At 46.8% G+C, this 272615-nt stretch overlaps 1 protein-coding gene across 4 annotated transcripts; it reads left to right on the top strand.

Annotated features, from left to right (window-relative positions):
* The first annotated feature begins 49850 nt into the window (after positions 1-49850).
* Positions 49851-234139, top strand: ELMOD3 (ELMO domain containing 3). Of its 4 annotated transcripts, none has more exons than XM_085636129.1 (13): positions 49851-49987; positions 97607-98211; positions 99747-99821; positions 132210-132279; positions 144288-144350; positions 144791-144814; positions 165020-165111; positions 165416-165539; positions 169201-169323; positions 210184-210314; positions 211423-211499; positions 218894-219021; positions 232348-234139. In XM_085636129.1, exons 2-13 carry the CDS (start codon positions 98170-98172, stop codon positions 232584-232586), a joined length of 1188 nt encoding a protein of 395 aa, XP_085492255.1. In that variant the 5' UTR covers positions 49851-49987; positions 97607-98169; the 3' UTR covers positions 232587-234139. The 4 variants fall into 4 exon arrangements, with proteins under 4 accessions (XP_085492255.1, XP_085492257.1, XP_085492253.1 ...); XM_085636127.1 differs by having other exon boundaries at positions 49978-50129; XM_085636131.1 differs by lacking the exon at positions 144791-144814.
* Positions 234140-272615: the final 38476 nt, after the last annotated feature.

The raw sequence follows: 272615 nt of genomic DNA, 5'->3' as shown, positions 1-272615 counted from the left end.
AAGGTAACAGTCCTCTCCCTCCAGTGGTTTCTTTCAAGGAGGTTATAGAGACAATCATTTCAAAGGTAGGGGTAAGGGCAACGCACCCCGTAACTCCCCTTCCCCAAACAAACAGTGACTTGCCCATGCTTCCCCCCCCCCCCCCCCCCCGAATAAACCACACCTGTCGGGGGAAGACTTTAACAATTTCTCCCCATTTGGCAGTCTATAAAAAGAGACAAATGGGTGATTGGAATTATCCAACAAGGTTATTGCCTGGAACTTACCAGCAATCCCCCAAACATTCCACCTTGATCTCACAATTTGTCTCCAGAACACACACACACTTGCTAGAACAAGAGATCCCGTCTCTTTTACCAAAAGGAGCAATAGAGCCGGTCCTAATACAGTACCAGAGCTCGGGGGTTTACTCTGTATTTTCTCATTCCCAAAAAGGACAGTTCCCTAAGACCTATTCTGGATCTCTGAGAGCTAAACGGTTATATACTGTCAGAAGACTTTCACATAGTGACACTTCAACCGGTTCTCCCACTTTTACAAAGAGCAGATTTTATGTCTACTGAAGATTTAAAAGATGCATATTTACATGTTCCAATTCAACCAGCTCTTCGCAAATACCTCAGATTTGTGATAGCAGGCAAGCATTACCAGTTCAAGGTGCTTCCCTTCAGAGTGACTACAGCGCCCAGAGTTTATGCCAAATGTCTTGCAGTAGTCGCAGCTCATCTCAGAAGTCCAGATTCATGTCTTCCCCTATCTAGGTCACTGGCTTATCAAAGCCAGCAGTCACCAGAACGGTCTACAGCACGCACAGATCACAATAGATCTACTGCATCAACTGGGCTTCACCATCAATGCACAAACATCTGTCCCAGATGCAGTCTTACCTAGGAGCCAATCTAGACACAGTCAAAGCTTTAGTCTCTCCCAATATTTGTGTATTCGCCTTGACCTCGGTCCAGGCAGCACTCTCCCCGGCAGCTCCGCCAGTTGGTTGATTGCCGCCAGCAGTCCTCAGAAGCAGAGTTCGAGCCTCGCGCCTGACTCTGCCACAGGTTTTTGTGCTCTTGGAGTCTTGCGTTGCCTCAGCTCTGTGTGTACTGTAATTGGTTTTGTACGTGTTTATTTCCTTAAACAGGTTCAGCTTCTGCCCGCTTCTCTTCAGCGCCTCCGCGCCTCCCATTCTACCGTCGCTCCTGCTCCTCCTCTTAGCCCCGCCCCCTGACCAGCCACACTCCCGCCTCCTCCTCGAATCACGCCCCCTCCCCTACATAACGGCGACTGGCGCGTCGAAGGCACGCCTTCGGCAAGCCCGTCTGCGCCCGTCCGCAACCCGACCACGACCAGCGCCAGGAACCCTGGTTCTCCTGGACCTCACCACTACAACTCCGCCAGCCTCCACGCGCTCAAACCCAGGCGCCTCGCCAACTGCGTACGAGCCTCGCCCGTTAACTCCCAAGGACAGTTCTCGTGCGACACTGCCGTAGCTCTTTCACCGTCTACACAACGCCAACAGCCACCAAAGGATCGCCGACGATACAACCCACTTAAACCCTGAACTACATCCTTCTCAACGTGCGCTCCCTTCACCGACACACCGTAGAGATCTCGGCCATGATTGACACGCTCGCGCCCAACGTTTCATTCTTCACTGAAACCTGGACCAACGCCACCTCTGGCCACGACATCGCCACAGCTATCCCCGATGGTTGCAAGTTCCAGAGAAAGGACCGCCCACACCGCCCTGGTGGAGGACTCTCCATCGCACACAAGACCTCCCTCCGACTCTCCAGCTCGAGCGACTCACACTCCAACACGGAACACCTCCACTTCCAGATCCAGATCAGCCCCAGGACCACGCTACGCGGCACACTCCTCTACAGACCACCAGGACCCCGCGCCCAGCCCACTACTGCCATCACCGAGCTCGCCGCACCCCACGCCATCACCTCCACTGACTATATCCTCCTCGAAGACCTGAACTTCCACCTCGAGAACAGCCAGGACCCCGACTCCACTGCTCTCCACGAGAACCTCGCCAACTTGGTACTGAAACAGCACGTGAGCACTCCCACTCACAGAGCAGGACACACCCTCGACCCCATCTTCGCGGAAGGATCAAACATCCGCTTCAGCCACACCACCCAGCCCTCCTGGACAGACCACTACTGCGTCCATTTTACTTTCAACACCACCACCGCACCCAAACCCGCCCTGCGCCCGCCTCGACGGAACTGGAGTAAGGTCACCGAGGAACACCTGAACTCCACCCTCCTTCAAATCCACCCCCAAGGCCACCACCGACACAAACGCTGCAGCCAGGGAATTCCACCACTGGGTCGCCTGCTGCTCCGACAAGCTGGCACCTCTCCAGCAGACTGCCAAACAACGCCCGCCTAAGGCTGCCTGGTTCACCACCGGACTCCAAGAAGCCAGACGCACCTGCAGACGTCTTGAAAAAGCCTGGCGGAACCTTAAGACCACGGAAGCACATAACAACCACAAGATCGCCATGAAGGACTACCACCAGCGTATAAGGAACACCAAAAGAACCTTCATCAGTGAGAAAGTCAAGACCAACGCATCCAACATGAAGGAACTGTTCAACGTCATTCAGCAGTTCGCTAAAACCTCCTGCGAAGCCACCGACATCGCACCTTCCCAGGAACTCTGCAACAAACTCCGCTCCTATTTCCACCTAAAGATCAGGGCCCTCTATGACAATTTCAGCGAGCCGACAGAAGACAAAACCACACTACCCACCACCGCCGAGAAGCCAACCATCACCACCTGGGACTCTGCATCCGTCGAACTCTCCTCCTCAACCATGAAGAAAACACACTCAGGAGCCCCAACGGACCCTTGCCCCCCGCACATCTTCCACTGCCATCGCTCCTGAACTAGCCCATGCCATCTACTCCTCCCTTGCATCCGGCACCTGCCCCGACGACTGGAAATGGGCTGAGGTGAAACCCCTCCTCAAGAAACAAACGGCCGACCCTACTGACCTGAAGAACTACCGGCCTATTTCTCTCCTCCCCTTTGCAGCCAAAGTCACCGAAAGGCTCGTGAACGCCCAACTGACCGCCTTCATCGAAGAAAACTGCATCCTGGACACCTCCCAGTCCGGCTTCCGCAGCAACCACAGCACCGAGACCGCCTTCCTCGCTGCCACTGACGAGATCCGCATGCTGCTCGACCAGGGCCACACAGCAGCCCTCATCCTTTTAGACCTCTCCGCAGCATTCAACAACGTCTCACACCGCACACTAGCCGCCAGGCTCCACAACGCAGAAATACAGGGGTCCGCCCTCGACTGGATCCGATCCTTCCTCTCCGGCAGAACCCAGAGGGTCAGACTCCCCCTTCCTCTCCGACCCCACTGACATCATCTGCGGAGTGCCCCAAGGATCTTCACTAAGCCCGACACTCTTCAACATTTACATGGCCCCCATCGCCGCCATCGTCCGACATCACGGGCTCAGCATCACATCCTACGCTGACGATACCCAGCTCATCCTCTCCCTCACCAAGAACCTAGAAAACACCAGACTCAGCTTCCAGGAAGGAATGAGAAACGTGGCATCCTGGATGAAGGACAGCTGCCTGAAGCTCAACTCCGAGAAGACCGAGGTCCTCATCCTCGGACCCTGCCCCTCCGCCTAGGACAACACCTGGTGGCCCTCCGCCCTCGGGATCCCACCCACCCTGACAGACCACGCACGGAACCGCAGCATAATCCTCGACACCTCCCTCTCCATGAACCGCCAAATCAACGCTGTCTCCTCCGCCAGTTTCAACTGCCTCCGGATCCTCCGAAAGACCTTCAAATGGATCCCCCCGACTGTAGAAAGACAGTCACCCACGCACTCATCACCAGCAGACTTGACTACGGCAACGCCCTCTACGCCGGAATAAACAAAACCCTTCTACACAAGCTCCATACCATCTAAAACGCGGCCGCCAGGCTCATCCTAGGGACACCGCACCACGAACGTATGACCCAACACCTGCGAGAACTCCACTGGCTCCCCATCGAGAAGGGGGTCACCTACAAACTCCTCACCCACGCCTACAAATCCCTCAACAACATCGGACCCAAATACCTCAACGACCGAGTATGTTTCCACGCACCCAAGAGGAACCTCTGCTCTGTCGACCTCGCCCTGGCAGAGGTCCCCCGCATCCACAGAAGCAGAGCGGGCAGGAGGGCCTTCTCCTACACCGCAGCCATAACATGGAACGCACTCCCTGTAAGCATCAGACGCTCTCCAACCTTGCACACGTTCAGGAGGGACCTCAAGACCTGGCTCTTCGACTGACCGGAGCAGCCTTTCTCTCCCCGCCCCCCCCCCCCACCCCGCCCCCCCGCGCCTTGAGACCCTCGCGGGTGTGTAGCGCGCCTTACAAACCACTGATTGATTGATTGAATATAACCAGAATACACATTATTAAAGCTATCATTCTACAATTTCAACCCAACCAAGTTTTACCAGCCAGGGTTTTCATGCAACTTCTAGGAATGATGGTGTCTTGCATACCAATTGTACTCCATGCAAGGCTTCACATGCGCCTCCTACAAGTGCTTAGCACGTCAGTGGAATCAATGACAGGGTCTATTAACCAATCTAGTGTTGGTAGACGGCCGTATCCATTGCTCTCTGCAGTGGTGGAACCCACAAAACTTATCAGCGGGACGGCCTTTCATCGACCCTATTCCACAGATCGTGCTCACAGCAGACGCATCTCTAACTGGCTGGGGAGCTCAAAGATTACACAATGCAAGGCCTGTGGAGCAACAAGCACAAGACTCTGCACATCAACTATCAAGAGCTTTAACCTCTTCAGTGCCGCGCCCTTTCCCCGCCTTGTGCCGGGCTTTGAATTAGCGGGCGGGGTTCATGACGAGATAGTCTCGTCATGGGCACAGCGCAACCGTGCTCCATGACGAGACTATCTCGTCATGGGCACTGAAGGGGTTAAGCAGTTTTTCTAGCACTCAAAGCTTTTCACTCTCCTCTTAGACAAGACTGTACTAGTCCGAACGGACAACATGACAGCAATGTACTATCTGAAGAAACTGGGGAGGGGCACACTCTCTCCAACTATGAACACTCGCTTCAGACATTTGGAATTGGGCAATCCATCACAAGATTTATCTTCTGGCAGAACATCTCCCAGGAGTAAACAATCAAATTGTCGATCTCCTCAGCAGAAGGACGCAGTAAATTCACAAGTGAGACCTTCATCCCCAGGTTCTACTTCTGTACTTTCAACAATGGGGATTTCCACAAATAGACCTGTTTGCCATAGCCGAAAATACAAAATGCGCAGGCTTTGGCTCCAGGTTCCCACACCCGCTCTCAAAGGGTAAAGCCCTATGGATGAACTAGTCAGGGATATTTGCCTACGCTTTTCTGCCTCTCCCGCTCCTTCCATGTGTGGTCTGGAAACTCTAGCAAACATCCCTCACACAGATTCCAGTAGAACCCACATGGGCTGGTCAACCATGGTACGCCATCCTGTTGGAGCTGTCAATAGTTCCACATCAACAAGCATTGGCATAGCCAACAGGTCTCGCCTTTGGGACCCTATAAGTGTTTAGCCAGAGCTATTGGCTTTGCCAGTCTTTTTAAGCTGTTGTAGAGCAGCGTGCCTGCTGTGCAGCATGTTCAAAAGTTGTAATAAAAAGTGTTAGAAGTATTTTTTCACTGTATATATAACAAAGAAGAGATTATGTATAACTTAATGACCATATTAAAAAACATAATTTACATAAAAAAATATCATGTAGTTTTTGTTTCCTTCCAATGCTAGCAACTTCTTCTTGCCTGTTCTAATGCTTGTCATAACTTTTTGTTTGTTTTGTGAGGCGAAATATAAACAATGGGAGGGTGGAGGTTGGGAAATAGCACCTGAATTACAAAAGAAGCAGCGGAGGGAGACTCTGGGAGAATCAACAGATGCCAGATTCCGAGGCAGGCTGATGTGGTGCTGAGTGATGCGGAAGTGGTGGTTATGCTGGTGCTGAGTGATGCGGAAGTGGTGGTTATGCTGGTGTGGAGGTGATGCTGCATGTTACTGAGGAGGCGCTGGGTGGTGCCGAGATGGTTGTGTGTTGGTGTGGAGGTGATGCTGAGTGATACTGAGGTGGTTGTGGTGTGCTGGTACGGAGGTGGTGCTGAGTGATGCTGAGGAGTGGTGTGTTGTTGTGAAGGTGAAACGTGGTGGTGCTGTGCGGATGCTAAGGTGCTGCTGCAGTGGTGCTGAGTAACACCGAGGTGGTGGTTTGCTTGTGCGGAGGTGGTGTTCAGGTGGTGCTGACTGATACTGAGTTGCTGCTGAGTAATGCTGAGTGATGTTTTGTGGTGCTGTGCTGGATCTCAGGTGATGCTGAGTGATGCTGCGCTAGGGCAGGGTTGGTGATGCACAGGTGCAGAGGTGAAGCTGCAGAGGTAGCGCTGCGCTGATGTGGTGCTGCACTGGTGATGGTGCACTGATAAGGAGGTGGTGCTTTGCTATGCTGATGCGGAGATGGTGTTGTGCTAATATTGGGCAGGACTGGGCCAGCTCAGACAGTGATGGTGGTAGGATAACATTGAAGGATGAATGAATTACTAAACCTGTAGCCATAGGAAATCAGTTTTAGATTACATGCACCTTAAACTAAAAATATATGAAATTCCATAATCTAAAATAAAAGATGACCCAATCCCACACTTTGATATTCAATGCACAACTGACCCAGCAATTCACTATCTTGTTACTTACGCGTGGCCTTACTGGTTAGACGTGTGACCGAACAATTCCATTCTTTAAAGATTCTTCACAGAAAGAATCCTTTCTCACCTCTCCCACCCCCGTAGTGCATTTTCTTGTGCCTAAAAATTTGAGACGGAAAAACTAATTTTACTCACCCGTCGAAATTACTAAATAAATACTCAGATGTATAGCATCCCGGGCTAAATAGACTAAATCGAAGTTAGCAAGGAGTATGTCATTACATGGGTAAAGTACATAGAATACTTAAATTTATATAATCCGAAGGCATGTGTACAAAACTTTGATTCAGTCAAAAGGCAAACTGTTCGTGGGGACCTTCAGAGCCTATAAAAACATCCCTGCTCTATAACCACAGGAAGGAAATGGCTAACGTTCTTTAAAAATGAAGCATTTTCTCAAGACAAACCCCCCCCCCCCCCCCAAAAGAAATAGCTTTTCCTGTAAACATCTTCAAGAAGCAGTGAAATCCAGCGTAGAGGAGAAATAAGCAACTACCAGTGCGTAAAGTTGAGAGATACACGAGTTGCAGAGGCATGTGTGACTCCGGGGAAGAACATTTTCATCCACATTAATGTACATGCGTGCAGTCCATGACACTCTGAGCGTTACAATGCTGCTCACACCTTATGCAGTCTGGGGGCGCACTACTTAGAGACCCGTTTACTCTATGGCTGGGGCACCTTGCGAGCAGGAGGATACCTGGAGCCGCCTTGAAGAGACAAACAGGAAGGGGAGTCAACACTGGGTGAATGCGCACGTCATCTAACGATGGAAGGACGTCAGAGAAGGGACGAGTAGCGGCAGCAAAAGAAACAAGCACAGTACCAGACTCTCTATCTCGAACTGGAAAATCAAACTCCAGGGACGATAGTTAACACACAGGCTAAGTGAACCAGTGCTCCTTTTTTACAAATAATTCTAATTTTGCTGTGGTTTAAATTTTACATAGGTCTGCAATTTCCTGCTGTTAACGAGAACATTTCCAACGAGAATGTAGTATTGGGTTCCAGAAACATGTGTATGCTATTTAAGCAGAAATATTTGTACACTAAGGAGCACAACACTAAAATTTGGTCCACACCGCCCATTTCCAGGGCTGTATTTAATAGGCACATCACATAACGTGTGTGCGCAAGCATCTGGGACAGCACTTTTGGAGAGGGGGGGGCTGTATAGTGACGTGTGTTAATGGACACCACAAACCACAACCCTGAAAAGAACACACTATTCAAGCAGAAATATTTGTACACTATTTAAGCAACCTACACTGCCCATTCGCAGGGCCGTATCTAATAGACAAATCACATAACGTGCGCACACAAGCATCGGGATGAGCTGTTTTGGAGATGGGACTGTTCAGTGACATGTGTTTATGGACATCACAAGCAACTACCCTGCAAGGAACACGTGTAATTTTGACTGCCTAGGTCCGGAGCTTCAGTAAGACGCTAAATTGTAAAGTTAAAAAATGGTGATGGGGTGGCCGACAACACCATGAAACAAAAGCTGGGGGCAGCAACATGGAGTGCCGCGGCTGGGATCCCGGTTAAGTGTGGCGGGGATCGGCCAATGGGGTGTCCACCACTCTCCCCTCCAGAGTTACTGTATACAAACCCCAAAGCAAATGAGACTGTGGCCATCGAGGGAAAAGAGGAACCGGATACTAAAACAACAATAATACAAGCATTTGAATGCAATCGCAGCAGTTGTGCTTTGGCTTGAGATGTTTACAGCCAAAGCACGAGTGCCGCGATTGAAAGCAAAGAGAGCGAGTGAGGGGGGGGGAATAAAAAAAAAACGCGGCCCGCGCTCTGCTTAATGACTGTTTTGAAGCACACTCGTGCTTGTGGCGGCCTCAGGGTTGCGGGAGTGAGCAATGGCCAATCAGCATGCGCGCCGCTGCTCGCTCCCGCAAGGTGGCTGCCGCTACAAGCACGTGTGTGCTTCAAAATGAGCACCCGCGCTGCCTAGGCGAGACCTAACAACTGCACCTTACCTCCAGTCTCCTCACACAGAACCATGGAGAAGTCAGACCTCCAAATCCCGAAGAACTGAATTTAGCAATTTGGCTCCTGAAGTCATAGAGTTTGGTTATTTAAATTTACCACCAGACTGTATGATTATCCTAAAAGAAGCAGGAAGGCTTACCACCAGAGCTTGCTATGCATCAAAATGGAAAAGATGTGTTCTATACTACAATAACGAAATCAATCCTTTAGATGCTTCCATACAAAACATTATCTGTTACCCGTTACATTTACAGCGAACAGGACTGGCTTATAGGTCCATTTGTTTGCACCTTGCAGCAGTAGCTGCCTACTTACAAAATAGGCAATATCTGTCACTATTCAGAGTTCCAGTAATTAAAGCTTTCATGGAAGGCTTAAAAAGAGTAATACCACCACAGATTCCTCCTGCTCCAGTGTGGAATCTCAACATTGTTCTCACAAGGCTCATGCGGCCACTTTTGAACCATTGCACAAGAGTCCTTTGCAATTCCTCTCATGGACAGTTGCTTTCCTCATTGCCATTATATCACTAAGAAAAGTTGGTGAGCTACCGGCATTAACTTTAGAAGAACCCTTCTACACAAAGACCGGATAGTTCTACACACCAACCCTAAATTCCTTCCCAAAGTAAAATATAAACCAATCTGTTGAGTTTCCTCAGCCTGATTCTGTAGAAGGAGGTGCTCTCCACACGCTTGACGTTAAGAACTTTACTGTACTGCATAGATGGGACAAAAGACTTTCACAAACCAAACAACTGTTTGTTGCATTTGCTCCACCTCACAAAGGCAATCCTATCCCTAAATCTGGTATTGCCAGATGGATTGTTAAATGCATTCAAACATGTTATGCCACAGCTAAAAGAACTTTGACCATACCCCCTAGAGCACATTCCACTCGCAAAATAGGGGCCTCTGGCCTTTTTAGGTAACATTCCACTAGTTGACATATGTAAGGCAGCTACATGGTCTACACCATACACATTTACCAAACACTATTGTGTAGATGTTAGCACGTCAACAGGCTAATGTAATCCAAGCAGTACTTAAAACACTGTTCCAAACAACTGCAACATCTACAGGATAGCCACTGCTTTGGGAGCATACTGCTTTTTAATCTATGCAAAGCATGTGTATCTATAGCACACATGGTCAAATCATACCTCTTGATGAAAGCCTACCACCACCCTACATGCCAAGAACAGGTGCTTACTGGGTAAGTAACATAATCCTTATTTATGAAGGTGGATTTAGTGTGAAGGCAGGTAGATCTTATAGTTGGGAATATTGATATGGGTTTTATTAGTAAAACTTATTATTATTGAGGTTGTCATGCCAACCCATGCTCATTTCTTACCACATTATTTGGTTAAATTACTGTCGGAAAACCATGGTGGTGGGCTTTCATCAAGAGGTATTATTTGACCATTTATATATTCTGTAAAAGTGTAATGCGCTAATATGTTATAGCTTGTATATGACATGCACTTGCCATGCTGGTGTATATCATGTAATAACGAGGCAATAATTGTTTATTTATAGATTTGTGATACATACAATAGCATCTCTTAGTTCATTATGTATACCGTTGACAGACCTTATCATACTGGACTGTCTGAGAGACCGATTAGTCGTCTCTGGTATATTCAGGTAGGAAAAAGCCAAGACTTGACCATTCTCCTGAATTGTAGGTTATTCTCAATTGCTTGTATATTTGCCAGATGTGAATTCCTTCATTTGGCTGCTTCTCAGGGGTGTGGAATTTAATAAAATATCTACTTGCACATGACGCAGGTTGTTCACAAATGTACTTGTCCTGTAAAAAATCCACTTGTCTCTTTGGTGACAGGTAGTGCGGAGACAAGTTATGGCAGCAGTCTGATAACCTCTCATCATTATGTAGGGTTTGGATACTAGCAATTCACTTACTTTGCCACCTTTCCGCAGATCTACATACTGGCGCTGGAGGTAGTGCTAAGCAATAGTTTTAGGGTTGGAATGTCCTTTTGGGTCTGTGCAAAGCTCCTAACCTGCATGTTTTAGGGGTTTTCACCAGCTCTTCTCTAAACTTTCCCATACCGAGAAAAGTTAATAATTTACTCCTGACATTGGTAGAAGTGAATCTTCTTCCAGGGTGGGTAAAAAAGGGGTTAGGGAGAAAGTGAACTTGTAAATGCTCAGCAGATATTCGCATGAGCAAATCTACACATGGGTATTTGCTCTTTCTAAAATGCAGTTCACAAATATTTTCAAGGAAAATTATTTCCTGGCCTACTGTAAATTCATCAAAGCTGTAAATCTGCACTAATACATGGACACATACCAGGTGTGCACTTTTGTTACTTTCTTTAAGAATTGGGCCTCTAATTAGGTATGGCATTAACCAAGACCCTTTTTTTTTATTATTAAAAATCTACATCTATCTGCTGGCTTCTCTGTGAGTGACTGCATTCTCCTCTTTCACAAGGAGCATATCGGCACACAAAGTAGTTTTGTTTAGTGCCCGGCACTACTGTGGCAATGTGTTATTTTTGAGACCAAAACAATTTTGGTTTTTGCCAATGTTTGTTATAATGGTGAGAGCCCCGCAGCTCCCACAACAATAATGTTTAAAAAAAAAAAAAATTCAAGACACGCATCGACAAAAACAAAAGGCTGACCACCACTGTCCAAGCTATTGGATTTGCCAATGTTTGTATATTTGTGTCCCATAATCGTGTTAACTGGTTACACTGATTTTCCATTATGAATATTGTTGGGAATACTATCATGTGTCAACACATTTTTCTAAATGATGATTTCAAGACATGGTACCTAAAACTTCACAGTAGTTTATCAAAACATTTTTTTTCCTAATTGCATTTTTTGGTGCGCATTCTATTTTGAAAGCAAAGAATCATCAACTTTGATTTCAAGCTTCTGTAAATATTTGTAACTACTCAGAGCATTCTGGGAGCATTATATGTAGTCTCATTACAAACGTGTGTACACATTTTTATACTGGAACCACTGTCAGTAATGCAGTCGAGCTTACAACACCTCCTTGGAGTGCTCACCCTAATTATAAATGCTTTGCATTAATGAACCATTATTAAAACCTAGAACATGTTCGAACAATATTAGCATATGAATACAAATATTACCATATATTCCATAATGATGTACCCTAAACTGGCAACTAATGGGTTTGTGCTGCAGGAGCACCAAGGACAAAACAAACATGAGCGCTTGTGCTTGACGCCAAACAATATTTCTTGGGTGTCAGGCTATAGGAATACCACATCCCTGGCTTTTTCTTGTACCATTGTATGGTAAATTACAGTGCTAATCTAGACACTGTTCTTTTTTAGAGTATCTCTCTAACTTAATTTGCAGGAAAAATGGTGCCATGCCATTTAATGCTTTGTGTGTAATGTACATAATTTTTAAAGAAGATATTTTTTCAACTGGATCCATTACAAGGCTTTCAGTACAGAATAGACATGGTCTTGAGTGTCTGCATCTAAGAGTTGTCTTGCTGCTCCATTCGGCAATTGTTTAGGTGTCTCAAAACTTTATAAGCCATTTGCATGATCCTCTTGTGACGTAACAACGGACTTAGTTACCTAGACTTTTGATATCATCCCAGATGTGGGTGTGGTATGTTGTAGCATCCTCATGGTACATATTCAATTTTTTTTTATTTCAAAGTCAAAATATCTTTATTTGATTTCCAAAAGCAATCATAAAAGTACAATAAAAAAGATTGATAACAATACACATTTTGTTTAATTTCCCTGTGAGATAATGGGCAAGACTGAGTCCATTATAAACCTTTTTTTTTTTTATTTTTTTTTTTTACTTCCTTTGAGGATGTTAATGGTGTTCCTAATTCCTCAGGCCAAATTGTTAATGGGCTATAGCGCATCCAGTTTCCACTTTAGAATCTCAGTTTATGTGGCAAGAAGTTTGAAGTGGTTTGTTAGCAAGCAACAGTCAGCAGCATCAGGTAGTAACCTATTTCTAAGGATCCAGACTTCTTTTGGTTCTCCAATTTAAGGATTATCTGGGCATCCAAGTAATTATCAATTGCAAGGATTGGATGCATTCCAGGAGCAGCTTTATGTAAACCATAAAAAGTAGAAGGGAGACGATGGGGCCATGAGCAACTTGGGCATCGTTGCTGTGGCAGTGAGCAGTGGTATTGAGATGCTTGATCTGTCCATGAAATAGGAGGAGGTTCAGTCCAGAATTTTTCCTTTGATGTCCATTTCTTTTATTCTTGTGATTAGTGTATCATGATATCCCGTATCAAATGCTGCAGTTGGTGTAGATTTAGAGCCTCTTTCTGGGTGGAAGCCTGTTTGTTGGTCTCAAAGTAGGTTGTTTTCTTCCGAGAAGTTTGAGATCTGCCAGAAAACAGCTCTTTCTACCAATTTTCTGAAGAATGGCATGTATGATTTTGGGCAGTTTTTCTCTGGGTCTGCAGTGTTTGGGTTCTTTTTCTTGATTAGAAATGTGTGGTCTTTAACGAGAGACTCCATCCTTCCAGAACTAAGAATTGTTTGATTGTATTCATTTCTGGTATCGCTCCCAAAGTTTACTGACAGGAGTCTCAGGGTGAGCTTTCCCCCAAGTAGTTTGAGAATAATTTGTTTTTTGAAGGAGGTTAGTGTGGGAGTTTGTCTTTGTGGTATTTTCCTTCAATTAATTCTACAGATGATGGCTTGTTGTTTTGGTTGATAGATATAATACTAGGTTTATTTTTTGCTTTAGAGACAAAGTGGTCTAGGTTACAGAAGTCCTGTGATTGATGCGTAGCCACTGTAAGGGGCAGTTCGGATTCCAAAATTGAGAGACAATTTTGTGTAGTTGTATTGAGGGGCATTTGGCTCAGTAATACTCTTTTGAATAGAAAATTCTTTCCATTTGTGATCTTTTTAAAAATACTTAAGCGGGGGCGTGGTCTCGCTGCACATGGAGTGAGACGCACACTGTGGGAGCTCCGGCTGACTGCTACTTTTATAAGCATTTAACGCAGAGCTGGGGCTTTATCGGCGCTGTTACTTGGGACGCACGGGTGTCGAAGTTGTTGGGGCATCCCCAGTCACACAGGAGCCTGCCCTACCCTGTCCGCAGCAGTGAACAAGCTGCCTCCTCCTCGCCTCCCGACCTGAACAACTGCGGCCGCCATTTTGCTGCTTCCAGGTCTCGGGACCTACCGGAAGGCGGATGCTGCTGTGCTTTGCTGCTGGCTCGCCCGGCTGCTGCGCTGTTCCTTCGGAGGGCTCGAAGCTGGGCGTGGAAGAACTTGGTGCCCGGGGCATCGGTGACCGAGGGAGAGGCCCTCTGGTCCTGCGGTTGACGGCCGCCATCTTCGGCTTCCTCGCCACCCCTGCAGATCCAGAACGCCCGAGCCTTTACCTGTGGGCCTACCTAGAGACATCGGACTCCACAGTGCCGCCCGGGGCATCTACAGGGCTGATTGCTGACTGGGATCACCAATAGAGCTGCCGAGTGAGAAGGGGGAGCAGGCCTTTGATCGGCCGAGGTCCGGCCTACGCAGGAGGATCTCTCGAGGTTGGTGGGGTTGCGGCCGAGTGGGGGCGTGGGGCTCCCGGGCCGGGTCTTCACCGGTGGTTCTGCCCAGCGAAGTCGGCTCCCATAGCTCCGCCCGAGACACAGGCGGGGACTGCCCGTGAAGCCACCACGTGTGGGAGAAGACGGGACCCTGCTCTGCCGCGGCGTGGCCAACGCCTGGTGATCCCTCATGAGTGGTGAGTCTGCAACCGGACGGAGGCCCGCTCTGTGCATCACCTGCTCTGCCTCTCCACGCACCAGTATCCCTGTGGCGCCACTAACCGCACTTAGCATCCTCTTGCATCTGGTGGGGCTGCGACTGGGTTTGGACGCAAGGCACCTGGGTCGGACCTCCAGCGGAGGGGCATTTCAGCGAGATCGGTCCCCACAGCCCTGCCCGGGGTGCCTGCATGACTTGCTACTCACTCCCACATTGGGCCTCGAGGACGATCACACCCGGAGGAACCTTTGCACCCAGACAGTGATCCCTGCACCCGGCCACACCTTCTGGGCGCGTGTAAAGGGCCTGCCGCCACAGACGCCCCTTTCAGCTTGATCTCCGTCAGCCGGTTCCCTTGCTCGGGCGCTGAGAGCCCCGTGCGGACTGCCCTGCCGGCAGATTGACAAACCTGCCTCCTAGACATGCTTGGCGATTACTGGCCATTGGAGGGGTTGACTGTGCCCCCGTGGAGCCAGGCCTCTCAGTAGCGGTCCTCCAGCCTGGCGGGCCTGCGGCTGGGCGCTAGCCTGCGTCCCCCCCCCCCCCCCTGCAGCACACATTCCGCCTCTTGCTGGACTCCTGAGAAGCTGCCCTCCTGAGCAGGTGAGGTGCTGGGGCGGGAGTTTCCCTACATACTGTGGCCCGTCTGCTTGGCCTGCTGGATCTGGGCCCTGCGTCCCCCTCTCCAGACCCTGACCCTAACTAGTTACACACATCGCCAGCGCGGTGGGACTGTCTGAGGCCTATGCAGGCCGTGCCCTGGACTCTCCTGTGGACCACTCTGCGGGCTCCTGTGCATTCGGCCGTCCCCGAGGGTGAGGGGCCATCAGTAACTATATCCTCTGCTGTTGGCGGACCCCTCGCCTACCCTGGCTCCCTGGGGACGGAATTCTCTGTGCCCCCCCCTCCTCTCTCCCTGGCTGTGGATTACTCTCTCACCCCCTGTCATCAGGTGGCCCCGACACTGCTGCTGGTCTTGCTGCCTTGATCACTGTGGTGCGGCATTAGTCCCGGTCTTCTGATTGATTTTTTTCGCCACCAGCCTGTAGCATGATGTACGACAGCTCTGGCCTACACAACTGGACCATACAGCGACTGGCCTCCTAGGTGACCGGGTCTCCAAGGTGCAATCAACCTCCGCCACGCGGCTGGTCCCTCTTGTAGCCCACAGACTGCTGCGTGTGGTGTCTCCTGTGACAACCTACGTCCTTTCACTCAGAGTCTCCAGACACTCTTGAACGGTACCAATCGCCCCCTTGCCCGCCCCTACCTCCTTCTTGGGGATTGGAAGGCGCTCAGCCCTGAGGGAAGATGATGCACACTAAGGCGGGGGAAGGATTCGGCGGCATCCCAGAAGGACAACCTGGTTGCTGCGCTCTGGAAGAAATCGGGCCCCGCTGCAACTGATGTAACGGCGTCGTTGAATGGGGAAGACTCTACGCTAATTACGCAGTCTTTCATGGCCAACTTCATGACGGAGCTCAAGTCCGAAATTGGCTCCTTGCGCTCAGAAGTCCACTCCTGTGTTTGGGAGCTTAGAAGAGAGGTCACCGACTTGGAAGAGAGAGTGGACGGCCTCGAAAAGGCGGTGGACACCCGGACGGAAGACCAAGAGCACCTCCGGCAGCGGCTGGCCATCCTAGAAGAGCAGCACATTGATCTGCAACTAAAGCAAGAAGATTTGGAAAACCGGAGCCGCTGCAACAATCTCCGCATTAGGGGGATACCGGTTGGGGCTGAGGGGGTCAGACATCATGACGTTTGTTGTGCAGCTACTACATGAAATCTGGGGCGATGACGATGCCTCCCCTCCGGCTCTAGATCGGACGCACCGAGTGTCGGGACCTCCCAGTCGAAAGGGCCTCATACCAGACATCCTGACCCGGATTCACTTTTTTACAGAGAAGGAGGCAATTCTCAAAGCGGCACGCTCCAAGCCGGAACCTTGCCCCCACCACACTGCGCAGACACCGGGACTTTAAAACCATCACGGACAAACTGCGAAGCCTGAACATCCAGTATCAATGAGGCCACCCCTTTGCTCTTATTTTTCATTGGGAATCTAAACGCCGGATGGTGCGGTCGTTCCAGGAAGCGGCTCATCTCCTACGCCTCTCCATCACACTGCTTCCTAGTCCAACGTGCCTGCCCTCCCACGCCCGGGAACCTGCAAAGACATCCTGGTCCAGGATACGCCACCCCAGGAGGGCCTCACACCTGGGGGAACAGTCTGCCTCACAAGCTAAACAGGATATTATCCAACATATCTGATCCATGGAAGAGTCATTCACCAACTAGCTCTCGCCCCTCCACACCCTGACATGCACCCATGCTTGTCTCATTCTGGCACACCACCTGCACCTGTTATTCTGAACTAATGGGTTGGTGCCCCAATCTGTGTATGCCGAATCTCCAGCTCCACCCATGCGGATCTGGCGATGCAGGGCTGCCCTCCCTGCTGATACGCTCTGCTTTTGTTGCACCTGCCCCCCCTGCTCCCGGGAGAGTGACTTCTCCGGGTTGACCTGTGCCATTTGGCCGTGCTTGTCCCTGGACTGAAACAGGATACTGTGGCCTTGTTGGCCAATGTTGTATTTTATATATCTTGACCTCTTATTCTCTTTTCTCTCTCTTTCCTCCTCTTTCTTCTCTATCTCTTTCTATGGCGGGTGGGGGTACCCCCCACGACGGCCCCCCCCCCTAACAGGAGCGACATCCCTCGGCCCTTCTCACCTAGTGCACTACACCGCCCCCTGCACTGGCATACCGGATTGCTTCTGACCCTGACACAAACAAGACTACTGTCCCCTGTCTGAAGATCCTGTCCCTTAATGTTAAGGGGCTTAACTCCCCCAACAAGTGACGCCAGATTTGGAGCTACCTCCTGCAGCAAAACCCTGACATCATCCTCCTGCAGGAGACTTGCCTGTTGAAGGCTGATGTCCCCCGAATGGCTCACCCATGCTACCCTCTCCAATTTTGGGCTACAGCCCCCACAAAAACGGCTGGAGTAGCGATACTTTGTAGACCTGGCATCAGACAGGGGGAATCCAGGGTAGTTCGAGGTCCGGATGGTCGCTTTATCAAAGTTGGGGTCAAGATCGGGCATCGCTCTTTTACGTTGTGCAATATCTATGCGCCCAACCAGGCGCAGGACTCGTACCTACGGGCACTCTTGCGGGAACACATACTCCAGGCTGACCCTTCATTGATTATGGGGGTTGATCTTAACATGGTGTGGGATGCCACATTGGACCGCAGCGACGCGTCGTTTCATGGGACAGGGGCTATGTCCTCGGCCCTCAAGAAACAGATCTCGGACCTTGGCCTACTAGACTGTTGGCACTATCACTTTTCTGACATACGCGATTAGTCTTACTATTCACATGTGCACAGCTCATATTCGCGTATTGATCATATTTTTATCTCCCATGCCCTGATGGGGGAATCGCTCTCGGCCTCCATGTCTGACATATCCGTCTCAGATCATGCTCATCTTGAACTTCTCCTGCGCGACCCGGCTGCTTGTACCCCTCGGACCCCACGTTGGCGTCTACCCCCGCATATCCTTCGGGATCCAGTGGAAGTGGAAAGCCTGCAAGCTGCCTTTGAGTCCTACTTTGCAACCAATGACATCCCCGAAACCTCTTTCCCTATAGTGTGGGATGCATTTAAGGCCACGATCCGAGGTCACATCACATCTCTCGCTATTGCACGGGCACGAGAAGCGCGCCTCCTGGAAAGCAACCTATCTAGGGACATTAAGGCCCTTGAACGACAAGACCAGGAGTGCCCCTCACTTGCACTTAAAAGGCGCCTGGCGAACCTTCGTGGCCAACTGCGCTCCTTTCGTACTAACAAAGTCAAACGGGCTCTCTTGGCGCTGAAGCAGCGCTATTTTGAAGGGGGAGACAAAGTGGGTACGGTCCTAGCCAGCCGCCTGAGAGCGCGAGCTGCCAAAGCACACATCGCCAATGTTCAGACTGGCGACGGCACGCGGGCTACCACTGAAGCGGCTAAACGTGATGCCTTTTATACGTATTATTCGGCACTATATGCCACCTCCGGACAGGGTTCAAGCCATTTTGGACAACTGCCCCTGGCCACCGATCAGTCGATACCACGCTCAGCAGCTGGAAAAGCCCCTTACCCAAGAGGAAATTGTGAGTGCTTTGAAAGACCTACCCCTCGGGAAAACACCGGGCCCGGACGGTCTTCCCCTGTCTTTCTACCGACTTTTTACCGCAGCTCCAGAAGCACTTATTGCGTCTTTTTAATTAATTTACTGACACCAAGGGACTGTCCCTCTCCATGGGGCTAGCGGAGATTGCCCTCATCCCCAAACCGGGCAAGGACCCCACACTCTGTTCTTCGTTTCGTCCCATAGCCCTTCTGAATTCGGATCTTAAAATATACACTAAAATCTTGGCTAAACGTCTCGATCCTCTTTTACCCAACCTCATTGAACCTGATCAAGTTGGCTTCATCCAACATCGACAGGGAGCAGATAACGTGCGCCGCATTGCGCATATCATAGGGAAGGCCCATCACTGGAACATACCTGCATGTCTACTATCACTCGACGCGGCAAATGCGTTCGACCGAGTGGATTGGACCTTCCTTCGAGCGGTGCTGCACAAAATCGGGCTGGGACCGCTCATGGTAACCCGGATCATGGCTCCCTACATCTCCCCGCAGGCTCGAGTGCGGGTCAATGGTCAACTTACCAACCTCATATCTATTCACAGAGGCACACAGCAGGGCTGCCCCCTCTCCCCCCTGTTTGCCCTCGTGGTGGAACCTCTGGACTTGATGATCCGGCAAGCCCCCGACGTTCATGGCATCTCCCTCGGGGGTCAGCAGCAGAGTGGATCTTTTTGCCGATGACCTGATTCGTACGCTGTCCCGCCCGCATACCTCTCTTCCGGCAATACTCTCTTTATTGCGGTCTTTTGAATTTGCATCTGGCCTTAAAATTAACCAGGAGAAGTCCTGGACCCTGAACCTTACGATCCCAAGGGAGGAGATCCCCACGCTTCAATCTCTCATTCCTTACAAATGAGCTACTAGCTCCATTTGCTACCTGGGACTCCTACTGACCCCCTCACTTACCATGTGGTCCCAAGTCAATTGGCGGGAATGCAGGCGAGCAGTTTTGGAGGATCTACGCTCTTGGAAGCCTCTCACCCTATCTTGGCTGGGCTTCCTGAACGCCATCACAATGTCAGTACTCCCGAAAATTTTATATCTCTTCCAATGTCTACCCACCCCCATCCCGCAGCACCAGATTCAATCTCTTCAGCGAGAAATCACAAACTTCATATGGAGCGGACGCAGACCGCGTTTCTCCAACAAAATCCTTATGCTCCCAAGGGATAGGGGCGGGATTGCGTGTCTCAACTTATTAGAATACTACTGGGCCTCCCACCTCCGCTTTATCTCTGAGTGGATGGCGAGAGAGAGCGAAAAGGTATGGTTCCATATGGACAGGGCGGTAACTGGACAAACCATTTGGGACCTCCCCTGGCTCCCCCGTGCCTCACGCTCCCGTAGCGCCTATATTGCCCTTCCCACCAGGACAGTACTGGACATATGGGACAAAGTGGCTGTCACCAAGGGGCTCACTACCTTCCCATCCTCCCATCCCCCATACTCCCATCGTTGGAAATTAGCTTTTTCCGCCGGCTGTTAACTTCCAGGTGTTTTCTGCCTGGTTGGAGGGTGGATGCAGAACGATCCGGGATCTGTTTATAGGCGACGTCTTCAAAACCTTTGTGCTATGCAAGGAAGAGTTTGTGCTCTCGGAAGGAGCAAGATTCCAATCCGTGCAACTTCGTCACTGGGTACTCACGTCTCCCTTAACACAGGCTGCCACCCACGCATTCACTCCTTTTGAGCGCCTAGTGCGCTCCTTTGACGATTCCAGGGGGCTCATCTCTCGGACTTACCAGGTTCTACAACACCCCCCACTCGTGAATATTCACCCAAAGACAATGGCAATCGACAAATCCCTCTGACATTACCCCTGCCCAATGGAACCGCCTGAGACAGCATCTCTCAACGGGAAACTGCGTATAAGATAATGATGCACTGGTATTACACTCCCCTTCGACTGCACAAGATGTTTCTCACTTCCTCTCCTCTGTGTTGGAGGTGCTTGAGCTCCCCGGTAAATTTTATCCATGTCTGGTGGACCTGCCCGCACTTGGCCCTGTACTGGAAAGAGGTTCTTAGTCATATTAAGGAGGTGCTTGGTTTCCGCCTGCCTGACACTCCACCCGACAATCTGCGCGCGCTCACCTGTAGTGATTGGCATATCGCCCTCCACATGCTCGGTGCCACTAAACAGCTCATAGCCTTGTACTGGAAAAAATCTGAGCTCCCCCCTCCATTAACATCTGGTTCACGTGTCTGTGGCACATAGTAACTATGGAACTACTTGCTGCAAGCTTGCAATCTCGCGACACACACTCCACCAAAATATGGCAGCCACTGGTCACTTACCTTTTTAAAATGGAACACGCATGTCTCTTGCCCCCGAAGCTCCGGGCTCTACGCCTCTTTGAAGATGCTGTCTACCCACCTGACTGACAGAATCCCTACGTAATCGGTCTGGTCCTGTCCCATGCCCGCCACAGCTTTCCCAGAGGGGCAAGCTGACTGCCCTACGCCTCTGTCCTCTCCCCCTACCCCCACCCGCCACCTTATCTTTCTTAGGTACTGTCTTGGACCACATCTCTTGGACTTCATGATCATAATGGTCCCCAACCCTTGTTCCCCTCTATATTTCCTCGACCCCCCCCACAGTAACTCACTTTCTCTTCTACATGTCCCCCTCACTCCCTTCCCTGCCTACTATCTATTTTCTCTCTTTCTTCAGGTTTATCTCTTCCCCTTTTCTGTCCATGTTGAATTTGGGTCTTCTTGTTCTCTTTGCCTAGAGGCTTCCTCACATTTGAACTCCTACGCAATGCCTCATATCATACGCGGCCGGCCCATCATGGGTTGTAGGCGACTTGCTGTGTAACGTCTGCAATGGTAATTAATGTCTGCACTTTATATGCCTTCCCTATACTACGCGGCCGGCCCTCCAACGGGTTGTAGGCGATGAGCTGTGTACAGGTGGACCCTCCCCCTGGTTTTCTCTTCAAAATAAAAACAGATTTAAAACAAAAATACTTTAGCACTCCTGGTGGCCAAGATGAAAGCCACTGTGCTAGTGTTTACTTGCAGCCTGGGTCCACATATTCTAATATGCAAAAACAAACCCTGTGCTTGCTACTCTGTTTTTCAAGGAATTATGGAAGAACCATCACACTGCTTTAGCCATCTTGTGTGTATGATGTGAGGTCTTGGCATGGTAGACAGGAATATCCGCGTTGCTACGTGCCCGTATTAGGCACAGGACTACGGACACAGAGCATGCCACAAGCCATACCACATGTTGAGTAGTCACTCCTGTGAGGCAGCCTCTGCAGCACCTTCTTGAAGAGTGCTGGCATGCTGTGTTCTGACTTTTAATTTAGTTTTTTATACGGGCTCTGGGTAAAAAGCCTGAATGTGCTGAAGGGGAGTACATAAATTTGTTCCTAAACTAGATTAAGTTCAAATCAGCAGTGTTGGGGGCTGCCAGGGGAGACTGCAGCAGGCAATGCATTACCTGCCGTACTCTTATTAGAATTTCATAGAAGTCCGATACCACCTTTTGTTGTCAAATGTAAAAAAAAAAACAACATAAGGTTGAATACATTTTCTGCACCACTGCAAAGACTTGTACTAGTTCAGACTCGGTAGCATCCCTGCCAAGGTTCCCCCCCACCACATGCCCAGTATCCCATTTTGGAATTTTCATACATTGCTACAAGGGCTCAAAAAACTAGTGCAATTCTGCTGACTGTGTGCCTTTCACTCTTCCTGGCGACTGCCTCAGACTCGTCCCATCAACTAGAGCCAGCCTATCAGATGAATATGGACAGATCCATGATGATCCACCCCTTAATTTCAGAGCTCTTAGTTGGATATCAAGCAACTTGGCCTCCTGATCCTTGCACTGTGAATGGTACAGTCATTGTAGTAAACTGCTTCCCATCATACTGCCCCGCGCCAGTGCTGACTTGAGGATTTAGGTGCATTTGACAAAGGGTTCTGTTTCATATCATAGGATAAAACAAACTCTAGCTGTTGCTTCAATTTTCAAGTCTCAAAGGACACTGATCACGGATTATGCTTTCTTATGTTTACAACAATAAAACGCAGTAGAAAATTATAACTTTACACACATCAAAACTACATTTCACATGACCATCTTGAACTTCGTCATGGGTACATTAACCAATCAGGTCTCATGAGTCAGAGAGTAACCAAGTACCCTCCTCTTTATTTGCAAACGTAACACCAAAAGAACTGTGAGCAGTCAACAGTCTCACTGCAAACTGCTTCCAACTGTAAATTCAAACCGCAGCAGGATTACTTGCTTCAAGGGTCGCTTCTGCATACATCCATAGATGCAAAACGTGATGAACATTGCTCCAACCAAGGAAAATCTGTCCTCAACACTTTTCAGTCTTGCTTCTGTTTGTTAGCTGAAACAGAAACTCTAGAAGTAACCACGGCTACGACCCGTATAAGGATAACATGGGGAAGGATCCACTAGAAAAGCATCAAATAATACATGACCTTGGTGCTGAAATCACAAAGCAAACAATTGGGTGCAATAATCTTAGACTCTGTGTCATTCATCGAATTGAAAATTCCTGACATGACAGCCAGAAATGTTTTATTCTTAGTCAGGACAGGAGGCTCTGAGTATGATTGTTTTAAGTCTTTAGAGTCAATGGCCCCTCCCAGTGAATGAGCTCCAAATTGCGACACATTAATTCCCGCCTCAGCCAGGGACGAAAAACCCATCAGGCAAATGTGGATGCTAAGACAGGCCTATAATGTTTTTGTAAGGCTATAAGCACCTGCTGAGTGGCATCCTGCCATAGTACTCTGGTACATGTTTCATATTCCGCCTTGTTGACTCCCGTATTTCCACCTCCCAGCTGCTCGTCCCTCCCCTACTTAATGGTGGCCGCTGCGCGGTCACGTGCCGCGGGCGCACCTAAGGCAAGCCTACTTGCGCCCATCCGCAACCCGACCGCAACCAACGCCAGTGACCCTGCATCTCGCACCACCGAGCGCTACTACACAGCAGCCCTCCATGCACTCAACCCCGGAAGACTCAGAGACTGCCAGCAGGCCACGCCAAGCACGACCCATGGCCAGTTCTCCTGCCTACACTGCCGCCAGACCTTAATCACCAACCCGGCCTCCCACACGGCCGAAGCCAACGCCGGCAATGCCCTAACATGCATACTCCTCAATGTACGCTCCAAGGACAAACACACCGTAGAGATCTGGAAACTACTCAACTCTCTCGACAGACATCACCTAATTCACAGAGACCTGGACCAACGCTTCCTCCGGCCCAGATATCAACACCGCCATTCCAGAAGGATACAAGATCCAGAGGAAGGACCGCCCCAACCACCTGGTAGGGGGCCTTGCCATTGCCGTCAAGACCACCTTCTGCCTCACTGCCTCCAGCGAAACCTTCCCTGCCGCCGAACACCTGCACTTCCAGATCAAGACCAGCCCCAACTCCATGCTCCGCGGCACTCTCGTATACAGGCCACTTGGCCCCCGGGACCCCTTCGCCACCACCATCACCGACCTCATCGCACCCCACGCCATGGCCTCAATGAACTACATACTCATCGGAGACCTAAACTTCCACCTTGACAACCCTAACGACCCCAACTCCACCACCCTTTGTGACAACCTCGCCAACTTCGGACTGAAACCACTCGTCTCCACACCGACCCACAGGACACACCCTCGACCCCATCTGCGCAGCAGGAAACAGTGTCCACTTCAGCCACACAACGCAACCCCCATGGCCCGACCACCACTGTGTACAGTTCACCGTCAACAAACCCAAATCGCGCTCTCGCCCACCGTGAAGGAACTGGAGCAAGGTCACCGACAAGCAACTCAACTCCACCCTCACCCGAGTCAACCACACATCAACATCCAACATCGCAGCCAGAGAACTCCACACCTGGATCACCAACTGCGCAGACGAACTCGCACCACCGGCAAACAGCTCCCCAGGAAAGCCGCCTGATTCACCACCCACCTCCAAGAAGCCAGACGCACCTGCAGATGCCTGGAGAAGTACTGGAGAAACACCAAGACTCCTGAAAACCACACGACCTACAAGGACGTCATGACTGACTACCACAACCAAATCAGAACCACAAAAAGGACGTTCATCCACAACAAAATCCTCGCCAAGTCCACAAACTACAAGGAACTCTTCACTGTCATCCAGGATTTCACCAACCCCCGCAGCGCAGCCATGGACATCACCCCGTCCCAAGACCTCTGCGAAAGGCTTGGAATACTTCCACCGCAAGATCAAAAACCTCTACGACAACTTTGTCGACCATCCACCGGACACCAAACCCGCCCCGCCCCCCCAGACACACCAGCCAGCCCACCACCTCCACCTGGACGCCGATGGCACCACCTCGACCATGAAAGGCATCCACTCAGGAGACCCCATGGATCGCTGCCCTCCTCACATCTACCACGGAGCCGCCGCCATCGCACCCGAAATACAACGCACCATCAACCCCACCTTCGAAACAGGCACCTTCCCAGACATCTGTAAACATGCAGAAGTCAGGCCCCTGCTCAAGAAACCCACAGCAGACCCCACCGACCTCAAGAACTACCGGCCCATCTCGCTCCTCCCCTTCGCAGCCAAAGTCGCAGAGAAAATAGTCAACAGGGAACTGACCCGTTTCATCGAAGACAACGCCGTCCTCGACCCATCCCAATCTGGATTCCGAAGCAACCACAGCACTGAGACTGCCCTACTCGCCACCACAGACGACATCCGCACTCTCCTGGACCAAGGCCACTCCGCAGCCCTAATCCTACTTGGCCAATCAGCAGCCTTCGACACCGTCTCCCACTGCACACTCATCACCAGACTACAGGACACCGGCATACAAGGAACAGCCCGAGACTGGGTCCGGTCATTCCTCACCGGAAGAAGCCAAAGAATCAGTCTGCTACCCTTCCTCTCCATTCCTACGAAAATCACCTGCGGAGTCCCGCAAGGGCCATCACTAAGCCCGACCCTCTTCAACGTCTACATGGCCCCCCTCGCCGACATCGTCCGACAACACGACCTCAGCATCATATCCTACGCAGACGACACCCAGATCATCCTCTCCCTCACCAAGGACCCCACCACCGCCAGGCTCAACTTCCAAAAAGGGATGCAGGACATCGCAGTCTGGAGGACCAACAGCTGCCTAAAGGTCAATGTCGAAAAGACAGACGTCCTCCTCCTTGGAACGACCCCCTCGGCATGGGACAACACCTGGTGACCAACTGCCCTCAGAAGCCCACGACCCCCTCGGACCACGCCAAAAACCTCGGCATCACTCACCTCCAGCTGCTTCAACACCCTCCGCATCCTCCGCAAGACTTTCAAGTGGATCCCCACTGAGTCCAGAAAAAGGCACCACGCACTCATCACCAGCAGACCGGACTATGGAAACGCGCTGTAGGCTGGCATAAACAAGTCCCGACTCCGGAAGCTCCAAACAATACAGAACACCGCCGCCAGGCTTGTTCTCGGCATCCCCCGGCACAAACACATCAGCCAGCACCTACAAAGGCTCCACTGGCTCCCCGTGGAGAAAAGAGTCATCTTCAAGATCCTCACCCATGCCTAGAAATTCAGACACAACACCCGACCCAAAAACCTCAACGACAGAATCAACTTCCACGTACCCAAAAGAAACCTCCGATCAGCCAACCTCGCACTGGCCGAAACCCCGAGCATCCAAAGAGCCAGAACAGGCGGAAGATCCTTCTCCCACTTTGCAGCCAAGACCTGGTACGAGCTCCCGGCAGACATCAGACGCGCCCCCTCGCTAAACACCTTCAAGAAGGCTCTCAAGACCTGGCTCTTTGACTGATCAGAGCTGCTGACCATAGCTGCTGAACCCCCCCCCCCCCCCCCCCCCCGCCACCTTGAGACCCTCATGGGTGAGTAGCATGCTTACAATTCCCTGATTGATTGATAAGTCTTTTGACAACAAACAACTTATGATTTTCAGTAAAAGCAGGTTTAGTGATAAAACATGAATTTGTATTAGTATGCTTTGAAATCGTAAACACAACTCCATTTGGAGAAAATAGCCTACCTATTTAATCCAATATTCAGACATAAAATTGTCAATTTGGCCAACAACTTTGATAAATCCTCATTATCTGGTCAGTTCTTCAAAAATTGCAGAACCACTTTCTCATCCCATAATTCTGAATATCGAGGTCTCTGGGAATTAGATGAATCAAATAACCCTCATAAAATGCAGACTCAAGGATGTTTGGTCACTGGTTTAGCCTCTATTGGATGATGATGTGCCAAAAAGTCAAAATTTAAATTGTTTACTGACCTGTAAGTTAGACTGCTCTCCATCAGCTGCGACAGGATATTTTCCACCATTGAGAAAGTAGTCTCCAGGGGGTCCACACCCTGCTTGTATTTGTAATTTATATTTATAGAGCGCGTTATCACCAACAGGTCTCTAAGCGCTTCCAGAGGGCGTACCTATCAAGTTAGTAGAGGATTGGCAGAAGTTAAATTATGCCCCAAGCTTCTGAGAAGAGAACTGTCTAAAGCTTCTTCCTAAAAGGGAGGAGGTTCACTTCCTTGCGTAGGTTTACCGGCAGACTATTCCAGAACTGAGGGATAGATGTAGAGAAGGCTCTTCCTCCCACGGAAGACAGACTAAACGGGTGGCCTCTGCTGACCGGAGCACCCTGCTAGGGACATAATTTGCTAGCGGTCTTTGATATATCTTGGGGCTTGGTCATACATAGATTTATGTGCAATGCAGAGACCTTTGAACTTGATTCTCTGTCTGACCGGGAGCCAATGTAGCTCGCGTAGCAAGGGGATGGCGTGGGCTCGTCTTGGCATTCTGTAGATTAGTCTGGCCACGTCGTTCATGACAACCTGCAGTCTGGTCATCAGTTGCTGTGGGAGGCCAGTATATAGGGCGTTGCCATAGTCCAGACGCGACAGTATCATTGTTGAGACCGCCAGTCTAAGTGTTGGAGGGGTGAGAAGGGGGGCCAGTTTCCGCAGTTGTCTTAACAGGCCCACACAGGTACCCACTACTGCCGACACCTGTAGCATCATGGATAGCTTGGCATCAATTTTGATGCCCAAGCTTTTCACGGCCCTGGCCGGTTCCGGGAAAAGGGCCAAGTTCTTGTGGCCAAAAAAGATCATTCCATGGATTGGAATCTGCGGTGACAGCCAGTACCTCAGTCTTGTCTGGATTAATTTTAAGAGAGTTGGCCGTCATCCAGTTAACAGTACATTTTAAAATGTTTTGCATCCTTGATGCATCAACGAACCAATCTCCTCCAGGCTGAAGAATATATTTTATGAGTATTTGCTGACCAAGACTGCTAGATGTAGACATTAATCCTTGGCAAAATACCAGGCATGTTCCAGTGTCTCCTGAAACCCTCCAGGCCATAATGGAGAGTTGTCCCAAAGGACTAAGGGATTGGAAGGCCCAGTGGGTCCATCAGAAGGTTTTGGAAGGATGGGAGCCTCATCGGACAAACACAGGACCGATCCAAACGAAATGGGAACCAAGGTTGTGCTGTCCAAACTGGAATAACTAGAATCCGTTCACTCCTCTGCAACATACCTGAGATGACATCCTCACAATCATCCCAAATGGGATAAAAGCATAATGTGAATTCCCAGGCCAGTCCTGGAGCAAGACCTAGGTAGATCAGCCCAGCGGATCCAATCTTCGGATGAGGAACATGCATGTCTGTGTGCTCATTCAAGATGCAAAAAGATCCATTAAACACGGACCCCAAAAATGGTCAAATATTTTAAAAACCTGAGAGCCAGCCATCACTGTACTTCAGAAATCTAGAGTTCCGATCCACGACCACATTGTTTTGGCTGGGAATGTACTCTGCCATGACAGATACCTTGTGTCTCAGACAGAAATACCAAATAAATTTGGCAATCTCTGCAAACAAATGGGATCTTGACCCACCGAGCCCATTGATCTGTTAAACCATAGAGACATTGTCCATCCACAAGAGGGTACAGCGTTTTGCCTTGTGGGAGGAAAATGCTCTCATGGCAAAGAAACCTGGTAGGAGCTCCAGACAATTGAAATGCAGGTGCAGTTCCGACTCAGACCACCAGCTGCCGGTGGAAACTTGACCTTATCTCCCTCCCCAGTCTCTCTTGCTGGCATCTGACTCTCACTACCATTGGCATACACCCAATGATGGCCCTGACATTCAAAGCCTTCTTGTGGTCTAGCCAACAGAACTACTATGTTCAGGCTTCCGTTGACAGGGAAATATGTTCTGGATAGGGAATGCCATTCTGAAGATTACGAATTTACAGCTTTGAAAGGCCCTGTAGAGTAATGGGCCGTAATACATTGCCTGAATGGAGGGCACCAACTATCCTGGCAATAGACCTCAAGGACACAGTCTGACTGGGCAATACTAAATTCAATTCCTTCTTGATTGACTTCACTTTCTGCATGGGTAACAAGAGCCTCAAGTTGAAAGAGTCCACCTGAAAACCTAGAACATCTAATAGTTGCATCTGTGTCAATACTGACTTTGCAGTATTTAAAAGATACCCTAGATCCTGCATCAGCTGAACTGTCTAGTCCAGATGCGCCATCACTTGGGTTGTTCTTGGGCAATAATCAGCAGGTCATCCAGATCAACCTCACACCCCTCGCTCTCAGGGATCCCACAACTGGCCGCATCAGATTGGTGAAACACCATGGAGCCAAGGATAGACTGAAGAACACGGAAATGTAAACTATTTCACTTGCCACTGAAACTGAAGAAAAAACAAGGCTCAACACCTCTCCATCAATAAAGCACTGTTGGCATTGCCCAACTGGCATACTGCTCTCTGGGCCCAACCTACCCGAATGCCTGGATCGATGGGAGTCCCTGACTCCTTGGCGTTAGAAGCCAGATTGAGGATCTTAGTAAGAGAGACAGAAATATTCAAGAGCTTGTCTTGACAGTTACACCAAGCATGGTCAATCCCTTTTTTGGGGTTCTTTGAGACCTTTTTTTTCTTTTATAGAAACGTGCCTATGTTAGGATCATAATATTCACCATAATCCCTTTCATGAAAAGGCTGATTTTCTGCAATACTTGCCTCAAATTGTGAACTGATGTCCAACATAAAAGGCACAGGTGGGAGTAACCTTACTATTCAGCAGCAAGCTATTAAAATGTGGGGAGTGAAGGACTGAGACAAAGCCTTCATGAATGACTTTTATGATCTGAAGCTTCCACCTATGCAGGGGCATCAACTAGAGCAAACGAAATAGGAAGCAGAATTGCTAAAAGTGAAGTGTGCTGCCAAAATTCTACTACCGCAGCATATCTCAAATAATTAAGAAACGCAGTCACGGAGGTGCATCTGGCCAGACAAAAAGACTGTGCTGGGTGACAGCAGTCCGAGTGTGAGGAATTGATCAGGGGAGAGGGAGAGAAAAAAAAAGCAGTCCGGGTGTAATCATGTGTAAATATCCAGACATTTTCTCTGACAAAGTGCGTATGATGGAAGGATTTGAACATGAGAATGTGAAACCTTAATGAAAGAAACAGACAATCGTCAAGTTAAGCAGCTTTATACTTCATTCACGGAAATATGAGGAAAGCAGCATGTTCAAGTTGCAGAACTTTCTCTGCGTGTTTTATTCATGAAAGCAACAAAAGGCGTGTTGATACAGATCCAATCATGATACAGAAATGGTGATTTCTTCAGCATACATAAGTTGCTGACCAAAGGAGGCAAAAGTTAAACAAGCATGAAGCGTACAACCAATAGCAGTGAAATGCCGTCTCGTGATACAGGGTTGTGGCAGGTGTGATATCCACCTGCTCGACTGTTAGGACTATCCGGTGCATCAACAAAGAAAGACTTTTCACAATGCCTGCCTAATCAATTGCAGGCACTTGGCCTTACCTATATAAGGTCATCGATATGAGTAGCTGTTGTAGAGTGAGCAAGGTAATGCCCGACATGTGAGGTGTCTTTGAGAAAGCCTTTAATTACAACCCCTTCAGTAGGGTACATTAGGGACGCGCCTGTGACTGATATTCCTCGCAGGCAGACCTTGACAGAGACAACGTGAGCGCCTGGTAAAGGGCTCCGCTTTTGGCGAATTATATCCTGAAAGTTATTCTGTTTTTAATCGCATCCTGTTTTTAATCACATAATTAATTCATTGAAATAATGTGCACAGACATCTGATCAGTGTTGGTTGTACTGTACCCGACTTATATTGTCACGCAATCCTCGCAGCGCTGTAGGTGCCTGCCCGGTCCACCGCGGAACGTTCCGATCGAGTGGAGGGAGCAACACCCACCGGAAGGCAGTCAGACTGCACTTCCGGCCAGTCATTGTTGGGCAGTTAGCGCTCCAGCCGGCAGCATATAAGGGATGAAAGGGACGACGCGCAGCGGACGCGCCTGTGACTGATATTCCTCGCAGGCAGACCTTGACACAGACCATGTGAGCGCCTGGTAAAGGGCTCAGCTTTTGGCGAATTATATCCTGAAAGTTATTCTGTTTTTATCTGTTTTTAATCGCATCCTGTTTTTAATCACATAATTAATTCATTGAAATAATGTGCACAGACATCTGATCAGTGTTGGTTGTACTGTACCTGACTTATATTGTCCCGCAATCCTCGCAGCGCTGTAGGTGCCTCCCCAGTCCACCGCGGAACGTTCCGATCGAGTGGAGGGAGCAACACCCACCGGAAGGCAGTCAGACTGCACTTCCGGCCAGTCATTGTTGGGCAGTTAGCGCTCCAGCCGGCAGCATATAAGGGATGAAAGGCACGACGCGCAGCGGGCGCGCCACTGGCGCGCCGAAGGCAAGCCCGTCTGCGCCCGTCCGCGCCAGGTCGTTGCCAGTGGCCAGAACCCCTGTTAGTGCTACCTCAGATTTGAATTTAAATATCCCTGCACTTAAAAATACTCTAAAATCAAGGACATTAGATTCCGGAGTCATCTTAGTAATCCCCCCACCCGTTTGTGCTTATTCTCAGCAGCCCTTGAAGGCCCTGTCTCTTGTAGACATTGCAGATTCCAATGCTCAGTACATAATGTAATCTCCATTAAGGTATCGCCTTCTCAACGAAAGCCTTTAAATCTGACACATCTACACACGAGAACCTGGAATTGTTTCCTGGCTAATGTGCGTTCATTACCCAAACATGCCATCAATATTTCGGATCTGTTATCTTCTACTCTCCCCCATATCGGGTTTTTAACAGAGACTTGGACGAAGTCCCATTCTAATCCCGATATTGCTATCGCTCTCCCTGAGGGTTATAGCATCCAGAAACAAGACAGGCCTCTCAGGACAGGCGGAGGACTGGCAATCATATTCAAGGACCCTATTAAAGTAGAAATTATTGAACAACATTGTACCGACATGATGGAGAAATTAATTTTCAGAGCAGACATACATCCGCAACTATGCTGGAAGGGTGCCTTGGTCTATCGACCCCCGGGGCCCTTATCCAACTTTTCATGTCATCTACTGGAAATGATTTCTCCTCATGTGATTTCTACCAATAATTTCCTACTACTTGGAGACTTTAACGTTCAGGGAGAAAACCGTGACAACAAGGAAACTGTCTCCTTGTTAACTGACTTAGCTACTCTAAATTTAAGGAAAATAAACACCGATTCGACACATCAGGCTGGACACATGCTTGACATTATTTTAACCAATTCCCCGAACATCCTCTATAATACAACAACCCCTCTCGAGTGGTCAGATCATCATCTGGTGGATTTCTCGGTTCAGGGTAATCATGAATTGGGAGGTTTTAAAACCAGACCCACCAGAGAATTTAGGCAGTGGCACAAAATCACACCTCAATCCTTTCAGGATTCCTTCATCCCCCTGCTATGAAGAATCTGATGGTATAGAGGAACAATTAGCATCCTTGAATACCAACCTTATGGCAGCCATTAATCATTTAGCTCCTTCCAAATCACAATTAAACCCCCTCAAACGCGTGCAGGCCCCGTGGTACTCACCCATGCTGAAAACAGAAAAATGTCGATGCAGAAAGCTAGAACGTACCTGGCGCCTCTCACATAATCAAGCTGATAAAGATCAATTCAGGAAAACTTTGGCAGCCTATCATAAAAATCTGAAGCTCGCTCGAAAACTATATATCGCCACCCAGATTGATAATGCCGAAAATTCCTCCTGCACGCTTTATCAAATATTAAACACATTTACTAACCCCAAAGCATGTAACACCGATATTGCCCCCTCACAAGTCCTCTGTGATAATATTGCAAATTATCTAGTTCAGAAGATTGAAAAAATATATCAAAAAATCACCTCGACTACTGCTCCCTGCTCTAGTCCGCTCATAAAACTAACTCCCGTTAAGGCGACCTTACAAACCCTAGACACCTTCCCTGCCTGTACCAATTTAGAAGTAGACGCTCTTTTAAAGAGCACTAAATCAGGCTCGCCTTTAGACCCTATGCCGGCAAAAATCGCCGCCACTTTGTCTACTACTCTAGCTTGTCCTATTTGTTCTATCCTTAACAGATCCTTGGATGAAGGTGTCCTCACAGCTGAGTGGAAGGCAGCCCAGGTTGTTGCTATAAGGAAAAACCCGAGGCTGTCACCAGAGGACATCACCAACTACCGACCCATTTCTTTGCTTCCCCTTAACAGTAAACTTCTCGAAAAACATATTAACAAACATCTATCCGAGTTTATTGAATCCACCCACTGTCTAGATCAATCCCAGTCTGGATTTCGCCCGAAACACAGCACTGAAGCAACATTAGTGGAAGTTACAGACAACATCCGAATGGCAGCTGACAATGGTCAGGCAGTGATGCTGGTCCTGCTTGACCTGTCGGCTGCCTTCGACACCATATCCCACCAGGTTCTTATCACTCGCCTTAAGGAGACAGGTATTAGGGGCAAAGCACTGAGTTGGTTAATTGACTTCCTAACTAATAGGACGCAAACTATTAATCTTAGCCCCTACCGTTCTCAAACTACCTGCATCGACAAGGGGGTTCCACAGGGCTCTTGTTTGAGCCCCACATTATTTAACATCTATGTGACCCCCTTGGCAGGACTCCTCAGAAGGCTCGGATTTACCCCTATATCCTATGCTGATGACACGCAACTTCTGCTGTCATTTGACAAATCGAATCCACTCATCCAAGATATCTTTTCTGAAGGAATGAAGGGTATCGCGCAATGGATGAGGGAGAACTTCCTACAGTTGAATACTGATAAATCAGAAATAATGCTGTTTGGAGAGGCAAAACTTAGATGGTCCCCTAGCTGGTGGCCAGAGGAATTAGGCTCTGCCCCGTCCCCTAAAGATATAGTAAAGTATTTAGGAGTACGTATTGATCAGGGTCTAACTCTAGAAGAACATGTAAACATCACCGCCAGAACCTGCTTTCACACTCTCCGCATCCTGCGAAGGGTCTGTCCCTTCCTTCCCCTAACCACCCGCAAAACCCTTGTTCACACATTGATTATCAGTAGATTAGATTACTGTAATGCCCTTTTGATTGCAGCCAAAGAAAAATCTCTACATAAATTACAGGTTGTTCAGAACACTGCAGCCCGTTTAGTGAACAACGCACCTCCCAGGACCCCTTCAGCCCCTCTTCTCCGCGACCTTCATTGGCTCCCCATAAAAAAGAGAGTCCGGTTCAAAATCTGTTGTATGGTCTTTAAATCCCTACACAACCTGGGTCCTGGCGCGGATGGGAGGGCGCGGATGGGAGGGAAGGCGTTCTCTCACCTTGCACCTCGATATTGGAATCTCCTCCCCTTAAAACTACGGCAATGCACCAACTTATTAGTTTTTAGGAAACTGTTGAAAACAGAGCTTTTCTAAATTCTCACTCTCTTGATGGTCAGCAGGTTGTCCCAGCGCAGAGATACCCCGTATGGGGTGATTCAGGTGCTATATAAGACCCATAAATAAATAAATGAATTAGTTTATCTACGGTCATCAGACCTTTGCGTGAAGTTTTGCAGGCCCTGTCATCATTAAGTATCATAGGACAGGGCAAAACCAAAATGGATTCTACAAGATGATACTGAAGTAAAGTGTTATTCCTGTTGCACACAATGTTTGTGACATACCGTTATGTGTGAGAGATGAGTCAAAGAAGCATTTAAATTAAATATGTCAAGAAAAGATTTTTTAGCCAGTCAACGCTGCTGAGTGGGTTCAAGCTGTGGGTATTGCTAAAAAGAATGGTCAAATTAGATTGTGTAGATCTTAACTTTTTTTATTTTGTATTAATCTTTTTATTAACAATGCTCATGAGGCCATTCAGTACAGAATAATGTAATAAAGCACATTTGGAGATACCACAAAATTTGACCACAAAAATAATCAATGGGGAACAGCAAGGACAATCAACCATCATCTCTCTCACCTTTCTGTGTCCGCCCCAGACTCTCTGTACTTCAGCCAGGGCCCCCATACTTTCTTCCATTTCTTGGTACACCCCCTGCTTTTGTACACAGTTTCTTCGGCCTTCTGGCACCAGTTGAGGTCCCGCTCCCATTCCTCCCAACGCGGGGGTATCTGTGCCCCCCACCCCGAGCAATATTTCGTTTCGCCAATCCCGCTGCCAGAGCTAGCCATATTTCCACATACCTGGGCCAGTCTGTGTCACCTTTGATCATCAGTAAAAGCCACATAGGCTCCAATGGAACCGTCCCCCCACCACCCTCAATATAATGTCTGTGACCGTCGTCCAGTAGGGGATGATCTCCGGACACTCTCACAGTATATGAAAGAAAGTACCCTCTCGCTGACAGCCCCTTAGACATAATGCCGAGTGACTCTTGCCTAATGCAAAAAAGTAAGTGCGAGGATAGTAGGTACGGTGAAGGATGTTTAGCTGTATCAGCCTGAACCTTGAGCGGATCCAGAGGGGGTCGGTAATGTTGTTTATTAATTTACGATAGATAGTGGACGCGGGTTTCTCCATAATGGGATCCAATAGCAGCCTATCTTCCATTGGGGAGTACTCCGGAATGGACGTACCTCTTGGTATGTGTGGCCGAAGGGCATGTAGGAGTCGTATATGATGATATCTTTGCGACTGGTGTAGGTTGTATTCCCTTTGGAGGTATTCAAAGGAGCGGGGGGAGTCCCCTTTCCAGATGTCACCCAAGTATTCAATGCCAATTAACTTCCATCCCTTGAACCCTGATAGAGCAGACACCTCCCGCAGTTGCACACCAAGCCACAGGGGGGTTCTCCTGGTCAGTGTGTTCGCCCAGCCTAAAGGTTTATTAGCCTCTTTTCAGCACTGCAACGCTACTCTGGTGTGTTCGGGCCACACCATCTGCGACCTCCGAGCGTAAAGGAGGGGTTCACAACTGCCCCGGGCATAACTATCCTATCTACTCTGTATGCGGGTTCACTACTGTCCGTATAGACCCAGTAATTTATCACCTGGAGCTGCGAAGCCCAGTAATATAATTTGACATCTGGGAGCGACAGTCCTCCATCGTATACACCCCTGTGAAGCTTGTGCAACGCAGTTCTAGGGGACCCTCCGTCCCACAGCAAGGTTCGTAATTCCTGTGATATCTGTTCAAACACGCGCGGGGGGACAGGATAAGGTGTATTCTGTAAAATGTAGAGCAGTTTCGGCAATGTAAGCATTTTAAATAAGGCCGCCCTGCCCATGAGAGTTAGTGGAAGAGAACGCCAATGACTCGCATCAGGGCGCAGGGGGGTCAGTTAGGGTTCAAGATTTCTGTCAAAGAATACCTTCTTGTCCCTCATAACATGAACTCCTAAGTATTTAAACCCCTCGGTCACCACTGGGGCGGAACACCAAGAGGGGACCTGAGGAGGGGGACCGGATAATGGGAAAATCACTGATTTTGACCAGTTAATTGTATAGCCGGAGTAGCTGCCAAACAGCTCAAAAAGGTGCAGCACCTGAGAAATCGAGTGGTAGGGCCGCGCCAGGTACAGAACGATATCATCGGCGTAGAGGGAGATGCGCTATTTCCACTCCTACGTTGCCGCCAGTCCCCAAACCGCGGGGTCCCTCCTGATCCAATGGGCCAGTGGCTCCAGCGCTAAAGCAAAGAGGAGGGGGAACAGAGGGCAGCCCTGCCTGGTACCTCTCCTCAGGGGGAAAGCCCTCGATATAGCCCCATTGACCCTCACCAGGGCCGTGGGTTGTTCGTACAGAAGTTGTACCCAGCTGATGAAGATCGGGCCAAAGCCCAGTCTCTGTAGGACCATAAACAAATACGGCCATTCGATACTATCAAATGCCATCGAGACATCAAGCAACATCAGTGCCGTCTGTGTGTTCCCAACATCCTCGGTCATATACAGCACCCCATATAGTCGCCTTAAATTATGGCGGGTGCTTCTGCGGGGCTTAAACCTGGATTAATCAATGTGCACTAACTCCGATATATAACAGACATCAGCCTATCCGCTAGCCAAGACCTTGGCTTCAACGTTTATTAAAGATATGGGGCGGTATGAAGTGCACAGCTCCGCCGGCTTCCCTGCCTTATGAATCACTACGATCGTCGCTTCTCTCTGGTCAGGAGGGAGTCTCCCAGACTCGCGCGCCTCAACAAACATCCTAAGAAGGGGGGCAGTTACAATCGCTGCCTGTCTCTTGTAGATCTCCACTGGGAGCCCATTCGGCCCGGACACTTTCCCAGACTGTAGGGAATTGAGAGCATTTCCGAGCTCCTCCTCTGTAAAGTCCACCTCAAGTCTTTCACTCATTTCAGTGGACAACGTGGGCAAGGCAAAGTCACGCAGGAATTCCACGCAGTCATTTTCGGTCCTACTACATACTGGTGACTATACCCTTTCAAAATGTGTCGTGAAAGTCTCTGCTATTTCCGGGCTAGTTGAGCAAAGCGAACCAGATGAATACCTTTCCGCAGACACCCCGGCGTTCCAACCAAGCCAATAACTTCAAAGCCTTATCCCCAGCATCATAAATGCGATGTTGTGTGACCAACGCATAGGCCTGTGCTTCTCCCTCGGCCAGGGCCCTGAGGTCTATATGTTTCAGCATCAAACTATGGCGAAGGTCCACAGAGGAGGCAATCTCACTAGCTCCTTCCAGTTGCTCAAGCTCACCCTCTAGCTGCCGGATCTGAAGAGATTCCTCCTTCTTTTGCGCCCCAATTAGTGCCTGAGCCAACCCCCGTAACACAGTCTTATAGGCCTCCCACATCGTGATTTGGGACTCCACCGATCCATGATTTTCTTCGAAGTAAAGCTTAGAGCCTTCCCGAAGCTTCTCCCCCATGACTGGGTCCCTGAGGCGCCAGGGGTCTATCCTCTGATATGTCGCCCTATTGACTACTGGGCCATTAAGGGTGACACAGACGGGGGAATGATCTGAAATCCCCCGCGCCATGAATGTAGCCTCGGAGAAGTCCCCCATTTGGTCGTTACGAGTGAAGAAGTGATCGATCCTAGAGAAGGATCCATGTCTCGCGGAGTAAAACGTCTACTGCTTTGGCGTAGGGCTATGTGCCCACCACAGGTCGCATAGTCCCAGGGCTGTAACGAAGTCTGCCAGGACCCGTTCCCCCTGCCTGCTCGTCGGTGAGCTGGACCGATCCAGTTCCAAGTTCATGACTGCATTCATGTCCCCACCAATAAGGACACCCTCGGGTAGACCCATCAGAAAGGAACTCGACTTTGGGAGGCTCGTGGAGTGAAAGCCAGGGGGTAGGTAACAAGAACAGAACACTAAGACACGCCCCTCCCACCTACCCATAGCCGCCACAAGGCAGCCAACCTCGTCTGTCCACGTGCCTGTGATAACTAGGGGCAAGGTGTTACGTACCAGGATTCCCACCCCTCGTGATCCAGAGGTAAACCCCGAATGGGCCACCATCTTATAGCCGAATCGGTCCAGGGCCCTACATCTATTCCCTCTCAGATGCTACTCCTGGATCAGGACTACATCTGGGATGTGTCTTTTTAGGTGCTGTAATGCTAGTGTGCGTTTGATTTTGTTGCCCAGACCATTCACATTCCAGGTCCACACCCGTATTTTAGCCGGATCACCCACCATCACAAAAGATTCCCGACCCCCTTGGATATTCCCTCGTCCCCTCTGTGCCCCCATAGTGAATCCCCAAACTTTTATGTATATCTTGGTCTCGAGCGAACTTCCCGATCCCCTGAATTAAGGTGAACCAAAGACCCAACTCCCCCCTCCCTGCCGCCGTGCTAGGTGAGTCCCCAACCTCCCACCGTTCAAACTTGCAGAGTGCCTGTCGCCCCAGCAATTTAAGAACAAACATTTGTGATAAACCATGAACTTGCAGTCAGCCGGAAGGACTTCACATCAGTTAACGAATGTCACATGCCCACACTACGTATTTTAGGTTAGCAACCCAGATACCATCCTGCCCGGCTCTCCTTCCCACCGTGAACTCGGAGGAAACAATCCAAAGTCACAAATCGTGCAGTGTCAAGGTCCATTATGAAGGTCGCCAACCCCCACCTCCCCAGAGGTCACATTGTAAATTGCCCCACACCCCACTTCTAGGAACCCAGAAGGCGCTTTTGATACCAGCCTGCAGACTTAACCATGTTTGAACTACCCTAAAGTCACTTAGCTGTCTGCTGATCCTGTCTCTGACTGCCAGTTGACCGCCCTTCGTCGAGCTCAGTTTCCTCTCCGTTGTGGCGGGACTCAGGACGGTGCGGGCCGCCCTTCCGACCAACAGTCCACCAGCCCTCGAACCAGTCACTGGCCTCTTCCGGCGCCTCGAAAAAGTACGCCTTTTCTCCTTCTAGGATTTTGAGTCTGGCCGGGAAGAGCATCATGTACTTCACTCCCTGTTCTCTGAGGGCTTTCTTCACTCCATTGAAGGAGCGCCGCTGATGTTGTACATGGAGTGTGAAGTCTGGAAAGAACCAGATGTTGGCATTCTCCATTTGTAGATCGCCGTGCACTCCCGCTGCCTGCAGGATAGCGTCTCTGTCCCCGAAATTCAGGATGCGGGTGATGATTGTCCGAGGAGGGGCCCCTGGCCGGGGCTTTACCCCCAATGCCCTGTGGGCCCTCTCAACGGAGAAAAAGTTGGATAGACGTTTGGGCTTCAGATGATTTAGCACCAGGTCCTCTATAAACCAGTCCGTAGAGGGTCCTTCCATCCCTTCTGGCACCCCCACTACACGGATGTTATTGCGCCGGGCTCGCCCTTCCTGATCCTCTAGTCGGGCATAAATCTCAGCTTGGTTTTTCGCGAGGGTGGCAACTTGTTCCTCCAGCCGTTTGGTTTTGGACTGAAGGCTCCCGATGCCTGACTCGGCCGCGGAAACCTTCTCTGACATTTTCTTGAAGTCCGCGCGCAAGAGATTGACTTCCTTGGTCACCGAGTACACTTTAGGTTCCAGGGTCCCCCGGAATCCCTTATAGCCCTCATTTTTTTTTTGTCAAACCGTTTTTATTGCAGGACCAAGTATTAAGTACAGCAACCAGGGCGCATATCAGCAGCGCGGGTTCTCCGTCCCCCCCATAAGCATTAATTTGTGCCTCGTACACAGCCGTACTGCCCACATCCCGGAGGCCGGGCGGCAACACTCATTCGTAAGGTACATTGAGGTAGCACTGATAAGGACGAACTCCCTGTGGGGAAACCCACTGCCCGCTTTTGATCGTTGGCCCCTTGTTCCCCTAGGTTCGTACTAAGCTTACTGTCTACTTCTATAAAGCCTTAACCCCACTATCCCACCCTCCGCCCTCCCCTCCCTAGTGCCCCCCCCCTCTTTGCGCCTAGCAGGAGTAGTTTGTGTGTGGTGAGTAGCGGGAAAAATCCAGTGATCTCTACTCGTGTGTGCTTGGTAGGGGAGCTCATGCCACGACTCTATCCGCTGCGTCATCAGGGTTCTTCGCCTCCTCTCCACTAGCCAGATTGTCCCTCAAGGCCTGCACAAGCAGTTCCCATGCCGTTGCTGCCGCCTGAGCCCTGTCATCTGGTCTCCGGTGAGCTAGCTGGTACCGGAGTGTGCTCTCACTAGCCGCCCATTTGAGCTTATAGCCCTCATTATGTCCTTTAATGAGGGGTCCGGGACATTGTCCTTGGAGACGTCCTGCTGGCCACCTCCCATTGCTCTCTCTTCGCGCCCCACTGCGACGGTGTAATTGTCGATCTGGTTCGCCTGCCCTGGGCCTGGTGGTTTAGTGCGGCCCATGATGGAGAGTATACGGTGTCCCTGGGTCACAAACAATCTACTGGAGGGGCCCCAATCCAGATGAGCTGAACTTATACCTCTTCGGCTGGTTCGTATGTTTGAGGACAAGCCGGCCACCGACAGGACCAGTCGCCTCCACCACGCAGTATGCTCTGGCGACACTCATACTATGTTCCGTCGGGGGAACCTCGTGTTGGGCAGAGAGGACAGTCGGAGCGTAGATGGGGCCTCCTCTAGGAGAAATTACCAGCGCTGCCTCATGTCGCTGCACAGGGCCAAAAACCGGCGAGTGTGTGGGGCTTTTCACCTACACCCAACAGGCTGATCTATGGCCCCACAGTAGATTTGCCAGGCCGCCACTGCGCATCTTCTAGCGGACCTCTCAAAGTACTCTAACAGCAGAGGGCACGTGCCCTCCCCCCCCCCCCCCCGGGGGGGTCTGCTATTATGCAGGGGCCAGGTGCGCTCCTCCCGCAGCAATGAGCCGGTCTGCAGTCCTCAACCGCCTGGAATACCCGCTCCCAGCCGATGGGGGAAGGGCTGTACACCACCCAAGAGTCTTGAATGGCGTCGGGAGGCGCGGCGGTTCAGGAGGAAGCTGCTTCCCCCCCTCCAGGGTAAATACGTCCGAGAAGGTTGTGCTCACCTCACTCGCCGCCGGAGATGCAGGGCCCGCCGGAGCTCAATGTTTCGACCGTGGCGACTGGGGCCTCTCAACAGGCAGGTTGCACGCCCTCCAGCACTCCGTCTCGGACTACTCCGGCTCGGCCACTCACACCGATCCGCCTCAGAGAGCAGTCCGCATCGGCTCCGCAGTAAACGGCCACAGCTGAAGGGAGATCGGAGGTCCCCGGTCACAGATCTCTGGCGGGCGCCATCTTGCCCTCGCTCAGCCACAGCCCTCCGCTCGCTGTTTTTTCGTCGCCGGTCCGGTTACTCGGCCGCCACTAGCCACATTTGGACGCAGCCACTCTCCGGTGCAGTCAGGCATCTACGGTTGCCCCTTCAATGAACGGTTCATACCGGATGATTGGGCTTATTCGCTGACCGCTAGAGCAGCGCTTTCAGTAAGCGGCCATCTTCCGCAGCTGCAAGCTACGCCCCCGATCGTCGTTTTTTTTAATGAAAACTTTGTACTAGATTGCCATCCTTTGCCTAAGATACAAGAGTTATTGACAATATTGGGTGGTGATACGTTTTCTTCGTAATATAAATTCAGAAGCAGTGTATCATCAAGTACCTTTAGAGGTAATGTCACAGTTACTTACGACTTTTATTAATCCTTTTGGTGCCTACAAATGTTCATGGTTGCTATTTGGTCTAGCTTCAGCAGCCAGTGTATTTTAAATGCGTATGTACTATATGTTTGACATCCCTGGGGTACAAGCTTTTCAGGATGACATCTTTATATTCACCAGGACAGTTAAGGAGCATAATGTATCTGTAGTTAGAATACTAAATGTTCTTAAGAAACCAGGGTGCAAAAGAGGTTGGACTACTATGGCATGCAGATTTGGTTTTCGGTACCCTCTAACCTTTGGGATAAAATTTGGGAGAAACTCTATAAAGTGGGTGCAAAACAGGTGGGACTACTATGGCAAGCAGGTTTGTTTTTTCAGTACCCTCTAACCTTTGGGATAAAATTTGGGAGAAACTATAAAATTTCCAGAACAGCGGATACAAAACAAACGTTATTCTTTATCTAGAACAGGTTTCTAATCTGGCACCATCTCCCTTGAAAACGCCGATAAATGCTGGTCCTGTGATTCTCCTACTAGTGATTTAATGCAGATGCTGTTTTGGTGCCCTCCCATTCTTTCCTTTTGGGCCAGGGTTTGGCATCAAATTAATACATTTTTTCCATTCTCAATATCCCTTTAAAGTTTTATATCTTTTTCTTGGTAGCTTGATTGACACTGATGATGCTCCTATTTTATCCAAAAACAAATTGTTTGATTTATTAATTGCTGTAGCTTTTCAACAGATTACTTTCAATTGGAAATGTTCTTCTGCCATTTCATTCAAAACTTGATGGTATTGTATTTGTTGTCATCATAGATTAGACAGGGCTCTTACATCCTTTACCAGTTATAAGAATAGCAATGAATTATTAGGGTTACCTATTACTACATTTTCAAATAATAGTAGTAAAAATTATTTAATAAAGAATGGTATTTTTTCAGAGAATTTAAAACCACCCTGAACATGTGGGAGTTACTCCAGGCTATTGTTCCCCCTTGACATTCACTTTCTTATTGTAATTGCTTCGAATGTGTCTATTTTTATTTTTTGATGATCATTTAACTACCTTAGTTTAGTAGGTTATGTTCTATTTATATGCTTCTATGACACTGAATCTTTGGGATCCCCCCTCTGTTTTTTTCCTCCCTCCCTCTCCTCCCCGTTTTCTTCCCCATACTTAATATTTAAAATGTTTAAAACATGACTTTATATACAGCATCCTTTAGTAGTAACTCTTAATTATTGTAAAATTTGTTTTTCGCTGTAGTTTTCAAGTTTTTGTCATATAATATCCACTAGTTTGATGAAATGTTTGTCATAATACTCTGTTCCTAGTTTTAATAAAGTATTTATAAAACTTGAAAAAAAGTGACGAAAGAGTGCATAATTCTATGTCAAGACCGGAGGCTTCGGATTATGTTTTCTTTCTTTGCTGTTTACTAACACTTTTTCACAGCATCCAATTAAAATTCAATATTTCAAAAAACTACATTTCCCAATAAACCACTCATGACGTCCTCCTCAAGCACTCAATCAGGTCATGCCTTTGCCGATATAATGTCAGGACCTCATTTCTATTCCTCTTTCTTTGCTGATACGCATCAACGAAAAGTAACATAAAATGTATTCTGTCCTTTACTCTTGCGAAAATTTTGCCTACATTGTTTATTTCATTATTATTGGCGCTGCGGACGCTTAGATGCAAATCATGCACCCAACGTGGGTGCTTAGTAGGCGGAAAGCGGAGCGTTTATCGCTCAGACATCTTGTTCCATTTCTAGCTCTCCGATCGCGCGTTACGCATGCTGCGAGAAGCCCTGGTATACTGAGCAGAGTGAGCCACACTGCCTCGCACGTAGACCGCTTGCATCTCCATATCAAATGATCACCGCAGTGCACAGCAAACGCTTCCCTATGCGCTTTCCACCTCATATGAACCGAACGCTTACCCTCCCGCCTCCTCTCCTGTAGACACTATTTTCTACTCTCCCACCGCAGAAACGTCCGAGAGGCCAACGTGACAGTTCTCACCCCTCTGCCTCTTCACACGCCCCTCCACCTACCCCCCCCCCCCCCCCCGAAAACCCCCAGGATTTTGATCCAGATTCTATTATCCACACCCGCTCCGCCTCCCTCCTGTTGCAGACTAGGTTAACAAACGTAACCAAGAGGTGCACAATAGATTGCGCTCTAAGTGTCTCTGGCCTGACATCACAAAGGGACTGACCCACCAGAGATAGACCCAAATTTAGCTACCGTTTTGAAACGCTAATTTAAAGACCCCCAGAAGGAGATCTACAGGTCGTGGAAAGCCTGTCAAGATGCATTTCTTGACCTGACTTGCCCCCTAAGCAAAATTGGGGAGATGACCGTCTCAGCTAAGGACATGGCCTCTCATTTCGACCCAGACACATTCGTTGGATGGGCTCAGAGAGCTCTATGCATACTGGGAAACGCTAATTGCGCCTTATTGGCAGAATGCCGTAGAGCTATACTCATCTGGATAGATCCCAAACTAGTGGAAATGGCCAGCACAGAACCGGGCCCAAAGACGAATGGCCTCCTCTTCGGACACAGATTCGTGAAAGAACTAGGAAAATTTGTGCAAAGTTTTACAGCGCTCGACAAAGCGCAGTCCTCACTGCACAAGGTGTTTCGCAACCAATGCGTTTTTGGGTGGGCGGGCCAGCCGATACAGAGGGCATTCAACCGGCCATCCGTACACCTCAGGCCCTTATAGAACCTACCACGGCAGAGGCCGTACCTACAACGCTGAGGCACACCAACTTCTACCCTACCAGAAACCGTGGAGAGCATTATCATTACCACGTAGCTCCCTCCCGAGGCCAAGGAAAGTTTAACACCTCTTAAGGCAAACTGTATTTCCCCTTCATCTGTTCAGCCGGTAATCCATCACGTGGGACCCAAGGGTTCTGAAAACTATCTCTGGTTTCAAGCTGGAGTTTTTCGGGACACCCCACCAGCCCCTCCTCCCACTCCTGACCCAACTACATCAGAAAGGGGAGATTTTCCATTGCCACCCATCTACCGCTGGGTTTTGCAGCAACATTTTTGTGGTTCCCAAAAAAGGGAAGGGTGCCGGTCTGGTCATCAAAATTAAGGTGCTCTTGGGCCCTTTATCACCATTTCAAAATGGAGGGGATTCCTCTCCTCAGAAACATCCTTCAGTACAGAGATTGGATGGTCCGTCTTGACCTGAATTGTGCATATCTCTCTATTCCCATGTTCCCCCCCTCATCGCAGGTTCCTCCAATTCATGTGTGGGGGTCAATGGTTTAATTTCAAGGTCCTTCCTTTTGGTTTGTCCTCAGTACCATGGTGCTCCACCAAGGTGATGCGTCCAGTAGTGGAAAAACCTCACTCCAGAGGGGTTATTCTTATAATTTATCTCGATGACATCCTGGCTCAAGACAAACACCTCCTGCTAACCCACTTTTCATGGACCATTCCGCTGCTCCAAGATTTGGGCTTCCTGATCAATCAAAAGAAGTCCAGTCTTTTGCTCTCCCAGTGCATAGAGTTCCACGGCTTCCAAACATACTCCGTGCCAGCTCTCCTTTCCCTTCCCCGTCCAAAGTTGAAGCTCATGCAGAAGGAAATTCGCTCAGCCCTTTCCAAAGATTGTGTCTCTCTTAGGGTCCTAGACTGAATTGTGGGGCTATTAGCCTCCTCCATTTTTTTTTTGCAAAAACAATTTTTATTGCATTACTCAATCACAAATGACATACACAATGTAAATCAGGTCCGTGGCCGCCATCGGCAAATAGTGCTATGTCCAAGTTCAATCCGGGCCACTTCCAACTACCAATGCACTGTCCCCAAACCCTCCCCAAAACGAACTCACCCCCCCCCCCTCCCACATGTCAGTGTGCCGAGACGCCCGATACCAGGATAAACCTCTTTCAGAGGTAGCTGTGTTAGGAGCCACGAACCCCCCCCCACCACCACAATCAGGCCCCCAGCAGAAAGGAAAAGGAAAGGGAAAGCCCCTGGCCCCCATGATCAAATCAGCTAGCCTCTCCTCACCCCTAGGTTCCTGCCGGGTGTTCCAGTGCCTCAGGGTCCCCCCCCCTCCCCTAGTCCCCACCCCTGGAGGTCTACCACTAGCGCTTCCCATGCCCGGGCCAAGGCCAGAGCCTTGTCATCACTTCCCCGAAGCGCAAGCTGCAGCCGGAGCGTGCCCTCGCTACTCGCCCACTTGGTAAAGGTCGTTCTCCACCTCGTGAAGCTGGGACCCGTCTTGGACTTCCAGTGGAGGGTAATTTCTCTTTTGGCCACCACCAACCCCAGATCGCAAAACCTGCTCGTGGTTTTCGTGCGCGGCGTGTGTGGGAACCAGAGCAACAAACAAACTCCCATCTCCACCCGCAGGTCCCGCCCCGTCACTTGGGCCAGGCAGCCGACAACCCCCTCCCAGTAGCAGCTTAAAGCATCACAGGACCAAAACATGTGCTTAAAGTCAGCCCCCTCCTCCCCACAATGAGGGCATTGCGGTGTGGGCCCCCCAAAGTACTGAAACAATTTAGCTGGCGTCAGGTATGCCCTATGCAGGGTGAAATACTGCACCAGCTGAAACCGGGCATTACGCGTACTCTTCCATGCCCGTCTCTGCAACTTAGGCCACGTCAGCTCCGGGATAGGTTTCCCGATATCGGTCTCCCACTTATCCCTAAATGCAGTCAAAGGAGCCAGATGTTCCGTGGCCATTCTCTGATAGAGGCAGGTAATGGCCTTGAGTGTGCCCGCCGCCATGACCACATACTGACAGCCAGCCGCCGTCCGCGGTTCCGAGAAAATTTAGCCTCCTCCATACAGACAATATCCCCAGCCCCTTTACACTATCGAGCTTTACAACGTCTAAAGATCAGGCACCTTCAACGGGGTCTTTCCTATTACAAGATGATGGACCTCACACTAGATAACCGAGCAGAGCTGCAATGGTGGCTCAATCAAATGGCTGCCTTGAACGACCGGGCACTTTTTTTTGGCTCCTGTCCAGATGGAGTGATCGAATTGGATGCCAGCCAGTAGGGTTCAGGGGCCAGATGCGGGAACGTCTCCATGGGCGGGCAAAGGATGTCCAACGAATCCACACACAACATAAATTGCTTAGAGCTCTTGGCGGGCTCTTTCACCATCAAAGCGCTTGCCCCCCACTCTTCAAATTGTGTATTACTGAGAATGGACAACGTCTCCGCAGTCCAGTACATCAACAAACTGGGCGAGACCAAGTGGTCAGAAGCAATGGGATCTCTAACACACAGATGTTTGCTTCCCGTTTTTCCAGCAAACTTCTGCAAAGAATTTCCTGGCATGCGGATCCGATGGCTCTGGCCACAGATGCCTCCTTTCAAGATTAGTATAGCTCTCTCCATTATGTTTTTCCTCCCTTCCTCTTGATCCTGAGACCGTCAGCCCAAACTCGACAGCCAGCAGGCAGAACTCACTCTGATAACTCCATTTTGGAGAACTCAACCCAGGTTACCCCCTTTCACCTCCCTTCTGATGTCTTGTGTGTGTCCGTCCCAGATTACTTGATTCCAGGATCATCTTCTGAATCTGGTGGGGGTTTGACATCCCTTTCTGATGCAGGGCCATCTACATCTCATGGCGGGGCATATTTCATGAAACGTTGGCTCTTGCCTGGCCTTTCGAAGAAATCTGAAAATGTTCTTCTCCGATCCAGGTCAGACGCCACACATAAATGTTTTGCCTCTGCTTGGTGACCCTGGCTGGGTTGGTACAACCAGCAGAGTTTGGATCCCTTGGGACCCCGCCATTGTCATCAATTTCCTAGCGAGCTTGGCATCTTAAGGACAAGTTTATTGTTCTGTGAGCAACTATTGTTCTGCCATTTCAGCAGGGCATGCCTTGGTGAATGGGAAACCAGTCTGCGGTCACCCCTTGGTGAGCCGGCTCATGCTTGGTATTCGCTCGGGCAACCCTCCGATACCCAACTGTGTTGCCCTTTCTTTTCAACAGATGTAGCCAGCCAATTCTGATCTCTCAAGGATGCAATTGTTGGCAAAGCTGACTTTGATGCTTTGCTTGGTGTCTTGCAGGAGAGTGTCTGATGTTAAAGTTCTGGATTTAACAGGTAGGGTGTTTACCCTCGCCTGGGTTTCTTTTACTTTAGCCTCAAAAACAAAGACTGATTCCTGGCAAATTACATATCTGCACTTCCAAACAATCAAAAAGTATTTATTGTGCAATGCTTGAAGGAATATGAGGATAGGACTTAAGAATTTTGCCGCTCTGCTGGCGGCCAGTTGTTGATTTCCCTCCAAAAGCTTATTAATGCTGTCTCTTCCGTCACCTTGGCTGGATGGGTAAAGTAGCTCTTAGGAGAAGCGGGTGTGCATACTAGTAAATTTGGGACCCACTCGGTCAGAGGAGCAATGACCTCCAAATCTTTTTTTCCTGGATCTCAACTACAGGACATTATGACGGCTGCTGATTGGTCTTCAGATTCTGCTTTTAAAACAGTCTATTCCAAACCTATTTTAGATGTAGCCTCAGCGGTATTAAATACGCTTTGAACAAGCATAATCCAAAGCCTCTGATCCTGACATAGAATTTTAAAAAAAATCTACCTAACGTGTCTAGAATTTTTTATTCTATTAGGTATTGGAGGCGAGGATTGTCCCACCTGATTCTTTTTACAAATTATGTCTGTTGGTTTTTGTATGATGTAAAACTGCCCACCCTTGTGTTGGATTAATGTGATGGGTGAATTCTTTCATTGATAAATTAACGATATTGACCTAATGAGATTTGTGGAGATTTTTCTTGCAAGTTGGAAATTGCACCTTCTTCCTAGGTTCTGAGCAGAAAACGGAATATGCGAGTTTCAGCATGGTTAATCCCAGGTTCCAGTTCTAATGTTCTGACAAGAGAATCCACTCCATTTTGACGGTTGAGTGGTCAGTTGGGTTCGACGTCGCTGGAAAAGAAAGTGGAATAGATATGGTGTTCTGACATTATATGGCAAAGGCATGCCCTGATTGGGTGCCTGGAGGTGATGTCATGAGTGGTTTATTAATTTGTGTCCTCACCTGCGGTCCTGACAATTACAATCTGCTGGTTTGTATGCTATCCCATTTGCGTTAAACCAATTTCTGATGAGTGTCACTTGGCAGGGTTGCACACGTGGTTTTTTAAAGCAAATAAAATCGCTGATCTAAAGCTAATTGTGTACAAGGTATTTACAAATACGGAAAAATAAATGTATTGTCTGAAAAAAGGCAGCAACCCTTACCGAAAGCTAACCTCTTTAGAGCAACATAGTGACAGACGGGGAAGCGTGCAGCCAGGACGCATCCCGCTGCGTATGTCAGCACAAGTGAAGAGAGGCCATCTACGAATTTGAGTGGCACAAACATGTAACTACGCGGTTTATTTGGTGCGCTACCGCGCATTTATAAGCAATAAGGCTGAGAAAACCCGCTCAAGAAATCACGTGTTGTGTTGGTACGTTGTTAGGGACGCCAGAGGTCACATTCTGCATTGGCGGTGCATGTGGCATTGGAGCTCTATCTACCGGGTCGAGGGCCAATCACTTCCAGGAGGCAGGAAGGCGGTCACTTCCAGGGCAGCAGAGATGTTTTCCTCAGGGCGGGCCTTTCTCTCTTTCTGACCAATTGCAGGCATTAATGATGTGGACCAGCAAACCAGACCGTACGTAGACCGTCTCTCTTCCTGTCAGTTATCATGATCTAACTCACGGATTGGCTCCGCCTGCCTTCGGTTTTTGAGGTAGGTTTTTGAGTCGAAAGCTAGGTAAAAGAAATCTTGTATTAGAGATCGGGTGCTAAGTAACCAGCTCCTGGCTGGTCCTGGAGGGTTCGCAGCATCACCACTTAAACATCTATTTTCATCGTATTTCTGAAGCTGAGAGGTACGAAAAGTAAAAGAATTGATAAATACCGATACTATTTGCTTAGAAGGAGGCAGTGTTCGCCTAAATTGAGATTTTTGCCCTGTATAAAGGGCCACCGTCTTTCCCAGTCCTTAATATTATGAGAATCTAATTTCTGAGCTTGGCAAATTCAGTAGGTTTGATTTTCGTTTTAGGATTACTTCACAGCAGGAAGACACTTCAATACCAAGTGCTACGTACAAAGCAAACCAGTTTCGTTTATAGGCACTGGGGAAACGTGTGTGTGTTTTCAAGGAATGCTGTAGAGAAGGAGTTTTCTATGGGTCATTGTAATGGTTTAACTCTAGGATGCTTCCCAGTCCTGGTATTCATACATGCTAACCCTACCGATTCAGGCGGGAGACTACCGATTTCAAGGCTAGTTTCACTCCTCCCGATTCCTGCATGCAGAAACCCGATTTGGAGTTTTGTAAAACTGCGAAAAATAAAGTGTTAATGCCTCTCACGCACACTCCAATCTCCCCTTCCAAGAATTACCCCTGATATCGAAGGCTAACGCTTTGTCCTTCATTCTTGGAGGGGGAGATTAGAGCATGTGACAGGCCTCAACACTTTATTTTTGGCAGTTTTACAAAGTGCAAACAAAAACAGAGTTCTTGTTTTTGTTTGCCAGAGTTTAGAACTCTGTTTTTGTTTGCGCAATGTTATTAATCTGCAAAAAAATTAAATGCTGCTTGTCATCATACATACAAATAGCCCTGATTCAGAGAGATCGCCTCTGCTTCAATATGTGAGTTGGGAATATAGTAGATTCTCCCGACAATTTTTTAAATATCTCTCACTTTCCTGCTCTAAAATATTGTCATATATGCAGTAGGTTTTGGAAAATATTTTTTGTATTTTCAGGTGAAGTATAGTCACTTCTGTACAATTTGTTGCCCTGACAGTTTTTGTGGGTACATGTGTTGTATTTGTATACTTTTAAGGGAGTGAGTGGAATGTTGAAACTCAACACGAGGGAGACCGATTGACTAATCCGGAATCCCATCCATAAAAGCCTTTTTCCCATAATTCTTAGTTGGTAGGGATCACCCTGCGCTTTCAGATCTTGAAACGTCGTTTTTTGTGCCTTCCTAAAAATCTAGTACATTTGAAATCATTTTATATAAATACATTAACCTTACAGTCACACTTTGCTGTACAGACATATATTTTTTTACCTATTCACCCTCAGCCTGTTGATACCCGTCCCTTTCAAATGATAACAGCTCTCTCCTCCCAACTGTGAATGTGCCACCCCATGCTTCTTTTACATGTTCTGCAGTACTCTAACAGTATCTCATTTCCCAGCACTTAAACAGGTAATGTTTACACTCTTAAATCGGGCACATAAGAGCATTCTTCAAACCGCCAAAACAATGAAGTCTGCACACATTTACCCCTCCATTCTCAAAATATCTTCCCACTTTGTAAACAGAAATTTACTCCTGTCGGGCAGGAGTAAAACTTTTTCCAGGAGGGAGAAAAAAGGGATTGGAGGGAAAGTGAGCTTGTAAATGCTCAGCATATATTTGCATGAGCAAATCTACCCATGCATATTTGCTCATGCTAAAATGCAGTTAATATATTTTGTAGGAGAACGATTTCCTGTCCTACTTCTGTAATTTCATGAAAGCTGTAAATCTGCGTTAATGTAAGGACATTTACCATGTGTGCACTTCTGTGACTTTCCTTAAGTATTGGGCCTCTAGTTAGGTAATTTCTCTATCGATCGGCTGGCTTCACTGTGAGTGACAGCATTCTGCTCTTTCACAAGAAGCATATTAGCGCATAAAGTAGTTGCTCTGTACCAGGGACTACTGTGAATGTGTGCTTTTTGAGACCAAAAATATTTTAGCTTTTTGCTCGTGTTTGTTATAATGGTGAGGTCCCAGCAGCTCCCACAACAATAACGTTTAAAAAAAAAAAAAAAAAAGAAAATGTCAAGACACGCAGTGAGAAAAACCAAAAGGCTGGACGTCAATGTCAGAACTATTGGCTTTGCCAATGTTTGTATATTTTCATGTTTCCCATAATTTTGTTGAAACTGGTTACACTGATTTTCCATAACCAATATTGTTGGGAATACTAGCATCTATCAACACATTTTACTAAATGATGCTTAAAAAAAAATGGTACCTTAAAGTTCGCAGTAGTTTAGCCAAATCATTTTCAAAGCAAAGAATCATCAACCTTACTTTCAAGCTTCTGCAGATATTTGCATCCACTCAGAAAGACATTCTGGTAGCATTATCCATAACCTCATGTTGTTAAACTTTGCAAACATGTGTACACATTTTTATACTGGAACCACTGTCACCAGTGCAGTTGAGCTTCCACCATTTCCTTGCAATGCTCACCCTAATTATTATAAAGGCTATGCATAAATAAAACCTAACCACACGTTTGAACAGCATTAACATATGGATACACATATTACATCAACTGCAGACACAGCCCTTCCTAGATCCATAATGTGGTGCCCTAAACTGGCAACTAAAGGGTTTGTGCTGCAGAGTGTTCTGCCTACTTGTCCCATGGACAAAACAAACATAAAGTCTTATTGCACTTGACCTCAGACAAAATGTTCTCGCGTTCGGGCTATAGGAATTCCACATCCTGATAATTTATACAGAAATCTAAATAAGTTCCTTACATTGGCATAAGATATGTTTCCCAAATTAAGACATGTCTCCAGGAGCAAACATCCGGTGTTACCCTAAGAGGATACAACCTTAAATAATCCATGAAAGTGCTCCCAGTGTTGTATGAGCCGCCCACAATATGTTTTAATTTTTAATTTTTACACAACCATATTATGTTTTATGTTTTCTACACCAGTAACTCTTGGTTTACAAAATTTTCCTTTTGCCTCTACATAAATTACATTGTGTTGCTCCATAGCAATTTGAGCTGGAAGCGCCTTGTCATAATTGTCATTTTCATAGCACCATAAGTCAAAAATGTTATTTTTTTGTTTATAGTAAGTGATTTGCAAGTCGTTGGAATTGGTGGCGCATTTCTTTTTGAATGTTTGCTTCTCAATTGGTTTTTAGTAGTAGGTTTAAACTAATTCTGCAGACCCAATGACATATTATTTCTTTATTTCTGTTACAACAGATATATTACAGACTAAATATCCTTGGGGTGTTCAGCAGAAATGATGAGTTGTTTCTTACTTGCAGTTTCAATTATTTCATTCATTCCACTGAAATTGTGACATTGTTCTCAAAAACATGTTAATAGCCAACAGGTGTTTCACTTATAGCAGAGAGCACTGAGGGAGTTTTGCAAAGCTATAGAGAAACACACTATAAACGTATAAAACAAACACACTACAAAGGGAAGCACTACAAGAGTGATTTTTTTTCTTTACACCAAAAGGTTATCAAAAACAGTGAAGGCCCGATATATATGGCAGTCAAAATCCATTCTTCATTCAGTCCATTCAGAATACTAGAGCCGATATCTCTTATTTCCAAAGTTTTTGTTCTCCATAGAAAATGTTTCAGCCCAGGCCAACGTGTTTCATACAACAAACTGGTCTTCATCATGGCTGTGAAAAACTTGCAAAAACACCCAATGAGTTAAAAACATATTCATTTTTTTTCAAAACTAAAATGTCACCCATAACAGATTGGCTCATATACAACAGAAAGGAGATTGAATTTACGAAGTATCGAAATAAACAATATCTCCGAAAATAAGCATTTAATTATGACAGCAAAAAAATGGATCTCCAAGAATATAAATATTCAATTATATCTAAAATGAACAAATAATTCTATCAGTTTTACTTATAAACATCCACAACATTATCTTGTATATTCTCACATGATGGTTTACCTAATTATATGAATTATAAACTTCTGTCCATTGTTCCATAAATCATGGCATGACAGAGGACCTCACTTTAGAATCTTATCAAAAGCAAAACATTTGTAACTCACTTCATATCTCATAATGACCTTAAACTACATGTTCCCCATTTTGCAACAAGTTTGCCTTATATACCAATAATAATGTATTAAATATCAATCACAAGCAATGAAAATACAATCCTCATGTTCTAATCTAATGAGAAACTATACATTTATAAAACACAACATTCATCCTCTAGTGACCTCAGTCCACGTGTGTCCCTTATTACAACAAGTTTGCATCGTATATCAACAATATTGAATTCAATGTCAATCAAAAACAGTAAAATTACAATCCTACAAAACCTCTTTACTATATAGGACAAGAAATAAAAACTCAACATTTTATAATACTACTTACATTTTAATAGTAACGAATGAATCGGAATTCTCGATCTCTCAATATCAAAGGGTTCATATCGCCCAAGAATGTGATCTCTAGAAAGAATATATGTATACATCAGCGAAAAGATTTTTATTATCCTAAAAATACAACAACAACAAAAATTGGTTATCACCCCAATACTTATTGCAAATAAACGTTCACGATACAAACATCACATCAAGTACAACATCTGGCATTCCGTATCACAAGGATCAGACTCGAAACATCATACCACAATAAACAGCAGTTCAACCTCTCGGCCGCAATAAAGCTAACTCGCAATCATCACATCATACTTCACATTCAATTAAAACTCTCTGTGCATAGCAAATCACCCCCATGGAAAATGACATAGGCACTGATAGAGCAAAAATCAGTGCCATCTAGAAATATCTTTGTGTTATTAATAATGCCAGTGTTATTAACAAAAGAAGTCCACTTACATACACCACTCTCTTCATAGACATGCTATTCAGTGTCCTTGTTCCACAAATGTTGGCCAAAAGCGGCCACATTGATCAATTTCCTCCTTTTAAATCACCATCCCTCCAATCCAGTCCACTAATACATTCAAACCCTCACTGTCACCTCTCATTAGAGAAACTTTTCTTTTCCATCCAATTAAATTCTCTTACGGAGAAAACCGGTCGCATCAAAAATAATGTAGCCTTCTAGGTATAAAGAGGCACCATCTTGGAGTGGGACTATAATAATGTTGTTTTTGTCGGACCGTTTCTCTCTTTACTTTAGTTGTGCTCCGTTTAAAACCACCAAACAAGGACCTATTGCAAAACTCCCTTTTTAAATCACAATGAAGGAATTTGCACTAAAGTACCCTCATTTAAAATATTTTTGTTCTCAATCCAATTAAAATCCTCATTATGGGAAAGCCGGCCATATCGAAACTGACATAGCCTTCAAAGTATAAAGAGATACCATCCTGAAGTGGCCAGTAATTTCATTTTTGTCAGACCATGTGATTTCTTTATTTTAATTGTGCTCCATGTAAAGCTACTAACAAAGACATATTTTATCTTAAAGTGGCCAGTAATGTTATTGTCGGACCATGTTTTTTCCCCCATTAATTTAAGTGGTTTTCTGTATAAAACCACCAAACAAGGACATATTTCAAACCTCCTTTCTATATCACAATGGAGGAATATGCACTAAAGTACCCTTATTTCAAAATCGTTTGTTCTCAGTCCAATTAAAATCCTTCTGCTGAGAAAACTGCCCATATCGAAACTGACATAACCCTCCAAGTATAAAGAGGTACCATCTTGAAGTGGCCTATGATGTTACTTTTATCAGACCATGTCATTTCTTTATTTTAATTGTGCTCCATATAAAGCTACCAACAAAGGCTTATTTCATCTTAAAGTGGCCAGTAATGTTGTTATCGATGGACCCTGTTTTTTTTTTCTCAATTTTAGTTGTGCCCCGTATAAAATCACCACAAGGACATATTCCAAACTTCCAACCTAAAACCTCCTTTTAATATCACAATGGAGGAATATGCACTAAAGTACCCTCATTTAAAAAACTTTTCTTCAACCAATTAAAATCATTGTACGGGTAAAACTGGCAGCATCAAAACTATCATAGGTATGAGGAGGCACCATCTTGAAGTGGCCAATTGTATAGTTTTTGTTGGACCATGTTTTTTATTTAATTTAGTTGTGCACTGTATAGAACACCAACAAAGACATATTCCATACCTCAAACCTCCTTTATATATCCCAGTGGACGAATACGCACTAAAGTAGGGAGACGTCAACCCACATGCACATTAACACACCACTCATTGGGAAATACCAGCCACATCCACAACTGACACAGTCCTCTATGTATAAAGAGGTGCCATCTTAAAGTGGTCGTACATTTCTGAGAGACTGAGCAAGTATAGGCAGCAAGGTGACCCGTTTGCCGCACCACCACGTGTGTTTTTACTTCTATAGGTACAAAAATTGTAATTGCCCATCTCAAATGGCTAACCACCAAGATAAGCCATTCATAATTCAAATTTTATAAAAATAGTAGAGACTCAATTACAAAGAATACAAAAGTAAAGCCAATATGCTACATTATTGACAGTAACAGATGATTTGCGAGGCATTTTCCTTGGCGTTTGTGAGTCTTTAGTCAAAGACTTATGGCTGAAAAAACACACATTTTGCCCTGTTATGGGCTTCTTCAGTGCAAAAAATGTGTATACTCATTCCCAATTTCCGAAGGATAAGTTCTGTGGTCTGCCCAAGTCCATACATGGCTTTAATATACACATTAAAAAAAATTGAGAGTTTTTCAGGGCTGTGTAAAGTTTCTTTCACTGTTGTGATACAGTAAGACTGGTTTGTCTTGGTTCATTAATGCATCCGAGGCCGTGTTCAGCCATTCGTCAATACACCTGCGCGTATTCGGCGTCTTTCAGTGTTTGTCACGGTATCACTACTGTGAAAGAGATGTTACACGGTGCGGTCGCAAACTACCATTTTTCAATGGGAGCTTGTGTGGTGGGCCAAAGCCGCCCTCAGCACTAGCTCCCATTGAAAAATGGAAGTTTTTTAACATCCCTGCACCGTGTGGCAGGCACCTCATGTTGCCTGGCACACGGTGCAGGGATGTTAAGGGGTTCACTGTAGGTGCCCCCCGGGGCTACATGCGGAGGGACGTGTGGGAAGGAAGCCCTGCTAAGGACCCTCAATGTTGCTTTGCGACAGCCTCTCCATGTCAGAAAGACCGACATGGAAAGGCTGTCGGAACCCGACATCGTAATCTCGTCAGCCAAAACACTTTCCTTAAGGGATTATGAGGCCTTTCTGATCAATGTCGGATTGTGTTGGTCCGTCCCACCGATTGCTGCCTCTGACCGCACACATCTTAATGCATCGGTCGGACCACAGCAGTAGATGCGGTTCTGACGGTTGCGGTCCATCGTATTGAGGCTCTATGTGTAAAAAAAAACCCAAAAAAAAAACATCCATACCCTAAAACACTAAAACAAAAAAAAAAAAAATACAAAACCAAGCCTACATATCCACTCCCCAGTAGATTCCCATATTTACAGCAAAAGAAATCCCACAACTACACATTCAGCCTATAAATCACATTATCATAATAGCCTCATTCACACAATTGACGGTGAAAACACCCATCCCAGAAATTTACATCAGCGCTCCCAGGCGAAGTGCACATTCATAGGTTATAACTTCATTGGCAGAAAACCAGCTCCATTAATGTACACCGAACGGCTGTCCCATGCCTGACATGTTTCGGACTTAACGTCCTTTCTCAAAGGCGACACCTCGTACATTGCGGCTCTGCTCCCAATTTATCCCCTAATTACTCATCAACACTCAAGTGAGCTTGCCAATTCGATACATTTTGCTATTGGGAGTCCCAATATTGTCCTCGTGAGTTGCAAAGAACAAATGTGCCCGCTGCCAGTGTCCATCACCACAAAGTCCGTTTTAAAATCGCATGCCAACCTGGTTCAGTTTGTTGCACCCATCCCGTAACCAGAAAATTGTGTGTATATATAGATATAGTTGCTCCTTTATATATCCTTTATTTTTACCACCAACACTGTAGGTATGCTCACCTCAAATGGCTGTTTTTCCAGCAGAAGGTTTATATCTATCTCTTTCTAATATATTTTTATTTCTGCATGATATCTTTCGATATTCTCTAAGTCCAACAGGACTAACAACATAACTACTTAATGTAGTGTACCGTACTACAGGGCCTGAATAAAGATGCAGAGAGGCACTACTGTCTTTTCCGGACCACCGACAACTGAAAACGCGGACAGCATTGATACAATTGTAGCTTTAAAGCGACTGCTTGAGAAAATGGTGATGAGAAAATGGTGATGCATATAAATGCAGTTGTTAAAATAGAGTATTTTTTTGTAAACTAAATGTCATCACTGCCCTTTAGTAATACTTACCTTTCTACATGTTAATTGTATGTGGAGGCTGCAGTACCATTGTGTACATACACATGTATCCATAATGGATACCTATAGAAACAGGACTGTATATTGATAGGCAGCAAAACAGCATGAAAAAGAGCAAATGTATGTGATTTCATTGATGTCCACGATCGGTGGTGGTGGTTTTGATATTATTTAGTCGGTGACTTTAAGGATCACGAGTTGTGTATTGAGGTGGGTTGTAGATGCAAAGCTCAGCATAACTGACGTGTCACTATTTGTTTTACTCTTTAAGGTATTACATGCAACATTTCTTCATCTGACGTTTTCAAGGGAGCACTAATATATATCATCTTGGTTTTAACAAGTAATTTATTTCACAGATATGAAATGTAATGAATTTGAGATTTTACAACAATATCACAGTGCACCCTAACAAGATGATTGTGAACAACTCTGGTCTCATACCCTTCTTTTGTTGTATAAAGATTTGCACTACTTTTATGTGGAGTGACTAAGTCTTGTGAGAAAGCCCACTTTACCTTTGCTGCATGCACCTCCCAAAAATGGTATCCATACATGCCCAAAAAATTGAAGAGCCCACCTTTCAGATTAAAAAAAAAAAAACCTTTCTTCTTTATGGTCTCTGGCGGTGTCCAAAGAATCTAATTCCAGTGTCCGGTCACTGGTGCCCCGAAGCTAGCGGGCACAGGAGTCCAAGTTTCATTTAGTGATGGGGCCAGTGCCTCAGAATTTACTGGTCGCAGTTCAGATTTGGAAAGTGGTAGTCCAGTAATCACTGGATTAGTCATCAAGACAACTAAAAAAGTAACTCTTTCTTACACTGCAGTTCTAGTGCAGATGCCTCCCAGACTTGGTTCCAGTCTGGAGAAAGAGAGCAGTGACACCACTGACGTTCTTCTCCTTGCTCTTCTGTGTTGTTCTCATCTTGGGCTGCTGCACAGATTCTTTTTGGTTGTGCAGTTTGACCTTTAAATTACTGATAGGCGAGGCTAGTACTTGCATCCCCTGGTAATAAGGTCTGCATCTCTTGAATTTCCAGGGGGCTCTATAATTCCTTGGGGGTGAGGATCATGGTGCTATCACATTATGTCCAGGTCTTACTGCCCAGCTGCTCTTCTGTAGACTGTCCCTAGAAACCATTATATAGCCGACGGTTTGACTCACATACTCTAGGGAGGCTGGCTACTAGGTGCTTCAGTTCAGATGACCACTTTCTTCCAGCAAGGGAATACTTCGCGTGACCCCCTCACCTCTGGGAAGCTAGCTATCAGACAGATACTGGTTCTAGTTGCACAGCAGGTCTCTTAGCACTCTTCTTTTGTCAGGGAGAACTTTGAACTGAAACCACAAGTGGGTCAGTGGCTCCCACTTTTTATTTTTCTTAACTGTTTTAATTTAGATTTTATGACAATTTCCAAAATAAGGGGGTATTGAGAAATACTTTCTCTCTGAAAAACATATAGATGTGGCAAAAGGACAACAAGGCACATTGACATATTGGTTCCGGGACACCACTCAATCTGGAGAGGAGACACTAGCTTGTTCATATACAGTGCAACACCTCGAAGTAACATACGTTGAACTGCGAAATTACAAAGAAGGTCTTGTAGCGTCATTGTCAACACTGTTAAGTCCATAATAATCCATCCATTTCCCCCAATTTTTACAAAATTTGCTTGCTCATCCCCGGCTCTGACAGGTGATTCTTTCCTCAGCCATATACAAGTCCATCCCTTTCCTCCATTCAGCAAGGTTGGGTACCTCAGGAGCCCCCCATCGCTTGGCTAGATCCCATTTGGCTTCCACAAAACTCAAATTACACTGTAATATTAGCATTTGTGGTATATGCACGTCATTGGGTATTCCCAGGAGGATGTATTTAGGATCATCGGGGAGTTGTACCTCTATTATTGCACTCAGTTCTGACAGTATTTAGCACAAGTATGTCTGTATGTTCAGACAGGACCCCACAGTGTGTGAATAAAGTCTCCCCGACCCTCCCCCCTACCCCCCAACACATACAGCTTGGTGAGAGTGCCCTATCTATTCAATAGACTTGGACCCTATCGTAGTAGATTCTAGGTAGGATTTTTAGTTGGCTAAAGCGTAGTCGGGCCCTGATTGACACTTCTCTCGTGAACATCTGAGGAGAGGATATGACCGAACGACTGTGGCGGTCGACCGTGAATTGGGGGAACTGGGTTCAGATCTCGGCTGGGACGCTCGACATCCTGTGAATGTGGGGAAATCACTTAATCTCCCCGTGCCTAACAAAAAATTAATGTGTCAGTCTGTAACACAACTGGTGCTCATGTAAAGCGCTCCTGATACCTTCGGGTCTAGTTTGTGCATTATAAAACTGAAAGAAAAAAAACCCATCAATGCCGCCTCCCAGTCGATATTCTCCAGATGGCCTACTCCTACCTCCCATGCTGCCCCCAGTTTTAGGAGAGTATCTGACGTATTGTTATTAGTCTTGTAGGTGTAGAAACCAGCTTTCTTGCGTAGTTCATCCATTATCTGTCTATCCTCTAGGAGAGCGTATGCTGGGGATACTTTACAGGGGATACTTTAGGCTTTCCATGCATGTTTAAATTGTATATATTTATAATATTGTCGGTCATGGAGCTGGAATTCCCACTGGAGAGGAGTGAAAGGCATGAAAGTACTGTCTTCTAATACGTCACCCACTTTAGAAATGCTTATGTGATCCCAGGGTACAAAATCTCCGAGTTTAGTGATCACTTTCAGATGCCTGCCCATCCATAATGGTGTCTCCCGTGTTATGTTCCGCTTCCAATCCATGGAGGAATTTGCCTTGTCCCACGCCTCCAATGTTATTTGGGTGGCTGGTAGAAGGCTGTGTCGTCCGCTGCTGCCATAAAGGAAATGTTGATACTGGAGTGTCTGGAATTGGGTCTGCTCTTGGGTGTAAGTTGGGTGGTCTGTGGCCATGAATCCCCAGTGATTAATGGCTATCAGATGGGATGCCCAGTAGTAGGCCTGCATATCGGGGGACCTATACGTCCATTGTAGGGATTACCTTGTAATGTATGCAGAGCTATTCTTGGCTACCCCTCATTCCATAGAGGGTTTCTGAGTTTGCCCTCAGTTCGTGTGAAGATATCATCAGGAAGCCTATAATATGTGTTTTGCAAAGCATATATGAATTTTGGTAGGGTGATCATTTTGAGTAATGCTGCTCACCCCAAGATCGTTAAGGGGTGTCGCTTCCAACGGGTCGCCTCTAATTGAAAATGGGTCAGTATTATTCTTATGTTTTTGTTGACACTATGCACAGGGTCCACCGTGGTGTAGGTTCCCAGGTATTTTGGAATCCCTCCATGGTTACTCTAAATCAGCGAGGAAGATCGGTCAGTTCGGATCGTCCGCCCATGGTAAAGAGTACTGATTTTTCCAAATTTATTGTGTAGCCCGCGTAGGACTTGTAGCGTTCAAATGCATGTAGGGCTGGTGGGAGTGAGTCCATGGGTCTGACGAGGTAGAGCAGAATGTCATCTGCCAAAAGGGAAATGTTTTCTTCCGGGATGGGAGAGCCCTCAATCTGAAAACCCTGGATATCTGCATGGGCCCTTATCAGGTATGCCAAGGGCTTTAAGGTCAGAGCGAACAGGAGTGGGGAGAGTGGGCAGCTCTGCCGGGTCACCCTCATGATTGGTAAGTCTAGGGATAGGATAATATTTACTTTTACCGCAGCCGTCGGTTCCTTGTAGAGCAGGTTTATCCATCTCCTGAAACATGGCCCAAATCCCATTTTCTCGAGTGATTGGTCATAAAGGGCCAATGTATCGCAGCAAAGACCTTCTTGCCGTCGAGTGAAACAAAAAAATGGGGGTCTTCCCTGTCTTGGATCCTTGCCATCCGATTATGGAGTTGTTGCAGATTTTCTCTAGTTTCCCGTCTTGGCATGAAGCCAAATTACTCACTATGGACTAGTGGGGTAATCACTTCAGGAGTCTGTTACCTAGAATGGTAGCAAAGACTTTAGTTTCTGTGTTTATCAACATAGTATATGCTGCAGGATTCACAGGGCTTCCTGGGTTTATGTATGACCACTATTGTAGCCCTACACAGATCCGACAGAAGGATCAGGTCATCCCGTGCTCTGAGATATAAATGGAGTAAGTGTGGGGCTAGCATATCAGCTTTTTAAAAAAAAAAAAAAACATTTGGCAGGAAGGCCATTGGGTCCAGGGGTCTTACCGGGGTTTATTCTAGTGATAGCATTCTGGACCTCTTCAAGGGTAATGTCTGCGTCAAGGGACTCGTATCATCACTGGGTAGAGACAGCAGAGTTATTTATGCGAAGCAATAGTCAAGCTGGTTGGCCTCTTCGTAAAGGGCTGCAAGGAACTTTGTGAACTCTCTTAATATATCTTCATCTATTGAGTAAAGGGTGCCCTGGGCACTCTGTATTTGGGAGACCCACCTGGCTTTGCTTTCTCTACTGCTCACCCTGGCCAGCAATTTCCGAGCTTTGTCGCCCACCTCATAGAGACGGTGTTGCGTAGCGAGTATGTGGTGGCGTACTGCATCAGTGGCTAATTCTACATACTCGGCTCGCAACGTTGCAATCTTCCGTTGCTGCGAGGGGCTCGGTTGGAGAATATGTATGCCCTCTGTTTTTTAAGTCTTTTTTCCAGTTTTTCCACTTCTTGTGTTTCCTTTTAAAGATCGAGCCTGGGCATGACATGCGCTGCTCTGTGAGGCATGCTGTATTGTGGTATGGCATAAAAGCTCTGCCCATTTCCCCGCCCATCTTTTCAATTGGCTCCTGTTACTGTCTTTTTTCAAAATCATTGTATTTCATTCGTGAATAGGCTTAGTAGTCCCTTCATGGCACTGCCGTGTCTGCAATTGTAACCTCCTATGAGGACTGGACCTTTTACTGGTGGTGTTACACAGTCTCCTTTATCTAGTTGGTGAGCACTAGTTGCTTAAACTACATTTTCCTACCAGCTGTTGTAGGGAGGAAACTCTCTCCTGCAACTGCTTTTTTTTTTTTTTTTTTTATACCAACCAGCGGGCACACCTTATGTTTTACAGCTTCCGACATGCGAAAGAAGCGGCATAACATGAGTGGCCATCGTGAGCTAAAACATTTTATCTGTTTTTACAAAAGGCACACAGCGCTTTATCGCCTACTTTTATTTTTAAAACACATTTTATTTAACCAAGAACGCCTACTGCTCTTTATCCATAACACGGGCGCACACTTTTAACAATAGCGCCGGTGGCTCGCAGCCCATCACCCCGTCCCGGGCGCCGCGCTTAATGGTTCAGCACGATGCCCAGTCATACTTTCACAATGGCAGCACGCCTTTCTTGTTTTCTGTATTCTATAGTTTAGGGAAAGATGTCCCAGTCCATTCGTGTTTTTTTTTTTCTCTTTTCATTTCAATCCAAAATGGCACTGATAGCACAGTTTGCGGTGTCCGATGCTGAGCACTCTGTAAACTTCTCGTTGTTGGCCCTTTCGCATCACTGTGTGGGCTCGGCCTCTTTCTATCTTCTTTAGGCAGCAACATCTCTTGCAGTGAATGGTACGCATGTTCTGTGCAGGTAATATGGTTCATGAGGAAAATGGTCCAAGAGTCCCCAGTAAAGCGGCGATCGGCCCCGGGAATGGCGTGGGCAGCGTGGAGTCCTGCCTGTGGTATGGATGAACCAAGAAACGACTTGATAATGTATACGGTGGCACTTTCACAGAGCAGCCCCAGAGTGTATTTTGGTGTTTCAGACCCACACACAGTCAGGTGGGGAGAAAACGCGATAGAAATGCAGTTACTATACAGTCAGTGCTTTAAGTGGGATGAAAAAACTGGGGTGTGGGGGGGGTGAAGTCTCTCAAAGTGGAATGGCCAATGGTCGTGGCTTAAAACTGGCTTAAAACACTGAAGCTAAAAATCTGTGTTTAGCATAGTGTGGTGCACGACTGGTATTTTGTTGCTTATGTCAGTGCATCCAGATATATAATATAAGCAACATTACTCCTACAACAAGCCTGGACTATTGCCTTTGTCAATGGTTGTTAGCTGCATAAAAAAAATAACAACTAAGGCTTCGTTGTATATAATATTGAAAATGCTTCAATTGTGACGCAAGACTGTGAAATAAGTAAAACGAGTCTCTTTGAAGTTACATCAAAGGCTGTGAAGGATGGTTCTGCTGCAGAGTGAAGATTATTATGTTCACCCTGAGGGCGAGGGCAATGGAGAGCTCGATAAGGACCCCTCTTTGCACCTGCTTAGAACCGGCAGGACCCAGCCCACTTAAAGCCCTGCATACAGTGTATGTTTTTGAAGGGGAAGCAAGATTTGTAGAAACATGAATAGCTTTAGTTCTAGCCAGCGTTTGCAGTCGTCAATTTGCTGGTTCGTAGTGCCATAAACAGAGCTTCCAAGTATTTCCATGTAAAGTCATATCAGTAAGTCATGACTTTTCAACCAACTGCCTGTTACTTTCAGGGACTTTCATGTTATTCTTAACATTGTAAGTGTAGGTTAAATAATATCCCAGCAGGAGTAGTGGTATTGGAGTAAAAGCCAGTACTGTCTGAAGGTGTCACACATTACATGAGACATGAGTGGTTATGACTGAAGTGATTCATTTGGGATAGAAGCCACATAGAATTAATAAGTTTTCTAGTGCTTCAAGCAGGAATAAACAGCATGAAAAGTTGGAAGGCTGTACAAACTCAGATAAGAATAATCATGTTAGTTGTGGCTCAACAAGCGTAAATCAGAAACGTGTTGTGAGGACCTTGTCATTTAGGTAAAATAGTGCAATCACAACAGAAGTCTGTCAAATACTGCTCCCCTTACAGCCTATAAACAATTGCCTCACCAATTCATAGATCAAACTATGCCCCGACTGCCCTACCACTCTGGGCCTCCTAGGCGCAAAACCCTTTGTAGCATTTGTAATTGCATTTCACCTTCTGTCTGTCATCTGTCTGAATGCTATCCATGAAACCGTCCTTAAGCCTAATTTCAGCGGTCTATTCTTTCCATGCTAATTCAAGTTATATTCCTAAGCATCTGTCCTTTAGAACAATCGGCTCACCACGCCCCCAACACCTTCCAACTGGCCTGCTTGTCCTGGAAATCAAAGTTAACCCTCCTGTAAACACATAAATTGCTAACAACTTAGTAGCCAGGAAAATCCTCCCCTGACGAGTTTTCCTGTCCCATCCAATCCGGGCACAAGTCCTAAATAAGCATTTTCAATGCAATAGGTCTCACATTACTGAAAGTCTGAGCTATTGGCGTTGCAAATGATGATGTTTTTTTGTTAATATCTCCGCAGTAGCGTAAGTAATAAGCAAGCGAAGGGTGCCGTATCACAGACTGTTACTAGGTGTCCCTGTGGAGTTGTAAAGAGAACTCAATAACCACATAAGGTTTTGCACCCTTACTTATGCTACTGCTGGGATATTTTTTGTTATTTTTTTAAAAACAGATTTTATTTGGTTATTTTGCATTATGAAGGGCGTAGGCCCTACTATGATCTGTATATAAATCAGGATAATAGTTCCATCAGTAACCATTTTTATAATAATAAACAAAACCTGCAGAACGTGCAGGCAAAATAATAGTGCAAACATCATGCAGACAGTTCTCAATCTCCATAATAAGGTATATGATACACCGGATGCACAGAAACCACCATAGCGATACAGTAACGTCACATAATGATACATCATAGGGTGATATACATCGGGGACCAGCGGGTGCCATTCAGGGGTTCATCTCTGGTAAGGGGGGCAGGTTAATACCTCTATATGTCTCCCACCGTGTCCAGATCTTAAGATGTTTCTTGAGGCACCTCGGGCCTCAAAGACAGCAATCTCAGCCCCCATACATTTATCTAATTCCTTCTTCCACTTGCCAATGGACGGGGGAGATGTCGCCTTCCACCCTTGTGCCATATCCCTTTTGGCGATGGTAAGGGCCAGCAACAGCAGATGCTGTTTGTATCGATTCCCCCCCAATATCATCGGTGGAATGTAAGAGGAAAAGGCGGGGGCTAGAGGAGTACCCATGCTAGCACCTCATTAAGACATGAGCGAACCCTCTTCCAAAACGGCTGCAGGGCTGTGCAGCTCCAGACTCTATGAAAGAAGGACCCCTCCTCCCTGTCGCATCGCAAACATGTAGGGGACTGAATGATGCCAATTCGCCATAGCCGTACCCGAGTATAATATACTCTATGCAGATATTTGAACTGGATGAGCTGGTAACGTGTGGAAACTGCTACGCACCGCGGGCTGGCTATCGCTTCGGCCCAGTCGTCGTCGGTTAATTTTGGAATTTCGGCCAGCCTGGCAAGTCGGGTCTTATCGAGGGTGGTGTGTGTGTCGTCAGAGTTTGGTATATTTGTCTGATTTTGTGTAGACCAAGGTCACCCATCAGCAGACGGCCCTCCAGGGGCTGGAACTCGGGGAGAGACTCCAAATTGGGGATCTGAGGTTAAGTGTGTGCCGGAGCTGTACAAATTTGTAGAATTGTGACGTATGGAGGCTGAAGTCAGTCTGTAGTTGTTGGAATAATTTTAATGTGGCGCCCCATAAGACGTCCCCAAGGGTCAAGATCCCCACTAGGTCCCATCCCCGGAATCTTCCCAACAAGGTCGGTGATTGGAGGCGTGTACCTTGTCACAGGGGAGTTTGTTGAGTGTGTTTCCCCTTCCACCCCATTTTTCTGGTCTTGGCCCTCCACAGCTGTATTACCACTCTGCCTGCCAGTGGTAAGTGGAGCTGTATAGTAAGTGTAGAAGAGGGAGTTGTTCCAGTGCGGCGTGTTCTACGGCATATGCCGCATCTGTGGGGGAATTATACCACCATTCGTTTATGACAAGGATATGAGATGCAACATAGTAGGAGTAAATATCAGCTGCCGCAATCCCCCACAGTACGTGGACTGTACACATGTGCTGAGTGCCACACAAACCGCTCCACCTCCCCAGAGGAATTTGTTCTGTATGGCATTCACCTGCGCAAACCACGTGTGCGGGAGGGGATATGGGAAATTTAGGAGGCGGTAGAGGATACGAGGCAAAGAGACCATCTTGAATATGGCCGAATGCCCGTAGAGGGAGAGAGGAAGGGAGGACCATATCGCTGTTTCATTCTTAAGGCTGGTTAACAATGGGGTGATATTGTGTGCCCAGGAAACTTTGGGGCATGGGAGATATAAATACCAGGGTATTTGAAACCGTCTGTAGCCCGGGAAAGCTGTGAGGCTCATGCCTCGCGACCCTGGTGCCCACACATCGGGAATAGAATGGATTTTGCGGGGTTAGTGTGAAGACCTGTGGTGCCTCCAAACACCCTAAGGATTTCTAGTATCCGGGGCCCTGAGTACCAAGGGTCCGTCATGAAAAAGAGGATGTCATCGGCATATAATGCTATATGATCCGATCGTGACGGGGACCAATTGAACCCCCAAAGCACCGGGTCGCTTCTAACCATTGCCGCTAGAGGCTTGACCGCGAGGGCGAACAGCAATGGGGAGAGAGGGCAACCCTGTCGGGTGCCTCTCTGTATTGGAAAGGAGCGGAGTCCCGCAATACGAACTGCTGCTGTCAAGTCAGTATATAACAGGTGTATATATGTCAAGAAGTGGGGTCCGATTTTGACCGCCACAAGCAGCTGAAAGAGAGATTTCCAACTGAGGGAGTCAAAGGATTTATCTATATCGGCTAAGAGTAAGGCAGTTGGTCGACCCAATGTGGGAGCAGCGGCGATAGCATTATGGACTCGCCTAATATCATGCCTGGTGGCTCTGTGTGGCATGAAGCCGGACTGATCGGGTGGATCAGCTCCGCAATACTCCGATCCGCCAGGACTTTCCCGAGCAACTTGGGTTCGAAATTAATAAGGGAGATGGGGCGGTACGAAGAGGGGTCGTCCGGAGGTCGGCCAGGTTTTAGAAAGAGCACAATCTCAGCGTGACGCCAGTCATCCGGCAGTCTTGTGAGGTCCGCGGCCTCCTGGATAGTCGTCAATAAATGAGGCCCTAGGAGATGCATGTGTGGTCAGAGGAATTCCATAGGAAATCCATTGGGACCTGGGGCGCGACCGGGATGTAATACATTGAGGGCTCCGGTTAACTCTTCCAGCATGATTGGAGCCTCTAATTGCTCACGGAGAGAGTCGGGGAGCCGTCTAGGTGGGATATCCACCAAGAATTCCACAATGTGTTCGGCAGAGATATGCTCTTTTCGGGTGTACAGGGATGTGAAGTGTCTCGCGAACTCATCAGCAACACCTTCGGGTGTCGTATGTACGGACCCGCGTAGCCGCCGTGGAGCTACCCGCCTGGCATAATCTGTGAAGCATTTTGCTAGATTTATCGCCCCACTGATGTATCTGGTGTTGTGACGCCTCCAAGATTTCTTTGGCTTCGCCCAGCAGGTATTGTCGTAGCTCCTGCTGTGCGAGCACCAGGTTACGGCTAAGGACGGGGCTTGGGTTAGAGCTAAGTTGGGTAGATAAAGTCATCTGGTGCGCCTCTAGGGTCTCCAGTTGTTCTCAGCGGGTCCGTTTCTCCCTAGTGCGGCGAACGGTCGGTTTGAGAGCCTCCCAAAGAATGCCACGGGAAGGGGCGGAGGGAGCGTTATCTGCCAGATAGGTAGTGATCGCCGTACTAAGAATGTCTTGATATGCAGGATTGTGGAGATGCCAAGGGGATATTCGCCATCGGAACGGGGGCTTACGGGAGCGTGTATGAAATTGCATGGTGACTGGGGAATGGTCTGAGAGTCCGTGGGGTTGATGTATTATCTGCGAAAGCCTATGGAGGAACACTCTAGGGACAACAAAAAAAGAATCCAGGCGGGACTGCGACCCATGGACAGCAGAAATGTATGTGTAATTACGTTCAATAGGGTGATATTCGCATCATATGTCCGCCCATCCCAGGGTAGAAGCCAGTGTATGCAGTTTGGTGGGACCCGGTAGATGTGGAGCGTCTACGCTGCGCTGTTTGTCTAGGGGCCCCATAGTGTCATTCCAGTCGCCTCCTAAGAGAGTCAGGCCCGTGGGGAGAGTTCCCCATACCCCCAAGAGTTTATCAATAAATGTGGTCCCCAATGGAGGAGGGGCATAAACACTACCTATGGTGACCTGTTCTCCATACACCATACCTGTAACGAAGAGGAAGCGGCCCTGTACTGAAATTTGACTCCACGGTGGATGAGAAGCGCTACCCCCCCTGGAACCCCTCGTGAACCCCGCGTGATGTATAGGATGAAAGCCAAATCGGGCAAGGCAAGGGACTTTCGTACCTAGTAGATGGGTCTCTTGTAGGAGCAAGATATCTGCCCCGTACCTTTTCGCCTGGCGAAGAACTGCACTTTGCTTCACCTTAATCGAAAGACCCCTAACATTCCACGAGACCACTGTTAGGTCCCTTAGTGGTGTCATGTCATTGGGTGGCATTGGATCCTAAATAGGGGATTATTATGGCAAGGAGATCTGTATCGTAGGAAACGAGAGTACCTGTCTGCAAGGAAACAAAACATACTACCATTAAAAAAAAACACATTCCCTGAAAATCCCTCCCCCCACCTCCCACCCGACATTGCCAAAAACAAGGAGCATCCGTCGCGATGCATAGAGCCGAAGACCCCCAACGGGGGGTTCCCGGTTCCCACACCAAAGGTTCCCTTCCCACCCTATAGCCCTTTGAACACTGGGGATATAAATGTCTTCGGCTTGGCAGCCCATGAGCTAGCCCCACGCCCACCCAGAGATAAGCAATATAAAAACAATCTGCAACATTGATAATGCCCCAAACTTGCAATTTAAACACTGGAATAGTCCCAGGATACTCAGGACCGACGCTCCGGGATTGCGGACATCCTGTCCGATCTCGAACCTCGCTGCTTCTGAGATTTAGCGCGACGGGGCCATTGACTTCGTGAGCCACGGGATGAGTCAGAGTCTATGGCAGGGGGAAAGTTCGCTCTGAATTGCTGGCATTCCTCAGCCCAAGTAAAGACATCCTCAGGGGTGTCGAATAAAGAGACTTAGAATTGTAAACAACATGCATCCTGGCTGGGTAGAGCAACATATACTGTACATTCAGTTCTCTAAGTTTGCGCTTCGCAGCTGTAAAGGATTGACGTTGTTGTTGGACCAGGCGTGTGCAGTCTGGAAATACCAAGATGGGTCGGGATTCATGCCAGAAACTGTCCTTATGCTTCCTGGCGTGTCGCAAGATGGCATCACGGTCGGCATAATTCAGGAGCTTTGCAATGACTGGCCTAGGGGTTGCGCCCGGGGGGAGGGGTGGATTCTGTGTCAGGGCCCTGTGAGCTCGCTCTACCACAAAGGCCGAGGAGAGGAGAGGAGATCATTCGGTAAGATATCTGTGAGCCACTTAGTAATGAAGGCAGTCATGGAAACCCATTTGCAGCCTTCTGGCAGGCCAACGAAGCATTGATTGTTCCAGCGGGCACGGCTTTCGGCATCTTCCACCCTAGACGCCAGTTCCTGCGTCACGACCGTAAGCTTGTTCACTTTCTTTTGAAGGGATAAAACCGTATCCTCCACTGTCGAGACCCTCGTTTCAGCTTTGGTGATTCGATCTACTGCTTTGTGGAGGTCTTGGCGCAAAAAGGATACCTCGGACCCCACCGCACCAATCTTTGCGTTCAGCATGTCCCTGGCACTATTAATCGCTGCCAGGAGGGCCGCATTGTCTGGAGCCGGACAACCCCCATCACCGCCCATGGCGCCCCCAGTAGGTGCAGTAAATTGATCTATGGTGCCCTGGTTGTGGCCGGCCCCACCAGGCCCACCCGTACCCATCTGGAGAGGTATCCTGAGATAGGTGCGGTTGCACAAGGGAGTAGGCGAGACACGGGGCCCACGACTTCGCGGTAGGTAGCCCCTTTGCTGGGTGATGACAGGGATAGTCAATAGTGTATGGGTGCGACCCCCGCTGCGGCGCCAGGTATGAAGAAAGGAGTCATCCCTCTATGTAGAATCCGGACACGCTGAGTGCGGCAGTGGCAACCCAGCACGCCAGGCCAGGCCACCAGGGCCCAGGGAGCCCACCCGGGAGGATGCTAGTATGGCCAGCCCGCTCCAATCAGGCACAGGTATTCTGCAATGCTGGAACGTGGGTCGTCTTCTACAGGGGGCCACAGTTGGGCCTAGCAGCAGAACAGGACAGCCAGCGGGGGCCCACGCAGATCACCTCCACCACATACGTATCACGCTCCTAGGAACTCAGGTGTGATAAACAGGCCACTGTCCCCACTGCAGGTATAATTGGGCAGTCCGGGAAAGTCTCCGATGCGCTCCGGTGCTCACAGCATGGGCCTCGCGGTGGGGCGATGATTCTAGTGGTCGGAGGAGGGGGGGCAAGAGCGGCAGTCACTAAGGTGTCGTAGGGTGCGGGCCTCTCGCTCACCTCCTGAGGCTGCGACCCAGCCTCCGCACCGCCAAACACCAGCGTGTGCGGTCCGATCCTCCAGGGCCCAGTCGCGCTGTCAATATCAGCCATGCCGCACCTTGATGGCCCAGGAGGCGCCAGCTAGGTCTCTGTCCTCCGGGACCTGGGTGGTATCAAGGGATCTGCTCCGCCGTGTACTCGGCCCTACACAGGGAAGATGGCGGCGACACCTCCTCGCCGGATCAAGCCCTCCGGTGATGACTCCCACAGGGGGCACAAGGCACTTGGCAGCGGGCCTCAGCGCTACTCCTTCCGGCCTCGGTTGGGGCCAACCCTTGCAGCTATGTCACACAGGCTCCGGTCGGGTCGTCGTGAGGAAATCAGCCTTCAGTTCGCCGGGCGGGGACGTCTGAGATCTCCAGCTACGGCGCAGCTCACAGCTGTATCAATAAAGTTTCCGCACCCCGAGGACATAGGGGTAGCCGTTGCACTAAGGTGAGACGTCTCTGGGCAAGATTAAGGTAGGATTTTAGACAAATTTCGGCGTGGATGGACGGAACTCGATCAGACTACGTCCACCATGTTGGCTTGCCAAGCCACTCGCCCCGTTTGAATATTTTTTAACCAAAATAAAATCTAACAAACATTTGCAACGCTAGTAGCTCCAACCTTAAGTATTGCATTGCAAATGCTTGTTCTTGAAAGCAATGATATTTTGTATCCTTTTTCACATAGCCGCCTTATAGGCCTCCCAGCGAATGACAGGTGAGTCTACCAAGTAATATACTTCTGATTCTGTATGAATCTCTCGTGGCTGGGTCTCTAAGTTTCAACAAACAGAAGAACCCGGGGGTCTATATACTAACTACCAGTCTGTACTAAGTGCGCATACAATGATCATGAACCAATAACTACCCCAAAAAACTGTAGAATAGAAACACAGCCCTTATGAGTAGTTGGATTCCCTTCAAAATCGCAAACTTGATCAATCTTATCATCTGGGTATCCAGATAGGGTCTTTTTGCACTTGATCTATCCCTTTCGTTGCGGTCCCTTTATGATATAATCCACAGCTGAATCCTCATTGATCAAGAGGAGAAGTGGATGGAAGGCTGGATACCCAGATGATAAGATTGATCAAGTTTGCGATATTGATGGGAATCCAACTACTCATGAGGGTTGTGTTTCTATTCTACAGTTTTTTGGGGTAGTTATTGGTTCATGATCATTGTATGCACACTTAGTACAGACTGGTAGTTAGTACCCCCGGGTTCTTCTGTTTGTTGACATTTTGAGATTAGGGACTAAACCCGTGGCAGGTCTTTAAATTCCCTAAGACCCCCTTTGTTTGTAATTATTGGGTCTCTAAGTTCCCAAGCATTCAGTTTCCTAGCGTTAATGGTCGACCTAGAGTGGTGTGCTACTGCTATCCACAAGGAGAAATGGTCAGAGAGGCCTCTCCCTAAATAGCTCTGTGCACTCTCCCAACCTCACCCGCGAGTGCAAATAGGTAGTCAAGTCTAGAGTAGACCTTGTGGTACTCGGAATAGTAAGAATATTTTCGGTTGCGTGGGTGTTGTTGTCTCCATAAGTCAGTGAGTGCTAATATGTCAATGAACTTGGCCAGGGGTGTATTCCTACCTGGGTGAGATGTCCCTCCCGACCTGTCCAGTTTTGGGGCTATCACATTATTGAACCCCCTCAGCCCCTAGAATATGGAGAGAAGAATTAGACTAGTAGTAAGATCTTAGTAAGTGTAGTTAACGTATAGGATTGAAACCAGGGGGCGTAAACAGTAATCAGGGTGATATTCTGCCTCCCCCAGAGACCCTGGACTATGGTGTATATTCCTAGGGCATCCAACCAGGATTTCGGTGTTTGGAAAAGGGGGTCTTAGCGGATCACAATTGCTACTCTTAGTGACCCGGATGTAAAACTTGCGTGTGCCAAAGTAATATAGCCACAGCGGGCTCGAAATTTACAGATATTGTCTTTAAGATGGTCTCCTGTAATAGAGGTACGTTGGGCTTAAGGCGTTTAAAGTGGGCAGTCACCAACCGCCTCTTAATCTTACTACCCATCCCGTTAACATTCCAGGTGGGGATGGAGTGTTGGTGAAGGTTACTGTCAGTAGAGCTCATGACTCCAATATCCATTTGGGCTGACCTGTTTAGCAGTGCCTGTGTGTCCCATATGTCCATTCATTAACAAAAGCCACAGTGAAAAAGAACTCTTTACAAATATCTGCTCAAGCCTCCCCCTCCCCTAACGTCTGCGAACCCCGGCAACAGGCAGAGGAAACACATAGTAGGCCGAACTCTGGGTATCCATTGCCCTCCCCATTCCAACTATTCAAAATATAACACAACTGTTCAGAAAAGGGTAACCATAAGGGTTGAAGAAGATAAAGCAAGTGACAAGGAAGAAGAGATTGGGGGAGAGAGGAAAAGGAGTGGAGGAGGTAGAGAGAGGAAAACGGGGGTAAAGAAACAAAGTGAAGCAGAGGAAGCCTCCAATTCAGACAGACAATAACATTGTCCAGTTCTGACTGTGCTCTCTCTGGGCTTGGGGTATGGCTCTGCAAATAAGGTTGCCATAGATATCTTCGTTTTTTCAGTAGCCGCTTCCAGACTTTGCGTTTGTTGCTGTGGGTTCATTGCATTTGAGTCTTGCTCCAATGCCACAATCACCTGTGCCAGAGGATGGATGCTCTCCCCTTCTGATGAGGAGGCTGATCTCTGCAGGTGCGACTGTGGGCTCTTGTGTGAGGGCCTATGCTGGTGTTGGTTCAAGTCCACGTGGTAATCCCCATCTGTTCCATATAACCAATGTCTATTTCTCCTCCGTGCTTTAGACCGATATGGGGTCTTCCATCCAGAAGCAGTAGTTGTGTGGTTCCGCTTTCTCTATGACCATGGAGTGTTTTTTGGCCTGGTGTCCAGTGGGCGGGACATCGGACTTTTAACGTCTCCCGTAGATCCAGGTCGGGTCTGTGGTCTTTCTTCCAACCAGATCCCGGCTTCTTCCGGTGAATGGAAGAAGAAGGATTTTGCTTGATAAAGGACTTTGAGTTTGGCTGGACATAGTTGCATGTATTGCAATTCCAAGGCACAGATTTTTGTTTTAACAGAGTCAAATGTACACCGTTGACGCTGGACCGCCACGCTGTAGTCGGGGAATATCATTATCTTGGATCCCTCATATCGTATATCTCCTACTTTGTGTGCCTCTCTGAGGATCATGTCTCTATCCAAGAAATAGAAGAATTTCGCAATATTGGGAGGTGAGGAGGCTCCTGGGGGGTGGTGGTGGCTCCGGTGAAGTTGCCACCACTCCTGCCTAGTGTTCTAGTTTACCATGCGTGACTGTCCGGGTTTTTTGTCTTTTGCCATAGTTCTAAGTAACTCAGGTGTATGGTGCAAGCTTGTATAGGATGAGAGTCTCTCCCAGGGCCCAAGCAAGCTTTCAGTCACTCGCGGCCTATGGATTAGATAAATGATATGCCAAGACCAGTCCCCCTCCAATCACAATAACAGTCCGGTGTCCTCCTCTCAAAGGCCGGTATGTATGATGGTCCAGGCATCCCTGATCATGCATGCACCCAGCCTCCGTCCAATCCGTAGTGCCCAGTACGGGTGTCAGCACCCCCATGAGAGGGGGGAGCAGGGCGCTTCAGGGAGCACCTGGTGTTTCCGTTGCAGCAGCCGAACAGGGGCAAGACCCTGAGTAAGTTGCAGGACTGGGGGCAGGATGTCAGATGAGTGTCTGCCGACAGTCTCCCCTGCTGGGCCTCACCAACAACGCCTCTATGTATACAGCCCCCTCAGCGAGATCTGGGATCAGGTGGGTCTGAAGGTTGCCTCCCAGGACACCAACTCATGTGTCACGACCCTCTTCCTCCAGATGTTATGGGCAGACACTTCTCAATAATGGGGTTGGGGCAGTTCATTGTCATCCGGGTGGGCCCATAAAAGCCCAACCTGGTCGCAGGCTGGGAGCAGGAGTGCAGGGATATTACATCGGCCACTGGTCCAAACAGCTCTAGGCTTGGAGCCCTACTTCGCCCGGCACCGATGCTGGGTGGTCACAGTAAGTCTTGAGGGATTCACCTTGTAGTCGCAGGTATAAGGGGGCGGCGTGCAGGCTGCAGAGCCAGGCAGCAGAGACCCAATAATACTCAAAAGGAGACACTGTTCCTTCAAAGGAGAAAGAAAACGAGAAAAACTCGAGAAGAATAGAAGGGATTAGAGTCCTAGGCTACTATTAGGCCCAAAGATAGATCGAGGGGGAGGCACACCTTGATTTCTCTTGTTGCCCTCACACACCCCGAAGGATGTCATGCTTCATCATTGGGCGTTTTGCTCCTCGTCGGGCCGGCGCTGCAATGCCCTACGGGCCCCCCGAAGGGTCACTTTAGCGGAGATCTTTTAGAGAAAACGCCGTTGGGTGCATGCGGGTGTGTGGTTTGGGTCCTAATAAAATAAAGACACGTGGTGATGTTGGTGTGTCGGTGACGTGATAGACTAAAAATGTCTAAGGGTTGCTCATGAAATAAGATTTAATATAAGTGGGCACCCTTGACATACTAAAAAACCCGTAGGTTAGGTGTTACCTTACTGGAAATAATGTACCATCAGGTGACTAATAAGTGGTCGACATGTTTCGCGCCCCACTGGTCCGAAATGGATCCTTGGCGCTTCCTCAGGACCAAAATAAAGGTAGTGAATGGTGAGAATGGACTGAGGGATTCTACCCACAGTCAATATCCGGGCGTACAGGTAAAGATAGCCCTGCTCTCTGTGTAAGAGTAAGGTCGCTCCAGGATAAAGCCTAAAAATGGGGAGAATAATGCTCCAAACCACCTACCCCAGTCGTCCTCCTATCCTACCTTTTCCAGATAGGAGGACGACTGGGGTAGGTGGTTAAGAGGCCACGCCGGAGCAAAACTCACTTGAAGGTGTGTACGCTCGTCCCCTAATCTATGGAGCATTATTCTCCCCATTTTTAGGCTTTATCCTGGAGCGACCTTACTCTTACACAGAGAGCAGGGCTATCTTTACCTGTACGCCCGGATATTGACTGTGGGTAGTATCCCTCAGTCCATTCTCACCATTCACTACCTTTATTTTGGTCCTGAGGAAGCGCCAAGGATCCATTTCGGACCAGTGGGGCGCGAAACATGTCGACCACTTATTAGTCACCTGATGGTACATTATTTCCAGTAAGGTAACACCTAACCTACGGGTTTTTTAGTATGTCAAGGGTGCCCACTTATATTAAATCTTATTTCATGAGCAACCCTTAGACATTTTTAGTCTATCACGTCACCGACACACCCACATCACCACGTGTCTTTATTTTATTAGGACCCAAACCACACACCCGCATGCACCCAACGGCGTTTTCTCTAAAAGATCTCCGCTAAAGTGACCCTTCGGGGGGCCCGTAGGGCATTGCAGCGCCGGCCCGACGAGGAGCAAAACGCCCAATGATGAAGCATGACATCCTTCGGGGTGTGTGAGGGCAACAAGAGAAATCAAGGTGTGCCTCCCCCTCGATCTATCTTTGGGCCTAATAGTAGCCTAGGACTCTAATCCCTTCTATTCTTCTCGAGTTTTTCTCGTTTTCTTTCTCCTTTGAAGGAACAGTGTCTCCTTTTGAGTATTATAGATGACATACGGAGCACAGACACTGGACCACAACAAGCTCCTGGTCCCCCCCCTCTCTCTTTTTTGTATAGAGAGCAGAGACCCAATGACACCCCAGCGCCAAAGTCTTTCCCCTCATGACATCGGGTCCGCATCCACTCTCACTCATCCCCTCGCTCCAGGCCAGAACGCAGTTCTGGCGCGGCATGGGAGCCAGGCCCCTAGTGAAGTTCTTCACACAGGGGGAAAGATGGAGGGATGGGGCGCCCCTCATCCTGCAGCACTGAGGAGCCCCGGTTGGCATGCAGGGTCTTGGCACTGCTTTCGATGCAGCAAGACAGCCTGGTCCTTGTCTCGATCCTGGAGCCGCTCTCGCCGTGCCACCGATAAAGCCAGGACTCCACTCCCGGCACCCTTCGATCTCCCTATGTCGCCACTGGCTGCAACCCTAGTATTTTCAAATGGGCCGGGGCGCAACAGTTAGTTATATATTCTCCCCCGAGCCCCACTTCCTGGGGGATAGTCTGCATAGAGTCTCCACTCATCGCCACTGTCTGGTTGTTCAAATTCCTTCGCTCCCCTTTGTCAGTTAGTGTGGTCGGACGCCATTTTGTGTTCTGGCCGGCGGCTGCAGCTTCAGCCGTTCATCCGCCGATTTGTGAGCCTTTTAGCCCCTTAGAGACATTGACGAGGAGGCACTGTTCAGCTGATCACAGTTAAGGCACAGGAGGATGCAGGAATGGTGTCTGAAATGGCAGGATGTTGATCGGATTAACTCCAGCGACCAGACCTCTCGGCAGACACTTCTAGTCGGCCATGTTGGCCACGCCCCAGTGGCTCCCATAACAGTCAAAGCAGACAGATGTGGATCCTCTGTCTCCTCATTCAGAACGGTTTGTGGTGTTTCTTGCTTTAAGTGTCCCTTCCAGCTTGCTCTCCAGATAAAGTCCTTGAATAGAGTTCTGCTTCTCACAGCAGAGTATTCTCCAGTCTTGAGCAACAACAGCAGAGAGAGGTGTGAGCTTTCTGCACCTGTCTGTCATCATCCACACTAAACAGTAATTTGGGGAAGATAAGAGGCTGACCGTACCTGAAGGGTCATCTCGCCCTCAACAACAGAGACTGCAGCCCCACACCCTTCACCCCTCTCATTTACCAAATGGCAGTACTATAGGAAGACAAATCAGGTGGTCCTCTTAGCAAAAAGCCTAATCGAATTTCTAAAGAAGCCGTATCTTCTTTTTTTTTCCAATTTATAACTTTATTCGACAATAAGTCATAAAAGTATCACAAGAATAGATAAAACATAATACATGTCATAAAACAATTTGATAAATAATTAAAATTGATAAAAAAACAATTAAACTCACATAATTAGTGTCGAATAGGTTTCTTAAAAAGGGGATGTACATAAGGTGATCGTAGTTCAATGATTAGTAACTAGAGCGAATCTCCATTTTAAGATTTTTCGGATTTCCTATACCTAGCAATCTTCGTTGGCTCTTATTACCCATGCCCATTTCAAGAATTTTGCCATAGCCAGTGCAATTGGGAGGCTGGGATCTTCTTTTTACCCACCTCAATGACCAAGGTATCTCCCTCCAGGTGAGGAACGCCAGCATTATATCTGTTTGGAAAAGCAATATCACTTCCATCTTCTTCTGAGAAACCTGTCTGTGGTATCCCAAATAGATTCCACGGCCCTTCGTTACTCTAGCTTACTCATTCTCTCAATGCATTTACCATACAGGCCACAAACACAAACAAGCACAACATTTTGATTGTGATGTTAGTGCTAGGAAATGGGTTATCGTACAGAAGTGGATTTTTTTCAAAAGTATTGTAGTAGACTTCCACTCCATTGACAGCAGTAATGAGCATTAGCAAATCCTGTAGGTCTCGCCTTTGGAGCCTATATTACCAATTGTTTTCAGTGTTCCTGTACTGCATGCTTGGTGCTTTACATCATGATGAAAGAGGAATTAAAAAAGAAAAAAGCCTATGATGCAACTAGCTGCCTCTTTTTAGTTTTGCTAGTTTTTAATATTGATTAGGTAGCTATAAAGAACAACTTTTAGGCCCCACCCTGATACCAAACAAGAGAACGCCTCCTACCATGCCTACTTCCAGCCTCTTGCCACTGGCTTAGACATCTGGGAGTACTGCCATGCCTCAATTACCCAGGCACGTCGGCACACCAAAAAGAGATATTGTGGTATAATCAACAAGGCCTAAGACGCTTAGATTACGGACAGGTAAGGTTCCTATAGCTCTCGTTCAGGTTTAGCAAAAGTGGATTCCATAATCTGTTAAAGTGGCAGGATTTTTCTTCCAGATCTTTTGAAATTTTCCCATGCCCCACTAGGACTCAAAGCATGTGTAGCCAAAGCTCATAAGATGGTGTGGTGAAAAGATAATGTGCTTGACCGCCAGCTAGAGGTGGGATTCAGTTGACCACAGAGGAGTGTAAAGGGTATATTCCTTCCATAGGTCTACCAAGCTGGACAAATTTGGGTAGTTTATGGCCTGGCCCTGGATTTGTGAGATAGCTAAAACAATATTGTTTCGTTAATCCCCCAACCGTGGGCAGGACAATAGGATATCTGAAAAGGAACCCACCTCTCCACAACCCCTCCATCAGGTATTATGATATGCCTGGTTAATTATATGGAATTGTACAATTTTAGGATGCCAACAGAATAGGATTTTATAAAGGATCTCGTAATTCCCGGCATGCCTGTCGAAGTAACTGGTTTGAATATGTATTTAGTGCCTTTGCTCTGTGCCAAGGGAGATGTTGAGGTCCTTTTCCCATTGTATCTGAAGGGTCAGTGTGATACCTGTTTTGTATGTGAGGATGTCTTAGCTTGCACTGCTGATGAGCATCTTGTACTTGTGCTGACTGTAAAAGGAACTTACACTGATACCAAATACTGTACATTGTGTGTGTTACACACAGGCTTAGACTGCTGTTCATGTGAGGGATGCATACATTGTTTCTGGCCAGACTGGTATGTGTTAAGTGGGTGTGAGGGAATTTGTGTACTCCTGTCAAGTGCTGTACCTGTTTTGTGTATTCAAATCTTGCTATGTGGGTGAGTCAAGCTTGCACTGATACACCCGAGTTATGTTCTTTACTCTTGTACCAGATCTGAAATGTTGCTTGCTCGTTGCATCTCTGGGTGGTGTTATATGGCAATGCCCAGTGCCACACTTGTTGCATTGGCACATCAATACCACATTTGTTCCATGCCTTTGAAAGAAGCTTGCACTGACTGCCCCTGCAGTACCGCACTTGCCTCGTGTGTTTGAAGGAAGCTTGCACTTGCCATGCAATACCAAATGCGTTCCGTTTCTATGAAGAAAGCTTGCACTGGCTGGCACAGCAGTATTACATTTGTTCTATGTCTTTGATGGAAACGTGTACTGGTCCTGCAGTAGCACACTTGTTCCATGTCTATCAGAGAAGGTTTTGATGTTTTTGACCAGTGCTGTATGTCCTATGCGTATGGGCCAAGGGCCCCCTGCACTCCTGCTCCCTCCTACTCTATTTCTGTATGTTTTAGCTCTGAGCAAAAGATCGTTTTAACTGTCAAACCAGCTTAATGTCTTCTCAAAAAATACTAAATCTTGCTTTGAGAAAATGGGGTTTAGATAAGCCCACTTCAGTTATTCAACAGACAACGTCATTCATATACTAGTTTAGCCTTTCAGAACAGCGCACATACAATTGGGGCACAGGATAAGCCCTCTTCAGCCATTTGCTTTGAGCCAATGTTTGGGTCTGCCTATTAGACAACCGCTGGTCTTTAGGATGTCAAGTTGTTTGAGTAACAGTATTTCGCCTGCTTGCTCTGTGTAACTCTGCATCAAGAAGAGTCTGACCACAGGAGAAATTTCCTTTTGTTCACCTAAGCAGCACACTTGCAAAAGCATACTCTTGCTAATTGAGTGCTGAAAGTATCAGCAGTTCTGCTATATTGCTACTGGACCACAACGTTCTTTTGCAGAGCACATGGCACCCCTATAGCAAGCGTCAAAACCATGCCACCATCTTGAAACAGTATTCTGCATACTCTCTCATATTTCCCTCTTTTTAATTTTAGCATTAGCACTACAAAGAAAACCACCACCATGTTTTTAGGTCTTGCCTGTTTCTTCGAGACCTGCTATATTCAGGTATGGACATTAAGCTCCACCCATTTTTCGCCCATCTTTTCAATTGGCTCCTATTACTGTCCTTTGTAAATGGTGGTTTTTGATGTGTGAATAGGCTTAGTAGTCCCTCCTTAGTACCTTCCTCTCTTCTGTTACCTGCCTTGAGGACAGTCCCTCTTACATGCGTCCTTATTCTCTAGGTTTCATTAACAGTTAGTGAGCATGCTATCCAGCTTTTGCAAACGGCCCTGGTTTGTAGTTGCTATACAAGGTACAACATGTTATCCCCTTCTGCAACCCGTGATGCTGCAGAGGAGATCATTTGTTTAAAGTGTGCTTAACTGTTAAACATAACTTTGTAAATTTAACCCGTTAACCGCGGCAGAAAATCCGCTGCGGTGCGGGCGTTTCCGTGCGCAGGCGGGGCCGCGTCGGCCAACGGACGTGCGCAGCACTACGGTGGTAGAGCTCGCGACGGCCGTTGGCCGACGCACGCAGCAGAAGGGTTAAAGTTAAATTTGTTTTTGCTATTTTTTTTATTACCATTCACGACATAATGCGCTTTAGCTGCACATGTTTAAAGCTAAAGCGCGGTGTACAGCGATTGTTTCAAAATTAAATAACTATAAAAAAAAGGCATGGGGCTGCCACATTTATTTTCCATTTATTTTCTTTTGTAGCAATCGCGGCACACCACACTTTAGATTTAAACATTTGAAGTTAAAGCATGGCGTGCCATGATTGCTAGAAAAGTAAATTAATAAAATGCGGCGGACATTGTTTTCTATTTACCTTTGGTACAATCGCGGCTCGACACGCTGTAGCTTTAAATATCTGAAGCTAAAGCGCGGCGTGCCGCCATTGCTACAAAATTAAACAAATAGAAAACAATGTATACAGAGGTCCTATACGGTGGGTTCATAGTGACAGCCATGCCCTGAAGTGGCCTCCCATTCCCTTTCCTCCAGCCACATGGCTCAGCCTGCGGGGCTCTTTCATCCTTGCAAGCAGCTATGGTGTTCTGTACTGGAAGCCACTGGTAGCAGTTCTCTGTACCCGAAAGGCGAGGTGAGTAAACCGAATTGTGACTTGTTTATCTTATTAAACGCGTGGTGTGCTGTTTGTAAGCGTTAGAGAGACATGGCTTTAAATCCAAAGCTGCCGATGTTGGCACTGTAGAACAGGGTTCCATACCCGGCATCGGCTCATCCTGTGAATCTAGGCAAATCACATACCTAAACAAGCATTTGCAATGCAATTGGTCTTGCCTCATGCAGTGGTCGCCCAACTTTTTCTTCTATTTATTTACTTTTGTTACAATTGCAGCACACCACGCTTTAGTTTTAAACAGAATAAAAACACGTGCATGAAAACAATACACACCATGTTTAAACCATGGACTAAACATGCTCTATACCAAAACACGCCGCAACAAGAATATACTCGGAGCATGCATTAAAATACTACTACATGCAACTATAAGCAAAAACGTGAACTTTTAAATCTTTATTCAAAGTGCACCATATTCAAAGAATTGTTTGTTTTAACACCTGCAATCTGTTTTTTTTTTTTTTGTAAAACATTTTTTAATAATGAAAACAAAGAAACAAGCATCAGTAATAGCATTACAACACTGTAGGAGCAGTACAATAGGCCTCGGCGGTAGAGTAGGGAATATTACACTTGGTACATGTTTATAGTGGAAGGTCTAGGGCGACGGGAGGTCATCCCACACTGGGCTAGGGGGGGCTGACAAATTTCTCCCCGATAGGAATTCCACGATCCCCACACTCGAGACCATCTTCTGGGACATCCACGGGACACATACACCGATTTTTCTCTAAACATGGCCCAATCCATATCCTTCTCCCAGTCTTGTGCCGTGGGCGGACCCGCCGCCCCCCACCGCTGGACAATGTTTCTCTTGGCTAGCATCAGTCCCAGCGTTACCCACTGCGTAAGGCAAACATTCAAGTCGGTCGGCTCCCATATGTTCAGAAGACACCTCCGGGCTTCCACCCTGAGTTGCATGGTCAACACTGCATTAATAATGTCATGTATTTCCCGCCAGTAGTGCTGGATAAGTGTGCATTCCCAAATTATGTGAAAGAAGGTCCCCAGCTGGCCACATCCCCGCCTGCAAGCACCCTCCTCTACCCATCCCATTCGCACCAGCTGAGGCCCCGCCACGTATGTACGGTGGAGGATCTTTAACTGGACTAGACGGAGACGCGCCGATATCGCTACCACTCTGGGAGAAGAGACCGCCTCCTGCCACTCCTCATTGTCCATTTCAATGCCGTCGCTGATCCATTTATCTCGGAGCACCCGAAGGGGATCCGAGATGTTATTGACCAGTTTTTTGTGTATCAAGGAGATTGTGCTATCTGGGAGATGGCCATCCAGCACCCTGTCCTCCAATGGGGAGGATTCCGGCAGCGTGGCCCGGGTTGTAAGTACTTGCGCAGTGCATGCCGAACCTGCATATATCGGAAGCGCTCTGATTCGGCCAAGTTATACTGTTGCAGCAGCGCTGCAAAGGATTTGATATCTGATTTGTCCCACAAATCCCCAATACTTACAATACCTATGAGATCCCATTTATCGAATCCCTTACATTTCCATAGTTCACCCAGTTGCTCAGAATCCCACAGCGGTGTTGCCAGCGTCAGCTTTCGACTCCATCCCAGGCGGTTAGTGGCTGCTTGCCAAATGTGTACTGCATGCTTAGTGGGGCCTGTTAGGGGATAACGTCGGGGCTTAGAATAAAGGGCTCTTCCATAAGTCCCTCCAGAGAGGAGCCACCTGTCCATATTATAGCCCGGATCGTACGGCTGGGCATAAGTGCAATGGTAAATTGAGGATAGGTGAGCCGCCCAGTAGTACAGTTGTATGTCAGGGAGGCTGATACCTCCGTCATACCAATTTAGGGTAAGCTTCCTGAAAGCGATACAGGGCCTACCGTTCCACAGGAGATCTCGCTGAAGACTCTCGACCTCCCGGAAATAGGACGTCGGTATCGGGTCCATGGAATTCTGGAGGGCATAAAGGAAGCGGGGCAGGGACATCATTTTAAAAAGGGCGGCCTTACCCAGTAGGGAGAGAGGGAGCGACCTCCACCTGGCTATGTCCTTATGCAGCCGAATCAGAGGGGGCTGGAGGTTACGGGAATAGCGAAGAGAGGGGTCTAGAGAAAGAAAGACACCCAAGTACGTGAACCCCTCAGCACATATTTGCAGTGGGCACCCGCGTGGTGTAATCGGGGGCTCACCCGCTACCACGAAAAGGAGGGATTTGCCCCAGTTTATAGAGTAGCCAGAGTACCAACCGAAAACCGTGAATGTCCAAGACCACTATCAGCGATCTCCTTGGGGAGGACAAGTATAAAAGGATATCATCTGCATAAAGAGAGATCCTGTCCTCCCAGTCCGGGGACCAACGCATACCCCTGACCATCCGGTCCTGGCGTATCCATGCGGCCAGCGGCTCCAGCGCCAGGGCAAACAGCAGGGGGGACAGGGGGCAGCCCTGACGGGTCCCTCTGCCCAACTCAAAGGCCGCCGACTTCCTATTATTGACCACCACTTGTGCCATTGGACGCGAATATAACAACTGCACCCTTTGTAAGTACTTGGGGCCAAATCCGAGTTTCTCCAACAGGTATAGCCATTCGATGGTATCGAAGGCCATAGCTGCATCTAGGGAGACTATAACCGCTGGTTCCTTAATCGAAGCCGCCCTACCCAGGACCCCGTGATCTCTACGCAGGTTCAGCGCCGTGTTACGGTGCGGTATGAACCCCGATTGGTCTGGGTGGATCAAAGACCCAATCGCCTTCAATAGGCGAGTCGCAAGGAGCTTAGCCAAGATCTTGGGCTCAGCATTTAACAGGGATATTGGTCTGTAGGAGCCACAATCGGTCCAGGGTTTCCCTTCTTTGTGGATTGGAACTATTATGGCAGTACGTTGGTCTAGTGGCAAGAGTCCCACCTGCTTCGAATCCTCATACATGGTCCTCAAGTACGGGGCGAATTTATCTGGTTTGAGATTGTACAATTCGATCGGTAACCCGTTTGGACCAGTGGCTATACCCGGCTTGAGCGATCGTATAGCAGCCGCTATTTCATCATTGGATATATCGCTATCCATGAAGTCGTGATCAACCTCTGACAGAGTAGGTAGAGCAATATCGACAGGCAATTGTCGAGAGTCTTCGATAGAGTAGGGGGCTACTGAGGTATAGACTGCCTTGAAGTGGGCCGCAAAGCCATCCGCAATAGCTTGTGGGTCAGACATGGAGTTCCCCTCCCGTCCCCTGAGTTCAGGTACTAATCTGCTTGCCCATTCCTTCTTATCTAACCAGGCCAGGAGTTTCCCAGCCTTGTCACCCACCTCATACACTCGTCCCTGAACCGCTCTCCCAATGGCCCTCGCCTGGTCTGTCGCTAGCGCCCTGTAGTCCCGCTGCTTCAGACGGAGAAGATGAAGCTTGTCGGGTGTGGTGTCTACCTCTAGGTCTGCTTCCAACCTTCCCCCCTCTGTCTCCAGCGCCACCAATTCCTTCCGCTGTTCCTTCTTTTTCCCAGAAATTAGAGAGAGGGCCTGACCCCGCAGCACTGTTTTGAAAACCTCCCAAAGTACCCGTGAGGAATCCACTGAGCCTTCGTTCTCACTGAAATAATTATTAATGACCTTAAGGAGTTCCTGTCGGACCCCAGGGTCGCAAAGGTACCACGGGTTAATAGGGGCAATTCGCCCCACTTGTTGATAGCCTAGCGTCACCCGGAGCCACAACGGTGAGTGATCGGAAATGCCCCTAGCAAGATGTCTTACCTCCCGGACATTCACAATCTGGGACGCAGGCACCAGAAAGTAATCTATTCTGGACAGGCTACTGTGCGCCCCAGAGTGGAAGGTATACTGGGAAGTGCCAGGGTGAAAGATCCTCCATCCGTCCACCAGCCCCAGGGAGTCCAAGAAATCCGGAAGCCAGCTATGCGAGCGAGGGAGAACACGAGGAGGATGGCGGTCCAGGTCTCCAGAGGCCACCGAATTGAAGTCCCCTCCGAGCACCAAAAGGCCCTCCGGGATCTTCAGTAACAGCACACCTAAATCCCGGAACGTAGTTGCCTGAAACCGCGGGGGTACACATATCGAGAGGAAGGTAACGGGTTGTCCCTCCCATGTGCCCGAAACTCCGACGTATCTCCCACCAGCGTCCGACCAGGTATCCTGCACTACAAGGGGAAAGGATTTTTTCATCAGTATTTTGACCCTCCGGAAACCCGAGGTGAAACCTGCATGGGCTAATAGAGTGTAACCCCCTCTGTGCAGTGCTTTACAGGTGTTTCCGACTAGGTGGGTATCTTGTAGGAGAACAATGTCAGGGGCATGGCGCCTAATACACTGATGAACAACACTATGTTTAATTTTGTCCCCCAGCCCATTGACATTCCAGCTCAACAATTTAACCCCACTTTCTCCCACCGCTGCCATATTCTAGTACATTGGTAAGCGCTACATGTAATGCCAATCCCCCAATCTTTGTATCAATAGCAGTCGCTGATGCATTTAAAACAGCAACCTGAAAACTAAACACCCCCCAACTACCCCCTACCCCGCTGCCCTGCCCTCTGGACTTAAAACAGCCCATGAACAATCGCAGAGTGCCTGTCGCCCTAGAAAGTGCTCAAAAGAGAAATAGAAAAAGAAGAAAAGGGGGGGGACCAGGGGAAAAACCCGATTCCGCCTCTACCCAGCCCTAATACCTACAATGTACCCTTCACTCTTAAGCCACTCACGGCCATGCGAGTCCCTGTATCAACTAATAACAACGATAGGAGCCCCCCCACCCGCCACAAACTGACAAAAGTACTAGTCCAATCACCGGACGGGCAACCTCTCAGGTCGGCTGGTTGGTTTCCGCATCACCCCCACCGCGTCTGGCCGGACCTCCAGCATTCCTGCTCTCAATCCAGTCCGCAGCCGCCTCGGGTCGGTCGAAAAACCACACTCGCCCCTCCGCCTCGATCCTGAGACGGGCAGGGAAAAGCATGGAGTACTTCATCCCCAGATCTCGAAGGACACGCTTGATGGACATGAATGATTGTCTTTGTTGTTGCACCCATCGGGTAAAGTCCGGGAAGAAGGATATATCGGAGTACTCGTATCGCAGGGGGGCCCTGGCCCTGGAGATTTGGAGAATTACATCCCTGTCACGAAAGTTCAGGACCTGAACCAACATGGGCCGCGGGGGAGCGCCCAGCCCGGGACGGCCGCCCGGGATCCTGTGGGCACGTTCAACAACAAAGAACTTACTGAGGCCTTTGGGCTGCAAATGTTTGAGGATAAGCTCCTCGACAAAGAGGTCCGGCGTCTGCCCCTCCGATTTCTCCGGGACCCCAAGAATGCGTAAATTGTTGCGACGCAGGCGTCCTTCGTAATCATCCAGCTTAAGGTCCACAGAGGTACGAAAGTCCTGGAGTTCCTTGACCGCCACCTGGAGGAGTGAGACGTCGTCCACAAGGCTAGCTGTCGTGAGTTCCACCTGTTTGACCTTTTCGTTTAATTTGCCCATATCTGCCCTAATGAGGTTGACGTCTATGGCCACTGTGTCCAGGGAAGTTTTGATTCCAGTGATGGCGGCCATCACGTCCTTGAGCGAAATTTCTGGCTCCTCTACTTCCTGCCCACCGAGTCCGGAGTCCCCGGGCGTCCGGGCCTGCTGCGTCTCCTTAGGGATGGTGTAGCGGTCCAGTTTGTTGGCTTGCGTATATTTAGATCCACGGGCCCCCCGATCTTGCCGCGCTCCATCATAATCCACACCAGTCTGCCCCCACCAGTAGCGTCCAAGATATGGCCAGGCGCCACCCGATCTGTGCCGCAGCTTCCAAAGCAGGCGAACCCAACCAGGAGGCAAAGAAAAGACAGAGGGTCAGCACCACGGTTGGGGGCCCACTGCCCTCCACGATCACTCGACCACCAGTGCCCTCATCCAATCCTCAACTCTTCGGTCTACTTGGCCTCGCTACAGTCGCAGCCTCCGGCCCCCGAGGTCCCCCAGGCTTCTCGGGTCACTTCTCCCCAGCCGGGTGCCACAAGTACACAGCGCAGACACCGCGCCGGGCTCAGGAGCTGCCGTTTAGCAGGGCGAGACAGGTCCAGGCTTCGATGGCCCCTCTGCGGGCCTGGATTCCCTCCTATGTCTTCCAGAGGAGGGGGAGATAGCCGCAATTCATGCCCCACACCGCACACCGGCCTTCACCTCGCATGGGGGGGCTTCCACTTGCACAATATATCGCCGGCAGCTCCATGGCCCCGGCCCAGTTGCCTTCCGTCTAGTATGGCAGCACAAAGGTGGCGTGCTGGGCCCTTGTAACGCCAACGCAGGGGGGGGTGGGGGGGGGAAGAGTCTCCTCCAGGCACCCACCAAAGGGCATACACCCCTCCCCAGACGCAGGCCGCCGCTCCCCCGGAGGCCGATCTACTCGAACACCACAATGAGTAGTCAGGGCAGGGAGCGCCCGGCCGCCATCTTCACTTCGAGACCGGCGCCTTCCTCCTCACCTCCACGCACAGATTCAGGCCCCGGTCCACCGCCGTTCCCGCCGCTGCCGCTGATAGGGGGGACTCTCCAGGCCTCCGCTTCGGAGCCTCCGCCGCAGACCTCCGCAATGCCGCGCCGCCACCAGGCTGCCGAGGGGTGGCCGGATTCACGCCGCCGGCTAGGAGCGGCACTGGGGGTCCCAGCTTTCGGCCCTCCCGCAGGCCGATGACTCCCGGGCCGATATCTTCGCTGCCAGGCTCTCCACGGTCCACGGAACCAGCGGGATGGGCTCCGCCGATGTTCCGGTCGCACAAGTCGCTCAAGGGTACTATGGATCTGTGTCAGGATAGACGCGGGCTGGGTAGGACGGCGGAGCCCCTTCACTACACGGCCATCTTCAGCCCGAGCTTGGCCACGCCCATCTGCAATAATTTATTTATGTATATTTTATTAGTATTTATGCACCATTTGTGCTTTGCATGTTTTGGATCACAGTTATAGTTGGTCACATGCATGTTTTAACTTTTTTAGGTCTCGCTGAGCCAGCGTATGCGCTGCTCCATGAGACATTTAGTAAGTGACTTTTAAAAGTGCTGCCACACGCTTTTGCTGACCTAGTGTTTGCGGTTACGCGCACGTGCATGCGCAGCCGCCAGCTTTCAGCGCCCAATCAGGCGCCATCTGGCTTTCCTTTACCGCGTGCACCACTCACGTCCTTTTTCATGGGCACGCGTGCACGCTTTCAGCGTGTTCATTATTGCGGCCACACCACCCCCTCCGTTGCTTGCTGCCCTCTCCCTTCCTCGTTCCTCACCCCTCCCTCCATGTTACTTTAGCACTGCCTCGGACCGTTGCGTGCACGTGATTTTACTTTCTGAAGTGCGGCCAATGCTTGTTTTTTACGTCGCCACTCCCGGGCGATCACTTTGCTTGTTTAAAGGGGTCCTCGGGTGTATGATGTCACAAAGCTCAAACACAAGGGCACGTCATTCCAGAAAGGAACATTCTAGAAAGCCTATTGTTGGTGATTACACGTGACACAAGAGTGGAATACGAGACCTGCTGTTTTGTCTGTGTTGGATGGCTCTTTGAAGGAGCCTTGCTACCGATTAGACGGATTCTGGGCTCTTTCTTTCGAACGCTCTCTTGGGCTCAGGTTTTTCCAACTCTAGCGCCTAGAGGCGATTGTGTAGCCAATCACTGAGTAAGTGATATTTCTAGACAGCATCACAAATAGACATAGCTATAGATATGGTTTCATATACACAGTAGTACATACAGACATTGACAAAGAAATAGTTGCATGGAGACTCTGTGCCCGACCCACAACACTCAGCTAATCTACCAGCACGTAAATAGATCTACGCTTGTCCCACATCTACACTTACTTCCAGTCACAAAACTGCAAAGATTCGCACATGGGCATCATATGGCTTCCTAGACTTCCGGTTGTAAACCTCTTTCCCACACCTACGCCACAGACTGGGGGATTGTCTCGAGCGAACGAGACAACCCTCCTGTTTTCGGTAACCGTGTACTGTACACTGAATTCTGCACTTATTTTAACATACATATTTTTTTCATTGGTACAATAATTTTTTCTTTTGTAAAACCCTGTCCATAAAAACCCATGCATGTGCTGAACCCTTTGAATTCCCCGAGTATTTTTCAGTGTGGTCCCAGGGTGGGAAACGCTGTGCAAGTGTTTTATGAATAGCTACAAAGTTCTCGCTTCGTCCAGGCTGCGATGAATTGGGCTCGTCGCCAAACCCAAGAACACTTCTGTCCTCTGATTCTCTCATCCCTAAAACATACCTATTCGGGGGGCAAAGCCCACCAAACAAGCAAACTCGCCTAATTCAGTGAGTTTATTTCTGGCATCAGCGTCTGATTCTTCAAATCAGAGAGTCTCTGTTGTGTGTGGAAAATCAGTTTTTCAAGGCTACAGGTTAAACTACAGTCGTAAAAAACAAGGCCAATTCAGTCGATTAACTGTGGCATATGCAGCAGCACTCATTGACATATCACCACGTGCTGCTTTTCATGTCACTGTCAATATGTAAAATCTGTGGCAGGTTCTGTGTGTAAGGGAGTCTATTTATATGTCAGCAGCATTGTTTAATGCTGTCTGCTTGGCTGACAGCGTAAAATGCTGTGGTTTGCTCCCTTTGAACATTTCTATGCGAACAGCAACTTATGGCTTGGAAATGTCCTATGAGTCTGTCTATCGGCATCATGTTCGGGAGGATAAATACACTAATATCCCTCTCACTCGGTCCTGCTCTGAAAGTTAAACGCTCTGCAGCAGCGCAAGGTTCTTCTTACTGACCGCCAGGGGGCAGCCGAGCTGCTCATGGGGTGGGAGGGACAATAGTTCAGTCCTCTTTTAAATACCCTCCTTACCTTCTCGTCTCCTACTTCCGGCCGCGTGACAGTATGTGCCAATTGTATTACTGGGTCTCTTTGACATACACACCAGCCTCTGGGAAATATACTGACGTTATCAATGCATATCAAAAAGGCAAGAGACAAATCAGAAGGTGGGAATATACTTTTCCTTTAAAAGAGCACTGTACATGTTTAAAAGTCTGTAACGATTCAATCTTTCTGGTTATGCCGTAGTGCTTAATTTGAGCTGGTGGTTCCCAGTACTTGGCACTAGAACTTAATTGTCATCACTGGTGCTTGCGACAATCTTCCACAAGGTGGCGCTGTCTGCGAGGACCACAACAACAGTCAATTGTTAATTTAATATACTTTAAAAACAAGCATTGGCATAGCCAGTAGGTCTCGCCTGTGGGACCTTATATGTGTTTAGCCATACAACAGTTGATGTTGTTGCACCAAGGCTATTGTACTGCATAACTAAATACTTATATGGTTCGAAAGGCGAGGCGTATTGGCTATGCCAATGCTTGTTTAAGGTCTGTTTCATGTTTTTTTCTTTGCATCATTGTGTTTCGGCACTTGCACGATATTATTGTAGTATTTTGTCGAATTTCATGCTACTGGGGAGTTTGGGTCACGTAGTAAGGTTATCACATGGTATAATTTAGGCGCTCTTGATGCACTTATGCTTGTTAACAGCACCTTCACTCATGGATTGGAAAGTTGCGGCACATTTTCATGCTGCAGGTAAAGTTAAGTTTAATTTTGTTTTTCTGTCACTGGTGCACTTCAGATAAAGATTTAAATGTTTTCGGTTTTACCTGCACATAGTGGTATTTTCACGTACGCTAGCATATTCTTGTTGCAGTGTGTTTCGGTATAGAACATGTTTAGTCAATAGTTTAAAAATGGTGTGTATTGTTTTCATGTATGTGTTTTCATTTAATAAATGCACTTACTGAAGGGTCGTTTTCATTGAACATCGCATAGTTTCATGTTAAATACATATTTTTTTGAAACATTGTCACATGATGTTGATTTTATTAGGGGATGGTTACTGCTGGCTCTGTTTTGTTCTCTTTATTTTTAGTTACCCCTGATGAAGAGCAATTTGCCCAAAATGCATTGGGTCAATTTTATTCACATTCAGTCATAAGGAAGAGGGACACCTAGTAACGGTCTGTGGCACTGCACCCTTTCCTTGCTTCATGCATTTGCTTTTCTTACTTATGCTACTAGTGGGATATTTTTTAAAGAAATACATTTTAAAAAAATTATCATTTGCAACGGCAACTCAAATTTCACTAATTCGAGACCTCTTGCATTGCAAATGCTTATTTAGAAGGCAAGTGGGGCTTTTTTATTGCCGAGACTCTTCCCTGCAAAAGTCCACAAAGATCAGACTCCCATAGTCTGCAGTGCTGGTCAAAGTGTGGCTGATGGGAGATTAGATAACCTCGGTGACATCCAAGCTTCAGTGTAGCTCACTTCACGAGCCTTTAATTAAACTAGTGGACTGATACACCAGATAACTACCTGGTCCTTCTTTGTTGCCCCCTGTCTAAACTCTGCTCTTTCTAGTGAGCAGTGACCTGCATGTGAGCAGTGTGCTTGTGAGTGTAGGATAAGCCACCATGTTTTGTGAGTACATTTTGAGGGGTGTGCCTTTGTGAATGCCAGATTAACATTGTCTTTTTGAGTGCAGCATAGGTGGCCTACAAGTTGAAAGTTGTGCCTGTGTGAGTGCAGAGTGAGGCATATGCCTACATGAGTGCAGTGTGAGGGATGTGCGTGCCTATGTGATGGCAGCAGTGTGAGGGTGGGGTACTTGCATGTTATGTCTTTGTGTGCATGCACTTTTTATGGGCTTTTTAGAGTTATGATTTTGAAGTGAAGGAAGTGGAAATACAATAGTCTGTGTATGAGGACGGTAGTGAGTTTTGATATGGAAGATGTAGACTATGAAGGAGGTTGAGTAATAGCAGCAGCTGACTGAGATTTCACCCTAGTGAGTGGACCCAGTTACTTTGCTTGCACCATGGCAACCTACCTACGCCACTGAACCCCTCGTGGTCTCCGGTGTTCAAAGTGTAACACCCGTCACCTCCCTTTAACTATGACTGGTAAATACTAACAACCAGAAGCAATAATAGAATAAAGTGTAACCCCAAAAATTAACCATTGAGTTAACGATGGCAGTGTGTAGTCTGTTAGCAAGATGCAAAATAGCCCACATTAAACACATTGCAGAAGGGGTATCGGATATGGCAACAGGTCAGTAGACTGCCCGATAACCCCCACCAGCACTAAATAGAAGCCGCAGGGGCCCAGTCCCGAGTGAAAGCAAGTTAAGTCTTATCAATGGAAATGATCTTGCCTGCATTCAGAGTCCTAACTTGGCTCATCTTCGACTAGGCTCCAGAAGTTCGGCTTTGCTAGTTTCAATCTCAGTCAGCATCCTCTGGAGGCTCTCATGACTACCATTGTCTTCTGACCTTGCTTAGCTAAGTCTTTGTCTCCCGCTTGTTATTGTCCAGGATCTGTTTAGTCTCCCTAAGGGACCCTGTGGTCCAGAAATTGCCCCTAATGAGAAAACAATTTTAAATGGAGTTGTGATCCATTGGAAAAAAGGTGTTCCTTTGGACATGATGGATTCTTTGTCTAAATGGATGCATGCCAGAATATCAGGTGCTAGGTTCCAAGTTCAGCTTAGAGGGATCACACTGTGGCCTCTGTCCACGGCAATGGGATCACCTTCTGACTTTTTAAGATGGCATCAAACAATGTCCACAAGATATTTTGGGAGTTCAGGATCAGGGACACTGTTTGGGATACCCCTGATGCGAATATTGTTGTGGCAGGACCTAATTTTAAGATCCTATGATTTTTCCTGCAGCACAACGTGCTGGTCCTTGAGCTGGAAGATCCGCTACTGCAAGACTTCTCTCCCCTCCGAGTGCTTGTCAATGGACTTCTGAGATTGGGCGATCCTCTCTCCTAAATCATTGATGTCTCATTGCTTGTGGGACATCTTGGAGATCGGTCTTTACTCTCTTGATGTCATCATAGACTTCTTGAAAGACCTCGCAGAGAAGACTTATGGTGATGGACCGTGGCTGGTCTCTGTGCGTCTCTCCAGTCCCCCTCCATCTGCCACAGGAGCTCCATCTTCTTTCCTCTTACTGAAGGGCAACTTTAATGTTGCAGTCCTTCTTATGGTGCCCCCCTTCCCCTCCCCATCCTGGTCATGTAGGAATAGGGGGGCTGCCTCTTCCCCAAGAGTAAGGGGGCTGCGTCAAGTACCAGCTAAGTGTCAATGTACATTGGGGGTTTTGCCCAGGGTCTATAAGAGTGTAATGAGAATCTCCCAAGCAAACCCACATAAAATTAGGTCAAACCCACATTCTGCTGGCCAGCCCGGGGATGCATGAGATTCTCTACTCCCCCAAAGGCTTCTCCAGTATGCAATCACTCTAAGTAAATTGAGTGCAGTAATGGTGAGCGGCGATTTCCCAGTGAGTCTTAGGGATCCCCCACACAACTGACCATCTGTGATTCTCCTTGAATTAGGGGTCCTATAAAGTCTGATGTGACCTTCAGCCTGTCCAGTCGGGCTCTAAGTATGACCCCTTCCATCATGAAGGGGAGCTTAAGCACCGGGAAGTGTGTGGTCCCTTTCTCTCTCTTTTATCTAGCAGATTTCTGTCTGACTCCACAGCACGGATGTTCCATGGGCAGTCACCCTTCCCCCACGACCGACTGAGCATGGTGCTATTGGCATCCTCCAAGATGTCTTCTCTGTCGAGGTCCAAATGTTGTCACTGAAAATTGACCCTTTTTCTCCCAATGTGGGTAGCTGTGTATTTTGGGCCCTACCTTAGGCAGTACCTAAGGAAACGTAGCAAAATTGTACATTTTTAAAAACAAGATACCAAGGGGATTCTAGGGTGTGGTGACTTGTGTGGCTCTCAATAGGTTTTCTTTTTACCCAAAATCCCCTGCAAACCTCAAACTTTGACTGAAAAGCACATTTTCCTCACATATCTGTGATGTAAAGTTAGGGAATCTGTGAGGAGCTACAAACTTCCTTCCAGCCAGCATACACCCAAGTCTTCTGATAAAAATGGTACCTCACTTGTATGGTTAGGCCTAGTGCTTATGACCGGAAAGGACCCAAAACGCAATATGGATACATCACATTTTTGCACTGACAATTGACCCTTTTCTTGCAGTGTGAGTAGCTTAGGATTTTGAGCAGTAGCTATGCTGGCACCTAGGGAAATCTAGCAAGCCTGCACATTTTTTTAATACTAAACAACCGGGGGGAGGGGGGGTCAAGGGGTGGGTGACTTGCATGGTTCTCATCATGTCATTTTACCCAGAAGCCTTTGCAAACCTCAAACTTTGACTAAAAATACACATTTTCCAAGTATTTCTGTGAGTAAAAGATCTGGAATCTGCTGGAAGCCACAAATTTCCTAAAACCCAGCATTACCCCAAGTCTCCCAATAAAAATGCTACCTCACTTGTATGGGTTGGCCTAGTGCCCCCAACAGGAAAGGGATCAAAATGCAGCACAGACGCATCACATTTTTTAACTGAAAATTGACCACTTTTTTTGCAATGTGGGTAGCTGTGGGTTTTGGTCCCTAGCTCAACCAGCACCTAGGGACACCTAGCAAACCTGCACATTTTTAAAAAAGAGACATCCAGGGGTGTGTGATTGGCAGTGCTCTCATAGAAGCCCTTGCAGATATCAAAGTTTAGTTTATAAAAAAGACACACATTGTCCTCACATTACTGTGATGGAAAGTTCTGAAATCTTCAGGGAGCCTACCATCCTGAGTTCCCATGCATTTCCTGATCGGAACGGTACCCTACTTGTGTGGGTGTGCCAAGAGACCACAACACAGAAGGCTCTAAAGCGCTACATTGAGAGATAAGCAATAGGGGTAGCTACTGTATTTGTGGCCATGCTATGGCGCGACCCATGCAAACCTACGAGCGACAGGGATTTTTGAAAACTAGATAACCAGGTGATTTCGGAGTGGTGTGCCTTCCGGGAATCCCAGGAGGTTTCTTACCCACAACACGCTGCAAACCTCTACGCTTCCTGAAATTCAGTGCTCCAACCTTTAGCCAATACCTACTGGAGCACGATAAAAGCTAAAGGTGCAAAGAATGTGACCCAGATTGACAGACATCCAAAACAATTAACAACTCATGTTATTTTAATAAATGTATTAAGCGCATGAATGCCCAAAGGTGTCTTGGCACTGCTGAGGACTGGCGTAGCAGGTTCGTGTAAGGCACAGGTTACTATTTACTGAAAAACCACGTTTTCAGAGCCTTCCTGAAAGCAAGCAAAGTTGAAAGTGTTCTAATGGAAAAAGGATCATGATTTGAGCCATGCATAACCTGTGGAACATAATGTTTGTGCATCGTAAAAACAAACCAGGTCGGATCAGGACTTATGACGCCTAGTGACTTAAACTTGCTTCGAGTCTAAACGCTCAAATGGGTTCAAGTGAAAGAATGTATAAAGGGAAAGAAAATGTCTGATGAAATTTGAAGAAGCAGTGAGCTCCGGAGAAACTGTTTCAACCCATGCCTAGTTCTCTTGCTGTTCCCATTCATAGCCTCTCTCTCTCTCTTTCTTGGTTCCCTTCTATTATCCGCTTTTAAAGTGTAACAACATTAAGGTTTCACCTGCACTTACAAAGCTGATTGGTAATTGTTGGTGTGCTTCCTATGACTGCTATTTTTCCTGTTTTATAGTTGTATTGTAATTTTACAAATACTCTCCCAAATGTTCCATTAATCATTCCTTTCCACTACATGCATTACTAAGGCTTAACCTGATGTGATGATTTATTTGTTTGTATTTTTCATCTTATGTTTCTTCAATCATTGTGGATCAATGTATGTTTTTATTTTACTGATGGACAAATGGCCAACTGTTTGACGCTTACTTAATAAACCTGAATTGTGCATTGTTTTCTTCTTTCTTTTTTTTCTTTTTCCAGGACTGTGTGGAGGATCCGAAGTCCATCAAGGAACTGAGCTACTGTATTCCTCACCGTCACTTTTCTGTAGAAGTTGGATGTACCTTTTGAATTTTGAGGTGTCTCTTTGCACATGGACACAGTTGTATAGAAGAACCATCCACGGGCCTAATGGAAGGCAGGCATTTTCTGCTCCGCTCTCTTGCTTCTATGAAACAAAGCCTAGCTGCCCAACGATAATGGTCAATGACACCTAAGCTGGTTAGAAGGAGATAAAGACATGTAATCATTATTTCCGCGTCGATGGCTCTCTGGTAATTTGAAAGCAGCTAGTCCACGGTAGATTTTAAAATCATGTTAGATGATATGCTGCTCTTCTTTCTAAACGTCACAGCTTCCACTTGAAGAAAGGCCACCGTACGTGAGGCTACTATGAAGGGCCAACGTATTGTACCTATGGAGGTAATGCTCCTTCCCTGGTGTAAGGGTCACTCCCCATGGTGAATCCTGTGTGCTGTAAGCGGAATCCTGTAGTGCAGTGACACAAATATCTTGTGAGTCAGCCTCAAGAGGAGACCGTTGCCATGGATATACATGCAGATGAAAATCACAATGGTAAAGCAGAGGTAAGAGCCCCGAGAGTGTTGTTTTAGAAAAAGTCTACTTATTTGCATATGAATCTGAATTTTGAGTGGTTCTTTTACAGGCTGAAGCGTTTGGTAGACTTGAATAGTTGAGCTCCTGGCCTTTGACAACAGCTCTCACTGGTTGTGGTCATTGGGAATGTAGTGAACAGCCAAACAGTTGTAACTTTATGGCTTACTGTCATAAAACCAGTAGGGGATTTTGAGATAAGCCATAAAGTTACAACTGTGTGGTTGTTCACTACATTCCCAATGACCACCACCAGCTAGAGCTGTTGTCAAAGGCCAGGAGCTCAACTATTCAACAGCTCTAGCTGGTGGTGGTCATTGGGAATGTAGTGAACAGCCACACAGTTGTAACTCTATGGCTTATCTCAAAATCCCCTACTGGTTTTATGACAGTAAGCCATAAAGTTGCAACCTTGTGGCTGTTCTCTACTTTCCCACTGACCACAACCATCAGCTCCCTTGGGGGCGCCAAAGATTATGTAAATTGTTCTAGAAATGCCAATGGGTTTGTCCAGATAGGAGTCTATATGTTCATAAGTCACGTGGAAGTATCTTTGAAGATGCTTTTATTTCAGCTAAGCTAGATCCTGATTTTACACTGTTAAATCTGGAACACACTTTTAGACAAAGCAAATCTTTGAAGCCCGATCTTTTTCACTAGTTTATTTGAGCAAAATCATTTGCACATGAGCATTTGATTTGTACCACATTAAGCTTCTTTCCAATTCCCCTTCCTCTACCAAAGTAAATTGGGCCTGTCGGCACGTTTTATTTCTCTTTCATTGTGTCATTGTTGTATAGAACCCCATTATTTTCCTCATCGGTTCTTTCAGCCATACTCTGCTTACTGAACAGTTTTCGACAGAGTAATTGAATCTGTTTAAGATGGTGTGCGTGTTCTGTCTGTTGGTGGGGGCGGTATGCTGTGATTTAAACTTCCATTTAATCCAAATGCTCCTTTTTTTTTACCAGAAGGGTGACCACCTCACCGTCCTATCGCTGCCTAGGAATTCTGACTATACTGTGAACTCTGGGCGTTTGTGTGTTTTCCTTCACTTGAGTTCCTCGAAATGAATGTTCATTAAGTCCTTAAGGGGTAATTTATGCCTACTAGGATTGTGACCTTTCCCTGCGATCTTGTGGTACGGTTGTCAGCACTCCTTTGGAGTGCTCCCCTCTGCCATTTATAGGGGTGCCACAATGGCAGCTGGCTAGTGCCATTTAACCCTTATTTGCTCGAGTCACCTACGCACAGTCGTGTGAAGCATCGAGAAAGAACAGGTTTTAAACAAGGTTAGTGTGTATCCCAAAAAAGGACATTGCGTCAGTGTTTCTCTCTTCAGAATGTGCGTGCTGTTATCACAGCTCTCCCTCTCTCTGCCCGTGGGGGAAAGCGCGGGCTCGTCCAGGAAACCACAGCAACACGCCCGATACGAGAGGTGGCTGCAGACTGCATTTCTGTCATTTATAAACATTAATGTTTGACTTTGCGTTTTTTTTTTTTTAAGGGCATGAAGAACTGCATCCTGGAGTCCAGTCACCCTGAGCACGAATCAGACCTCCTGCCCACTAAAAACGTACCCGTGCGTATATTTGTACCTCAAATTGAATGTTGTCAGAATAGACAGGAATTGTAGCTTTTGTTCAGTTGGTCTGTTGGAAAATTTCGATAAAATGCTTGGAAAAATGAGAGCATTTGAGTCCTCTGATGCGCTGTAATTTGAACTTCAGTCTTTGTGTTGATAATAGTTTTTTATTTTAAAATATCTATTCCACAGTTGGAGTTTCTTGACGTATCCAGAATTAATTCAGTTAACTGCTGTACTTTAATTTTGCTCGTTACACTTTCCCAATTTTTATGTAAGTGCTGCACAGTCATGGCTTAAACATGAGAATGGTGGGGCAGCAGTTCCCACCAAGTCTGTCAATGCTTCATTGAACAGTAAAGTTGAGACATTGTCTCCTGCTGGAAGAAGTGACGAGAAAACAGCTATTTTCTTTGAGTGCTATGGTGGTGGTGGTGGTCTTGTATCATCTTTTAAGCAGTTTACAAGTTAAAAACATGCTTTCGAAGCTAAAGTCTGTAGATGGAAATGTGTTCATTAACGAATATTATTGCACAGTTGATGCCAGCATCTCTCATTTTATAAGAAAACGTGGCAGAAAACGACATTTCAGAAGGCCGGTAGGGTTTATCTATTTTTAGGAAATGTACACTGAGGTTTTTGGCAATCGGTGTGAATAGCGTCAGCAAGCCTGTGTGTGTTTTAGAAGGAAAACTACCTGTGTATCGTTTGAAATTGTGCAACAAAAGTGTCTCAATAAAATTGTATTTCTACAGGTGTACATCTTTGCATTTTGGTCCATAATTATGTGTTGGTATACGTGTATGGCCGGTTGTTTTTATCAGGAGACTTGTGTTGCTCCTTTCCCCACAGCCCAGCAGGGGTCTTTTTATGTCTGGTGTGACTCTGCAGCTGCCATCTTATCTTGTGTGATCAACAGAAAAACCTTTAAGCTGACAGGTGGGCTTTGGCTCCACCTGCACATGGAATTTTTTGGAGTAGAGAATTTAATTGGGCAGAAACTGTTTGCTGCCAGTGATAAAGACTTCTTATATTGGCCTTTTTCCGTTGGATGAAAACATATATTCAGTACAGCAGGAGTGAATAATTATGGTGACAAGTCTGTCGGTGCAATAGTGCTGATCTGTTTATTACTAAAAGTTATGACAAAGGCAGTAGGCCTGACCTATTTAATGTGAAAACAAATATTAAAATCAGTAGGCATTTAAGGGTGGATTGTTATAACACTGTGCTAAAGCCTGTAAACGTGTCTTTTGTTACATACAAAATCTGACTTCCTTAGTAGGAAAGGGTTTTGGTGTTGTTTACCCTCTGTGATAAAACCTGCAGATAGAAGATTTTTTAGGACCAGTTAGAGAAATTCTATTTTGCTGTGCGAACTGTAATTATGTATATATTTGTAATTTTATGACTTTATGTATTCCTGATGAGTAGCTTTTGGAAAGCTTATGCTCAGTATTGTAGGCCTAAAATAGTTTTGGTGACAATCCAATGATAATGGTGATTCTGATTAGTTCACCAAGACAAGTTAAGTCCTATGCCATAGGGTTGCTCTGTTACTTAGGAAAAGTTATAACATGGTTGTAGACCTAGTGTATTTATTGCAAAAATAATTTTTTAAAGCCATTATGCCTTCAAGGGTGGATTATTACACTGGGTTAAAGCCTGTAAGCCGGTATTTTGTTTAATGAAATCTCACAGATTACAGCAGTAGGCAAGAGCTTTGGTGTTGGTTAGCCCATCTAACGAACCCTGCAGACTCACCTTAAAGATTTGCCCTGTTAAAATCCTTGGTAGGCTCCCGTAAGGGGGCAGTTTATAATATTTTGCCAATTGGAAATTTCTACATATTAATAATTATACGATTGTATGACTGATGATTGTCTTGTGGGAAAGATTATGCTTAATATACTAGGCCTGAGTTATGATGACTTGCCAAATATACAGGCCCAATTGATTTATTGGTAAAAGTTATGCCTGATATCATATACAGGATCTGTCTATATGAAATAAGCATATATTAAAGTCAATATAGCCTTCAAAGGTGGATTGTACATGAGGTATTGTTACATAGAATCTTGCAGATTCCCTTCGTAGGCAGGAGTTTGGGTGTTGATTACTTCCTTTGAGTCCTGCTGGTATTGCAAGATTTGCACTGCAAAAATCTGTGCTAGACCTTCTTAGCGGTCTCTGACTGGTTTAGTTGTTTTAATCAATGAGAACTAGTCTATTTAGATGTGTAGGGAAGTCGCAAGGGTGTATGTTTTATGATGTATGTAAAAGGAAAGTGTTTTTCCTTTTAGAAAGCCCTCACCCACCAACCTAGTTGGTGGCATGCTTCATCATTGGGCCCACCCGATGACACCGACTGTGTCCCGGGTGTGCTTCTACGCCTGATTCGAGCGGAGCAGGTATATTACTGAGTGTGCAGTGTGGGTGACGTGAAGAGTGAAAGGTTAAAAACTGTCCAGTGATCCCAAAAAGATTACTTTATTTTTGGGCCTCTGGCAGCAGTAAAAACAAGGCGTTGGATGTGGGTGGAGTTGTATTTAGGGTACTCCTGCATCCAGTGGGTGGTGTACATGTTTCAGCCAGGCCTTGAAATGTAAAATGGCTTTCCTCAGGACCTATGTGAGTGGTGATTAAGTGAACTATGCTACAAGTAGGGACACAGAAACAAACTATGTGTTGCACGCGCTAAGGTGCATTATATGTAAGAGGGTCTTTCCCTCTCAGGACAGTACTGTACAAACAAAACATACAGAACATGACAAACATACAGAAATGCAGGTTAGCATGATTCGCATCATCACGTCTAATCATATTTTCCGTTACGTTCACGTGGTTGCGGAACTAGCGGCGGGGTGATGGTGTTAACTGTGAAAAAACGGTATATGCGGTAAGGTGGGTGGCAAAAATATCGAAGGTAAAAATAGTGAGAAAGAAAGACTTGTTTTCTCACACAAGCGAATTGCTGTTAGAGCCCCATGAGTATCCAGCAGGGGTACTGGCTGTTAAGGAGAAAAAACGGGAAAAGAGGTGTTGGCGCACTGGCCAAAGGTTAAGGTCTGAAAAGGAAAAGTCTTACCGATCAGTAGCGGCATTGTTGTGCCTCATGGTCGACTTACTGCATGTGAGTCCAGGACCCTCCTATCAACATGTCGTTGCTGCCACGGATCTCCGACGATACTGGGGCCGGGTTCGGGTATGCGCTTGAGTATCGTTCATGGCTGGTCCGGTGTTTTCAATTAGCACGCATTGGGAGTCAGCGGGGGGCGGATACTCCTTCGTGTCAGTGTTGCATGTGACGCGTACGCTGGTTGTCATGGTGACAAGGTGAAAACACGACGGCCGAGGCCAGTAGCGGGATGTCAATGTTTGCGGCAAATGCATTAGAAACCAAATATAGATGTGCATTTAATATTGAAAAGCAGCGTATCGGAGGAAGACAGGAGAGGCTGTTTGGCGGTACCGGGGAGAACCACAAACACCAGAAGGTAGAGGAGCAGCAGCGTCACCAGCAGCCCCTCCCTCCCGCACCGGATTTAAATAAATAACCTCGCGGGAGACGCAGCGTATCGGAGGAAGACAGGAGAGGCTGTTTGGCGGTACCGGGGAGAACCACAAAGACCAGGAGGTAGAGGGGCAGCAGCGTCACCAGCGGCCCCTCCCTCCCGCACCGGATTTAAATAAATAACTTTGCGCCTCCCGCTTCGCAGGAGACGCAGCGTATCGGAGGAAGACAGGAGAGGCTGTTTGGCGGCACCGGGGAGAACCACAAAGACCAGGAGGTAGAGGGGCAGCAGCGTCACCAGCGGCCCCTCCCTCTCGCACCGGATTTAAATAAATAACCTCGCGCCTCCCGCTTCTCGGGAGACGCAGCGTATCGGAGGAAGACAGGAGAGGCTGTTTGGCGGCACCGGGGAGAACCACAAAGACCAGGAGGTAGAGGGGCAGCAGCGTCACCAGGGGCCCCTCCCTCCCGCACCGGATTTAAATAAATAACCTCGCGCCTCCCGCTTTGCGGGAGACGCAGCGTATCGGAGGAAGACCGGAGAGGCTGTTTGGCGGCACCGGGGAGAACCACAAAGACCAGGATGTAGAGGGGCAGCAGCGTCACCAGCGGACCCTCTCTCCTGCACCGGATTTAAATAAATAACCTCGCGCCTCCCGCTTCGCGGGAGGCGCAGCGTATCGGAGGAAGACAGGAGAGGCTGTCTGGCGGCACCGGGGAGAACCACAAAGACCAGGAGGTAGAGGGGCAGCAGCGTCACCAGCGGCTCCTCCCTCACATCACGAGGGCGATATATTTGGCCATACTGTGACGAAACGCGGGACGCGCGCGGGCGGCGCCGGGCTAAGCCTGGGCAAAGGGCGGGCCGTCTGTGGCCGTCAGGGGCCAGAGGAGGCCGGCCCATCTCTCTTTCCAGCAGAAGACCAAGTTACAATCATGGGTAAGCGGAAACTCCATACTACACAGGACCAGGGGGGGGGCTAAAGCGAAAGTCCCTAGAAAGTCGGCAAGTATCATATCATACCTAACCTCTGCTGTGGGAGTGTTAACATCAGAAATTGCACAGGCTGAGCGAGAACTTGGTCTTAATAACAACGTAGCACAAGAAACTGGTCCTATGCAGCCTCCGGGGAATAATCCTGTCCCACTAGAGCCTGTCATTATTGTCGGTCCCCCAGTCCCGGTTCTAGAACATCAAAGTGCTGCTGGAACTGTTTCGGCCCCTGATTCTCCGATTATGATGGCCAAATCCATGTCCTATCAGGCCCCTGTAATCAAAAGGCAATCTAAGCCCCAATCAAAAGGTGCCAGGAAAACGGGCAAAAAACTCAACAAGCGGGATCTTACATCTAACCGCATTTTACCGGACCCTAGCCAAGTGACTTTTGACTCTCTTCACTCCTCTGTTCGGGACATGGTGGAAAACATTTTTACTAGCCGACTCGAGGAGTCTCTAACCAGCATTGCCAAAGACATTGTTGATACCCTGAACATGTGTGTTGCTAGTTTATTAGAGAAATGTGCCCAGATTGATTCCACCCTTTCAGCCATAAACAAGGCTCGTAACCCTATGCAAAACAGTACCCCTCCTAGACCGACTCATCTGACAACAGCTGGCCCTAGTAGCAGGATAGGGGGGGATTCCTCTAGGATCCCGAGTATAGCTGTGTCCCCCAAGTCGAGCACCACCATCACAACCCTAGAGGTTAGGGACTCGGAGGGGCATTTGAACAGGAAAACCAGGTCCCTAGCCCAACCTACATCTCAGGATAATTTTGTTAGAGGGCATACTTCATGTAACCCCTCAATTCAACCTTGTATTAATCTCCCCCCTGAGGCTGTCCGTTGGTGGTCATCCTGGTTAAAGTCCCGCCACTACCGTACAGAAAAACGGAATCATCCGAAGCACTACTGTCAGTTACCAGGAAATGGTGTGACCAGAACTGCTCGGGTGATGCCAATATTTCACGTCATATTTTGACAGCCAGGCGGGTTGGGTGGATAGGTGGTACTAAGAAAAAATTTAAGGGGGACTGTGTGGTGGTTAATTTTAATAACCCCTATGTAGCAACACGTTTACTATGGGACGCCTCTGATATGGCTGGGGAGGATGGTAAAATTAGGGCTGTCCCTTTAAGCCTTTTTTATCCATCGCCCCTCCGTTTTTTCAACACTCGAGGGAGACACTGTCCCCCGCTACGATCTGAGCGCCCATTGGCACTGGTGCCTTGTGCCGTTTCTAGCGTAGACCCTGCGCCTTGGTGTTCCACCAAAGCTCCTTCTCAGGGTAACCCCAGATTTATTAGGATAGATAGGACCACTGATGCCATTGTTTTATCCAACAGGTTTTTACCCCTGTCCCAGCTAGATGCTAACGACTGACTAGATCTTTCAGCCTCCATTCCATGTAACACTGGTAACGATATAGTTAACCCAGGGGCCCCTGGAGACTCCGTGAGAATCATGACCTGGAAGGTAGCTGGTCTACGTTCTAAACAAGAAGATGTAAACTGGTTAAAATTTGTTGCAGGTTTTGACATTATAGCTCTACAAGAGACCTGGGCTAGGGAAAATAACTTGTGGATTGACGGTTTTAAATCCTATTTTCACCCTGCATTACCATCGGCAGCAGGCAGAGCTAAGGGTGAACTTGAATATATAAGTTAGCGCACACCAACTATTGTAAAGACAAATAACAATTAGTACAATTAAAAACATGAAGCGTGCAACTCAGAAACGAGGAAGCCCGCCTCGCAATGTAACAAATGAACTGCTGGTGAACCGACACCAGTATACTGAGTGCACAGCTGAAACAATACAGGAAACAATTGTATCACTTTTGAAAATCATGGAAAAAAATTGTCATGAGTTTGAACTCTCTTGAACAATCTGCTGCGAAAAACAGGCCAAATTTTTTTGAAAGAAATGTTTTTTATAAATCAATCAAAAGGCAACAAGACAAATGCACATAGCATTGATGTTGAAGTAACATAGAAAACAATAATGCATGAATACATTCAATGTACAAGCTTCACAATGGCAATCCAATTGATCGTCAATTCATGGGGAGATGCCCAATGCATTTCGGGATGGGAAGCATCCCTTCTTCAGGGGCAGCTGTGAAACAAAGGAAGTTACATTGAAATTTAATACACTGTAGATTAACTGTATAAATAACACTGCAAAAATTGCACCGAAAAAATTACAAGATGCACCATGGTAGGAACCAGGGGGGTGGGTAGCTGATCTGGATCACGCCGAGACAATTCAACGTGCCAACTAAATGGAGAACAGAAAGGGATGGAATAACCAGTGAGCGTGTGAATAAACCAAAAACGAACCCATTGTGTTAAGGAGAGTGAAAGATATAAAAAACGTGCAAAAAGTGGCATGAAGACTACTAAAAAAATGTTCAAATGACCGTAATAAATGATTACTGTGCGTTAGTAATAAGCCATCATGCTGGCTTCTGTACAAAACTAAAAAAACTTAACAGACTCTTACTGGAATGAAAAGACGGGCAAAGATGTTCGTGTCAACACGGAGTTCACAGAGTCTGTCAGATAAATGGGAAGCTTCAAAAAGAGTGCGCTGGAACACAAAGAATGCACAATTATAGCCCAAAGTCAAACGAAAACAATGACGTTACGAGGAGAAAAGTGAAAGCAAAGGCTTACAAGTGACGGTCCAAGGGGGCTGATCAATGCGATAGGAGGATGCTGCTGAACAGCGTGTCAAAATTATGAATGCTCTGTAAATGAAATAAAGAAACGCAAATGAAGGTGAGGATAACGCGTGTCGACAAAAGATTGTGTGCTAGTGTTCAAAATTGCAATACCTGAACGAGGGTAAATCACGTCTGAGTGAATTGCAGCGACTGTAACACAGAAAAAAGAAAAAAGGACAGAAACTGAGGCCATGGAGTTAAAGTAGAATTCCGAGCGGGAATGACTAAAAAGTGCCGGCATGGACTTACCATTAAGATGCAAAGTGAACAGCTGAGAGAATTCAGACTCCTGTAGACCACCGGAAAAGAAGGTGACGCGAGCGTGTACAACCAGGGAGAGAAATCAGTAAGCGCGTGGTCTACGTTCTAAACAAGAAGATGTAAACTGGTTAAAATTTGTTGCAGGTTTTGACATTATAGCTCTACAAGAGAGACCTGGGCTAGGGAAAATAACTTGTGGATTGACGGTTTTAAATCCTATTTTCACCCTGCATTACCATCGGCAGCAGGCAGAGCTAAGGGTGGCCTGCTGTTCCTTTTCTCTACAAAACTTAAGGCCAAGATCTCCCAGCTAGACATAGCCTCCCATAACTGTCAAATGTTGGAATGTATTATGGGGTTGCAATCCAAAATATTGTTTATTAATTTTCATAATGCTGGGGATTGTGTACCTGTGAATGAGAATCTTAGTTTTTTATCAAAATTCTTAGAACTGTATAAAGCACGTCAGACCACTTTTGTACAAATTATTTTTATGGGTGATTTTAATATTCATCTTTGTGATTTTAATTGTAAGATTGTTGATCCGCACGGCCCCCCGCACTCTGCCCCACCTCACTTTGAACATTCTATCAAGGGTGAGGCTCTAGAAGAACTCCTTCAATTGGCGGATCTTTATGAGCCTTGTCTTTTAACCAAGAGTGAACGGGTAGCGACGTTTGAAGCAAGGGATAGTGAATCAATTATTGATTATATTTTCCTATCGCCAGCTCTCTTAAGTTGGGTCTATAGGTACTATGTTTTTCGGTCTCCATTCAGTGACCACAATCCTGTAATCTTAGTATTAGATAAGGGTTTTTTTCCCACGGAGGTTCAATTGGCCCCAGTCCCCCCTGTTATCCTGGTGTCTTGTGACCATGGTAGGAAACTAAAGTGGGCCAAAGTAGTCCCGGAGGACTTTATGGAGAATTTAATTGCGAAAAACAGTGTTGCGTTTGGTAAGTGTTTGGACCCCTCCACTACGGGTGGAGAGAGAATTTCTGCCTTTGACTCTATTTGCTCCCAGGTCGCCTCAGACCTAACTATTACTAGCAATCTGCGTCCTTTACAGGGGAAAAAGTGGTTTGACTCTAGCTGTTCTAGGGCCCATCAAAATTTATTAACTGCTCTAAAAAAGCAACCCCGGGACAAAACCCAAATATCCATCCTTAGGAAAGATTATAAACTAACCACCCAGAGACGAAAAAACGAACTAAAAAGGAGGCCTGGGATGCCTTAACTTCGGTAGAGGTTCTTAAGGATAGTGCTAAGTTTTGGAACATAGTTAATAGTCCACTCTTAACGGGGGTGCAAAATGCTCCACTTGATATTTACATCCCAGAGGGGGAGTGGTTGGCCCATTTTGAACAAATTTACGCAAGTAATTTGACCATGGACATTTTTAAGGCCCCTGAAACATCCCCCCCCCCTAATTTTTTGACATTTGATAAACATGATGTGGGGAAGGCCATAAAAGACTCTGCCTCCAACAAGGCCCCAGGACCAGATGGTGTCCCGCTGGAGCTCTACAAAGGTGACATTGAGCTCTGGAGCAATATTTTAACCAATGTTTTTAACGCTAGTGTTGTGAATGGGTTTCCGGAGTCCTGGTCCAAATCAATTATTATACCGGTTTTTAAAAAGGGAGAGGGGGTGATCCGAGATGTTACCGGCCCATTTCATTAATTGATTCAGCGGTCAAAATTTTGGGTAAAGTGATCCTGAATAAAATTTCAGACTGGGTGACGGAGAGGGGGCTTTTATCGGAGGCCCAATATGGCTTTAGATCTGGTAGGGGTACCATGGAACAGTGCCTTAACTTGTACCTCCTAATTAACAAGTACACAAAATCAACCAAAGGCCCCATATATCTGGCATTTATGGATCTACCCACAGCTTTCGATCTGGTGAATAGATCAAAGCTGTGGACGATCCTGTTGGATTTGGGGATTGATCCTTGTCTTGTCCATTTTCTAGCGGATCTGCACCAAGATTTACATGCCGCAGTAAGGGTGTCCCATGAGGGTAAATGCACACGCCACTTTAAATCGGCCAGAGGGGTCCGCCAAGGTTGTATCCTGGCCCCCTTACTTTTTACTATATATATCAACAAGTTAGATATCAACTTAGGCAAGGCCAGCCTGGATATTCCGCGTATAGGGAGCTGTAGTTTACCTGTCCTTCTGTACGCGGACGACGCTGTCCTATTGGCTCGTACCCCTCTGGGAATACAGAGACTATTGAACTCCTTTGGGGAGTTCATGAGTTCTTTGGATTTAGTGGTGAACAGTTCTAAATCGCATGTTATGTCCCAGGGCACTCGTAAAAACAAAGTTAAACATTTCTACTGTAACGGAGTAGAGGTCACAAAAGTAAAGGTATTTACCTACCTGGGGGTCCTGTTTGATGATAGATGTTCGTGGACCCCACAGCTTATAGCCAAGAAGAACAGTGTAGGTAGAGCTTCCTCCGCTATATTAAATTTTGCCCGACGCCTGGGTGGTAAACCATGTGAGGCTGTTCTTGCCATCTATAGGGCGAAATGTTTAGCTTTAGCGGTCTATGGTGCCGCTATCTGGGGGTATAAAAGAGCGGAGGGTGTCCAACTGGTAGAAAATAAATTCTTTCGCTCACTTCTCTCCGTCCCCCAGTCATCCCCTACCTTCTCAATACACCAAGAATTGGGAATGGATTATGTCTCTGATTGTATACGTCTGGCCCCTTTAACATTTTGACTGAAAATATGGTTGAACCCTGAACTCTCCCTAAATCGATTAATCTTAAAAGACTGTATTGACTTAGATAGAGCGTCCGATATCCCCTGGCTCCTGTACATTAAGAAAACGTTTTATAATCTAGGGCGCCCTGAGATATACGAGAACCCAGAAGTGATCACTAAGGGGGATATTGACCGGGTTAAAGCTCAGTTCCTGAATTTAAGGTCTCAAGAGCGGGAGGGAGTGGAACTCAACAAAGTGTCTGTAAGGGCCCATTTCTTACTAATAACCTCCCACCAGATCGAGCCTTACCTTAAGTTGGTCACGAACCATTTTCACCGCTGGCTGTTGACTAGATTTCGTTTTAATTTGGTACATTTTAATTTAGGGAGCTTCCAAGGATGGAGTAAACCAGAAGACGCTGCTCTTTGCAAATGTGATGATAGGTCAATCCAAGACACTGTGCACTTTATTCTATTTTGTAATTATTATACTGCAAGCAGAGAGAAGTACATTTTACCATTGTTTCAAGGGAGAGGTTTTTATCAAGTTAAACCAGCTCTGATGTACCTGCAACTACTTGACTGTCCATGGATTATTTTTAATATTGCTAATTTTTTGGTTTCTGCAGTGCGGACAAGGAAAAAACTTGATGTCCAGCCTGGATTATGACATCAGTGGCACATTTATTTGTCTGGATGATCTTTTCAGGAAGTGTTTATCACATTGTATTTTTTAACGTATTTTATCTGTATGAATTTTTGTGATGTACTTTTATGATTTAAATTAATCGATTAAAGTGGTTTTGACTGACTGACTGACTATTGAAAAGCGTGTACGAAGGGCCTAAATGGTGTGACTAGTCCGTACTTAAGCAGAGGCCAGCACTGTGTGGCAGGACCCCAGTGTCTATCTTGTGTCGCGTACGCTGGTTGTCATAGTGACAAGGTGAAAACAAGGCGGGCGAGTATGGAACTAACGGGGCCAGTAGCGGGATATCCGTGTTTGCGGCAAGCGCATTAGGAACCAAATAGGGATGTGCATTAATGTTGAAACTAAATAACGTTACTAGTCTGCACTAAAGCAGGGGCCAACACTGTGTGGCAGGACCCCAGTGTCTGGCTTTGATGGCCCATATGTCAGGTGCTGATGACGCCCGGAGGCTCAGGGCCCTGCCATAACGAATGGTGACGAGGGGTAGATCAACAGTTTAAGCTGTGCCATGGGATAGAATCGTTCAGCCCATCGATATGGGTAGACAGACGGTAAATCCATCGCTGTTCCTTAGTCAGTAGGATTTTGTCATTGTTCTGTGACGTGTGAGGAAAGTGCTCGATCACTGTCCAGGACATGTCATTTGGGGCATGTCCTGATTGAAGGTAATGGTCAGTCAGGCGGCATATTGTGCTCCTGTGTTCAACTATTCTGGTGCGCACTTTGCGCGTTGTCATGCCCAAGTATCGCAAGGCGCACGGGCATGCGATGAGATACACAACGTTGGTCGAATTGCAATTAGTGTGGTGGAGTTGTTTCCAGGTCTTGTCTGGTTCCAATGAGAGGGTCTTGGATGCTCGTGTCGGGTGGCAGACACTGCAGTCATTACATGGGTAGTGTCCATTTACTGGAGGGAGGCCCCATGTGGAAAGGAGAGCGTTGGGCTGTGGTTTTGGTTGTGTCCTTGGTTGTGTACTGACCAGGCGGTCTCTCGGGCTGCTGTTCCTTTTGTAGGCGAATAGTGGGGGAGTACAATTTCTGGTTCCTGAGTTGGTTTAGTTGTTGCCCAGGCTTTTGTAATCAACCCATTCATTTAAAAAGTCTTGTGTACATACATATATAGGCAGACTTTGAGTCATCCCTTTTTTGCCCTTGGTCTGTTAGTGTCATTCGCACACTGCTTTCATACTTGAAAACACAAAGCATGGGGCAATGGATCAACCCCCTTCAGCCATTGGCTCAATTTCCCTATGATTGACAGCATTTTGTTTGATCCCAATGCACGCCCATCTGAAAATGTGTGCAGTTCAGTGCCAGGGCTGGTGTCCCAGTCTCTGACTCCTTATAAAGGCCCTTTTTAATACATTTTTTTATTCTGCTTTTTAATTTTGTTTAATTTTAGAAAATATTCCAGTCCACCTGACAATGCCTCTGGGCCATTTGTTTGCCACTCTTCATCCTAAGTGTGCCACTTCCCACATTACTATTGCTTCTAACCAGAGTGGCCGTCATGGAATGGTATTGTACATAATGAAAACATTGTTTTACCATTCTAGGATGGCCAATATGTTGATACTAAATTAGTGGTCATGTTAGAACTTTCAATCAATGATACACTGTGAATGAAGCATTCTGCTATGCTTAATTTGACTTTCTATTGCAAACATGCCGTGTTTAGGCAGAGGCATGATTTCTTTTTTCTACTTTTATCCTTTTCAGTTATCTTGAATATGCTTCTTGAATGCATGAGTTTTATTGTGGATCAGTATGTGGGTAAAAGCAAAAATAAGCAAGTAAATGGAGGAAGAAATGCAAGGATGAATGGGAGAGTGAATGCATGTTGTTACTGAATGCATAACCCCGTCCCTAACTGAAAAGGCTCTTTCAGTTATAAGCCAGAATCATTGGCATTACCAGTGCTTGTTTGAGCGTCTTGTGTTTGTCTTCCCCTCGCCTTTAAGCAAGTCTATTAGTTCCTTTTTCTGTCACACCGTTGTTGGTCTACATCTAAATTTATTAAACCTGCTATGATCATTGTTCACCTTTAAGTCTTGTGTTTGACTTTGATTTTGTTGTCTTCTATTATTCTGCTTTCTACTTAGACATGTATTCTTCTTTAACTAGCGGGATGCTATTTCACTCTTTTTAGTCTTGTTTCTGTGACAAGGCTTACATAGTACAATATGCAAACTTAATTACCCTCTACCTCATGTCTGGAGAAGCAGTGTCACTAAAGGTTTAGAAGAATTGCTTTTTTGCGTCTTGCTTGGAGATAGTGGTTGTTGTTTTGTCATCCTCATGTGAGCAAACAAATTCATTAAAAAAATTAATATATATATATATTCATTTATATTCTCCATTCAGCGCGTATTGATGGCGTGCTGCCCAAATGTCAAGGGTGCTCGTGGAACGCCCACGCGTTTACAAATCCTGATATTTCTGCAAAATTTAAATCCCGAAACTATCTATCTATCTATATATATATATATATATATATATATATATATATATATATATATATATATATATATATATCTTAGATACACAAATAAAGCGATCGCTCGGAGGTCTGCAAACACCAGAAGTTGATTTTAAATGTCATGAGTGATGTACTATGTGATGTCATCAGCAGTGCATTGCGGGTGCGCTAGTTATAGTTAGCTCAACTAACTAGAACGCTGAATTTCTCTTGTTTTGTATGAGTGAAATGTCCAACTAACTATAACGTCCCTGGAAACCTGTTTTTTTTCCAGTGAATTTCCAAGGTTTTTTAAATGCTAATTTCTAACTATAATGTCCTGAAAACCTATAGTTTTTTCAGTGAATTTTTAAGGTGTTTTTAAATGCTGATTTATAACTATAACGTAGTAGTTGCATTTGCAGATTGGTGCAGAAAGGGGGCTGGGCCTCTGACCAGCACTCAGGAATTCTACTGCGTAGGACTTACAGGAGTACCAGGAGGGCTTCTTGCCCCCCTTAGTCCCACAGGAGTAAGGTGGACTTCCTCCCCCAACCCATAGTGTGCCAGGAGGCGCGTTTGCAGAGTGGTGGATAAAGGGGAGCATGGCCTCCGAAGACCTCTTATCAATACCACTGTGCAGGACTTACTGGACGTACCAGGAGGGGTAGTTGACCCCCAAGGACGTCCTTGGGGGGGGGGGGGGGCAACTACTCCTCCTGTTATCTCCAGTTAGTCCCAACCAGCAGCTTTGGTAAGTTCTCATAGGCCACGCCCCCTTTGCCCACCATTCTGCAAACGCGCTCTCTTGCACTCTTTTGGATAGGGATTAAAGTCCCCTTTGATGCTGGGGGTCCTTAGGGGCCAAGTAGCCTACCTGACACCTCCAGTAAGCCCCAGATAGTGGGATTGCTGAGAGGTGCACACAGGCCATGCCCCCTTTCTGCACCACTCTGAAAACGCACCTCCTGGCGCGCTCTTGGTTAGGGGATGAAGTCCCTTGCCTCCTGAGGGTCCCTGGGGGCCAACTAGCCCTCCTGTTATCTCTAGTATGCCCCCACACAGCTGGATTGCTGAGTGGTCCGAGGCCAAGTCCCCCTTTTACACCACTCTGCAAACGCGTCTTATGGCACACTGCTGCTCGGGGGAGGAAGTTCACTTTAGTCCTGAGGTCCTTAGGACACCTGCAGTTCCCCTTGTCCAAAAGCAATTCTGCTTTGCTTCGTGGAAGCGAGAGCAGGCTACCACGAAGCAAAGCAGTGTTTACGATGGCAGGGCGGGAACAGTGCTCCCGCCCTGCCATAGCAAACTGCGATGTCCCGGAGGTGGGCCTCCCCCTGGACATTGCTGGAGCCGGGGCCAAGGAAGGCTTCCCTACCAACGTGAAAATAGACCTGGGGAGGTGGTGGTCCCCGGGGGTCCGCAACGAACCCCCACCCTTAATTTAAAATTGCCCTGGGGAGGTGGCGGTCCCGGGGCTTGGGGGAGCCCACGAGGCCCCCCCACCCATAATCCGAAATGCCTCAGGGAGGTGGCGGTCCCCGGGGCTGCGGGTGTGCCGCATGCCGCTGCATATTATTTGAAAAGCACCGTTGGCGAATCCCGCTGAAAAAAATGAAAATGCTTTTTTTGGTCGTAGGGGTCCCTGTGAGACCCCCTGAGCAGGCCTAGGGGTTCAGGGTGTTTCTACCCTGCCCCCTTTTTCTTTTTTTTTTTAATAGTTTTTTTATTTTTTTCTTGTGACTCGGTTGAACCGAGTCACAAGATGGCTGCCAACACTTTATGGTTTGGAGTGTTAGCAGCCAATCAGAATCAAGCTTGTGATCGGGAGGGTTCACGGATCCACCGCGGTCACCAGATATCGTTCATATTTCATTTTTGAATTTTTCAAAAACTACTGAACGTAATTACACTATTTTTTTAAAAAAAGGTCGCTTTCTGAACCAAGTGCTACCTTTTTGCTAAATTTGGTGTAATTCCGTTCAGCAGTTCAGGTTCTAGCCTGTTCCACAATTTCCTATGGAAATTCACATGAAGAAAACACGTTTTGGGACCCCCCTTTTGTCTCGGCCCCCGCTTAACGAATCACCCAGAAACTTTCAAGAAAGGAGCTGGCCGGAGCACCCCATTAGTTTTGAAAATTACGAGAAGATTCGTGAAACGGTGCCAGAGATATTGGCAAATCAAAAAATGCTTTTCCTATGGAAACTAGATCCTAACTAGGTCCTAACTGTAACTATATTGATATATATATCCGTTTCAATCACAAAACGAGAGCACTCACGGAAATTGATGGCAAAGTGATTTTAATGTGCAAGCCTCCTCGCACTGACTAAATTTATTTTACCTACTGGCGGTCGTAGTTCTAGTTAGGAGCTAGTTTCCATAGGAAGAACGTTTTTTCATTTGCCATTAATGTTGGCTTCGCTTGAGTGTAGTCCCATAAAAAACATTAAAGAAAAAGAGGCAGGGCGGGGGAACACCGCAAGGCAAAAAAAAGCATTTTTTAAAATACAAAATTCAACGGGATCCGCAGATCCGCAAAACAAAAAATCTGAAGCGCGGGCTCCCACGCTTCATTAATAATCAGCCCCCTGGTGAGCCAGGTCCCGGGTGTATTTGCTTAACCAGCATTTCCAATGCAATAGGTCTCACATTTGCGAGAGTTTAAACTATTGGCATTGTAATTGACAATGTCTTTTATATGTTTTGATAATTAACAAATAAAATAAAAGGCATTGTCATGTACAATGCCAATAGCTCAAACTTTTGTAAATGGGAGACCATTGTCCCAGGATGCTTAGAAAGTGAAAACGCGCATGGCGCCCTGAATGTTGCAGGAAAGCAAGTCGTGCATGCAGTAGGAGAAACTACTAAAAAGGACTCACCGTATAACAATCTTAAGTAAAAGGTCCAGTCATCATGGGGGGTTAAGAATGAAAACAAGGCGGTACTAAGAAGGGACTAATGCCTATTAACAAATCAGAAGCCAGCATTTACGAAGGACAATGACACAAGCCAATGAAAAATATGGGCGGGGCTTCTATTTTATACTCGAATACAGCATGGCTCGCAGAGCAGCGCATGCGCTGCCCAGCCTCGAACTGTAAAAGGCTTATTAATGCCCCAGGGACCACCACTTCCCCAGGGCTTTTAGATTTATAAACAGAGGGCCTCTCGGACTGCCCGGGGGACCACCACCTCCGTGGGACCACATGTCATAAAGTAATGGGGGGCCTTTGGATCTCTCCGTGCCCTGGAGATCACCACCTCCCTGGGGCTCAATGATTTTTTAGGTGGGAGGCCTCTCAGCAACCCTCTCTTGTCCCCTGAAACCACCACCTCCCAGGGCCATAATCAATTTGTGTTGGGGAGCCTCAGGGACCCTCCTGGGCCACGGGGATACCACCTCCCTGGGGCCAAATTATTTTCTAAAGATGGGAGGGGGTTGCGCTGCCCCCTCCCAGGCGGGTCTTGGCCCCATGGACCGCCAACTTCCTGGAGCAGGCCCAACATCAAGAAAGGAGGGGGGCGTGTGCGCGATTCCCCTCCTGGAGCCATTGGTGCCCCTTGGGACACCACCACTCCCCAAGGCCAGCTCCTGCTATGTCCCGGGTTGCTTTACCGCTGCAGCCAAGCCTTAGCAAACGCTCCACATCTAGCAAGAAAGAGCATAAAAATGCTCTAACTTGCTAGAAGGCCCCCCCCCACCCCCGTCCACAATTTCAGAAAGGTAAGTCCCTGGGGCCGAAATCCCCCTTCCTTAAAACAAAAACAACAAAAATTGAAAAAGGTTGGGCCTTGGGTGATGGGGTCTCTGGGGCCGAAACCGGCACAGGGAAGGGGGCCTTGCAGTCTCACGCCCCTAATAAAAGGCAAAAGTTTTTTTTAAAAAGGTGGCTGCAAGTCACCACAGGCCACACACCCTTTCACCAGCACTCTGCAAATGCACCTCCTGGTGCACTACTAGTTGGGGAATGAAGTCCAATTGACTTCAGAGGGTCCTTGGTGGCCAACTACCTCTCCTGTTACCTCCAGTAAGTTCTACATAGCAGGATGTCTGAGAGGTTGTTGGCCAAGCCCCCTTATTGCGCCACTTTGCAAACGTGCCTCGTGGCGCACTGCTAGTTGGGGGATGAAGTCCCCATGGCTTATGAAGGTCCTGGGGCGAACAACTACTCCTGCTGTTAACTTAAAGTAAGTCCGACACAGCGGGATTGCTGGGAGGTATTCTGAGGCCACAGCCCCTTTCACCATTACTCTCAAACGCACATCCTGGCACACTTCTGGTTGGGGGATGAAGTCTTCTTGTATGCTGAAGGACCGTGGGACCAAGAAGCCCTCTTATTAACTCCAGTAAGTCCCTTACTGCGGGATTCCTGCCAGCTAGTCGGAGGCCCTGGCCCCTTTCTCTACCACTCTGCAAACGTGATTACTAGTTAAAAAAAATACATAGAAATTCACTTAATAAACCAAAGGTTATAGGGATGTTATAGTTAGGAAATAGAATTTCGAAAACCTTAGAAATTGACTTAAAAAACCAAAGGTTACAGGAATATTATAGTTTGACTCAGATGTTGTGCCGCCCTTTGTACATAAACAGGGCATGAGGCACCTGGGGGCCCTGTAGCGCCCCCTTGGTTTCCTCTCTGCCAGGTTTAATTCCTGTGGGCCTAGAAGCCTAAGAACCTAAGAACCTCCATGCAAACTTTGGTGGAGAGGAAACTCGTAATATGCTTAGCGGGACCACAGCTGTCCCACTGCGCCACCAGGGAACAGCGGTCCCATGGCGATCCAAAGGCCCAACTCGTAATTGGGAAGTCAGGAGACTGCTACTGCCGTACCCCCTGCGAGTCTGGCGGTCTGTGGATTGCTAGACTCATAATTGACGCCTAGTGTTTGCCTTGACGGAGCTTTTAAAATTGCTCCCGCCAAGTGAGAGCAAATACAGTTTTCCTTGCCCGCTCCTGAGCGGGCGCAGAAACCGCTAAACCCTGGGGGTGAGCACCCCCGAAACTCAACAGGAGCTGGCCCTGGGGAGGGGATTGTGGAAAGCACACCCCTGCGCCCTAGATAATACCACTCTTGACCACTTAAATCCAAAGGAGTACCGGGAGTCGGATGTAAAACAGAGCAGTTTAATTACGCTTGAGCGGGCACAAAACCCAACACTGGAAAAGCATGTCCGTATTGTATTGTATTGTGATAGCATTTATATAGCGCTTGCGACCCCTGGCGAGGCGTCGAAACGATTTTTCGGTGAGGAGCACGCTACCCCGGAACCCATAAAGGATTATTGGTGAATTAGTATAGTGAAAATATGAAAGTAATTTGAGTGGTAGATATGTTAGTCAGTTATTTATATTTAGAAGGATAGTGGAGGGATAGAAGAGGGAAAAGGTTTGCAATTATATAGCGCTTACTACCCCTGATGGGGTGTTGAAGTGCTTTTTCGGTAAGCAGCACGCTACTTCGGAACCCATAAAGGGTTAGTGGTGAATTATTATAGTGAAAATATTAAAGTAATTTGAGTGGTGGAAAAAAACTGAGGCACTTGTTTTGTTTTAAATTATGATTTTACAATAGATTTCACGGTAAAATAAAAAAAAGACAACTTTTTGTGGCACCCCGGTAGAACCCCACCACCTGGCCTAGATGGTAAGGGTATTCTTACCCTGCCCCCTTGCCTTTTAAAAAAAAAAAAAAATGTTTTTTCTTGGGACCAGGCAGAGTCAGATTCCCACGATGGCTGCCACCACTTCCTGGTTGAACTGCAGGCAGTGAATCTGATCTCAGCATGAGATCTGTCGGATCTGCGGAGGCTCTGCGTCCCTAGATATATGTAAATCTTTTTTCTTTAATAAACCAAAACTACTGAACAGAGTTACACCAATTTACAAAAAGCACTCTTTCTGGACCAAGATCTAGTGTTTGACAAAATTTGATGTAATTCCTTTTAGCGGTTCAGCTGTAGTGTTCAAAATCCCTAAGGGAAATTGCATGGGTAAGACATGTTGGGGGGGGGTGGAGAGCCTCTTTTTTTCTGGCCCCTAGATTGCAGCTGAAAAGATTGGTGTACGAGTTATGAAAATTTCGGGAAGATTCTTCAAACGGCGCCAAAGTTATTAGCAAAACAAATACACTTCGTCTATGTAAGGTAGGTCCTAACATAACTACCTACTGGAGACCGCAGTAGAGCTATATCACACACTCACTCTTAAACTGTTGGCAACGTCTCATTTACTACTGGTCTACCCTTCTTGCCAAGACAGCACAGCTGTCTGGTTTCAAAAGACCTATTTTGGGTTTGCAGCCCACTTATTGGTAGGCTTCATTGCCACTCTCATTTGCTTTCTTCGTATTCAATGACTTTCCTTGTCCCAGCTCATCTTTTTTGTGTTTGTCCCATGGCCTTTTTACCATTTCTCTGATTGGCTGGCATCTATTATTCCACTGCTCACTTTTTGGGAAATATTTATTTCTTTTTTAATTAGCACTGCATACAGAGCATGTATTTCCGAAATCTCTCCTTGTGCTTCTGAACCCCACCCCCTGCAGCCCCAATTCCCACCATGCGCCGATGCCCTCCTTGTGTAATGGAAGCTCTTTTGTGCTTCTTCCCTCACCAAACTCCCCCATACTCTGCATTGCTTTCTTCCTCATGTGCTGCTTTGCCATCCTCCCACCCACTCCACGTTGCTTCCCACCCTCGCTATATATATATATATATATTCACTGAAAAAACCATAGGTTTCACACATGTTATAGTTAGCGGAAATTTTACTGATAAAAAACCAGTGAAATTGCCCCGTTATAGTTAGTGCTGGCAACTATAACTCACGCGACCGCAATCCTCTGCTGATGCTAATACTGTATTTAGACACTTATTTGCCCATGTCTTCTTCCATACATTTTTAGCTATACATATATTACAAATATTTTTTTTTCATAAAGACACATATGTCATCAGCAGAAGATTGCGGTCGCGTGAGTTATAGTTGCCAGCACTAACTATAACGGGCCAATTTCACTGGTTTTTTATCAGTAAAAGTTCCGCTAACTATAACATGTGTGAAACCTATGGTTTTTTCAGTGAATTTGCAAGGTTTTTTAAATGCTAATTCCTAACTATAACGTGTGTGAAACCTATGGTTTTTTCAGTGAATTTGTACGGTTTTTTAAATGCTAAGTTACTTTACGCCATTCGAGGCGTGCGCGCCCACTTAACGCAGTTCGTTCCGTGCACGGTTTTTATCAACTTTAATAAGCCCTGTACATTTGGTGGCCTTCGGCCACCAAAAGCACAGGGGGTGGGGTCAATGTGGATAGTGTTTTTTTTTATTTCGATTTTATAATTTCATGTTGCCAAAATTTTTTTTTTTTTACCTATTAATAAGCCCTGTACATTTGGTGGCCTACGGCCACCAAAAGCACAGGGGGTGGGGTAAGTGTGGATAGTGTTTTTTTTTTTTTTTTTTACCGTACGCTTACGGTAAGCGTACGGTAAGCGTACTCGGCGAAATTGCCGAAAAAAAAATAAAACCGTTTTTGCTCTTGGGGGATGTTTGGGGACTCCCTCAACCTGACTATGTGGGAGGGAGTTGTCATAACAGCCCAGTAACATGTTTTTGGCCATCATGTTTGATAAACAACACTCAGTGCGAGAGACAAAATGGCGGACGCCGCTTCCTGGTTTCGGCCGATTCGAATGTTTACTAAGATCTAAGAGCCAATCAGAATCGCGCTCGCGCACGCCACCGTACGCTTACGGTAAGCGTACGGTAAGCGTACCGTAAGCGGGCTCAGATATATATATTGATTTAAAGGCTATTTTCTCAGAATCTACTGAACAGATTTACACCAAACCTACAAAAGGCACTTCCTTGACCTAGGGACTACCTCTCTGCCAAATTTCTAGTAATTCTGTTCAGCCGTTCTGGCTGTAGCTCGTTCTAAAGGTCCTATGGAAAAATGCATGGGAAAAACGCGTTTTGGGACCCCCCTTTTATCTCAGCCCCCGCTTGACGAATCCCCCCGAGACTTTCAGGGTAGGAGCGGAGCGTAGCGCCCCACCTATTTTGAGAAATTCGCGAGGATTCATCGACCGGCGCCAAAGTTATTCAAAATAGAATGTTGAGGTTTTCCTATGGAAAAGGGGTCCTAACTATAACTACCTACTGGCGACCGCCAGTAGGTAATATATATATATATATATATATATATATATATATATATATATATATCTCCATCCAAACGAAAACCTGACCAGGAGAAGCGCCACAGCCTCTCGAGTCGGGGCCCGTCTTAGGTGTGACAGACACCTTATAAATACCACAGAACACACGCACCATTCAGCAGCGTGAGACAGGCCACTCCAGCGTACTTGTTCAAATACTTTATTTCTGGCAATAACAGCATGACGCGTTTCGAGGTAAAGTACCTCTCCATCATATGCAACAGTGCAGGGGTGGGTTCGTTAGCTTTTAAGACGTAACTCAAACATTGAAGAAGGACCAGTGTTCATTTACTTAATTAAAGAGGCAGTCCATATTCTAGTTTTCGATTTCTTGCACTTAGTAAGCTTGGTAAATACCTTCATTTTTAATCATTTCAAAAAGTCTCTGAGGAAATCACATGATTGCAAGTTCACATTAGCATTTCTGTGCTTTTTTGGTGCCCATAGAAATTTGGACTACAATCCCCAGAATGCCTCATGTGCTACATAGTCTTTAATTTCTTCAATGCGGATGTTGGTAAAACTTCCACCTAATTGTTACCCGATACCAAATGCTTACAAACCCTTTACCGGGTATAGTACCATTCTGCGGCTGCATTCAATGGTCAAAGTAACATAGGGAGATTTCGCAACCACCCCGGTTTCCATTAGTTCTTACTTGCCTTTGAAGCAAAGTTCGTCAGCACGGCGTGCTACAGGGAAATCCCTCCAGCAGACTCTGGCTAATTCAAAATTCATCTCCCAGGTGAGGTGGGCCTTTCAGCGTGGCCCTTCCATTCAATCCTTTTCAATGGCAAGAGTTTCAGCCGGCGGGCGCTCCTTTACACAAATCCAAACGAAAACCTGACAAGGAGAAGCGCCACAGCCTCTCGAGTCGGGGCCCGTCTTAGGTGTGTCAGACACCTTATAAATTCCACAGAACACACGCACCATTCAGCAGCGTGAGACAGGCCACTCCAGCGTACTTGTTCAAATACTTTATTTCTGGCAAAAACAGCATGACGCGTTTCGAGGTAAAGTACCTCTTCATCATATGCAACAGTGCAGGGGTAGGTTCGTTAGCTTTTAAGACGTAACTCAAACATTGAAGAAGAACCAGTGTCCATTTACTTAATTAAAGAGGCAGTCCATATTCTAGTTTTCGATTTCTCTCACTTAGTAAGCTTGGTAAATACCTTCATTTTTAATCATTTCGAAAAGTCCCTGAGGAAATCACATGATTGCAAGTTCACATTAGCATTTCTGTGCTTTTTTGGTGCCCATAGAAATTTGGACTACAATCCCCACAATGCCTCTCATGTGCTACATAGTCTTTAATTTTTTCAATGCGGATGTTGGTAAAACTTCCACCTAATTGTTACTCCATACCAAATGCTTACAAAGCCTTTACCGGGTATAGTACCATTCTGCGGCTGCGTTCAATGGTCAAAGTAACATAGGGAGAATTCACAACCTTCCCGATTTCCATTAGTTCTTACTTGCCTTTGAAGCAAAGTTCGTCAGCACGGCGTGCTACAGGGAAATCCCTCCAGCAGACTCTGGCTAATTCAAAATTCATCTCCCAGGTGAGGTGGGCCTTTCAGCGTGGCCCTTCCATTCAATCCTTTTCAATGGCAAGAGTTTCAGCCGGCGGGCGCTCCTTTACACAAATCCAAACGAAAATCTGACAAGGAGAAGCGCCACAGCCTCTCGAGTCGGGGCCCGTCTTAGGTGTGTCAGACACCTTTTAAATTCCACAGACCACATGCACCATTCAGCAGCGTGAGACAGGCCACTCCAGCGTACTTGTTCAAATACTTTATTTCTGGCCATTTTATAGGAAATCCTCATTCTTCATGACGGCAGTTATTTGATTTCAAACATACTGCCCTCCATACTAGAATTCAGAAAATATAGAGAATATTACAGGACATGAACCCTTTCTAAGCCTGTCCCATAAACAACTGATCCTGCAGAGTGTGATTGACCTGAATAACTTCTGGATTTGGGGGATCGTGGAAAAGGGTCTAAATTGTTTTAAACGAATGTCCATCCCACTTTCTCTTTTTGAGGGAGGCTAGGAAAAGGAATTTCTAGGAACTAAGGAGTACATGCATCAAGCAAAGGAATTGCGATTCCTTAATAGCGATTATTAAGGAATCGCCATTCTTCATGCATGTAGGTTTCACAGGAAAAATAGCGATTCCTACACATTTTATATAGTAGCGATTCGCAAATTGCGATTCGCTTATAGGGAATGCTTTCCCATTCATTCCTGTGGGCCTAGAAGCATTTGCAATTTGCGGTTACCAAATAGGTTATCGCAAATTGCGAATGCAATTCAAGGGCGCAAAGGGGCCAAAAGGCCACCCTAATGTGCCCCCAAAAATGGTATTTGTGCATATATAGCGCACACACAGGCCCTAAGGGCATGTGTATGCGCCACATGGCACTTAGAAAAATGCAATTCTGAGCATTTTTCTAAGGAATTGCAAATTACCATCAACTTGAAGTTTTTAATTGACATGTTTTTATTAGGGTTTTTCATGTATTGCATTACAAGTAACAATCATCATTATAAGCGTAAATTATTGTACCATAACATATCATAACATCGTGGACCTTTAAGAAAGTTAGCGTGTGCGTGTGCTGTGGTCCGTTAGTGGCTGAGATCTCCTGTGGTGTCCTGAGAGACTTGTCTTCCCAGTGGTCGGCTCTATCTGGCCCCCATGTATATCGTCCTGGTCGTGCCTACACTTTCCGTCTCGGTCGGGGGTCAGCTGCACCTCCCCACCGTGGTCTGAGCTGCGGTCCCTTCCTACCCGGATTCCCTATCATCAACTTGAAGTTTTTAATTGACATGTTTTTATTAGGGTTTTTCATGTATTGCATTACAAGTAACAATCATCATTATAAGCGTAAATTATTGTACCATAACATATCATAACATCGTGGACCTTTAAGAAAGTTAGCGTGTGCGTGTGCTGTGGTCCGTTAGTGGCTGAGATCTCCTGTGGTGTCCTGAGAGACTTGTCTTCCCAGTGGTCGGCTCTATCTGGCCCCCATGTATATCGTCCTGGTCGTGCCTACACTTTCCGTCTCGGTCGGGGGTCAGCTGCACCTCCCCACCGTGGTCTGAGCTGCGGTCCCTTCCTACCCGGATTCCCTATCATGTCATGTAACTAAAACAACGGTGTGTAAACCGCTAACTGGGGCTCTTGCTGCCTACGGGGCGGCTTGGGAAGGGCCCTGGAGTAGGGGAGGGGCCTCGAAACTGGGTAGAGTAGGGGAGGGAAGGAGGTAGTGTGGGAAGTATGGGGGGGAGAGAGTGCGGGGTCGGCAGACGAGAAATTCCCGTGGTAGATTATGTATGGACTGGTGGTAGGTGCATGTGGTGTGCTCCGGGGATCCCTGGGGGGGGGGGGCGGCGGGCCCACTACTTGGCACGAGACGGGGGGATCGGGTTCATACTTGCCCTCGTGCCTAGGCATGTTACCTGCCTTATGGGTCGCCTGTATCCCCTGTCGCGTCGGGGGGGGCCGCCGGGGCGTGGGGGGCGGATTGTGTCAGGTCTGGGGTTTCCCCCGTCGCTCTTGTTTGCTTAAAAAGGATGAGGAGCTGTGCCCACTCCATAGATATCGGGCGTTTGCGGGCGCCTTTTGCCTCCTCCTCTCGCAGCAGCTCCTCCTCTGCTGCACCCCACTTGAGCACCGCGCCCACCCATGCCGGACTGGATGGCCCCTCCGGGGCCCTCCAATGCATCGCGATGTTCCTGTTCGCGAGGAGAAGGGCCAAGGAAATGAACTTCCCGGGTACCTTCGCGGATTTTCTCCTCGGGGTTATCCCCAGCGCGCATTCCTCCCAGGTGGGGGCGGACGGGAGTTCGGTTGTTGCTTGAATGGCTTGGTGTACTCCCCCCCCCCAGAAACGTTGTATGGACGGGCAGGCCCAGAACATATGTTTGAAATCGGCGTCTACCTGGTGTCAGCGGGGACATTCAAATCGTGTATTGGGGTAAAACCGGTGGAGCTTGTCCGGGGTGAGGTATGCCCGGTGTAGGATATTAAATTGGATATTTTTAAAACGCGCGTTCCTGGACACCTTTTTAGGAGATTCCAGGGCTTTACGCCACTCCGCGTCGTGGAATTCTCTGCCGGCGTCGTTTTCCCATGTTTCTCGAAGTTTGTCTAAGGAGACGTCTGTGAGCTCCCGGATCGCTTTATACAGCCAGGTGATGAGGTGGCTGCCCGCTCCCATCCGCAGCACTGTGTGTAGCACCGGATGCGTCGGGGGTTCCCCATCGCGTGCGTGCCAGAATTGGCCACCACTCTCCAGCAGCTGTCTGTGTTTCAAAAACTGCCCTTGGGGGAGGTCATGCCACTCCACTAGTTGTGCGTACGTCCTCAGCTGTCCCTCTTGGAACAACGCCTCCATCTCTGTGACCCCGTGATCCGTCCACACCTGGAGGGCCCCCGCGGTGTAGTTTCCGCTCCGTCGGGGGAAGCCCACAAGGGGGAGCAGAGGGGAATATATTGGCTGGCCCTTCGACATGCGGTGGATCCTCATCATGCATCTGCGGGCTATAGCGACCTGGAGCGGGTGTGTACGTGTCGGTTTGGAGCCCGGCATGAGTAGTCGGCGGATCACAGGCAGAGGAAGTTTGCCGCCCTCCGTGATCGTCTCCCCTACATGCCGTTCCGCTGTCCAGTGGGACAGCCACTGGAGCTGTGCCGCGAGAAAATACGATTCAAAGGATGGTGCTCCCAGGCCGCCAGCGGTCGTGGGGAGGTACAGTGTGCGCAGCGCTACTCGGTGTCGGCCGCCCCCCCATATCAGGGCTGCCAGCAACGTGTCTAGCTCCCGAAAGAAGGAACGCGGCGGTATGATGGGGAGGTTTGCGAAGTAGTAGAGCATCCTTGGGACCATGATCATTTTTGCCAGAGCAACGCGCCCTATGGGGGCTAGTGGCAATGTCTTCCAAAACCCTACTGCCGAACGCAGGCCTGTCAGTGCCCTTTGGTGGTTCCCCTCGAAGAGGTCTCTGGGGGAGTGATATAGGCGCACCCCCAAGTATCTGGGGGCCGTCCCATCGCAGCGCCTGATCGCCCAACGTGATCTCTAGGGGTTCCCTGTGGGTGCCCAGAGGGAAAATGGACGATTTCTCCCAGTTGACCCGGAGTCCCGAGATTCCCTCGTACTCTCGTAACGTTGCCCAGATGGGCGTGAGGTCGGCCGAGATATCACGGACATATATCAGGAGGTCGTCCGCATATAACGACACACAGTGGGTGACATCCGCTATGGGTATCCCCCATGCGCCCCCCTCCCGTCGTAGTCTTACTTCCAGGGGTTCCATTGCTAGGGCGAAAAGGAGAGGAGAGAGGGGGCATCCCTGCCTGGTCCCGCGGGTCACTGGAAACGGCGCCGATATAAGTTTGCCGAGTCTCACTCTGGAGGTGAGGCCTCTGTACAGCAGCCGGGTATAGGCCAGCAGCGTGGGCCCCACACCCACGTGCCGCAGTACCTCGAAGAGGTACGGCCACAGCAGGGTATCGAACGCCTTCTCCAGGTCCAGGACCAGACACGCCGCCCGGGGATATCGTTCTTTCGTCTGATCCTGAATGTGGAAGAGGCGACGCAAATTATGTGAGGTGTTACGCCGGGGAACGAATCCACACTGGTCCGCATGCACCAGTGCGGGAAGGATTTGGCTGTAACGATCCGCTAAGATTTTCCCGAGGATCTTGCAGTCCGTGTTCAGAAGCGTTATCGGCCGGTAGGACGCCGGGAGCTCGGGGTCTCTGTATGGCTTCAAGAAGGTCACTAATATCGACGTCCGCATCGAGTCTGGGAGCATTTGGCGGGTTACCGCCTCTTCGTATATGGAGACCAGCCGCGGTGCCAATAGCGTCGCGAATGTGTGGTAGTACTCAACCGGGAATCCGTCCGCGCCCGGTGCTTTCCCGCGCGCTAGGGCTTTAATTGCTTGCTTTACATCGACCGGTTTGAGTTTCTTGTCTAGGTCTTTCCCGATTGTGGGGGGAATCTGGGGTAGGGTCAAGCCATCTAGGAATCCGGCAAGGTCTCCCGAGGGTCTGACATGTGGGGATCGGTACAGGGTCGCGTAGTACGTGCGGAAGATGTGCAGGATATCCGTCTGTGTATCTTTGAGTTGCCCGTCCGGGGTCCGGAGTTCAGTGATTGGGCGCGGCGCTGTGTCTTGCTTAGCTAGCCAAGCCAGTAGGGATCCCGCCCTATTCCCCTCTTTGTGTGTCCGAGCCGTGTATGCTCGAAAGTTATATTTGCGCAGATCTCGCAGCGCCGTTGCATGGGAGGATTTGGCCGCTGATAGTTGCGCCTCGGTGGCGGCTCCTTGGTCTACTCTCTTCGAGAGTTCCGCGAGCCGGGTCTCCGCCCCTTGCAATGCCCTGTCTGGCACTCTTCTGACCCCCACTACTTGTTGAATGCAGTGGCCTCTGGCGCTTACTTTGAATGCATCCCATTCAAATGAACGTGCGGATGCCGTGTTATCGTTTTGTCTAAAGTGGCCCTGCATAAATTCCTCAAGGTTTTGGCGGAATACCGGGTCTGTAAGGCATTCTCGGGGCATCCTCCATGTTGGGATCGGGGGGTGAAGGGGTTTCCATCGGAGGACCGCCGTGTGTGCATCGTGATCCGACACTACTCTGCCTAGGTAGTCCGACTCTTGTACTGAGGATAAGAGCGACGCGGAACATAGGAATCTGTCTAACCGGACCCTCAGATCGTGTGGGATTGAGTGAAAGGAGTACAGCTTCGTGGTGGGATGGCGAGTTCTCCAAATGTCTGTTAGTCCCCATCTGTCTGCCCAGTTGCGAAGGTCTGTGGCCTGCTTGTATGCTGACGAGTGGGCTTGTGGCGGGTGCGAGCGGTCTAGGTGTGGATCCAGGGTGCAATTGTAATCCCCTCCCAAGAGCCATGGGACCGATGTGTGGGGGGCCAATGTGTGGGTAAGTTTGCCCCAGAAACCCTCCTGCTCTGTGTTAGGGGCGTATATACTCCCTATCAGTAGTTGTTGGCCCTCTAGCAGTCCCGTCAGTAGTGCATAGCGGCCCTCTTTATCCACGAGTCTGTTTTGCTCCTTAAAGGGCACCCCCGGTCTGATCCAAACGAGCGCACCCCTAGCGAATGCGGAGTAGGTCGTGGCACAGATGATGCCTCGCCATTTTCTCTGTAGCCGGTCCGCCTCCCCTGCCGTCAGATGCGTTTCTTGCAAGAGTGCTATCTGGGCCTTTTGTCGCTTGATGTAGGCATAAACGGAATATCGCTTGCGGGCTGTATGCATCCCCCGAACATTAAGTGTCAGGAATTTTATGTCCGTGTTGGGAGAGTTGTGAGACATGCTGTGGGAGGTCATGTGTATACGTCCTTGTTGCAGTGTGGGCCCTTCGGCCGTCGCGTCCAACCCCTCGCCCACCACCTACCGTCCGTCTGTGTATTGCCTCGTCTGCGAAGGTTGTCTTGCCCGCTCTGGGAATGACAGGGAGGGAACATAGGGGGTAAGGAAATGAACTGTAACAATGGTGGGAAACAGTCCCAATGCTGGGGGCGCATCGTGCGAAGCGATGCGCCCAAACTGGTTGCCATGGTGTAGCTTTAGTTCGTAAGCGCGGGGGTGGTGAATCCAGTGGCTGCCGATTCCCGCTCCGGCGGGTGCCCGTAAATCATTGGTGTCTATAAATGTCCTGCCCGGTGTCGGGCTCAGTGGTTATTCTGTTCCACGTGGTCTGCCGGGCCGTTCGTGCTCGTTTTGTCGCCGACCCGATCCGCGGGCCCCTCGTCAGATGAGTGTGTCCGCGGTCTGGGGGGTCACCACAGGGGGTGTCATCGAGCCCTCTCGTGATCCTTGCGTTGCGCTCTTTTCGTCATCCCAGCTAAAGATGTGAGGGCCTCGTTCCGAGTCCGAGCCCCTATCCTGGGGACTCAGGGTGGCCACCGCCTGGAGTGCCTTCCGCCGCTCCGCGATTATCTGTGCGAGGTCCGGAGAGCTGGCGGTGGTAGTTCCAGTCTGTCTGTTAAGCGGCGTGGAGGACGCCCTGCGGGTCCGGCGGCCCGGGCGCCCGGGTTTCATGGTCAGGCGAGGGCCGGGGCCATCCCCGGGTTGTCGTGTGTGCTGTTCCGCCCAGGCTGCCGCGTCTTCCGGGTCCGTGAAGAAGTGTGTCTCGCCTCCATAGATGATCTTGAGGCGGGCCGGGAAAAGGAGCGCATATTGTATGTTCTTTGAGCGCAGGGTACGCTTCACTGCCAGGAAGGTGGCCCGTTGCTGCTGGACCGCACAGGAGTAGTCCGGAAACAGCATAACTTGTTTGTCTTCCAGCTGCAGCCGTCCCCGCTATCTGGCTGCCCGTAGGATAGCGTCTCGGTCCTGATAATGGAGGAGTTTGAGCAAGAAGGGGCGAGGGGGCATGCCCGGCTGCGGTCTGCGGGCCGGCACTCTGTGGGCCCTTTCCACGGAGAAAAACGCGGTGAGAGCGTCTGCGGGTGTGAATGTGGCTATCCAGTCCGAGATGTATTTGACCGGATTGGGCCCTTCGATGCCTTCCGGCAAGTTCATGATCCGGATGTTGCTCCGCCTGGAGCGCCCTTCCAAGTCATCTGTCTTAGTCTCCAATACCTTTATCCGAGCGAGTAGGTCCTGGAGCGTGTTGTCCTGCTTTTGCACCTGCGGTTCCAGTCTTTGGAGAATGTGCGCGCTGTGCGCCACTTTGTCCGCCAGTTTCCTGTGGTCGTCGCGAAGGAGGCCCAGGTCCGATGACAGCTCGCCGAATCTCCCCTCTAGTGCCACTCGAGATTGTTCTATGGCTGCCAGGACCTGGTCCAGTTTTCTTGACGTGGGGTCATCCTTGACGGGCTCCGTGCTGTGGGGGGGCCTCGCCGGCGTCGGCTCGGTCGTCCTAGTCTGGTGAGAGGCTGGCGGCATCCCCGCCGTTTTTTGACGACCCATCGTGGGAGGGGGGGGGGGGGAGATCCTTCTGCGTCTGTGAATACGTCCGCTCACCGGTGCCCACACTCTGGTTGGTCCGGTAGGCCCGCTCTTCTCGCAGTCGTGGCACGTCAGGCGGCCATCCCCATCGGGCCGCGCCCCACCGTCTCGTCGGGAAGTGCACCACCCGCGTCCGTCCTGTCCTCGGCCCGGTCACGGGGCTGGTGCACGGGACGTCCGCGACCCCGCAGCGTCCGCGGGCCTGCCCCGTTCTTTGGGCGGAGGTGAGCGTGCCGCCCTCGTCAGTCCCCAGGAATTACGACCAGGCCCGTCTCCGCGACGCTCAGGGGCTCGCTCGGATCGCCACACGCCCCACGTGGGTCCCGTTCAGCCCGTCGGGCCTCGTGATTTCAGTGTCACAGGCTGCACGCACCTCCCGATCCGACAGTCCCTCGGAGGTCGCGTGGCGCGTTCAATGGGACCAGTCCAGTGACGGTGCGTGGTCGAGGTGCCTCTCTCTCCCCTGCCGGTGTCCCCGTCCGAGGCTTCCTGGTAAGGCTGTGGCTGGGGTCCCTCGTCTTGGGTTCTCGAGGACGGCGGGCCGCACCCCACACCCCCGTCAGGCGCTGCACCAGCTCTCTCCCTTATACAGGACGCTGGGGGGGGGGGGGGGCCCTTGGAGTCTCCCCGGAACTCGCGCCCCGCTCGGGGCTCACCTGCTGAGCGGGCCGCTCTGTCTGGCCGCCATCGTCCCGGCACGAATCCAGCCCGGTATCCTCCGTCCACTGCCACTGGGGGGAGGGGGCAGGGGGGATCAGCGCTCTCCCACCGCCTCGCTCTCGGAGCCGCCAGAGCCCCCAGATCGTCCCTCCGGGTCCCGCTCCTGCCTCACCGTCGCTGTGCACCCTCACGAGCGGTCGCGATCTCCAGCCAGGTTACACACGTCGTCTGGGACGCTGCGGCTCCCTCATCTCGTTGCCGCTTGGTTCCGCTCCGTCCGCCATCTTGTGTGCAGCCCGTCCGAGGCCACACACGGAGCCTCCAGCGCCGTCCCAGCCTTGATCGCGGGGATCTGGAGTCGGTCAGGCGTGTCGCTGCTGCGATTGGACTCGGTACGCCTCGTTGCAGGGTCGATGGACGCCCGGGGCAGGTAGGATTAATTGTGTTACGGGCCGCCGAGCAGGAGCCTCAGGGAGAGGAGTCCGCCATCTTGGCTGGCTCGGCCACGCCACCATCAACTTGAAGTTGATGGTTATTTGCGATTCCTTAATGCAAAGTCGTATTCTGAGAATGCTTCTTGCATTGCATTTAAGGGAATCGTAAATTGCGATTCCCTAACTGCATTCGCAAAATAGGTCATCGCAAAAATTGCGATGATCTATTTTGTGAATGCCTTTGGGGTTGATGCATCCCAAAAGGCTATTTACGGATTGCAAAGGGGCAGATTCTGCGAATCGGCTCGTTTGCGTCCGTTAAATAGCTTGATGCATGTGCCCCATAATTATCCCAAAAGTACTGATTGGAAAAGTAGAAATGTTCAAGAAATGCTACCTCTTAAAGCCATGTTATCTTCACAAAAATATTTACCAAACATTAAGATTTTTCAGTTTATTTTATTAAAGAAACCGTGTGTGTGTGTTAGAACTCTTCTCAGCTGATAACCAGCTCACTCACCCGTCGTTACACTTTTCTATGTAAAATTGTACACCTTTTGAGTCTAAGCCTTCATCCTCATCCTTCCTTTTAGCTTGGAAATGAATGCAAATGCAGATTATTTGGTGTGGCAGAATGTCTTTGATATTTGTTTTTTCCCTAACTAGATTTCAGTTTTGAAACAAAATGGTCTTCTGCAGACATTTGTGACAGGAGGACTGGAACAGAAACAGGAAGGTAAGTTTCTTAATCAATCAATCAATCAGGGGTTTGCAAAGTGCAGCTACTCACCTGTGCGGGTGTAATGGCGTTGAGGGTGGGGGGGGTGGAGGCTGCTGATTCATCTGGGCATGGAGGTTCAGTCGAAGAGCCAGGTCTTGAGATTCCTCCTGAATTGAGTCATCGACGGGGAATGCCTGAGGTGGAGGGGCAGGCTACTCCAGGTCTTGGCGTCTCGGTAGGAGAAGGATCTTCCTCCTGTTCTGGTCTTGTTAATCCATGGGACGGTGGCCAGGACAAGTTAGGCTGAGCGAAGTTGTCTGGCAGGTACGTGAAATGAGAGGCGGTGGTTCAGATAAGTTGGTCCTGCATTGTGCTTTGTAGGCATGTGTGAGGAGCTTGAATGTGATCCTCTTGTTGACTTGGAGCCAGTGGAGTTCTCAGATGTGTTGCGTGATGTGGCTGCGGAGGGGAATGTCGAGGACCAGTCTGGCTGCTGCACTTTGGACGTTCTGTAGTTTCCTGAGCCGTTTCTAGCTGATGCCGATGTATAAAGCGTTGCTGTAGTAGAGTCTGCTGGTGATGAGTGCGTGGGTGACCTTCTTTCTGGATTCTGTTGGGATCCATCTTAATGTCTATCAGAGCAGGCGGAGCGTGTGGAAACAGTATGAGGATGCAGCGTTAATCTGGCGGTTCATTGTGAGCGAGGAGTCCAGTAGGATGCCGAGGTTGTGTGCGTGGTCCGTGGGGGTGGAAGGGGTTAAGGGGTTCCCAGAGTGGTGGGCCACCAGGAGTCATCCCAGGCTGAGGGGGCGGGTCCCAGGATGAGCACTTCGGTCTTGTCCGATTTGAGCTGGAGTCAGCTGTCTTTCATCTAGGTGGTCACTGCATTTATCCCTATGTGGAAGTTGGTTCTGGTGACTGTGGGTTCATTGGTGAGGGAGAGGATCAGCTGAGTGTTGTCAGCGTAGGAGTTGATGTTGAGTCAGTGGTTTCTGATGATGGCTCGAGGGGGGCCATGTAGATGTTGAAGAAGGTGGGGCTAAGGGAGTAGACCTGGGGCACTCTGCATCTTATCTCTGTCGGTTCTGAGAGGAACAGTGTAGTCTTACTCGCTGTGTACGGCTGATAAGAAAGGAGTGGATCCAGGCCAGAGCCATTGTGGAGTCTCGTGATTAGGCTGTGGTGGGAGACTGTATCGAAGGTGGCTGAGAGGTCCAGTACGATGAGGTAGCAGATGTCGGTGGCGGCGAGGAGTGCGTTCTTGGTGCTGTGTTTGCTTCGGAAGCCGGATTGAGAGATGTCCAGGACGTGGTTCTCTTCTTCTCACCATTACTATATGTGCTCTGACATCGACCCCTCATTGTTGTGCACACAAGGATGGTGACCATTCCCCAGAAAATGTGTTTCCATTATGCCCCTCATTACGAAAAATGTGTTCACTTCCTGCTTTTTATAGCCTGTGTTTGTTCTTACTCTGTTTCAACATTTCATCCATACCTGTTTTTTGCTCTTGAAATTACCTTTTGTGAGTAAAGATGGTGAGCCCTAATCATTTTCACATATCCTCTTTAATCTTTGCCTCAACCACCACTATGGCCCTGATCTACTGACTCCCTTCGGATTACCTAGCCACCCCACCAAGAACCTTGGGAACTTGTCTTGAGTAATTGTAAATGTAACATGTAAATATGTTGTCTCGTCTTGAGTAATTGTAAATGTAATCTGGAAATACGTGCCCTTCTCTCTCATATGTATCCTGCCCCCCCCCCCCCCCCTCCCCTACTCAATCCGTTACCTGGCGATTCTAAGCCTGTTTATGCAATGCTATGTTTTCCTTTAAAGCGCTCTGATGCCCTAACTGGTCAAGTGCGTGCTCTATAAAACACAGAAATAAAATGAAAATAATAAAATCCCCTTGTCTATACTGCCTTAAGCTTCTCTCTGTTGCGGGTGTGGATGTAAATGTAATAGGTCACATATACCTCGGTATGGCATTTATGTTATATGTTATGTTACGCTAGGGTTTGTAGAATGCATGACACCTATTAGGTCTCTTGGTGCTGGAACCAGAAAAAAAGATGATGGCGGGCCATAACGAAGGTTACGTTCTGGGGAATAACCAGGTTTTTACCTCTTTATAAAAGAGAAGAAGCAATGTCTGAGGCCTCTTATGGAAAGGAAGAGTATTCAAGAGTTTTGCAAATACATTGGAGAAGGCAGGTCCACTGGCCTTTGTACTTCGAAATCTACCAATAGCCAACATCCTGGTAGATGAAAGCTTAGACTTTAAGAGGGTTTGAAGCAAATGGATTTTTGTAGAAGATATTTCAGCCTGCTCATACGAATCGCTTTGAAAACACAGATTTTAGATTTTGGGCTGTCCCGTTTAGAGACAAGGTCAAGCATATGGCCATTCGTGTGAGTGCAGTGGTGTTATAAAATATTGTCTTGTAGTTAAGATTTAACTTGAGAGATGTTTGTCCGATTGTTTCTACCCCAGTGAACGTTGAAATGTCCAAGTATTATATGTTCTATTGCAGATACGACATAAGTCGTAAAGTCAATTAGCTCCTTTGCAATGCTCATGCAATAACGAGGTGGTTGGTAGATAATATTAATTCTTGGATTCTTTAAGGAAAGTTTGTCTCAAAAGTAACGCACCGGACGGGTGCAAGTTGAGAGACTTATTTTCCATCTGACTGATTCTTTTTAAATAAGGATGACCCTGCCAACAGATCGTGTGGTTATTTCAAGATGTATAATTTCATAAACAAAACTGTACTATGAGAACAAAAAGAAGCGTTGAGAATGTGGTGAAGAAAATATTTCCTGAATTATCTGTAATTAAAGGGACTATGACTGTGGGGTTAGTAATTGCATATATTCTGTTTAGAAGAGTCTCAGCTGTGGTGTTGTGCTTTGATAGTTGCAATAAACTGACTATGGATAATTATTTATAGACTATTGAAACGTACTAGTCTAATTTATTTAGTTGCACCATGGTCTGATAAACAACACAACTGTTAAAAGCACTGTGGCTTTATTATTCTCTTATGCTGCCTCCTTTCTGTGGGTCTGGCTTGATAGATTGCTTAACAATATACAAAGAGTTGGCCTTGCTTTTTACCCAGAGGAATATTACTCTCTCACTTCATGCGGTTGGCTGGAGTTTAGTTTATCATTCTGTCTCCTAAAGACTGCTTGAATTGTAATGCAGCGTGAGGGTTTGTTTTGCATCTCAAAAGTACACTGAATCAACATACACTACATTCTTCATCTCGAAGATGCATTGTATACTGAAAATCATTGTTTTATGTTTTCGCTGCAGATGACGTCTTAGTTGGGACTCCAAATGCAAGCCGCTTCTCTCGATTTTATCAATGCTTGTTCTAGATTTCGATGAATTAATGAGGTTTTATGGGTTTTGGTGTTGGGATTGATACACATCGTGTTTCATGTTGCAGTTCCAGAGTTATGGTATGACCAGAATCCTATGAAGTTAGATAAAGGATTCCAATGAAGTAGGATAAAGGCTACTCATGAGTTATCCATATCTTTTTCTTATTCTTTGAATTCTGTGCAAGACCTGATTGCGCAGAATTAGAGTTGCAGCTCTGAATCAAAGAAGTCCTCAGCCAAAATGAGTTGACTGAATCCACTGAAAAATATTAACAACCCCCACAATTTGTCTGATGGTTGCACACACTAATCTCTGTAAGCTTCCAGGCAAATTTTAAGGAATGAAAAAAAATCTCATAAAAATGTCCAAAAGTACATTTTATTTAATTGTTTAAAAATGTGCAAATTAATCTCATCAGGGTTTGAAACGATCTACTGATTAAATGCCCGAATGATCATTAATCACAGCAACATGTGAGATTCCATTAATTCCGTACTGTAGGCATCTGCTCACAAAGCATGTCGAGATTTTTAAGTCCTCAGTTTGGTACTGGTATAGTCAATAAAATTGAAATGTAGCAGTAAATCTTTTTAAATTGAATTATGAAGTATAATGTCTGTAAACTAAAATGTTCATGTTGTCTTCTCAAAATGAGTAGTACCGTAATAAGCAATTATTGGCAATGCCATTTGCTTTGGTATTTCCCACTTAGGATCTAGACTAATATATAACAAGCATTGGCATAGCCAATAGGTCTCACCTTTGGGACCTTATAAGTGTTTAGTTATCCAGCACAATATCCTTGGTGCAACAACATCAAGTGTTGCATGGCTAAACACTTACAAGGTCCCAAAGGCGAGACCTATTGGCTCTGCCAATGCTTGTTTCTGATCGTATTCAAATATTTGTATCCAGCATACTTCAGAATAACAAAAAAAAATGTTTCATTTGTGCTTTCCTAATACCGATATATTCAGCACAGTTCATTTCCAGATATTTAAATGTTGTTTCGTGCTAGACAAAAGCTGGAAGTAAATAAAATTAATTTACAGAGCGCCCGGTGCCCAAAGGTGTCACGCTGCTACCAAAACTCAGAAGCTGTGACAGAGGCAGGGAGAGCAATTGAAATGATGAGAAAATCCTTAACAGAATAAAAAGTAAAAAAGCAAACCCCCATTCACACCCCCAGACTGTTAGATTAAGCCTCTCACTTTAAAGTCAGAGAAAGAAAACACTAAGCTCCCTTGGTAGACAAAGCCTGACATTTGACCTTGGTATTTGAATGCACAGCAAATGTGACAAGATAAAAGACAAAATGTAAAGGCCTGTTTACAGGAAGGAAGCACTGTGGATGAATACATTAAACCAGGCAATGCTCCACAGGATGGACCACACTGGATAGCCTAAAACAAATGAAGTCAGCCAATAGAAAGCAAGCAAATGTGACTTACAAAGCCAATGGTAATACAATGGAGGAACGCATTCTTAAGTAAGCTTTCCGAATGCAACAAAATGTCTTTAACAAATCAGACCGCTCCACTGTCTGGTAGACTTCGAACTAGAAATGCTTGAACTAATCTCGGTCACTAATAGCTGCCCTGGTCTGCATTCCAGTACACATTTTTTTTTTGCTCTTGTCACTTCTCAAGACATTAAACGCCCTCATGCAAAACAGGCCTGGTTGTGTTCCATTAGTAATACTCCCAACAGGAACTGCTAAGCCATTAAAAATATTTTGGGGAAAAATTGCCATAAAGAACCCTGAAAAACTAAATAAAGCAAAAACAGAGGACCCATTAAATACTATGTTACCTGGGTGCCCATTAAAAATCGTATGCCCTTGCAGCTTTGTCAATCATCACACCTTCAATCTGAAGTGAACATCCAGTACAAAATAAAACATCAAACCTCTTCCCATGTTTCTTCTTTGAACGCTCCTTTGTACTTCTGAGCTTTGAATTTATCCATAAACTGGTCCATAGTGTCATCTTCTTCTACTGAGGCCATATCTGTAAAGCGTATGACTTCTTGAGTTACACTGTTGAAAACAGAACAGGAAGATGGAATCATATGGCATGTCGCACAGGGAGGAACCTGAGCTACTTGTATGCACATGCTCCCGTCCTAGGGTATTCACAAAAACAGAAGAAGAACCTGCGTGTAAGGTGATAGCCACTTGAAAGCGCCATTTTGGAATGGAAGAAGTTTATGTATAATACTAGTAGCAGAAAAATAACCAGTGGTGCGCGCGCACCACAGAGGAGCAGGGCCGGGAATCGAAAGTAGTGGTGCGTGCGCACCACAGAGGAGCTGGGGGAGGGAGCGCGGCTGCGAGGCGAACGCGCGGGAATGGGCGTTGCCCGCCTTTGCCCAATCGCGTGCCTTTTTAAAATAAGAAAAACACGCGAAAGCCAATGGCGGGCGGTGAAAGCCTGATCACACGCACGAGTGTGTGAGCATCTTTCAGAACCCCCTTACAGGAGGTCTTGCGCTGCGCGTGCAGGGCTGTGCACTGCAACGCTAGGCGCGAGACCTAAAAAGGGTAGCAAATGGGCGGCAGTAGCAGTTGAATCTCTGCATGCAAGGACTGGTAGACTGCCCACTCCTCCCCCTATCATATAACTGTTCTTGCTAGTACGGATGCTTGATCTTCTGCTGTCACTGCTTTAGCTATGTGGTTTGTTATTGTAGTTTGGTTAACACCTGTTCACTTTTCAAAGGTGAAACTGGCATTCTAAAGAATCAGATGAGGAGCTTGGTGCAAATACTGTGGCACAGATGGGTGGAGGTGTGGGCGGAGGCTGCTAAGTAAGAGTGAAATGTACAAGCTTTGTTTGGAACCCGCGGAAGAGGTACAATACAGTCAGCAGTAGCAGATGCTTTTCCCACAATGCAAAGATTTTGTACACCACAGGTATCTGCAGTTTTCTTCCCACATACTTACTAGACCTGTTTGCAGTTTGCGGAGTTCCGCTTCTCAGAACTCTGCGAAGTGACTAAAAAACTCTTCCTCGCTAAGCGTAGTTTTGCAAGTGGCAGAGTGCGCTTGGTCACGCCTGTTCGCGTTGATTTTTATCGCCGGGTGTTTTTCCCGCGCTGGAAAATCAATGCGAACTGCACCATGCACAGCACAAGAGGGTGCTACCTCTTTTCTTCCACTCGAGTAGATTTTCTACTCGAGTGGCAGCTTTCTCAACGCAAACAGAATGTTACTCAGTGCGAGCAGTCGCAACCACCCGTGTTGAGAAATCCGAACACTCTCATTGAAAAATCTCTCTGGGAGGTGGATTTTTCTCGCTCGCACTCACCAACTTGACGTTGGCGAGTTTGAGCGAGGAAAAATCTCGCCGGGAGGTAGATGTTTCTAATTTTTTGGAATTCTGTGTGCCCCGCGGAGTGTGGAAAACTCCTGGAACTGAGCAGAGTTCACCACCCAGACCTAATACTTACTGGTATAAAGCAGGTTGCAGCAGTACTAACTTTGCTAGATCTATGTATAAATACAAGACGTGTTGCAGCATTGCAATTTCCCCTTCCTTGGAGAGGACAAGTGCAGCAAAGCTTCAAAAGTCTATTTTAAATACAGAAGAGAAATGGGACAGGAAGCAGCAGTTCACACTTGTTAAAACACACAGGTACTGGTGATCGCAGCAGAAGATGCTTCCTTATATATTAGGTTGAATTTGTGTTGGATTATCAGAAAAGCCAGACATGTAGGTCACAAAACAAAGAGCAAATTTTTAATAAGCAGGCAAACCATGCTTCAGTAATCTCCATAAAAAGAAAGCGGCCAGTCCTTAATAAGCCCCATCAGATTGTCAATCTCCTAATCAATTTATCTTTAAATAATCATAGGGCATCTTCCACTTATACTGTGATCATGTCGGGGAGAGTTGGCCTAAGGGCTAGGGCGGTCATCTTCGAATCTGGGGAACTGGGTTCGAGTCTCGGCAATGACACTGAACATCCTGTATTTCTGGGCAAAATCACTTAATCTACCCGTGCCTAACCAAAATAAATGTGTCCTTATGTAACGCAACTGGTGCTGTGTAAAGCGCTCTGATACCCGATACCTTCGGGTCAAGTTCGCGCTATATAAACCTCCGTAAAATAACAAGCATTTACAATGCAACGGTCTCGGCATTGTTAAAGTTAGAGCTATTGCCATTGCTCATGACAATGCCGTTTCTTTAAATGTTTTAAAAACAAAAAACATAAACAAAAATAATGTCATGAGCAATGCCAATAGCTCTAACTTTACCAATGCCGAAACCATTGCATTGTAAATGCTTGTTATCACATTAGGATTACAATAAAGATGTATAAAAATGAAGCTTCGTTTCGTGCAAACCGTTGTGGTAGAAAATTGGTTTAAAAATTCCTGACATAATAAAGTTGCAGTTTCCATTTTTACAACCCAGAAAATAAGTGGCCAGCGGCATATCGACCCCCACTCAATTTTGCTCAGTACCTGCAACATGTGTGCTTTCAAATGTTCCCTGCTGATTTAAGGTCTCTTCAACTAAGGTTTTCAGATCTTTTTATTGGCTTATGTAAAAGACAAATCGGCTTTCTTGCTGTGTACAGCTCACCTTTACTTATGCAGGCAGCCCTTCCCTACATGCCCCGACTTAAAACAGATCGTGAACCCTAGTAGTAGGCACTCTGCATTTGGGCGCTAGACGGAGGCAACTTAAAAATAAATCTTTGCGAGAAGTTCCCAACACCTGCCTCTAAAATTAGTCAATACGCCGTGCCGATTTCCGACTAACGTTACTTGTCCTTTATGCACTATATTTCTATGGGAGAGATTACCTCCACCAACCAGTCCTCTCTTTGACATGTCAACACACAAGAGGAGGTGGAGCGCGGAGAGTTGTCACTGGCGTGCGAAAACACATTTACTTACTTCCTACGTTGCAGATTGAAGCTCTAGCGTCGTGATCACAACAGCCGACTTGCAATGGCCTGAACTGTCACTCGCTAATACAGGACTGAAAAATCGACTTTATGACACAGGCATTGTTAATTCAACTACCCTGTTTGTTTTTCATCATATTAATGCGAGTAACCTCTATTTCACTTGACCATCAAGGTAACATAATAAAGTTAACTTAAACAAGCAATAATGTTAACTCATACCGTCAGCTCAGAGCTCACACGTGCGGGTAGCGACCACCTCCAATTTCCAAGGCGTCTAGCGTCACAAACATGGTCATAGCAATAGAAGAAAGACTGTAGCGGCTAATTGTAAGATCAAGCATGGAGGCGGAGGCAAGAGGTGCCCCGTTCTCTTCTCGTTCATTGAACTGCAGTGAGCCTAACTACCGCGCGCCATGGTAAAGAAAGTTGCAAGCAGGTAGAACTTACAAGATGGTACGTTCCACAGCGGCTTTTTCCCCACCCCTTTAAGGGGGGCTCGCGCTCAGCTCGTTGGTGCGTACCAACGCACGAGCCAGCTGGAGGGGCAGGGGCGAGGAATGAGGAGATTACTTCTTCAGTCTTTTGTCTCCGTGCCGAGTAGCTGATTGGCTATGTAAGCGGTCGAATCCAAGAGAGCCGAGGAGTACCGGCTCGACGCTCCGAAAGTAAAAGAGATAGCGTGTGTGCGCGGGAGCAACGCCGGGGCACCACCGCCTTTCTCCGAGGCACAGCAGAAAATGCCTCGGAGAAAGGGAGTGTCCTTTTCGGATTGGGGGGCGTGTTTTGCTGTTGTCTCCTCCCTGAGACTTCTCGCAAAAAACACGCCCCCCGATCCGAAAAGGACGGGGCCTAATCGGAGTGACTGGACCTCTTCTCCAGTGGCTGGCCAGCATTTACGAGGCCAGCCAATGGAGAACAGGAGAGAAGAGGGGCGGGTGCAAGCCCCTCTTCTCAAAGTCACTCCAACTCATTAAATCTCGGAGCGAGACTGCGCAAGCGCAGCCTTTCGCAGCCGAGACCTAAAAATTAATGTCTTTGAGAAGATACAGGGACCGAAACTTGAAGCAGAAAGTGACTTGATAATGAAAGCACCGATTGCACTAAATTCAAATAAAAATGCAATAAGCAGACTTAAAATCGTCAAAGCACCAGGAGCAGACTAGATAATATGCCTTTTAAGTATCTCACTGCCTCAATGTAGCATTCGTTTTCAGATGAGATTGTCTGTGCTCGTTTCTCAGAGTTTTCAGGCAAACAAACATTGGGTACTTCAATAGATTTGACGTTTGCAAGCAATGCCAGACCACACGCCATGCAAACATCAAACTTATTGGCATGGCCAATGTTTATTTCCTTTGTAGGCATGTTTGCTTCAGAGATGGTTAATTATTTAAATGTCATACTAAAGGAGAAATGGAATAATGTGACAAACATGATAACACCATCCCAAAACAAGGACTTAGAGCTGTTAGCAAGCACAGGCTAAAATCACAATACAGCTAGGACTTAATGTATGCAAAGATACTGACAAATAGTCTACTTAAATTAATTGATTTAGCCTAAGGTGACTTCATTAAAGTTTGCCTAGCTGGTGACAACACTAAACTCTTTTGCCACTTCATCGAAGTTACAATGAGAGTCACAAATTGAAAAGCTTCAGTATAAATTGATGTTAGAAAAAACACTACATTAAGATCACTGCCCCTTCAGAAATATGTGATGTTGTATTATGTACTGAATCACATTTTCATCCATATTGCTCTACCCCTCTGCCTTGCACCCAAGCTAATTGTTAATATTACTACGCTTATATTGAGCACTCTACAATATGTTTGACCTCTAGGTGATAGGATGTGTTCATTATTACTCAACTCAATCAGTGCTACTCTACAATATGTGGTTTAGTTCACTGATCTATTTTACCTAAAATTTCCCTCAAAACTGGCTAAAGTTAAAGCAAAGATTAATCAGACCCTGATAAATTCCACCCATCTTTAGCTCTAATATTACGTTACAGAACACATTATCGCCAAACCCTAGTAATGCATTCATTGCAGTTTAAAAAATGTAATTAAAACTGAATAGACGATGGATAAACAATGTAAGCTCAATCTGTGGATATTGAAATCTTAAAATAAATCACCAAGCATCCAAGGCTTGAATTGGAATCTCATTTGTATTCACTAAATGGAAAACTTCCTGAAAATTAATTGAAACATTCTTAAGGACCTTTAAAGTCAACTTCACACATTTCAAGTCTGCATCCTTTCAAAGCATCCAACTACAATGGGCTTTCTAAGAAACGAACTTCTTGTCTAATCCTAAACTTTTAAACTGTGATTATGCTCTTGCTTCATGAAGGGTGGCATCCTACCAACTCGCCTGCCTTGTTTATCATAACTGAAAGACCATGGCAAACACATGCAGATGTATTGAGCTCCTTTGGAGGACTAAACTCTCAGTATTTGGAAATCTGCCAGCAGAATCTTCACTTCTGCCTTGTCATCACACGCCAAAATGTATATCCTAAATAGAACCTTTTTAGGAGCTAGGCAGGTTTCATAATTTGAGAAAAATCGGCAACACATGCTGCTACTGGTAGTTGAACAAGGACGCTAAATTTCACAAATGTTAGCAGTGTTTAGACCACAATTTAAGATATATGTGCCGTAAATGTCCTAATTACTCCTTTGTTGGCGATTCTTGTTTGCAGCTATGTTGCCCAATCTCTTCTAGATAGAAAGACGAAATTATTGATAATATGTTTGGTGCCACACCAAAAACCATAGTAAATGTATTGAAACTCGTAGAAGAATTTACATACCGAAAATGGTGGGCTGTCTATGCTTTGCACCAAAGTATGAGGAGATCAGTGCTAAAAGTAGGCTCCAATACAAACTCAGTAAAGGTACTTTGTCTTATCATACCTACAATTACATAATCACACAAGGGGTCACATAAGCATATCGCACATCATATTGCCTTCCCCATGGCCTAACCTTTTATCCCACTGTATTGCCTCAAATAAATGCATACACATAACCTGCTGTGCACTACACATTGTGTCACGGATAATTCTATACATCTCTCATTATGCATTTCAGCTTCCTTTTTATGATAGTGTCCCTTTCTGATTCTATACAGTATTACCAAACACACATTGGAGCTAAATAAACCTGAAATGTGTTGTTGCAGTGCACAGCTGGAATAATTTTGGTAATTTGCCCTGCTCTTCGCCCGTCTGCTGTGGCACCAATGCTGAGAAAAAACTGTATATCGTTCTTATTCTGAATAAAGTATTCTTAAATTGTGATACTCTTTCACTTGGAGTAATCCAAGTGTGTCATTGTATGTAAGTGTGTCAATTTGTGTTTACTAGACACGTGCCAGCTTTTCAGGATATACACATAAGATCTACAACTCTACATAAATAATGTCCTTTTAAATTAATTGTATATGAATGTTTTTGGATGTATGTCACTTTCAACGCGCCTTGCAAGGCCTGAAGCACTAGTAGTTGGTTGTCCTGAACATCTTGTTTTGGACCTGAATCCATGTTGCTTACTCCCGTTTGTAAGTGGCTTCTTACTGCATCAGTGCAGTTTTCTGAAGGGTTTGCAAACCAGTTTCCCACCTCCTGGACAAGATTCTTTCCAGATCTCTATTGAATTGACTAACCCCTTTCTAACTCTCTTGCCAGAAGTATGTGAGGCAGTGCTCCAAGCTGAAGAGGAATGGGAAGCTGTCGAGATCCTCCAATCAGGTATGTATCTTTAGAGCAGGATTGGCTAGATTCCGAAACAAGTTAATTGTCCAACATGCTCTACCACTTCATGGTTGCTCTCAAGCTCATGTTGCTCCATGATCGTTGGTTGCTCATCGTTCTTGGCTGCTTTTATGGTTTAAATGCTTGGGATGCCATTGCTTACTTACACAGTGTAACTGGCTCACTGATTTCACATATGCCTAGGTGTTTTGTAATCGCCTTAACTACCTGCCTGTTCCCTAATTCGCTTGAATGTGTCTGCTTCCTTGTCTGTTAAGTAATACTTAGTTTAGTATGCTTGTTACTGCACGAAAAAAAAGTAAATATCCTCCAGCGCTGTAGTTGCACTTGGTCTCCCCATCTCCAGTGATTGTGGTCCTTACACTCTTTGAAGGCCAGTTGACCATGCTTTAAATTGTTGTCTTTCATTGTTACAGGTCTGCCAGGCGAAAACACAACAGGTAACTCTTCCAGTTCAGGCAGCTGCAGGCAGCATTTAAGGCTAGGGGAGTGGTGGACAGAGATTTTATTTTATGCCATAGACAAGCCTCCATCAGACTTGCAGCATATGATATTTCAGTCAGCTCCTGGTGAAAAAGTAATCTTCCACTCCTGTTATCAACTGTCACATAGTGCAGAGGATGTGCTTACAATAGAAGTCTTGTATGTTATTTGTTGAAACTTAGCAACTTACAGCCTAAGCCCTTCTAGTTCTATTTGTTAGATCTTGTGTTTGCCAAGACCTTTTGATTTTACTAAAATTGTATGTATAATATACATAATTTTAATGGCTTTCAGCCAGCCCTATTCATCCACCGGCCTGCTATTGTTTCATTCACATTTTGTTACGCCTTCTACAGCATACAGCAGTAGGTCAGCCCACTTCAACAATTGGCCAACTTCACTGAGTGACAACAATTCTGCTCCTTTACAAGGAGCACATCCATGCACAAAGTAGTTCCCTTAATTGCCATGGACTACTAGGGCAATGTGTGTTTTTTGAGACCTAAAACATATTTTTGCTTTTAAACTATGCATATTGTTTTTAGATAGAAGAGTACCTGGCAGCCTCCCCAACAAAAACCATGACAAAGTACAACAATCGTTGACCAAGCCAAAGGCTGACAGCCGAGCCCAGATCTGTTGAATTTGCCAGTGCTTGTTTTATTTGTTCTGAACAGTGCAAAGTATATTCAACATTGCCACTTACAGATTAATGTTCTATTAATTGAATTCACTTTTTAACTGGAAACAGGCTATGGAGCAACACAATAATTGCCACAATGTATACTTAATCCTTTTTATCGAGTCTGCATTTGCAAGTGCTTTCTCTTTTTCCAATCTTTCAATTTAGATTTTGTTAACATAGGCATGAGAGATCAGTCATCGAGGTATCGAATGGGGCTGTGGAGTATGAGCGGAAAATCAGCTTGTTATGTTTTAGCTCAACGAGTTGGTAATAAAGATCACTGTGATTAAACATTAGACAATGCAGCATACTTAACTTTACAATTGAGTATTTTGATTGACTTTAGATAGAAGTGATGCTCTTTTAATTTCCATCAGATAAGTGTTAAAATATAGTGGATGGGGTTATTGATGTAGAGTAGTCTCATCTGCGTAAGAGTACTCGTCTAGAGAATAATAACTTTATTGTTGCGTGATCTGGTTTGGGCGGTGCACTTTAACATGTCCCAGCATCAGACTGGATTGGGAGGCAACAAAAGTATTTAAATTCACTTGTTATTTTTGTATCTCCCTTACATGGCTGTTTGTTTGCTGCATAGTGCTGCAACTGGGAGGAGGTGGAAGTCTGAACAATGAGGTGCTGGAATAGTCAGAGAATAGCTATTCTATATGCTTTGGGGGGTTGGGGTTGGTTTGGTGCACACTTCATGTCAGTTGTTGTTCCTTCTGTCCAGCGCCAGAGTGTCACCTTTGAGTGAGCTCCTGTGCAGTTTATGAAGAAACCAGGGAAACAACGTTTCGATGACTAAGTGTAGATGCATCTGCTTTAATTCTTTTCCCCAATAGTTGGACCTGAAGTTGATGTGTAGTCGTGAAGTGAGACAGGAGTTCAGGCTTCTTTGAATATTAATTGGGGATCAATTGACGCTTACCACATTCTGTTCAAAGTGGTGAACTCACCCTTTGTGAAGACGACTTTGTTTCAAGAACAAAACTCCATCAAGACCGTTTCTAGTAAAGTATCCATTCCTGAATCATATCATCAGGATACATCCTAGTCATGGGATGGAAACCTGTAGCATTTTGTTACAAAATTAATGAATCAAGAAACACAAGTGCAGAGAAAATATAGTCCTCTTAGTAAAAAGTCTCCTTTTCTCTTCGTTTAGAGGCAGTTACTTTTCACTCTTCCAGATTGCTGAGAATCAGCATGTTTTGTCAGGTTATCTCTCAAAAGTCAGAAGATTCTTGGTGCTAGCAGATACAGAATACTGAAGCAGGGGTCATAAAGACGTGTTGCGAAATGGAGCAAAACAACTACGTTTTTCAGCTTTTCTTTGTAAAGTAAAATAGCTGAAATACTGACTCAGTACAAACAATCAACTCTGCTTTTTCTGTCTTGCAAAATAGATAACGCTTGGTTTGTGGTATTGGCTAGAATGCAAGATTTGTGCTGGTGGACAAGGAACCAACTTAGCTCTAAAAACTGAGCTGAGAGTCCTGAAAATTGAACACCTTACATTTTGTTGTTGGGCCATAGAGGGTCAGTGCAAGGACCTCTTCTCAGAGCATAGGTGAATAAAGTTTAGGCTGTATAAAACACCTGTGCAAAACCATTATTAATACATTCCAGCTGTCCTAGCAGTTGTTTTGGTAAGCCCGGTTATAAAGCATTCCCACATTCTAAGCAGGCACCAATAATCAGATGGGTAGCCCACGCCACCAGTTGTACAAACAAGCATGAATTTACCTGGGAGCACAACGGTGGTGAAAACATGTGGCTGAAATAACGTAATCCGGAAACTCTGCATCATTCTAGACTCACCTTAACCCGCCAGATCAACGCCGTCGCCTCCACCTGTTTCAACTCCCCCCCCCCCCCCGCAACACTTTCAAGTGGATCCCCCCGAATGCAGAAGGACCGTCACCCACACACTCATAACGAGCAGATTGGACTACAGCAACGCCCTCTGCACCGGAATCAACAAAACCCTGCTACACAAGCTCCAAACCATACAGAACACCGCAACCAGACTCGTCCTTGGAACCCCACGACACGAGCACATGACCCAGCACCTACGAGACCTCCAAGCTACTCACCCACGCCTACAAATCCCTCCACAACATCGGACCCAAATACCTCAACGAAAGAGTCTCCTTCCACGTACCCAAAAGAAACATCCGCTCCGCCGACCTTGCCCTGACAGAGATCCCACGCATCCACAGAACCAGTGCAGGCCAAAGAGCCTTCTCCTACGTCACAGCAAAGACCTGGGACAAGCTCCCTGTCAACATCAGACGCTCCCGCACTCTGCACTCCTTCAGGAAGTGCCTCAAGACCTGGCTGTTCGGAGCTACACCCCCTCCCACACTCCCAGCGCCTTGAGACCTTCACGGGTGAGTAGCGCGCTTTATAAACCCCTTATTGATTGATTGATTGAAGGGACAGGGGAGAAAGGAATGAAAAAAGCAGTTTCTATTAAAGTCCAAGGATAGTCATAGCTGTAGTTTATTTCTGTTTCTCTTTTGTCCAAGCTGTATAACTGAGCAATGGCTTTATTTGATTTGATGATTCTTTGCTCTAAAGTGAAGTCCTCTGGTACCTTTTTTATTCTTTTATTGTGGTGTCTGCTACTTATCCATATTTTCCATCAGTTAGATAATTGTCTGCAAGCATAGATCCTGGGTATCAATAATGATGACAAGATGTTACATGCAGGATACTGCTGTCTGCCCTCTCACACACACTTACGCTCCATTTTCGGCTGCCTCACCTTCTATAGACCTAGAACATGCTCTCCAGTCACAGGTGCCATGGGGAGATTCTCTTCCATCTTCAGCTGTAACTCGGCATATTGCCAACAGTCAAGCTCTTTTAGCTCGTTACAAGAGGGCTCATTGGGATGAAATGATGGGGCTCCTCCAACATCTCCCAGAAGAACACAGGAAGAGGGGTTACGAAATAGTCAAAGGGGGAAGTTAATCACCAATAACTCCATAAAATGTTCACTAGAATCCGCGAACACACCAGCTAGAGGCATAAACACCAGCCTTCTTTTACGAGAACATACTTGGCTCCATGTCTTCGGATTTAAACCTGGAGTGCAGCAGGCAATTCTTAATCTTCCCTTTGACAAAGAGCACCTCTTTGGCCCTCAGGTAGACCCAGCCCTTGAAAAAATGTAAAAGTACAAAATGACACTGATGTTGCAAAATCAATGGGGGCCCTATAAACTCCCACCTACATGGGTCCTTTCGTCGGCCCAGTTCCAAACACCGCGCCAGGTCTGCCTCAGCAGACACCACAGGGTCGTCCTATAAAAATCAAGGACAATCGTCCACTGCTAAAACCTTCTCCAGGGGCACATACAGAGGAAATAACTTCAAAGGCAGCAGTCATGGAAATAATACCCAGACTGCAAATTCAAACACCAAACAATGACTTCCTCACCATTCCCCCGACCATTCAACACCTGTCGGGGGATGTCTTCAAATTTTTTTACCAGCATGGAAATCCATCACAACAGTCCAATGGGTGTTGGACATTATCCAACATGGTTATTGTCTGGAGCTCATCACAACTCCTCCAAATATTCCACCTCGCAAACACAAAATATCCATACAATAGAGGTCTTCAAACTTTTTGATGCCGAGAACCCCTTGTCAAACTATTTTAGGCTTAAGGACCCCCGTCTGGCAAAAATTTCTAGAACCGGATACTCATCATAGACAACTATCAACAGCTATAAACCCCCCCAATTCCCGCAGCAAATAATTTTTACGGTGGGTAAATAATATTAAACTGTGTTTAGCAAACCAATGGTCAGTGTGCGTGGGGGTGTGGTCAAAAATGTGGCTATAAACAAAGGGACTCATTTATGAGAAGTTAGCGTAGGGCAGCATCAGAAGTCTTCTTGCTGCGCTGCCCAATGCCAATGTGAAAGTGCAGGAATGCACCGTATTTATGAAATACGGTGCATTTTTGTCCTTTTTCCTTGCGGTGGTGCATAAATTGCTGCCTAGCACCAACACAGGCAGGATTGTTTTTGTACAGGAAGGGCACCTTCCTTCACTAAAACAATCCTGAGAGGCGTTTTCCTCTTTCTATTTGAGCTGCAGAATGCAGCACACATGGAAAGAAGAAAAATGATGAGAAATGAAAAAAATTCTCCTTGTTACCCCTCCACTGGGGAGACGTCCGATTTTGGAGCTGCCCCAGGTTTATGTGATTTTGCAAATATGGGGCAGCATCAAAATAGAATCCATGGGTGTTGCGTGGGAACCCCACTAAAAGCCCATGGAACACCTCCTTCGCGCAGAGTAAGGCAACGCAGTGACTTGCGCGCTATGTCTTACTCTATATCTATGAGGCCATGCAAAGCGATGCTGGGTGACTTTGCACCGCCTCATAGGTATAATTGAAACGCTTGCACCACCAAAGCATAAAAAATGTGACGCTCTGGCGTTGCAAGCCTCTCATAAATAAGCCTCAAAATATTCTGTATGTTGTTTTTTAGGTCTTTCACCATCCGGTATCTACATAAAATAATAGGCAGCGTAAATACAAAATACATTTTAAAAGTTTTTACTCAGTGGGAAATGCACTGTAGTAAATTATGAAACCTCTATTAATTAATGCGCTGCAGAGGTCTGTGTATAACCAGAGAGCCACAGAATTAGATCTTGATTGGTGCAGTGGAGAATAGTTGTGTATGTTTAGTGCTGTGACAGAAAGCCCAGTGAATATGTAAGTCATTATTTTATACTTGCATTACACACAGTGTAAGATAGAGTGCTGCAAAATGTGCAAATAGTTTTATGATAAAATGGGGCTTCCAAATGTAGATTTTAGTAATACCAGAGCGTATGTAATGCAATTTTGTTTTTACCATAACTGTCCCTCCAACACTTCGTATGGGGGTACTAAGGGCTCTGTAAATGCAGTTAAAATTAAAAGCAAGCACTTCCCAGCCCAGTTTGCACTTCCACTCAAAAAAACAAATCTTTGTCATCACAAAGCTTGGAGTGAATTGATTAATTAAAGCCAGAACAGCTCCCAAGCAGATTAACTGATAGGCACATTTCAATTTCATTCAGGCAAGCAGCTGATAACTATCTCAATTAGGCCTCCCAGGACAGCTGTCTTTTTCCAAAAGGAAAACCAACATTTGGGATTGCAGAGACAAGTGATGGTATACACAAAACCTATCCAAAGGGTGGCGTTTCTAGACCCAGTTCCCCAAGCCATTCTCATAGTGGATATGTCCCTCACAGGTTGGGAAGCTCGCCTGTAAAATCTTACAATTCACTGTGGATGGGACTCCAAAAACATGGGTCTCCATATCAATTACCTAGAACTTCAAGCAGTTAACCTAGCATCAAAGCGTTCCTACCTCACCTACTACACAAAGTTGCCCTAGTCCAAACAGACAATATGACAACAATGTATTATCTACAAAAACAGAGGAGAGTCACTCTCTTCAGTTATCATGCTTAGCTCGAAAGCGTATGGCGCTTAGCAATTCATCCCAACATTCATCTCCTGGCAGAATACGTACTAAGGATAAGCAATCCAGTTGCTGACCCTCTCAGCAGGACGCAGCAACAAATCCACAAATGGGAACTTCACCCGAAAGTTCTCCTACTACACTTTCAGAAATGGGGGTTTTCACAAATAGCCCGGTTTGCAACCCCAGAAAACGCAAAGTGCCCGAACTTCGCATCCAGGTTCCCACACCCCCTATCCAAGGGCAATGCTCTGTGGATGAATTGGTCAGGGATATTTGCCTACGCTTTTCCACCTCTCCCACTACCGCTGTTAGTGGTGCAGAAGCTCATGCAGATCTCCCTCACCCTAGTGCTCATAGCTCCAACATGGGCTCGTCATCCATGGTTTACCACCCTACTGGAACTCTCCCTAATCCCACACGAGAAGCTTCCCCTCAATGCAGACCTTCGCACACAGAACCATGGTGAATGAAGACATCCCAATCCCAATTAAATGAACCTTGCAATATGGCTCCTGAAGTCATAGAATTTGGGTATTTAAAATTACCACAACAATGCATGAATATTATCAAGCAAGCTCGTAAGCTTACAACTAGGCAATGCCATGCTGCCAAATGGAAATGATTTGTCCTATAATATCAGCATCAAAATGTTAACCCATTACAAGCACAAATCCAAGCAATTCTTTCTTATTTGCTGCATTTTCAAACCTTGCGTATAGCCTACACTTCAATAGGCTCACACCTTGCTGTCATTGCCGCATACTTGCAGAATAGACAACATGTATCTTTGTTAAAAATACCTATTAGTAAAGCATTTATGGAGGGAATTAAAGGATCATTCCCCTATACTTCCACCTGCACCAGCATGGAATCTAAACATTGTACTAACAAGGGTCATGGGGCCTCCATTTGAGCTATTACATTCTTGTTAAATCCAATATTTGTCTTGGAAAGTTGCCTTTTTAATCGCTATCACTTCCCTTAGTCGAGTCAGTAAGCTTCAGGCATTAACCTTGGAAGAACCATTTTTCCAACTTCATAGAGACAAAGTAGTGCTCAGAACAAACCCATGGTTCCTTCCTAAAATATTTACACCTTTTCACATTAATCAATCAATAGAGTTGACTGTTTTCTTCCCACAACCTTACTCTATTGTAGAAAGAGCTGTACATACTTAAGAGATTAACATTTATTATTCATTGCTTTTTCACCTCCTCAAATTGGAAATGCTATTTCTAAAAGTGGGATTTCAAGATGAATAGTAAAATACATCCAGACTTGCTATGCTAAAGCTAAAATACTTTTACCTGTCCCCCCTAAAGCTCATTCAACTTGAAAAATTGGGGCTTCTACGGCATTTTTTCGGGAACATTCCTATTGCTGACATTTGCAAAGCAGCACCATGGTCCACACCACACACCTTTACAAAACATCACTGTGTGGATATATTAGCATGTCAGCAATCCAGTGTTGGCCTAGCAGTACTACGGACTCTTTCAAACAACTGTAACCCCCACAGGCTAGCCACTGCTTAGGGACGGCTTTACAGTCTATGCACAGCATGTGTATCTACAGCACACATGCCTCGAACAGATTATGTTGCTTACCCAGTAAGCATCTGTTCTTGGCATGTAGTGATGTAGATTTACATGCCGGTGTGTAGTGACCCCACAGATCAGAAGTCCATTGGCTACTACCCTTCACTCCCCTTAACGCCCCTAGGTTCAGTATTTAGATGGACCCCTAACACCAGGAACTCAGATTCTCCTGACTAAAGAAGTATCAAGAAGAGCCGAAGAAGTGAGAACTGCACCAACTGTGGACATTTGGCACCAAACCCTGCATGCCTGCTCCTGTTCCGACAATCATGACAACCCGACTTGTCCTGCAGCTCTGCATCCTCCAAAAGCCTCGGGGCTGCCATCTCTTCGCCAACCAGCAAGCATCTCCCTTGAAGTAGAGGAGCCAGTTCCCTGCAACTTGCAGGCACAGACCGCAAAGTCCGGTTCACCGTTCTGCTGATCACCAGGTCCACCGGCACAGCAGCCGCTCAGAAAGATGGCCACTGTGTTCCAGAGGGTCAGATCCATTTTCCCACCAAGTTTGTAAATGACTGGACCCCCAGAAGCCACACTGCACCAATACCCAGACCCCTTGCAGCACCAAGACTTGTTTATAGTCCAATCTAGACTCTGAGACCCACCAGTCGATGAGGGACGTCAGCACCGAGAGTGGCCCTTGCTGTCCTGGTTAATCCCCTTCTGCAGGTTTAACCAAGCACCGCGAGCACCATTGCCTCACAGGAACAGCTGACCAAAACCCTCTGCACCTGAGCTCCCTGGCCCGGGTCCACGAGCACCAACCATGCCCCCTGCTCCCAAGATCGTCATGAACTGAGCCCCCCGTTGGGAACTCAAGTCCCCCTCTGCAGCCTGTTTTTAGGTGCTCCTCCACCCCCCTTTGCCACCGGTGTAGTATGCAAGGCTACCAACCTGTCCAGCACGTTTGCACCTGGACACTCCAGGCCAGGTAAATCTAGTTGTGGTGGAGCTTGTGACCTTGAGCCCCTAGCACCTTAAGTCCTAAAGGACCCCGCAGCACATTAAGTCCGAAATGGGACATCCAGAATACGATTGCAAAGACATATATGCAGTATATGTTTCTTATTCCATAGGAAACAATTACCGCGTAAAATCTCATTTGTGTGACATTGTTGCTATCTGTAAAAATTGTTGACTGGAAAAAGCCTTACCAGATTACAAAGTTCTTGGTATTAAAAATTCTATAAAAATGCCCTTTATTTTTCTAAATTGGTCTCCAGTTTCTTCTTGAGTGTATGCCTCATTTATTGACTCTGTGTGTACAACAAACGTTTACCACTACACTCTGATAAGCCTAAACTGCTCCTTCACACTACCACGAAAGAGAGTATTTGGGATTATTAATTTAAGCCCTGTAAGCCAATAAGGGTTGTTTGTAGAAGTGTACCTGATTTTGCTACACTACATAAAAAGAAAGTTTTCTGCAACCACCCCTTAGTTTGAGATGAGCATCTATTTCAAGAGAGCACCTGCATAGGTAGATTTATTTATGATTTTTGAGATGGCTCAGAGAACCTTCCTATACAGGCTCTGCTTTTCGAATTGATTTCAGAATCCTCTCAAAGTATCATTTGCATGACTCTATTGCAAATCTTTCTTTTTGGGGCCTATGCTAATGAGAAAACTAATGGTTTGAAAGCAGAGGACGTTCATTCATTTCTATTGGAACAAATGAGATCACAGCAGTGTTTTTAATTAGATATGGTCATTTACCGAAGGTGCTTCAGAGTGTTCAGGCCCTTCGCTAGTAACACTTTAACTAGGGGCCCAGATTAAGGGAAAGAGGTGGGGCTGAGCAGCTCCTGAACTTTCCCCCAAAGCAAATTTCTTCACAATGTGGCTTTGTCTGCATCCAGTACTACTTATTTTTAGGTCTCGCCTGGCGTAAGACTGCGCAGACATGCGCAGTCTCGCTGGCGAGATTTAGTGTTCACAGGTATTTTCCTGTAAGGGGCATTAAGCCCCGCCCCTCTTTTCCATTGGCTGGCGTCACCGTTTATGCTAAACGGTGGCCAGCCATTGGAAAAGAGGTGTCCGTGACGTATTAGCTTGGCTTTCTGAGCCGTCCCATTTGGACGGCCTGGCCTGCTTTGCGTTCGTCGCAAAAGGTTTCTTATGTTTATGGGTCCAAACACATGGCCCCATAAAGACAAGAAACCTTTTGGCAGGCGAGGCCGTCCAGGTGGGACGGCAGAAAAAAGCCCAGCGAAAACTACCTGCCCCCGCACAGAGCGTCACTCGGAGCCGGCTGGGCACATTGTTTTGGAGACACTATCTTAAAACCGGAAGTATCGGCTCTTGGGCTCCCACTCCTCGCTGCACCGCAACAAAGGCTCCGCGTGATGGCTGCGCGCTCCTCTATCCCTGGCGATTCGCAGCAGCATCAAGACTCTCCTGGAGCCCCCGCCGCCCAACTGGGTGCAGCCTCTGACACCCCTGCATCCCCGTCTTCACCGCCCGGACAGCGGCAATTACCACGGCCTCAAACTCACTCAAAAACCCCACCGAACATGTCACCCCAGCACATGCTGCGCTCTCAATGCCCCTGGACAACTGACCACTTCGTCCAACCTCCACTGTACCCGTCGTTGCATTCGGACCGCTGGTGACATCCTCACAACGTGTATTTTTTTTTTTTTTTTTTTGTTTTGTTGCATATTTAGATTGCGCACACTCGACCCGAAGGGGTGGGAGTGGGGGGGCAGGGCCTGCATTCTTTGCACACACTCCCTGCCCCCATCCCAGTTCCCCCCGCCACGCCTATTGCCCTCCCCATAGGAAGATGACCAGCCGCTCTGCACCCCTGCGCAAACAACCCCCGTCCCTTGGGTCGGAGACGCGGCCCACTCCACGTAAACCCGCCTCCCCCACATCTCTCCCTGTGCAACATCCCCCCATGCCTCGCCTCTGGTGTCCCGAGACAAATACTCAACAAACAACGGCTGGGGCAATAAAACACCCCACCCCGCCTCAGCTGAATCACGGCTGCACCCTATATACTACCTCTCTACTGCAAGCCGCCCGTGCCTCCTCTGTGCCTCCCACCTCAAGGCGCCACAGAGCTCATGCTCTGCCAGCATGACAGACGGCTGACCCTCCCGTACGTCTGCCCCGGCCTGCGTGAACCAGAACTGGGCTGCCCCTGCCATCAACCCCACCGATTACTGCACCTCCCGTGGCAGACAGAGCCCCCATGCCCCCGGGACCGACCTGAAGGTGTCACCGTGGAGAGGCCAATTAGGTGAGCATGATCTTCTGCACTGGTGTCCAGCGGCGTCTACTGTCCCAGCCACCCTCCTGCAGTTTCTCCTGTCTGGTCCAGCCTGCACATGTCCTAGGTGCGAACCCGCCCGGTCTCCGAGCCCATCCTGAACAAGTAGGGCCGGTTTTGAGATCTGCCTGCCCTCCCCTGCTTCAGGGCAACAACACCTCCTGGCCATCTGCATACTCCTCTCGACGGGGGACGGAGAGTTGAAGGGGTTGGGGGGGTGGCCAAACTCCTATCAGCAGTTCACAGCACCGCACCGGGCCTGCCCAGAATGTGCTGGTATGAAGGCAAAGGGCCTGTGTGTGCATATAATGCCCAGTCTGTGGTGCCCACCACCCTCCAAGGCCGACGGCCCTCCGGACTCTCACGGCCAAGGTAAGGGGTTGTCTCGCATATCCTCTCTTTTTTTTATTTTTTATCTCGCGCCTCTTCCGGCCTTGCGGGATTTCAAACGTCCTGCGGGTTTTCAAACGCTTCACTTACAACCTTCGTTCATCGAGAGAGCACTTCTGTGACGAACACAGGAGTGCAAGGCTATTTATTCATTTATATAGCGCTTACTACCCCTGACGAGCGTCATGATTCAATTGTTTCGACTCTAAATGTGCATAGTTTTCAATGTCTACTATGCCTTTTATTAAAGCGCTCTGACGTCAACTTTGACTACATGCGCACCATATAAAAGAAAACATTTCCTCAGTGTGAACCCTTTGGCCGTCGCTCAGACAGACCCCGTCCGCCACCCGTTCCCAGCGAGCACTTAAAGACTGGCTTCCGGCACATAGGCCTAGCAATGCATGGTCATTAACAATTGCATTTGTATGTCTGTTTTTACCTATAATGGACAGTGGTGCAGTAAGCATTGCGTTTATTTTAAATTAAAATGCCCCTTTTGAAGGATGTTGGCTTGAATGCGGAGTGCTGCCTAGATGGATTTAGGCAAGCGCCACGGCATTGTTTCATATTGTAACTCATTCCATGGGGACGACCATGCAGGACTAGGGCATCTGTGGGTGCATAGCACCCCTAATTCACATTCCGTGCCCATTTCAAACTCAGAAGGATGAACGACAAGGCTGGCCCAGTAAGATTGTCCGTCTATACTGAATGTTGTACACAGCAGCAGCAGGCACATTGACACGATGGGCTACACTGCCTCGCTTTGTATCCTGTCCGATCAAAACCTTTATTGGAAGTGCCGGTGTTCCCCCCTAGCGGTTACTTCCTATTGCTCATTTATGACTGAGAATAATGAGACATTCAAAATAAAACTGTCTCCAGGCGTTGAAGGGGCTCGTGCAACGCCTGGCGTTCCGGCAAGAAAAGGCAGTGCCAGGCTGCCCCGAGGGGGGTGAAGAAGGGAAAGGTGCAAACGAAGTGATAGGGAGAAAGACAACAACGAAAGACATACATGGAAAGTGGTGTGTGGTGTCCGATAGGAGGGTTTATGAGTCTGGTTGGTGGTCCGCATTAAAATGCATTATTCACGCATTTTAGTACCTTACCCACCTGCACACTGTGAGAGAGAAGCAGGGAGATACCGTGACTGTCAGAGTTGCATTAAGAGCAGCGCAGCATCTGAGTGCTGTGTGCATACGGTGTTACGAGGCTCATTCTGGCCACTCAGGCCTGTGTTGATAAATAAAATATTGCCTGACATGTTGAGAGATTGAGGATCATTAATATTATATATTGTAATTTTAGTAGCCTGTAACTCAGAACTGCTTCAGGCTCGTGCCACAGTGGGCTCTGGGCTCAGCTGACTGTATTCAGCAGCTGAGACCCCACTGAGACTCGCTCATGTGACCTGCAGTAGTTCTTTCTGTGCTAGTAGACAAACGAATTTCCAAGGGTGACACCTTCCCTGACTGTTACTGTTCTTTTACCTACCTCTACTGTCATGGACTTTAGGGACATTGCACTCCATTTTCCTTTTTTTTTTTTTAACTATAATGTTGTGTGCGACGCTTGCTTCAGGGACACCGTGCTCTGTTTGTTTGTTTCTTTTTTGCTTTTGTTTACTTTATTGGTGAGCACTGCGTCCGCTTCACGGACACCGTGCTCTACAATACAATAGGTCTTGCTTTTGCTAAAGTTTGACCTACTGGTATTGTAAATTACAATGCCTTTTAATATTATAATAGGGCCATTTACAATGCCAATAGCTCAAAATCTCGTTATTGCGAGACCTATGCATTGTAAATGCTTTTTTTTTTTTACTGGAGTTCTCGTGTTTAGGCAGCTCAGAAACCTCGTGTGAGTGTCTGAAATGGTAATACGAAAGCCAGTAGTGTCCAGAGGAGGTGCTGTAATTTCTGTCCATTTCTTTTTTTTTTTTTTTATTATTCTTTTTTTTTTTGAAAACTCTTTTTATTGTTTACAAAAACAAAACAAGGTCACAAAAAATTCACCACCAAAACAGCAGAGTTGCCGCAGCACCGGCGACATACAGCGACAGTGCAGGTCTAGACGTATGCACAAAAGTTCTGAATGTAGGCTAGATTCAGTCCATAATCTCCAGGCCGGACAGGCGGGCCTGCGGAGGCTCACATATGTCACCTCTGTAGGCGTTCCAACGCGACCAAACCTCCCCCCACTTCCTGGGGCACCCCCGTGCCGTGTATATGGTCTTCTCCTGCAGCATGCACCAATCCATGTCTTTTTGCCAGTCCACCAATTTCGGCAGCGTCGATGCACCCCATAGACGGGCTATGTTTCGTTTCGCCACCATTTGCCCAAGCGTGACCCAAAGTCTCCCCCGTGTAGATAAGTCCGTGGGTTCCCAGATGTTCAGTATACATCTCTTAGCCTCTGTGCGAAGGTCAACCTCCCACACCTCCCGCATGCAGGACACAACTCGCCTCCAGTACCTCTGCACCCCTGGGCATTCCCACAAGATATGGAAAAAGGAGCCAGTCGCCCCACACCCCCGCCGGCAGAGTCCCTCCCCCCATCGCCAGAAGTCTTGTGCAAGAAACGTTTATTCTGTGCAATATTTTAAGCTGCACGAGCCGGAGTCAAGCCGATAATTTATGTCCATTTCTTCTAAAAACCTTTGCTTGCATAGAAGCACAGAAGGGTAAGTAGTAATAGGACAGGTCCAGTTCTGACCATCGTGACGAGCATGTTTGTTGGAATTCATACAGGCATCACCGCGGGCATAGCATATGTCCCTGCAGCCCCAGTGCTGCGAGGCGCTACCCTGAACAGTGTGGAGGCTTGGCAGCCCCCCAGTGCCCCTACCGGGCAGTGTTATTACAACTTGTGGTCCTATTGTGGCTGGTTGAGTAGGTAGCATCAGGGGCGCGTAGCTATCAATAGTGCAGCAGGTGCAGCCACACCGGAGCACAGCTTGACTGAGGGGTCCACTGCACCTCCAGTTATAGCTATTGTTCTTAGGTCATCACCATATCTGGGACTCCCAACATTTCAAGTTACATTACTGGCACACGTTTCACCCGGGAATTATATGCATTTCATGGTCTTCACAGTTTATATAGTTAAGAAACGTTGATCTTGGTAATCCCAGCTCACGCAGTTGACAAATAGTGGGTGCCTGGGCAAATAACTTTATCTTAAGAGGTCCCATTTAGTTTATCCAAAATTGGGTGTTCTTCGAAACGTGCCAATCCCCAATGTAAAGTGCTGCATAGAAAAAAATTGATTAGCATTTTAGTAAAGCACACACTGTTACGTGTATTGCTACACTTTAATGCTATCACACGTACATGGGTAAGGGCGCCATGAAGCAGAAAACCTCACACTACCACCACTATCTTTGTAATCACACTGAAATATGGTTTTATTTCACCCCATGTCATTATTTCACACAGGTTTTTTTGAAAGACCTCTTGCGTTCGTATTGAGCTTAGTAAAAAAAAAAAGCATTTGCAATGCAATAGGTCTCACATTTGCGAAAGGTTGAGCTATTGCCATTGTAAAATAACAATGCCTTTTATTTATATGTTTTGAAAACCTGCAAGCGGTGTGTAAACACTCACTTTGTACTGATAGGCTGGCAGTAACTGCACCTCTTTTACTGCCAGCCTTGCTTCTAGTAAGCAAGGACTTTAAGTACAAAGTAACTTGTTTACGCACTGCTTTTAGGTAGTCAAAGCACATAATTAAAAGGCATTGTCATCTATAATGCCAGTAGCTCAAACTCTCGCAAATGCGAGACCTATTGCATTGCAAATGCTTGTTTTGCTGGCAAAGAAGATTGTAAAATATACTTGTATATAATAATGGATCTTTTCAGACAAGTGTGTATTGGAGAATGCCCCTACGACACAACGCCTGGTTTATAAAATCTTCCCCAGGATTATCTCCAACTCAGCAGACACTTTCACATGCCCAATTTTATTCTATTGCTGCAGGACGTAGAACTCCTGTTTCAGAAAGTCAATATACTCCATACAATTTCTGATAGCTAGAAAGAGTCTGACCAAAAAGCAACTCAATTTATCACAAATAAGTAAATTAAATTCATATTTAGACAGTAATTCAAAATGATGACTTTACAGATTAGAGTTGTGCTTCTGGAAAAGACAACCCTGCATTCACATTGTTTAATTTATTTAGCCTAATTTTACTTTTCGTGGAGATACACAAAATAATAGTCTGGACTTTATCACCATTACTGTTCAAGTTACTTGCTTTCTAATTGAAATTTGCTCTATAGAGGCCTTATATTTACATACCCAATATTCCTGTGTTTCGGTGATTGACTAGTGAACACTTACTTGTCTGTTAGGGAAATGGATCAAAACGCTTCAGAGTGCAGTCATTCTTCACAGCCTATATTTCTTTCTGAACTGAGACAAATCCAAACTTCGGATTTCTTTATTTAAGAGTTCTTTTTATTAAATCCAAAAACAAGCTTCAGAAAAAAGCATTTTTAAGGATATAAAAATAGAGCAGTCGCCAGACATGGCCATATCACGCCTTATGGAGCATATTACACACAAAGGCTGTAGACAAGCCGCCCGCCACCCATTGAAGTACGTCTCTAAACCCTCCCAGAAGACCCAAACAGAACCCAACATGGGACCCATCACAGACCCCTGAATAATGACCACGGCCCCCATATCTTCTCCCATTTGCGGGCACATCCGCAACTTTGGTACACCACCTGCTCCGCCCCGTGACACCAGTCCAATTCAACGATCCAAGCAGCCACAGTTGGAGGTTCCATGGCCCCCCATGCGCGTGCAATGTTCTTTTCATGACCCCTCCTGCCAAGGCTAATCATAACTTTGCCCACTTAGGCCACGTGGTCTCCCCCGTGACGCCGAGAATATGCTACCTAGGTCCCAACGGAACTTGTGCCCCAACCACAGCCTCCATCACATGGGTGACACCCCTCCCAATACTTCTGAATCCTGGGGCACGACCACAAAATATGAAAAAACGATCCCCTCTCACCACATGCCCTGGCACATAGATCGGAGCCGTCTCCTTTAATCTGGGCCTGCACCATTCTCAAGGCATAGGATCTATGGAGGATGCGGAGCTGGATCAGTCGAAAGCGCGCCTTAATAGCAATTTCCCGGGGACACTGCAGTGCCTCCGACCAATCATCATCCTCCTCCAACAGGCCCACGTCCGATTCCCAGGCCTCCTGCAGGGGACCCAGGCAGTCCGGAGTATTGTTTACCAATTTCTTGTACGTAAGTGACACCGCCTTCTAAATCATGGGATCCAAGAGGAGCCTATCCTCTAAGGGTGAATATTCTGGGAGCACGCTTCCTTCTGCCAATTGGGAATGAAGTGCCAACCGTAACTGTCTATATCGGAGAAATTCACCTACCCCATTTGAAAGCCCTTCCTCAAACTATCGAATGTCACCATTTTGCCACCTTTCCAGACGTCCCCAAGCAAGTCGATATCTATAAGGTTCCATTTTCGAAAGCCCTGCCGTCTGTGCACCTCCCTCAGGAAGTCCCCTTACCCGAGTGGGGTCTGTTCCGTGAGCTTCCCCTCCCACCCCGTCATTTTAGTGGCTGCATGCCAGATATCTGTGACAGTTCTAGTGTGTAGTGGCAGATGTATGGAACCCCTACGGGACAACTCCCCCAAGTTGCTGCGATTACCCAAGACCAATCTGTCCACCCTGTAGGGCGGCTCGTCCAGTGGGGAGAAGACCCACCCATTCACATTTATGAGATGGGCAGCCCAATAATATTTCTTAAGGTCTGGGACTGCCAGCCCCTCCTTTTACATCCCTTTCTGCAGTTTCTTTAGTGCAATCCTGGGGCTGCCCCTCCCCCCGCAGCAACTGGCGTAGTTTGCAGTCAATTGTCCGAAAGAAGGAGTCTTGAATGCGATGGGGCGTGATTTGGATAGCGTACAGTAGCGTGGAAGGGCCATCATCTTGAAGAGAACTGCCCACCCCATAAAAGAGATGGGTGCCCCTGCCAATGCATCGCATCCTCCCCCAACCAAGAGAGTTGAACCTGCAGATTAAATCGTGTAAACTCCGCCTCAGACTTGGTTATCCATATGCCCAAGTACTTAAATTTGTCCTGCAACACCATCTCGGAGGATGCCAACGTTAAGACCGGCGGGTCTCAGCTAGCGAAAAAAAACAGGGACTTGTCCCAATGAATGCGGTATCCAGAATAGATGCCAAAAGACCTTATTATATGAATAAGTCGATGAAACGTTTGACGAGACCGATACTCGTATAAAAGGATATCGTCCGCATACAACGAGATGTGCTCTTCCCAGACCCTCCCACCCCCGATCAATTCCCCTCACCACCGTGTCCCTCCTGAGCCATGCCGCCAAGGGCTCCAGGACGGAGGACAGCGGACACCCCTGGCGCGTCCCCCTATGCAGTGCAAATGATCATGAGAGGACCCCGTTGACCCTAACACGGGCCATCGGGCCATTGTATAACAACCGGATCCACCGTTGCAGCTGCGGGCCAATGCCCACCTTCTCCAGGACAGCGAAGAGATAAGGCCACTCGATGCTGTCGAAAGCCATCCTTGTGTCTAACGAAAGGAGAGCGGCAGGAACGTCGGGCTGACTTAGAGTCATATCCATGACACCATCTAAACGTCGTAAGTTGAGCCTCGTGCTCCTATGTGGCATAAAACCCGATTGATCCGGCAAACCAGATTTTTACTCCCCACTTGCATGGACTTGACAATTGAGAAATTGTGAAACTTTTAATCGCTGGACAGAAGCTATTCATTACAGAAATTGACTTAGAGGTGTGCTGTTTTGTGAGCATAGAGAAGTTCTCTTCCATCTTATTTATAACTTGTGTTCTGTTCGTATCTTCAAATTCCATTGTTTTCAGATGGAAAAAGACATCCGGGTCAAATAAGAAGATGCTTATCTCACAGGGAAGAGCTGACTCAATCAAGTTGTGGCTGAAATGTTAAATTCCCCAACCTTGGAGTGCCCACATGCGAGATCTGTTGACTCGAGATTGTGGTTGCATTAGGAGTCTTTGCCAAATCAAAATTCTCAAGGCTCTCCAGGCATCTACTTGGTATTGGGTGGCAAGCAAAACTAACACAGAGGGCCAATACAGTCTGCACGTTTTATATATATATATAGGGACTGAGATCATTGAACCACACAAACGAGTTTGAAATGTATGGAACTGCCTTATAGTATGCTCCCCGAGATACTGTGCCTTCCAAAAGCACAAAATTAAAGACCCCCTTCTTAAGAATTAAACTCAGAGAAGATCATCAATTGTAGCTGCTCCCAGAAATAGCTGAATTTCTTTTGAAGTAATGTAGCTTCGATCACATGTATCTCTCTGCCAAAGGAAAAATGGAAAATGCCATCTCGTCTCATCCTAGGTACCAGAACTAAGATCTCTGTGACATGATTTTGATATGTTGATGCAGGACATTCCTGTAGACAGCAAAAAGTAGTATGCAGCACTTTTCAAAATCCCTCAACAAATAAATGTGCTTTCACACCGGTTCTTTTATCAGTGCGGTATTAACAACCTTGAGGAGTGTTTCTACTTGATTTGTGGCACACACGTTTGTACATCATTCTAGTAAATGGTGTTTTTTAAAGGGTCAATTAACTTCCTTGCTGACATCTTATATTTCCTACCACAGGTATTTTCTATATCCAGTAATTTTAATTGTGTGTTTGTAAAGTCATTGAATATCTGACAGCATAACCCAAGGCACAATCTATTTTGAGACGACCAATTTGGAAACTGCGAGCCCTTTGTTTTTTGGGGCACTAAAGAGTGGGAGATGTCTGGAAAACGTAAAGTATTTTGATTTGTCCCCTTGGTTGCACTTTTGGCTCCTATCATGTGCGAGATGTTTTCAACCTAGGCAATAGTTTTAAAAATGTGCACTGGGAAATTTATTATTTGATGACGATGAATTCAGTACAATGTTGGGGAGAAAGCAGAGTTGTGTCCTTAAAACCATCTTGTTTCTTTAAAGAACATCAGACTCTAAATCGTACATACTAGTTGACGTAATGGGCACTAGAAAATCATAATATATTTTGGAAAGAATAATGTGGGGATTACTAACTAGCTGCAGTGGTTACCAGTGGAATGGCCAAGAACGAGTAGTGTAATCCATCTTTAGTTAAATTTAAGCAGTATGGCACAAAACTTTCTTAAACTTCTCCAAATCTTTTTTTTTTTAATGTAATCTCTGCTCATATTTCCCCCTACATTCCTGAGGGTACTGCTGTGTAGTTTGAAAGACGAGAGAATTATTTGCTGGAGAAGACAAATGTGTCACCAGTTCTCCAACAAGACTGTCTTCCTAAAATTCATACGTACACTTCCGACCCTAATGTGGCAGCCAAGGGTTGTATGTAGGCTGATAAATTAACTGAGAGGTCCAGGCAGGTGCTCAGAAATTTGGGACCCACCTGCTTCGAAATAAAACAAGGAAAAACCTTTCTTCTAAGGACTTTAAATTAATGTTTTTATCTTTAGTTGGATTGATCATTAATCAATTAAAAATATGTAAGTGGTTTTGAAAACATGCTCCAGATTGAAGCCTGGTAATTGCAGTTTTTCTTGGCCAAGTAATCCTTTTCGAAGATTTATCTAGTTAAGTAACTTTTTGTTTTCACATTTTATCCTCCTAGGTACCCTGGATGATCTTGTGGGACCTGCGCCACTTATCTCTTTTAATGAGGCACTTCAATACTTTCAGACTGCTGATCTCTCTGAGTGCCGGGTAGGTGTTCCATTTGGTGACGTATTGTGATTTTGGGGCACAAAATAATTCTCAAGCCGTCTCTGGTAATAATATGCGTTTAGCCTGGTTATTTACAGAATAAAAAAGGCATTGTAACTGCAAACCAGCTGAAACTGCTGAGGAGGAGGTCATATTTTCTTAGTCTTGATCTATATTTGTAGTTTCTGGTTCCAATAGTCAGTTGACATGATGACAGATAGCTGGTATTTAATAAGCTGAAATTTATGATTTATAGTGTTCTCTTTTGTTTCATTGATCGTATATCATCCCTCTCTCTTTACAGAAAAACATACAGCCAACTGTGCGCAGGACGGGGCTGTCGGCCATCTCCCACTTCCTATTTGGACCCCCGCGTCTGTATCGTGATCTACAGGAAGAGCGGGATTTGGCTCTTACTATTGCCCAGTGTGAGTCTCTGTTCAAGGTGGCAGGCCTTCACTGAGCTCAAGGATCGTGGTCCAGGTCTTCACTATAGTGCTGGCTCACTGTCTCTTTTCTGTATCTTTGATTTCTCTGAGAATATCCTTCTTGGATCGTTCAATTGCAGGACAGACATAGGTTGCTCTTTGGTTGGGTTTCTAAAACGTGTAGGTGTTGGACCCCATGGGCCTCAGGAGAGGGCTGCAGTAAGTAGCCTGATGTGTACAGTTCGACTGTTATCAGTCGTAGCCAGAGCCATTTGTTTCCGCATCGTTTATTTAGAGGCATTACACGTAGGAACATGGCTGGCAGGTCCCCAGCAGCAGAACTGGCCCCTACTCTGCCACCCAACTGAAAGACCCGTAGAAGGTCTGGCCCCACTGTAAACCAATTTAGTAATAAAAGTTTGTCAGAGGTTCTCACCATTTTTTAGAATTCTGGTTGTTATGAAAAATTGGTTTCAGACCGTTTAAAATTGAGAAACCATTCTGTGGTGGTTTTGTTATCTTTGCTCTGGGTCTTTCTTCCAGGTGTAGATATCAACTTACCTGCATATTATTTGCCTCTTTATAAAGTACAACTACTATTTGCACTGGTGGTAGAGTCACTCTCCATCCATCTATGATGCGGTTAAGAGCCATGGGGCATCCCCGTAGGGCAGTGGTTCTTAAGCTGTGCGCTGGAGACCCATGAAGTCTACTCTAGTGGTCAGCAACTGCTTAAAAAATCAAATAGAATTAACAGATTGATAGTGTGTATAAATAAAGAAGAAAAAATCAAACGAATATAGCACCGACAGAAAAGAAAAGCTCCAACCTTCCCATTAAAATTAAACTAGATTTTTTTTCTTCATTTTTGTTTGTAAATTATATAAAATATTTCATCATTTGTGTGAATGCCTGTTTCTGTACTTTTGTGTATTGTTTTGCGGTTAAAACCATCGTAAATGCCTAGGCTGGGGTCACCGGCTTCCAGTAAGGACTTGGTAGTGGTCCCTGGATTCCAATAATGATTCACTGGAGGTGCCCGGCTTCCAGTAAGGATTAAGTGACCTAGGGTATAGCACGCAGGTGAGATGCTGCTGCACTTAAGACCTGCTGTGAGGGGACACGCAGATGTGGTAAGAGACTATGAGATCTTCTGAATAGTGTCTGACCTGCATATCAATTGGGTGAAGTCTTGTCTCTTCCTGACCCCATTCTGCCTTGGCGAGAATGCATGCCATGGGCGGCATTGTGTTGCCCTGGCAGTAGAGCTACTACTGCTAGCTCGGCATTCACAGTTAGCAGTCTGATCAAAACTTGCTTGGCGGCAAACTAACATGAGCTGGGTCAGCCTTTTGAAGCCAGGTGTCTTTTTGGAGGACGTTGCCCCTATCAGGGATGGTCCCTCTTGGAGATGGTCAGGCTTCTTCGCTGGCTTTATTATTTCGTCAGCTCATCGCTGTACCGGACTGTCAGATTTTAAAGATCCCTAGACTGTTCTGGGTGATATGGGTTAGAATACTGCTCGAGGCCAGGTAGCAATGGCTACTCTTCGCCTTCCCACAACGGCGGTGTGTTTGGGAGTACCGAACTGTGAGCATTCCTTCCCTGCCTCCCAGCTCCAGTGGCTGTGCAGCTGTTTAGAGGGCACCACGACGATGCAGCAGCCTGGTCCCTTCATAGGATCCGGGAAGTCACTCTGCTCGTCTTTCTCCTCGACTGATCAGGGTGACCTATCAGTGCTATTGCGAATGTGGCGCCTGATAGCGTGGGCACTGCACTACGCACCTGTCATTTTGCTATTGAGCCTGCTCCATTCTCAGCAAGCAGCGGCTCTCGGCGCCATGACTCCGTGAGATGCCTTTGGCATAGAGTCCTCCGAGGACCTCCTCCAAGAAAGCCTCCTGCGAAACTTTGAGCAGCTTGCTGAATTATATGGGATCCCGCAGGGTCAGTTCCTGACTTAGTGCTCTGACTCATATTTTGTAACGCAACTATGCCATCACCTCACGAGGTATTACAAACACTACATACCATGGGATCCGGGCATCACAAGTGGATAACAAAAGCCCTTACTACACACATGAAATTCCATTTGACACTATTGAGAGAGAAGTGGAAGGTAGAGCTGGAGGGTGCGTTCAGAGATGCGGAATGGGACCATATATTAGCCCCCCTGCCACTGGGTCCAAGAATGCCAGATTCAGGCACATTTGTTTTTATATTTAACACAGAGCATACTTATCCCCTGCAAAACTCAACAAATACATTTTGGGGGTAGCAGATATCTCCTGCCCGAGATGTGGGTCTGTGTTTGCAGTTCTGTATCATATGTTTCAGGAATGCCCCGCACTGATGCATGTCTGGGCCGCGGAAAAGCACATTTGTTTCACTTGTCTGGCAAGGTCACCCTGTACATTTGGGAGGTGTGTCCCCAAGGGACATTAAAGCATTCCAAATACAAAAAACCATAAATCCCTGAATCGCTTTTTTCGACTCGGCCCTGGTGATGCATAGTGTATCTCCTGCCGCGGGAAGGCAGTGCCCCTCTATCTGCGACTGAATGGTGCAGCTTAGTTCTTTTCTGGGCTCAGTCTCAAAGTACGGTTCGAGGGCACGAGGAAGCCAGAGGATTTCAGAAACCTCTGCTATCACTGGACTGGGATGAGCTGACCTCCACATTTGAGGACTTTCCTAGAGATAATACCTCACCCCCCTGGAGATAATACCTTACTCCCTGTAGAGGGTGTGTCACAAATCCTATTCGGAGTGGGCACGGCCCACGTCTTAGACTTACTGAGTATGGTAGACTAGGCTCACAATCATGTTCCTCATTAATCTGTCCCATAAACACCTGCTTCCAACTTGGGCACACCACACTGTGCTCCTGCGGGCACAACTCCTTCTCTCTCCGTTTATGCCCTGTGCGCAAGCAGCCGGCAGTGACGCATACCTGAGGCGCCCAGTATTACGGCACACTCGTGCTTCCACCAATGTTAAGTCCCACTCCCACCCTCATTCAGTCCTATTAAGGTCAGTCTCCTGGACAGTGCCAGCTACTGAGGCCCTCATGTTTTATATGGTTGTAATGTTTTTTCTTACTCTGTGCTGATGTCTTTACCGACCTGTAACTGATGATCCATTTGTGACCTGACATCACTGCTTACTCGGCTTATGACGTTTCTGCAAAGGGAATGATGTTTGTATTGCAAAGTGTATCTAGTCATTAGTCTTTTCTATTTTTTAGTAAAACAAAAATAAACCATTAAAAAAAAAAGCCTTTTAAAGTGTTAATGTCCTTAGTTGTTGTTGTGTACCACATTAGCCAAATACTGTTTTTTCTGGCCTTTGTTCGGTGGGATGTTAGCTGTGTGGCTTGGCACAGTGGGAAGTGCCATTGTGAGCTTGGTGATACTCCTCAGTATGACATATCAGTGCTGACATAGATATGTGTGTGCGATGTATGTATCTTTAACTACCATAGGCGTGTAAATATAATGTTCTACTATAGCAAATGCTGGTAAAATGTAAATTGCAGGAAATAGTTTTTCATATGTTTTCTAGCCCTTCTTTTGTGCAGAGCACTTTGAGTTCAAAGCAGTCTGAAACCTGAGTGGTTTTGAAGGGTTCAACACTTCTGCTAAACGTAAGCTTCTCCTTGCAGGCGCTCTCGACACAAGTCAGAAGGTGCACATGCGAGTTCTGCAGACAGTGTACAAAAAGCTAACGGGTTCAAGATTTGACTGTCCCCGCTTTGGAGCCCACTGGGAGCACCTCGGTTTTCAAGGTGAGTAGTCCCATATTCAGCAGCTGGTCAATTGTGCATAAAAATGACACTTCTGCAAGGATTGGCTCTTCTGCAGTTACAAGTTTGCCGACTATCCCCTCCCATCGGGTGATCTGGAATATTGGTCCCTCTGTCTTGAGTGTGAAAATAGGACTTTAAAAAATTGTAAGCCACACGCGTCCCGAAACCCATCAAATGTATTGTCTTTTCATTCCAGAAGCACACCTGGTAGTGGTGCTTTTTTCATTTTTGGAATCCGTGTTTTTTACTTATTGACTGTGACTTGGTTTATTTAACACCTTTTATTTTAAAGAAACGGCTCAAAAATGTTGATACAACCCTCCTAATCAGGAAAACAGAAGTGCTAACAAGATGACTTGGTTCCATTTGTAATCCGTCAGATCATGCTGCTTCCGGATTCCATAAATGAGACTCTTTCATGCCCGACTAAAGATAATCTAAGGGTTCTCTCTTACTCTTTCCTCACAGTACCTTCAGTCAGGCAAGTTCATTAATTTGAAAAATCCTGGCGGTAACATGCTTGCTCTTTAAGAGCTCGAGAGAAGATGGCACCTCCCACTTCTGGGCTTTGCCTCATTCTCCTAGTAGGTTTTGCCATCGTTGAAAGCCGGCTCTTTATATAGTGAACTAATACGAGGTACACTGTGTACAGATTCCATCCTTTATTGGTTTACAGAGGAAAAAATTATAACACTAAATGCTGTCTTTTCTGGTAGTATGAGCGAGCAAGTTAGGCTTATCAGAGGATAGTGCTTAGCATTTGTTGTACTCACAGAGGTAATAAATGTGACACACACTCGAGAATAAATCCGGGGCTAATTTTGAAAAATAAGTCATATTTTTATATACATTTTGATACCAAGAACTTAGTTATGAAGTAAGTACTTTTTAAAATATTGATTTTTACAGGAAAGTAGACACTTCACTTCACTTCAATGTGTCTTTACTGAGCAGTGCTCCCTATGGGAGAAAAGGCATATGTTTCATACAGTTATTTACAGTCTGTTTCTGTGCGTCACCTTTGGGACCTAGGGTAATAGGGGGCCATGGTCCAAAGTACCACCAGCAGTTACCTGTTACCTCATTTGGGGTGTCCGAGTGCAGAAGTGCGGGTTGGGTTGGTAGCTGTGCGCACTATGCCAGTGGAAAGAAGGGGGGGCTACCTGGAAACAAGCTGCAGAGGGGGACATGGGGACAAGTCCGGAAACTCTGAAATGGGGGGGTTGGGTCACATGGGTGCTGGGAACAAGGGGGCACAGCTGGTTCTTCAGTACCCAGGCTGGGGTGCTCGGTTGCAGAGTGGAAGTGTCAGCTGGGCTTTGTACGTCCTAGGGCCTTGCAGTTGTTGGTCTTGTCAGCTGAGGTTGCAAAATCAGGACAGCTGGGCCACAGCTGGGCCACTCTGGAGGTGGGTCTCTGCGGTGCTGGGGTCCCTCGATGGCTGCTCGGTCTTGGTGCAGTGGGAATCCGTATTGGACTCACACTGGCTCTGTTTGCTGCAAGAGGTGCGGTACCCCGAGTATTAATCTAGTTATATTCCCGGGTTAGGCCCATGTACCGAAGAAGCTTATCTCGAACATTTGCCTCACAATAACATTTAAGTTTTGAACTTTTGCACACATTTGCATGTACGACAATATTGGATTTGTTTCTCTGAAACTACTTTGTTTACACATCCAGCTTTGCACAATATTATCACGATGCCTTGAACATCATGTACTATGCCTCTTTACGCACTATGTACAAATGCCGTCTTATCTTCATCCATGGGGCAACATGGTATATCCATACCATCACTAATCTACACAGACATCGCAAGGCTGCTTTCTATTATAAATAATGAGTATCCCAATAGATTAGTTGAGGCACTTCAGCTGACTCTGTGGGTCCCTGCATGCTGAGACTTCACCACACAGAGGTCTGACATCTCCGTCAGGGGGCGTCCAGGGGGGATTCCTGGCTTTACACCTACACACAATCTAGGTACACTAAGATTAAGGTTCTGCAAGGAGGCGTCCAGTTATTATTGCAACACATGTTTTCTATACAAGAATACACAACAGTCCCTTGCGGCTCCAGTCAGTTCTGGTGTCCTCTCACTCTGAGGCTGGACAGCTCTGACCTTGAGAAGCACAGGTACACCTTCCTGAAGGGCCGCTGCGTTGGGATGGCCGGGAACCGGCAACTCGGTGAACCAGACTTTGCTTCTTTGGTGCATGCGGACTACAAGGGAGTAGGTCCTCTACTCCAAGGGAGATTGCTGGCAATTTAGGAAGGGCTGTCCGTCTCCTGGGGTTCTTGGAAGATATTCAGCTGCAAGACGAGTCGCTGGGCACGATTGTTGAGACTGGTGCAGGCAGGAAGGGTTTGGTGCATAAAGTCCACTGCAAGTCTTCAGTTCTCACTTTTCTCGCTGCTCGTCTTTGGATTTTTCTTCTGGATCCGTCGAATCTGAGTTCCTTGTGTCAGGGGTGCCACAGAAATATTTAATTTAGGGACATTAAGGAGAGTGACGGGTAGTAGCCCATGGGCTACTTACCTTTATGGTGACTACACCCTCTATATGACCACTTCCTGTGGGAAGTGGGCATAACCCTGACCTAGAGAGCCTAATTCCGCCAAAACTAAGATGGTGGAATTCTAAAATTCATATTCACATCAGGTAGTCCACCTTATGGCTAGAACTAGCCTGAGGGAGGAACACGTCTCTTGTCTAGCTAATTTTCATGCCGGTCCTAGTGCCAAATGGACCCTGGCAGGGGGTGGCACTTCCCCTGTGTGGGGAAGCCTTGGGTTTCATATCAAAGCTGGCCGAGGCCTTTGAAGCCTCCTGTCTTGATATGTTGATCACTTAGTCATCCTGCTTGGAGGAGGTGACAACACCTCTGGCCAGAACAGGCATTGTTTCTGCCCTCAGAGAGTGTGGGCTCTCCCCTGCAGTGGTCAAACACCTGTTTGTGGTGGCAGCCAGTACACTAGTAGTCGGTAGGTTTTCAGGGGGCACCTGTAAGGTGACCTCTGGGTGCATAAATCAGTGTGGGTTTATTAATACAATTTTCAATGAATCCATCATGTAGCTGGGGAACTCTTACACATCAGTGTCTTGGACATGGTCTCAAAATGGCCCCCTGTTCACATGTAATATCTTAAGAATGGACTTAGACATCACAGGGGCATATCTGCTCAAGCAGCGATGCCCACACATGTAGTATAGAGCACCCTGCCTTAGGGCTGCCAGGCCTGCTGTAGGAGTGGCTTGCCTATTCTGCATGCAGTGTCTACAGGCACGGCACACAGGAGGTGTGCTATGTTATGTTTTCACTTTTCTCTGCACCATGCCACACAGCCTGCAATGGCAGTTTGCATGTTGATGCTGAGGGGTCCCTTAGGGTGATACAATACATGCTGCAGCCCGCAGGGATCCCTTCCTAGTGTCCTTCTCCTAGGTACCTGTCGTACCATTTACTAGGGACTTACAGGGGGTGCTAAAGGTATTGTGGGAACAATGGTATAGTTTTAGCATAAGAGATCTGGCATTGGGGACCTGTATAGCGGGAACCCAGTGCACTCCAGTCAAAATTGCATCAGAAATAAGACAAAAAGTTGGGGTGACCATGTCAAAAAGGGACTCCTTCCTAACTCCTGAACCCCATCTCCCCCCAACGAAAGAGAATGAGACTAACCTTTCCTAAGAGAGTCTTCATCTACATGGAAAAAACCTGGAAAGGCCATCTGCATTGGCATGGTCAGTCCCAGGTCTGTACTCGACTAACTTGTAAGGGAGATGGACCACGTCAACAGTTAGGGGCTTTCACCTTTCATCTGCATCAGCCATCTGAGAGGCCTGTGGTCGGTTTGGACAAGGCAGTGAGTACCAAAGAGGTATGGTCTCAGCTTCTTCAGGGACTAAACTACAGCAAAGGCTTTCCTCTCTTTCCACTCCAATTCTGCTTTCTGGGGAGTAACCTCCTGCTAATGAAAGGAACAGAGTAGTCATGGTCATCATCATTTGTCTGGGAAAGGACCGCTCCAAACCCATGTTCAGAGGCATCAGTATGAACTGCTTTGAATAGTTGGGAGCTTTAAGAATGGGTGCTGAGCACATTGCTTCTTTCAAGGTGTCAAAAGCCTTTCGACAGCTCACTGTCACTTTTATCTTCTTTGGCATTTTCTTGAGGGAAAGTTCTGTGAGGGGTGCCACAATGGTGACATAGCACTTCACAAACCTCCTGTACTACCCAGTCAAGCCAAGGAATGCCCTGACTTGGATCTGGCTTGTTGGAGCTTCCCAGTTCAGAATTGTCTGGATCTTGGGCTGTTGTGGTAAATTTAAATTACCTAGACTTAATTTATGCGGTAAAATTCAATAAGAATAACTCAGTAAAAATAAGAGGCAGAATCCGTGGTATTTGAGGTTATAAAAGGGAATTTATTCCTTACAAAGGAATGATGGTTCGAACCAGGCAATCGAGTTCCGTCACCACGAAGGTTCAGGAAGGGATCAGCAATACATTATTGACAGGTTATCATATTTATAGAAAAATGCATTACAGTAAAGACATATGCAGAAGGCGTTACAGTTGACAAGAGAGATAAGAATACACATACGTAATGAAAAGGCGTTACAATAGGCGTGCATAAAGGCGTATACTAGAAACGTCATTATGATGATGACACAAGTGGGTGGATCCATAAGAGAATCCTGCAAAGTCAGCAAAAATACATGGCAGAGATGCGCGCGCAGCCGCATGACGTGTGATTGACGTGCAACTAGAGGGTGAAGGGAACTTGACATTTAGCCCTACATGAGGAGACAGAAGTCTGGGATGTCAGGACAACCTAATCCCAAATCGTATCTAATATCTTGTGTTTAAGGAACTATATTATCTAGAAGGAAAGGTCTTTTCGGACAGAGCCTATTCTATACTGACTGCTAGTGCGTGTACAAGCGTCTAGGTGTCTACATGAGATGCGAGGGGGCATGGGCCTAACATAGTAACGAAAGTCATGAATTACTTGCACGGAGACAGTAAGGCCGGGCCCTTTGCTCTGCAGCTGGAGGGATGTTTACCTAAGCCACTAGACAGGAATGCATTTCTCGAGGAGCGGAGCAGATAACTTGAAGGCTGAATACAGTTTTGGCAGGCAACAGGCCGGGCCGGGCACCGTTAGCCGCGCAGGAAGTAAGACAAAGTTCATGGATACAGATACAGGTCCAGGCTGGAGCATTCAGAGGCAGAAGGCAGGAAAAGGCTCGATGGCAGAATTCAGGGCCTACCTTGCCAGAGCTGGAAAACGTGAAAAGTATACCATATAAAGACGGTGGCAAGGCATACTTAGGAACAGAATATCTGACCCATTCATGGCAGATCTGAAAGAGGACATATTAACGTTGGACACAATTGTATTTGCGTCTTCATAGCTTGAAATGGAGGGAACATACATGTACTTGTAGCATGTACATGGAGCCGTTGGGGTCTAGATAGGGGACACAATTGATCATAAAAATTCATATTTCCTCATTCCCTCCTTGTCCCCTACGGACCCTTCATGAAATATCGATCTTCAGGAATCCATCAATCTGTTCATGTAACATCATTTGCTCTTCTTCTTCTTCCGGGATTTTGAATGAAAACTTGAACGTGGAATACACGATGTGGCACACAGGCCGCAAATCGCTGGTCCACATAGTAGACACAGGCAACAACTGAATACTATGAGAAGGCCAATACCTAGGAAGGATAGGACTTTCCATCCCCAGGCTGACAACACGCTCCAGAACCAACCGGACCATGTCCAGGTGCCTGGATTCTGATGTATCTGGTTTGCAATTTTGTGAAGACGAGTTATGGCTTTATATACGGATGGCGCGTTTTCTGGGATGAAAACACAGCAACTTGATCCGATGACCCTACAGGCTCCGCCCCTATCGGCTAGGATGACGTCAAGGACAAGACGATTTTGGAGAACAACAATCCGCATCGCAGACTGCTCCTCTGTTAAGTTGCCTAGGGCAGAGGTAGTTTCATTCACTACTGCTTCAAGGGTTCTGGTTAATCTACGTATCAGTTTACTGTTTGAGACAACACCTATGTAAGGAAAGAGACCTTTATTGAAGTCTGTATATTGTTCCCATGCTGTTTCAGTGTAGTCAATAATCGGGATATCTCTCTGGGGTCTATGGTGTACTAGATTGGTATTTCTATGATAATCAGGTGGGGCTAGGAAAACAGGTGGCAGGAGGAATGCAATGTAACAGGTACCATCCCAATCTAGAGGTAGGCGTATATATGCGGTATGACCACATATGAAGTAGGAATGACGGGAAGCTCTAAATGTAGACTTGCCTTTATCACTGAATTCGATCACAGTAGTACATTTACTATGACCCAGGTGTACTGAACCATTCTTTCTTACACACAATTCACCTTTGACTGGTAATACGGACATAGCAGGCAAGACTAGTGCAGCTTCAGATTCAACATTCGGAATCATGAGGTTAAGTGTAAAATTACCTAATCCATATACTTCATTTTCTAGGTCAGTTCCTGTTCTTTTGGGAAGTCCCTCCTTGTTAGGGTAACAGGCTTTAAGCAAAACTAAGTTCAGGTTTCCCCATACCCAGTTGCTCTGGTAAACTACAGTGTTTGAATCTAAAGAGTTAATCAAACTAAACCATGCTCCACAGGAACCATTGTGTGTGAACGGGTACGGAAAGAGAGGCAGAACTCCTTTGTATTTCTGATAGGGAGGAAGTCGGCCACATATCCAACAATTTGTAGCATTGCTGGTCTGATGGGAATGATGTAACATACTAATGAATGTGTTGTTGCGCAGCGCAAATCTATAGGACAACTCATGTGGAGGTAATTCACTAAAAGAATGTTCGGCAGTAACATTGTAAACAGAATAAGCACGCTTGAAAATAGGATAGTACATGTGCAACAGTATACTTGCAGCAATAATAAAAAGACTTAGAAAAAACATAATCAACAATGTCACTATGTTCGAGGCATGTGGGCTGCTGAATTCATATCTGTGCATAGATCGCCGCCTAGTGTTGGGTCCGGATGTTTGCACGTTGTTGTCCTGGAAGAGTCTTCGAAGTATCCTTGGATAGGTGACTCCTCCCCTGGACTACAGTGCGCATGGGCATCCTCTCCATCCTCAGATTGTTTTTTTCCGCCATTGGGTTCGGATGTGCTATCTTAGCTCAAGTTAGGAAAATATTTGGTCGAGGCCAAAAGGCCTTTAGTTCGCGTCGGTACTGTTTATCGATCGGGTTTCGATAGAATTTTGTTAGTTTACTAACTTTCAGCACCGACTTCTTTCGCATTTACCTGTCCATCGACTACTTCGACGATGGAATCCAGGACGCCATTCAAAAGGTGTCCGGTATGCACTGCGAAGTACCCACACATCGACGTCCATCCGGTGTGCAACAAATGCCTTTCGCCGGACCACGACGAATCGACATGCATGGCCTGTGCCTGGTTCCGTTCCAAGAAGACTCTAAGGAACCGAAGAGCGGCGAGACTCGAGGCGCGGCACGCGGCACCGGCCCCAACAGACATCTTCGACGAGGCCGACGTCGAAGAATTAGAAGTCATACCCTCCAGTCCCGTTTCCGAACACGACCCCGGATCGGACGAGGGCGACGAGTCACTCTTCCACAGAGGTGAAGACGACACCGAGGTAGGAGACGACGAGGAGGCCTTAGGGGCCGAAGAGAGTAGCTCCAATGATGAACAAGGCCTACCTGTTCAAACCGAAGAAACACCAGCGCCACAGCCTTTGGCTCCGGTCGAGGGATCGCCTTCGGGCCTTACCCGAGACCCATCCCGTAGTTCTTCGGCCCCGCCCTCGGGCCCGGCCTCGGACGTTCAGCGGCAGCCATTGCTGCATAAGCCAGCTGGTTTCCCTACCACAAAACCGAAACCGAAAGCTGCTCCGGTTCATACGAAACCGAAACTGAAAGTGGCGCTGGTCGGATCGAGGCCTTCCACGCCTTCGACGCCAGCGCAACGCGTCGGCACCGACCGCACTAAGAGGGACTTCGGTGCCGAACTGGAATCGGGCGACATCGGAGTCGACAAACGGAAAAAGGCCATCGGCACCGAGAAACCTACTCGGCTACCGACGCCAACTACACCGAGGGCAATACCGCCTGCTTCGCCTCGCGTTGCTCCCTCGACGACGCCGAAGCCTCACGTATCGAGGACGTCGACGGTGATCTCCACACCTCGACTCGAGGACCCGCCGGCACCGAAAAAATCCACGCCCGGCTCTACGAACCTGCCCGGTGCCAAAGCCTCAAAGACGCCCCAAGTGCGGCCTGCTGCGACGCAAAGCAACAAAACCACGGCGGCCCTCAAAGACCTGTCGGGTTCCGTCCCGATCGGAGCTCCAGCAACCTCTACGGGGCCAGCCAACATTACCTTCGGCTTGCCTCCGTCAACAATCCCGAAGATGTTCCAACTCAGGACACGGGTTACCCAGACTCCGGTTCCACCGGACGAGACGTCTCCGTCACGTGTCATCGACGCCGACACTGGCAGGATGATTCTCCACGACCGAAGAATAACTTCGGAACCGCCATTGGACCCTTTCAGGATCCCACTAAAAAGGAAGCTGCCTGTGGAATCAGAACCTCTCCTTTATGAACCGTTCCATTCCTCCTACCAGGATCCACACCGGTTCTCCCCCACACGCTCCGACACGGATGCATTGGAGGACTACATGGATGACCAAGCACCCTACCATGTAGACACAGACCCTGATGACCAGCAGGACCCTGATCAAACTTGGGGCGACCCTGCAGACCCCAGTGCACCTCTCGATACACAGGACCCACAACTCTATGGGGCAAAAACATCTCCCACGGAGGATACTGCGGCGTTCAACGCTCTTATTGAACGTGCTGCAAATAACCATGGGGTACAGCTTCACTCAGATACCATCGAGGATGACTTTCTAATGGACACTTTTGCATCCTCAGAAAGACATGTAAAAACTCTGCCAATGCTGAAGGGGGTCCTCAAACCAGCTAAGGACATTTTCAAGGAACCCACCAGGGCACGAGTGATAAACCCCAGGATTGATAAAAAATACAGATCAGCACCTGGGGATCCTACTTACATCAAAGGACAATTACCACTCGACTCCATCGTCGTAGCGAATGCTCGCAAGAGGGCACACTCGCAAACGACAGGTGACGCCCCTCCCCCGGACAAAGAGTCCAAGGTGCTAGAGACCTCCGGCAAGCGAGTTGCCGCCCAGGCTGCCAACATATGGCGCATAGCCAACACTCAAGCGCTTCTCGCTCGCTACGATAGAGCGCACTATGACACCTTGGAGCAACTACTCCAACATCTCCCTGACCAGTTCAAAGAAGGTGCAGACATTCTTATCAGAGAGGGACAGCTACTCACAAATGCTTCCATCAAATGTGCACTAGATGCTGCAGACACGGCTGCCAGGGCCATAAACACAAGCGTCATGCTGCGACGACATGCCTGGCTACGAATCTCAGGATTCAAGCCTGAGGTACAAAACAACATACTGAACCAGCCCGTCAACCCCGACTATTTATTCGGCCCAGAGGTTGACACCACCCTCGAAAAGATAAAAAAGGACACGGACACTGCAAAGTCCATGGGCGCCCTCCAAACTCAGTCCTTTCGGAGCGGCTCCTTTCGTCGCCCCGGAAACAAGGGGGCAGGTAGAGGACAGGGGTCACAACAAACGTATAACAAAGGCAATACACAGACCACCTACGATAAAAACACCCGAGGTGGATATCGTGGCTCCAGTACAAAGGGCAGAGGACGTGGCTACGGCAACACCAGGTCCTCCCCCAAGAACAAGCAGTGACGCCCTCTCCCTTCCTCCCGACCACATAACACCTGTCGGGGGAAGACTACAAAGGTTCCTGTCCACGTGGAACTCCATCACCACGGACAGGTGGGTCAAAGATATTGTAAAATACGGTTACTGTCTGGAGTTAACCTCCACTCCACCCACAATACCACCAAGAAACCGTCCTATGTCCTCAGAGCACTTAACGCTCTTACAGCAAGAGGTGCAAAGTATGCTTCTAAAAGGCGCTATAGAGGTCGTACCCATCCACGAGCAGGGTACGGGGGTTTACTCCCTCTACTTTTTAATTCCAAAGAAGGACGGGTGGCTCAGGCCTATATTAGACCTGAGACCCCTGAACCAGTACATTCTTTCAGAGCACTTTCACATGCTCACCCTACAGCAAGTCCTTCCGCTTCTCAAGCAGGGAGACTTCCTAGCCTCACTGGACCTCAAGGATGCGTACTTTCACATACCCATCCACCCCTCACACAAAAAATACCTCAGGTTCACTGTTCAGGGGCAGCACTATCAGTTCAAAGTCCTTCCCTTCGGCGTGACAACAGCGCCCAGGGTTTTCACGAAGTGCCTAGCTACGGTGGCAGCACATTTACGGAGGCAGCATATACACGTCTACCCCTACCTAGACGACTGGCTCGTTCAAGCGAAGTCAGCCCAGCAATGTGCAAGCCACATGTCCCGCACCATTCACCTTCTTCACAGTCTGGGATTCTCACTAAATTACCCAAAGTCCCATCTCCAGCCCGCACACGTACAACAGTACCTAGGTGCGACTATAGACACTCTGGCGGCCACAGCTCAGGCAAATTTAGTGAGGATCAACAGCATACAACTGCTGATCTCCAAGTTCAAACCCAATCACTCGCTTCCAGCGCGAGTGTTTATGCAGTTGATAGGCATGATGGCCTCCTGCATCTTCATAGTCCCGCACGCGAGGTTACATATGCGCCCACTTCAGGAGTGCCTAGCACGTCAGTGGAATCAGGCTCAAGGACAGTTGAAAGACCTAGTGTTGGTGAGCGGTCGGGCATACAACTCTCTGCATTGGTGGAATCCACAAAACCTTTGCAAGGGCCGACCGTTCCAAGAGCCTGTTACACAAATAGTACTGACAGCGGACGCGTCTCTCCAGGGATGGGGAGCTCATGTACTCCACTACACAGTGCAGGGACTATGGACTACACAACAAAAGAAGATGCACATCAACCTTCTGGAACTGATGGCAATCTTCCTGGCCATGAAGGCATTCAAAGTACATCTGTGCAACAAAGTCGTATTGATCCGGACGGACAACATGACTGCCATGTACTACATACAGAAGCAGGGAGGAACACACTCTCCACAGTTGTCTCATCTGGCTCAGAGCATGTGGAAGTGGGCCATTCAAAGGAACATGTTCCTCATGGCGGAACACCTCCCTGGCAAGGACAACCAGATGGCGGATCTGCTCAGCAGACACAGCCACCAGATGCACGAGTGGGAGTTACACCCATCAGTACTCCAACCGTACTTCCAGCAGTGGGGTCATCCAGAGATAGACCTATTCGCGACAAGCGAAAACGCAAAATGCCAAAGCTTCGCCGCCAGATTCCCACATCCGCAGTCGCAGGGCAATGCGATATGGATGAACTGGTCCGGCAGATTTGCGTACGCTTTTCCCCCAGCGCCGTTGATACCGCTGGTAGCTCGCAAACTGCGACAACACTCCCTGACACTCGTCCTAGTTGCTCCCACGTGGGCACGCCAGCCGTGGTACACCACCTTCCTCGAACTTTCCGTGGTGCCGCATCAAAGGCTGCGGATCAAACCCGCGCATTTGACGCAGAACCATGGAGAGGTTCAGCACCCAGATCCGCAACAGCTGAACCTGGCGATCTGGCTCCTGAAGTCCTAGAGTTTGGCTATCTCAACCTGCCACCTGACTGTATGGACATCATCAAGGAGGCCAGGAGACCCACTACCAGGGCTTGCTATGCAGCCAAATGGAAAAGGTTCGTCATTTATTGCGGTAATAATGACATCAACCCGCTGGACGCATCCATCCACAACATCATCTGTTACCTCTTACACCTATACCGATGCAATCTGGCGTACACCTCTATACGTGTCCATTTGACCGCAATATCAGCCTATCTGCAAACCAGGCAGCACCTCTCTCTATTCAGAGTACCTGCCATCAAAGCATTCTTGGAAGGGCTCAAACGAGTCATTCCACCTAGTCACCCACCGGCTCCAATGTGGAACCTCAACTTGGTCCTCACACGCCTGATGGGTCCACCCTTTGAACCTCTACACTCATGCGAGATTCAATTCCTTACCTGGAAAGTGGCCTTCCTAGTAGCGATCACTTCCCTCAGAAGAGTTAGTGAACTCCAGGCACTAACCGTTCAAGAGCCATTTATTCAGGTTCACGCCAACAGGGTCGTACTACGTACCAACCCCAGATTCATGCCCAAGGTAATATCGCAGTTCCACATGAATCAGACTATTGAACTGCCCGTTTTCTTCCAAAACCCACAAACTGTTGCAGAAAGGGCACTACATACACTAGATGTACGGAGGGCCCTCATGTACTACATCGACAGGACTAAACCATTCAGGAAGACAAAACAACTGTTCGTTGCCTTTGCCCCACACCACAAAGGTAACGCCATCTCCAAAGCAGGGATAGCCAGATGGATAGTTAAGTGTATTCAAATCTGTTATCAAAAGGCAAAACGCACATTAACTATTCCACCACGAGCCCACTCAACACGTAAGTTGGGGGCTTCCATGGCCTTCCTAGGAAATATTCCCCTGCATGATATATGCAGAGCAGCCACATGGTCCACTACACACACATTTACAAAACACTATTGTGTAGATGTGCAGTCAAAACAGCAGGCAGCTGTAGGACAGGCTGTTCTCAAGACACTTTTTCAGACCGCTGCAGCTGGCACGGGTAGCCGCCGCTAATAGAGGGCACTGCTATGTATTCTATGCACAGATATGAATTCAGCAGCCCACATGCCTCGAACTGAATATGCTACTTACCAGTATGCATCTGTTCTTGGCATGTAGGGCTGCTGACATTCATATCGCCCTCCCTCCTCCCCGGCGCCTGTCGCAGCTGCAGCTCTCAGAATTACTGCAAGCATGGTCATCACTTTCTGTATCTACTCCATCACTGCCACAATGGCGAAAAACAATCTGAGGATGGAGAGGATGCCCATGCGCACTGTAGTCCAGGGGAGGAGTCACCTATCCAAGGATACTTCGAAGACTCTTCCAGGACAACAACGTGCAAACATCCGGACCCAACACTAGGCGGCGATCTATGCACAGATATGAATGTCAGCAGCCCTACATGCCAAGAACAGATGCATACTGGTAAGTAGCATATTCAACAGTGACTATGAAGTGATTTACAGTATGCATGTTTCTTGAGCTGTTTCTGTCTATTTCTCTCTCTAATTCGGTCTAGAGGATACATGTCAGAGACTTATTCAACCGATTCACCTTGGAGAGGACTTAAACAATCGAATTGTCTGACTTACTAGACCTTAGTTTCAGTTTATAGTTTTGAGATTCGGTCTTTTCAACCAGGGGGAGTTTTGAATCAGTCTCTGGAAGGGGGCAGGGCTGAGAGTTCAAATCAGATGGTAGTCCATGAAATTTCTTGATATGGCTCGAGTGTAACCAACCCTTGCGACCCTCGACCTTCACTGCTGTCCTCGTCGTTAGAAGTACCAGCTTTGGCGTTTGCCAGCGAGGCTCCAACGGGCTCCTCCTGTCGAAGTTTCTTATGAAGACCAGGTCTCCAGGAACCACTTCATGGGGCTTCACCTCGGTGTTGTCGGGAAAGGCTGCAGCTACCTGTGAACGGCAAGATTGTAGTGCAGACATCAAGGAAGCAAGGTAATCTGTCAGCATATTACAATCAACATCAGTTATTTTACGAGGTATAGGCGTCCCCCACATATTTGGTGGCCTACCGAAGACCACCTCGTACGGGGATAGCCCTGTGCGAGAATGTGCTACCATTCTCATGTAAAAGAGTGCAACTGGTAAGGCTACTATCCAGTCGACGCCTTTCTCTCTGCAGATTTTAGAAAGTCGAATTTTCAGGGTCTGATTATGACGTTCCACGAGACCTGCTGCCTCGGGATGTCGGACACAGTGGAATTTCCATTGATAGCCTAACAAGAGTGAAATGTGTTTCATTAGCTCGGATGAGAACGGCTGGCCATTATCTGAGTACACGATACGGGGCAAACCATACCGTGGGAAGAATTCACGAACTAACTGCTTGGCAGTAGTCGGGGCAGTGTAATCTGAGACGGGATATGCCTCTGTCCAACGGGAAAGAGCGCATACAACTACGAGGACATATTTGAATCCTCGATATCGTTCCATCTGGATATAATCCATCTGGAGGACTTCAAAAGGATGATCGGGAGGTTGAAATCCACCCTGCTCTACAGGTACGCCTTTACCTGGATTGAACTGACAACAAATCATACAAGTTCGGACTTTCTGTTTGGCTGCAGCTCGTAAGTGTTTGTTGAACCAAATGTGTTGAATACTGTCTAACATAGCTTTCTCTCCTAAATGTGCTGGACTATGTATTGTGTTAATGATAACTTGAACCATTGAGTCGGGGAGAAACCATATAGATTTTCCCTTCGTCATCCATCCCTGATCTGTTTGGATCCCTCCTAATTCAGTCCATTTCTTTATTTCCTCTGGTGTAGCATGTGTCTGTATGTCAATCACATCAAGGGCGGGATCCCTAACTGTCATGCAGTGTGTCGGCGTCGGAACTATTGTCTTTGTCAAGTCAGTTGCGTGATTCCTATTCTGTGCTGTTTGCTTAGCTGTTCGGTCTGCTAGGTCGTTACCCTGGGAAATAATATCGGTGACTTTTGTATGGGCTTTGCACTTCATGATAGATATTGAAGTAGGTAGATGTATTGCATCTAACAGAGCTTGAATAAGGGGACCGTGTTGAATGTTGGCACCGTGAGAAGTCAAATAACCTCTCTCTCGCCAAAGGACTCTGAAGTCGTGTACAACTCCGAATGCATAACGTGAATCTGTGTATATGTTAACTTTTCTATTCTTGGCTTGAATACAGGCTTGTGTCAGAGCAATAAGCTCTGCTGCTTGAGCTGATAATGTGTCAATACAATTTGTTTCAATGACTTTGGTGTCTGTCGTGACTGCATAAGCGGCCACTAACTCTCCTGTACTTGTTCTCATACATGAACCATCCACATAAAGTGTCAGGTCTGGGTCTGGTAATGGGACATCTGTCAAGTCTTGTCTGGGTTTTGTCGTAATAGTAATGACTTCAATACAATCATGTGCCAGTGGGTCTGTTCCACTTAATGGCAAAAGTGTGGCAGGATTTAATGTACTACAACGTCTGATTTCTATGTGTGGCTGAAACGATGTTAGTTCGTAACCTGTCAGTCGTGCTATAGTCAAGTGTTGTGTTTGTGTCCGGTTCAAGAGAACCTCTACTGCATGTGGTACTTGTACTGTCAATTGATGTCCTAATACTATGGAATCGCTTTGTCTGATCGCTAGAGCTGTCGCTGCGACTGATTTCAGGCACGCAGGAAGAGCTTGAGCTACGGGATCTAATGTGCTAGAAAAGTAAGCACATGGCTTGTGTGATCCTGCTTGTTCCTGAGTGAGTACTGACAAAGCAGTACCTTCACGTTCCGTAACAAAGAGTGTAAAAGGCTTACTGTAACATGGTGTCGCTAAAACAGGTGCTTGGCATAAAGCTTTCTTTAAGTCTTCAAAAGCTTGTGTATGTTCTGAAGTCCAAGGGAGGACAGTCGATGTCGCTGCCTCCTGGGTTGTCAACTGAATGAGTGGTTTTGCTAAAAATGCATATTGGGGAATCCACTGCCTACAGTACGAAGTGAGGCCTATGAAGGCCCGTACCTCCTTTTGTGTCTTGGGTGGTGGCATGTTTACAATTAACTGGATGCGGTCAGGTGTGAGCTGTCTCCCCCCCCTTGGACAGCAAGTGCCCTAGGTACACAACTTGCTGGGCACAGAATTGCAGCTTCGAAGGGGACACCTTGTGCCCCTTGTCGGCTAGAAAATGTAAAACCGTCAGTGATGCTTTTTCACATTCGGGTTCGCTTCGGGCGGTGATCAGCAGATCATCGACATACTGAAGCAGTGCAGTGTTAACTGGCATGTGGATACTGTCAAGTTGTCTTTTCAGTGCTTGGCTGTAGATGCTAGGACTTTCGGTAAATCCTTGAGGTGCGCGTGCGAATTTAAAGCTTCGTCCATTTAAACTAAATCCGAACAAATATTGGCTTTCCGGATCGATTGGGACGCTAAAGAATGCGTTCTTAAGGTCAATTACAGTGAAGAACGTTGCTTCTGAATCAATAGCTGTCAGTAATGAAGAGATATCTGGGACCACGGGATATTGTGGTACAATGCATTTATTCAATTCGCGCAGATCAATAACTAATCGATATACTGGGGGTGCTTTTGGATCAGTTCGTTTAAGAATCGGAATGATCGGAGAATTACATACATTGGAGTCGGTTTCCACAACCACTCCTTGTGCAATGAGCTCGTCAATGATTTGCAGTAAAGCCACTACAGCATCTGGAGGTAACTTGTATTGTCGCATTCGTGGTAATACCACTCCTGCTTTGAGTGTGACTCGATATGGTGTAATGTGCATACAACCTACATCAGTGGGGCCTTGCGCCCATAAATGTGCAGGTAGGTTCTGTAACCGGTGATCCATGTCTCTTGACACGTAGTGACCTTTAAAGTCACGCAAAAATAGTCGTACTCCGTCCGGAGAACAACATATTATAGCTCCTAGAGCTTTCAATGTTTTTATACCTAACAAGTTTTCTGGGCATGATTTTGTAAGGAATAGATCTGTAGTCCGTGTCAATGGACCAACTGTAAATGCAAGCGGTTGCGATACTTCGTTAATAGTAGGCTTTCCTGAAAAACCAAGGGAAATATTCTGTGAGCCTGAGAGGGGTGCCCCTGGGACTTCGTCGTGACTTATAGTTGTTCTGCTTGCCCCTGTATCAAGTAAAAACTTTCTGTCTTTCCCTAATACTTGACTCTGTACATAAGGACCCTCTTGATCTACAGGAACCTCAATAAGGGGTAAGCCAACTTCCCTCTCTAGGCTATTTCATGTGTAGCGCTGATAATCTGGATAGTCATTTTGTGCATACTGGTACATCTGTTGTGTCGTGTTTTGTGTTGCGGCAATAGGCTGTGGCTGTGGTACCACTACGGTCTGTTGTGGAACCGGCATAGGCTGTACATGTTGAGGTGCTTGTTGTTGGATCTGGTCCTGTCTAGGCGGACGTGGTCTCTCCTTGGTTTTACCCGTAGAGATACTATGTTTCAGAACTGCACAATCGTTTATATAATGACCTGGCTGTTTACAATAGTTGCATGTCCCTTTAACGGGAACCGCTGAATTACTGGACTGTGTCGCACCCTTTTTATGACCGTCAGCTGGAACTGACTGAGCGACGAGCATTTTCATTTTCGTGTCTTTCATACGTCTTTGTTCGTGTTCTTGTTCTTCTCTAATTCTATTTTGGTGATACTGTAACATTTGTAACATTTGTGAAGGAGTGTTAGCTTGCCAAGTGCTCTCAACTTTCAATACTCTGTTTTTGACCTGTGGCAGGGAATTCTCGACTAGTTTTGTTACAAAAAGATGTGGATATGAATCGCTACTTGCTTTCAGGCCGCTATTAATACCAAAACATTTTTCAAAACGGGAATAAAAATCACTAGTGTCTTCATCGGGTTTCTGTTTGCAAGCGGAGATTGCTCCCCAGTCTTCCTTTTTCGTAGTTAATAAACGTGGCAATACTTGCACTAATAATCCTGGTAATGCTTTAGTTTTGTCCCCAAGCCCTACGCCTGCAGTTCGGGCATTTTCTACGTTTTCTAATACTGTCCAATCAATCTTTTGGTCTCCCACTTCCCACTCTTTTTCTTTGAGTTTCTCGTAAATACCGGCAGGCAATAATACTTTCAATATTTTCATAATGTCAGGATAGGTATAATCACCCATGAGTAACATGTCCTTTAGTTCACGGTGAAAACCTGCTGGATCTTTGTCATGGCTGGGCACTAATTTTTTCATTTCCAACAGTTCTATTTTAGTTATAGGCGTGTACACAAACACGCGTCTAAACGTATTATCATCATTCCTAACTGGGTGTACTTCGCGTAAGGGATTCTGTCTGTCTATGTAATACGTTTTTCTCTCCATGGAGGGAGCTGGATCATGTTCTGGACACAAAAAGGCACTATATCTATGTCGGTATTCTAGAATTACTTTAATTAGATCGGTACCTAGACCTCTCCATTTATTCAGGAGTAGTTCTATCAGTATATCAGGTAGGGGACCAGGATCGGAGTGTTGGCCTTTATATAATATAAGGAGATGTTGTATCATGTATATACTAGCTAAACGCTGTTCATCTGGGGCGAGATTCAGAAACGTGTGTGCTAGCGCATCATCACTGTATTTTTCAGAGCTGTCAGCCCATTGTACTGCTGACCTGGCTAATTCTTGTTCATCCATAGAATCGAGCACATGGTACCCCCTTCGTTCTCGAAGTAGTTTATCAGTAGCCTGGAATAAGTGTTCAGGGGTCCTTGGATTTGAGATAGCTGTTTGAAAAATTCTGTTACATTCTGGACGTATCGGACGTATTGTTTTATTAAAAGATCTTCCTTTTCCTACATAAGCTATCGTTTGTCTAGCTGGTAATTCTAATTGTCCTGTGTTCATTTCTGACTGTTCCTCCTCCTCTTCCTCTGATTCAGTTTTATCTGCTTCTAATCTTCTTTCATGTATTTCGTTCTACTTCTTTTCTGATCTTTCGGCACATGACTTCTATATACTTCTGTTTATCATGTTTTCCGTCTGCTATATTCTGACCCCATCTGGTAAGTACTTGCATTTCCTCCGGATCTACCTCAGGCCTATCTCTGTTTCTGATCAAGCAGTTTATGAAAAAGCGTAACAATAATTTTTGCATGTCTACTTTCTGGTATTCCATGGCCTCGCCAATACTTTCAGGACCTTGCCCTGTTTGGACAAAGCGATATATTTTGTCTAGATGTTCAACCATTCCTGGTAATGTCATTAAATAGTTTGCAACTCGTCGTAAACATACTGAAGATAGCAACATTCTGTCGTGTTTACCTGGCACTGGATCATATCTACAATCTGTAAGAGGCTCATTTAATATATTATCATTAGCTCTTTGGGGTGTACGTTTGTGTGCTAAATCCCTATAAGTCAATCTAGTTGCTGGCGGTGGCGTGGAAAAACCTCCTATCGCACCTCCTGAGGTGCCAAGTCCAAAAGGATTTGTTGGGTGTAGGGTAGAGAGTGTGGGTGCAGGAAGGACTGTAGAAACAGATGGAACGGTCTGAACGTGAGGAGGAGTTTGTTGCTGCGGAGGTGGGTGCAGCTGATCTTGGGGTTGAGCGTCGTTAACAGGTGGTGTGCGTGGCTGCGCACCATTAGCATAGTCGGGGGCTGCATCATCTAAATAGGAAGAAAGGAAAATGTCCTTTGCGGTCTTGGGATGTACTTTAATCGGGAGTAATGGAGGTGGCAGATCTTTTGGTACCTCCAGGGTGGCCTTAGGCAAACCCTCGGCCAGAAGGGGATACATACCATTCATAAGAGTGTTTCGTTGTCTGTCTACTTGTTCTGTTTTTACTCGGATACCTTCGTCAATTAATATGTTTTCTCGGGCTCTTTCTGAATCTTCCCTACTTTTCTCTTCTTTTCTGAGCGCTTTCTCTGTGCGCCTATGCGATTCTTTACGCCATAATTCAATGGCATCTTTCTGTGACTGTCTGGCTTTCTTTTTCCATAATACTTCTTCTACTCTCATGATGCAATCTGCATCCCATGTTCCAGTAGCGGGCCATCTCTGACTCTCTGCTAAATCCTTGGTGTAGTCCACCCATAGATCAAGATATAATACGGCATCTAGGCCATGTTTATGGTACATAAAGTACCCTGGAGTGTCCCTAGGTGGAATGGGAACAGCTTCCTCGAGTATCCCTTTTCTAGTTTTTATCTGTCTTAATTTTGAAAATAACGGCATCTTGAACCTTGCTACTTAATTCTTACTCGGTCTTGAACACAATAATTTCAATAAACACAATAATGAAGATCGAACAATCACTCATACCACGACATTTAAAACATATCAAAAACTTTTTAGAAACAAACAATAATAATTAGAATAAAACTAGTTAACTGCATAATACTAGATATACTGTATGTACTGCTAAACAGTACAGATACACTGCTAAAACAGTGCAGACCAGGTCTGTGTACCCAAACCCGTCTTGACCGGCACAAGCTAATGCGCACGTCTAGATGCGTCCCCAGCAACGGTACTCACCGGGAAGCACGGAACGGAAGGCCTCGGAAGTCTGGACTGGACTAGACCAAACTGGACTCGACTCGACTCGTGACTTAGATACTTCGGAACTTCGGAATCTGGTGGGCCTCTGTATACCTCGGATCTTGCTCTCTCAGCTAGGCTCTGGTCGGGATTCTCCGCACTCCTCACCGCCTCGTCTGGGTGTTGATCGCAGCCCCAGTCGCCCCCGTTGGCCTGAGGGAGATACAGGAAATCCTGCGGGTACGCGTAATTGTCCGTCCGGCTGTGGCAGGAGACCGGGTCTGCAACGCACCTCCGGCGCGTGGGGTGTGAGAGGTGTCCCTATTCGGGCGCCAATTATGTGGTAAATTTAAATTACCTAGACTTAATTTATGCGGTAAAATTCAATAAGAATAACTCAGTAAAAATAAGAGGCAGAATCCGTGGTATTTGAGGTTATAAAAGGGAATTTATTCCTTACAAAGGAATGATGGTTCGAACCAGGCAATCGAGTTCCGTCACCACGAAGGTTCAGGAAGGGATCAGCAATACATTATTGACAGGTTATCATATTTATAGAAAAATGCATTACAGTAAAGACATATGCAGAAGGCGTTACAGTTGAGAAGAGAGATAAGAATACACATACGTAATGAAAAGGCGTTACAATAGGCGTGCATAAAGGCGTATACTAGAAACGTCATTATGATGATGACACAAGTGGGTGGATCCATAAGAGAATCCTGCAAAGTCAGCAAAAATACATGGCAGAGATGCGCGCGCAGCCGCATGACGTGTGATTGACGTGCAACTAGAGGGTGAAGGGAACTTGACATTTAGCCCTACATGAGGAGACAGAAGTCTGGGATGTCAGGACAACCTAATCCCAAATCGTATCTAATATCTTGTGTTTAAGGAACTATATTATCTAGAAGGAAAGGTCTTTTCGGACAGAGCCTATTCTATACTGACTGCTAGTGCGTGTACAAGCGTCTAGGTGTCTACATGAGATGCGAGGGGGCATGGGCCTAACATAGTAACGAAAGTCATGAATTACTTGCACAGAGACAGTAAGGCCGGGCCCTTTGCTCTGCAGCTGGAGGGATGTTTACCTAAGCCACTAGACAGGAATGCATTTCTCGAGGAGCGGAGCAGATAACTTGAAGGCTGAATACAGTTTTGGCAGGCAACAGGCCGGGCCGGGCACCGTTAGCCGCGCAGGAAGTAAGACAAAGTTCATGGATACAGATACAGGTCCAGGTTGGAGCATTCAGAGGCAGAAGGCAGGAAAAGGCTCGATGGCAGAATTCAGGGCCTAACTTGCCAGAGCTGGAAAACGTGAAAAGTATACCATATAAAGACGGTGGCAAGGCATACTTAGGAACAGAATATCTGACCCATTCATGGCAGATCTGAAAGAGGACATATTAACGTTGGACACAATTGTATTTGCGTCTTCATAGCTTGAAATGGAGGGAACATACATGTACTTGTAGCATGTACATGGAGCCGTTGGGGTCTAGATAGGGGACACAATTGATCATAAAAATTCATATTTCCTCACTGTAAAGGTTGAACTTGGCCTCCACCTACAAGGTGGCACCAGTATAAAACTGTGCAGTGCCCTATCTGCCACTTGCTTACCTTGATAGTGAGGCCTGCAACTTGCACAGCCTTCAGGACCTTCCCAGAGTGGATCAGAGGATCCTTCTAAGTGACAACTGTAGTCGGCAATATCGTCCCTATAAGCTACACAAAATGTTTCCAATCCAGCAAGGACTCTATTCACCAACCTCTGGAAGGTGGCAGTGCCATTCTTTAATCCAAAGGGCATAACCGTGAACTGATAATGCCCATCTGGGATTGAGAATGCAAATTTTTCTTTTGTTCCTGGAGTCCGACTAGTCTGCCAGTATCCTGATGTCAAACCAAAGGTACTGAGAAATGTGGCTGCCCCAACCTGTCAATTAGCTAATCAGCTCTAGGAATTGGGTGTTCACCAGTCTTGGTTACTGCAATGAGTCCCCTATAGTCCACACTAAACCTCAGCTCTGGTTTTCCACCCTTGGAATGAGGTTTTGGGACTAACACATCTGGAGTGGCCCAGAGGGCTCAATGACTCCCAATTTCAGCATCTTGCTGACTTCACTCTTCTGCTCTCCTTAAATTGATCAGACTCTCTATATATTTTGTTTTTGACAGGTGTATTGTCTTCAGTGTCCACACTAGGTAGTCTGACCAGTGGTTAGTGAGAAGAGCTCAGCATATTACTCAGGGACTTGTCTGCAGTCAGCTTGCAGTTGGGCAGAGAGGGTGTCTCAGAAGACAACTCCATCTTCTGACCCATCTTTTAGGCTGCAGGAGAGGAGGTCTGGAGAGGTTCACTCTCTGCTTCCTGATCCACATCAGTGACCATGAGCATAGTCATATCATCCCTGTCATAGAAAGGCTTCAGGCGATCAACATGGATGACCCTGTGAGGGCTCCTGCTAGTGTGTAGGTCTGCCAGATAGGTGACCTCTCCTCTCAAGGATAGGGTAGGGACCACTCCATTTGTCATGGAAAGCCCTTGGTGCCACAGGCTCCCAAACCCATACCCTCTGCCCCATTGCAGCCTTTTGGTCATACCAATGCTTCTGGAGCTCTTGGTTGGCCTCTAGATTTTGGATGCTTTACCCATGTACTCTGCAATCTTTTTTTTTTTTTTTGCTCAAGCATAGAGAAAAAAACTAAAAGCACAGAATCATTATGTTCATACCAAACACCAGCACTGAAATACATATGCAGAACATATTTTGTAGCAATTAAAATCCATCGAGACACAAGTCAATCTTAGAATTGCACATTTCATTGATATATAAAACGGGTTCAGAAAAATAATACATTGAATAGGACAATCTACCTCTTTATCCTACCCTGGGATCTCTACTATAAACTGCCCCCACATTTTATCAAATTTCCTAACCACCCACTACGAAGAGCATAACCACTCTCTGTCTCTTACTTGCTTAATTTTCGCCACCCACTCCCCCACTGACTGAATCAGCCGCGTTGTGTTCCTTTTAAGCAGTAAGGTCTAGCCACTGCCATTGCAACATATAGCAGCTTTTGATTCTGGGAGCTAATGGAGCGGCAGGATCATAACCCAAAACCATCCACCACGTACTGGGTGCTAATTGTATCTGCCAAACTTTTTCTAAGAACCCAAATATCTCTTTCCAGAATTCTTGGATGTCAGCGCACGGCCCAATTACGTGGGACCAGTTTGCAGCAGCCCCTGAACTACATCTATAACAGGGACTTGACCATGTAGGGTTAATTTGGGCTAAAAATTGCGGGGTATTCGTAGAGAATTGAATTCTGTGCCAATTGGCCCACCTTATTGCCTTAAAATTCAATATATTAATTTCATTCCACAACTTCCCATTTAATTTGAGCCCTTAATACTTGTCCCATTTATTAATTCCCTTAAGACACAGATCGACACCCCGCCTAGACGTGAGCAGTCTTTTCCATTCTTCTCCCATTTTAATATCAGGAGCTTCAGCTAACTCTGCTACGAGTTTTTGGCTACTCCATATCTATCCAACCTCCAGATTACTAAATTTACTGGTCAGAATTGTATAGGAGCAGAAAATGACCTTGAATGAATTCTTGGATATCAGACAAACTCTTCCACTTTTCTTCAATCATGAAATCCGCTACCTTACTAACTCCCATTCTGTTCCAGCTACGGACGATGCTAGGATCCATCTTGGCCCCTGAATCCCCAGCCAATTCTGTCAAAGGTGTAACTGCATTAATGTGGGGAATAGCATCTCTCCTATAAAGATCCCTGGGTTTCCTAAAATGCCAACTCATGCTTATATGACGAACTTTGTTAGGTGACTTTGTTAGTTTTAACACGTCTCAAGTATCATATTCAATAAAGATCAGTCGAATAATATTGTTCTTAAAAATTCCACCTGATCTCAGTTTCAAATTAAATCTTGACATAGCAGTTTTATTTTGCTAGATAGACGATGCAAAAAGAGATTCCACTTTGTTAAAATCTGATGTTGTGAATACACATGGTATAGCCGAAAAGAAGAAGCTAAACAGTGGGAGAACCGCCATTTTAATCGGGGCTACCCTCCCAAGAATAGTCAAAGCAAGCGAGCTCCTCCGTGCAAACATAGCTTTAACTCTTAAAAGCAACGGGACAAAATTAAAATCGTACAAATCGTCAATCTTTGAAGAATATCAAGGCCCAGATATCACTTCATGTAATCATTTACACAGGAGACTATATCTGGAAGTAATTTGTCCAAATTACAGCTACAAAGAATAACTTCCATTTTCTATCTGTTTCCAGTACAAATGGACTGGGGAACTTAACCAGGGCCTTAACAGTTCAAGTTTAGAACTTTGGAAAAATTGACGAAAATAAAACAAATTATTTTTAACTAATGTCAATTGTGGATTTACTTCATGGAGCCACCTGTTGACCAAGTGGTATCAGCAAATGCAAAGTCTTGTATCCCACCGCTGGACCACCAATGTAGGAAGCTGGCTCTTAATATAGTGTACCAAAACGAGGTACACTGTATAGAGAGTAAAACGTTTTCTAGCTATCGTGTCTAGAATTTTCAATTCTATTAAGGATTCGGAGGAGAGGATTTTGATTTACTCTTTCTTCACTGTTTATTAACCAAAAACCACAGCAGTCAATTAAATTTAAACTACATTTACCAATATCCTTTTGACGTCATTAACAATGCACCAATCATATCATGACTCTGACGATAATACTAGACTGACGCCATTTCCGTTACTCTTTCTTTGCCAGCGACGACTAACAGTCCCAACTTGCATTGTTAAACCATGAACCTCGAAACGACCCAACTGTCTACAACTACGAAAGCTCAAATGGAACGAAAACCGTAATGCCTTGAACTGCGGCGAGGGGCCAGGTCACCCAGATGGAATTCGGTTATTCTGTCTTCTGGTCAGAACCTGTAATGAAAACAGGCGTGTAACTCAAGTTTAAGCACACAATTCATAAACTCTGCACAAAACAGCTTGATTCAGTTTACAACACAAGCATTCCAATGCGTTACATCCACACAGCATCATTAATCATAATCAGCCTTATCAAACCATCTGCAAAAGAACATTAAAACTTCGTCTTAATCTGGCATCAGGGTGGGCAACAATATCGTATAGACTTTATTTCCCTGTCGAACCTAGGGTGGGATAATCCTCGCCTCAGAGTCCTTAATAAAATTGAAAATTCTAGACGTGATAGCTAGAATTTTTTTTATTTCGTGTCCGGACCGGAGTCTTCGGATTATGCTTGTTTAAAGTCAATCCACCTCTACAGAAGCAAACTAAACAATGGGTTTGCAGTAAAAGGTCTTAAAAGTTGAGTCTAAAGACCAGTATGCAGCTGTCATGATGTCCTGTAATTGAGAACCTAGAAAAAAAGATTTAGAAGCCATAGCGCCTCTGACTGAATGCGCATCGAATCTGGTAATATCCACACCTGCTTCCCCCAGAAGCCACTTTACCCATCTTGCCAAGGTAGCAGAAGAGACTGCATTGAATGGTTTCTGAAGGGACATTAACACCTGACCTATATAGTGTCGGAATTCTCTAGTACAGTCTTGGTACTCTATCAAACATAGCACTATACATAATTTAGGATTGTTTGGAAAATGTGGATATGATATCTATTTATAACATGTCTTTGTTCGCCCGGACAGGGTAAAAGAAACACCATTGGGAGCAAACACTCTACCTGTTAAATCCAGTGCCTTCATATCCGATACTCTCCTGCAAAACACCAAGCAAAGTAGCATGGTCAGCTTCGCAGAAAGCTGTTTTCACGAAAGATCAGAATTTGCTGGCCACTTCTGCAGGTAAGACAATATTGACATCCCACAAACATGAATACCTAGGACGTGGAGGATTACTCAAACAAATGCCTCTCATATTACAACTCACCAAAGGATGGTCTCCGATCGGTTTGCCGTTCACCACGTCATGACATGCGGAAATGGCGGACCAGTAATTATTCACAGAGGAGTAAGCTAAGCCAGAAGAGCACAAGCTCGCCAAGAAATTGCTCACAAAGACAACTCGGGCCCCCAGGGAAACCAGATGCCATTCATTACACCAACCCAGCCATCGTCACCAAGCGGAGTCATACCGTTTGTGTGTGACATCAGACCATGACCACAGGAGAAATCCTTCAACCTGTTCCAAAAGTCCAGGCATGAGCCACCAGTCCCGGAAATGCGCTACACCATAAGGCGTAGTTGGGCCCTGGGTTATCAAAAGATGAGTCCGTCTGACAGATCCAAAAGAAGGTTTGGAAGGTGAGGGATCTTAGAGGGACAATCGGATGACATTTCCATCAGGACAGGGAACCATGGCTTGGATCTCCAAAGTCGAGTGATCAGTGTTAGTTCTGCTTTCTGGATCTGGACCTGCGCTGACACTCTCACTATCCAAGATAAAGGGCGGAAACTCATACTGGAGAGGACCGTGCCAGTCTTAAAGGAAGGCGTCGGTGGCAAAAGTCATCGAGTCCTCATGCCACGAAAAGAACCTCCGAAGCTAGTTGGAGGGACGTAAGCAAACGGATCAGTCTCGCACAGACCCCACATAGACTGAAGTACTTGAAATATCGACAGATGGAGTTTCCATTTGCTGGTATCCCGGAGCTATCAGGAGATTTCAGGAATTCCAGTTTGCAGCTTGGTTGTTTGGACCTGGAAGATACTCTGCAATCACAGAGATGCGGTGTTGTAGGCAGTAATGCTAAAACTCTATCGATTTCCACCAGAACTAGTGACTTGGATCCTCTCAGTTTGTTGATGTACTGAAATGTAGAAATATTGTCCATCCGCAGTAATACGCAACAGTTGGAGGAGAGGGGCGCTGGTGTCTTGATGGCAAAATGCCCTGCCAAGAGCTCTAAACAATGGATATGAAGCAGAGACTCTTCCAAATTCCATCAGCCCCCCGTGGACATCTTTCCGCATCTGGCTCCCAAGCCCCACTGGCTGGCATCGGACTTGATTATAATGTCCGGGCGGGAGCGGAAGATGGCCCTGCCGTTCCAGGCCATCATGTGTTTGAGCCACCATTGCAATTCTGCCCTAGTGTCCGGAGTGAGACTGATCATCTCAGAGTACGAAAGCCCGCTTTGAAGGTGGCAGATCTTGAGACGTTGAAAGGCTCTGTAATGCAACGGAGCCGTGAACATCGCCTGAATGGATGAGGCTAGCGGGCCGACAATCCTTGCAAAAATCCTCAGTGATATGCTGTCTCTGGACAGTGCAGCTCGAATTTCTTTCTGGACCAGCCTCGTGTTCAGCAGAGGAAGAGCGAGAATTGCTGAGATTGAGTCTATCTGGAATATCAGGAATTCTATGCATTGAGTGGGACAAAGAACCCATTTCTTCTGGTTGATGAGGAAACCCAAGTTTTCGAGCAGCTGAATGGTCCATGACAGGTGGGTCAGAAGCAGTTGTGTGTCTTGCGCAATTAGGAGAATGTCGTCTAGATATATTATAAGTCGGACCCCCCACACGCACAGTCGTCCCAACATTGGTCGCATTACCTTGGTTAAACACCACGGCGCGGAGGACAGACCGAAAGGAAGGACTTTGAATTAAAACCACTGACCGCCCCACCTGATTTGAAGGAATCTGCAGTGTGGGGGAAAAATGGGAATGGAGAGATATGCGTCCTTCAGATCGAGGTGGACCGTCCATTTCCTTTCCAGAAGTAGGTCTCTGAGGAGGTGAATCTCCTCCATTTTGAAGTGACAACAAAGAATCCAGGAATTTAATTCCATCAAATTGATGACCAAGCGTGATCCTTTCCCTTTCTTGGGGATCAGGAAAACGTTGCTGCAGAACCCTGAGGGGTCAGGGAAGCAGGGGGCAATTGCTCCCTTCTGGGCGAGCTATATTGCTTTGCTTTGGATAAAAAACTGATCTTGACAGGAAAAAGGGAGAGGGCGCGGGCGGAGATTTGCTGTGGGGCACCAAAGAATTCTATCTTGAATCCCGAGACCATCTCCCAAATCCATGGATCCCTAGTGATAGACTCCCAGTTTGAAAGGAATAGCTGAGTCCTGCCCCCCAGCTGAATAGATAGAGGAGGAATAAGGCTTACCTGAAGCATTGGCGTTGAAGTAGCCTTGGCCTCTGGGGCTGCCACGGTTGTATAGATTGCGCTCTCCACGGCCTCTGGATGGGCAATAGGAGGTGTGTGCCTCTGCGCCATAGGATCGATATCATCCTTAATAGTCTCTGGAAGGGCCTGAGGAGTATGGCCGGCCGAATCGACGGGCCCATCCAAAAAGGTGTTAAGAGCAAATTATTTTCTGCAGGGATGATTGTGCCTTGTCCAAGGCAGTAAAAGTTTGGACGAACTTCCCTATGTCCTTGACAATTTTTTCTCCAAACAGAAGACCGTTGGCTTTTGGGCCTGGTTCTGCATTGGCCATCTACCCTAGTTTGGGGTCGATTCTGATCAGAACTGACCTACGGCGTTCTGCCGACAGGGTACAGTTTGCATTCCCCAGAAGGTATAGGGCCCTTTGGGTCCACGCCGCTAAAATGTCTGGACCAATAGGAGAACCCATATCCTTAGCGGCCACTGCCATCTCTAAAATCTTACTGAGGGGCCCAGTCAGGTCCATGACCTTATCTTGACAGGCCCTCCACGACCTGTAGATCCCTTTTTAGGTCTCGCCTAGCGACACAGCGCATGCGCTGTTCGCTTGCGAGATCTATTGTTGTCGATTTAGCTTCCGAAGGGGGACAGGAGATGTGCACATGCCCGGACAGGCGATGTGCACGTGTACGGCTCGTGTCGTTTGAGCACAATGCGCGCAAGGCGCGCTTTCATTTTCCTAGTTAGTTTCAGTGTTGTGCTTTGCTTTGTACCCACCCCCCTCCCGTTGTTCGTGCACAATGCGCGCATGGCGCGCTTTCACTTTCCTAGTTAGTTTCAGTGTTGTGCTTTACTTTGTACCCACCCCTCTCCCATTGTTCGTGTTCTCCTTCCTCCAGCCCCTCCCGTTGTGCGCACGCGTTTCGTGTTGTGCTTTACTTTGTTACCACCCCCTCCTGTTGTCCGTGTTCTCCATCCTCCCGTTGTCCGCGCGCGCTCCATTTATTCCCAAACCCCTCCCGTGGTCTGTGTTTTCCATGCTCACGCTCCCCTCCCGTTGTCCAAGTTCCCTTTGTTTCCGCCCCCTCTCTGTGCTTGGGATCCTGTTAGGATGTGACGGCAGCAACGCAGCTCAGAACGGCACTGCTTCAGTCTGCTGAAGCCGGGCCTGGCCACTCTCCTTCAGTGGGTAAACTATTTTGCAGGGGCTCCGGAGCAGCAGTGCTTGGAGGGAAAGCGGAGCAGAGAGGTGCTGCATGGAATCTGAGCACCTGGGGCACGCAGGGGAACCCGCTTGGCGCTAGGTGAGTCCTTCTGTTTAATTCAGAGAATGAGCATATGCTATTGCTTTCAGCTGGCTCCGTCTCGACAGGGTGCCAGACATGCACATTCCTTTTAGAAATCATGTTTGGGTGCTTGGTTCAATTGAACCGAATCAATACTATAATTCCCAGAATGCATCTAGTTCAGGTCTTTAATGGCAAGAGATGTCACGATCTTACTGTAGATCTCAGGGGTACAGGCAACCTTCCCAGCCAACGAGGGTCTAGGGCATTCTGCCATCGGTCTTCCCCAGACCTCTTTGTCCATTGGCTTTTGAATGTGGCTGGCCACATATTGCAACAAATTGTCAGCTGGTATCCAATCTGCGGAGAAAGGATGATCTATTTCCACCTGATTTAGCACATCTGGCCAACCCGCTGAATCCTGTGGTGTCGTCCTATGGTAGCCATGGTCTACTGGGGTCTGGTTCATCACCAGATTCCCCGTCGGGGGTATCAGAGTCGTCCCCGGCATTTGCGTTTGCTCCCTGTGGAGAATGGGAATCCTCATCGGGGAGTAAACTCAGGTTGGAAATTACGCAGCTTCAGGAAGGCTTTATGCAATCTCTTGACTGCGTCTGAGGGTGGCAAAACAGCCCTAGCCTCGGCGGCGGGTTTTTGAGGCACCTTTGCCCCTAAGGGTGCCCGTGTGTCACCTGGAGGCGCGTGCCCCCTATCTTCCTTGCCAGGAAATAAAATGCTATGTTGGGCTGTAAATTCAATAGTTTGTCTACTCAGGGGCTCCAAGGCTGATGAGATTGCTCTCTGTAGATAAGCATCAATCGCATTAACAAAATCCTCATGGATAGGAAAAGCCTCTGCTCCTCCTCCACTGATTCCCAATACTCATTCTCTGGCATGGAAGATCAAGTAGGATAGAGGAATAGTAGCCACAAGCTTCAAAACGAAAACCCAAGCGAATACCAGGGAACAGTATTTAAACTTGCCAGTGCTTGCTTGCTGGTACCAGTGCGTGTTTGCAACTGCCGAGAGGAAGGCCGAGCTTCACACATGCCCTCTTATTAATACGGCCTTTGGTAGTGAGCTTCGCTGAGAAATCGCTTTAACTGGAGCTGAGAGAAGAGAAACAAGCATTTTCAATGCAATAGTCTCACATTTACGCGTTTGAGCTATGACATTGCAAATAATAATGCCTTTTTGTTTTTGTTTTAAAAACATAAATAAAAGGCATTGTTTTTTACAATGCCAATATCTGAAACTCTCGTAACTGCGAGACCTGTTGCATTGCAAATGCTTGTTTGGGAGCCTTGGATGAACGCTTGGGGTGTCTATGGCTTTACCTGCGATGTCAGGCGAAGGCATTCGGACCACGGTCTGCTACTGGTGGTAATGGGGTCCAGACTGAGGAGTGAGGGTGTACTATATTGTCAGGGTCAAAGTCCAGGGTGGACGATGAGGAAGGTGGCTGAGAGGAGGTAGAGGGATGGGAAAGGACATGCAGGGCTTTTGCGTGCTTCGGGGGTGGAGAGGCATGATCGTCGTCATCAGAGGATGGTAACGAGGGGGGACTCTGAGCCTGGGTCATGTGAGTGGGAGGGGATCGGGGCTACCTCTTCCGGTGGCTTGTCCTTGGTGGAGTAGACAAGGTCGGAGGTGCAAGAGAACGAGATGCGCATCATAATGGCAATGTGGGGCCAGTCTGTGACCTGCGGTGACTTCCCTACTTGAGAGAGATTAGGGAAGGGAGCAGCTTTTAGGGCATATCTCTGCAAGTGGCTGCTGAAAGGCTGCCTCCAGAGCCCTGTTCACTGTATGGGTCACTGAGGCATCTAGGGCTTCCACCAGGTGTTCCTCGAAAGGAGGACATCAGGCACATCATAGCCAGCTTTTTCCTCACAGAACTGCGGCCTGCCATGTTAATGCTTTTCTCAGGTGGTGGGGGGTGTGACCGTGAGAGCACTGTATCAAGCAGCGTATAGGGGGGGGGGGCAACCCTGGTCAGCAGTAATTCTAGTAGGCTGCCGGATGCACTTACAAAGCACTCAGTATCACAGGCCCAGCCTGTATATACTTGCCCATGTAAGCGTAGGGGAATAGTTTCTCTGGACCCCTGCTGAGGTGGCATGCAGGGATATGGGCCCTCTACCTGCGAGGAGGCAGCATAGCTCGCTGTACCCGAAGCACTCTAGGGTATCACGCTGCGTGCTCAGAAAGTACTCATGCCACGGCAAGCTAGAAATGGGACAGAGCCCGAACAACTAGCGTTCTGCTTCTCGCCTCTGCCTCACCCCTGTTTGGTGCATAATAAGCAGCAGGGGCCTGTAGGGCGCGCAACAATTTCCAATGTGATACCAACAAAGCATACAACAATTAAGGTTATGCACAAATAAGTGTAACGTGAAACCAGTACTTATCTGCTTAACGAAGAAGCAAAGAAAGAGTAATGGAAAGGGCGTTGGTCCAGTATTATCGGCAGTCATGATATGATTGGTGTACTGTTAATGATGTCAAAAGGATATTGGGAAATGTAGTTTAAATTTATTTGGCTGCTGTGATTTTTGGTTAATAATCATTGAAGAAAGAGTAAAGCATAATCTGAAGCCTCCGGTCCTGACATAGAATCCAGGCAACCGTTATTGGTTTACCGAGGCAAAAATGATAACACTAAATGCTCTCTTTTGTGGTAGTGTGGGTGAGCAGTTTAGGCTTATCAAAGGGTAGTGTTAAGTATTTGTTGTACTTAAGAGCCAATAAATGATATACACGCTCAAGAATAAATCCAAGACCAATTTAGAAAAATAAGTTCTATTTTTATATACATTTTGATACCAAGAACTTAGTTAACAAGTAAGTACTTTTTAAAATATCTATTTTTGCAGTAAGTAAACAGTTCACTTCAATGCGTTTTTATGCAGCAGTGCTTCTTTAGGGTACAAAAGTCATATGTTGCATACAGTTATTTACGGTCGGTTTCTTGGGGGTCTACTTCGGGACTTAGGTCGTAGGGGGCCAAAGTCCATAGTACCACCAACAGTTAATCGCTACCTTACCAGGGATGTCCGGGTGCAGAAGTGCCGGTTGGGTTGGTAGATGTGCGCCTTACACCTGTGGTAAGAAGAGGGGGCTACCTGGAAACGGGCTTCAGAGGGGGACTTGGAGACAAGTCCGAGAACTCCTAAGGGAATTGGGTCACAAGGGTCCTTCCCTTGTTCCCAGGGGCACAGCTGGTTGTTTGGTACCCGGGCTGGGGCGCTCGGGTGCAGAGTGGAAGGGTCGGCTGGGCTCTGTGCATCCTAGGGCCTTGTGGTTGTTGGTTTCGCCGGTTGAGGTTGCAAAATCAGAACACCTGGGCCACTCTGGAGGCGAGTCTCTGCAGTGCTGACGTCCCTCGATGGCTGCATGGTCTTGGTGCAGTGGTAGTCCGTATTGCACTCTCATGCGCTCTGTTTGCTGCAAGAGCTCATGTACCCCGGTTATTGGTCCTGTGCGGCTCTAGTTGGTCTGGTGTCCTCTCACTAGGTGTGGGGACAGATCTGACCTTCAGGAGCACATGTACCTTTTCATGAGGGGCTCCTGCGTCAGGCTGGATGTGGAGCAGCAACTTGGTAACCAGACTTTGCTTCTTCGGTGCCTGCGGACTAGAGGGGAGTAGCTCATCTTCTCCAAGGGAGATTGCTGGCAATTTGCAACGGGCTGGGAGTCTCCCAGAGTTCTTGGAAGATGTTCAATGGCAGGACGAGTCGCTGGGCACGATTGTCGAGACTGGCGCAAGCCTACCGGTTTTGCACCAACAGTCGACAGCAAGTCTTCAGTTCTCACTTTTCTCGCGGCTCTGGTATGTCCTCTTCTTCTGGATCCATCGAATTTGAGTTCCTGGTGTCAAGGGTGGCACCTAAATACTCAATTTAGAGGCGTTAAGGGGAGTGACAGGTAGTAGCCAGTGGGATACTTACTTTTATGGTGACTATACCCTCTATATGACAACTTCCTGTGGGTAGTGGGCATAACCCTGACCCAGAGAGCCTAATTTGTCCAAAACTAAGATGGTGGAATTCTGAAATTCATATTCACATCAGGTAGTCCACCTTATGGCTAGAACTAGCCTGAGGGAGGAACACGACTCCTGACTAGCCAATTTTCCTGCCGGTCTTGGTGCCAAATGGCCTTGGGCAGAGTGTGGTATTTCCCCTGTCTGGGGAAGCCTTGGGTCGCATATCAAAGGTGGCCAAGGCCTTTGAAGCCTCCTGCCTTTGATATGTTGATCACTTAGCCATCCTGCTTGGAGGAGATGACAACACCTCTAGCCGGAGCAGGCATTGTTTCTTGCCCTCAGAGAGCGTGGGCTTTCACCTGTAGGGGGTCAGAAACCTGTTTGTGGTGGCAGGTAGGTCTACACCAGTCAGCCAGTACACTAATAGTCGGTAGGTTTTCAGTGGGCTTATTAATTAGAGTTGTTTGATACTAAACATCTCTAGTTTCAGTGAAGCCATCATGTAGCTGGGAATCTCGTAAACACCAGTATTCAGCACATGGTCTCAAAATGGCTTCCCTGTTCACTTGTAATGTCTAAGAATCGACTTGGACATCACAGGGGCGTATCTGCTAATGCAGATATGCCCACACATTTAGTATAGAGCACCCTGCCTTAGGACTGTAAGACCTGCTGTAGAGGTGGCTTACCTATACTGCATGCAGTGTCTGTAGGCATAGCACACAGGAGGTGTGCCATGTCGTGACTTAACTTTTCGCTGCACCATAGCACGCAGCCTGGAATGGCAGTTTGCATGTTGGTGCTGAGGGGTCCTTTAGGGTGACACTATACATGATGCAGCCCTCAGTGACCCTCCTTATACTCCTTGATCTAGGTACCAGGGGTACCATTTACAGTGGACTTATAGGAGGTGCTAAAGGTATTGCCAATTGTGGGAACCTTTATACAGTTTTAGGGAATGGGATCGGAGGACCTGGATAGCTGGAACCCAGTGCACTTCTGTCAAAATTGCATCAGATACCAGGGCAAAAAGTGGGGGTGACCATATCAAAAAGGTCCACTTTCCTGCAGCCATCACCTCAGTTTTCATTTCCCTAACAACTTCACTCAAGCGTATTCCTCTCAGAATCAGCAAGCCTTATATAGATCAATAGCAAATGGCTTTATTTTCGTCCAATGATACTGCATACTCCAGAAGGCTGGACTGACCTAAATTTGCTTGTTTGAACACGCCCTCCCATCAGTCAGGCAACACAAGCCCCAAGAAGATGGCTAGAGTTTATTACCATCTTCAGTGGCAAATAATTTTCTTTGCAGGGACTTGAGTTGTTGACTCCATCTCCTAACTACTTTTTGGTCTCACAACCATCAAGTACAACCTAAAGTACTGGTGGCAGAAGTTCGGAGTCTCTTAAAATGGGAAAACAATATTTTTCAGGAGTGGAAAAGACCGGCTTCTTCTTCTTCTTCTAATTTGTCTCAATGGAGATGACTATGAGGATGACTCCTCATTAAACAATACCTGATCGATTTTATTATCAAAGTAGTAGCGTTTGCTACAGTAGTGCTTGCTATACTATAGCTTAGTTGATTGTGAAACTATTACAGCATGGAGATTGACTGACTGCCTGTGATAGACAAGGAGCATACTTACATTCATATTTCTATCTGGTCCTAATACCGCAAGTCCCTCTAAGTGACGCAAGGAGTGCATTAGCAGCATAAATCTTAGCATTTGGTGTTAACTGCAGTTAATGGTTGTCGGTGCTACTGCATGATTCACATATACCCCTACCTAAACAGATGACTGCATTATGTCTACATGAAACCATCTATCACCAACCTTTTTGGAGATTTGTATTCTACTCGTTTTTCCTCAGTGAATGTAAAAAGTCTAATCTGGTACCATCGCAAAGCAACAATTGAAAATGCCAGGACTAGACACAAGTGTTGGCTGAGTATCTTCACTTATATGAACATCCCATCCCTTCCCTGTTTTTCATACTGAAATTACCTCTGCTTGTGGATTTGCAAAATCACAGACAAATATCCTTATACAACCTCATTGCGTGAGAAGTTTTCACATAAAAACAACCTTGCTACTACTTTACACTTGTTAGGAGCAACAGAACGATTTCCATTCCTACAGAATTCCAAATAGAAAAAAGAAATGTCATGGGTATCTAAAAACCAGTCTTCTTTAGTGTGTTCTTTTTTCACCTTGGCATCAGCTTTGTCGAACATTGATGGGGTGCCACTCTGGGTGGCTCTCTACTCCATGGCTTTTGATCCCTTCAAGATGCAATTCATATTATAGACAACCTAGATGTAAGAATAATTTTCTTAATCCTAAATGTTTTCCCTTGTATGTCGTGGGGGAGTCATGCAGGGCTGATATATGTATACCATGTGTAGGAAGCTGTCCTTGTATATGGTATGCCCACTATGTGATTATACCATGCACAGAGTCCAGGCGTTCCCCCAAAAGTGTACAGGGCTCAATGCAAAACCCCAAGTGCTCTATTATTGGTAGTGTGGGCATGACACAGAGGCGTGTAAGACATTTATTGTGCAACATTGACCATTAATAGACACATCACTCAATAAGGGGATCCACACCAATTATGGAAAATATACTTTGTTTGTATTTTATTTTAAGACCAAGATCTTCGCAATAAGGTAAGTACGTTTCCAAATAAAAAATACTTTTCCCTTTCACTTTGAATATTTTTGAAGCAGTTCAGTGTTATCCTATAAGGAAAACAATAATGCAGTTTAAAAGTTAAGTACCACACTCACAAATCCAGTCTTCGGCCCCAAAGGTCAGCGAGGGACAGGTGAGTATCAAAACTGCACCACCAGTGGCACAGGGGCAGCCAGGTGCAGAATTCAAAGTCGAAGTCTGTTCCAATGCGTTTCATTGGAGACTAGGGGTGCCTGGAGCCACACTGCTTGCAGGTAAGTGGATTGTTAGCAGGGGTCAAGCTTTGGTGGTTAGCACAAGCACAGGGGGGGGGGCCACAAAGCAGCACCAAACATACACCACCAACGGCAAAGGGGCGGCGGGGTGCAGGGTGCAAAATCAGCTCCGGGCACCCAATGCTTTTGAACGGAGTTTCTTCTTTTGACAAACAGACTGCATGTGCCACATTGGAGGTTGCAAGAGGGAGACCAACGACAACAGGGGTAAGTAGAGTTGTAAGGGGTCGTAGGGGCACCGTCGGTTCAGCTCACCAAGGCCCATGGGCTTTGGGTTCAAGGGTGCCTTTTGCCGTCGAAGTCGCGGTCAGGGGGAGTCTCTAGATTAAGTCTTCAGGCGTCATCGTGGAGGTCAGGAGTGGTCAGCCAGTGCTGGACTCGAGGTCAGGATCCCTGAGGAGACTTCACAGGGCAGGTGGGCCACTCAGACTCGGGCCGTGGGCATCGGGTACAGAGTGGGCAGGGATCGCAGCATCAGTCCTCCAAGGGTTTTCAGAGGTCACTGGCTGCAAGACAGGTCGTACGTTTACTGAAGCTGGAGAGATGCCGGTAGGGCTGGGGCCAAGGCAGTTGTCGTCTTCAGTCTACTCTGCAGGGATGTCTTCTTTCATCTTAGATAGTGTAGGTCTGGGGTAAGCCACCTTAGGGGAGTAGCAGGTAGAGCCAATGGGCACCTAACCTGGGGTGGGGGCTTAGACCTACCCCTGATTGGAAGGGGTTTCCCCATCTTCAAGATGGCAGGGACCGAAAGATGTGCTTCACTTCTCCCCCACCTTAGGGGTGGAGTTGGGAGAGGTGGGTAAACCACCTATTCTCCTACATTTTCCTGCCGGATTTCCTACCCAAACTGGGGGTGTTAACCGGGGGGTGTCATCTGCTGCTAGCAGCAGAGGCTTGGGGTCACATTACAAAGGTAGCAGGCCTTTGAAGCTTCCCCTTCGAGCACTGGCCCATCCTAGGTGAGGAAGTGTGACAACTCTGCCAAGGATGTGCATTGTTTGTAGTCCCAGAGAGCAGGGGCTCTCCACCCAGGGGTCCAGAAACATATCTGGTGGTGTCTGGCTGCCTACAGCCGATCAGAGACCACACCAGGGTTGGTAGGTTTTCAGGGGGCATTTCTGTGGCACCCTTTGAGTACATGGTAGACTAAATTTCACACTGGCATCAGTGTGGATTTAGTGAGAGGAGTAGTTTGGTACCAAATTCTCCTGTGTTTAGTGGAGCCATCATGGTGATGTAGAACTCGAGTTATCGAGTTCAAAGCCCATGTACTCTCTATGGCTTAACTGATACTTACAATATTAAGGAATGGACCCAAATATTGTAGGGGCATATCTGTTCTTGCAGTTATGCCCTCACCTGGGATGTAGTGCACCCTGCCTTAGGGCTGTAAGGCCTGCTGGAGGGGTGACTTACCTATACCTTCAGGCGCAGTGCTGGCTGGCATGGTACCCAGGCAGTGTGCCATGTCGACTTTGTTGTTTTCTACCTCACAGGTGTATGCAAGCTGCAAGGGCAGTGCCGTGGTCCCGGTGAGGGTATCCCAGGGGACCCTCTACAGTTCACAGGTCCTAGGTACCCATGGTACCACTTGCTAGGGACTTACAGGGGACAGACATACCAATTGTGGCTATGTTTTAGGGAAGAAGCACTGGCGCAGGGGACCTGGTTGGTAGGGACCCTGTGCACTAGAATTTAAACCACATTAAAACCAAGCAAAACGTGGGGGCTAACTTTGTAAAAAGAGGCACTTTCTCACACCATGCTAACAAGCAGGCAAAATGTATTCTTTGTACAGGCTCAATAGATTGTTTCCTGTGTATTTTGGGTGGACCATGCATCGAGAAGTCAAAGTGCATTTTTCAGAAATGGGGGAAACTACTATTAGACCTTTTGCCACTTTACCAAATGGGCATCTTCCCAGGAATGTGATGGTCAATCTCTTTGGGGTGAGGAGACAAAATTGCTTGAATTAAAATTTGGTGGATGGGTTACTGCTTCGTAGCTTGACAGATATCTCTTTTGCCTTCTTACAAGTGCCAAGGAATATACTGCACTTGCAATAAAGCAGACAAGACATTCATCGTATTTGTGGTGGAGTAGTCCGCAGGCTAGACTCTAAATCGGGCTCATAGGCCGGCACTGTTTCCTCAACTGGGACTGATCTGAAAAGAACTCCTCAAAGCACACTTTGCAGAATGATACTGATTGTTTCTTCAAGCCTCCTTAAAATCTAGTTTTCAGACCTCCCGACGCAATTTCCTCACTGTCTTGTTTCTTGCAGGAAAATATCTCTGTGATGGAGGAGGGTCCGATTGTTCAACTCAACCCTCAATCTCAGGGCTTCAGTGTCTGAAAGTTTAGCCTACAATCAGCTTTTTCTGTTAAAGGAGAGTCTAGATCTCATTTAAGCGATGAGAAAACAAAAGACCGCAATACAAAAGATTACTGTTAAGAGGCATACGTCCTCAAAGACCTTTTTGATCTAAATCGCATTCATCTCTACATTATTATATTCGACCTTTCCTCCACAGCCTATTCATCAGTCTTTGGGGATACTTTTAAAGGTAATATGAGGCCTTTTTTGACTTTTCTATCAGATCCTCATTTCACTTTTAAACTTTGTCTTAAATAAGTTGGCTTATGGATTTGGGAGTGATGCCCTCATCTGATATTAAGCTAGGCATTTGCCATTGCATGGTTGCCATAAAACTTGGAGCAAAAAGTTAAGCTTGAAATATTGAGTGAAAAACAGTGCGGCTCTGAAAAATTGTGCAATAATAAAAGGCAAACGGACTCCTTTAGATCTTATTTGGTTAGCACTGTCTATTCCATTCTTTCTAGATGTTCCTGTGCTGCCTGTACACTTTTTATGTTTCTTGTGCTGTTGTCTTGCTGAGGCTGTGGAAGGGATTCACCTTCCTTGTGCCCACTTTAGGCTTGTTCCCCTTCCCAGTAGTTCTTAACAATTCACCACGACCTCTGACATGCCTTCAACATTCCCTATTCTGCTTGTTTTTCTTTTTGTTTTTTTAGTTAATACCGTGGGCCACTCACTGCTCTGCATTTCTTTGTAACGTTCTTTTGTGTCTGGCTCATGTAACTCATAAGTAAATCTGTCTGCAGTCCTCTGCTGTTGTGGTCATCTTGTAGCGTTTAGCATTTTCTGACTACTTTACATTTAGTTAAATATCCAAATGTCTTGTTTTAATTTAAATTTGCTTTTTTGATTCGCTATCTCCTTGTGACTTCAGTCTTGTCACAATCAGTGGTGCTACTTCTGGGTAAAAGAAACGCTAATGTTTTGGTAGCTTGTTTGTTGGTTGACTGAATATACTACCCTCTGGCATCTGTCATGTTGCAATCCCTTCTCTCTTCTGATGGTGCTTTTCAATACATCTATATCTTAGTCTTGGGAATCATCAGCTTAATACAACTGAAGAAGTTAGGACATCAATATAAATGAAGCTACCTTTGTAATTCCTGTATTCTTCACATTAGGTCCCTAAAATCCTAGAACACAACCTCCTTTTCCTGGATCTGTCTTCTCATTAATTATTCTCTCTCCAGGAGCTAACTAGGTGACGGGATACAGAGCAGAGGAGCAGGCAGAACACAAACTCGTCTTCTTTTAGCTGATTACATTTATTGCGCTGAAACTTTTAGGGCACGTGTTTTCTTATACGTTCCTACAAGAGGATTTTCATTGGTATGACTGAAATAGTAAAGACTAACGATACACTACTATAATGGTGAGTAAATCTTATTTTCTTTCAATGAAGAGAAAAAAGCTGACGTGACTCCTTTGAGGTACAGAACTTCTTAGCTTGGGGTTTGTTGTTTTCACATTTAACAATCTAAGAGTTAGATTTCAGCTGCAAAGTAAATGTGAGGCCTGCTTTGAAATCTTCGTTGATGAAAGAATTAATGAAATTAGAACCCTCGACCTGCAAGTAATGGTGACTGTATGTAAATGAATGTTTCAATATGATAGACCTTCTAAATTTGTGTTTGGGTTCGGATTAACCTGGTGCCGGGATGGTGTAGTGGACCTTTGGTCACAATTTCACTTCTACTTCACCTGGTCCTCATTCCTGATCTCTTGTAGGTTTGGACCCTGCCACAGACCTGCGTGCGACTGGACTTTTGGGCTTGATGCACACCCTGTATCTTGTGATGGACACTCGGACCTTACCACTTGCTCGGGAAATCTTCAAGCTGTCCCAGCATGAAACACAGGTGTGGTGTACAACCTATTGCCTACCCCTGCCTGTTCAGTTTGTTTCATGTTTAGTGCCTATCGAATCCCAGATTTGTAGATTTGGCTTCAAGGATTAGGTTGAAATGGTTCAAGAGGATCTTGCTGCAAAAGTGTACAGTCAGCACAACCGGGGCTATGCCAGAAACTTGGAAAAGCAAGAGGGGCGCCATAAGTAAGGAGGAGGTCCATTTAAAACTGGCAATGCTTTTAAAGGAAATTCAGGTTTTCAGTTATTGCTTATTAAACTTGATCAGGTATTCCATGGGACAGTCCTAGGTGTCACCTGTATACTTGTCTCATTTCCCGAGGAGGCCACTCCTTTGGAGTTACACTTCTCTACCTTTCATTTTGACTTCGTTTTACTAATGCTTCACATACACCTTTACAGTGTGCTGCAAGTACACAGTATATCTCTTGAATGAACTGTCAAGTATTTGTAGGTTGGCTGATTTTTTTTTTCTCACTGTATATAAATGTTTTTGCCATTTTTAGGCAACATTCGTGGTAACTATTTTGCTTAGGTTAAGGGGTGTGAAGTCTATAAATGCCATAGTCCCTTTGAGGGTGTTAATTTCATTTTCTATGGGGATACAGTAGTCTCAGGAAACTGGGCCAGTATTCCAGAGCTATGTATATAGTGTGCATTCTGACAGATTTTTGTCTACTTGTCACAGCTTTTCTTTATTCACTGTAAGATATTTTTTGACTCAGTTTTTAGTTTTTTGGTATATTTTTTATTTAGCTTCTTTCTTCTGCTTTTCCTTGGATTTCTTTGTATGTGTGCTTTGATCAATCTAAAGGCTTATTTTGTTATTGTGAGACATTTCAAATACTTTCCATGCTCTAAAAGTGCTAGATCAACAATTAATTAGAAAGTTGAAGGCCAAGCAATACCTGACAGTGATCTGTCAAACGGTGCTTGCTGCCCGTGTTCCCTATGTTAACAGTTCAAGGTTATAACACTACACTGACATTTTTGCTTTGTTGTTTACCCTGGCCTTTTTATAAAAAGTCTTTCTAGAAGTACTGGTTCTTTCTTTCGTTGTGTCGGAAATTGATTTTTGTCTTCTATTTTTTCTTATTCAGAATTTTCCTTTTTGTGTAATGTCCATCAATATCACCCGGATAGTCATCCAAGCCCTGAGGGAGGAATGCCTCTCCAAGTGAGTAGCACATTCCCAATTGAAGGTATGGATTATTGTTTCATATAAAGTAATGCGTACGAAGATTGACACTGTGAAGGAGTGCTACCAATAAGAACCCTGAAATCTGCAGATAAACTCAAATGAATTTGTGCACAGCAATACATAGAATTGTTTAGGAAAATTTGCACATTAAGGCTACTCTACCACCCAGGCTATTCTACGACCCTGAGCAATGATATGTATAGAATTAAATAACTTGGAATTGTGCAAAATAATCTTTCAGGAACATCTGGTCCCAAGTTATCCTAGTGGCTGTGGGTTGTGCAAGGAGAGTGTGGTACCCAGAATTTCTGGGCAGGAGCATCTCCAGTCACAGCAGCAGAGCCAGGTCCTGTTCCCAAGCCTGCACATCTGCTCCTCCATGCGTGGAGATTCAATGATGGCAGTTGACTCAATTTGATCTTCTTCCTGAGTTGTGGATGTCATCCTTTCTGCGCTGCTCCCTTCTACAAAATCTGTCTATGCTAGGCTCCGGGACAAGTTTGTACCACCTGCAATACTGATCTGTTCCAGGCTAACCCATCAGATGTTTTACTGTTTGTTTTATCTCTCGCCCAGCAAGTACTTGCTGTGGGCACCGTTAAAGGTTTTGTCAGCTTGTTCAGTTTTTTTACGTTTACCGTACCAACCATTCTTCTTCAAATCACCTTTTATGATGAGCTTTCGAAAAAGGTTTGACACATTGGTTTCCTATCGAATCCTTTGTGATGCCACAGTTATCCTAATTTAGTCCTCACTTTCCTAATGTCCTTGCTATTCAAAGCCATGCACAGCTGTTCACTACATCTCCTGTGAGTGTGTCTCTGGTTGCAGGGAATTCAGCTAGTTGTATGAGCGAACTCCAAGCTCTCTTGATGTAGCCTCCTTATACCACCTTTTCCCAGAGAAAGTAGTACATCGGACTAGTGCTGCCTTTTTACCCAAAGTTATTACTGCTTTTCACATTGGACAACCCATCACTCTTCCAACGTTCTTTGTGCCCTCTCTTCTCTGGAAAGAGGAGGAGAGACTTTATTGGCTGGATCCTAAAGGAGCGTTCAGCTTTTACATTGATCACAACAAAGACCACTGGGTGGATGATCAGCTGTTTCTGGGGTACTCTGAGGCAAATAAAGGCATTGCAGTGCTGAAACAGATAGTTATCTGCATCAAGATCTACTGTACACCTGCTCTGCCAAGTAACACACATCAAGCGTTGGGCTAACTCATTTTAGTGTGGTGGTCCGCATCACCACACTAAAATGCAAAGTCACGCATTTGCGCCTCCTTGACTTCACTGGTGCTGACTCAGAGCACCGGCAGACCAAGACAAGCAGGACAGTGATTATGCACCATACACCCCTCCACTCTTAAATGGAGTCGACAAGTTTCTGGATATTGTGTCTTCCCCGGCTTTCTTCAGGACTGTTAGATCCCGTATTTTACTACCTTAGTTATCTACCTCCGTTTGTATACTGATTACTGCACCTGTAATTTTACGTAGGTCCTGTAATCACACTCCATACAGGATCGAGTTTCACTGTAGTACCTGCTCGAACAGGCACGGGAATGAGGGCGACCCCCCTGTTGTCACACATTCATCATGGTGGGTTCGCCACTGGCTCAATGTCGACTCCATTGCAGAGTGGAGGGGTGTATGGTGCATAATCCACCCGCTTCACCACCATCCACTGGTATTGAGATACCGTTTAGCTCTGACCAGGGAATCCATAAATAAAATAGACAGTGGGATATTCGTGAGTTCGTTTTAATTAGTGTGTCTGCACTTATTGTGTTTATGATCCCGATCTTTTCTATATGTTTGTATTGTCTCCCCCACCTGATTGCTCCACCTCAAGCGTTGGTCTGCGTAGAGGTGTGTCTAGCAGCCCACTGATGAAGCATGCCAAAACATTTTGTGGGTGAAGGCAGTTTTTCAAAGAATTGTACTTTGCCAGTTTTACCTCTCTTAAAAAAGTGACCTATACTCTCCTACTTCTTAGTGGGTGACTAGTTATACTCAGAGGAGGTCGGAGTAGGAGATTTCCTCCTCCCTCTTATTTGTGTATGTTTAAACATCATCTGATCCCACAGAATCAACATCATCTCCTACGTTGACGACACCCAGCTCATTTTTTTCGCTCTCAGATGACACCTTCATCACTGAGACAAACTTCAAACAGTGCATGACTAGCATGGCCAATTGCATGAAAGAAAACTGCCTCAAGCTCAACACCGACAAAAGTGAAGAGCTTATCTTCGGGAATAAGAGCTCACCTTAGGACTCCACCTGGTGGTCTGCCGATCTTGGACCCACATCCACCCCAACTGACCATGCTAGGAACCTAGGCCTCATCCTGAATTAAACCTCATCATGAAATCCCAGGTCAATGCCATCACCTCCTCATGCTTCCACATACTCTGCTTGTTACGTAAAATCTTCAAGTGGCTCCCACTGGACACCAGAAGTACCATCACGCAAGCCCTAATCACAAGCCAATTGGACTAGGGCAACTCACTCTACACCTGCATCCCAACCTATCTCCTTCACAGACTTCAAACCATTCAAAACGCCACTGCCAGACTCATCCTAGACCTTGTGCGTCAAACCCACCCCACACCACTCCACAGAGTTCCACTGGCTCCTCATCCAGTAGCTCTGCCGATTCTAACTTCTCACACACGCATTCAAGTAATTACACAACATGGGACACGCATACCTCAATCACCTGCTTCACTTCCTCCAACCCACCAGATAACTTCGCTCAGCCTCACTCTCACTTGCGCACACACCCCTCATACACAGAAGCAAGATGAGATAGATCATTCTTCTGCAAAGCTGATAAATCCTGGAACAACCTCCCCCAACACATCAGGGACTCCATCTCACTTTCTGCAAGAAGCTGAAGACCTGGTTATTCAACTAGTCTTCTTGCTGGACCATCGAGACTACCTGTATTCAGGCCCAGCCTCACCACACACCTACTCTGCGTCTGCATACTCTCATGGGTGACTAGCAGCGCTCTGCAAATCCACCTTACATTGCATTTGTTTTATCATTAAACTTGTTCTAGATCCTGCTGTTTCTTTGGATCTTTCCAGCTATTGTTGTACATGCTAAATAAGCAATCTGACAAAGACGCTTGTTGCAGAATTTGTTTTATTGCAGCATAACTTAGGTTACAAGTATTGGAGTTTGAGGTTTTTCTCTTCTTCACCTATCTGCCATGTTTTCTTGAAGAACTTTATCTCCAATGCATGTTTGGATAGAGATAAACTAATTTCCATTACAACTGCAAATACCTTTGAAAATTGCATTTGTTCAAACTATTATAATTGTATTAGCTCTCAGTTGTAGTAGACTTATCATATGATAACCGTCCTATAGATCAATAGTCAGGGGTCCAGCAGGATAAGGAATACTTCTTAAACACGCTGAAATATATGTTTTAAACAAAAAAAGAAAATATTTATCAATTTCTTTTTTTTTTCTTCTTAACAAAGCTCCGAATGCGCAGAAAACAGTTTTTTTCCCATATAATGCGTCTAACACTGCAGAAGCATTATCACTCCAGCCAACATCCTCCTTTCTGTTTTAATGTTCATCTACTCTTGGAATACTGTTTTGGGTGTGCATTTTGATAAAAACTGCTCTTTTTCAGTTTTGAGTTTTTTCAGTAGTTACGCCTGTTTTGATTAAGAAATGTTCATAATGTTATAGGAAAGTCAGCAATTAGCATGGCAGTTCTAGGTGCCGCTTTTATCTGTTAAGCCACCTAGATGTGGAGAACCTTTTTTTCTCCCTCACCTTAAACCTGTTCCAGCTCCGTGTCTGTTACACTTGGAAAAAGATTCTAGGGAGCTTTTAGGCAGGCTGCCAACTAAGAAAATAAAGGTGCTGATTGCAAGATCAAGTTTTTGGGGTCTCTCGGCTGATTGTTTCATTGGCGAATAATTCCAAGCCAAGTCAGTGTTGAGGATCTTCTTGGTGCCAATGCTGGAAATGTAATTCCATGCCATCACTACACTAGCAATGAAGCCACCAGACAAAACCTTGCAGATACTATTGCCATGGAAAGTCATTCCAGGACACCGACACAAGCATCTTTCACATTTACCTCCTAGAGCATAGGATCACCTGTTGCATGTGTGCTCCACACTGCCTTTTCTACTGTTTATACAGCTTTGAATTATTATTGTGATTTAGAGTGGGCAGACCCTGCACCACTGTCTCCACCCAAATGATAGTCTTCTTCAGTCCTCACTTCCAGATTATCTAATTTCCCTTACAGACATCAAGATCTCTTGTGCCCGTAGATGACAGTGAAGTTGGATTCAGTTGTGGTATCGACGTCTAAAAGAAAATATGTATGTTTGTCTGCTTTTTTAGGACGAGCATTAAGCACAGGTATCTAGTTGAATGCCAATTTGTTTACAGTAGAAATGTTTTGCTTGGGATGAGTGTGTAAAGGCTTATGTTTGCTTTTGAATGAGTGTAAAGTCAGAGTTGCATCAGAAATTCTTGGATCTGCTGTTTTCTGGTACATCGCTTTTTGCTGTTCAGGCAGGTGTGGTGATGAAGTGGATCAAAACAAAGTCTAACACACCTACATTAGTGGATGAAGAAAAAGAGGGGACATTGGAAGCACGGTTCTAGGGGCATTACTTTCAAGTTGTGGCAAGAACCAGCAACCCTGACATCAGAGATTTCAGGTTTTATTGAGAAGAGGACGACGAGGCAGTCAACCGTTGGCTGTTCAGAGGAAGCCATTGTCGAAAGTACAAAATCTCAGCAACTTATTCATCCCTCTTTCTCTTCAGCTCACAAGTGGGAGGCAGGGTTCAATATTTCTTCCTGGTTTGAAAGGAAATAACAATGAATCTGTCAGTGTTGGTGTTATGAACCTGTTCTACTCAGCATTTTCAGTCATTTCACTACACCATGTTTTTTTCCCATTGAGAATACATTCATATGTGTTTGCTTCAGTTACAGCAGATGGTCATAGCTTTAGAGCTTAGCAGATGGCTACTTCTTAAATGGAGACATCAACTTTTTTTTTAAAGACTACTGCGGTTTCTCACACGCCCCAAAGTTGCTATTATTCTGCAGTTGCTCTTACAACTACAGAATAAGACATGTTCTTGCAACTGTAGAATGATAAGACAAAAGACGTTGTCTCTTTGTGAAATATTTTGTTATAAAGAGCTCTGATACAAGCCAGAAGTAGTTTGCGCTATATAGAAAGCCTAAAATAAAAATAAAATATGTACACTTGAGATATCTTGTTTGATGACATTATTCACTGCTTTTACACCAATTTATCTCGGATCTTCAGAGTAATCCAGAGAATAAAGAATTCAACGTCAACAGTGATTCTTATAGTCTGTCTCGCATCACAAGTGATGGTTCAGAATGTTCTTCCGACATTGCATCTCTTTTTTGGAAGCTAAAAAACAGGCTGGATCTGCCAGCACGCAAGACAGAGGTCAACATCTTATACCAAATTTTGTGTCTTAGCCCCTGAGGTCTCTATGTATTGTTGACTATATCTACCACAGGACTGTTTGGTGATCGTAAGGATGAGAAGACACCATTTACAGGAATGTGTTATACCTTAAAGTGGAAGGGGTTTTGCATATGGTGTATTCAGAAGGGCTGTGATCCACTGAATTGCAAGAAGGAGGCAGTCCGTCAGAATTGTCTTTGACTTGCAGTCAGGTTTAATACTCTTGTTTGCTTATGCATTTGTCTGTTATTGTGAATTGTACAAAGAATTCCTCTGAAAGGTTGTCCCATGCCATTCCTGGTCAGTGTAAGGATTTCTTTGAATGTTTGTACGGTACTTCCACACACATCACAGAACCTGCCGCCGGCACTTTAAAGTGAATAACTACGTTAACAAATCTTCTGCATGAAGCATAGTTTACATAAAGCTCATTGAAATTACTTTTATCTTATCACTATTAACAATGCTGTAGAAATAGCACAATCCAGGCTCTCTTTATTATTCGGTGGCCTGTCATGATTTTTTTTTAGAGGTAGGGTAGTTTTGCCCTCCTTGCTGACGTTTGTAGAGCAGCTTTATTGAAGGGCTGTTTATTGTGATTGCAGTAATTGTGTTGCTAAATTAGATTCATAGGTTGGCACCTTGTTTTTTAATGTTAGTTTGTTTTGTCATATTACCCCCTTGGGTTTGGAGAACTACCTGCTATTCAATTCTAAAGATGATCATATGAGAAAGATCCCATAATCGAGCAACTAATGTTCCTTACCTGTACTTGTAGTGTATTCAATATGGCCCTCATTATTGATAGCCAACCACCAGAGCCTCTAGAGCAGTTGGTGTTGGCTGTCTTGAGATACTACAAGAGCTGCAGCACTTCTAGTATTAAAGGGGCAGCAAGCATTGTGTGAGCATTCAAAGCTGTGTCTAAAAAAGGATGTGCTCTGGATAGTTCAGCTATTTTTCTCATGGAGAGATATAGCGGTTTGTTCTTTAAAAAAACATCCCAGGATCCTGCTGAACCCAAGGAAATTGTTTTAAATATTATCAATTATGAATATCTATATAACTGAGAACTACAATTAGGGGATGAAACCTTTACTGAGATGTTTAAATGTGTTAACAAGTTCACACTTTACCCAGTATTTCTGTAGTATCTTTGACAATTATCATTGTAAAATTGACCAATGATTTAATTCCCTATTTCAGTGACCAGCAGCCTTTTCAGTTCATTCTCCTGAAGTAATTGTGAAGTAGTTCCTGGTATTCTTGAGACATTTACATGTATACAGTGGATATTGCAAATCCACATTAGTTTATTAAATTCCTTCAATATTGAATTAAATGTGTTGCCTGTAGTATGTGTTAACAATGTGTTTCACAGCTTTACCTTCCATCATGTTATTCACAAGTGTTGTGAAAAATCTCTTCAGGTTGGAGTCCATTCCCACTGGCAACTCCCATCTTGTGCTATGGTGAGGCAAGACTAGGAAGCCACCTACAGCTCTACCAGCAGGTGCCATCAGGTTCCTCCTCAAAGCACCTTGTATGTCTGAATTGATAAAGAAAGGGGAAGAAAAAAGTCATTTTACTTTAACCAAACCTTTTGTGCAAGTCTTATCAACAAGAATCCGTGTTTGAGACTGTGGTGCTACACTGCTGCTTTACCCTCCTGTGCACCACCAGAGGAAAGATCCTATAGATGCGACATTGCAAAGAATTATAATATATATTGATATTACATATGAATTACAAAAGTAAATGTGAACATCACATTCCAAGAGCCAATGGCTCCTTTGTAAACACTTTCCAGGCAAATGCTAGGTAGGGCATGGTCACCTGTTAATGTGCTGCCTTTGTACTTTGCAGAGAATGTAACCGCAGACAGCAGGTCATCGCCGTTCTGAATGATTTCTATGTTGCCACGTTCCTGCACCTTTATCACATCTGGAAGACACAGAAGAAAACTATTTCTGACTCTGGCTTTGTTCTGAAAGGTACGGCTGTGTCACCCCAAGAACTGATTATATGATTTTTTTTATTATATAATGTTAGAATAGTGTAGTGGAGGGTCAAGTGCATATAGTGGACGTCTAGAGTTCAAGATAATGAGTATGTTTACAGTGAACACCCACATTTGTAGAAAACCATAACTAGTATGTATCTCTAAATAATCCTCATTTCTCCAGCAGAGCTATTCTATTATTTTTGTTCATAATAAACTATAGCAGCTCCTTATCTAGGGGCCCTATTAACCAGAGTAGATGTTTACTTTATTGTTTGGTGTCCTGTTCTCAACTGTTTGCGAATTGCCTTAATGGGTGGCAGGTTTTTAAAAAAGTTTTTTAAAAAAAGGCTTTTTTAAGATTGGTTGTGAAAGGGTTTTGAAGAATTTTGCTGCTGGCTGACCGATGCCATCTTGAGCGCGCTATTTAGTTTTTCTGTGCCTGATTAGAGGCTTTTGTGTTAACTGTTGAGTAGCACTCCTCAAGATATCTTAATATATCATTCAACAGATGATCTTCCAGAGTTTACTGCAATTTTAGCACTTACTGGACATGGTGCTTGGGGTGCTCCAGGTTTTTGCGCGAGTGATCCATCGCAATGTTTTATAGTAAAAGGTGTAGATAACGCAACCCTAGAAATAAATAAGCAAAAGATTTTCCATGATGCCTTCCTGATTTTTTTTTTTGTGTTACGGATTGTGTTTTGCCCACAACATGATTATTAACGTGTTTCAATATCCTTTCTAATACTTGTTCTTGAATTGCACTGGACACTAGAGATTCTAGTTTCTTTAGCATGGCCACATTGTTATTGGTGTTCTCCTCAAGTATAAAAATCCACTGTTCTGCGCCATGTAAATGATCTGTATTGATGTTTGATCTGGATTCAAAATGTTCACCTCTACAGTTAAGACTATGAAGTTTAAGGCCATTACCTTTTGATTTCACCTTAACCTCTTCACATATCTTTTTACATGCTATCCCAGGTTGAGTGAATTCCGTGTGAATACTTGAGTGAGATTTGGAGTGCGTAAACTCTAGGTTAGATTCTGTATTTTAGGGTCTTCATAGATAGTCCTAAAACATTAGAATTGCCCTATCCATGTTTAGGATGCCAGAACACTTTTTTACTATAAATATATAAAAGTTCCAGTAAATAGCAAAAGCTCATACATTTAAATGCATAATCTTGCATTTCAGATTATTTCACATAGACTTAGGGAGCCATTCTTCACAGTGCCCATCGAGCCACCCCCTAGTTAGGCGTTTTCCAGGACCCAGCTGTGCATGGTAAAAGTAGTATATGGGACCTTGACTGAAACTGTTAGCAATGTATAGATACTGTGTGAAGCTATTCACACTGGGGTCCCTTGAATGAAAGTAAAGCAGCTTTTGGTGCTTTTCCCTAGAGATGACTGCATGTAGATACGTTCTCAGCTAGTATTTGCTGGCTTTTTTGGGGTGCTGGTTACCTGTTTGTTATAGGGTAGTATCACTGAAGAGTATTGTTCTTTACCATCCACGGGCCCAGGCCACTTACGCTTGGCAAGTGGATTGCTAAGTTTTTCCCATTTGGCAATTGGCTCTCAAAGGGAAGTGGCCTCTAGTGTCTTACTCCAAGATGTGGTTGAGAGTTTGGAACTCCACTACTTCATGGCAAAATTAAATAGCACTTTAAAATCAAATCCAATTCAGTGATGTAACTCCTAAGAAGAGTATGACTTTGTTTAATGATAGACAGAATAGGGGAATTAAAATTTCTCCACATACAGAAGCCGACGGTGCTAGCACCTCCCGGAGCGGAGACAACATTCCAGGCTCATTTTCAGCATTCTATGCGACAACAATTATTTAACATTGAGCCCTACTTCCCCCGTTAACCTATGCAGCTGCATTTGTTGGAGTTTACCAATGTTTACTCTGTGAACAGGCAATGGGTTGCAGTGTATTTTAGTTGATATTTGTCTGGACCTTGGGCTTAGTTAACCAGGAGTAATACAACAGCCTAGATCAATGGTTGGACACTTACAAGCTTGTCTGTAAGCTTTCAAAAGGTGAGAAGGCAATTGGATATTTCAGAAGTGAAGCACCTTTGATGGATGTCATTGTCTATTTACTTGTAATGTGTTAGGTGGTCATGGTGTGGTGTGTGCACGGCCTGGCCGCAGGGGCTTGGCCACATGCGAAGGCTTGGGTGTAAGGTCTTAACATAGGGCAAGCCCACTGCCCAACCCATATTGTATATTGGATGATGGGTCTGGTGTGACAACAGCCTTTCCAGACAACCTCAAGTGTGTATGTCCAGAATCTGTGCATAGTGTGGGTTGGCCGCTTGAAGGGTGGGTACAGACGCTGGCCACAGGCTAAGCCCTGTGTCAGACTTGTCATAAGTATGACTACAAATTATGTGCAGTTGAGGTTTGATGTTAGCAGAGGGTTATGTGCAAGGCCTTGTCGGAATCTAAGGACTGAGTCCAAGTACTGATGCGGATTGGATGCAGGGACTGGCCAGTAGCTATTAGTGAGTTGTCATCAATGATGCCAAGAGTGCTGTAGAATGTTAGGTCATAAGCAGGGCATGATGGGGGCATAAGTTATAGTTAGTTCAGTAAAATGTATCTGGTGTAGTGCAGTGTTTTTTTGTTGTTTGTTTTTTTACATTAGCTTGTGTCTCATTTCAACACATAACAATAACATTATTATTACAATTGTTTTAAGTAAGGAAGAAATTATAGAAGTTTAGTTAGGTAGGTCTGCTTTTCCATAGATGGAACGTTTTTTGGTTTGCTAATAACTTTGGCCCCGTTTGATGAATCTTCACGAAATGTTACCCAAAACGTTCAGTCGACTGATTCCTGGAAAGTTTCAGGGTGATCCATCAAGCAGGGACTGAGAAAACTGGGAGTTGTAAAATGTAAAATCTCCATGCATTTTCCATTGACTTCTTTAAGACCGGTTATAGCAAAAACTGCTGAAAGGAATTACACCAAATTCTACAGAAAGCTAGAGCTTGTGCTTTTTGTGATTTAGTGCAAATCCGTTAAGTAGTTTTTGAGATGTTAAGGGTAAAAAATAATTGTATATTTTGGCAGTTGGGCTCACGAGAGTCTTGCGAGCCTCCCATAAGAGTGTAAAATATAGTGGCCTGTGATTGGTCGAGAGGCCAATTTTTCCAGTGAGCCTTCACTCTCTTGCTAGAGCGAAATGCCATGAATGGTGTTATAAATGATGTCATGTGACGTCAAAAGCAGTGCATGGTGGGGGCGTGTTATAGTTAGTACTGCAAACTATCACTGGTGAATTTCTGTGTATTTTTTGTTTTTTTTTAGTTCAAAATGTTAATGTTCACAATGACAAATTCACCTAATACCGTTACTTCAACCATTGTTTTTTTCAGTGAATTTCAACGTTTTTTCTTGAACGAAAACACATTTTTTAAATTAAATCTAACTATAATGTTGCGTTAATCCTTGTGTTTTTTAGTGTATGTATAATATATATATTCAAAACAGGAAGCAAGGAACTCTTGGTAGTTCCCAAGTTTAGGCAGTGAGCAGCTCCTTTATATGGTACTCCCTTATGTGTGGACAAAGCTGTAACTCTCTGATATCAGTGGACTGCTCCCTTCCTTGCACAGCTCCGCCTGGTATCTGCTGTCCCGAGCTCCATGCTGCTGTCCATCTGACCCTCGGGTCAGTGGTTTAAGGCCCTCCTCCACCCGCAGGCACCCGTCTGCACCTCATCCCTGGTGGTCTAATGGTAGAGCGCCTCTGCTCTGCTACCCTCTTTTTCTGCCCTTCTCTGATTCCTTTCTGGCCTTTCATCCTTTTTTGCACTTTTTCCTCTTTCTTTCCTTTTGCACCTTTTTTGCCGCTTTCGCCCTTGCAATCCCCCGTGGCCCTGCCCCACTCCAGTACCAGTTTCCTGCTCCCCACGTTTCCTGCCTTCCAACTGTCCAGCCCCCAGCACACTACTTAATGTCGGCACGCGAAAGACAAGCCCTTCTGCGCCTGGACCGCGCCCAGCATCATGGACCCTGGTTCTGGGACCTTCCACTGATACAACGCAAGCACCTATCTCGCCCTCAACACTGGCCGCCTCGCCGCCTGCCACCTCACGTCACTGAAAGACACCCAAGGACCTTTCTCCTGCCAAAACTTCAGCTGCACCCTTGCCCACCTCTGCACTCCAGCTCCTCCCGCTGCCCAGCCGACCCACTGCGCACCCATCCGGCTCAGCTGCATCTTCCTCAACACGTGCTCCCTCCAAAAACACTCCACAGAAATCTGGAACCTCGTCGACTCCGTCTCTCTTGATATTGCCTTCCTAGCAGAAACCTGGACACACCCCAGCTCTGGCCCGGACTTCACCACTGCCATTTCCTACAGCTACAAGATCACCCGGAAGTACTGCACCAACCGACCAAGAGCAGGCATCGCCATTGTCTATAAAAACACCCTCCGTCTGACCACCCATTCGGACGAACCAACGACAACCATGGAACACCTTCACTTCCAGATCCTCGGCGACCTCAACTTCCACCTGGACAACTCCAATAACCACAACACCACATCCCTTCTGGAGAACCTCACCAACGTAGGACTCAAGCAGCTTGTCACCTCTCCAACCCATGCAGCAAGTCGCACGCTCGACCCTGTTTTCTCCGCCAGCAAAAACATCACCTACAGCCACACCTCTGAACTCCTTTGGACCGACCACCACTGCCTGTACTTACTTCGCCTTCACCAAACCCAGCGTACACCACCGCACTCAACGTCACCCCCGCCATAGCTGGAACAAAGTCACCGAAGAACACCTCATCACCTCCCGTAGTACAACCACACCACCGACATCCACAGACGCTATTATCTCCGCATGCAACCTTCACAGATAGATCGCCAATTGCTCCAACACTCTGGCGCCCCTCAAGAAGGCACCTGGCAAGCAACACTCCAAGAAAGCCATTTGGTTCACTCCCGCCCACCACCAGTCCAGACACACCTGTAGGAGACTTGAGAAGAGATGGAGGAACAACAAAACCCTGGACGCCCATGCAACCTTAACAGCCGCTGTCACCCCACACCACCGCCTCCTCAAACCACAAACAAATTATGGCCCTACAAGACCGAATTAACGCCAATGCACACAACTGCAAAGAACTCTTTGCATCATCAAGGAGTTTTCAAGGCCCAACAGCGAGATCACAGACGTCCCACCCTCCCAAGACCTCTGCATCAAACTCCTCATCTTCTTCCACCACAAGATCAGGCAGATCTACGACAGCTTTGACACCCAAGACCCTCCCACCATGCCTGCCACCACTGCACCCAACACCGCCGCACCCCAACAGATTCTGCTTAACTGGTCCCCGCTCACCATAGACTGCACACTCAAGACCATGAAGAGTATCCACTCTGGAGCCCCCTTGGACCCATGCCCACACTGCAACTTCCATACAACCACCACCTCCATCGCCCCGAGCTACGCCGCATCAGCAACTGCTCCATCGAGACCACCACTTTCCCCGACTGAAAACACATCAAGATCAACCCCCTGCTGTAGAAGCCTCCACTGACCCCACAGACCTCAAACTTCATACCCATCTGCCTGCTCCCCTTCCCAGCCAAGGTCATCGAGAAGGCCATCAATGCCTGGTGGAAAGTAGGATCTGATTTTATGGTTACCCCCAATTTTGCCTGGTGCTATGCTGTTTCTGACTAGTCTCACTGGGATCCTGCCAATCATTTTTTTTCACCTAAATTGGTATGATAAGTACTTGGGTACATCCCAGATAGGACACTGGTGTAACCTTATCAGTCCCTAGTATATGGTACTGAGGTATCCATGGCATAGGTACACCAGGTGTCCCCAATGGGCTGAAGCATGTATTATGCCACCCATTTGGGATTACTCAAACTGTAACTACAGGCCTCTGTAAGCTGGTGATTGCACCACTTACAACAGATATAGGTTTCCCTATATCTGAGGTCACTGCACTTAAAACCTATAAGTCACCCCTAAGGCAGACCTTTCAATCCTGAAGGCAGGGTGCTTGGTTCTAAGTGTGAGGGTGCCCCTGCATGAGCAGGACACCCCTACAACCTTCATAGTCCATTCTCCTGGGTTGTAAGTGCCTCAGCCATTACGATATATAGAGTGGTCATGTGTCATTAGCCAATGACCATCTCTAAACTGGCTGTAACGAACCCTGTCATGTTTGGTATCAAATATGTTGGAATCATACCCTCACACCGTAAACGGTGTAGGAGGTATGATTCTATACTCTGTATATCTCCTCCGGGAGACCCTCCGTGCTCCCGGTACCAGTCTTTTAGACCTGGACAGCACAACATGGCTGCTGCCGACCAGAGACATGATTCTGCCCTCCTGCTGCTGAGCCAAGCTGGAGCGGGGGTAGGCAGAACAATAGGTATTCTGTTACAGGGTGGTATGACCACCTACCAGACGGGGTTTATTGTATTGGGGCTGGGTTGGGAGCGCTTGCCAGTGCCACTCAGTCTGCTTGAGGGGCACATTTGGTGCCTTCCTTGCATAGTCCAGTTCAAACCAGCTCAGGGAGCCTTTGGCTCCCGCTCTGGCGCAAAACTGGACAAAGGACATGGGAATATCCGACCCCTCCCCTGGGAGGGAACCCTGAATCATCCCAACCCTTTCCTTAGGGTGCTTAAAGGCTTACCTGTAGGTGGGTCCCTAGATTCGTCAAGGGACAAGATTCATTTCAGGAGACCACTTCTTCGACTGTCCAGGCATTCTGGACTTCGCTCTGGGCATCAAGGCTGCAACTAGGAAAACGCATTCTGCTTCTGGTCTCATTGCCCTGCTCGTCTGCTGCAACGTCCGTGCCTGTGCTCCATACAGGAACGTTCCAAGGCCTGTGGACATCCAAGACACCTGAAGGAATCTCCCTTAAGGTGAAGGAGTCACTTCCCTGCATCTGCAGGCACCTCAACCAAGCTGACCGGTCTGCTGATCCCGAGCTCCCACAGACTCCGAAAGACTCAACAACACAGGTGGTGGTTCTTCACATCCCTCGAGGCCTGCCCTATCCTTTCACCAAGTTTGAGGCCAGTATCCTTCTCCGGAGCCACTGGAACCGAACCCCTGTGCACTGCATCGAATTGCTGTTGTAAAGGTTTGTTGGCTTCCTTCCTCCAAGATCTTCAGGCTCCAAGTAGCCCCAACCTCCAGCATCTCCTGCGACCAACATCTTCGTCCTCACCGCATCATTTCCACCGTGGGCCTGAATCTTTGGTGAACTGCTTGAGGTCTTCTTGCAGCTTCAGTGCCTCCGACCTGTGGGTCCTCTGAGGGTATTCTTTGATTTCTGTGGGCTTCCCTGGTTGCTAGGGGCCTGCCCTGACTCCCCTGCTTGTGGTGAATCACTTGGACCTAGCTAGTCCCGAAACTGCACCTTCTTCGCTTTCCACGTTGCTTGCAGTGGCCAATGCGTGTTGGGGCTCCCGACAGACACCGACCCCTCAACTCTCGACATCCGACGTGGGATAGCTCGTGAACGACTCTGGTCTTCCACAGCATTGCCTGGTCCTCGCAGCTGCAGTTCCAAGGTCGCGGTCATCTTTCCTGCAATACCCGACATCGGTGGATATTAGTCTTCTGTGCCTCCTGGTCACTCCTGAATGGCATATACTCTGTCCCCTCTGCTTGCAGGTACCTCTCACCTTGAATCCACCTTTGGGTTCCACCGGACACTTTCACCTTCTCCAGCAGCGGCATTTTCCTGAAGTCTCCCATTGAGTTTGACAGCGGTTTCTAATACCACTTCACACCTATGCACCCGGCTTCTATGGTGTAGGTATCTTGGTTCCTAGGGTATCCAGGGGTGGGGTGGCTCTCTAACCTTCTGTCTGCCAAGGGTTTTTTTCAGGTCCACCAAGAAGGGTCCTTCTTCTTTAAATTTGCAACCACGTTATACCCATTGACTTGTATTGAGCCTGTGGTCGTGTTCCCACTCTGCACATGTCCTCCATGGGGTTCCTGGTTACTTACCTCGGGTGATTCCTTGGGCCCCCAGCACTTCTACGTCTTCTGGGTATAGTCTTGACTCGAGCCATGGTTCGCATACCACTATTGTAGTATATGGCGTGGTCTCCCCCTGGCGACTACTGTGTTTTCATACTACTTACCTGTTTTTATTGCAAAGTATTGTGTGCATTGTGTATATCTTCGGGTAGTAGATATCTGTATGTGTTAGTGAGTGTCTTGTAATAAATACATATTTTTATAAATACACTGGTTTTTTTTCACTTAATCTATACCAATAAGATTATGTTCTGGTAAAACGTGCTGCTTTACACTCCTTCTGGACTTAGCCTGAAGGTTGCTCTCCACAGCTACCACTTGGAGAGCTTTCTAAGGTTGTCTAAGACCATTAACATCACCATAAGGGTCGTCCGGATTAGTGCATGGTGCCCACTTAAGTGTGCACCATATACTAAGCCAGCTTCTCACAACGCCCAACTCTCCGAGTTCATCGAAGTCAACCTTGTCCTGGACTTCTCCAGCCTGGCTTCCGATGCAACCACAGCACACAGCCTGCCCTCCTTGCCGCCACTGGACCCCTACTCGACCGGGGCGAAACAGCAGCCCTCATCCGTCTGGACTTCTCGGCCGCCTTCGACACTGTCTCCCACCATACCCCAATCACGAGACTCTACAAAGACGGCATCTGCGACAAGGCCCTTGACTGGATCCATTCCTTCCTCACCGGTCGAACACAGCGTGTCAGACTACCACCATTCGTTTCAGAACCAACAGAGCTCAGCTGCAGAGTGCCCCGGGGCTACTCCCTGAGCCCTACCCTTTTCAACTTCTACATGGCCCCACTTGCAGCCATCGTCTGGAATTACGGACTCAACATTGTCTCCTACGCCAGTGACACCTAGTTGATTCCCTCCCTCACCAACGAAACCACAGCCACCAGAATCAACTTCCACTACAGGATGAAGGCCGTTACCACCAGGATGAAAGACAGTGGTCTCAAACTCAACTCCGACAAGACCGAAGTCCTCTTCCTGAGACCCACCCCCTCACCGTGGGATGACTACTGGTGGCCTGCCGCACTAGAAAACCCCCACACCCAGGGACCAGGCACAAAACCTCGGCATCATAATGGACTCCTCGCTCACAATGAACCTCCAGATCAACGCCATCTCCGCATCATGCTTTCACATGCTTCACCTGCCACGAAAGACCTTCCGATGGATCCCTACCAAATCCTAAAAAAAGGTCACCCACGCACCCATCTGCAGCAGACTCCTCTGGTCCTCAACATCCCCTGCCGCTGTCATATAACACTTTTTGAGCACTCCATTGGCTCCCAGTCAACAAAAAAATCAATATCAAGCTCCTCACACACGCCTACAAAGCCCTCCACGAATCAGGACCAGCATATCTGAACCACCACCTCTCATTCCACGTACCCACCAGACACCTCTGCTCTGCTCAACTGGCCCGGAGGAAGATCCTTCTCTAACCTCGCCGCCAAGACCTGGAATGCCCTGCCTCTCCACCTCAGGTGCAATCCCCTTTGCTGACCCAATTCAGGAAGGATCTCAAGACCTGGCTCTTTGACTAAACCCCGGCACCCAGATGGATCAGCAGCCCCCCTCTCAACCCCTTGAGACCCTCATGGGTGAGTAGCCGCACTTTACAAACCCTGATTGATTGATTGATTGATTGATGAGCTCTAACTAGAAGTGAAACACGTGCCAGGCGTTGCTTTTATTAATTCCATGTGGCTTGGAGGGTACTTTACCAATCGGGGACAATATTACAGTTTTTGGAGTGGTGAAAGACTTTTGTCATTTTTCAGCTCGGCGTGGATGGTAGTGTGCTAATCCTGTGTTTAAAGCTCTGCTAGAAAAACAGACATTTGAGGTGAGCAGATTAAAAATGTTGCTGGTGCTCCATATACAAGAGATGCTCTCTGCTTAAACTTTGGAACTACCCAGGGTTCCTTGCTTCCTGTTTTACATAATTTATTTTGCATTCTAAGCATGAAAGCTGGAAGGGTATTGAGAAAAAAAAAAAAAAATATATATATATATATATATATATATATTTTATCTACTGGCGGTCGCCAGTAGATAGTTATAGTTAGGACCGTGTTTCCATAGGAAATCCGCAACATTCTATTTGGAATAACTTTGGCGCCGATTGACGAATCCTCGCGAAATTTTCAAAATAGGTGAGGCGCTCCGCTCCTTCCCTGAAAGTCTCGGGGGGGATTTGTCAAGCGGTGGCTGAGAAAAAGGGGGGGTCCCAAAACGCGTTTTCCCCAGGCATTTTTCCATAGGACCTTTAGTCCAAGCTACAGCCCGAACGGCTGAACAGAATTTCTTGAAATTTGGCAGAGAGGTAGTCCTCAGGTCAGGGATGTGCCTTTTGCAGGTCTGGTGTAAATCTGTTCGGTATTTCCTGAGAAAATAGCATTTAAAAGCATATATATATCTATAGGCGCGCTCCGTGCGCGTACGGTAAAACTTACCGTACGCGCACGCTGCCGTGCGCGAGCGCGATTCTGATTGGTTGTTAGATCTTAGTAAACATTCGAATCGGTCGAAACCAGGAAGAGTCGGCCGCCATTTTGTCTCTCGCAGTGTGATGGGATAAAAAACAAAGGTGGAGAACGTGAAAAGGGGGCAGGGTGGACAGTTCCTGACCCCCTAGCCTTTGTCAGGGGGTCCCAGAAAGACCCCTAAGGGCCAAAATGTTTTTAAATTTTTTTACGAAAAATCGCGGAGTACGCGTAGCGTGCGCGTACGGTGTAAACGGAAAAATTCCACGAATTGCGTCGCGCACCGAGCGCCCACAGCGCGTGCACGGTGCGTGAAGCGCACCGTGCGCGCACGGTGAAAAACCTTTAAAAACTAAATAAATACATAACTTAGCATTTAAAAAACCGTACAAATTCACTGAAAAAACCATAGGTTTCACACACGTTATAGTTAGGAATTAGCATTTAAAAAACCTTGCAAATTCACTTAAAAAACCATAGGTTTCACACATGTTATAGTTAGCTGGACATTTCACTCGTGAAAAACCATTGAAATTCCCCCGTTATAGTTAGTGCAGGCAACTATAACTCACGCGACCGCATTCCTCTGCTGATGATGTCAGATATTACATCACTGATGACATATGTGTCTTTCTGAAAAAAAAATATTTGTAATATATGTATAGCTAAAAATTAATGGAAGATTGGGTAAATAAGTGTCTAAATACAGTTATGTAATATCTGACGTCATCAGCAGAGGATTGCGGTCGCGTGAGTTATAGTTGCCTGAACTAACTATAACGGGGAAATTTCAATGGTTTTTCACGAGTGAAATGTCCAGCTAACTATAACATGTGTGATACCTATGGTTTTTTAAGTGAATTTGCAAGGTTTTTTAAATGCTAATTCCTAACTATAACGTGTGTGAAACCTATGGTTTTTTCAGTGAATATATATATATAGATAGATAGATAGATAGATAATCTCCTGAGCGTATAGAGATGTTAAAAGGGGATGCTGTACTTAGGCAGGCCTTCTTAATAACATATTTATGCCTTAAATCTTCTGGACTATGCAGAAGCAGGGCCACCCGATGCACAGAGGTAAATTAACTAATAAATCCCTACCACCATGTCTCTTAAATGACCCTAGATATAAGAAAGGTTTATTTTCCTGATGCTGTGCGGCAAGCTGTTTGCCAGATCGGATATAAGAGGAAGTAAGGGAGCACCCTATGGCTGACTTGTCACAGTTGAAAAATTAACTTAGGAATTGCTATAAGAATTGAAGGTCAGCATGAGGCAGGCCTTCAGAAACTAGGCCACTGCCAGACAAATGTGGAGAACACTGTTGGTTTTAAGCTGTGCCATCCCACTTTGGTTAGACCGAAGAGGATGGTTGAAATGTATGAATGCGCTCGATAGCCTTGCGTTTGAGACTTCTGGAGCTCCCCAAATTACAAGGAGGGGAAATATTAGAGTACGGTACAACACTTTTTGTAGTCTCTAATCAGGAAGATGAAGATGCAACCTGACTGGAAGTTTGTAAAACACCACGTCTTCCGATGAGGGTCTGAAGGGAAAAATCTGGACACTGCAACTGTTCTGGTCGAACTGGGATCTTTGAACCAGAAGGAAGATTTCTCTGTAAGGATTATAATGTATTGATGTTCCCGACCTAAGCAGAACCACTCAACTCAAGAGGACAGATCAAAAAGATCAAAAAAGAGTTGCTGACAGTGGGCAGATGATATCTGGTGCAACTTTGCAAACACAGCATAAATTACGCCTACATTAACTCTCAAGTGGCAAAATAATTTTTGCCAGATTGAAAATCTAATTTTAACATTGAGTAATTGACTGGGGAACCAGAGCTGATCCTGAAGGGAGACATTCATAGTGTCCGGAAGACTTGGCCTGATACCTAAGAGAAGGGAATACTGTGCATTCATAACAGCAAATTTGTCGATGTTGATTGTTTACCTTCCCCTATCTTCTCATTCATATAGTCTTTATTCGAATGTAAAAAATAATTCATACAAGACACAAACATATACAAAAACACATGATTATTACTAGGCACATTCACTATAAAATGTATAAAATCATCCATTAAATACTTAAAATTTCAGTTTAAAAAAAAAAAAAGATTAAACGAGTCAGCAAACTAATGAAATACTGACAGAATAAGACTACATTTGGAATTAAAAAGAATTTTTGACCAGTGTCCCTGAAGGGTGAAGCCCTACGGGAGCACACCCGCAGTTTCCCTGAGAGCCCTGCGCCTTAAGACCCATGCCCAGCCCAGATATCTCATCTTTGCTGTACTGCATATCTCACAGAGGACGTTGGTTCCCATAGAATAATAGTTAAAGATCATTGTAATGTGATATGTGGTCATACTTAAATGGATCGATCTATCGTCACTCAGTCTTTTCTACTTGAGATTAAAGCCATAAAGCTGATTTATAAACCTACTTATTGTATTTTCTGTAGTGTCCCTTTATTATGTGTGTCACAATTGATTCCTTTTGGGTTTGCAGCTTTTAATTAAGCGTTGATTCGATCCTACGTACACTGTAAAATTTAATTTTTATTTCATTTTTAATTTCTGGAATGCTGCAAGTCAAGTGATATTATCTGTATGTAAGAAATCAAATCTGTGCTTGGCTCTATAAATAGTTTTTCCTTTAACCATTGCTTATGGTCCTGTGCTGGATGAAAGAACCCAAAGGTAGTTAATGCTCATGGAAATATCATATTATTTTTCACTCTTTCCAGAGGTGGAGATGTTTGCCAAGAGGAACCCTAAACAATTGCTACGGCGCCTGGGAACTCACTTGAACCAGCATCCAAATGGAATGGTATGGACGGTCGATGGCTGGCCGCAGCACCCATCACCCTCCTCAGGTGCACGCAGCCCTAGCCTGAACACTAATGGCAGGAACATCAAGCAGCTGGACTTCACTGGGGTTTGTGACTTACAGGTGGATCTTGAAGGAGAAGACCGGCTTGTCTAGAATAGACTAGAGAAACCTCTGACCCCGCTCTGAAGAGTTCAGGGAGGTTTGATCCACAAAGATGTTTCCCTCACCCTATTTGTTGGACCGTCTTTGCACATGGGTTGCATCTTTCTGGAAGCAGCATGGTGCTGCTTGTGGAGTGAGAAGACAGCTGTCATTTTCCAGGGAGGAGAGCAGATAGAGATGAATAGGGCTAGAGACAGTTTCAAGGCACTATGATAAAAGGGCATTCTTACCTTGATTTTGCACTTCGCCACACAGGACCTTTGCAGTGTGTGGTTAGTAGGCTTACTGAGAAATGGGTTAACTTGAGGGACAACTTGCAGCGGAATGGGTCATTTAGTGATTTCTGTCAGTCTGTGTTTAACAAGGAGATCGTAGTAGCTTCATTTGTAGGCAGAGCTCAAGGGATAATATGAATATTGGGCCTCCCTATGCTAGCTACATCGAACCCCCCAGGTTACTGCTTTTTTTGGTTGTTTTCACTGCAACCTCGGTCATCTTGGAACTAACCTGGACAGGCCTCTTCTACCCTTTAGTCATCCAGCAACACTTATGAGAATTTTGCTGTAAACACTTCATTAATTTAAAGCCTCTAAATGCTCTTCCGTTAGTAGTCAGCATACAGAAATGACACAAGACATACTGACTTTATAGAATTTTGTTACAACAATATACAGAAATACTAATTTATTGTACTTGCAAACAGCAGCTTTTGTACTGTGTGACACATTGTGATAAACGTGTGCAATAGATGCCAATAAGGGAATGGCATTTAGAGCTCTCAAAACTCTTAGCAGGTGCTTCATGGTGGTGTTTTCAGAATTAGATCATTTGCACATTCATTGTTCGCTATCCTGCATGACATTCACTGCAACAATGTTGCTGTCGGCAAGCTTTGTAGATGTCTTTGCAGATAGGGCAGTGATGAAATGCTTATAGACACTATCACCCGCATAAGTGAGACAAATGTAGCGAGAGGTGAAGATTGGGGAAGGGCAAATGTCCTAAATTCCTGTACTGTCGTGAGAGGTGATCTGAAGCATTGAATGGATGGAGACTTGACCTCTGTAGGTGATGCCAACATGGAGAGACTTAGACTCAAATTTCACTCCTGAATTAAATCCTTCCAGACATGCCAAAGATGGGCACAGGCTTAGAGATGAACTTTTTTCTTATTCTGAGTTAATGCAATATCTTTGAAAGTTGCATTGCTGTTGACCGTACCATACGTACAATGTAGGCCGTCCTCTTTATGAATTAACACTTATAAACCAACCATTTGCTTGAAATATCAGTCTTCTAGTTAATTCACTTTCAGAGGATGGCTTTGGTGGTTAAGATCTGTGCTGTCCTGCAATACACAACAGCAGCATTGTTTTAGGAATTGCCTGCTGCCCACCACTTGTCTGAGTGGAGGAATCAAGAGACTGAGTAGGATTTTAATCTGAAAAATATGAAGCTGAGTGTGTACTAAGCTAAAGAAAAACTTTGTGGAGCTAAAATGAGACCGAGAAATAAAGCAAATAAATAAAATGATGCCGCTCTTACCATTGTGCTGTATTCTTACTTAAAGATTCATGAATGCCTCTTTTAAAATGCACATTACATGAATGATTTTTTTTTGGTACAAAACAGCTGCTTGATAGCTTTCTGGACTGCAGTCTCATTATTTTCTTATAATGTTCAGTAAGCAAATACAGATCAGGTCTACTCTAGGAAAATTATTGGCAATTGAAAATTCCCAAATGTATATTTAAAGAAAGTGGATTTATGAAACCTAACTTCTGATGGATACATCTGCCAGTGGATTCCTCACCTTGTGAATATCCCCTGCTCCAGCAGCATTCGGAAAATTTTGTAGCAGTCCACGCCGATGTGGTCGAAGGCGACGTCACAGAGACACGGCTCCGCTCGCGACTCCGCTGACGTCACCGGCTCCATAAGAAGACCCCATCGGCGTGATGACGTCAGTTCCCTTTTTTCCGCGCCGACGACGCCAACGGATTTCGGGAATCGTTACTGGTAGCTGTTCTGGTTACTTTGTATGTTTTCTGGATTTCTCCGTCTATCTTCTAAAAATGTCGACAAGGAAGTCTGGGTTTAAGCCTTGCCGAGAATGTGGCAAGCACATGTCCATCACCGACCCGCACGACGATTGCGTTTGGTGTTTGTCCTCGGACCATGATGTGGGAGGTTGTTCGAGTTGCAGGAAGATGAGCTCGAAGGCTCTTAAGGAGAGAGAAGCAAAGCTCTTTATCGCCCGGATGAAGTAGAAGGAGAAAAGAGGTAGAAGAAGATCCAGGTCGAGGTCGGCTTCCAAGTCGACTTCGGGACATGCTTCAAAGAGCAAGAAGCATAAGAAAAAGAGGAGGCATTCGTCGCATCATAAAGCTTCGACGTCAAAGTCGAAATCGCCAGCTCGACGTCGGAGAGAGTCAGTGTCTCCCTCTCCTGTCCCGACTTCGCCTCCGGTTCCATCTTCTCCGGTGCCTTCGCCGGCTCCGGCTGAATCGCCGGTGTCATCTCCAGCGCCGGTTCCATCTCCAGATCCTGCAAGTCCTCCGGCTCCGTCTCCGACTCCGGCCCAGGATGAGGATCGTCAGGCTCCGGGTGAGTCTGTGACGCCGCTTGCTCCACCGTCGGCGCCGATAGGCCTGAGTCCGGTGCTACCTGACCAGTATCCTGCTTTCCCTACTCCAGGTCAGGACCCCTCGCATTATCTCAATGCAATGTATGGGGTGTTCTCACGGGCCATGTATACCTCTGGTGCACCTATGGGTCCAATGGGTCCGATGGCTTTCAATCTGGGAGTGCCGCAGGTTTACCCTCAAGCACCGTTTATGCCGTTCTTCCCAGCGACGCCGTCTTGGCAGCTGCCGGCGCCGAGAACATCGACTCGACTTCGTTCGACGCCGGCTGCTCCAGCTGATCCAGCTGATCCGCGTTCGACGCCACTGCCGGCGCCGTCGGATTCGGACACGGCGCCGCCGACGCCGCAGGTGCGGATCCGTTCGAGAAGGGAGGCGCAGAGAGTGCTGGAGGAGAGACGCTTTCTGATGGAAGAGGCTGAAGAGGGGGAATTGGTCGAATCCGATGAGGTGTTCGACGAATTGAAGGAGGCAAGTGGTCTGGATTTGTCTCCGGAGTGGGAGATCACTCCACCATCAGACGAACCCTCTAAAGACGCAGCACCCTATCGTGCAGTAATTAGAAAGGCTGCAAAGTTGTTGGACCTTCAATTGCCATCCACCTAATTCAAGTCCAATATTTTAACTGAGGTGTTGCATTCTCCAACTGCGGTCTCAGAGCCTCTGTTGCCCTTCAACGAAGCAATTTTGGAACCTGTCCTGGATGTATGGCGCAAGCCTTTCTCAGCTCCTGCAGTCTCCAAGGTAGTCGCAAGAAGGTATAGGGTGGCTCCAGGGGATCCTGAATTTTTATCTTCACACCCTTCACCTGAAAGCCTAGTAGTTCAGGCGGCTTGTTCTGGACGGTCGAAAGGGGCATTTCCACAAGTCCCAGGGGACAGGGAGGCAAAAAAGATGGACCAATCGGCCAAGAAGGTCTTTTCATCAGCCAGTATGGCATTAAAATCTTCAAATGCGACTTGTCTGTTGGGGCGCTATATCCATGCGCTTATGGACTCGGCTAAAAAGTTGGCGCCAAAACTGTCAGAGGAGGATAGAGGAGGCTTCAATGAAGTTCTATCGGATGCCCAGGTGGCTGCTCGCCAGGTTATTCAGAGTGGCCTGGATACAGCAGACTCAGTTGCCAGGGTCATGGGGTCTTCAGTTGTCACCAGGAGGGGTGCATGGCTTAAGTCCTCCGAATTCTCTTCTGATGTCCAGTCAACTTTATTGGACTTACCTTTTGATGGGTCTGGTCTGTTCGGGAAGAAGGCTGGTGCTGCTCTCGAGCGCTTCAAAGAGAGTAAGGCTACGGCTAGGTCGTTGGGCCTTCAATCCCAGCCGAGAGGTACTTTCAAGAGGTACAGAGGATTTGGAAGGGCGAGTTTTCGTTCCTACAGACCAACCCAGCAGCAGCAGCAGCAAGGCTCTCTGTCCAAGGGATATAGAGGAAGACTTGGAGGTCGCTCACGTGGCCGTCAACTCTCCTCCTCCTCTTCCTCTTCCTCAGCCCCTCCCACCACTGCAAAGCAGCCCTAGATTCGACATTCCGGATCATGCTGGTCCTGTGGGGGGCCGGCTTACCCATTTTCTACAAGATTGGGATTCTGTAACTACAGATCTCTGGGTTCTGGATCTTGTAGAAAATGGGTACGCCCTTCCCTTTTGGGAATTCCCCCCAAATTACCCTCCTTGCCAAGGGGCTTGCTCGGAGGACCACCGTCTTCTCCTGCAGGAGGAAGTCCTGAAGTTGTTTCAGAAAGGTGCGATAGAGGTGGTTCCGGAGCAGGAGAGGGGTAGGGATGCTACTCCCGGTATTTTCTGATTCCGAAAAAGGACGGCAGATTGCGTCCGATATTGGACCTCAGAATTCTGAACTTTTACCTGAAACAGGAAAAGTTCAAGATGCTCACCCTTGCGCAGGTTCTTCAGGCGCTGAATCAGGAGGACTGGATGGTGTCGCTCGACTTGCAGGATGCGTATTTTCACATCCCCATTCTGAAGTCGCACAGGAAGTATCTCCGGTTTTACGGTAGGGTCACAACATTATCAGTTTTTTCGGTCCTCCCGTTTGGTCTTACTTCGGCACCACGAGTCTTCACAAAGGTGATGGCGGTGGTGGCAGCCCGTCTCAGAAGGTCGGGGATCTCAGTTTTCCCTTATTTAGACGACTGGCTGATCAAGGCGGAGTCGCCAGGGAAGGTGCTGCGCCATCTGCAGGATACAACTCGGCTGTTGTACAAATTGGGTTTTTCGATCAATGTGCCCAAATCTCACCTGGTGCCCTCTCAGCGCAACATGTTCATAGGTGCGGTACTGGACACTACTGTGTGTCGAGCATTCCCTCCTCCTCAAAGGATTCTCAACATACAGGAAATGATTCCTTTATTTTTCAACGGAGCGGTCGTTCCAGTTCTGAAGGTCCTTCGCCTGCTCAGTCTGTTCGCCTCCTGCATCCTGTTGGTCAACCATGCACGCTGGCACATGGGGGCACTCCAGTGGTGCCTCCGCAAGCAGTGGTATCAGCACAGGGGAGATCTCAGGGAGTCTGTGAGGATCTCCAGAGAAGCTGCAGCGGATCTGTCTTGGTGGAGCGTGGAGGGCAATCTGTCCCAAGGAAAGCCCTTTCATCTACCTCCATCGGTGACCACAGTGATAACGGATGCATCCACTCTAGGGTGGGGTGCTCATCTGGGGGATCTGGAGATCAAGGGCCTTTGGTCTCCAGAAGAAAGGTTGCTGCACATCAACCTTCTGGAGTTACGGGCGATACGTTTGGCGCTCAAGGCCTTCCTCCCTTCCCTTCGCGGTCAGTCTATTCAAGTCCTGACGGACAACACTACCGCGATGTGGTATATAAACAAGCAGGGAGGGGCGGGGTCTCTTTGTCTCTGCAGAGAGGCCCTGCGTCTATGGTCCTGGGCTCAGGACCATCGGATTTGTCTGATGGCAAATCATCTGGCCGGGGTTCTGAACGTGCGTGCGGACAATCTCAGTCAGCAGTTCTCCGCCGACCACGAGTGGAGGCTTCATCCGGAGGTAGTTCGTCATGTCTTTCGGATGTGGGGAACTCCTCGGGTGGACCTGTTCGCCACTCACGAGAATGCTCACTGCCCGTCGTTCTGCAGTCTCCAGTATCCGATGCAGGGAGCGTTGGGGGACGCGTTTCAGTTGAGTTGGGGCTCACGACTCCTTTACGCGTTTCCTCCCATACCCTTGATTCCTCGGGTTCTGAGGAAGATTCGCCAAGACCGGGCCCAAGTCATATTGATCGCCCTGGATTGGCCAAGAAGGGTGTGGTATACAGATCTTCTCCACCTCTCCTCGTGCCCTCCGCTCCGTCTCCCTCTCAGGGCAGACCTCCTTTCGCAGTCGGAGGGGCAGGTTCTACAACCCCACCTCCAGAGCTTACACCTTCATGCCTGGAGATTGAATGGGGCAACCTGATTCTTTTTCTCTCCCGCCAGATGTGGTGGACGTTATTTTATCGGCCAGGCGACACTCCAACAAATCCATATACTCCTATAGATGGTCTAAATTTGTTCTCTGGTGTGGAGAGAGGTCAATTGATCCCTTGAAGGCTCGTTTGTCTAACATTCTGCAGTTTGCCCTTTCTCTTGCTCAGCAAGGCTTTGCTGTGGCTACAGTTAAGGGATATTTATCGGCTTTGTCGGCTTTCCTTTGCCTGCCGGATCAGCCGTCCTTATTTAAATCACCTATTGTGCTTAGGTTTCTCAAGGGCCTCGCAAATAAATTTCCTCCTACTCCCTTTATTGTACCTCAATGGGACTTTAACCTTGTACTGACTTATCTTATGGGTTCTCCCTTTGAGCCCTTACATAAGTGCCCCTTGAGACTGTTATCGTTTGAAACGGTTTTCCTGATTGCAATCACCTCGGCAAGGAGGGTAAGTGAGCTTCAAGCTCTTAGTTCAAAACCCCCATTCTTGACTGTGCATGCTGAACGAATGGTGCTCCGGACCAGGGCTGCATTTTTGCCTAAGGTGGTAACTCCTTTCCATCTGGGGCAATCCATTACCCTTCCTTCTTTTTATCCTCCCCCTCACCCTTCCAAGGAGGAGGAGAGGCTTCACCGTTTGGACCCTAAGAGGGCGGTGAGCTTTTACCTGGACAGGACGAAGGACATCAGAATTGATGATCAGCTCTTCGTGGGCTTTGCTGGCTGCAGGAAGGGCCGAGCGGTGCACAAGCGCACCCTTTCCAGGTGGATTGTCTTGTGCATCAAGATTTGTTACTCTTTGGCCGGTAAGGAGCCTCCGGAGGGTTTAAGAGCTCATTCCACTAGAGCAAAGTCTTCCACCTCTGCTTTGTCTAGGGGGGTTCCTGTAGAGGATATTTGTAGGGCGGCAACTTGGGCCTCCCTTCACACCTTTGCAAAACATTATTGCTTAGATACTGAGGTGAGGAGGGACGGGCATTTTGCTCGTTCTGTTCTTCAGGATTTTCTGGTGTAGAAGGTTGGACACCCTCCTCCGGGAGTGGGGACTGCTGTGGAATCTATTCACAAGGTGAGGAATCCACTGGCAGATGTATCCATCAGAAGAACAAGTTACTTACCTTCGGTAACGCTTTTTCTGGTGGATACAGTATCTGCCTGTGGATTCCTCACTGAGCCACCCGCCTCCCCGTTGTCCATCCTTCTATACCAGTAATTCTATGGCTGTAATTCTATTGATGGTTTCAAATGTGTTTTTTACTGTCAAGGGCATTATGTTATTTCTAGTGCTTTGATGTTTATTCTCCACACTGTGTGAGTTGATATGCATATTGTGTACTGTGTATACTGTTTATGTACATATTGCTGTCAGTCCGTCCGTGTGCCTCGAAGGCACGGAAAAAAGGGGCGGAACTGACGTCATCACGCCGATGGGGTCTTCTTATGGAGCCGGTGACGTCAGCGGAGTCGCGAGCGGAGCCGTGTCTCTGTGATGTCGCCTTCGACCACATCGGCGTGGACTGCTACAAAAGTTTCCGAATGTTGCTGGCGCAGGGGATATTCACAAGGTGAGGAATCCACAGGCAGATACTGTATCCACCAGAAAAAGCGTTACCGAAGGTAAGTAACTTGTTCATTACAAACATTTACCATACAATAACTAAAAATGGGAGCCTTCTCTTGATTTTAAAAGAACTTAAAAGCTGCAAGTGTTTGATTTATTCCAGTCACTCGAATCCTGATTAACATAGGTATATGTGCACAAGGCGTATAGGCTTTTGGTTTTATACATCACATAAAACCAAAGATGAATAATAGACATTCTCCATCTTGATCTTTTTGCTGTAAATTTTGGTAATGAATGAATATAAAAGCAATCTTTTTAGCTACTTTTTCTTTAAAGGCAAGTGGAATTGAGTTATTCCTGTAAACTACCATAGGATTGTTATAGACACTACATATCTCCACCAAAGCCTTGGATCATGGAACACTACAAAAGAATAGCTTGTTTTTTCTCTTGACCACAAGTCTATTCAAAAGCTTGTTTGTTATCTTTAGGATAGCCAATTAAACCATAACAAATATTTATTAAGAGGCAAGTCTCTGAAACTTTTAAATCCTGATTTATAAAAGGTAAACATTTAAAAGAAAGTAGGCAAATATGTGGTATAGGCTCACTGGGCGAAAAGCTGCACTGTCTGGCAGACAGCCTGACATATGCTTTACTGGTTAAAAGGCAGTTCATTCTTTCTTTCTATGAAATTAGGGTGCGAGAACCAGACATAATTATTTTTTTTAATTCAATCAGCCTTTATTTAAAAACTCCACCATCTAACACATTTGATTGTTGGCCATTTTTTCCTCGAATGTCTCAGATTTTACTGCAGTTTTTGACACAAGTTCCTTATTTTGTCATGGTTTTTAGATGTTACTTACTGTGAAAAGATGAAGTCCGAAGTAGCATATGACTTACCAACAGTGACTTTGTGAAAGACTGACCTTACTGTTAGATAATGTTCAAAGAGGTATTACAAGATGTAGGGAGTCTGTATCAAAGGCAGAAAGCATGCCCTCTCAGCCCACGTTTGAATCATCATCAGAATCATCACATTGTACTCAGTCTCCCAAAAAAATGTATAGCAAAATCTCACCAGTTGGAGGCCTCTGCTCTTCCTTATCTATTGTCCAGAGGAGCCACAAAGACGAACATACTGTTTCATCTCTTTCAAACCAGGCCATTGGTAATATTCAGGACCTTACAGCACAGACTTCCACCTAGGGCTCTGATATCTTTGGTTGTAGACTTGCTGCAGGCAACACAGGAAGTATTACTGACCACATCTTCTAAGCCTAATTTAAAAACTACAAGCCAGGACATACATTTTCTCAGAATGAGTTCTCTAGTAAACTTGATAGTGTCTGTGGTAAAGAAAAGCTGCTAAAGATATACTTCTTCATTCTTAACAGGTAGCAAAGCTGAAAGATTGATTCATCAAGGCTGCTAATTCCACAGCATATCTTGGGGAATTGTGATGGTTCTTTATTGGAATTCGTACAAGGATTTGTTAAAGATCTGCCTAAAGACAAGAGGCAAAACTTCATGGATATTGTTAGTACAGGCTTAGGGGTTTCAACCTACAGTTTCTGTATTTTGATAGGTGTGCAGCAGATGACGCAGACCTATTGATATGTGCTAGTATCCCCATGAAGCGTTCTTTGTGACCGAGTCTAAACGGTCTCAAGCAGAAGGCACTGTAGCAAATGATGAATCTGCCATTCAGAAATGATGCAATTCACAGCATGAAAACACAAGCTGATACTCTGAATGCAGTGGGCCTGGAGAGAAGAAAGCAGTACAAAGTTAAGTTCTTCAGAAAAACGTTTTGCTGCTGGTGTAATTAGTAGTTCTTCTGGCAGCACCTACACCGCAACAACGACACCAAAAGTCTTGCTCGAGGCAGTTGCGGGTAACAGCTGCAGGCCTCAGCATTGACGACCTCAGCTGCAAATAATGACTTGCTCGTGTTGCCCTCTTTGTTTACCATTCTGGAAGGAGGGAAGTATGTTAAGCCATCAAGAAGTGTGTAAAATACAAAGAAATGTGTATTAACTATTGCAACAAGTGGTTATATGCTGCATTTCAAATCAGCTTCTTAGAACATTCTTCACTCAAGATCCACCCAAATTTATCTGGAGAATGTTGTGAGAACTTTGCTTTCATCAGCAAAAGCTGTTGATTAGATAAGAACCCAAGGCTCACAAAGACAAAGTTATCAACTCAGTGTACTTTGTTATGCAAGAGTTCCTAAGAAGGTTTGCAACCCAAGAACAGCAAACAAGTGGAGGAACAAAGATAATTTCAAGATGCTCGCTTTTGCCCCTATTTTCTAGCAATAATAGGTAGACTGGAAGTATGCAACAAATGTACAAGACACGCTTCACACCCAGCTGCTCAGAAGAAACAAACTTTTTTGGGGCTTGCGGTTAAAGACTACTAGTTAAAGTTAAAGATCCAGCCGTTTGACCTGAAATCAGGGCTAAATATTTTACGAGTACATGGCTAGGACGTGCCTTGGAAGGAAAATAATCTTTGTCTATCCTTGTCTGGAGAACTGATGTGGAAATCAAACCTCTCTGCAAAATACTGCTACCAACCGATGTGCAACAAGTAGACTGCGCCGGCCATCAGCATCAGAACAACAATGCAGAACTCAACACTTGAGACAGCATTGTTGGAAAGTGGTCAATTGGTAGGGGAAAGTATGCACCTATCACTAGCAACAAGGCCACTAACATGGTATAGGGTCCAGTAAAGGTCTCAGTAAATTATCCTTTTGCTCAAACCTTTGTAGCTGACATCGAGCAGTCAGGCCTAACTTAGGAGCCAGGAATGTAAAGCATTTAAAAAAAACAATTTTTCAAATAAGTAAAACACAACACACAATAAAAATCCCACGCCAATTTATAAACAAAAGGAAATATTTTTAGGAACAAATAGACACGAAAATGACAAAAATCCAATGTAGGGAACCGGAGATATGAATTTTTAAAGATAAACTACTTTATAGTGCTTAAAACCCTATAGCGCTGTGACATCTGGTCAGGCTTGACCAGGACAAAGGCAAAGTTTGAGTCCAACCGCGATGAAGCGGTTGTCGGATACGCTCAGTGGGAGGCCTCAGTCAAGATTTTACCTCCATGCTTCAAAACTTTTCTGGAGCTTTTTCTTTCGACCTTGCTCGATCCTCCACAACAGACCGGATTTGGAGAGGGTTCGCCAGCTTGACTTTCAGCGAGGCCTCGGTCAAATCCTTCAAGCCTGGAGCTCCAGAGCTTTCAGCGGGACGAACCTGAAATCCTGTCCGGGTCGAGGTTGAAGGTAGTCAGCTTGACTCTCGAGTTCAGGTCGGGCACCTCATGGAGCTTTTACACAAAAGTTTCCCAAACTATAGGAGGTACTTCCTGAGTGTCTCCTTGTAGGTTCAAAGTGCCCAAATCACCAATCTATAGGTCTGGAATCTCCTAGATGTCTGGACCAAAATTCTCACAATGCACCTGGTCAAATCCTTGAAAGTCAACTGGACGCACTCCAGGATGGAGACTCTTGGTAGAGATGATGCAGGTGGGCTCTGTTAACCTGTAGCTTGCAGGGACTCCACTCCTTAATCCTTCTTGAAGGAAGGCAGAGTCTCCAAGGCTGTAGTACCGGATTGTGCAATAAGCGCAGCCAGTCAGAGTGCAGCCTTTGGATGCAAATCCATATTACAGCAGGGCAGTCTTCTTTTCCTTGTAGTTTCAGGCAGCAGATCTGAGAGAATATGCAGCTCTCAGATATTTATTCAGTGTTCTATGGCGACAAGCAGGGGACACCGTTGTCTAATTAGATGCTGGGTACCACCCAAAAGCAGGACAACTTCCTCTAAAGTGTGCAATGTTCTTGTCCCACAAATCACTGCACTTCCAAATTCCAACATGGATGATTTCTCCCCAGAGGAGTAAGAGCTAGCTAAACCAACTCACGGTGTGGCTCATTTCTATTATTTCTCCCCCTGACATCTGCAAATTCCTGTCCTTTGCCTTTCATATTGCTGGAGCACAGGATGTGGGGGTAGGTACGCCTGACATTCCTTACTTATCCGCTCTCTCTATGAGCTCAGTTTGATTTACTCAGCCCCCTCTGCTGGACCCATCCTCCTCTGCTTCAGAGCTCTCTCCATCGGTTAACCTCTGTTCTGACCAGGCCACCTAATCGGAGCAGCCTGGCTAAGCCAGTTACGGCTAACCAATCAGCAGAGACCACTAGAAACCTGGATTCTTTCGCTTTCAGAAGAAAAAGTTCCTACAGTGGCAAGTTGTTGCATTTATCAGCACTAATTTTTTAGCTATTTGAATGATATTTCCTCCTTGCCTAGCAATATTTATTACTAAATAAAATATGGCAATGTTATCCTACGAAGCTAAGGATCTACAATGGGGTAAAATTAAATTGGCAGTTTTTCCCTCATCGTGACCTATAAAATATCTTTTATAAGGCCCCTGCTTATAGTTACATGGCCTCCCAACCGTGGGACACCTAAATGGAGACCCTGGGGATACCTAATATGTAACAATAAGGTAGAGATCACTTTTAAAGTGCCCATACCACCAAAGTAGAGTTTGCACACAATTTTACTTTTGAAGACAGTCTGCAAGGCCAGACTACCTTTAAAATGACAGCAGGCACTCCGTAGTGCACACATGCAAGTGCAGGAACACTGCTGGCCTCTACACTGCCATGCTTTATGACATATTAGGGACTTGCATGTAGTTTGAACCCCACAGCCCTATTTTATACTAGAGACTTGTAGGGTCTGTCAATACCAATTGTGAGAATTTACTTTTAAAGTCTTTCAGTAACGCCCTCCTACAGGAAAAGGACGAGCTCACACAAGCACACTGTATTAGCGATCAATGCACGTAGAAACGGTGAATCAAGTAATCAAAAAATCCCATTGATGTAGACTTCTGTTAGAAGATTTAATGGATTGATTATCAATTTTTCTCCTTCATATGATACTTCTCATATTTCAAATAACTTCATGATCATGTTGTTAACAGAATACCGAGTAGCATAAACTCCCCGATGCATTTCGGGTCTAGACCTTTCTCAGGGGGAATTTCCTAAAGGAAACAAATACACAAGCTATACCCAAGGAGCTCATGGATGCATCACCAAATCATACAGTCAAACACCGAACCTAAATACACATCATCATCAATACTTCGTTGTCTAATCACTGTAGCAAGCATAATACACTACTTATGGCATTAATAAAGGATCCATGGTGGAAAAAGGTCTAAAGAAACCTGTGCCATTAAAAAACATTGCGTGTCCGTAGGGACCGAACCAGTGAATATCGGCGTGCGCACAGACGTGAACATTTAAATAATACAATTAATGTGGTCAGGATTATCGCCGAACAGTGATAGAAAACCGGAAAAAACATAAAAGTTTAAGAGGGTCAACACCCGAAAGCGTGTAAACACTGCGGTTACAGACTAGTGTTCAGAACTAAATCGATATCCTTGGTGCCGTAACGGGCTTTTCGTGTGCAATAGATGCATGCAAAACCCCACAAGCAGTGTAGAAAAACGTTCTCAACCATGACCTTAAAAAGACGTACCTAATCCGGTGACGGTCCTCGCACGTACAACATGTGTTAGAAAGCGTTCATTAACCCGGAAAAGAAATATCCGCGGGACGATAACCCAGCCCGCGAGATGTCAATGTGAGCATGAAAATAGAAGAAATATTGTGCGCGGTCAGCGCGTGTGAGCTATATAAAGTTAAAAAGCGGTGAAACAGTAAAAAACGTGCAAGTGGATACACATAAAAGGTGTAAATAACATACAAAGAGAAAGAAAATCCGGGAAAGCGAGCAAAAAGTAGTGTTAGCTAACGTATGAAACACGTGCATTTAAAACAGTACTTGCCAGGAAACAACACTGGTGGTAGCTAAATAAATCCAGTCCAGCAAGTTATAGAAAACAAATAAATTCCAAACTTTCATTTAACCCCTTTGGGTGTACTGCATCAAGTTTGTTCATCAAAAATAATTCACGTTGCAAAAGAAAATTTCTGTTGTCCCTTCCTTCTTTGACAATTATTTGCTCTAACACCATAAATCTCAGTTGGCTGATTATGATTAGGCTCAAGATAGTGTTCCGCCACTGTAGACTTAGTGTTCTTGTTGCGTATATTGCTTTTATGTTCCGTAAGGCGGACCTTGATTTTGCGTTCAGTTTTGCCGACGTACGGTAAGCCGCAAGGGCACTTCAGGAGATATACTAAGTTGCTGGAATCACAAGTGGCGTTGACGCGTAATTTAATGGGTATTCCTTTTGAAGGGTGCAAAACGCTAGTGCCCTTTATGATGTTGTTGCAGCTGCCACAGTTGTGACAAGGGACTGTGCCTTTGTAGTTCAATTCTTGTGAAGGAGTGCTCTTATTGAGTAATTGTTGTAAGTTATTTGTTCTTTGATAAGCAAAAATCAGAGGCAAATGAAAGAAACCTTTGAAATTAGGCTCTGTTTGTATTAATGGCCAATATTTTTTTATGTTTACACGCTTTCAGGTGTTGACTCTCTTAAACTTTTACGTTTTTTCCGGTTTTCTATCACTGTTCGGCGATAATCTTGAGCACATTAATTGTATTATTTAAATGTTCACGTCTATGCGCATGCCGATATTCACTGGTTCGGTCCCTATGGACACGCGATGTTTTTTAATGGCACAGGTTTCTTTTTACCTTTTTCCACCATGGATCCTTTATTAACGCCATAAGTAGTGTATTATGCTTGCTTCAGTGATTAGACAACGAAGTATTGATGATGTGTATTTAGGTTCGGTATTTGACTGTATGATTTGGTGATGCATCCATGAGCTCCTGGAGTATAGCTTGTGTATTTGTTTCTTTTAGGAAATTTCCCCTGACGAAGGGCTAGACCCGAAACGCCGAAACTCTTACCACATATGCGATTAATTCTTTACGCCAGGATTCCAAGTGCTCTCTTTAACGTCCTGGTGATGATCTCCAATAATTGAGATCAAAGCGCTGTTGACCGTTTTACAACAGAAAAACTCCTTTAATTGTGTAAAAATTGCCCATGGAGTTTCAACAATGTTCTCAATGCAATGTTTTCTTTTAAGATCACATTCACCTTCTCACCGCGCACCACTCACTTGTTTTCTGAGCACTGGAACTAGCACTTAAACTGAAAATGGTTTATGAAATATCATTTATGAAGTTAATAAATGTTATATTGTATCTATCTTGTGTCCCAGCATTTGATGAAATACAACTGACCACCAATAACTAGGTGCATCTTGATGTAACCCCACCATAAGTAATTCTAGGCTCAGGCCTCTGTTTCTAACTATTAGCATTCATAACCCCAGGTCTTAATATTGGGGTGCCCTTGTTTTCTATATATACCATTATATACTAGGGCTTTATAGTTAGATTACAACCCCTGGCTCTGTTATCAACTAGGGACTCACAGGGTCTGTCATTGCTAATTGCAAGTGTACCCTATTACATGTACCTTTTTACAAAGAGCACTGGCCCTGGGCCTGGCTAGCAGAGCCAGGGGTCAGTTAACACCAGTATCATTCAGCAAAGAATGGGGCTCAACAGGGCAAAATAATGTCTTTCTAACAAAAATCTACAGGTAGAAAAGAAAGGCACTGCTTTCTGTATGTGATACCAAATATCCGGGCCCCACGAGTAAACTGCTCCTCAAGGAGAGTCCACTTATCCATACCATCTGCTTTGGAATGAAAGGCGCTCATGTCCACCCATAGGGTTTTCATATCCACGGTATGGTTTGAGATCTTCATGTCTGTGGACAAAGCTGTGCCCCCAGAGCTGAAATGTCCTTCAGGTTAAGTTGCATGGATGCCTCTGAGTGCTGAGATGCAGCTCTGCCTGGGGATGGCTTTGATCCCCCTCATAACCTCCGTGAACAGCAGCTGTTGGATGGCTTTACCACCAGTCATTGTCAGTCGGCTCCACAGGGAGGCTGGGCTGGATTCCGATTCAATGTAAAAAAAAATACATGACCGGGATAAGAGGCTTTCCAGGAGGGCCCATACAGTAAAGGAAGGGGGCAGTGAGGCAGTGCTGCAGGCCAGGACCCAGGGCAGGATCAAGGGGGTTATTATCGGCAGGCATCTAGAGGCAAGGTAGTAGCGAAGGAGACTATGAAAATTTATTTCCTCCTACACCCACAGAAGTGGCGGTTCCTGATGTGTTCCAAACGCCCTGGGGCAGGAAGAGTCTGTCCTGGATAATGGTGAATCCAGGCCCCCTCCCCAATGGTGGTAGGCCCCAGATAAAAACCGCTGTCTGGAGACTCCGTAACCAGAGGGTCCAGCTTATAGGGCAACTGGATCAGTGAAGGGTGAACATGGAGTCCATTGCTGTAGCCAGTGGGTTAAGACAGAATGGACGGGGGCAAAGCAGCATGGTCCTGTGTAAAGGGTATCACAGCGTAAGTGGGGCTCGTGACCCTAATATTTTCCCTCTCTCACCTTGGGGGAATCACAGTTCTGTGTGGAGCCTGCCTGGGTGGGGGCGGACGGAAATCGGTGAGTGGGGGGGACTGCCAAGAAGGTTGCTGCTGCTCCAGCATCACCTCTTGATGTGGATCGGCTGTGCAGACTGCAGCAGGGCGACTCAGGTTCGGGCGGGCCAGTGGCAGTGGGCAGGAGGAGCTCTGGCTCTGACGCCACCCTCCGAGGGGATCTGTCTCCTCTCACAGGGTTAGTATCTGCATTGTGAGGGGTGCCGGTGACCGATAGCAGCCAATGCTGCAGTAGAAGTAGACGGGTCTATGCTGAGCCGCGATGCACCTCCTGCACACATGCAGCCGGTTTCAAGTAGCTCCACAGGGAGTGGGAGAAAACATGGTCCCTGGGTTAGTCATCAGGGCATCTCAGGGTCTGGTGTCACTCTCCCCTCCCCTCCCCTCCTCTGCTAGCGAGGTCTCTCAATCAGGATGGCGGGAAAGACAGATGGAGGTGGTTGAGCAGTCTTTTCTCCCCCGGCCGGAGGAGCTTCACGCGAAGGCCAAACTCCGTCCCCCGGCATATTAATTTTGACAGACACCTACCCCAGGGCAAATGATTCTGAAAGCCTTAAAAAGCTTATCCATTGGATGAAAGACTATTTCTATTTGGAAGAAACATATTTTCCTTAATGTCTATACTGCTAGTCAGTCCTCTTCATGGTGCTCGCGTGCTTGGAAGCATCTTGTATCTTTGCTGTCTCAAACACTTGATGTCATATGAGGCTACTACAGGAATGCTTGTAGGATCCATGGAGTGTTCTCTTGAGATAATACAGCAGTAGATTGACTTTGTCAGTCCTTTGATTAACAAAGGACAAGAATATTTATTTAATGCTTTTGTAAAATGCCTCAAGCAGAAGGTGTAGAAAAACCACAGGAGTATAACCCATAAACCAAGCTGAGATCTGGGTAGGTACAATATAAATACAACAATATCTCAGCCGGATTCATTAAGACTGATTCTATTTGTATGTACAAGACATTACAACAAAAGAACAAAAGGCGAGAGACTTCAAGATATTTGCTAAATGTGCCCATGGACATCATCTATTTATAAGACCAAAAAATACACACAACAGTTGTGACAGCACTGTTAGGCATAAATGCGAATGCAACCCTTAAGAAAAGTGCACATAGTGCACGTGACAGAAAGTAACGGCGTAAGTGACAACGTGGAAAAATACCACAGCGCAAGGCGCAAGAGAACCGTGATGTAGGTTAAATGCAAAATATATACAAGATAAAAAGGTTCACACAAAAATTATTTCAGATACATAGATTGTCATTTTCAATGTTTTGGAGAACCAAAGTTCAAGGTGTGCCTGAAGCGTTTTAGCTGGTGGGCAAGGGTCGACGGCGTTTCAATCCTGTTAAATTAGGATCATCTTCAGGACCTGGGTGGCCTATTTGATGAGTGCTGTGTGAAGAAATGGAAGTTTCAGAGCGGCTGGGGGGGGGGAGAGAGAAACAGGGGAAGGAGTCGGAGAATTTAAAAACTGGAAGGAGGAACAGTATGCCTACCTGATGCACGTAAAAATTAGTGCTAGCGCAGAAAAGGGGGGACTCGCTGTAATAGTCAAATTAATATTGGGCAGGGCGTCAGAAATGAGCATTCAGACGGAGTCTAAAAAGAAAGACAAGGTGCCGTGAGTGAAAGAGGGAGAAAAAGGGGGGGGGGAGGATAAGTGGGGGGGGGTTTGTGTTGGGGCAGGGGTTGTTGGCGGTGAATACGGAGGACGGGAAAGGGGAAAACAAAAACCAGAGCGGGAAAAACACTCACCGGCTGGAGACGACAATCGAGGGAAGGGAAGAGTCGGTTGCAGGGATCCACTCCCATACCTGAAAAGCAAAATTCAACGCATCACAAAGCAAGCACAGACCAGAAATATCATTTCCACAAAAGAATTCACTTTCCTCAACAACCCACATCAACGCACACTAGTGATCTACGTCTTACCAAAGATCCATAAGGATATCACTAACCCGCCCGGGAGACCTATCGTCTCTGGTTGTGGGTCTATTCTAGAGCCTTTGGGCAAATATATAGAAGCAGTGATTAAAGAATTTGTCCCTCTCACAGATACCTTCATACGAGACAGTATGGATCTGATCAAGACCATTGAAGATAGACCTTTTGATATCGAGACAGAACTAATGGCGGGCCTTGATATAGAATCCCTATATATGAACATTCCTCATGATGAGGGTCTTTTAGCCATTTGTGAATTACTTGAAAGTAGACCAAGACCTACCCTTATCCCCACAGACTTCATCATGGACCTTTTGCACATTGCTCAGGAAAATAACTATTTTCTTTATCAAGATGAATTTTACCTACAAATCAAGGGTGTTTCTATGGGCGCTTGCTTTGCCCCTAATTTCTCCATTCTTTTCGTCCATAAACTAGAAAAATGTCTAATACTTACTCCAAATAATCCGTTTAGATCTCAAATTTCTCTGTGGCGACGCTACATAGACGACGTCCTTCTATTATGGAAAGGTTGCGCTGAGACTTTAACATCTTTTGTCCATTGGCTGAACAACTCTCAACCTCATCTTAAATTCAGTTCTGAATATAGAACCAATGACCTACCGTTCCTAGATTTGACTATCCATGCTGAAGAAGGAAAAATTGGAATATTACTCTATCGTAAACCCACGGAACGGAACACTCTTATTACACTACTCGAGCTACCATCCTCGTGGACTCAAAGATGGATTACCTTATGCCAATTCCTGCGCATTCGTACGAATTGTAAGTGGCGCAAGGACTACTTCAGGGAGTCCGAGGTCCTACTCAAGAAATTATTCGCCAGAGGATATCCACGAAGATTGATCTCTGCACGCAAAAGGGCTTGGTACTGCCACCGTGAATTTTTACTCATACCTCAACCCAAGAAAACAAACTCTCGAATTCCGTTTGTATCCAAATTTAGCCCTTGCAGCAATCAAGTGAAGAAAATGATCTCACAGAACTGGACATTATTGAGAATTCTCACGGACACCTCTCACCGGCGTCCGTAGTTACGCCCCGCCACCTTCCCGGTGAACCAATCAGCGCCCCCCGGGTCATCACTCCCCACGCACGCATTTCCTTTTACAAAGCCAGTTCTGCGGTTTCCTGTTAGAGACACCGGCTGCATTTTGCACACGATCGTGGCATCCCGGCGATTCACAAGCCTTGGATTTAATCCAGAATCGAAATCTCTCCCTTCCACTACGAGGTAAGCCCCGACCGCTACACCTACGTTTGCCTTGCTATCCTCTGCCTCGACACAGAGTTTCTCTAATCACCCTGTTCGCTACCCCCTCCTTTGAATAGGTATCTTCCTGAACCTTGACAGAATCGATCAGGGTTGTATCCCTGCAACCGACTCTTCCCTTCCCTCGATTGTCGTCTCCAGCCGGTGAGTGTTTTTCCCGCTCTGGTTTTTGTTTTCCCCTTTCCCGTCCTCCGTATTCACCGCCAACAACCCCTGCCCCAACACAACCCCCCCCTCACCCCCCTCCCCACTTATTCTCCCCCCCCCCCCTTTTTTCGCCCTCTTTCACTCACGGCACCTTGTCTTTCATTTTAGACTCCGTCTGGATGCTCATTTCTGACGCCCTGCCCAATATTAATTTGACTATTACAGCGAGTCTCCCCTTTTCTGCGCTAGCACAAATTTTTACGTGCATCAGGTAGGCATACTGTTCTTCCTTCCAGTTTTTAAATTCTCCGACTCCTCCCTCTGTTTTTCTCTCCCCCCAGCCGCTCTGATACTTCCATTTCTTCACACAGCACTCATCAAATAGGCCACCCAGGTCCTGAAGATGATCCTAATTTAACAGGATCGAAACGCAGTCGACCCTTGCCCACCAGCTAAAACGCTTCAGGCGCACCTTGAACTTTGGTTCTCCAAAACACTGAAAATGACAATCTATGTATCTGAAATAATTTTTGTGTGAACCTTTTTATCTTGTATATATTTTGCATTTAACCTACATCACGGTTCTCTTGCGCCTTGCGCTGTGGTATTTTTTCACGTTGTCACTTACGCCGTTACTTTCTGTCACGTGCACTATGTGCTCTTTTCTTAAGGGTTGCATTCGCATTTATGCCTAACAGTGCTGTCACAACTGTTGTGTGTATTTTTTGGTCTTATAAATAGATGATGCCCATGGGCACATTTAGCAAATATCTTGAAGTCTCTCGCCTTTTGTTCTTTTCTTGTAATGTCTTGTACATACAAATATAATCAGTCTTAATGAATCCCGCTGAGATATTGTTGTATTTATATCAAGCAGAAGGTGGCCACCTCACAGACTTTGAGTAGCACATGATGATGAGACTAGAAGCTCACGAACCCCAGTGCAATGTTAACAATATTGAAAGCTTTTGAATGATCAAGAAAGAAGGGCACAGACCTTGAGATGATTACCGTGGTCTGGTGTTAGCCTTCTGATCAGAAATCTGTATGTTCTAGAGGTTAGAAGGATGTGGCTGAATTTATGGAGGCTCCAGGTAGGTAAAGAAGGCTGGATGATAAAAGAAGAATATTTTGGTGTACAGAGGTGCAACACTGTGTGCAATGCTTACTTTTAAATGAATCCTGTGTAGTGATGAGAGGGCGGTCGTTATATGATCATGGCATCTCTGGTGGTATGAATGGGCAGTGTGATTTTGAACTTTGTGGAGTTTGGTCAGATCATATTTGAGTGTAGGACTGTATTTGAATAGTTGAGTAATTAGGAGACCAATGTAAGACTAGGGCACTTTTGTGAGGAAGCTTCAGCAGAGAGAGGATTTTGGTAAAATTAATAAAGGAGCAATCCCTGTCAAACAATACTCTAGGGCAACATATCATACTGAAATAATTGATCCAAGTAGACAACATGACTACTATGTAGTATGTGAGCAAGGAGAGATGTTCTAGATCAAGGTGGCTCAGTTTGTATTTGGCGGATTATTGCGATGGCTCTATACCAGGGAACCATCTAAATTGGATACAGAATGACGACACCCACATCTTTGGCATGTTTTATCTAAAACTCATACTGGGTTATATATGGCAATGTTTGAGGACAGATTTGCCATCAGTGGAGAAAACAAAAGATAATCTTTTAGCTGCCACTAAAGAAAACAGAATTTTAGAACTATGCTGCCAGATATTTGGAGACGAGACTGCTTGACCAATGCTTTCGATCAGAAGATCGCAGCTGTTTCTGTTCACTTTTCAATTGATCCTCGTTTATTCTAGCTGAAAAAGTCATTGCAGATGACCTCATAATTGGTGGTTTAAGGACCTCCTTCATCTGTCATTATAGAGGAAATTGATGTGCTTACCTTATTGCCCGTTTGGAGCACATGTTCAGTGTTATAGCACAATATGCACTGCAAATGCTCAACTTGGTACTGCTCAGCTCATGATTCCTACAATAAAGGTATATGCATTAGAACCACACTGTATGGACATTCTGAAGGTGGATAACCATGCCTTCTCATGAGCATTCTAGCCATGCAAGTGGTAGAAACTCTGTATTTGGTGCATGTGGTAATCTGTGAATCCAATAAGGTGCCATGCCTTAACTAATTGACAAAATCTAGGTGTTTCCTTGGACCAGAGCTCCCAAGTGTGTATGGATGACTATAAAAATGGCCTGTCCTAATCTTCCTTTGTCACAGTGCCCCTAATAAGGATTTTCTAGATGTTCTCTAGGACCTCCTCTCTCATTAGAAAGCCCTTCTCTAGAATCAACCATTGATTTTAGACCCTAAATTTGAACCCTAACACAAGTCAACATTTTAGCACCTAAAAGTAACATTCCTTGTAGCTGTCACTTCACCACATGATACTACCTCTGCTTTAATGAGCTGTTTGTTGTATTATATGCAAATGTGGTCACTTGATAACTCATTAATTTTCTTTGTGAAAGTGATCATTAATTTCCACCTTGTAATGCTTCCAACCTTTTTGTTGCAAACATCATCTGAGGCAGAAAGTTCCCTCTGCACCATTGATGTGAATAGCCCTCTGATTTGAGATAAAACTTTGTTGTCACTTATAATGTCTTTTGAACTTCTTTGGCAAAATAGTCCATAGCCTGCTGGATTGTTTATGAATTATGACAATTCCCATGTCAGAAAACTAGGTTTAAAACTTTTCCTTCTGCACCATGGGATTTTCACTGAAATTCATAAATTTTTGAATAGAAGAGCAGACGTATTCTATTTAGACCCGTGAAGCAAAATAGATACCACCTAACCAAACACCGGTTTTGTACAGACTCTTTGTCCACATGGGCATCTGTTCTTATCTAATGCTATGCTGAATAGCATTATACTATCACTGTTTTATCTCTTTTAAATAACCATAAAGATATTTGAACAAGAGACAGTTTATACAGAAGGGCCTTTCAAAAGTATGAGTACATCTCCAGGTAGCTACTCCTCAAATCTTAGCATTGGGGACTTTCCGAGGAAATTATAGTGGTTCAGAGCCCTCTTACAGAATGGGTCATAAGCTTTGGTCAAATGGGCTTGCTTAGTAATTTGTTTACAAAATAGAAGTGGGTGTGCCATAACATGTTTCTAAATACAAAAAAAATGCTTTCCTCAACATGTTTTGCATCCAAATGTGTAAACGCTGCAAAAACGTAATTTCATCAATTGAGGAAACACTGGGAAAGTGCACTACCAAAATTCACAAACATTGAACTCTGAAAACTTAATTGGTAGCAGGCATCCATATTTACCTAAGAGATACAAGTAATGAATGTTATGTTGCAGTGCACAACCATTGCACTCGCACTTTGGACACAACTACAATCTACACCCCTTCTCCAGGCCTACTACTAGAGCAAGAACCTAGGTTATTAATAAGTCATGCATTATAAGTTACACCAAGGTAGAGTGTCACCAATCACGCCCCTTTGCACAACTAGTTTTACTTGAAATCCGAATTTAGATAAGTAGGATCAATACAAAGTATGTGAATGAGTGAAAATAAGTTAACACATCCATTGATCCTTATGATTTTGAAATGTATTATATGGTTTTTGGAAATTTTTGTTGTTCAGAATCTGTTTTCCAGAACCACTTTGTATGCAGAATTATTTTATTACCCATCAGATGATACCTTTTTTTAAATTAACTTTTGAAATTTCCTAATCTTCTTAACATAAATCAGTTACTCTTTACATAAACTTTACAGAGTCCGTCAATATTGCATGTAACTTGAATAGGAGATGTGAAACCGCTATTTGCTCGAGAGAATCTTATGGTGTTTATTTTTAATACTAGTGCTGTTAAATTGGATGCTGGCCGTGAAAGCGGAGGATAATCCACAAAACACATTTTGACTGTTTAATGAAGAAATGGGCTATGTGATCAAGATAGCAAACACAAGATGATGGACAGAGTGGTGAAACTTTTCAACCACTCACCCCCAGTCAAGAGATCTGGATTGAACCCATCGTTCTTTTGCTCACTTTGCCACCCCAGTTTAGACCTAGCCATATGCACAACAATCTTGACCCTCCTCCTCATGGGAACACTCCAGCCCGAAGTGCCAGGCCAGGTCCTCCCTGGACCGGAAAAAAGAGTCCTGGGACAGGTTTCAGGGTACTGTTCCTCATCAGCCAGGCTAGCTTGAATCCAATGGCACAGTGAGCAAGGGATCCATGTCTGGGCATACCCTTGGCCACTAAGGGAAAACATAGCAAACACAACAAGATGATGGATGGAGTGGTGAACCGTTTCAGCCACTCGCTCCCAGTCAAGAGATCTGGGTTGAATTCATTGTTCTTTTGCTCACTATGCCACCCCAGTTTGGACCAGTCAATTCAGCTAGCCTGGTTGATGAGGGGTGATACCCTGAAACCGGTCCCAGGATGTTCGTTTCTGTCCAGGGAGGACCTAGCCTGGCAGTTCGGGCTCTCAACTACTTCCTCAACAAGGAAAAAGTCAAGATGCTCACTCTAGCTGCCCTGGACTCCACATTCCTATCCTATATGCCTGCCCATCAGTGCTACCTGTGGTTAACGGTAGGCCACAAGGATTTTCAGTTTACCGTGCTCCCCTTTAGCCTTGCCAGTGCCCCTTGGGTGTTCACCAAGGGGATGGCAGTGGTCGCAGCTCATCTATGCAGATCAGGGGTGCCAGTCTTCACTTATCTCGCCAACTGGCTGTTTAAGGTGGGCTCGCCACAGGCTGTAGTCTCCCACCTCCAGACTGTGGCCGAGCGCCTGCTTTCGCTGGGGTTCACTATGAACGTGTTGAAGTCACACTTGACTCCCTCTCAGAAGCTCCCTTTGATCTGAGCTATTCTAGTCACAGTGCTAATTCGGGCCTTTCCTCCCGAATGGCAAGTCCAGCATATTCAGGCTGATACTGATGTTACAGCCTCTTTTTTGGATTTCGGTGTGAACGACTCTGAGAATGTTGGGTCTCATGGCTAGTGACACATGCCAGATGGCATATGCAGGCTCTGCAGTGAATGCAGCATCAGAGGAATCTCTCTGACATGGTCCAGATCCCGGAGGGAACTGCAAATGACCTGCAGTGGTGGTTGGGTTAGAGACACACCCCTCTCCCTTCCCCAGCCAGATTGCACAGTAGTGACCGATGCGTCACTTCTGGGATGGGGCAGCCATCTGGGAGAGATGGAGATCAGATGACTGGTTGCATCAATGCTTGTCCTCCTACCGATTCGATTGGCATTGAAATCCTTTCTACCCTCCATCAAAGGAAGGCTAGTACAAGTGTTGACAGACCACACCACCGCTGTGTGGCACTGCAACAAACAGGGTGGAGTGGAGTCGTGGACTGTTTGTAAAGAGGGCCTGCGTCTCTTGACATGACTGGAACAGCAGGGCATATCCCTGGTGGTTCAACACATGGCAGGTTCCGTGAACGTCAGGTCTGACAAACTCAGCCGTTGATGCCCAGCGGATCACGAGTGGCATCTCCATCCGGAGGTGACAACGTCTCTTTCAGCAGTGGGGAGAACCTTGTCCGTTCACCTCTGCAGAGAATGTGCAATGTCATCAATTTTGCGCGCTGGAGTTTTCAAGGGGGCTCTCGCTCAGAGATGCTTTTCGTCCCGAGAGAAGCTCAGTCCTCTTGTACGCCTTTCCGCTCATACCACTTCTACCCAGACTTCTCAAGAAGATCAGGACCAGCCTGCCCCAAGTCATTCATGTGGCTCCGGACTAGGCATGGAGAGTCTGGTATCCCGAGCCGCTCAGCATGAGCATTGATCCTCCGATCAGGCTGCCACTTTGGGAGGATGTTCAGTTGCAGCAGCAGCAGGGGATTGTCCTCCGCCCAACCTGTCAACTCTATGCCTTCTTACATGGAGATTGAGTGGTGACCGTATTTGACCTTCCTCCTGAAATCTGTAATGTTATTTTGGGAGCCAGGCGCCCCACCACCAAGTCGGTATACGTCTGCCGATGGAACAAATGTATAATAAATTGTACAGAAAAGACTATTGAACCCCTTCCCTTTCTGATGTTTTGCTCTTTATTTTAACCCTTGCCCAGCAGGGCTCTGCTCCGGGAACTTTAAAAAGGTACCTTTTATGTCCGGTATGGTGGACGTTGCGCCTGCCTGGACTCCACATCCCAGAATGCCTTATGAATGTGGGTGGAGCCACGTCATTAAAAGGACGCAACGCGCACGGTGAAGCGTGCGTAATTTTGAATGCGAGTCAGTTGAAGTGTGCGGCCAGCCCCTAACAGCAGCATCTGGGGCAAACGCGAGGACTCCAGGGACCAGGAGCCTCGCGGTCAGAGTCACCTGTGCCGGAGCTAACGGCCACGCCCCCTTCCTCCTCAAAACGCCTGGTGGCCCCCGCCTCGCGGGAGCCGCTCGTGAAGCGGACTTTGGAGCTTGCCTGTGTGTGTGCCTGCAGACCGGGGGCAGTTGAAGTGTGCGGCCAGCCCCTAACAGCAGCATCTAGGGCAAACGCGAGGACTCCAGGGACCAGGAGCCTCGCGGTCAGAGTCACCTGCACCGGATCTAACGGCCACGCCCCCTTCCACTATTTAAATATCCATTGTTCCCACAACGCGGGACCGCGCGCGGGCTAAGCCCGGGCGAAGGGCGGGCCCTCTGAGGACCTCAGAGGCACAAGGAGGCTGGGCTGGGCCACGGTTCTTGGCTCCAGGACTTCGCTGCTGTCTCCTGTCACTTCGGACTTAGTGAGACTTTTTAACTCAATAGAGCATGTGTGGCTATTTCATAGGATAAGGAGCTGAAATACCCCTTATTATTGTTTTGTTATTATTGTTCTGTCTAGGCACTACATTTAGGGCCTCATGTAGGTAGCCAAATACCGGTCGGTAACGGCCGATTTTCGGTAAATATGCCGTTACCGACCGGTATTCAGACAAGTGAGATGTAGGAGTCCAAAAACCACTTTTCGGTAAATATGAGGCGTTAAATACCGATTCATATTTACCGAATTCTAAAATACCGAATCAGATTTACCGAATACATACTTAACGAATCGGTAAATATGAAGTGGTAAATATGAAGTGGTAAAAATTAAAATGACATGTAGGAGCACTCGGTAATTAAGAAATCCAGGAAAATCGGTAAATAAGAGTCGGTAATTAACACGGATTGAAAGCAGGTGGTAACCATCAACAGTGCACATAAGCAATCCCAAAATGCAACAGCGTGGACAACATGGCCGCTATGTACGTCATTGCAAGGCGCCTACGTCTACAGGCAGCAGGACTGAGGGTGTGGCGACGGGAGGAACAAATCCACAGACAGCGCATCACACTATTCCAGCTGACTGATGCAGAGATACATGAGAGGTACAGGCTACACCCCGAAACCATCATGGACTTAATCAGGGACCTACACCCACTCCTGGACCATCCAATAAGAAGGGCGCACGCCATACCCCCACATGTGCAGGTGCTCTGCAGCCTACATCTGTTGGCATCCGGCAGTTATCAGGTGGTGATAGCTGCGGTGGGTGGGGTATCCCAGAGTTGCCTGTCACGTTTCTTCAGGAAGTTCCTGGATGCCATGATGCAGAGAATGCACCACTACATAAGCTTCCCAAACACACAGGCTGCACTGCAGAAAACAAAAACAGACTTTTATCACATGGCACAGTTCCCCCATGTCATCGGCTGTATTGATGGTACACACATCCCAATCTGTCCACCAGCTGACACAGAGCACATCTACAGGAACAGGAAGTCCACCCACTCCATCAATGTGCAGGTGATCTGTGATGCAGGGAACATCATCACAGATATTGTTGCAAAGTTTCCTGGGAGCACCCACGACTCTTACATCTTCCAGAATAGTGGGATCTACACACGACTGAGTGCCGGAGAATTCGGAGAGGGATACCTGCTAGGTAAGTAACAGTGACGCCCCTTGAAACCTGCAAATCATAGTGTGTAGAGGCATGTTACTGATGGTTCCCTTTTACTCATCCAGGCGACAGTGCATATGCATGCCGTTCATTCATCCTCACTCCCTACCTACACCCAGCAACCCAGAGTGAGAGACGATACAACGTGGCACACAAAACAACACGCAATGTGGTGGAGCGCACGTTTGGACTACTGAAGAGCAGGTTCCGCTGCCTGCACAAGAGCGGAGGCGCACGCCAGTACAAACCCATCACCTGCTGCAAGATTATTGCCACTTGTGCAATGCTGCACAACCTTGCCACGAAAAAAGGGACAGATGTGGAACTGACATATTTTGAGGACAACGAGGATGAGTCAGGCCAGCCAGAGGGCAACGCAGCTAGAGTGCCAACTGCAATCGATGGGAGAGAGAGACGGGCAGAGATCACATGCAACTATTTCTGAGTAAGTGAGGGGACACAGCGAGTTGTGAGAAGTCATGACGTAGTTTTAATGTGGCACCACGCCATGAACACATGAACAGGCCAATCTGGCAATATACCATCTATACAAGGAGTATGTCCAGGGTTACGTCACCCGATGGGAAGTGGCTAAGCAGGGCCACATCAATGTTTGCGCATACGCGCTGCAGTGGTGGATTGCACGGCCTGTGCATCCTCACTAGAGCCAACCCCAAGCCGCCTGCTGCTCCTGCGTGCTTCTGGGACGGGGGGTGTGATGCTGCTGCTGGTGTCGATGCTCTCCGCAGCATCCCCTGCAGCAGTTGTCGACGCCTGACTAGTCAATAGCACCCCTAGTGCACTTGTCACCTGCACCATCCCTCGAGACAGGTCGCTGCAGCACTGTGTTAGGCCCTCCTGCATCGTCACAGAGCGCCGGCACAGTAGAGAAGTCGCAGTTGCCAGACGGTTGAGTGCCCTGCTGGTAGTGTCCCTTCTCTGGCGTTCCCGGCGCCGTGCTTCGATGTCAGCATCTAATTTGCTGCACAACTGCTGGATTGACTGGGACATGTCCCGAATGCCCGCAGCCATGCCGCTAATGTTATTGTCCATGTTGACTAATGTTGTCTTCATCACCCGCATGTGCCTCTGGACTGACATAACTGCCTTTGATTGCAGGCGCTGTTGCTTCAACATTTGGCCCTCAAGCCCCAAGAAGACACCATGGCCGTCAGTGGGTGCTGGTGGACTCTGGACACGCGACCTGCGGCGCCCTCTTGCTCCCGTCTGTGCTGCCTGTGAGGTGTGGGGCACAGTGGCATGGCTCCCTTCCTGGGGCCCGGTGCGGTCTTCTGGGCCCATGCTGTCGTCTGACGAGGTGTCTAAGGCTCGTAGCCTGGCTGCTGGACGCCTCCTCATTCTCACACCTGCAAGCGGAGATGTGGCCGGTGATTCGAACATGAGTGGCGATGCTGGCTCTGGTTGTGGTGCAGCTGGCTCTCGGTGAGGTGATGCTGGCTCTGGGTGCGGCGAGGCTGGCTGTGTTGGTGGTGCGGCTGCCAGTGGGCCTGCTCCCTGGTCTGAACTTGTGCTGGCTAGAGGTGATACTTGTGGCCGGTGTGCCGTGTCTCCTGCAGCATGCCCTGTCCTGCATGATGTCACATCTGTGGACAGAAATACAACATTGGCTCAGTGTCCCCGAAGGGCTGCATTGCAAGCGTCACAATCAATCATTTCACATTCCAATATGTCCTCTGTCTCCTTGTGCCTCGAGTGCGTGACATGCCTTGTTGCCCTGTAACATTTACGTCATGGTTAGTGTTGCCCTGACTACATCTCCCGGAATGCATTGCCTGTCTGCACTGACACGTGTGGACTGCAGTGTGATTCTCGTTTCACAATGGGGGATGTGGGATAGGGGTAGGGGGGGCTACATTGCTGTGCTTTCGTCTTACCTTGGTGTGTTGCGGCTCTGGCAGAGCTGTCGGCGTCCCCAAGACCCACGACGCTCTCTTGCTCGATTGTGGCCGCCACCAGCTCCTCCAGTTCGGTGAGGGCAGGTGCCCTGTTGGTTCCACCTCCGGTCTGGCTGGCCTCCTTCTGGATGTCGCCCATCTTCCTCTTGGTTACAATCCTCAGGTCATACCAGCGCTTTTTGAGGACCTCAATGTCCCTGTGGGTCACTCCCACAGCATTGACCTGCGCCTGGATGGCCAGCCATATGTTGCGCTTTTCCGCCTCAGGCACTTGCAGGGATTGCCTTCCAAACAGCTTCTGGTGCTGCTTCACCACCTCCTCCACCAGCACCTGGAGTTCCTTGGGGCTAAATTTCAGCTTCCTCCTCCTTTCCCCTCCGTCTTTCTGTGTTCTCTGGCTGGACATGCTGTTCGTTTACCTGCTCGCACATGCAACGGCTCCCTGCCTCTCCTCTGCACTCCAAGCCTCTCCAGGGTCGGCTAATTATGTACACCTGCCTGGGTGTGGCCACTTCGGCTAATTATGTACACCTGCCTGGGTGTGGGCACTTCCCGGTTGGGTGGGCTGTCGTTGCACAGGATTAGCTGTTTCGTCAAGTCATGTGATTTTATTTACCGAATCCGTACATACCGATTCGGTATTTTCCGATTCGGTAGATACCACCTCGGTATTTACCGATTCGGTAAATACCACCTCGGTATTTTCCGATTCGGTAAATACCACCTCGGTATTTACCGATTCGGTGAATTCCGATTCGTGATTACCGAATGTTACCGAATCGGTAACTGTTACCGAATTTTTACCTACATATAACTTACCGATTCTAATTTACCGATTCGGTACGGCTCGGTATTTAAGAACCGGTAAAATTTATTTACCTACATGAGGCCCTTAGTCTTTTATAGGCCTCTTTGTTACCGCTGAAAATGTTGAAAGCCACAACAGGCAAAATACTTCCTGCAGCTGCAACACTAGATAATTATCTGGTGAAAGTTGTAACTAAAATTAATAGTGAAAGACGTAAATCATTGGGCCAGGGGACTAGTTCTGTTTCATTGTCTAGTTCGCCCACTGCATTGTTTTCTCCTATTCAGGGTGATAGCTGTAGCACTGATCAACACGATTTGGTAAATACGGCAGATTCAGCTCTGCTGCCCTCTGAATTAGTGCAGAATCAGGAAAATATGGCCGACCCAAATGACATCAATGATGCTCCACCAGAGCGTTTCCCGGCCCCGGTAACACAGAGAGTGTTGAGATCTCGCAAGTATACACAAATTAAACGGGGGGTGGCCGAAACACTAACAAAAAAACAGACCCGCCATCTACTAGTGGGGAAAGCCTAAATGAGGTTTTGGCTAACAATGCCACAATTAAAATAGACACAGAGCAAATAGATTGCCTGATTGGCATTTTAGAGGCCAAAATCACTAAGATAGTTAAACCCCTAGTGGGCAAAATTGACACGTCTGCGGAAATTGTGAGATTAGGAAACCTCCTGGGACCCCGTAGTGATATAATTGTAAGTGATTGCACTGCCGAAAAGGGCATTAGGGTTAACAATGAGATACCAAAGCCCATTAAGGAAGGACCCAGTATAGTAGAATCAGCAGCTGCTGTATCCCTGGCAAGTGCGAGCAAAACTCCACCACCAGTAACATGTCTAGGGAGTAAGAGAGGGCCGGCAGAAGTAAAGACCAGTTGCACGGTCAGTGCACAACCAGACTTACCTCCTGAATGTGCCCCATTTGTCGCAGTTTTTTTTTTTTTTTTTTTTTTTTGGGAAACCTTTATTACAGAGTTCAAGAGATATACAAGTATGGGCCTACAACCTTCAGGCTGGCCGCTAGTAGACAGTGAGACCATGAAACACATTCATAAACACGAGCAGCAAGCAGTAAAAAGTCCCACAGATCAAAAAATATCATTTGCGGCCACATTGCCCAAACATCCCAAATGGCGGTTTCATTTTAAATGACAAACGAAAAACAAACCCACAAGGCGGCAAAAGTCTAGGCAACAGTATGTGCTCCCCTCGGGAGGGCTCTACCAATATACAAGAATAGGAGGGGGGGGAAGGGCAGGGGCAGAAACAAAGTGGTCACGATAACACAGAATCAAGAGAATGTGCAGACTAGGGAGACAGGGCCACCGCCAAGTCGGGCGTCAGTGGCGGGGTACAGATCCCGCCGCGATAGGAGTTCCAGGGGCCCCACACCTTCGCCCATTTCCCAGGCCTACCTCTCGCCACATACACAACCTTTTCTCGGAACATACACCAATCCATATTTTCCTTCCATACCGAAATCGTGGGTGACCTCTGGGAACCCCATGATTGTGCTATGTCACGCTTGGCCACCATATATCCCAATGTCACCCACCACGTTTGCGTCGCCGTGTAATCAGTCGGCTCCCACACATTCAACAGACACCTCCTAGCCTTGGGGAACAGCGCAACATGCGTGACCGCTTTCAACACCGCATGCACACCACGCCAGAATCGAGTCACCTCCGGACATTCCCACAAAATGTGGAGGATGGTCCCTAACATGCCACACCCACGCTTACACATCCCATCCACCGCATATCCCATACGCATCAGGCCCGGTCCCGTAACGTAAACCCTGTGGAGTATTTTGAGCTGGACGAAACGAAGGCGGGCCGGTATGGCCACCTCTTTCGGGGAGGCCACCGCAGAGACCCAGCTCCAATCCATCAGAGACCCATGCCTCACGGAGGGCGGCCAGCAGTCCCGAGCGATCGTTGATGAGCTTTTTATAGATCAATGAGATGGTGCCGTCCGGTACATGCCCGTCTAGCACTCTATCTTCCAAAGGGGAGCATTCCGGGATGGACGCGACCTCCGGGAACACGGAAGACAACGCGTGGCGAACCTGTACATACCGGAAGTATTCCCTGTCATGCAACTGGTATTCCGCTTTCAGCACATCAAACGTTTTAAATCCCCCCTTCGTCCATAGATCGCCCACCCTGCTAATGCCAATCGTGTCCCACTTCTCGAAGCCTTTCGTCGTCCACAAACAACCCAGTCGCTCAGAGGCATACAGTGGCGTCGCCCGGGTCAGCCGATCTTTCCACCCCATCGCCGAGTTCGCCGCATGCCACACCCGTACCGCGACCCGTGTCGGGCCCGTCAAACGTGCGTCGAGCGATCTAGAGTAGAGCGCACGATTATAGTCGCCACCCGGCAACAACAATTTGTCCATTTCAAAAGCCGGATTAAGGGCGGGCCCATAAAGCCCGTGGTTTATCGCAGCCAGCTGGGAGGCCCAGTAATAACGTTTGATGTCGGGGAGGGCGACCCCCCCATCGTACCACGGGAGCGTCAGCTTCGCAAGGGCGATCCGCGGCCTCCCATCCCAAAACAATTGGCGTTGCAGCCCCTCCACCTCCCGAAAGTAACTAGCCGGAACGACATCCATCGTATTTTGTAAGGCATATAAAAATCGTGGCAACGACATCATCTTAAACAGCGCCGCCCGGCCAAGCGGTGAGAGCGGCAAGCGCCTCCAACGCGCCACATCCGCCTTCAAACGTTGGAGGGGGGGGGGAGTAGGTTCTGTGTGTATCGGGCCGCAGAGTCCAGGGTAATAAAAATACCCAGGTACTTAAATCCCTGTTGAGCAATCTGAATAGGACAACCCCGCGGGAGGATAGGAGCCTCCCCTGAGAGGACATATACACAGGACTTAGCCCAGTTAATGACTAGGCCTGAGTTCCGGCCAAAGGAATACAGCACATCCACTAACACAATCAACGATTCACGCGGGGAAGCGAGATACAAAAGAATATCGTCTGCGTAGAGAGAGACTCGATCCTCATACTCAGGAGTCCACCAGAGACCACGAATCGAAGGGTGCCACCGCAGCCACTCCGCCAGGGGCTCCAAGGCGAGCGCAAAGAGGAGAGGCGACAGCGGGCAACCCTGTCGCGTGCCCCTACCCAATTCAAAAGGAGCCGACACTCTACCATTCACCACCACCTGGGCTAGCGGTCCGGAATACAACAATTTCACCCAGCCAATGAATCCCGGGCCAAACCCAAACTTCTCCAGCGTCGCCCAGATATATGGCCACTCAAGCGTGTCGAATGCCATAGTGGCGTCTAGGGACGCCAAAATGGCTGGCTCACGTATGAACGGAACCCTCGAGAGCACCCCATGCAAACGCCGCAGGTTAAGCGCGGTGTTGCGATGAGGGATAAAACCTGACTGGTCCTGATGGATCAGATCGCACACCACGCTGACCAGCCGATTAGCCAGCACCTTGGCCAGAATTTTCGGTTCTGCGTTCAAAAGCGAAATGGGCCTGTAAGAAGTGACCCGATCACGCGGCCTCCCCTCCTTGTGAATAACCACAATAGTGGCCAGACGCTGGTCTAGCGGGAGGGAACCCGCCGCCCGGGCCGCGAGGAACATATCACGAAGATGCGGCGCCAATGTATCCGGTCGCAATTTGTACAATTCAATGGGAAGGCCATTAGGACCCATGGCCTTGCCAGAGGCGACTGAACCTATAGCCAGGGCGATCTCCTCAGACGTCGGAGTCGCGTCCATCAACGATTTATCCTCCTCCGAAAGGGAAGGCAGCGCAATATCTTTAAGCAGGTCGCGGGAATCCTCTTCCGAGCGAGAAGATACCGGGGAATACACCCCGCGAAAATACTCTGCGAAGCAATCAACAAGTTCACCCGGATCAGTAACATACACACCCTCCACTCTCTCAACCAGCGGAACAACTCGACTCGCTCTCTCCTTTTTATCCAGCCACGCGATCAGTTTTCCAGCTTTATCACCCATATCATACAGTCGCCCCTGCTGCTCCCTACTCAGGCCCCTGGCCGCTTCGGTGACTAGGGCCTTGTAGTCCGCTTGTTTGATCCTGAGAGCATGCAGCTTGTCGTCCTTGACACCACAATCCAGGTCACCCTCCAACTCGGTTATCTCAGACTCGATACGGGTCACCTCCTCCCGCTCACACCTCTTGGAATGGGAAATGAGGGACAGGGCTTCCCCCCGGAGTACCGTTTTGAACGCCTCCCACAGAGAAACAGCAGACGACACTGATCCCACATTATCTCCAAAATATTGCTCAAGGGATTTAATCAAATCTGCGCGAATTGCGGGATTACGCAGGTACCAAGGGTTGATCGGGACCACCCTCCCCTCCATCCCCGGGACAATATCAAAGTGCAACAAGAGCGGGGAGTGGTCTGAAATACCCCGAGCAAGATGCCGCACCTCCCCGACCCTCCCCGCCTGTGCCGCTGGCATCAGAACATAATCAAGTCTCGAGAGACTACCATGAGCCCCGGAATGAAAGGTGTATTGTACCTGCGCAGGATGTTTTAGCCGCCAACAATCCACCAGACCCAGGGTGTCTAAGAGGCCAGACAACCAAGTTTGGGCCCGGGGGAGATCCCTGGGCGGGTGACGATCCTCAGTTCCGGAGACCACAGCATTAAAATCCCCACCAACCACTAGGATCCCCTCCGGCAGCCCAAGAAGAAGGCTCCCCAAATCAGCAAAAGTAGTTGTCTGCAACCCCGGCGGGACATAAACAGAAACCAAAACAACTACTTTACCCTCCCATCTACCCACCAGAGCCGTATATCGCCCCCTGTCATCATGGAGCACCTCGTCAACCTCCAACGAGAGCGAGGTTTTAACCATAATGCCCACACCCCTCGAACCAGAGGTGAAGCCCGAATGGGCCACAAGGCGATAGCCCCGCCTGTTCATAGCACAGAAGGAATTACCAATAAGGTGTGTTTCTTGTAAGAACACAATATCAGGTGAAATCCGTTTTAAAAACTGCAGGACCACCCCCCGTTTTATCCTGTCCCCCAGTCCGTTAACATTCCAGGAAAGAAGTCTCAGCCCCCTACCCCACATCACAGCCAAAACCAATCAGTCCCCTCCCAGAGAGCACCTTGAATAGAACACAATAATATGTCTGCCTTGTGGTACAAACAAACAATACCCAACCCCAACCCAACATTCCAAACAAAACTCCCCCCTCCCTGCACCCCTGCATGAGCCCAAGCAGCCCCCCCAACTTGCAGTGTGCCTGTCGCCCCTGCATGAACTAAACTACAAAGACCCCCTAGAGGAGGAAAGAGAACCCCCTCGAGACACACCACAACCTCCACGGGAGGGGGAGCAAAGCACGACAGTCAAGAAACCCTGAGCACAGCCGAAAAGTGGCATCATCAGGAATGAGCCCCAGTGTCAATACCGCTGGCCCGGTCCAGTGGGCACTCTCCTCCCGCGGCCCCCACACCCTCTCGATCATGTCCCCTAGGCAAAGTGTCCAACCAGTCCCCGGCCGTCTCCGGACGGTCAAAGAAATGAGAGCGACCCCTGGACTCCACACGCAGCTTGGCTGGGAAAAGGATGGCGTATTTCAAGTTCATATCTCGGAGCCGCCGCTTGACGCCCATGAAACCCAGCCTCTGCTTCTGGACCGCCTGCGTAAAGTCAGGATAGAAGTTCACCTCCACGTTCTCCAGCTTAAGCGGCCCCTGCACTCTAGAAGCTTGTAAAATCGCATCCCTGTCCCGAAAGTTGAAGATACGGGCAATAAGAGGCCGCGGGGGAGCTCCGACCTTCGGCTTGCCACCAGGAACTCTATGGGCCCTCTCCACCGCAAAGAATTTACTCAAACCTCGAGGCTGCAGACGATTAGAAATCAGATCCTCCACAAAGAGATCCGCCGCCGAATCCTCCAGTCCCTCTGGCACCCCGATAATGCGAACGTTGTTCCTCCGGGCCCGACTCTCGGAATCCTCCAGTCGCCGATCCGTGAGCGCACTGGCCTGCCGGAGCCGACGTACCTCCATCTGGAGGGCCGCCACCTCAGTCGTGAGGCCCGACGCGGTGTGGGCCAAAGAGTCCACCCTGTCATTTGTCTTGGAAAGATCTGCCCTGACAAGGTTAACATCGATGAGAACCGCGTCGAGTTTGTGTGCCAGGGTATCAAATTGTTGACCCACCGAGGTCTTCATCTCCGCGATGGCGCCCATGACGTCCTGCAAAGTCAGATCCGTCGGCAAATCCGGGGCATCCGCGGGGCACTCAGGAGACTTATGCGACCCGCCGGGAGAACCCTTCGGCAGGGTGTAGCGATCCATAATGTTGGCTTGAGTTGCAGCGCCACGCCGGGTCGATTTGGCCTTCGGCTTCTCTCCATCCTGCTTCGTCGCCATCGTCCTGTATCCCGTACACCCACGAGTCCTACCGCGGAGAGCGAACAATCGAGGCCAAAGACCCCAGAGGTCGCCTCAGAAAGGCGGAGCAGTTCCCCCGCAGGGCAGGCAGGGTCCCCCAGCGAGGCAACCACCACACACAGAAGGGCCGTGATCCCACTCGCAACAATGGCAAGAGGGCTCAAAAGCGAAAGTGAAAGTGTGGGGTACGCGTCTCGCCAGGCTCGTCCCGCCGTTGTTATTCACTTCTCCACTGGATCACACCCCAACTCAAGTCCGGGGTCAGGAGAGGAGCAGGCCGCAAACTTCAATCGATGCCCATCACGGCACACGGGGTCCGATTGAAATACGAAAAACGGGTACCACCTCGGCTCAGGTTCACCAACACAGTCCCCTCAACCGAATCAGGATGAAGACAGGATAAATGTAGGAGGTCGCGGAGGTCCTCGGGAGCCTCGCACCTACGCGGCCATCTTGGTTGCGCGCTAGGCTCCTCCTCCATTTGTCGCAGTGTTGACAAATGTTCCACCTCTAGTAGAGGGTGGCCTGTCAAACAAGCAGAATCCCATGAGTTCCTAAAGAATAAAACTGTATCGTGGTTAAATAGAGAGTGTGGGTTCCCAGTAGGTCTATCACGTCAGATACTAACCACGAGGAGAGTCTCATGGATAGGACGATCACACAAGAATATTAGGGGGGATTGTGTCATCATAAATTTTAGTAACCCACTTCTCGTTAATAATGCTTTGCTAAGAGCTTCCTCGCTGCCACATACTGATCAGGGCATCACACTTCGTTCACTGGGATATTTCTACAGACATCTAACTCAGCAGCCCATTAATGACTTATGTAGGGGCAGAGGAATTGGCACTGTAGGGTTTACCGGCCGCGGGGTTGCCACATTCAATCGTTCTCAACCCCTGAGTGATCTAGATTCAAATGATTGACTTGAACACGGCCGGGACCATCCCACACTTGTTGTAGAAGCTTCTACATTGATTGTGGAGGAGGAATGTGGGTTAAATGGAAACTCAGTGAGCCCTTGTGGGGGTGGTACCCCAAATGTCATGAATACAGAGGGGGACGTCCAAGGTGGCCCCACTGATGGTATGGTGGCAGTGAGGGCCCCACGTCTAGGAACGAGGGTCCTTAGCTGGAACATCGCTGGGTTGAATAGTAAAGCAAATGATGCAAATTGGAGGGACTGTTTGACAGACTGCGAAATTATTGGGTTACAAGAAACCTGGGACACGGAGAATACCTTTTTTTTGGATGGGTATGCGGCTTTCTGGTCGGCAGCAGTTGCTTCCCCCATGGGGAGGGCAAAAGGCGGACTTTTAACCCTCATTTCATTAAAACTTGAGGGGATTTATACTAAAGTGGAGACAGGCACGCCATATTCCCTTGCAGTGGAAATTCTAACTAAATTAACTGGGAATTGGCTCATTGTCAACTTTTATAACTCTTTTGATAAGAGTATTTTTAATGAACATCTAGTCAGTCTACACTATTTTTTGGAATTGTATAATGTTAATAGTACGAATTATTATTCGGTTATTGTGCTTGGAGAGTTTAATGTTCATTGTTGTAAAGGTAACTGTTTTGTTTGGGACAGTTTAGGTCCAGCAAACCAAGATAATATTCATTTTGAATACACCCCGCAGGGATTGTATTTAGAAGATTTGGTGGTAGGTAATGACTTGATCTACCCCACCAAATTTACAGGAGACATCCCAACCTATAAAGGAAGAGGCCCTGGGTCAACTATTGAGTATATTTTTGTGAGTGTAAACTTAGCAAGTAGGGTTAGTCAGTATAATGTCAGTTGGTCTCCCTACGGAGATCATAACCCTGTAAAGGTGACTCTGACAGATGACCTAAGGAAAAAAGTGAAACCCAACCTGACTGCTGGAATCCTTGACATAAGGCCCACCGATCAGCGCGACGCCTGAAATGGTGCCGTGTGGTGCCAAAGGATTTCAAGGAAAATTTGCTGGGAAAGGTTGGGGATTATATGACCACTTGTCTGAAAGATGGCGTGATAGGGGATGAGGTCCTAGTAGCCTATGGCAGAATCTGTACCCAGGTCGATAGTGACCTCAAAAAAGCAGTTAAGGGGCAACCTAGGAACGGGGAAAAATGGTTTGACCACAACTGTTCAATAGCCCAACGGAAGTTGATGGTAGCGTTGAAAGCTGACCCGCCTGATAAAGCGGAAATTGCTGCCCTTAGGAATAATTATAAAAAAGCACAAAGAAAGCGAAAAAACGAAATTAGGGAGGAAGCCTGGAACGAGCTTTTATCAATAGATGTAATTAAAAATAGTGCTAAATTTTGGACTGTGGTAAATAAGCCTTTTTTCCAGGATAAAAGCAACAGCGAGCTTGATTATAGTATCCAGGAAAAAAAATGGTACAGTCACTTTAAACAGGTTTATGATGGAAATGGGATGTTGGAAGGCCCAGTCTTAAATATGGAGAAATATTCTCTGACCTTCACAGAATTAGAAGTAACACATGCCATTATGCAAATGACAAGTAATAAGGCTCCGGGACCCGATAGAGTCCCGGCAGACCTTTTTAAATCAGATGTAAACACCTGGTCAAAGATTTTATATAATGTCTTTGTTAACGCCTGTCAATTGGGCCTGCCCCCTACATGGGCACGATCTGTCATTATACCCATATATAAGAAGGGTAACAGAGGTGACCCGAGTTGTTACCGCCCGATGTCCTTAATTGACTCCTCTGTGAAAGTATTGGGTAGGGTGGTCCTTGGCCAATTGACCGGCTGGCTTGAGGAATCTGGAACACTCTATGGCCCAGTACGGCTTCAGAAAAGGGATGGGCACCACGGACCAATGCTTGAACTTGCAACTACTAATAGGTAAATATACAGTGGCAAAGAATGGAGCACTATTAGTAGCCTTCATGGACCTGTCCTCGGCCTTTGATCGAGTAAACCGGTCAAAGCTGTGGTCCTTGCTCCTAACCTGTGGAGTAGACAAAAACATTGTCTATTTCCTAGCCGACCTGCATAGGGATTTATGTGCAACGGTGAGGTATGACCAACAGGGTAATTGCACGGAAGGTATACCCATATCAAATGGAGTTAGACAGGGGTGCATTTTGGCGCCCCTGCTCTTTACTTTATACATCAATAACCTAGATATTGCCCTAATTGCCTCCTGTAAAGATATTCCCTGTGCAGGGAAACGCCTGATTCCCGCACTTTTATATGCGGATGACGCCGCCCTCCTAGCAAGAACGGCAGTGGGACTTCAATTATTGTTAGACTCTTTT

The sequence above is a fragment of the Triturus cristatus genome, chromosome 11 (assembly GCF_964204655.1).
Source record: "Triturus cristatus chromosome 11, aTriCri1.1, whole genome shotgun sequence".
In the NCBI taxonomy this organism is placed as follows: domain Eukaryota; kingdom Metazoa; phylum Chordata; class Amphibia; order Caudata; family Salamandridae; genus Triturus; species Triturus cristatus.
The sequence above is the reverse complement of the archived record's forward strand: the minus strand, read 5'-3'. Positions and strand labels throughout refer to the sequence as shown.

Coding starts and splice junctions, on each gene's coding strand:
- ELMOD3 (XM_085636129.1), top strand. CDS start 98,170: ATGGATATACATGCAGATGAAAATCACAATGGTAAAGCAGAG. Junction 144,815..165,019: donor GCCAGGCGAAAACACAACAG/GTAACTCTTCCA, acceptor TTATCCTCCTAG/GTACCCTGGATGATCTTGTG. Junction 219,022..232,347: donor CTCTGGCTTTGTTCTGAAAG/GTACGGCTGTGT, acceptor CACTCTTTCCAG/AGGTGGAGATGTTTGCCAAG.